This window comes from Pelodiscus sinensis, chromosome 4 (assembly GCF_049634645.1).
Source record: "Pelodiscus sinensis isolate JC-2024 chromosome 4, ASM4963464v1, whole genome shotgun sequence".
In the NCBI taxonomy this organism is placed as follows: Eukaryota; Metazoa; Chordata; order Testudines; family Trionychidae; genus Pelodiscus; species Pelodiscus sinensis.
Genome location: NC_134714.1, coordinates 118,368,084 through 118,629,382, shown reverse-complemented (window position 1 = coordinate 118,629,382; position 261,299 = coordinate 118,368,084). Strand labels below are relative to the sequence as shown.

General features: G+C 42.0%; 3 protein-coding genes across 3 annotated transcripts; all 3 read left to right on the top strand.

The window, feature by feature from the left end:
* The first annotated feature begins 19,279 nt into the window (after nt 1–19,279).
* Nucleotides 19,280–91,004, top strand: LOC102456400 (mucin-2). The gene is made up of 51 exons (XM_075928793.1): nt 19,280–19,349; nt 22,924–23,188; nt 26,123–26,237; nt 27,222–27,312; nt 27,716–27,825; nt 28,085–28,301; nt 28,631–28,756; nt 30,354–30,471; nt 30,789–30,927; nt 33,193–33,303; nt 34,294–34,363; nt 38,128–38,265; nt 38,989–39,153; nt 40,177–40,271; nt 41,327–41,453; nt 42,323–42,578; nt 44,146–44,198; nt 44,457–44,557; nt 45,683–45,834; nt 46,290–46,428; nt 47,127–47,234; nt 47,482–47,661; nt 49,304–49,543; nt 50,631–50,787; nt 52,948–53,076; nt 53,964–54,105; nt 57,242–57,285; nt 58,187–58,303; nt 59,085–59,114; nt 60,715–61,407; nt 62,551–63,201; nt 66,589–67,352; nt 67,584–68,707; nt 70,575–70,629; nt 75,091–75,259; nt 76,250–76,497; nt 79,215–79,398; nt 79,559–79,760; nt 80,367–80,545; nt 81,209–81,278; nt 82,058–82,158; nt 82,296–82,327; nt 83,154–83,334; nt 83,544–83,648; nt 84,445–84,485; nt 85,085–85,204; nt 85,712–85,810; nt 86,455–86,583; nt 87,795–87,834; nt 89,179–89,308; nt 90,650–91,004. The coding sequence occupies exons 1-51, from the start codon at nt 19,280–19,282 to the stop codon at nt 90,915–90,917; spliced, it is 9,390 nt and encodes a 3,129-aa protein (XP_075784908.1). The 3' UTR covers nt 90,918–91,004.
* An 18,672-nt stretch (nt 91,005–109,676) lies between these two features.
* On the top strand, nt 109,677–178,219 carry LOC106731742 (mucin-2-like). Its single transcript, XM_075928792.1, has 50 exons — nt 109,677–109,746; nt 113,700–113,964; nt 116,401–116,515; nt 117,149–117,239; nt 117,642–117,751; nt 118,011–118,227; nt 118,557–118,682; nt 120,291–120,408; nt 120,727–120,865; nt 123,113–123,223; nt 124,327–124,396; nt 127,946–128,083; nt 128,808–128,972; nt 129,978–130,072; nt 132,003–132,129; nt 133,011–133,266; nt 135,639–135,691; nt 135,950–136,050; nt 136,987–137,138; nt 137,454–137,592; nt 138,289–138,396; nt 138,644–138,823; nt 141,048–141,287; nt 142,315–142,471; nt 144,645–144,773; nt 145,653–145,797; nt 148,589–148,632; nt 149,534–149,638; nt 151,348–151,377; nt 152,962–153,606; nt 153,748–154,131; nt 155,284–156,516; nt 157,669–158,474; nt 163,116–163,284; nt 164,255–164,502; nt 167,160–167,343; nt 167,504–167,705; nt 168,313–168,491; nt 169,155–169,224; nt 170,021–170,121; nt 170,259–170,290; nt 170,654–170,834; nt 171,044–171,148; nt 171,506–171,546; nt 172,148–172,267; nt 172,775–172,873; nt 173,517–173,645; nt 174,897–174,936; nt 176,272–176,401; nt 177,734–178,219. Exons 1-50 carry the CDS (start codon nt 109,677–109,679, stop codon nt 177,999–178,001), a joined length of 9,162 nt encoding a protein of 3,053 aa, XP_075784907.1. The 3' UTR covers nt 178,002–178,219.
* A 10,678-nt stretch (nt 178,220–188,897) lies between these two features.
* Nucleotides 188,898–257,892, top strand: LOC102451070 (mucin-5B-like). Its single transcript, XM_075928214.1, has 48 exons — nt 188,898–189,003; nt 190,570–190,825; nt 192,823–192,937; nt 195,131–195,218; nt 199,242–199,384; nt 200,174–200,399; nt 201,690–201,815; nt 203,420–203,537; nt 206,623–206,761; nt 207,523–207,624; nt 207,989–208,058; nt 208,333–208,470; nt 209,437–209,601; nt 210,575–210,669; nt 213,577–213,703; nt 218,340–218,589; nt 220,952–221,004; nt 222,610–222,710; nt 223,620–223,771; nt 228,239–228,377; nt 228,608–228,718; nt 229,724–229,903; nt 230,397–230,633; nt 232,026–232,182; nt 232,367–232,495; nt 233,258–233,342; nt 233,574–233,611; nt 234,357–234,527; nt 236,351–236,425; nt 236,634–236,723; nt 237,581–237,840; nt 238,246–238,423; nt 239,296–239,546; nt 241,145–241,328; nt 241,903–242,107; nt 243,163–243,350; nt 244,903–244,972; nt 245,164–245,285; nt 245,770–245,801; nt 247,366–247,543; nt 247,934–248,038; nt 248,495–248,535; nt 250,486–250,608; nt 252,509–252,604; nt 253,834–253,962; nt 255,290–255,329; nt 256,025–256,148; nt 257,524–257,892. The coding sequence occupies exons 1-48, from the start codon at nt 188,922–188,924 to the stop codon at nt 257,696–257,698; spliced, it is 6,459 nt and encodes a 2,152-aa protein (XP_075784329.1). The 5' UTR covers nt 188,898–188,921; the 3' UTR covers nt 257,699–257,892.
* Nucleotides 257,893–261,299: the final 3,407 nt, after the last annotated feature.

Genomic DNA, 261,299 nt, shown 5'->3' with positions numbered 1-261,299 from the left:
CCCGGCTGCACTTGCCGCAGGCTGCCATCTGGGGGGGGGGGGTCAATCGAGGGGCTGTCAGTTTCTAGGAGACCCTGCAGGAGAGCTTCCACCCTGAGGAGCCTGCAGAGCCACCCCAGTCCTCCCCATTGGGGGCTTGTACCCCATTCCTCCCTCATCTCCTTTCACTTACCCTCCCTAGCCCCCCATCCTGATGTACAAAATAAAGGACACGTGTGTTCAAAAATAGAAACTCTCTTTATTTAACAAAACTGTGTGTGTGGGGGGGGGGGAGTGGGAAAAGGAGGTGGGAGAAGGGAAGAGAGAGGGTTGGAGAGCGGATTGGGAAACCTGGAAGGAGGGAGCATGAAGAGGGAAGCTAGGGAAAGAAGGAGTAGGAGAAGTATAAAACTATGGTATGCCTACATCTTCAGTACTGTGTACAGATGTGATCTCCTCACCCCAGAAAAGCTATTTTGGCCTTGCAAAGGGTTCCAAAAAGGGCAACTAAAATGATCAGGGGTTTGGAACAGGTCCCATATGAAGAGAGGCTGAAGAGACTGGGACTTTTCACGTTAGAAAAGAGGAGACTGAGGGGTGATATGATAGAGGTCTATAAATGCATGAGTGATGTGGAGAGGGTGCATAAAGAAAAGTTCTTCATTAGTTCCCATAATAGAAGGACTAGAGGACACCAAATGAAATGAATGGGTAGCAGGCTTCAAACTAATAACAGAAAGTTCTTCTTCACAATGCAAATAGTCAACCTGTGGAACTCCTTGCTGCAGGAGGCTGTGAAGGCTAGAACTATAACAGTTTAAAGAGAAGTGAGATCAAGTCATGGAGGTTGGGTCCATGGAGTGGTATTAGCCAGGGGGTAGAAATGGTGTCCCTGGCCTCTGTTTGTGGAAGTCTGGAGATGGATGGCACGAGACAAATGGCTTGGTCGTTGTCTTTGGTCCATCCCTTCCAGGGTACCTGGTGTGGGTCGCTGTCGGCAGACAGGCTCCTGGTCTAGATGGACCTTTGGTCTGACCCAGTACGGCCGTTCTCATGTTTTTATGTTCCAAGCTCAGGGCTCAGGGTCGGGGGTCTCACTGGACCACCTTTATTTTCATGCAAACCTGCTCCTGGGTGGCCAGGTTGGCAGGTATCCTGCCCTAGACAGCCGCTTTCCTGTGCCTAGTGTGGAGGTCATGGATTTTGGAGGCTTTTCCCCAAACCTTGATGAGGTCCACGATCTCCGCACTAGACCAGGCGGGTGCCTGTCTCTTGCAGCCCCGGGCAGGCTCCTGGGAGCCGCCAGCTTGGTCCCAGGAAGAGGCGGAGGGCTGGGTTGCAGCGGGTGGCTGGCTTGTGCCGTGCCAGGTGCAGGGTCTGCCGGCTGGGTGCTGGCAGGCTTGCACCTGGCACGGGCACCGTAGCCAGACCATGCTCCTTTAAGGGCTCTGGAGCCGGGAGGGGGGGCAGACGAGTTTCCCTGCTTTTGCCCAGAGTGGCCACCAGGGCAAGCTGGGAAGGGCTAGCCTCCCACTAGTTCGAATTAAGTGGCTACACAGCCCTTAATTCGAACTACTTAATTCGATCTAAGCATTAGTCCTCGTAGAATGAGGTTTACCTAGTTCGAATTAAGCGCTCTTCTAGTTTGAATTAAGTTCGAATTAAGCGCTCTTCTAGTTTGAATTAAGTTCGAACTAGCGGTTTGCCTGTGTAGCGCCTATGAAAGTTAATTCGAACTAACGGCTGTTAGTTCAAATTAACTTTGTAGTGTAGACATACCCTCTGAGTGCAGAAAGTGGGGGCCTGCAAGAAACCTTAAAATATCTTGCCACTAAAGGCTTCTGTTTTAAAAACTCCCCAAGGTCACAGAGTCCCTGACTTTGGGAGGCATGCTGTCACCATCCTAGTGACGAAAACTCATACCTTTTCAAACCCCAGAAGATTAATTTGGGAACTTCTTCCAGAGGGGGTACCCCAAACTCTTGTACTACAAGAAAGCATGACTATAGAACACAGCACCATAAATATGTAAGCAGGGGCTGAACTGCTGCTTGCTATCAGCCAGCTAAATGAGGGGTGGGTGTGCCCACAACAATTGTTTAGCTCTGCAAGGTGATTAACTGTTAACTGTTGACATGTAAATACTGCTCAGGAGAGAATCCAAGGTGTGGCTATGTAAATGCCATTCAGCCAGGGCTGATGGAGGGTCAGTGCTGGAATGGAATGTGGAGAATTGTATATAATTTGGGACTGTTGTGGGGGTAACCAATTATGCTACCCCTAAATGTGGGAACTGTAAAACATGCCACCAGTGCTTGCAGGAGAGACACCACCATCATGGTAAGAGGTCTCAGAAGAACAAGCCTCCCCCCTTCCAGAGTTGAGTGGACAGAGCTGGGGTAAAGGTTAAAGGACTTGAGTCAGCCTGCCTCACACCTGCCAGGTGTGAGCTATAAGACTGGCCCAGCCTGCACCTTTCCCCCTTTGTTTTAAGGACAGACCTAAAGCAGACTCCCTGAGGAGTCTTTTTGTTTGCTAGTCCAGTGAAAGCTGGATTCATCTGGCAGCCCAGCTGGTGGCTAAAGAGTTGAAGTCACTGGGAGCTGAAATCACTGAGCTGAAATCACTGGTTTGGCTGAGAGCCAGACCTATTGCAGCCAGTGAAGTGGGGGCGACCAGTGGTGTGGCGTGGAGCGGCGGCAGGCGAGGTGTGGCCATCAGCGGTGTGGCGTGGAGCGGCGGCAGACGAGGCGCGGCCATCAGCGGCGTGGCTGATGGAGCGGTGGCAGGCGAGGAGCGGTGACCAGCAGCATGGTGCGGCGGCAGGCGAGTAGCGGCGACCAGTGGCGGCAGCAGATGAGGAGCGGTGACAGGTGCCCAGTGGAGCGTCCAGAGGTGTGGGACGAGACAGCTGGTGAAGCGTGGTGGAGTTTCATATAAGGTACCCCCTATCTATCTCTCCACCCCCATTTCTACCCAGGTTGGGAGGTGAAACCCTGCGGGTGAACTTTGGGACTTTGGGTGGCACAGAGACTTTTGAGGACAGAGACTTTTGGGGAGTCGGACTCTGTGGACTTCGGGTGATTCTTGGCTGGTGTGTGGGCTTGGCTTATGTTTGGGTTATGAACTCTGTTTGTGGTGTTTTCCCCAAGCTAATGCCGTATGAATTCTCTCTCTGTTTCATTAAATGTTCTTTTCCTACACTCAGACTCAGTGCTTGCGAGTGGGGAAGCACTGCCTCTCAGAGGCGCCCAGGGGTGCATGAATTTCTCAGATCACTGGGTGGGGGCTCGAGCCGGTTCTTTGTGAAATTGACCCCAAGATATTGAACCCAGCCCTGGTTACTGCCAGGCCTACCCGGCAGAAGGGTTACAAATATATGAGGAAAAGCTCTGTGGCACTCAAAGGTGTGGTTGTTTCACCAAAAGAAGTTGGGACTATACAAATATTACCACATCTATCTTTTGTGTCTCATATCCTGGGACCCAAATGGCACAACAATAACAATGCATCATTAATAAAGGCAATTAGAATCCGGGCTTTGCATGGTTAACTAGATATAGCTCCAGGTTTCAGGAGTCATGGTTAATTATAGGGATTTTTGTTTGGGGAGGATATTCCATTTAGAGAAAAGGGAGAATTGGGCCATATCACAGGTTTCTCTTTGAAGAGAATAGTTTAAGAACATAAGAAACTGGCCACCAGGGGCGGATGAGAGTGCCGCGGGGCCCAGGGCAGCGCCGCGGGGCCCCGGGCAGCAAAATTTCGCAGGGCCCCCCCTTTGACATAGTGCATGCGCCGTGGTGCCAAGGCGCATGCGTGGGGCCTCGGGAAGCGCGGGGCCTAGGGCAGCCGCCCCACTCGCCCTGCCCTAAATCCGCCGCTGCTGGCCACACTGACTCATACCAATGGTCCATCTAGCTCAGTATCCTGTCTTCCAACAGTGGCTAATGCCAGATGCTCCAGAAAGAATGACCAGAAAAGGGAATCAAGTGAATTCCTTATTTATGGCTATTTATTAACCTATCTGCAATGTTTCAAATAGCACATCTGGTTTAGAAGGTTGTTTTAACCTGATATGCTCAGTTCCCAAGTTCAGTACTTTGCACTGATAGATTCTGTAGGCTAAATCCCATGGTCTTCCCCAGGCCGAACTCCCACTTAAACCAATGACAATGTTGCCTGTGTTAGAAGTGCATAATTTAATCCATTGTGCTCATCTTTAAAACTCAATCTGACACAGAGCACCATAACTATTTGAAGAAAATGTCTGAGCATCATGGAGCTCAAAAGCGTGGCTGTTGCACCAGAAGAAGTTGGTCCAATAAAAAATATTACCATACCTACCTTGTGTCTCTCATAGCCTGGGACCAGCTCAGTTACAACAATAACATTGCATCATAAATACAGGCAATCGAATCAGGACTTTGCGTGGTTTACCAGATATGGCAGCAGGTTTCAGTCAAGATGACTAAGTCACTCTTGATGGAGCTGTTGTTTCAGGCTGTATGCTAACTCAGCAGTCAGTTGCAGACAGGTCACATGACTAAGCTTTTTCTTTGCATCCAGGTGGGCTAGAAACATTTTTGTAAAATAAAAACAGTCTGATTTCAGCTCCAGCCCAGCTTTGAAGGGCTCATCTCTTAATTCAGCCCTTGTGCATACCCCGTCTTTCTTGTAAAGGCAGTTTAAATACAGCTTTTTAGCTCAACAGGCACTGGCCTCCTTATGGAATGGATTCCTGTGCAAGGAATTCTTCTCATTTGGGCTATGAATAGACTGCAGGCTTCTTTCGAAAGAGACTCTTTCGAAAGCATCTTTCGAAAGAGCATCTTTCGAAAGATCGCGTCTAGACTGCAGGCGGATCTTTCGAAAGAGAAATCCGCTTTTTCGAAAGAGAGCACCCAGCGAGTCTGGATGCTCTCTTTCGAAGACGGCCTCTTTACATTGAAGAACGCCTTCCTTCGAAAGAGGAACTTTCGAAGGAAGGCGTTCTTCCTCGTGAAAAGAGGTTTACCGCCATCGAAAGAAAAGCCGCGTTCTTTCGAAATAATTTCGAAAGAACGCGGCTTGAGTCTGGACGCAGGGGAAGTTTTTTCGGGAAAAGGCTACTTTTCCCGAAAAAACCCCTGAGTCTGGACACGGCCGTAGGAATTTGCTACAACTAGAGATGGAAAGAAGTTGTTGGCTGAGGAGACTTTCAGCCAGAAATGATGGTTTGGGTCAACGAAAACATTTTGCATCTTCATATTAATTTTGATTTATAAAACAAACCATAAAAATGTCTAAAATGTCAAAACATTTCATTTTGACACTTTTGAGACGCAATGGTTCAACTTTTCATTTCAGAATGTCCTTTAACTTCATTAAAAATATCAAACGTTCAAAATCTTAATGAAGTTTCTGTTTGGGGGGCATACAAAAGATTGTGTTTGATCCCAAATGATTTTATTTTTTCACTCCAGTAAAATTCAGAAACAAGGGTTTCGGTCAGACCTGAAAGGAAAAAATAGTGTTTTATAGTGAGAATTACATGAAACGAGCCACACTTTCTCCAGTCTGAAATGAACTGGGATAACAGAAGGGTATCCAGGAAGAATCCTACCAGCATCCAAACTTTTTGAGGGACTGTCATTATTCACACAGTTCCAGTTGCAGCCTATTGAGATCTGCCAGTGTTTTTGTGCAAATGCCAGCACCAACCAGCAATGTAATTGTTACTATATGCAGACATTGTTTAAAAAGAAAGCGTTACTTTGGAAATCTTTATTGATCATTCAGGTAACCCTATTGCAAAATCTGCATAGATAGATGTTTAAATTTCTGATATGCTAAACTAAAAAACCCAAGAAGCCCACCCTTTTTTTAAACTAAAAAAAAAAAAAAAATGAAATCTTTTGCCTTCATATATCACAAAACCCCCAAATACCTTGCAAGTCTGCTTTTCCTCGACACCCTTTGCTTGTCACCTTTAAGCAAAATGTCTGATGCTTTTATATAACGGTCTGGTCACTATGATGAGACTGAAATGCAGTGGGCCAGATTAATCTTTGGTGTAAATTGCCTGAATCCATCTGCATTATACCAGGGATTAATTCTATACATTTTGTACTTGTGGCCTACTGCGAAGCTAGAACTTGACTAGCCATAAAAAATTAACGTAACAACCACTCACTCTAAAATATTATTAGTTTCATTTGGCCAAATTTGTGTTCATGATTTTCACTTCCAGGAGTGAGACCACGAGTAAATGTGGCGCTCTTTTAGCTAACCTTACACTGTTAAAAAACTTCAGGGGGTAGCCGAGTTAGTCTGTACAGGATAAACTTAAAAAAACCCAAATACTCTGGTAGCACTTTAAAGGCTAACAAAAAATTAGCTAAACTTCACTATCCAATAAGGGACTGAATAAGCCCAGTGTTTTATAGTGATAGTTACATGAAATGAGCCTCACTTTCTCCAGTCTGAAATGAACTGGGATAACAGAAGGGTATCCAAGAAGAATCCTACCAGCATTTAAACTATTTCCCTAAAGGCACAAGTACAAGATACTAGATACTTTACTAATTCAGTCTCTGTTTGCTGCAGCACTGACTTAATACATAAACAACTACTCTTCAGCACAACTGAATGATATGAATGCAGGTGCTGATCTTAAGTACTGGGGTCCAGAGCAGTTGGAGATGGTTGGTATTAATTCCCTCAGTTATTAAATAAGAACTAGCATTAGTGTGTCATCCAAAAGTATCTAGAAAAGGGTAAGGGATGTGATTTACTCCTTCTTTAATCTAGTTTTATTTTATGCCCAAGAATCTCCAGGAAGATAGGGTGAACATGGTCTATAAAAGCGTTTCCTCTGTAGAAGATAAAAATGGAGTTAATATTTAGCTGCATCAACCAAAAACAATTACCCCTCAATGGTAAATGTTCCATGGAATATGTTGTCAAAAGGCCAAGATGAACTGTACCTTTACTAGCACATCTGTGGAAAGCAAGAGTTTCCTCTTAGGCTGGAGCTCAAAATAAAGGGAAAAGTGATTAATTTCTAATCTTGTCACAGAAGCAAAAATTATATGTTGGAAGCCTGCAGTGGCATTGGTTCAATGCTGTGGGTTCACCAATGCCACAGGCTCCTTTTTGGCACGCGATGGCTTACGGGAGGCATCTTCAATCCCTTACTTCTATTGAAAATGTCCCTCTCGTGTCAGCATTCCTGAGATCACTGCCCAGTGGGTGGCTGCTTCTAGTGAGTGTTGAGAGAGGAACAGAGCACCTCTCTGGAGTGGAGGTGGAAGTGGCATATCATGGTCAGTCACTGGCAGCAAATGGTGCTCCCAAAAAATAGACAGAGAGGACTTGAGCACGGGGTAGAAAACTGAGAAGATAGAGATAAAGAGGGGAAACAGCCTCTTTTCTCACGGGTGAGTAAAAAGCTTCCAAATTGCTTCTGTTTCCAAGCATAGGATGCCCCTAACTTAAGCCAGTTTTTTTTCTGAATGCAGCAAAGGTGCATAGCTGTGATCTTGACTCCTTTATTCTCCACCTTGCCCTGTTCCCTGGAAGCAGCGAGGGGGTTACTTGAACTTGTGCCAGCTGGCAATATTACCATATGGGCATTGCTGGAGCAAGTCACACTCTCCACTCCTGGCCTCTCTGATATGCCCCCAAACCTCACTGCAGTGTGCCTGAACACCACCATGGAGTCCACACCTGCCTAGTACACGGTGCCAAGACTTTATCACTGGGGCGTACAGGGAAGGTTCCAGTAAGTAGAGTTCAGCATCCCATCGTCACCAATGCCCAAATGTACCCTTCTGATATAGCTCCTCCTCTGAAATATCAGTGGCTCACACAGATGGATCTTTGGTTTTACCACCCCTCCTTAATGTCATCACCACCGGTAGTAGCATGGCCCTTGTCTATATGGGGTACCAAATTCTGGCTCACGCAATGTCTTGTCGGACCAAAGCCTAAGCCTGAACATTATTACAACCCTATTCTGTCAAACATAGGGGAATTGGATAAACTAAATAGCCATTAGTGCATAATTCCTTCTCCTGAGTTTCCTAATAGGAATTCTGTGGCTTGAAATCCAAAAAATCTGTGGTGTCCTGTTAGGCATGGAGCAGCAGAAGAGCTGTGATTCAAAGGAAAAGGGGTAGGAACCCAGTGGTTCCATCGATAGGGCTATAAAGGCTAATGTCAGCTTTGGGTGGCAGCCAAAATGGCAAAGGTTCAAGAACAGACTTTACCTCCCAAAGGGCCCTGGTTCAGTTGTCATTGACAGACAATGGAGTTAATAGGGCACAGGCAGTGAGAAAGGGGTAACGTGAACCCATGTGTCATGTCCCACACAATGCGCCCACCTGCTGATGCAGGATTTCCTGAAGAGCCACAGAAGCAGCAAATCTTCATCTGGCAGAGACGTGCACCTGCATGTCTGTGAGTTACTCACTGAACGGCCCATAAACCTCTCAAGGGAACTTCAATAAAAAAATTAAAGAGCCAGATCTTTGTATATTCCAGAAAGCCGTGTGAGGGACCAAGCAAACCATCCATAACTTAGTACACAAGGATTTGCTCATTGCGCACTGAACAACTGAAGGTGACATCTGTGTTGTCAATGAGCCCTGAAGGTAAGGCTAAGAGCCATTAAATGAGCATGAGGTCAACATTAGTTTTAAACTGCAGTTGTGCTTCCCCCCAAATCTAGAGTCATTCTATCAAGTCTAGGCCCAAAAGAACATTCTCGCAGCCAGCAGTGAGGGAATCCAGGCCATGCAGTCCCATATCAAGCATACCATCAAGAAACCAAGCCCAAGTGTTATTCACAGGAAATAGCCTTGCAGAACAAATAAGTGTGATAAGAAGCTTGCAATCTCTTTATGGAAAATCAGCGAAGGGAGAAAGTGGAAAGATTGTTAAAGCATAAATGAATCACCAAGTTACATACATAATTAGGGTCCTACCAAATTCATGGTCCATTTTGGTCAATTTCTTGGTCATAGGTATTTAAAAAAAAATGTCATGTTTTCTGCATTTTATATCTGAAATTTCACTATGTTGTAATTGTAGAGATCCTGACCCAAAAAGGAGTTGGGGGAGGGAGGAGTCGCAAGGTTATTGTAGGGGCAACTGTGGTACTGCTATCCTTACTTCTGCGCTGCTGCAGCTGGGATGCTGCCTTCAGAACTGGACAGCTGGAGAGAGGCGGTTGCTGGCCAGGATCCCAGGTCTGAAAACAGCTACCGCTATCAGCAGCACAAAAGTAAGGATGACATAGCTTGGTACTGCCACTCTTACTTCTGGGCTGCTGCTCGCGGAGTGTTGCCGTCAGAGCTAGGTGCCCAGCTAATAGACATTGCTCTGTAGCTGCCCAGATCTGAAGGCAGAACAGATGTAAGGTTGGCAATACCGTAACCCCCCAAAATAACTTCGTAATCTGTTCACAATTACCTTTCGGTTCAGGACACTCAGTTGAGAAACACTGCTTTCTCCCATACAATCTGGGCACACAAAATTCCAGATTTCATGGGGGAAGACCAGATTTCATGGCCTGTAATATGTTTTTCATGGTCATGAGTTTACTAGGTCCCTCAATATAACATATGTTGATAGATATCATGTATGTTGATACACTAGAATAAGAGATGGATTCTCTGTAACTTGAAGTCTTTAAACCATGATTTGAGGACCTCAGTCAGAGGTTGGGGTCTATTACAGGAATGGGTGGGTGAGAGTCGGTGGCCTGAGGTGTGCAAGAGGTGTGCTAGATTATCACTATGGGCCCTTCTGGCCTTTAAGTCTATGAGACTCCTTAGCAAAGCTGGGTGAATCATTACATAAGATCTAGGGGTCACCAAATCAAAGGAATAGGCAGCAGGTATAAAACAAACAAAAGGAAGTATTTCTTCACACAATGCATGGTCAATATGCAGAACTCTTTGCTAAAGAATAACATGAAGGCCAAGACTTTAACAGTGTTAAAAATAGACAAATTCATGGTGGACAGGTCCTCCAATAGCTATTCACCAGGATAGGAGAGATGGTGTCTCTAGCCTCTGTCAGAAGCTTGTAATAGGCAACCAGCGTATGGATCACGTGAGGATTACCTGTTCTGTTCATTCCTCCTGGGGCACCTGGTATTAGCCACTGTTGGCAGACAGGATACTGGGCTAGCTGGACCTATGTTCCATTTTTCTATTGAATTGATTTTCAGCACATTGTTAGAAAAGGGTAATTAGTGCTTGAGCTGGAAAAGATTTTTTTCCCCAAGAAGCATAAGTGACAGTAGGGTAATTCATACGCAACTCTACCTGTCCAGCTGAAGCACTGAGGGTACCTACAATGGTAAAAGTTGGACCTCCCTGGACCAGCATGCTTGGGACATAAATGGTACCAAAGGAGGGAGTTTGCTGGACCAGAGGAGGTCAGGTCTCAACCTATCACAGGGCTTCCTTCCTGGCCACCAACCCGACCAGTGCACTGCCCCAGCAGCTGGTGGGACTCTTGGCTGCTGCCCCGCTCTGGCTGGTGGGGCTTCCTTCCCCTGGCCAGTGGCGGCGCCGCACTCACGGCCACAGGAGTTTCCCTGCCCCCAGCCTGCAGCAACTCTTTTCCCCAGCCACAGGGGTTTCCCAGCCACCAGAGACTCTTAATATAAATCCACGTATTAATACAGAGGTGTTATTCTCTATCCCTTTAATGATTTCCAACATTCTCTTTGAGTCGAACTATCCACAGCGTAGGGTAGAACTATCCACAGATCTCACTTTTGAGTGGTAACAGCTAATTATTTATTTAATTAATTACATATTTTTATCCCACCTCTCTATTTAAGTTATTCAAGGCAGCTTACAACATTTTTAAAATGAAATGCAAATATATATATATATATATATATATATATATATCTATATATCTATATATATATATATATCTATATAAATTTAAAATTCAGGATCCCAGAGGGACATAAAACCTTCTAAAAATATATAAAAAAAATGTAGTCCCCATTATTTTATACATATAGTTGGGATTATGTTTTCCAATGTGTATTGATCTGACATTTAGTTGCCCAGTAGTGAAGTTTTGTGAGATCCCTTTGAAGCTCCTCACAGTCTTCTTTGTACTGAACTATCCTGAGCAGATTTGTATCTATTGATAAGGGACGGTATTGTTCCTGAACTCTGTAAAGAAATTTTTGTATAACTAAGACTTCATTCATTTAGTACTGGTCTACCATAGGACCTTAGTCTGAAATAACCCCCTCCAAGTTTGAATTTGTAAGTGGTGTGTCCACACTACCAAGCCGGTTATTCTAGAAAAAGGGGCTACAGAATTTTAACTCTGTACTCCTGCTTCTCATGAGGAATAACGCTAATTCTGAACTTGTAAATCTGAAATAACAGTGTAGATGCTCCAGTGCCGCAAATTTGAATTTACTGGGCTCCCGCAGCTCCAGAGTGTATCGTGGGGCTCTGAGTCTGAGGTAGCACATCCGCATTAATTAATGGAGCGTGCCTTGGACTACATTCAACTCTTCCCCACAGTGAGAACACGGAACTTGGAATTTGTCCAGAAGTCAAATTTAGAAGTCGAATTTAGTAAATTAAAAATAATCTCCTAGTGTAGACATAGCCTTAGAATAACTAAGCATGGGCATATCTTCTATAAAAGCTCAGGTGAAATCTGATTAGATTATTTTGCTAGTAAATTGATTTTTTCTTCCTCTAGGCCTACACTCAAGTCTTCAGTTGAGGAAAGAATCCCTATTCAGGACATAAATACATGGTCCTTACGCATGGGAACTCTTACTTTACTCAGATCCCAGTGGCTTCATGGGAGTACCTCTGCATGGAATCCCTTCCAAAATCAAGGTCTTGGCTTGCAAATAATTTTATACAAAACAGTTGGAGAAAGTTTCTTCTAATAACAGAGCTTTACATAATTTTGTACAAGCCACAATTCTCACTTTGCCATTCTAATCCCACATATTGATGCCGCATATTATTTAATATTATAACTTTATATGGCAACAGAAGTAGCTTCTCCTTCATTGCATCCATCTTCTCCTCCATTAAAAATTATTGAGCTGACAACACAAAACGAGGTCAAATGGCCAGATTTTGATATAGTATTACAAAATGAACTATAAACTATTAGTCTGGAAAAACCGTGCAAAGGCAAAGATTGACTGAGAAAAACAATACGTTTTTGAAGATGCTTTTACAAATGTATTTGTAATCTGAAATTTTTCCATGAGCCAACTAATGTGATTGTCCACTAATTTTATAGTTCTTTATGGAGAAATATACTTTGTTTCCATGCAGGATATTTGTGGAAATTTTGATTTGTGAATGAAGGGATGTATGTGTCTTTTCAGCCAATCTTCCTCTTCAACACACATGGTAAAAAGGATACTAAATGGAATAGATTTTTAATTGTCTAGGTTCAACGAATTCCAGACTCTGATACAGGGCATCCCTGCTATACATCCAAGATACATTCTGAAAAACATGGATGCATAGCAAAACTATGTAAAGTAGGGAATTTTTTTCCCTGTAGCTAACTTCCATTTGTGTTGTGTGGTTTTTTTTTTTTTTTTGCATGATGTGAGAGCGGGAATGGGAAGACTTATAATGCAACAGTTCCTATGATCAACAATGATGTTAGCACAGAACTGATGTATACGGGGATGATGTATAGTGGGGACGCCCTGTTCAGTATATTTTCTGGAGTATATTCTGATTTTTTTTATGTTTTCAATTTTTACAAGCAAAGAACAAACTCTCCAGACCACCTTATGCAAAGTATTTTGAAATCTATGTAGAACAGGAGGTCTCAAATCTCATTGCCACATCCTCCTTCTGACAACAAAAATGATTGCTCTAACCCAGGAGGGAGGGACCAAAGCCTGAGCCCTATTGGCCATGGTGGCATGCCAAATCCCAAATCCCACGGCCTCGGATAGGTGCAGAGATAACAAAGCCCAAGAACTGCAGCCCCAAGCAGGGGGAATATAACCTGAGGCCTGAGGCCCAAGACATAAGCTCCTGGACTTGCTTCAACCCCATGTGGTAGGACTCAGGCTTCAGCCTTCAGTGCCAGCAAATCAATGGCAATCCCATTGAAATGGAACCATGGCCCACTTTGGGGTTCTGAGCCAAAAATTTTTGGAATGGCTGGTTTAGAAGATTCCCATTCACTGTAATGTCAGACCCTAATTCCGGGGCAGTTGTAGCAGTGAAACTGAGAACTTGCAAAAATTTGTCAAGTACACAAAAGGTGGTGGGTTTGGGGTTTGCTAATTTCTTTCCAATTTAGTAATTGTAGGAGTTACCTGTAAATAGTTTAGGCAGAATTTTTTCAGACAAATGTTGTTTCCAAGCTGATGACGACCCTTTGCTTTCTTCTATGACAGTCACTCAGCTATGTGGAACATAGTAAACAAGAGCAAGAGAGAAAGAAACAGTACTTAGATCCTCAAGAGGCTATTTACTGAGGCAAGGGATGAGAATTTATGTAACAATGGTGTGCACCCTCCCTTTAAAAAGACCAGAGTCTATTTGTGCAATAATGTATACTTAGTTGACACCCACTGAATGCATGAATTTGTGCAACTCTGTTTACTTATGTGAGACGCACAAAGTAAATTATAAGAAACTATGAACCAGAATACCCTGAAATAAATTTAATATTGACAAAAGGTTTATCTAGGTGGAGTTTTATGTATGGTTCCTGGAAGATAATTTCAGAATGGCTGGAAGAGAAAGGGGGAAGAAAAAAAAAAGGTGAAAATACAAACCACACAGAATATAGGCAAGTCTAAGCTAATAATAGCAGTGAAAAGTGAGAAGTAGTTTGCAACAAAAGCAGCAGGCATAATAGTGTATGTGCAGCTTTGGTAAAGGTAACCAAGTGTAACCTGCTCAAAAGATTATTCAAAGCTCATTGAGTCTTACCATGGACTTCAATGAGCTTTGAGGCATGCCTATTCAAAGCATACCTTCTCCATTTGTTATTTGGAGCAGCACTGCCTAGTAAAATGCAGGCTGTCTGTATATCCCCTCTTCTCTCTGCTAGTTCTGCAATGCTTTGTCCAATAGTCTCACTTCTACTTTTATAGAAAGCTTATAAAACAAGAAAAACTACAGTTCTGTTTTGGTTCAGTGCTTGTGATGTATTTTCTGATGATTGAAGGTTTAATGATAAGCTAGTATTGACCTGAAAAACGTGTGTAGCAGTGGGAAGACTCCGATACAAGCCAGACATTTTTGTATTTGATATTGTTGGTCCTTTCAATCTGCATGGTAAGTACTGTAAATGATGGATTCAGTTATGTACTCAATGGTTGAAAAGATGAAAAACATGCATTAAGTACTATAAATCCAGATAGAACAAATTCAGGGCCAGGAAGAGAAAATGGAATGCTTTTCTCCAAAATGTAAATATGTAAGCTATCCAAGGTGTCTGCGGTCTTTTCCAAAGACTATAAACAATTATATTAATTGCTCAGATGTATATAATTTGATTACCTATATATTGTTCTTTGATCTGAAGCCTGTGAAATATGTCAGCTTGGTAGACGTGGTTTCCACATTCAGAAAGTTAGTCTGTATAATTAACCTCTCCAGGAAAGAAATGAAAGAATCATAGTGACTAGTGAGAATTTCCTGAAGTAGGCGTGTGAGTCATTTGTGGCGAGGGAGTACACATGATTGCTGGAGTGTTATCCAAAAGTCATCTGTATATGATTGTAAAACTGGGGGATGTGATCAGAGAGTAACTCTTCCATCTGTGACTTCAGCTGGAGCATGAAAGTTCAGGAGATTTTTTGTGACAAGAAATCAATGGGATTAGAGTTTCAAAGATGAAAGAAAACATTAATAGCTCAGAACTTAGCATTACAGGGAAGCACAACACCTTCTGGTTCTGTGGTTCTTTACACCTTAAATATCTTTGATACTGAAAATAATACCAAAGGTAAAACCCAATCTGAAAATAAGGGCATGTCTACACTATGGAGAAGATCAACCCTTTGGAGATCAATCTTCTAGTGTTTGATTTAGTGGATCCAGTGTAGACCCCCACATCAAATGCTGAGGACATCTCCCGTTGGCATTCTGTGAAGAGTAAGGGAAACTGATGGGAGCATGTGTTCCCATTGGCCTCCCACAATGTAGATGTTGTGGTGGCTTGGCTTAAGGTAAGCCAAATCCAGCCATGCATTTTGTGTGCCCGAATGGCATACCTTAAGCTGACCATCCTGGTCTAGTGTAGACTAGGCCCAAGTGTGTAGACTCCATTTTGCACTTCCCCCAACTTCAGACTGAACCATATCACCCAAAATAACTTCCTCAAGGTTGTATGAACCCCTTCTCATTTCCCCTCTAACACAAAATGCACATATAGTAATATCCTTCCTTCCAATATTTCCAAAACCGAGGCTAAAAGATCTGAAAAACCAGATATACTGGGGCAAAATATGAGAGAGGGGAAGAGAGTGTTCAGGCAATGTAATGACTCATCCTGAAGGATTCACCCTATGTGATGTCTGTATGGTATGTTTATGGGAATGGCTAGTTGGTAAATGGACAGAGGAGAACTGATTTCCACAGCAGCATTCTCTTGGAAACACACAGGTATTGTCCCAAGTACATTGATGTCGATGCGGTCATTGAAGCTTTTCACCAGCACACCACTAAATTCACTTACAGTGTTCTCGTTGAAAAGCCTTTATACACAGGCTTTGTAACCAGGACAACATTTTCACCTTAATGGAAAAGGATTAAGCCACTGGAGGCATGGAGGTGTGAAGATGTAGAACTGATGTGTAGAAATGTCTCACTTGGTATTAAGAAAAACTCAGCCATGAAAACATAGAATCATAGAATACTAGAACTGGAAGGGACCTCAGGAGGTCATTGAGTCCAGTCCCCTGCCCTCATGGCAGGACCAAATATGGTATGTCTACACCACCCTGCTAGTTCGAACTAGCGGGGGTAATGTAGTCATCCGCAATTGCAAATGAAGCCCGGGATTTGAATTTCCCGGGCTTCATTTCCATGAAGCCGGCCGGCGCCATTTTTAAATGCCGGCTAGTTCGAACTAATCCAAACTAGCTGTACTCCTCGTGGTTCGAACTAGCCGGCAAATGAAGCTCGGGAAATTCAAATCCCGGGCTTCATTTGCAATTGCAGATGACTACATTACCCCCGCTAGTTCGAACTAGCGGGGTAGTATAGACATACCCTTACTGTCTAGACCATCCATGATAGACATTTATCTAACTTATTCTTAAATATCTCCAGAGATGGGGATTCCACAACCTCCCTGAGCAATTTAGTCCAGTGTTTGACTACCCTGACAGTCAGAAACTTTTTCCTGATGTCCAACCTAAACCTCCTTTGCTGCAGTTTAAGCCCATTGCTTCTTGTTCTATCCTCAGAGGCCAAGATGAACAAGTTTTCTCCCTCCTCCTTATGACACCCTTTTAGATACCTGAAAACTGCTATCATGTCCCCCCTCAATCTTCTCTTTTCTAAGCTAAACAAACCCAATTCTTTCAGCCTTCCTTCATAGGTCATGTTCTCTAGACCTTTAATCTTTCTCGTTGCTCTTCTCTGGACCCTCTCCAATTTCTCCACATCTTTCTTGAAATGCAGTGCTCAGAACTGGACGTACTAACCAGCGCAGAGTAAAGTGGAAGAATGACTTCTCGTATCTTGCTCACAACACACCTATTAATGCATCCCAGAATCATGTTTGCTTTTTGTGCAACAGCATCACACTGCTGACTCATATTCAGCTTGTGGACCACTATAACCCCTAGATCCCTTTCAGCAGAACTCCTTCGTAGACATTCGCTTTCCATTCTGTATGTATGAAACTGATTGTTCCTTCTTAATTGGAGCACTTTGAATTTGTCTTTATTAAACTTCATCCTGTTTACCTCAGACCATTTCTCCAATTTGTCCTGATCATTTTGAATTATGACCCTATCCTCCAGATTAGTCTCAACCCCTCCCAGCTTGGTATCATCTGCAACCTTAATAAGCGGACTTTCTATACTAATATCTAAATTGTTGATGAAGATATTGAACAGAGCCAGTTCCTAAGCAGACCCCTGTGAACCATTAATAACTACTCTCTGAGTACGGTTATCCAGCCAGTTATGCACCCACCTTATAGTAACCCCATCTAAGTTGTATTTGTCTAATTTATTGATAAGAATATCATGCCAGACTGTATCAGGTTCCTTACTAAAGTCTAGGGATACCACATCCACCGCTTCTCCCTTATCCACAAGACTCATTATCCTATCAAAGAAAGCTGTCAGATTGGTTTGACATGATTTGTTCTTTACATTTGACGGAATATTAGATTCAAAACAGTTGTGAAGACAAAGACAAAGAAAAGAGTATATTGTATATTATTATATATAAATATCAGCCTGTTGATAAGTTTAGATGGAAGAGGGAAGAAAAGAACTACTGGGTAATGGTTGTAGAGATGTTTAAGTTGCTGAGGAACCAAAACAATATGCCTTTGTTAAGGCTATAAAAGTCCTCCAAGTGTTCCCCAAGTGTTCAGTTTTCTTATATATTTCATATTTAATTTTATCTCTGTTCTGTGCACTGGGGAGAAAGTTTCTTGAATGCAGGAGACAATACATGACACAGTTGCCATCTCTGGGGATTTATTTTATCTGATGCCAATCAGGGAAAAACTAGAAATGGAGTACTCCATCTAAGGATCATATTCTCTGGACCTTTTACTTTTATTTATTTATTCCTTCTCTTTTCTTATGTTGTTGAGGCTCTTTTTTAAAGACAGTCTGGTTTCCCTGGCTGTTCTAAAAGGCTTAAAAGTTCTAATTATATGTAATTTGATCTAGAAAGAGACAAAACAGAATGAACATTTGAAAGGATTAGAGGTTTATGTAGAGAAACTGTAAGGAGGAAATCTTGGTTGAGACTATGAAAAGAATGCACTGGGTAGGAGACTGCTAATGCTTAGAAGCAGCAGTGTTAAAGACATACTGAAATGAGAGGGTGTCTTTTTTCTGTTGAGAGAGGTTATAGGAATAGTTTTTTTGTGATGAGGAATAATTGGAAGAAAGAAGACAATGCACATAAAAGGCAGCTATTTCCATTGCTATGACCTAACTTCAGCTTTCTAACTCTCAGAAGAATCCGTCCTTCCTTTTTTCCCCCTTCTCTTGCTTCTGTCTGAGCAGATCCAGCATGATAGCCTTTTTTTTCAAGCTGCAATCTTTTAAAACCTTGGAGAGTAGGGGAATAAGGAGAAGTTACATATTCTCAATAAAGCAGCATGTACGCAATTTATTTATGACAAAAATAAAAGGTGCAGGGGGCATTCTATGTGAAAACCTGCATTGCCTAGAAAATCTAATACTGATGGGTGTTGACTACAACTTCTTCCTTCTATATTTAAAGCCTGAAATGGTGATATTTGCTTTGTGAGACCCTCCATTAACTTTTGGTGGACTTTGTAGCACTGCAGAGATGTTTGTGGACCTTCCCTGTGGTATGGAGTATCTGAAGTTGTCTGAGATCATCCCCACAGAATACTTTTCAACTCAATCTACTTTATCAGCTAGATCTTCAGTAAGAGTATTTTAGTGATGTATACCATCTAAGGATCTACCATTGTATGAGTCCCAGATCTTTGCAAGAAACTGAATTCCCAACTGTTAATTGCTCTGTAATTTTGCCACAGCTAACATATAATTGTTACACTTAGCCCATATGTGCCAATTTCACCTTCAAGGTGCTTCGCAAACATTATTTTAATCTGCACATAGGTTAATCATTATTTTAATCTGCACATAGGTTAATCATTCTTATCTCTAAGTAATAATGAAAAATTAAAAACACTTGGTTTCAAAGCAGACATTTGAGACTATCCCAGATGAAGCTTCATTGAAGGGGTTCCCTTATTGTTCAACTGTGCCCAAAATGTTCACTCTCCATGGTCAAGGGTGATTGCAGGTTAAGCTAAAATATAAAAAGACAATAAAACTCCAGTTGCTTTATGACTGAATCAATATTGTACTGCATCCTGTATGCCAGATTCCCAATTTCACTATGAAAAATAAAATAACTATGTCTGTTTGCTTTCTTATCTCAGCAAACGTTGCATCCATTTGAATTGCTCCTACTCCTCCTTCTCACTTTCCGTGTCCTCCCTGTGTGATGGTGTTAATTGTACCAAAGGGCCTTATATAAACCGAGGTTTTTCTGAAGGAGTTCTCAGTGCACCAAGCTTGGCCACCATGGGGCTAAAACTTGCCAGCCTGTTTGCACTGGGGCTGGCTCTTTCCTGTGCAAGCGAAATTAAGAAAGGTAAGAGAAGGAAATGGGAGGGTGAGGACTTTCCAGTTGGAAAACGGTAGAAGGATTTAACTAGTATAGTGAGGAAGAAGCTAACCGTGTGAGGAAATAATCCTAGGCAATATTATGACATCAAATATCCTTTCTGAAATAGAGGAGAATTCTACAGTTTTCTATGTTTTTCTTTCTGAGCTCTGTGGCTGGCTGAATCCATTATGTTGATCTCTAGCATAATGTATGTGAGGAAGTAACAATTGCCTAGCATGATGGTGTGCAGGAGTTTGGCAAATACCAAGCAATAGCAATGCAGAAAGGGTGCATAAGGAAAACTCTGCATGTGGCTATTCAGAAATAGCAGCATATTCTTTTTTGTCCAAAAAATGTATGCATTGTCTCTACATGCACTAGATCTTCTTTAAATCCATAACTTCAGCTTTCCTAGTCCATAATCTCTTAATCTTCCTTTTTAAAAGAAAGAGTTTCCAAATTAATTTGCCTGAGGTAGTAGGATGAATAGGTTTGATTAAAAACAGCAAATATTTTGGTGCAACCAGGTGGTATATTCCTGTGCAATTGCTCAGGGATTTGAATATTGGGATTGGTCCCTTCTTGAATAAGATATGACTATGTGTTACACAACAGTTATTTCAGAATAATGGCCGTTATTCCGAAATAATTATAAGAGTGTCTACACAGCAATTCTGTTATTTTGAAATAATTTTGAAATAATGAATGGCTTATTTCAATTTCTGTAACCTCATTCTACGAAGAATAATGCCTCTTCCAAAATAGCTATTTCAAAATAAGGAGTATGTAGATGATCCACTTCTGCTATTTCAAAATAGCTCCTCACCATGCGTATTTTAAATTATTTCTCTTGGGTCTCTAAATCAAGATAGTACATCTACAATAGGGAAGTCTGCCTTGGACTATTTTTGAGGCTTCCCTGCAGTGTAGACCTGCTATTTCGAAGTAAGCAACTTCGGAATAACAATTCCAGAATAGCTTATTCCAAAATAATTGTGCAGTGTAGACGTATCCTAGGAGAGCACCTGATGTCAGCAATTGGGAAGAAGGGAACACATTCCATTGTTTTGCAGTCCCACTGGAATGCAGGAGTCAGCATTGATGGGCTTTGGAGAGATGGATGTGCACCCTTCCTTAAATGAAGTTTTTTGGATAGAGTAGAAAGTAGAGAAATTAGGAGTTCCTAAAAAATCCTTGAGCTTCTCAAAGCAAACTATATCTATAGATCTCGGGAGAAAGTGATTGTCAAAATAGATCCATGACCTGTAAATATGATGCTCTGCGGTGTGTTTTACTTATAGCATGACCTGATTCCCTTAAAAATCTGTTATTCAAGAGGACGTATGGTTTAGTTCACTCAATTAAAAAAAACAACCCTGGGTACGGAAGTGGCCTCTGCAGGAGTGTTAAAGCTTCTCAGTAAAGTTGGGGAAATAACTGATTTTGGTCATTGGCAGTTCTGAAAAATAAATAAATAACATCAAAATTGCTTTGGGTCAGACCAAACTGCAAATTCTTAAAAAAAAAAAAAAAAAAAAAAACCCACACAGGAGGTGAATTAAAATAATCAATATAATTTTGTTTTAAGTTGAATAAAGCATTATGTTCCATTTCTGGATATTTGATCAATAACAAGCCAGGAAAATTTAAGGGGTTATAATTCAGGGGGTTTTCAAAATCTAGGTCATGGTTTGTAAGGGCAAGCTGCTAGCTGGCTGAAAGATGCTTTATTTACCTGCACCTCCATAGGTACAGGTGATTGCAGTGCCGTTGGCTTCAGATTGCAGTTCCCAGACAATGCAAGTTGTGTGAAGTGGAATGTATCAGGACACTGCTTCCCGCAGCTCCGATTGGCTGGGAATAGCCAACAGGAGCTGCGATCAGCTGTACCTATAGAGGTGCAGGTAAATGGAGTGTCTCATGGACATCTAGCCACTTCTCCTTACAAACCACAACCCAGAGTTTGAAAACCCCTGGTACATTAATAAAAAGGCCAGAGGAGGAGCCTCCCTTATCCCAGGTATCAGGGCACTCATCTAGGCTGTGCTCTATCTGGGGCTATTGTGGAAGGGATGTCTCTCAGTTTCTCCTACTAATGCTATTCCACTTGGCATACAATGGTTGACTGGTTATTGGGCCAGAGAAAGAGTGTCAAAGGCTCTGTAGCCTGGTTATGGCAGGCTCTGTCAATGCGGTTTATCCAATTTCATGTCCCTGCATTACATCAGGCAGAGAGGAGAGATTAAACTCAGGTTTCCTTGATCTCAGGCAAGTGCCTCTAACCACTTAGTGCTCTAAGGTGTAAAAGCCCTATTGCCATTTCTTCGTCTGTTAATGTAGCCCTCGTCCCTTTGTGAACAGAACCCTTTCCATCCCCCCAAAATCATTTGAGACAAAACTGTTGGCAGCTGTGTCAAATGCAGAAATAGTACAGGGTTTACTGAAACTATTTCTTTCAATGAATAAACTATTTGTACCAACAATTGTGCCCTCTTCAGCATCTCAGGGTGTGTCTAGACTACAGAGTTTTGTCGACAAAAGTTGACATTTGTTGACAAAACTATACCTACACTACCACTGAGTTCTGTCGACATAACGTCGACAGAACTCAGCAGTTTTGTCGACGCTGGTAAACCTAATTTTACGAGGCATAACGCCTTCTGTCGACAGAGTTCTGTCGACAGAAGGTATTATTGCATGTAGGGTTGTGTCTAGACTACAGAGTTTTGTCGACAAAGAAGCTTGCTTTGTCGACAGAACTGAATGTAGTCTAGATGCTCTTTGTCGACAGAAGCTTTGTCGACAGTATCTGTCGACAAAACTTCTGTTGACAAAACCCTGTAGTCTAGACGTACCCTCAGTCTCAACAGGCAGGTACCCTCACCTATAGCACATGCAGTCAGAACTCCAAGAGACCCAGGATGCATATAAAGATGCATGATCCTCAGCCACAGAGGTGCACATTTCATCTGTTTATTATGCAAACATTGGGGATTCGCAGTTTTGGCAGATTGGTACATCTATATTTGTAAATGGCTTGGTCTGCATACATGCAGATTAGCTTCTCTTGTAAACCTAATTGTAGTCCAGGGCTGAATCATCTACATATAAATCCTTAGCTGTCTTGCTGTGTAATGCTGCTTATTGTTAATAGGGGTGTATCTACACAGCAGCGTTATTTTGGAATAAAGGCCATTATTCTGATATAACAGTGGGAGCATCTACACAGCAATTCTGTTATTTTGAAATAAATTTGAAATAATGGACGGGCATACTCCAACTTCTGTAAACCTCATTCCATGAGGAATAATGCCTATTCCGAAATAGATATTTTGGAATATCAGTAATGTGGAAGCTCCACTGCTTCTGTTTCAAAATAGCTTTTGCCCAGGGCCGTTCAAACTAATTGCTCTTCAGTGCCTCCTGGGGCTATAAATGGAGGCTTCCCTGTAGTGTAGATGTGCTATTTTGGAATAAGTTATTTTGGAGTACAAACGTACCTTAAGTGCTTTAGCTACCTCATTTTGCTTTCTTTAACCTTTTTTCCTTCATTTAACAGGCAGATCCCAAAACCATGGCCACTATGTCTGCAGCACCTGGGGCAACAATCATTTCAAAACTTTTGATGGAGACTTCTACCAGTTTCCTGGCCTCTGTGATTACAACTTTGCTTCTGACTGCCGAGAAGCTTACAAGGAGTTCTCAGTCCACATCCAGCGTGATACCAGTCAAAATGGACACCCTGAAATCCAATATGTCCTGATCACCATAAAGGATGTTGTGATCTACCTCACCCAACATACGGCTGTGGTGGATGAGCAAGTGTAAGTTACTTGAGTAGTATAATTCTTCAATGAAATCTCCGGTAAAATGCTTCTATAGACAAACAGAATTGTGCAATATGTAGCATTAAAATAAAAGAAATTCTGGGGTAGGAACACAATATTGTGATTAGACCCACTGAAGTGAATGTGACATTTTACTAGCTAAGGTACTGCCACTAGAGTAAGCGTGCCAGATCCTGGATTAGCTTTAATCGATTTTAACATGATCAAATAAATATAATATACTTTTCAGTTGTCATTGCTGCCTGTAACTAGAACCCAGGTTTTATTAAAAACCATCAGACCCACTCCACTAAAGAAATAGAAAATAACATTGTGTTTTCCAGGCACCAAGCCAGAATATATCCAGAAAAACTATGAAGTCTTTTGACAAATTGTACTGTCAAAACTGAGAGAGTGCTTAGTTGTACACCAACGTGTTAAAAAGAAATTCACAAGAAGCTTTTTGGGGATCCTGTAAAGACTACTTTTCCATGCACTGAACCTATTCCCTTATGTATTGCTCATAGAAGACATGTGGAACAGATTTTCACTGTGTGTGGGATTTAGTTCCATAGCAGTGTTTCTCAACCTTTTTTTTATATAAAGTGTCCCTTTTTTAAAACAAATTATAAGTACCCCCAGTATCTACAGTTTTGAGACACACACATTTTTTTCTACTATTGCAACACATTTGTTTAAACAACTTAATTGTAGTTGAGCAGGCGATGACATTTTTGGGTGTAAAAAGTACAAAAATAATAAAGTGCTGTAAAACTTAAAACAAAAATGCAATTTTCTCAAAATTTCAGTTGTGTTGACGTACCCCCCCAGACTTCTCTCGAGTACCCCTAAGGGTACTCATACCACTGGTTGAGAAACACTGTTCTATAGACTTTCACATCCTTTAAACCTTTCCCGTGGCCCATGATTCATGGATCACTGCATGCCAGCCAATGAAAGCTATAGCGCAGCTGAATTTTAAGAAATGCCTTTGGAATATCAATCCATTGACTACCAACACAAAATTAACAGCCTTCAACTTTCTGAAGGGGGGGGTGCCAAAGAGGATGGAGAGAGGCTGTTCTAAGGGGTGGCAGATGACAGAACAAGTAGCAATGGTGTCAAGTTGCAGTGTGGGAGGTCTAGGTTGGATATTAGGAAAAACTGTTTCATTAGGAGGGTGGTGAAACACTGGAATGGGTTACTTAGGGAGGTGATGGAATCTCCATCCCTAGAGGTTCTTAAGTCCTGGCTTGACAAAGCCCTGTCTGGAATGGTTTAGTTGAGATGGGTCTTGCTTTTAGCAGGGGTTGGACTTGATGACCTGTAAGGCCTCTTCTAACTCTATGTTTCTCTGCCCAGAGGAGACAACCTCTAAGGGCTGGTCTACTCTACATAGTTAGGTCAATGTAAGATAGTCCTGGTGACTTCGGACCATGCTCCCAGCTGGGAGACACTGTGAGAAGCCCTCGCATGCCCTCACCCACTGTTGAGAGCTAGGTAGACTTGCCAATTTCAAAACTCCATCCCAGAAGACTCAATGCTTTCAAATAGCTGCCTAGAATTTTACAATTCTCTTTTCAAAAATTTTATGCAGGCTCCCATGTTCATGATGTGACCTGTTGCTCATGGTAGGAATTGGGTTTATAATCAGTGTCTAGACCCTAGCTAAAGTTGTAGCATACATTTAAAAAATGCAAGATGAATAGCAAGAGAGGGTATGGCACCAAGAAATTAAGATTTAAAATACCCTTCTGAAAGGCAAGAAAAGAAATTGCGAGAGGGGATAGATGCATGGGCATGTACCATTAAATTAGCAATAACATTTCTTCTGACAACACTTTAGAAAAGGAAATAGCTATTCATTGATTTGGCTGGATTCCAGTGCAACTACTTCTGTTTGATCACGTATTGAGCTATTTAGGTTTCACTTGTAAGAAGCTGTTCGTGGGAATGCTTTTATCACTGCACCAAGTTCTGTATTGTGGCTTGTGTACATAGGAAACATAAGGGAGACATGCAATAGAGGGGCGGCTATTCACTGAAGCAGCTTCTTATCAGTCAATAGCATCTTTGCTCCACCCTGTTTGAGATACTTGGGTCAAATTAATACTCTGTGCCAACTCTATTAAAGATCTATCTCTTCCAATTAGATGATTGTGTTTTGATGTTTTGAACAAGCTCTTTTCTCTCGACATTTATTTCCTCTTGTGTTGACCATCTGGCCCCATGTTTGAATTGTTCCCATCCCAAATCATTAGGCCATTATCTCAAAAAAGGGGAATACCCAGTGTCTTGTAACAGTATATGGTTTTTGCAAATGAAAGACCCTATTTAGTTTCTTATGCTCATTTTCTACAAGAACCTTACTCATGGGTAAGTAGTGAGTATTTTCGCTCCCGGGTTCAGATCCTTTGTTTTTTGCTTTTATTGTCTGAATCACATTTCTTTGCTGGCATTTTGCCTATTTTGCTAACTGGAGATAGAGAATTTATTCCTTTAAGGAGCCCACGGCTCTGAGATTGCTTTGCCTTGCTAAAGTGAATTCTAGATGGCACCAAAAGCCTTTATTTTCCACAAGATCCCTGTCTAGACTGACGCTTTTTTCTGGCAAAGCCCCGAGCCGGAAAAAAGCGGCAGCCATGTTCATGCAAATGCTGCGGGGAAAATTTAAATCCCCGGGGCATTTGCAATTCCGACTGGTCTCATTAGCATCCCTTTTCCGGAAAAGGGTGCCAATGTAGACACAGCCAGTCTGCCCTGTATAACAGAAAACATCTGTGTGGGATTGGAGATAGGGGCCAGAGTCTGGTTTCCCTGTGCACGCGGTTATTTCTTTTGCAGTACCTAAGGTATTTAGGTTAGTCCTTTCTATTCCTTTCTGCTTTCTACATTACCTTTAATGCAAAATCTCGGTCTTTTTTCTTTCAGTGTAAAAACACCATACTACAGTTCCGGTTTGCTGATTGAGAGCACTGAAGTCTACACTAAAGTCTATGCAAGAGCAGGCCTTATTCTAATGTGGAACCGTAAAGATGCACTGATGGTATGTATGACATGGAACTTTACTTATGCTACTATTGGTTATCAATATAGGCTACACGGAGTCACTGTGTTAAGAAGTCTTATCCGACTGGCAATAGACATAGCTTATTCTCAGCTGAGAAGTTTCCTTTGTCCATTATGTGACTGCAGTGGGTGTAGAAATGAATGTTTCTTCACTCTCAGGACAAGACGGCTACGTCTACATTGGCCCCTTTTCCGGAAGGGGCATGGTAATTTTTGAAATCGCAATAGGGAAATGCGCGGGGGATTTAAATATCCCCCGCGGCATTTAAATAAAAATGTCCTCCGCTTTTTTCCGGCTTTTAGAAAAGCCGGAAAAGAGCGTCTACACTGGCCCCGATCCTTCGGAAAAAGCGCCCTTTTCCGGAGGATCTTATTCCTACTTTGAAAAGCGGCGGACATTTTTATTTAAATGCCGCGGGGGATATTTAAATCCCCCGCACATTTCCCTATTGCGATTTCAAAAATTACCATGCCCCTTCCGGAAAAGGGGCCAATGTAGACGTAGCCGACGAGAAGAGAATGAGAAACAGCTAATATTAATACTAACAAATTCTGATCTTCATTCCATTTGTTTGTCCTTTGAAGGACTGCTGTGCTCTATTATTCAGGTCCCCAGCAAGAAAATTCACCTTGCCAGGGAAGAGGGTTTTTTTTTTTTTTTTTAATTTGTAGCACACTTTCTTCCTAAGTTTTGACATAATGTTGGTGAGAAGAACTATCATGGATATAATAACTTCTCTCATTCTTCCATGATATGTTTTTATTATTTTCCTGTGATAATTGTTTACCGTGGGACTGTATTACTATTATGGTTGGTGCACTAAAACCTAATTTAAAATGAATGGGCATTCACTATCTTTCCTCTCTATGAACTTGCTATCCTAGTGAATTTATTCTTGTTAGAATGTTTTGTTAGTGCTACACCTGATTTTCTTTCTTTCTCCCCTCCTCCCTTATTTAGTTGGAGCTGGACAGCAAGTTTAACAACAACACATGTGGTCTTTGCGGCGATTACAACGGACTGCAGGTCTACAATGAATTTATCTCTAATGGTAAGTGGTTTGAAAGAATATATAGCTACCACCTAAGGCTAGCTTATGGATATTGTATGTGGAAACATAAGAGAGGCAAAAGAAGAATTTACTATAGAGTGACTGAGATTTTCTCGTCTGAAGAAGTGGGTTTTGCCCACAAAACTCATGATACTTGTTAGTCTCCAAAGTGCCTCAGAACTCCTAATTGAGATTTTTTTGGTGATTGCTAGGAATACAGAGATTAAATTATTAATGGTGTAGCATCTTCCAAGTGATTCAGCTGACTCTGTGGAGCAAACTTTGTTGGTGCAAACTTTCTCGCTTGTGGGAACACTAGTGAGTTTTTCATCTCCATTTGAAGTCCAGAATATATTGTTAAGTTTTCTGTGCTCATCAAGACATTTTTACATCTTCCTCCCAGGAATGAGGTTCAATCCCATCACATTTGGAAATATGCAGAAGATTAACAAACCAGGCGGCGTATGTGAGGACCCTGATGAAACAACAACCATCGCAACCTGTAATCAGCATGTGAGTAATCATGGTTATCAACTTTACTTAGGGCATTAAGGTAGTTATGACTTTCAAAAGGAGGGGGAGACCCGATGAAGGATCGTAGTTGCATTTGTGCTGATTCTGACACAGATCACATAAGACACGGACCCATCCCTTTTGTGCAGCTGCTGCTGATGTCCAGAAGCCAACTATCATGTTAGCAAAAGGGAACTTCTCTAGATACTCAGGTGCAGGGATGCCCTTTAACCTTTCCCTTTTCCTCTCTCCTCCTTAGCGGGATGAGTGCCTGAGTCTGCTGACGTCTTCAAAATTCTCCGACTGCGTGTCACGCCTGAATCTGGAGATGTACGTTGAAGCCTGCATGCAGGATAAATGTACCTGCCATGGAACTGAGGATTCCTTCTGCCTCTGCAGCACCATCTCTGAGTTCTCTCGCCAATGTTCCCACGCTGGTGGCCAGCCTGGAAACTGGAGGACAGACAAGTTTTGCCGTAAGCATCTTCCCAAACTTGTCAGAACAATTGGTTCATCCTGGGTGAAATATTTAAAATTGCTCAGTTTGTGTATTTCCTGTTTTCCTTTTCCTTGCCTTTGTTATTAAAGATATTTACTAGAAGGAGAGATTATATTGCACTTGCTACATGGAATGATCATGCTCTCTCTGAAATTTAGCCACGCGTTTTTAGTGTGCTTAAAGTCCATTACTTTAATCAACTGAGTCAATTCCACTGATATCTTTGGAGTCAATATATGCTACTTGGTTTCTGTGGAACACGGAGTGTGTATTCCAGTCATTGATCTGTTTCTTTCATTATTTTAGCCATGACATGCCCTGGAAACATGATCTACCAGGAAAGCAGCTCACCATGCATAAACACTTGTTCTCATTTGGAGGTCAGCAGCCTTTGTGAGGAACACCATATGGATGGCTGCTTCTGCCCTGAAGGTAGGTGTCTCTCTCAGTCCTATATGAGACAATAGATTTGGATTCAAGTCCCTTCATATACTTTAAAATGTTTCTGAAAAAGGCTCTATTATCTATAATTTGCCTTCCCTAAAAAACGCAGTCGAGATTGCAATATTCAGCATAAAGAAAGTGACATTTTAGAAATGGATACATTTCACCAGTAGAATTAATTTGTCCTTGTAAATTCATAAAATTCTAGCATGTTGACAAAAGTCATGCATTTGCTTGCCTTCATTTAACCCACACCAACCTATAACTGGGCCTTATGGTTTATGAGGCCTCTATTTCTTCTGAAACAATACTTGGTCCTTCAGGTTAAACAGTGGACATACGTTTTTTTGGAGTTTTTCAATTCAGTCCCTGTAGGTAACCCAGTCAAGGGGCACAATTCTATACATATTATCTACATGGAAATCATATTATCAGATGTGACAATGAGCTCAGGTGTGAAATCCAAGACCCTATTGCCAACCCTGAAAAATACTGTCACCACCATAGTTTAGGCAGATTTTAAAGTCAGCCATTGAGAACGTGCGGATTTAAGTGGTGATTTATCCCCCAGGATGTTTAACCATACAGCTTCCATTAAAAATATTAAACATTATAAAAAATGGAAGCTGCATGGTTCAATCCCTTTTGATGCCTTCAATTGCCATGAATTGTTGGGTGATTGAGTGTGTGTCTCAGGACAGTTGATTACCCCCACACATGGCCCTATGCTTTATTATTGGCTCCGCTCCAGGCTTAAGGAGCCTGTCTCCAGTGATTCCCCCCACCCCCTGCTCAACATGCAACATAGATATATCTTCCTTTTGATTTAATGGCTGGAAATCACAGTTTCATTATACATTCTGAGCCTGGGAAGGAGAACCCCAGAGTCTATAGCAGAGTATTCAAATGGGGTACACCAGCGTGTACTGATGTAGCAGTGAAGGTTTGTGCTCACCTACTACACTCTGCCTAACTTAGTAGTTTCCAATTTCATGGCAATTGTGGACCAGGTTAGCAGTACACATTTGCCCACCCAAGCCCTCCCTGGAACTGTGCTCTATGCAGTCCCCTCCCTCCTTGAATCCAGCCCATGCTGAGCTGAGCCCATTGGAGCCGGTCGGATGGGCAGGGTGTGATGAGCTTCCCACACCCCAGGCTCTTCGTCCCCCAGTGCACAGAGCCCAGCATCCTGAGCAGGTTTACAATGGGAGCAACTGCTTTCAGCAGGCCTGGATCGCCCAGCAACTCTAGGCAGCCACACACTGGAACCGAGCCAGGCTGCCCAAGCAGCCCTAGGAAGGGCCAGGCAGAGGCCAGCTTAGGCCAGGGATGGACTGAATTGCACTCCTGTGTGCTGGGGCACTGGGCAATGTGAGATTCCACCCCGAGAACGTAGAGCTCACCTGGCCAGCACCTGGGATCGTGTCCCTGCTGAGGGACCATGCCAGTGCTCACCCATCCTGAACTAGGCCCCACAAATAATCATGTTGGCCCTGGTGGGCCCACTCTAAGAGTTTCTCTTAGGTTGTCTGAGACTGGTAATTTTAACATGAACTATGAGTCAGCCCGTGGTTGTGTTTTATAGGAACGGTGTATGATGACGTCAATGGGAAAGGCTGTGTGTCTGTGAGCGAATGCTACTGCAAGCAACATGGAGTCGTGTATTCCCCTGGGCAAACTATCACCAATGAATGCGAGAAATGGTAAGGGTTACAATTCACTCTGAGCTGTTTTCAGAACGAGTGTGCACGGCTCTGGCTGTAGATATGTTACTTATTTGTCTATATCTGTACATGTCACACATGTTGTGATGCTGTTGTAAGCTGATTTTTTGGCATCTTGAGTCTGAAATTGTTAAAGGCGAAGCATTTTAAATAACCAGCCAACGACACATTTTCAAAGCACCTGTTGGTACTTCGTCCTGTCCCTGTGGTGCTCTGTCTGCAGATGTTTTTTCAATGTTTTCAGGCCCTTAGACATCTGACCCCATTTTTAATTCCTTATTTATTTGTATTTATAGCACCTGTGATTCAGGCAGGTGGTTGTGCAATGACTTACCGTGTCCAGGCTCATGCTTACTGGAAGGAGGTGCTCACATTACCACCTTTGATAAGAAGAAATACACCTTCCACGGAGACTGTTTCTATGTGCTGGCCAAGGTATCATGTATTAAAGGTCTCTTCTCTCCAACAGCAAATATAGATATATTTGCCTTTTGATTTAATGTCTGTAAATCACAGTTTCATTATACTTTCCGAGGCTGGAAGGAGAACCCTAGAGTCTATACTAGAGTATTCAAACTTAGTCTACCAGTGTGTACTGATGTGGCAGAGAGGGCTTGTGCTTACCTACTACCCTCTGCCTGCCTTAGTAGTCTCCAATTTCATGACAATTATGGACCAGGTTAATGGTACAGGCCACAGTCTCACTTACAAGAGTCCAGAGAAGCACACTGGTGCTAGTGAGCAGATGGCAGGACCTACAACTTGAAGGACTCAGCTTTACCAGGTAGATCTGAAATGAGGGTTGGAAGTGTACTATGTAATCTCTAATACACCTGTGCTTGTGCTTAGGTGATAGAGTCAATTACAGAGTTGGGTGAGATCCCAACAAGTTATGTCATTCCTTTGTCCCTGAAGTACCCAGTTCCCATTGTACCAGAGAACAAGGATCTGTTGTACCAAAACCAGGAGGCTACGTCTACACTGGCATGATCTTCCGGAAATGCTTTTAACGGAAAAGTTTTCTGTTAAAAGCATTTTCGGAAAAGTGCATCTAGATTGGCAGGATGCTTTTTCGCAAAAGCACTTTTTGTGGAAACGCATCCGTGGCCAATCTAGACACGGTTTTCCGCAAAATAGCCCCGATCACAAAAATGGCGAACGGGACTTTTTTGCGGAAAACAGTACTGTGCTGTCTACACTGGCCCTTTTGCGCAAAAGTCTTTCAGAAAAAGACTTTTGCCCGAACAGGAGCAGCATACTATTTCCGGAAAAGCACTGACAATTTTACATGAGATCATCAGTGCTTTTCTGGAAATTCAAGCGGCCAGTGTAGATAGCTGGCAAGTTTTTCCGCAAAAGCAGATGATTTTGCGGAAAAACTTGCCAGTCTAGACACAGCCGGAATGTTTGTCCCTAGAGCTCTGAAAGGAAGTTCTGGTTCTGGCGGTGCTGCTAGGAAGAAGCAAAAGCAAAGCTCCACAATATTTGTTAGCTGAACAGATGATTTCTGTCATCTGGGATAGAAATCAGCAGAAGATATGAAAGGGCTGGCTGCGTGCCACAGAGTGCTTCTGTGTGGCATGAGAAGACATTCCAGCAACTCCTCCTAGCTCTCTGCCTTGGAATGTCAAGGGTCTAGTCTGGTGGGTCTAGTCTGTAGACAGTCACACTAGAGTTCTATCTCTTCTGAAGTATCAATGCTCCAAACAGTCTGACAAAACAGTGGTAGCAAATACAGTGCTGTCCACCTGACCTGGGCTCTTTTTCAGCCCCTACTTCTAGAGCAGTAGGTCTCAGGGCTTCTCCCTGGAAATGCTCAGTAAAACCCTAGAAGCAGACAAAACACAAATCAAACAACTTCTTCCTATCACAGACAACTGTCTGTCTTAGGTTTGCCCCAGTTCTCTGCTCCCCTGCAGAACTGTTATCCACATGACTGTCTTCTGGGAGTCTTATGCCTTTCTCGAGGCCCATATTAGGAGTTAACTGCATTCTTATATTCTTCCCCTGGTTCTTTCTCTGGGATCCCCTTAGGTCCTTTCCACAGAGATGGAAGTCCAGACCATCTCTCTCTTCCTTCCAACTATGCTGAATTCTTTTCTTTTAACATGGCCTTGGACCAAATGGCTCCCCACACAAGCCATCAAAGATGTTCCTCTTCCATTTGCTAAACTTTTGAATCCCTTATTTCTATAGCATTTGTAGCCCTCTTCTTGATTTTGGTGCACTATTTTCAAGCATGATGTATCCTTGTCACATCAGAGAATAAATTTGTATGTTACAATGTGTGGCACAAACAGTGAGTAGTTCTGGGGCACCTTAGTGCCTAACAAATGTTATAGCATCATGAGCTTTCAATGAAGTGGTTTTCACCCACGAAGCTCACCATATAACACATTAGTCTCTAAGGTGCCACAGGACTGCTCGTTGTTTTTAAAGTTACAGATTAACACGGCAACCCCTCGGAGACTACTGACAACAAAAACAGCGCCCCAAGCTTGGCACCATAGGCAATCACCTAGGTAACCTGCCCCTAAATCTGGCCTTATTCAACTCTATCCATGACACATACTCCTGGTGTAATAACGGGAGAGGGGACAATAGATCTCGGAAGCTCTATTTATCCTCTTCTCAGCCAATGTGGGGTTTCTATAACCTATCACACTGTTCTCATTGATGTTTTCTTCACTTGCATTGCAGGGAGGTGTAAATGACAGTCATGTCCTCCTGGCAGAGCTCTCCCCCTGTGGTGCCACAGACAAACAGACCTGTCTGAAGTCGGTTGTGCTGTTAATAGACCAGAAGAAAAATGTAAGTGATGTGTGGAGACCTGGGTGAGTGGGTCTTCCCAGTGTATGCCCAGATGCAACTTTCCCTACTGATTTTTTTATAGTCTTTCTCTGGGGATCCTGGGTAAGGATGGCTGAACACAGGAAAAATAAAAACCAGTCCAAATCTCAAATCAGGCCTGCCCTGCACAGTCTGCACTAGTTCAGTTAAAAGATTTTGCTTCACTGTTTCTTCCTTCTGTCTTTCTTTTTGCTCTTTCTAGTTTTGCCTAATGTCAGAAGCACTGTCAATCTGTTCTCCTGGTATTTACAATCTGACTGGAAATAAGAAGGCCTTGCTGTTTCAATAGTGGGTGAGGGAGGGGAGTTTTCACTCTGATTCAGTCTGCCGTCCTGGCTAATCTAGTTTTTCTGTTCTTTTTTTCCAATTTATTGCCCTACTATCTAGACCTCCCTGGGTTTTTTCTTGTTCTTTCCTTCCATACATTTCTAGTGTTCTTGGCTCTTAGCACTTTGTGAAACTAGTTATGTTCCGAAAAGTACATACAAAACTTTGCATTAAGAATTTATTGAAAGAGTTTCCTTATTATTCTATCAATGCTGCACAATTATGTAAAAAAATAACACATGACAAAGTGTATGCTTATGTTTAATCTCCATACCCATCTGGTGTCCAGTGCCAAATGCTTTCAGCCACTTAACACAGTTGGTATCCTGTATACGTGACTTTATTGAAACATTTTTTGTTCTTTAGACGCTGTGTTAGTACATGTTAAAAAATTGTCTAACAACCCCAAACCTTTATACACGTACTGGGTGCGAGGACAGAGAGAATCTTCATTTGCTAATTAGATTGCTCCTTTTAAATACTGTGACTGAAATATTGAGTTAATCTGCTCAGTCATGTGAGCTCCACTTGTCTCTCTTGTTTTAAGGTTCGTTTTTGCACTGGGTTTCTCTCAGCAGCCAGAAGTCAAAGTAATTTAAACCTTTTCTCTTGGCTTACACACAGAGCTTGACGATCCGATCAGATGGCACGGTGCTGCTGAATGACATGGTCGTGCACTTGCCCCATGTGACAGGTGAGGAATGCGGCCATCTCTCCAAAGCGCATCTGATGTTAAAATAAAAGCTCTCGGAGCCTTTAAAGAATGGAAGGCACAGAGGCATTTCCTGAATGTTTGTGCTAGAATGAACCGGGATGCAGTGAAAAGAGCTTGAGAGGAAGGAGATTTGTGAAAATACAGGGAGGCATTTGTGATCTAATCGCCAGTTGCTGCCTCTGTGAACAGAAGTTAATCAGGAAGGATAGAAGGCCAGGAATGAACCCCAGGAGGTCTCGTTTCAGTTCTCAGCTTAGCACAGGTTTCCTGTATGATGTTGGGCAGATAGTTTATGCTTGCCTCACATGAATAGATAGAAATGAATGTCAGTGCCAGCATACATTCTGCATGGAACTAAGAATGTCGTATTTAAGTCATAGGGGGAATTTCGTCCTGTTTACTCTGGTGAGGAGAGAGAAAATGTTTTCTGATTTATAGCCACCACTTAAATGCCAACAAGAGGATTTTTTTTCTTCTTGGTTCCTTTTTTTCCCTTGACATACTCTCTTCAAGGCTGGTCATCTTAAGGACACAGGTGCTAGAACTAGGGAGCAGAAGGTGCTGCTTTAGCCCCTGACTTGAAGGGGTTCCCTTATATACAGGATTTACAGTTTGGTTCAGGGGCACTCAGCACTTCCACTATAAAAATTGTCCCAGCATCCCTGCTCAAGGACTGACCTTTGGTGTGTCTGTGATGGAGCTGACAAGGAAGAAAGCTTAATGGAGGCATCAGCTTACATTTGAGATAATTTGAACACTAATGAGGTAGTTACTTTATATTTGGGTTACACCGCACCCTTTGATGCAGTGCTTATGGTGCCTAGAGGAAGTCACCACTAGCCCGCTCCAATAGAATGACGTTTTATGGTGAGGCAGCCTCTCTGAGGGTTGTTGTGGGAGCATTGCAAACAGAGCAGAACAGAGGATCTTGAAGTAACCTCCCCAGAAATTTGGAAATGCTTGTGGATCATCAAGCCACAGAATCACCAGCTCCACAATCAGCACTTCTCCGTCCCTGCCACTCCTCCCAATAATTTTTTAGTTGTGTAGAACGAATCATAGAATCAGGATATTAGAACTGGAAGGAACCTCGAGAAGGGAGAGAAGACAGACAGACAGATATGGAAAGAGAAAGATCCAGATTAAAGTAATATGTGAAATGCGTAATATAATCTACAGGTTACATATTAAATAACCTCACCTTAGCACAAGACTCCTCCCAGGGAATATACAGAAGCACCACTGGGCCTGGCTTCTCCAGTTTATTTATTTTGTAGGACTGTTCTGTTGCTTTTCCGTTCATTCTTGATAATGTTAGATTGCCCATATATAACATTTCCCAGCTGTTCTGAGTGTTTTATAAACAGCTGACATACATACCGAGAGCTGGTTTAGCCTTCACCCATTTCAGTTCTTGAAGATAAACAGATGTAGGCCCCATGAGTGACAGCCACAGTCAGGTTCTCGAACATTTTCATTCTGTGACACTCTTCCATAGCGGGGCCACTCTTTCATTTAGCAGTTTGGGAAGAGCAGGGTGGTTAGAACCTCAGACACCTTGTTGTAGCTCCGGTTGAGATTCCCTGTTCTGGGGAATACAGGTGACTGGAGAATCCTCTGCTTAAAATAGATGAGCAGCTTCAAAAACACCTCTGCTTTTTTGTTCTTTGGTTATGACTTCAACTCCAGCACCAATTAAGTTCTGCATTTCTATATTAGAAGCAAGGAATGTTTAATAGGAAGTTCATTTGGGGGATTTTTTCCATGAGCTACTTCTTTTTAAGACTTACATTTGAGTAGTGCTTCCCTTCAATACAATAGGACATACTGGCCATTCTGGGGAAAGGCACTTAAAGGAAAACATGGGTAGAAATGTTTCTTGCAGTGCAATATGGGACACAATGGGGAGTTAGCATCTTTCCCTGAGCTATCCCACACTAGTCACTCTCAGATAAAAGGGTACTGAAATAGATGGACCATTGGTCTATGCTGGAATGGCAATGCCTCTCTCTATTTTAAGGGATAGCCAGGATCTTATGTTTAGTTGCTCCAGATATTTTGTGTTAGATTGAACTGGTCTTAAAAAAGAGAATACCCAGGGCATTCCAGTGGGAGGAACTCATGAGTCACCAACACTGGACCAACTGCACCAGCTGTCCCTTTCCTTGTACCCAGCATTCAGTGTGGGTACAATGAGGCACCAAGCTCTTAAGTAAATAGTCCAACCCATGGAGGAAGTCAGAAGACCAGGGAGCTCTTCAAATAGAAGTAGAAACATATGGTCATTAAGCAGGACACTTGGAAAGGATGACTAATTGTCATACGCTCATAGGCAGAGGTAACAATTTTTTCGGAAATCTTTGATGCCCCTTGAACTTATTAATACTTCAGCACTGTGAGCTGTCGTTCAGCAGAGCTGAAAAGACCTTTTGATTCCTGATGCCACACCACCATCCTAAATAGCTGGATTGTTGATATAGCATGGACGGGCACCATAGTTAAGTGGTCAACATTCTTCACTGCAAAATAAGAGAGTTCTGTATCACAGTTCCTGACTTATCTGCACCTCGTATGCCTTCTTGCTCTCTGGGAAGATCTCCCACTTATGTCTCAGGGGTCTAGTCTTCACCTTTCCTTGGGTGGGATCCCCTATATCCCTTTAGAAGAGCACTTAGGCTACGTCTACACTGTGGAGCTGTGTCGGGATACCGGAAGTATCCTGAAATAGCTATTCCATGTCTTTTGAGCCCATTATTTCGAAATATAGCAGGCTTGCTATTCCAATGTCCCTATAAATCTTGTTCCACAAGGCTTAAGGGACTTTTTGGAATAGTGCTTTATTTCGAAATAACCTGGAAATAAGCTGCACAAATTGCATAGAGCAAATTGTGTAGCTTATTTCGAGATAAGTGTGCAGTATAGACACACCCTTAGACTGCGGACACCTTTGCAGATCTGACTTCAGTCCAGCATCTGCTGTTCTCTGAGTAGCAGTAATGCTAGGGTCAGCAGTGATCAGCCAGCCCTTGTAAAGCCAAGACCTATTTATTCAAAACAAATGCAATTCTGAAAAAAAACTTTTTAAAGCTCCGAACAGTTTAAACGTGTGTCTGGCTTACCAGACAGTCCCCTGTCCTCCCCATGGAATCTCTGGTCAGTTTAAAAGTACTTTGGGTCCTCTCAGAAAGCCTGTCTCTGGTCACATACTCATGAGAGTTCTTGGATCAGATGTAAGAGCATCTCTCCCAGGCCCACACTGCCACTTTGTACAGGTTTCAAGTCCTTTGCCCGTTAAGACTTTTTGAACTAGATCAAATCAGCAGATGCTATTCACCAAAGAGGGGGAAACTTTACAAGACTTGTTACCTGCATTGTTCAGTGTTGGGGATTTGCAGTAATTACCATCCAAATGCCTTTAGTTCCTGCGGGAAGCATCCTTTAGCTTAACCACTTAGCCAGGAATAGAATCATTAACTAGCACATAATAATACATGTAACATTTATAAAACAGTCTGTGAATAGTCCGTGTTTTCATAGAACTGGATCTGTCAGCATCTGATTTTTGGTCCATTGCCTATTGCAATTTTTAGGACAGATGGTGACTCGGGCCGCTCCTATAATGTGTTGCTTTCAACACTACAGTTTTTTTGTCTGTGGCATTTTTGGTCTATAACAGAAAGGTTATAAAAAAAAAACAAATTAAAAATCAAGGAAACATGACTTTCTTTTATTTTTTTTCCCAGCAAGCTTCTCAGTTTTCCAGCCATCTTCCTACCACATCATTGTGCAGACCCACTTTGGTCTCAAGCTACAAATCCAGCTGGTTCCAATCATGCAGCTGTTTGTGATTGTGGACCAAAATGTCCAAGGACAACTGCAAGGTAAGTGTCCAATTATGTCTGGTTCTAAAGGAGAAATGACACAACCCAAAATAATTACAACTGAAGTGCTGTGTGCTCTTATAGCAAGAAATTACTCACCAATTGATTCTTCCATCATAATGAAGGTACTAAGGGAACAGTATGCTGGTAAAATACTAATGTAGATTTAACTAATGAATGCTTTTTCATATATATGACTCTCTATAAAGCCATTAGCTCTAGAGATAGAAAAGCTTAGCTAGTTGAATATAGGAAGAATAAGAGCAGAACCCATCCAACATTTCATGAGAGAATAATTTAACAGTTCACATATTTTACAGATGAATTATTTGATATTATAGATTAAATAAACCCATCATACCCATGTTAATACAGGATTAATCTTTGGAATATATATTTCCCACTACATTGTTCAATCTAATGTTAAATTACTATCCTAGCCAGGCTAGGGAAACTAGTTCATACAAGATCACAAATACAATAATTGGGAGAATCTTCTGAAACTCTGAACCCCAACTGAAGACCATCTGCCCCAGAATTGGATTTTTAGAGGGAGACCCCCAAATGCTTACATGCATGATTGCAGTTTTAATACCGGATGGAGTAGCTCTCTGCCAGAAGTTGTCAATGCATGTTGTGTAGGAAATCAATCATTTCCCTTTTTATTGCTCTTTCAGAAGAAGAATGAATAATAATTTTTAAAACTGAATTTTTTCTCAATAGGTCTCTGTGGGAATTTCAATGGCATGGCAGGGGATGATTTTAAGACACCTGGAGGACTGGTAGAAGCAACAGGATCTGCCTTTGCTAACACTTGGAAAGCACAATCCACCTGTAGAGACCAAGTGGATAGGTTGGAAGACCCTTGTGCTCTCAGCGTTGAAAACGGTAAGAATACAAAATTTTCATAGGGCCTCTTTCCTTCAGGATCTGTATCTTATATACAGTAAAATAGCAGTCTCGAAGTGATGATAACCTTTGTTTAGAAGGTTGACAAGTTAATTAATGTGTGCATGTCAGAAGTACTGTGGGATTGCCCACACTAGGCAACAGGTGTTTCTCCTTGGAGTCTCTGACTGTCCTGTCCTTCAGGCACCTAGCTAGGCTGTGGGAGCCTCTGTCTGGTTCAGATGGTGATAAAATAAAGGAGGTATTTCACAGTGCTGTTATTCATTTATGGGAACCTGGAGAACTTACTTGGTAAAGAAGCAGACTTTTCATTTGATGGTCCAAGATTAAATTCCCTGCACAGGCATCAGGTTTTAAGAAGGTGAAGATAAGTAAATTCACACTGGAACTAGAGTAATGAACCACTGGAACATTTGACCAAGGCTCATCGCTAACAACTTTAAAAATAATATTGGATGCTTTTCTAAAAGATCTGCCCTAAGAATTATTCTGTGTACTCTCTATGGCCTGTGCTATACAGGAAACTAGATCATCACAGTGGCTCCTTCTGACCTTTGAATCTCTGACTATAAAACAGACCAAAAATTAAGAGAGAAATTGTAGTGGCAACCCTATGTTGAAAAACACTGAAGAAAGGTAATTAATACTGAAAATTGCAATATATCTCTGGACTAGAGGTCCACCTTCTTTAGAATTATTGTTTCTTTTTATGTTTGGTTGGAGTTGTGATCCTGTGATTGTGAATTCTCAAACAGTCGGAGGCCAGAGGAAGATTGATAGGATATGTGTGTTTGACCAAGAGGTATTTGAATCAGATACTGAGGGCCAAATTTATAGTGATTCTGTGTGATCTGTCCACAACCCCAAAATGTAGAGTTTTTGTTGTTCATCATTTCATTGTTTTTTGTTGCTTAGGTTATATTATGTTGCATGCTGAAAGGTGAAACTCTGATACCACAAGGTATGAATCTAGGAAAATAATTATTTTTTCTTTTGTTACAGAAAACTATGCTGAGTTTTGGTGTTCTCAACTGAAAAATTCAGAATCTCTTTTTGCCAGATGTCACACAGTCATCGATCCCGCGGAATATTACAAGGTGTGAATTTTGTACTATACAGTCAGCTTTTGGCGCTAGTCTAATATGTGTTTTACCATATACATATTTTCAAGGGATTATTGTAACTTGGTCATAAAAATGGTTCATATTTTGTTATGACTACCTGTTCAATTGGTTCATATGCCTTGATCTCCTACAATAGGCCTTCTCTTAGAATGCTGATTTAGAGGAGAGAATCATTGTGCTTTTCTGAGAGGGTGGGGCTAGTGAGTAGTGAAAGAACACTATAGATTCTCATTTTCATATGAGAATTCAAAAGATAATGGGATATTGAATCATGATGGTCAAATGTGAACCAGCTCGTAAACATTCTTGCTTAATCATCTACTTTGTGGCTTAATAAGCACTAAATTGAATTTACTTGATCAGGAGGCAAACAACAACCCATTTATGTGTCTTATTATTCCTGGTCAGTATACCAGTGTTCAGTGCTGAGTTAAGACATGCTGAGGCCTTAAACTATGCCAACTGTAAGAGGCCCCATACCATTACAAAAAAAAAAGGGTTTTTTTTTTATAGTTCCTTCATAATCTGAGCTCCTAAAATGTACCTTATTTAGCTTGTGTGCAGATCTGGCACTGCCTGTGTTTTCAGTTCTTTTGTGTTTTCAGTTCTGTAGAGGAGGGATAAACAAGCAATCTGGAGAGAAAGGAAGTGCCCCCTAATCTTTGCTCATGTCCATAATTCAGTGTGAGCTGAACCTTTGTGGAGATCCTCACCCATGCAGATATTTCTTCCTTTTGTTATTTTTAATTTCTGTGGGCTTATACCATTCTGTGTTGTGACAGATGAGGAATTATACATTTCAAAGTCCCCAAAAAGCCTGCTGTTAGGAAAAGAGGGCTAAAGTTTAGTGATTTAAAGGTTGGGCTATTCAGATAAAGTTTGGTGAACTATCTATGTTTTCATGCTTAATCAAGTGCCTTCTGAGCTTGTTTGGGGTTTGTCCATCACTAATGGACAGCTCTCTGCTCAGCTAGTATGCTCTCTGATCTCTGCAGGCTTATTAACCATTTGCTTCTTGTTTGTCTCAGAGGTGTAAATACGACACCTGCAGCTGCTCGAACAGTGAGGAATGCTTGTGTGCGGCCCTCTCCTCTTACGTAAGGGCCTGTGCCTTCAAAGGGATCATGCTGGGAGGTTGGAGACAAAATGTCTGCAGTAAGTAATGACGCTGTCATCCCCTTGAAATCAGTCAAAGGAAAGGACAGAGTGCACCTCAGTACAGTTCCATTAACCTCGGTGTTAAGAGAAAGGGACATGGAGTTGCACAATACAATTTAAGGAGACACTGTCAAGGATTTTGAATAGTGAATCCTGTGTTCTTTAACTGCCCGTTGTTTATAGGACAACTTCACAAACTGCAACATAATTATGCTCCCTTTTCTCATCTCTACTATTTTACCAATGCTGATATATCTTCTCTTTCCCCAAAGTAATCAAAACCATCATGGCTCATCCATTGTATTTATTTTTACGGCCATGTACCAGCATTAGGTATGGGATCATCACCAGCAGTGAAGTAACACTAGAAATGGGGCTTTGTCAAATTGTTAAATTGTGCTTCTACTGGAGGACTATAGAGCTAAGAAGCAACATAGAAAAAATGTAGTAATAATAGTGTCTATTATTAGAAAGCGAATTCCAACAGTGAAAGATTCAGTTAACTAAAGGGGAAAGAAAAAAAAGAAACAATACTAGATATTTATTTTGAGGGTCTTACCATTCCTTCCTCTATATACTCTTCTGTATAATAATAGAAATGATGCATGTTCTTTAAAGGGAAATTATACCTATACGAATGGGAATAATATTACCTCATAGATGGCAGTTTAAAAGGTAGTACAAAGTTAAGCCAACACTGTTTATTAATTATAATAGTTTATGTTAGAATACAATGAGAGGGAATCCCTTCATTTTTACTATTCCATACTATCTGGACAGAGTGATCAGAAAGCTTTACATTCTATAATGCCAGGTCAGGTGGTTTTTATGTGCCAGTATAGCGACCATTGTTTCCTTCCCTCCAGACAAAGAAGTGTCCTCTTGCCCATCCTCTCAAGTCTTCCTTTACAATTTGACCACATGTCAACATACCTGTCGCTCCCTTGCTGATGGCCAAAATCAGTGCGTGAAGGGCTTCATTCCAGTGGATGGCTGTGGCTGCCCTGGTAACACCTATATGGATGAGAAGGGTAAATGTGTGCTTATCTCCCAGTGTTCATGCTACCACAAAGGAACATACCTGGAACCTGGAGATGTTATCTTTAAACAAGAAGAACGCTGGTAGGTTATTTTATGTTATTTGCAGATTATGAAGATGAAAGCTCCCACTTTTTAACTCGCATATTAAATATACCATACACTGATATCAGGGTGCTATAATGTAGATAAAAGGTATATATTACCCATCACCGCCCTAGCGGAACAAAATGTCATTCTACTGTAAGTTAACTTATTAATATGTACAATGTATATAATGGTCTCCGATGGTAACTGTGGACTTGATTATGCATCATTAAAGTCAATGGAAATTTTGTAAGGCAATGGGGAAAGGAAGGTTTTTCAAAGAAACAGGTTTTTCATAGAAACAGATAATTCCACCACATTTTGCATTGTAACTGTTACTAATTAAAAAAAACCCAACAACAAGGAACCCATGGCATCTTAAAGACCAACAATTTTATTATGGCATAAGCTGTTGTGAGTTGAAACTGACTTTGGGTGTGTCGAGACTACAGAGTTTTGTCGACAAAAGTGGACATAACGTCGACAGAACTCAGCAGTTTTGCAAGATAATTTGTGGCTATTCTTTGAAAATCATGAATTTGCCATCTATTTATAAAGTAAATTCCAAAAGTCCTGCCAAACTCTCCTTCAAGCTCACTGTGAAATCCCTTTGGAAATCGTGTGGGACTTTCTTTTGAAGGTGCACATTCCACAAAGATCACTACTAAGTACAGGAAAACTCCAATTGTCAGGTATCCAGTGATGCAGCACTCCCGATAGTCTGGAACCAACTGGAACCAGGAAGTGTTCTGGCCAGCCAGAAAACTGGAGTTGCTGTGAGCCCCATGCGCGCTCACGGGCTGGGAAAGGGAAGGGGAGGAGAGGGAAAGGGGATTATACCCCTGTGACAGGTCTGCCGGGACCTGCACTGTGTCTGGCCGGAGGGGAGGGGGGAAAGGAATGGCACGGCGAGAGGTGAACCCTCTGCCATTTTGCAGGGAGGCGGGGGATGCCCCGTTCAGCTGTTGGCCTGCAAGCAGTGGCGGTGGTCTTGGGGAAGCAGCAGAGCAGAGCAGCTGGGGTGCTGCTGGGTTGGTCCCGCAGTGCCGCCCCTCACCCCCCGGCTTCTGGATGCACGCTCCCTGGACGCCTCACCCCCTCTCCTCTGCTGCTGCTTCCAGGCCAGTGGCTGGGTTTCCCCAGATCGCCTGTTGCTGGTGGCTGCGTGGGGCTTCCCCCACCTCCTTGCAAAACGGCGGAGGGTTCGTCCCTTGCTGTGCCATTCCCCGCCAATCCCCTCCCTCCCCCTCCCACTGGATGCAGTGCAGGTCCTGGCAAACCCATCACAGCCCCCCACCAGAGTACTTCCCGATAGTCCAGCATATCCGATAATCCGGCACCACCTGGGTCCCAAAGGTGCTTGATTATCGGAAGTCTACTGTATTATTGCACTAATAGATCAACTGGGTTTATTATTACTTTGACTCCTAAGAATGTAGCATGGCAAAAGAGAATTTTTGACAGTCCAAAGGAATAATTTGTTAGTTATGCCTCTTCAAATTGTTCTTAGATGTTTATGAACTGAACACGTCAGGCTTACATTCTATCTTCTCACTCTTTGTAGTGTTTGCCGAAATGCAGTTCTCCATTGCACTCAAGTGAAGATAACAGGGGAAAGTAAGTGAAATGCTTTAGAGAGAAACAGCTCAATTCCACATTTGAATTCTCCACTTGTTCATTTTTCCTTTCTGTAAAACAGCCATTTTCACTTTGCTTTTAGCAGAGGGTTTTCCTTGGGTTAGAAAGTATATTTTCATTTATTTTTAAGGGGTGCACCCTGCAGTTTCTCTCTCAGTACTTAATAACTTCCCATTTCTTTTCTGATCCCTTGAGCTACCAAGTTTACCCATCTAACACGGTATCTTTGTTTTACAGAGTGTCTGTCTCCCAAGACTCACTTAGATTGCAGCAATGTCAACTCTAGGTCTTCTCCAGTCCTTCCTCAGCTAAGCTGCCATTCTCTGGGTGCTGGTTATGTAAGTTTTAATTTTACCTCACTATGACATGTGTCCTCATTTCCCATAATCCCTAAGGGCATGTCTACATTACAGAGTGTTATGTCGTGGGGAGTTTCACAGCATAGGAAGAAATCAGTGGAAAGGCAGAGAGCGGAGTAGGTGCAAGGGTCCATTTTATTGCATAGCACAGAACTCACTAGAACAAGCCCAGACTAGCTGGGCTGACCCCAGTGACCTACTCAGTTACCATAACAACAAGATCTATATCTACATCCCAATATACAACACAAAGTTATTTCAAAATAATTCCCGTTATTTTGAAATAGCAAAGTGAGCATCAACTCAGCAAGTTTGTTATTTTGAAATTATTTTGAAGTAACAGGGTTATTATTTTGAAATAATAACCCCTGAATTTACGAGGAATAACACCTATTTTGAAATTGCTATTTTGAAATAGCATTAGTGTGGATGGTCAGCTGCTGTTATTTCAAAATAACTACTCCCCCAAATCATTCAAAGTAATTAATTCCGAGTGTTTCCTGGGGCATAGTAGCATGTCTACATTAACGGAGCTTGTCTCAGACTAATTTCAAGGCTTCCATGCAGTGTGGATGCGCTATTTCAAAATAGTTATTTTGGGAGTTATTATTTCAAAGTTACTTATTTTGAAATAATGTTATAATGTAGGTGTAGTCTAAATGAAGCAGTGAAAACCTGATCAACATTGTCTTTTAGTCTTTTCTCTCTTCTTTTCCTCTCATTTTTGTCCTTTCTTTTCTTTTATCATTTTTGTTCTCATCATGTTCTTTTCTAATTCTCTTTCACTATTTTTGACATTTTTTCTTCTTCTTTTCACTGACTTACCTTCTCTTTTCTCAGTAGAGAGATTGCTAATTAGATGAATAGGCATTTTGTTTACAATACACTCTGGTAGTTTTCTGTGTAGAACAAAAGTAAGCTAGTCTGAAGTTAATGTCTGTAAAATATGAAGAAAATTCTGTGGGAACTCAGATACTAGAGAGATGAGAAATAAATAAAAATGGCTGAGTAATAATCCAGAGAAAGAAGCTTGTGGGATAAATGTTTATAGAAAATTAATGTTTTCTTAAAAAATAATATCATTTATTACCTTATTTTTCTTAGCTCCCAACAGAGTGCATTTCAGGGTGTATATGTCCTTATGGACTGTTTGATGATGGCAGAGGGGGCTGTGTAAGGGAGAATGAATGTCCATGTTTTCATAACGGCGACTTTTATTCTCCGGGATACACTACAACAGTGGGCTGCAACAATTGGTAAGGTTCTATATTGTTCTCCTTTTTCCTTTTGGTGTCTCTTACTTGTAGTGACTGAATGGTAATGAAATGGTTTAAATACCACAGTCATGAGCAGGAGATGAGTATACAAGCTCTAATTCTCAGGTCCTCCTGGCTTCTTTGTTATCTGGGCTGACTCCCTTTGTGTGAATTTAGGGAATATTACAAACATTAAAGTAATTATTTCTGTTTATATCAGGCAATGCTGACAAGTTTTTAAGGTGGTAACAGCCATGCTATACATTCATCAGTGGGCCAATTCTGTGTGGAGGCTGTTGACAAAATGTTGATTTATAATATAATATCCTGTTACAGAAATCTGCATATTATTCATGGGATGTATTTCACGTAGTATCAGCCTGCTATGTGGTTTATCCTGTGGCATTAAGGCATGACTCTTCAGATTTCATCCAACTATTTTATCCATTCCCTAGTACCTGCTATAAAGGAAAATGGAATTGTACCATAAATGAGTGCTATGGGACTTGTATTATATATGGAAGTGGTCATTATGTCACCTTTGATGGAAAACACTACAATTTTGATGGACACTGTGAATATGTGGCTGCCCAGGTAATTTCAAGTTCTGCAAAAAACCTAGCTATCAGTTTGGTTCTTGGACCACCTCTCTTAGCCCCTTTTTTTTCTTGAAGATCACTGTTCCTATGGCAACTTCAGCATTTGCCAATTAATTTCCATATTTGCAACAAATCCCAGATGTCCAAGGAAATTAATGGCATTGAGTGAACATTCCTTTTGCTGATGTATGTGCAGATTACAGGCCATCCTTGATATAAGTCCAAGATATGTTGTCAAAAACTTGGACTTATAGTGAAACAACTTAAAGCAGGGAATTTTTTTCTTGAGGCTGACTTCCATTTGCACAAATTCAGAGTGGAGACTGGGAGGACTAATAACACGTCAGTTCTTAGAAGCGTCAGTGACTTTAGTGCAGAACAGCCATGTACTGGGGTCACAGTGGGGATGTCCTGAATATACATCTTGGCTAACTTGACAATGAAAGTTGTCAGATCATCAACGCTACTCCAAAACTACTGGCTAAATCTGAAATTGGAAAACGAAGATTGTTTGGGAAACGAGCTATTGTTTAATTCAATCGTCTCATTTCTTTCCCAGAATTTGGTAAACATTAAATGTTGTGTGTGTGTACTGGAATTTGAAGATGAAATTTAAATTATTTTAGACCGAAAGCAAAATAAATAATACAGTTCCTTTCATTCACTTAAGATTCTTTATTCCATTCTCAACAGGATTATTGTGGTGAGGACCCCAGTGGCACATTTAGTATCATCACAGTTAATGTTCCATGTGGAACCACAGGAGTCACCTGCTCAAAGGCTATTAAAGTATTTCTCAAGGTGAGTGGTGGTTCTGGATGGGATCAGCCCTAGAATGCAGCTAATGAAAACTGACCTTTGTTTGTAGCCATGTTCCTTGAAACTCAACGTTGGCATGGTTCCATTACAGTGATTTCCACTTCTTAAAGGTTTAGGTAGTGGTTTGGCAATGTTAGCCTTGTAATGAAGTCCATCAGCAGCACCATTCCAATAGCTTGCCTCACTCTAAAGCTAATGTTATTATATCCCTTCTCTTTCTGTCCTTCAGGGAATTGAATTGAAGCTGGAGGACAAGCGCTATGTAGAAATTCATCGAGATGCTGGCGAACATGTACGTTATTGGAATCGGACAGTGGGGCTTTATCTTGTTATTGAAACCAGCAGTGGTGTGATGCTCATCTGGGATAAGAAGACTACTATTTTTGTAAAGTTGACCCCTAATTACAAGGTGAGCAACTTCAGGCTTTTTTTTCCCCTAAAATATTATGAATCTGTTGATGGGATTATAAATAGTTGAGTACACATAAATGTACAGATTATGCTTGATTATTACTCTTCATCATTTCCCTATATCTTGTTTATGCTGATGATTCATCAATGTCTCTCATTATTCATGAAGATGGTGCCATTGTATGTTCTTCTTATTGCATAATCCAGTGCAACAATACCAAGGAATGTATTACACACTATGCAATGTGGAAGAGCTGTCCTCTGTGATTTTCCAATACTTGTAAATCTTAGTGCTCTAATGCAAAGCCTGCTGAAGTTCATAAAATATTCTTGTTGTCTTTAGGGGTTGTAGGATCAGGCCAAAGAGAATGAACTCTTGGGACACCCAACATCATTTTCTCTTCCCTTATAGAACAAAACTTTGCTCTATTGTTGTTAAGTTAAAAACCTATTTTCCAGACAGTTTGTAACTATATTGTGTCTTAGATTACTAAGGTTGATCCCTCAAGTAGCAGTAGGGGTTAACTGGTATTTGGAGGCATTTCACTTTTAAATCACTATTTATTCATTGTATGTTGTACTATAGTGTATTTGTGAATATTTCATATATGTATGACCCTTGAAACCAAAGAAATGGTTACAGATTGTAATTCCCCAATAAAAGACAGAACGAAAATTCACAAGATTTGCCATAGGCTAACCCAGCCCTCCCATAATAATGCAACATATTTTACCTTGGGGAAATGGAGTTGTGGCTCAAGAAGTGCTAAGTGGGGTACCATCTCACAGCCTCTGTATAAGGGGCTGCATGGAAGGAAACTAAAAATTCTTTCTTGACAAAATGCTTCCAGCTCTCACATCTTCCCTTATAAGATATTTAACTTGTTTAGTAAGTGGCTCAGGCAGCCTTTAAACTTTGCTGGCAACCTTGAAGTAGCTTGAGTAGGGTTAAAAAATGAAGGGAGGAGCAAAAATGAGGTAAAAGATTTTTCATTTTTAATGCAACTAGATCCTAGACTAGAAGAATGCCAGCCCCCAACCCCCCCTCCCCCAACCCTGAAGTCACTGTTCTGTTTTTAAGATTTATTCAAGGATGCTTTATTTCTTCCTTATTCCATCTCATTCTTTGTATTTGAAGAAATCTGCCTTAAAGATGGTCAGTCAACTCTTCAAAATTAACATCTAGCTGAAAAATAAACGTAGGACTAAAATGTCAGTGCATTGTGTGCTGGAGAATTCAATCATGTGACTCTTATTAACGCTAATGGGAATCTGCATACCACAATACACTGTAAAGGGATGGCTTGTTGTCAGGGGAGAGAAGTGTTGCCACTGTTTGGTTCATTTTAAGTTGAATGGGAAGAAGCTGCAAAGAAATATAGATATAGTTACTAGATACTGTATATAACAAGAAGTCACATATTCCTGTATGGGCTACCTGACAGCTTAATAATGAAGAAGATAAATACAGAAAAATAGGTTTCACTTATACACATTATTTTGAAATAAGTAAGTTATAGGGAGAAATCATTCCCTCACTGCATGTATTTGGTTTGATTCTAATTGTACTGGTGCTCTCTTAGTGGGCAAACTGAAAATGTGATGATGTTCTGAAAGCAAACACCTTTTGTTTTTCTCAGGGCAAAATCTGTGGTTTGTGTGGCAACTTTGACGAAAATTCCAACAATGACTTCACAACACGGGATGGGCTGCAGGTGACCAGTCCTCTGGAGTTTGGGAATTCCTGGAGATCAGCCAGTAACTGCCCTGATGTGGAGAATGAGATTGTGCCCTGCAATCTGAAACCTCACCGCAAGTCCTGGGCAGAGAAGGAATGCAGCATAATCCTGAACCAAGTCTTTAAAGTTTGTCACAACAAGGTTAGTAGAGAGATTGCCAAACTCATTCTTTCTCTCTGTAAGTGGTACAGTGCACCACAGTTTGAGGCTGCATCTAGACTGGCATGATTTTGCGCAAATACTTTTAACGGAAAAGTTTTTCTGTTAAAAGTATTTGTGCAAGAGAGCGCCTACACTGGCATGTGCTTTTGTGCAAAAGATGTGCTTTTGCGCAAAAGCATCCGTGCCAGTGTAGACACTTTCTTGCACAAGAAAGCTCCGATGGCCATTTTAGTCATCAGGCTTTCTTAAGCAAGAAATTAACAATGCTGTCTACACTGGCCCTCTTGAGCAAGAATACTTGCGCAAGAGGGATTATCCCTGAGCTGGAGCATCAGAGTATTTGCGTAAGACGCACTGATTTTGTACAGTACAACGTCAGTGTTCTTGCGCAAATAGTCACGGCCAGTGTAGACAGGTGGCAAGATTTTGCGCAGAAGCAGGTGCTTTTGCGCAAAATCTTGCCAGTCTAGATGCAGCCTGAATGTGTATAGGTTACACAGGGATTTGTTTAAAACTGAAGTATAGCATAGTAATAGCAAATACATTTATTCTGGAAACAGTTGTGTTAAGCCTCCCTTCCAAAAATTAACATATAATTGTCTAATTTTTTTTCTCCATCATCAGCTTCCAAGTTCAGATAGTTCTGTTTACCCATCAAACCATATTTTTCTAATCACCAGCTTTGTAAATTCAATTAAGTATTTGTTTTTACTTTTATGCATCAGATTTGTTGATAAAGCTTCTGGATTCATAGCTCAGGTGTCAATTTTGTTGACGATGCAGACAGCAGAATAGAATATAATTGTGCTTGGACATTGTTATTGTGGTCCTGTGTTGGGAATAATTTTTTGTCATTAAACTAAAACGATGCACAACGTAAGATATCGCCAATGCACAGTGTCACCCATTTGAAGAAAATAAGATAAAGTACTGAAAGCTTAGCCTAGTCCAGATCTGTTTCCTGAGAGACAGAGAGCAACTTCTGATCTAATAGATTTCCATCGGAGATTCCAAATTGGAAGCAGAGCTCTGGTGTTAACAACTGCCCTCTGTGCTTCCCCAACAGGTGGACCCAATTCCATTCTATGACAATTGTGTTAATGATGCCTGTTCCTGCGACACCGGGGGAGATTGCGAGTGCTTCTGTTCTGCAGTTGCTGCTTATGCCCAAGAGTGCGTAAAGCATGAAGCTTGTGTCCACTGGAGAACTCCTGATATATGCCGTGAGTAACCTTTCAGGATTTCCCACTGAATACAACTGGGTCTATCAGAACAATATCAGAAAGTCTTCAATCAGTGCAACAGTGTGTGAATTAATTCAGGGCTGTATGCTGTGGCATGCACTGGAAAGGGTTAACCATTTCAGTATGCACAGATGCTCATTCTTGTATTAAAGAGTTCAGTGTATTTAAATAGTCTTAATGGGCTGACCCTTAAATAATAATAAATGATCATTCTCACTGTGTGTGCCAACAGGTGGACTGACCTTCTCAGTATAGTTATCTAGTTGGCAAAATTTCCCAGAGTTGTTACTAGTGGCTCCCCCCTTCCACATTTTGTGTGTAGTTCCATAGCCTGTGATTAGTCAGGTAGGCCCCATTGTGTTTAAATCACACTTATAAAACCCACTGACTTCTTTTTAGGGTGTTGAATGTGCCTTTTTTCATGCAATTATTGACACCAAAGGTCAGGCAGGAATGGTGATCATTAGACAATGTGTACGAATGAATGATAGGAAACACTTCTACTAAGCTTTTCACAGTGGAGACTTGTTCTTATACATAGTATATCACTTCCCATCTCAGAAATCTTGGAAATTGTATTCCATAGCCATGTCTTAAAACAGTCCAGCAATGACCTCTTCCAAATTCGGTTTGCCATTTTTTCTGTCAGAGGCAATTCACACTTTGTAGGCCATATGGTTTGAGGAATTTGGTTTTGAATGAGTTATGTTTTGTCCTGTTCAGATTGTATTGTGCAGTGTGATGGGTATTAAGGGTGCAACCACCCCCTTCCGCCTGAAAGGGGGGTTCAGCAGACCCACCGCCTAACTAACGTCTAGGTCTTAGGGTCCTCTGTCCTTCGGGGCAGGTCCCTTGGACGTGATCTCCCTCCCCCGAGATGGGAGGAGGGGTTCGGCAAACCCGGAAATCCCCCAGACAGGGGGTGGTGTTGGGGCCCCGGACCTCGAGTCTAATCTGTACTCGGGCGGGGTCCAACAAACGTTCTCAGGATCTGGGTGGGGGTCTGGCTGACAGACGCGTCGTGAACCCCTCGGATAGGGATAGGTGCGGGAAGGGGAACCCAGGCCTGCCCTCTCCTCCGGGTCCCAGCCTGGGGCCCTAAGTGCAGGGTGCGATGCTCCCCTTGCACGTCGGACGGTGGTTACTCCCAAAACCCATCCACCCACGGGCTCCAAGGCGCACTTCCCCGGGCTGCTTCCTTTCTCCCTCCCGGGTGTTCTGGCCCGGGGAACCGCCGTGGGTCCTTATCCCTGCTCAGTTGGTCTCTGGTCCTCCTGGGCTCTCCGGTGGCCCGCGGGTCCCACGCTGCTTCCTCCAGCGCAGAGGCAGGTCCTCCCTCTCTCGGCCAGGACGGGGAAGCTTCTTTCTAGCATCCCCCCTCCGCCTCCGGTCCTACCGCTTTTCAAGCGGCCCGGGGGCAGATGCCGAGTGACAGCGCCCCGCCTCTTCCGCGTCATCCCGTGCCGTGACATCGGGCATCGCGGTGGAGGTCCTGTCCCCTGAGCCTCCCGGTGCCCGCGAGCCTGTTCGCTCCCCCAGCCTCACGCCGGGGAGCACCAGTGTAAATTGGGCCCACCTCCCGTGCGGCAGTGCTGCGCCACTTCCCCGCTCATCCCCGGCGATCGGGGCTGCTGCAGCTGGCCGCTGCGCCGGCTCACCTTCTCCTCCTCCAGGGGGGTGGGTCCTCCCCTTTGGCAGTGCGGACCCTCGCGGGTCCATCACATGCACCTAAAAACAAGGTTGGGGGTTGAAAAGTGTTTGCACTATTTCTGGGTCAAACTGATTTCATCTTATATGCACCGTTATGCCTAAGATTTTGCAGATGTCTAAAGAAGGGAAAAAAAATCTGTAACACTTCAACAGACAGCTTTAATTGCACATTGATTTTGAATAATTGTGTGACTTCAATGTGACATTTGTTTTCTGCAACAATGGTGTTAAAAGTCAAGGTGCTGAAATTTAGAGTTTCACATGGTCTGTATTCAGATTGAGTAGGGAAAAAAAATCCAGGTTCCATGCATCAAGAGAAATATAGCTGCCAGCGAAATGTTTGGGGATCATTTTGCTGGAATTGTTAGAGGCGGGATTAGGATCATCTTCCATCAGATGTTTTTTTGATCATCTTCTGTTTTCTTTTAGCAATATTTTGTGATTTCTACAACCGTTATAATGAATGTACATGGCACTACGAACCTTGTGGCCGTCATATAGCTACTTGCAGACTCCTTAGCAATGCCAACACCAACTTCCCACTGCCATATCTGGAAGGTAAGAAACTCCTAGTTATTTTTGTACTGTCTGTCATAAAGACTGAGATAAAATATTATTTGATGGAGATGGAGATATTAGCTAATAAGATCTATTGATTGCATGGCCATTCCTAAATATATACTTGTACACGAGTATTTGGTGTGGTGTAACTTAGGGTATGTCTACACAACAGGGCTAAAGTCAAATTAAGATATGCAATTTGAGCTACGTCAGTTGCGTAACTTAAGTCGAAATAGCTTAACTCGGCTTTTGGTGCTGTCTACACAGCAGGAAGTCAAAGGAAGAACACTCTTCCTCTTACTTCCCTTACTCTTTGTAAAATATGGTTTACTAGAAGTTGGAGTAAGAAGTCCTCCAGCTCGTCATTTTGAAATAATGGTTTGTAGTGTAGACATGCTCTTTGTTATTTCAAAATAACATTAGTTATTCTGAAATAACACTGCTGTGTAGACATAGCCTTACAGTTTACTGACATCAATGGGATAATTAAACATGTGCCTGAGAGTTTTCCTGAATTGTAGTAATAGATTGATCCACCATCTGCATTTATTTTTATTTTTGGTATGTCAGCTGCACACTGCCGTAACTGAGATGTTTCAGCATTTCTGCATTCTGGCAAAAAGAAACAATGGATATCTCAGACATTGCAGAATTAGTAAATGTTGCCTTCTTAATGTATGGGATCAGTGGGAAGAATCTTACTCACCATTTCTGAAAGTGCTCCTCATCCAAGTCCTGATCTAGATTAAAAGGAGACTTTTCATATCTTTAATGAGCCTTAGATTAGCCCCCGCCCCCTACTCCCCATGAGAATGTTATCACTAAGTTAAAATTAACAGTTTTTATTTGTTAACATTACAAAATACACCATTTGTGGTCAACAGGTTGCTACCCCAGATGCCCTGAAGAGAAACCCATTTATGATGAAGACCTTGGAATATGTGTAGATAGATGTCCCTGTTATGTAAATGATATTCGTTATGAACATGGTGAAAAAGTACCCTCAGATAACCCTTGCGAGGACTGGTATGTGGAAATTTCAAAATGGATGGAGAAATGCATATTTAGACCAATGCATAATTGATCAGAATGGGACTTTAGCACATGATTAAAGGCTGTTGTGAACATGTCTCATGCACCTACTGGATGTGGTTTACTGTCCCATGTAAAAGCGGCGAGGAGTCCTGTGGCACCTTGTAGTCTAACTGAAGTGTAGGAGCATAAGCTTTTGTGGGCAAAGGCCCATTTCGTCAGATGCATGTAGTGGAAATTTCCAGAGGCAGGTATAAATATGAAGGCCAGAATCAGGCTAGAGATGACGAGGTGGATCCAATCAAGGAGGATGAGGCCCACTTCTAGCAGCTGATCTGGAGGTGTGAATTCCAAGAGAGGAGAAGCTGCTTTTGTAGTTAGCAAGCCATTCTCAGTCTTTGTTTAATCCAGAGTTGATTGTGTCAAACTTGAAGATGAACTGTAGCTCAGCAGTTTCTCTTTGAAGTCTGGTCCTGAAGTTTTCTTGCTGCAGGATGGCTTCCTTTAGATCTGCAATTGTGTGTCCAGGAAGATTGAAATGTTCCCCTACAGGTTTTTGTATGTTGCCATTCCTAATATCTGATTTGTGTCCATTGATTCTTTTACGTAGGGACTGTCCAGTTTGGCCATTGTATATAGCAGTTGGGCATTGTTGGCACATATTACATTAGTAGATGTGCAGGAGAATGAACCAGTGACAGTATGGCTGATCTAGTTAGGTCCTGTGATGGTGTTGCTGGTGTATATATGTGGGAAGAGTTGGCACCGAGGTTTGTTGCCAGGATTGGTTCCTGAGTTAGAGTTATTATGGTGCGGTGTGTAGTTGCTGGTGAGAATATGCTTCAGGTTGGCGGGTTGTTCCATTTGCATTTGGAGAGAAAGATGATATATTTTTGTACTTGTGCAAGTTTCTTCATGAGGTTGATAGATTTCCACTCTATACGGCTAAATGCAGTGCCTTGCATGGTGTCAAATATCAGAGGGGTAGCTGTGTTAATCTGAATCTGCAAAAGCAGCGAGGAGTATACTTCAGTAAGTCTATAAGGTGCCACAGGACTCCTCGCCGCTTTTGCAGATTTAGACTAACACGGCTACCCCTCTGATACTTGTCCCATGTAGTGGGACTTAGACCACTTGTAGACAGAATGAATGAATTTCCTCTGCAGCCTTAGCTGAGAGCCAGTTTGTTTTTAGCTCAAGCTATAGAGAGGCTCATGCACTAAGCCTCAAAGGCCCCTGGTTTGGTTCTGCCTGTTGGCGTTACAAGGAAACCATGCTCTCATGTTTTCCTGAATGAAGGCTGTGATATTAAAGATTGCCTCCAGGTACCTCAATATGAATTGGCCTTGCTCCATATAAATTAGTGGTGGAATGCTGATTTACCCCAGATGAAGATCAAACCTTACAAAAATGGTAGGTGAGAGGAATACCATAATCAGAAAGAGCAGTTGAATTTTAAAGGGACACAATCCATTTCAGCTCTTACTTCTGTGTATTTTTTTAACCTACAGTTGTTAAAAGTAATTCCAAAGCTTGCTATAACTGGGAGAAATTAGAGACATAAACATATCTATATTTTTAAATTTAATCACATTGTGAAATTAACAGGACATGGTATTTAGTCATTTGTAATGATTCACTAGTCAGTTGCACTTTTTGATCACATACGTCTTTCATGGAAGAGCAGTGGCTATAAAACTGCAAAAATTGACATAACAACTCAAGAACATCCATAGTGCCATGAAACTATGTTTAACCCATATTTGGAAACTGACTGTTGATTTCAAGTTGATGTTGGCCCATTAATAAATACTTTGCCAATGACATTAAATATTACTTTTTAAAATGTCATATCTAGGATTTACAGCAGCCCTTACACCAGTGGTCCCCAACCTTCTGGGGCTGTCAGGCGCTCGAGGGCTGAGCCACACACCCGCCGGGCACCCAGGGGCGGGGCTGCGCACGCGCCCGGGGGCAGGGCCACCCCTACACTGCTTGTCCAGTGCCAGTGCCACCCACACGCTGCACTCCCGGGGCTGGCGCCGCTCCTGTGCCACATGCCCAGGAGCCGGCATCACACACGCGCTGCGCGCCTGGGGCCTGCGCCGCTCGTGCGCTGCATGCCCAGGGCCGGCACATCCCATGCACTGCGCGCCCGGGGGTAGGACCGCCCATGTGCTGTGCGCCCGGGGTTGGCACCACCGCTGTGCTGCATACCCGGGGTCAGCGGCACGCCTGTGCCATGCGCCCAGGGGCTGGCACTGCCCATATGCTGTGTGACTGGTGCTGTCACAGCCTTTGCCCTGTGCACCCGGGGCTGGGGCTGCCCATATGCCGAGTACCCAGTGCCGGTGCCACACATTCACCGCACACCTGGGGCCGGCACCGCTCCTGTGCCACACGCCTAGGAGCCAGCAGCACCTGTACACTGCATGCCTAGAGCTGGCACAGCCCTTGCGCCATGCACCCAGGGGCGGGGCCACCCATATGCTGCATGCCCAGGGACCAGCACCACCCATGCCACACGTGCATTGGGGCAGGACTGGCCCCAATCACTTGGCGGGCGCACAGAAATGGCCCGGCGGGCGCCATGGTGCCCGCGGGCACCCCGTTGGGGACCACTGCCTTACACTGTTCTAAGCTGTGCCAGATAGAACCAGATAGGGGATCTCTGGAGCATAACGATCTCTGGTCATATTCCCTCATATTCTCTGCTTTTCTCAGTATAACCCAGATCAGTAATTGGGTGAGATATAAAGTTGCTATGCAGTGGAGATGGAGCAAAATGATTTAAGGAAGCATTAGCTATCATTCATATTATACTGTATTTTCCCTGCTCCTGGTGGAAGATAATTAATTGTCTCTAGAAGGAATGTTTGGAGGATGGAAAGCTGGTTGTTGTGTTAAGAGAAAATAACAATTGTCAATACTGGAGCAAATAACAGTCAAAATATATATATACATTCTCATGAGGTGAAGTTTGACTGATAAAATTGTTTGTTTGTGTTTGCACTCTTAGCCCCTGCAAATAGTATGCAATAAATTAATTGTAAAGTTTCATGAGAAATTACTGCAGTGGCTGCTATTGGTTTGTAAAAATGTTCATTTTGACTCATTTTTTTTCTTTTAGTATCTGTATCTCAGGAAGAAATGTGACATGCACTCTTAAATCAGGTAAATTTAATTTTATTCTTTCTGCACCCTGAAAAGGGGAAGAAAAGGACTATTTCCTCTCTTCCATCTGTCTCCAGAGGAGATTTAAGAATGATTTTGAACGATTCTTTGCAGCTCTAGTCAGGATTGCACCAAAGAAAAATTGGGTGTCACTTTGTAACCTCATAGACATTGCTCACGCACCTAAAGATACAGCAAAATGGTGAAATAGGCTGAGTTAAGATAAAGTGTAAAAACTTGTCTTTTCTTTCGGTGTTGTTAGTAGAATGGCCCTACCCCAATATCCTAAATATTAGTTTAAGCCAATTGACCCTCTGGAACATGAAGTTTTCATAGCAGATTATTTATTATAGTACATAATTTAATGTGCTAGGAAATATTTAAGTTATCCTGCTCCCAAATGAAATTTCTATTCTTGTTAATTAGTGTATGTACTTCACCTACATAGTGCTTTATTAGAAATGACTTAGTTCCTGGCTCATTGTAAACATGAATGAGATGTTCATGGTTTCATTGTAAACATGAATGAAATTTTCATGGTTTAAGTACAGGTGGAGCTCTTGTAGGTGCACCTCTCATACACTCAAACACTGATATTACCATAGACACTTTCACCAATGTATTGGCATGTTGTTGTCCTTGATGAATTTTTAGAAAAAGAACTTCTTAATTAAAAAACAACAAATGGTCTGGTAGCACTTTATAGACTAACAAAATATGTAGATGGTATCGTGAGTTTTCGTGGGCACAGCCCACTTCTTCAGATGACCCACGAAAGCTCATGATACCATTGACATGTTTTGTTAATCTATAAAGTGCTACCAGACCATTTGTTGTTCTTTTCTGTAACAGACTAACTCAGCTACCCCCTGAATCTTCATAATTAAACTATTTCTTCCAGGCTGCCACTCAACCACCACTCCGCCTTCAACTACCACCCCACCCACTACTACCACTACAACTACAACTACAACTACAACTACAACTACCAGTGTGTCAACATCAACCACCCCAACAGGTAAGAATTTTACATTAACTAAAAGCTATAGACAGAACTGCCTTTGCAACAGAGATTCACTGAATATATTCAACATTTTTTAGCCTTCTGTCACAAAATTCAATGACACATGGCATTATTTTTGAATAAAATCACTCTTTTCCAAGACATCTTTTCCACGTCCTAATTTAAATTCACTTGACATTCAGTATATACTGAATGCCAATTGATTTTGAACATGTACTTTTGAGGTTTAACAATAAAATAATAGATACATATATTTGGAGCAAATCCTGGCCCTCATTTACACAGGAGGAAAGGGTATGTTTAAATCTTGTTCCTATCCAAACTGATTCCATACATGCCCTAACAAGTCTCAGAAGGCTGAAACTGTAATTAAAGAATATATAGAGCATCTCTGTGACTTCTTTTTCAGCAGGTGATACCAAGCCATTCATGGACTAAAGAGTGAATGTAATTACACATTCAGCATCCCTACCATGTGGCTGTCTTTCCTGCTATGTCTCTTCCACAGTTAAGATTTGGACTTGCTGCTTCCCGGAATATACATACAATTATTACATTTGTATGTGTTTTGTAATACTGGTCAAGTTCCAATTTGAATGCACTTCCAATGGTTTTTCTCCTGAAGGAAAATGTTTTATGGAGAGATTTCATAGACTTTTGGCTTCTCGTAACTGTTTATAATTATTTTTGTGAATGGCTTGATGATGCTGAACCAAGAAAATGTTCCTGAAGCTCTTAGGATTGTAAAGTGATGCTTATTATTTTTCCATTGCAGTTTCCACCACAACCTCTTCACCTGCAACAAGTAAGTTTCTTAAAAAGTAAAATCATCTTTGTGACTATGGAAGGAAGAAAACAAGGGAAAAGGAAGAAAAAGAGAAAGCCAGGCAGTAAAAAAATTACATTTTCATTTAGACAAATTATTACCTCAGAAAATTATGTATGGGTATATCTACACTGCATTTTGCTCTCGAGAGAAGAATGCCAAGTAAGCATATAGGAGTTGCAAATGAAGAGGGGATTTAAATATCCCATGCTTCATTTGCATACTCTCGCCTGCACGCTGTTTCAAAACACAGCTGTTTCAAAAGTGAAAGTGAGCTCCAGGCTACATTAGCTCGAAACAAACCCCTTGGTTTGAACTAACATTACTTTTGTAACGTTACAAAAAATGAGGAGTAACGTTAGTTCGAACCAAGGGGTTTGTTTCAAACTAACACGGCCCAGAGCGCACTTTCACTTTTGAAACAACTGTGTTTCAAAACAGCGCGCAGGTGAGAGTATGCAAATGAAACGTGGGATATATAAATCACTGCTTCATTTGCAACTCTGGTATGCCTACTTTGCAGTCTTCTCTTGAGAGAAGACTGTTCTGTAGACATACTCTATGTGTGTGTAGGAGGCGGTGTATTTAGTTACTACCATTGCATTTGTGTTATAATAATTTGGATATTTACATCTACTCTCCTTTCCCCTTTGTATCATTTCCATCAATATAATTACACATTCTATTACAAGAAGTATTGATTCCATACAAGCATGAATATATATTTGTTTGAATCTCCAAAACAGAGAGAAATAAGCTGCCTTTATTTCCAGTAGTTTTCTGGCACCTTAGAGGCGCACATATATATATATGTATGTACACACATTCATGTGTGCACACACAAACACACACGCACAGACACAGAGTATCATGAGCTTATATATATATGTTTCTAAGGTGTCACAGGGGATAACTCAGTGCATTAAAATTACAGACTAACTTGGCTACCCCTCTGAGACCTAATTGACAGTATTTACATGGCACAGCAGTTGGAGTCTGAAGCTCAAGAATGCAATATTTCATGTGCTCCATAGGTTCTTCTATGTCCTAGTGACCGATTACCTCAGGATACTGTCTCTTTGCCCAGTGAGCCACTACAGGCATCTTTTTGGGAATTAAATACTGTTTATGGATACTTTGAGGTCTTTATACTGTACTAGTTAATTAATTGTAGCAATAAAAGCACTTAGGTACAAGTGTCCGGAAAAGCATAAGAGGCTATCAGATAATGCAGGGAGTGCCTGCTCATCTTGTTCCCTCTTCTATGTTATTCTCACATGTAACTACTGTTCATGCTACATTCTTTTCTGTGCATAAGAAACACTAATTTAGCACATTCAGAGCCTGATTCGGATCATGCTGTTTTTCACCATTGACTTGAACTGAAGCACTTAACAATTTTAACTGGTGTAGATTAGCTCCTAACCCTGCTCTCATTCCAAATTGCTGTAGGTTTCACTAATTATTTGTTTTGGACCAATGTGCACCCAGTGTGTCACTCTTAGCACCACTTACATCACTATTATGTCATGCATGTTTCTGCTCTTTCTAAAATAGTCATTCCATTGTTCTCTTGCAGCACCATGCACTCCTAACCCTGTAACTGTGTGTTCCTGGTCTGATTGGATTGATGTGAGTTACCCAGATTTTTTCATAAACCCGGGTGATTATGAAACCTATGAAAACATAAGAAAATGGAACGACTCAGCGATATGTGACCAGCCAATTGATATAGAATGCAGAGCTGAGAAATATCCTGACTTACCAATTGAAGATTTAGGACAAATAGTGAAATGCGATGTTTCTACTGGGCTTGTCTGTAACAATAAAGACCAAACGCCAGGACCCTTCATGCCAGTATCTAAGTGTCTCAATTATGAGATCCGCGTTAACTGCTGCAAAGACATATGTGAACCTACTACTACAACAACGACAATTTCCACCACCACCACAGAAACGACCACGTCAAAGACAACACCTACCACAACCTCCACTACGACAGAAACAAGTACACCATCAACAACAACACCTACAACGACCTCCACCACCACTACCGAAACAACTACCCCATCGACAACAACACCTACCACCACCTCCTCCACCACCATAGAAACAAGTACCCCATCGACAACAACACCTACCACCACCTCCACCACCACAGAAACAAGTACCCCATCGACAACAACACCTACTACCACCACCACCACTACAGCAACAACCAGCCCTTCGACAACAACACCTACCACCACCACCACAGTGACGACTACTCCAAGTAAGTGGTTTACAGAAAGGTTGCATAGACCTTTGGTGCCTCATGACCATTTATAGCTATGCTTTTGCATGTTTTGTTCATGGTGAAGTAAGACATTTTTTAAATGTTAACAGTTGCCCTAATCTGCATTAAGGGAAACATCAGACATTGGTCTGACTGCCCCTGATTTGCATGGGAATAAGAAGACTATTAAGTTCCTTATTCCTGGATAAGGAGTCCCACCAAACATGTGTCCCACCAAACCTCAGGATGCTGAAACTGGTATTAAGGAGTTGGCAGAGGGACTGCTCTGTAGGCAGGTGATACTGAGCTGCTCATGGATCTAAGGAGTTAATCTTAAACACTCCATTTTTCTGCCCTAGACTGGTCTTCTGACTATTGTGACAATGACTCTTCCACATGTAAGTCTTGAGTGGGAGGAGTGATTACGGCATCCATGCACAGGCATAATATTTATCATATTTGCATGTATTCCTTGATATATGCAAACCTGCTTCCACCAGAGGGGATTTTTAGAGGACTGAGTGACTATATTTTCAGCATTTCTCTGGCATAGCAGTTGTAGACCAAGATTTCAATATCTCATTGTGCCTCCCGGTTTCTTCTCTGTCCTTGTGATGAATTACCTCAGAATCCTTTTTCTTTGTCCCGTGACCAGCTGCTGGTCTGCATTTGGCCATGAAACACGGCTCTATAGCTGCTTTGTTCTGTGTCTTTATGCTATATAATACTCATTAATTTGTTGTAGCAATAATAAACTTAAGTGTAAATGGCTGGAAAAGCAATTAACAGGAGGCTGTGAGATAAAGTAGAGTGTCTGCTCAATCTTGTTCCCTATTCCATGTTATTCTCACATGAAACTACTGTTCATGCTCCATTCTTTTCTGTGCATAAGAAACACCAATTTAGCACATTCAGAGCCTGATTCAGATCATGCTGTTTTTCACTGAAGCACTTAACAATTTCAATTGGTGTAGATTAGCTCATAACCCTGCTCTCATTCCAAATTGTTGTAGGTTGCACTAATTATTTGTTTTGGAGCAATGTGCATCCAGTGAGTCATTTTTAGCACCACTAACATCACTATTATGTCATGCATGTTTCTTTTCTTTCTAAAATCATCATTCCATTGTTCTCTTGCAGCACCATGCACTCCTAACCCTGTAACTGTGTGTTCCTGGTCTGACTGGATTGATGTGAGTTACCCAGATTTTGCCACACACCCGGGTGATTATGAAACCTATGAAAACATAAGAAAATGGAACGACTCAGCGATATGTGACCAGCCAATAGATATAGAATGCAGAGCTGAGAAATATCCTGACTTACCAATTGAAGATTTAGGACAAATAGTGAATTGCGATGTTTCCACTGGGCTTGTCTGCAATAATAAAGACCAAAAGCCAGGACCCATAGTGTCATTTCCTATTTGTCTCAATTATGAGATCCGCGTTAACTGCTGCTCAGTCATATGTGGAACTACTTCTCAAACAACAACAACTTCCGTCACCACCACAGCAACAACCACGCCAAAGACAACAACACCTACCACCACCACCACCACCACCACAGAAACAACTACACCTACCACCACCACTACCACTACTACCACAACCACTAAAACAACTACTCCATCAACAACACCTACCACCATCTCCACCACCACAGAAACAAGTACCCCATCGACAACAACACCTACCACCACTAGCAGCACCACCACCACCACCACCACTGAAACCACTACCCCCAAGACAACGACACCTACCAGCACCACCACAGTGACGATTACTCCAAGTAAGTGGTTTACAGAAAGATTGCATAGACCTTTGGTGCCTCATGACCATTTATAGCTATGCTTTTGCATGTTTTTTCATGGTGAAGTAAGACATTTTTTAAATGCTAACAGTTGCTCTAATCTGCAATAAGGGAAACATCAGGCATTGGTCTGACTGATGTTCCCACCATGATTAAAATGTTTGTGAATGTCACAGCTGGGACTATGAAGCAAGTTTTATAAATCTTTAAGGGGCTGTTGCACTGATGGAAGGTGCCCTTAGCATCTTGGAAACAAATCTAGAACTGAATATGTCTGGGATTTTAACTACTGTTTTAATTTCTCTGGAACTCTTAAACTGATGTTTCTTTTTTCTCTATTACATGTACCATAACTCCAACAAGTAAGTTTCTTGATAAGGAAACTCCTTGTTGTATAACATGGTTGGTAGAAAACAAAGGAAAATGTAGAAAAAGAAGAAAGCCAGGGAGGAAAAATACATTTTCACTTTAGAATGGTAAAAGAATATGTGTGAGCATGGGTGTATTTCACCTCTGGATTTTATGAATTGAGTGGCAAAAGAAAAATTCTTTCCAGTCGGACAGTTTCAAACCCGTGTAACCAGGTATAACTCCCATAAAAATCTCTAGGTCTTTATCAAGGCTTTTTCCCCACTCTGGCACAATAAATGCAGAAGCAGGAGCCTGCAAAAGAACCCCAAAACCTGATCTTTCCATGCTTTGGTATAAAGCTTCCCCCCAAAATCTTAAAGCTCTAGATTTTGGGGATAAATATTCCACTGCCACCATCCAAGTAATAAAGAAACCAGAGAGAGACTACTTGGGAAGTGTTGGACCCCAAAAGTAAAACCAGAAAATTAAAATTAACCAATACCAGGTTAATAAAAAGGAAAGAGAAAAAATTTGTATTATCACCACAATACACCTGTTACAAGCATAATGACTAGCTGGAAATGTCACCAGTTAATAAACTCATGGGGGGACCCTATGGGCCAAGAGCTTAGTTACAAAGGAGAGGAAACCCCATTTTTAAATGCACAGACATCAGATTCCCATTCCCAAACCATAAAACAATAAAACCTTAAGGATTTATCTAAATTTTACTCTACTTACAGATAGCGAAGAGTCTTTTCTTGGAGGGAGACTAAGGGTGTGTCTGGACCACAAGGTTTTGTCGACAAAACTATACCTTCATCTCCATTACTGCTGAGTTCTGTCGACAGAAAGTTGACAGAACGTGGCAGTTTTGTCAACGGCAGTAAACCTCATTCTACAAGGAATAACGCCTTTTCTCGACAGTCCTATGTCAAAAAAAGACGCTATTGCATCCACACTGTGCTTTTTCAAAAGAGAGCATCTAGTCTCTCTGCTGAAAAAGCAGCTTGCTTTGTCGACAGAACTGGCTGTAGTCTAGACGCTATTTGTCGACAAAGTCTCTGTCGACAGTATGGATATGTCTAGACTGAGTCCCTCTGTTGGCAGAGGGATGCAGATTAGGCTGGTTGACATTGCAAATGAAGCGGGGATTTAAATATCCCATGCCTAATTTGCATGAAAATTGCCACTGTTTTTACCGACTCAGCACTTTGTTGGGGAAAAGCGGCAGTCTAGAGGGAGATCTGTAAAGAAAGCAAGCCTTTTTTGCCAGATCCCTTTTGCCTCCTGCAAGGAGTGCCCATCAGTACATTTACCACCATCCCTCCAACCCTCCTGTCACAATTACCACTGAGCCTCCAAGCACACTAACCAATTCCCACACTTACAACCAACCCACAAACCCACGAACACAACTATCATTAAGTCTCCAATCCCCATAGCCAGAAGCACAACTTCCTTCAAACCCCTATACCCACCACTACAGTGAGCACTGAGCCCGCAATCCCCCCAACTAATGCCAAATCTTCAGTCCTCATCCTAAGCACAGCTGCCATAACACCACCAACTGCTATCAGCACTGGGCCCCCAACACCCATTCCAATCGCTGTCCTGACAACTACCAATACTAAGCATCCAACATTCACTTCAATCCCATCACCAACAACTACTTCAACTAGCACCACTAAGCCTTCAACCATTACAAAGGGAACCATGCCAATATTGACTCCTACAACAGGAATCATAATCAGACTTCAATAGGTATGACATTGAAGAATAACTGCCCATGGTTAATAATAACAATAACAGTCTTTAAGTTATGTGATTCTTATTAACCAAAGGTAAACATCAATAAAATTAAGATATAATAATGTGGACATGGAAGCTATAAACAGAACGGTCCTAATAGCAGAGATTTATAAAATAATATGAAAGAATAAAATAATAGTGGCCATTATTTTCACTAGGAACATATCCTGCCCCTGATTTACACGGGAATACGAAGACTGTTAAGTTCCTTATTCCTGGATAAGGAGTCCCACCAAACATGTGTCCCACCAAACCTCAGGATGCTGAAACTGGTATTAAGGAGTGGGCAGAGGGACTGCTCTGTAGGCAGGTGATACTGAGCTGCTTGTGGGCTAAGGAGTTAGTGTTAATTAAATACTCTGTTTTCCTGCCCTAGACTGGTCTTCTGATTATTGTGACAATGACTCTCCCACATGTAAGTCTTGAGTGGGCGGAGTGATTATTGCATCCTTACACAGGCATAATATTTATCATATTTGCATGTATTCCTTGATATATGCAACCCTTGCTTCCACCAGTCCTAGAGGGGATTTTCAGAGGACTGAGTGACTATAATTTCAGCATTTCTCTGGCATAGCAGTTGTAGACCAAGACTCAGGATTTCAATATCTCGTTGTGCCTCCCGGTTTCTTCTCTGTCCTTGTGATGAATTACCTCAGAATCCTTTTTCTTTGTCCCGTGACCAGCTGCTGGTCTGCATTTGGCCATGAAACACGGCTCTATAGCTGCTTTGTTCTGTGTCTTTATGCTATATAATACTCATTAATTTGTTGTAGCGATAATAAACTTAGGTGCAAATGGCTGGAAAAGCAATTAACAGGAGGCTATGAGATAAAGTAGAGAGTGAGATAAAGTAGAGAGTGTCTGCTCAATCTTGTTCCCCCTTTCATGTTTTTCTCACATGTAACTACTGTTCATGCTACATTCTTTTCTGTGCATAAGAAACAACAATTTAGCACATTCAGAGCCTGATTCGGATCATGCTGTTTTTCACCATTGACTTGAACTGAAGCACTTAACAATTTCAACTGGTGCAGAGTAGCTCATAACCATGCTCTCATTCCAAATTGTTGTAGGTTGCACTAATTATTTGGTTTGGAGCAATGTGCATCCAGTGTGTCATTTTTAGCACCACTAACATAACTATTATGTCATGCATGTTTCTGTTCTTTCTAAAATTGTCATTCCATTGTTCTCTTGCAGCACCATGCACTCCTAACCCTGTAACTGTGTGTTCCTGGTCTGACTGGATTGATGTGAGTTACCCAGATATTTTCATAAACCCGGGTGATTATGAAACCTATGAAAACATAAGAAAATGGAACGACTCAGCGATATGTGACCAGCCAATAGATATAGAATGCAGAGCTGAGAAATATCCTGACTTACCAATTGAAGATTTAGGACAAATAGTGAAATGCGATGTTTCCACTGGGCTTGTCTGTAACAATAAAGACCAAATGCCAGGAACCTTAATGCCAATATCTAAGTGTCTCAATTATGAGATCCGCGTTAACTGCTGCAAAGTCATATGTGAACCTACTACTACAACAATGACAGCTTCTACCACCACCACAGAAACGACCACATCAAAGACAACAACACCTACCACCACCGCCACAACGACAGAAACAACTACCCCATCAACAACAACACCTACCACCACCACTACCACTGAAACACCTACCCCATCAACAACATCACCTACCACCAGCACTACAACCAACACCGAAACACCCACTCCATCGACAACAACACCTACCACCACCGCCACTGAAACACCCACTCCATCGACAACAACACCTACCACCACAACCACCACTGAAACACCCACTCCATCGACAACAACATCTACCACCATCACCACCACTACCACCACAACACCCACTCCATCAACAACAAAACCTACCACCATCACCACCACTACCACCACAACACCCACTCCATCGACAACAACACCTACCACCACCACCGAAACACCCAGTCCATCGACAACAACACCTACCACCACCACCACCACCACCGAAACACCCACTCCATCAATAACAACACCTACCACCACCACCACCACCACCACCGAAACACCCACTCCATCGACAACAACACCTACCACCACCACCGAAACACCCAGTCCATCGACAACAACACCTACCACCACCACCACCACCACCGAAACACCCAGTCCATCGACAACAACACCTACCACCACCACCACCACCGAAACACCCACTCCATCGACAACAACACCTACCACCACCACCACCACCACCGAAACTCCCAGTCCATCGACAACAACACCTACCACCACCACCACCGAAACACCCACTCCATCGACAACAACACCTATCACCACCACCACCGAAACACCCACTCCATCGACAACAACACCTATCACCACCACCACCGAAACACCCACCCCATCGACACCAACATATACCACTACCACCACTGAAACACCCACTCCATCGACAACAACACCTACCACCACCACCACCACCACCACCACCGAAACACCCACTCCATCAACAACAACACCTACCACCACCACCACCGAAACACCCACCCCATCTACAACAACATCTACCACTACCACCACCGAAATACCCACTCCATCGACACCAAGATCTACCACTACCACCACCGAAACTCCCACTCCATCAATAACAACACCTACCACAACTACCACCGAAACACCCACTCCATCAACAACAACGCCTACCACCACCACTACCACCACCACCACCGAAACACCCACTCCATCGACAACAACACCTACCACCACCACCACCACCGAAACACCCACTCCATCAACAACAACACCTACCACCACCACCACCACCGAAACACCCACTTCATCGACAACTACCACCACCACCACCGAAACACCCACTCCATCGACAACAACGCCTCCCATCACTACCACCACCACCGAAACACCCACTCCATCGACAACAACGCCTCCCATCACTACCACCACCACCGAAACACCCACTCCATCAACCACCACACCTTCCACCACCACCACCGAAACTCCCACTCCATCGACACCAACATCTACCACTACCACCACCGAAACTCCCACTCCATCAACAACAACACCTACCACAACTACCACCGAAACACCCACTCCATCAACAACAACACCTACCACCACCACCACCGAAACACCCACCCCATCTACACCAACATCTACCACTACCACCACTGAAACACCCACTCCATCGAGACCAACATCTACCACTACCACCACCGAAACTCCCACTCCATCAATAACAACACCTACCACAACTACTACCGAAACACCAACTCCATCAACAACAACGCCTACCACCACCACCACTGAAACACCCACTCCATCGACAACAACACCTACCACCACCACCACCGAAACACCCACTCCATCAACAACAACACCTACCACCACCACCGTAACACCCACTCCATCGACAACCACGCCTCCCATCACTACCACCACCACTGAAACACCCACTCCATCAACATCCACACTTACCACCACCACCACCACCGAAACACCCACTCCATCGACACCAACATCTACCACTACCACCACCGAAACTCCCACTCCATCAACAACAACACCTACCACAACTACCACTGAAACACCCACTCCATCAACAACAACGCCTACCACCACCACCACCACCACCACCGAAACACCCACTCCATCGACAACAACACCTACCACCACCACCACCACCGAAACACCCACTCCATCAACAACAACACCTACCACCACCACCACCACCGAAACACCCACTTCATCGACAACTACCACCACCACCACCGAAACACCCACTCCATCGACAACAACGCCTCCCATCACTACCACCACCACCGAAACACCCACTCCATCGACAACAACGCCTCCCATCACTACCACCACCACCGAAACACCCACTCCATCAACCACCACACCTTCCACCACCACCACCGAAACTCCCACTCCATCGACACCAACATCTACCACTACCACCACCGAAACTCCCACTCCATCAACAACAACACCTACCACAACTACCACCGAAACACCCACTCCATCAACAACAACACCTACCACCACCACCACCGAAACACCCACCCCATCTACACCAACATCTACCACTACCACCACTGAAACACCCACTCCATCGAGACCAACATCTACCACTACCACCACCGAAACTCCCACTCCATCAATAACAACACCTACCACAACTACTACCGAAACACCAACTCCATCAACAACAACGCCTACCACCACCACCACTGAAACACCCACTCCATCGACAACAACACCTACCACCACCACCACCACCACCGAAACACCCACTCCATCGACAACAACTACCACCACCACCACCGAAACACCCACTCCATCAACAACCACACCTACCATCACCACCACCACCGTAACACCCACTCCAATGACAACAACGCCTCCCATCACTACCACCACCACTGAAACACCCACTCCATCAACCACCACACCTTCCACCACCACCACCACTGAAACACCCACTCCATCGACAACAACACCTACCATCACCACCACCACCACCACTGAAACAACTACGCCATCTACAGCAACATCTACCACTGCAGAAACAACTAGCTCATGGACAACAACACCTACCACCACCACAACAACAACTACTTCAGGTAAGTTGTTTAAAGAATGATTGCATAGAAATTGCATAGATATGGCCTGGCTATGACTGTTTATATCTATGGTTTTTCATGGGTTTATCATGCTGAAGTAGAAAAGAATTTAAACACTAGAAGTTGCTTTAAACTGCAAAGGGAGAACCTCAGGCACTGGTGTTACTGTTGTTCTCATCGTCAGGGCTTGACAAACAATGTAATCTACTTGCCTGTGGCGAGTAGATTACACCCAGGAAGAGCCGGTGCAGAGCGATCTGCGCATGCGCAGAACGATCTGCGCATGTGCAGTGTGCAGAACTGTGCAGCTGCCGCGTGGCTGGCGAGTGGGACTCGCCACCGCTCGGCGAGCCCTGCTCATCGTGATGAAAATGTTTCTGCATTCAATGGTCATAGCTGGGAATATGAAAGAAGTGTGATAATTGGCTGGTGCACTGAATGAAGGCAACTCTAGTGTCTTGAACACAAATCTTGAACTGAATATTGCCGCTATTTTAACTTCTGTTTTCATTTAATTGGAACTCTTATAGTGATATTCTTATTTCTCCATCGCAGTTATCACCACAATCTTTTCAACCTTTTCAAGTAACAAAAGCTTCAGAAGGGTAGCCGAGTTAGTTTATTACTGGAAAAACTTAAAAACAATGAATAGTCTTGTAGTACCTTAGGCAGGGAAAAGGAAAGGGGAAAAGAGAAAAAAGTAGTGATTTAGGTTGTTCTTATCTGCAGCTGGTAAGTTGAACAATCTAATTCACTACTTTTTTTCTTTCCTCCCCTCCTTTTCCCGAATTCTCCTCCTTCCCTTATTTATTCTTTGAGCTGTACTTTTAATACTCTAGTCATTAGAAGAAGTGGGCTCTACACACAAAAGTTCATGATATCATCTACATGTTTATTCTTTAACATGCTACTAGACTATTCATTATTTTTTAAGCTTTTCAAGTAAATTTCTTAATAAGAACACTCCTCATTGTGAGGTATGATAGGTAGAAAACAGAGGGAACAAAAGTAAAAGAGAAAGCTAGGGAGGGGGAAAACATTTTCAGTTTAGAATGATAAAAGAATATGTGTGGGAATGCAGGTATTTCATCTTTGGATTTTATGAATTAAGTTGCAAAAAAGAAAAAAAAAAGCTGGTATAACCAGGTATGACTCTCATAAAAGTCTCTAGGTCTTAAGCTTGTGTAAGAGCTGTTGATCTGGATATCCCCTGGATGTCAAAGTGTTGAAGTTTTTACATGTCCAAGAAAATGGTGATTAGAAGCCTATAAAAAAATCAGAATGTGGAACTCCTCACAGATACACAAGAATCCACTGAATATTTCATGGAGAAGTCCGAAATTGCCTGTCGCTATCATCTCCATTGTAGATTTAGGACAAAAATTGCAATGTGATGTTTTCACTGTGCTTATCTGTAATAAAGACCAACTCACAAAGTGCCCGAATCCAATCCCTATCTGTCTCAATTATGAGATCAACTGTTGCTGGCCAGAATATATGGCCATTGCTACTACCACTCCAAAGATTACTGAAAAGGTAGCATGGCCTGTACTTCAACAGATAGGAACTGAAGAATAACTGCCCACAGTTAATAATACCAATAACAATCTTTAAGTGTGGATGTGATTCTTATTACCCAAAAGTAATAACGTAAAATACAGCATCAACTGGAAAAAACTCTCTCACTTTTTGTATGAACATTTTAGACAAGCTACCCTTTTACCTGAAAATTGAAATTAATCGACATTTTAAAATATGTATTGCCAAGGTATTCGGTGAGATTTAAGAATAAAATAATTGTGACCATTGTTTTGGCTTGGAACACATCCTGCCCTGATGTACATGGGGGTAAGAGGCATGTTAAATCCCTGTATAAGCTGGGCCTAAACCTGTTCCTCCAAACCTCAGAAGGCTGAAACAGGTTTTAAAGAGTGTGCAGAGCAATTTCCGTGATTGCTGTTTAGGCAAGTGATGCTGAGTAACTCACGGGCAGAGGAATTAATATAATTATACACTTAACATCCAACTTCTATCTCATATTCCTACATCTCTCCCATATGTTCAGCTTAAGTGGAAGGAGTTATTGCTGCTTCACTGGCCATGCATAATAATTATCACATTTATCTTTTCCCTAAATATATGCAGTCCTTGAGTCTACCAGTGTCGTGGTGAAGTCTAGTAAAATAACCCAGATGTTCTTATAAAAAAGACAAAGTCTGCATGAAACTCAGGTAGAATTTCAAGAATCCAGGACATAGTAATGCTCTGTACACTCTCTATATTTGTTATTTAGCGTAGTTTGGATTCATGGTACCTTCTGTCAAAGAGAACATTTTCATAACAGGCAATGTTGTAAGGGTAGCTTATTTATTTCCAGTAGTAATTGTTTTTACAAATGATTTTGATATTTACATCTGATTTTCCTATCACTACCACCACCACAGCAACATCTACCCCAGAGACGACAACATCAACCCCCACCACCACCACCACAACCACTTCGACACCTACCACTACACCAGAGACGACAACACCTATTACCACCACCCCAGGGACAACAACACCTACCACCACCTGTATACCCGAAGTGACATCTACTCCCCCATCTGATTGTAAGACACCTAATGGTACTCTCATTCGAGTAAGTAGATTTTACATTTTTATCATGTCTATGAAAGAAGACCATTTTGTTCTAGCATATGTGCAGTTTGAAGGATATTTTAATCAATTCATTAGCACAGTGTTCCTCTAATATTTTGGATGTATAAAGATTTTTCCATCTAAGTCACATTAATTTGGCAGTCAGGGTGGCCCTTTCCTTCATTATGGTATTTCATACATCCAGAGCATTCTTTGAACTTCAACTCTCAAGAGGCATTTCTTCAAGGGGCTATAAGAACATAAGAACGTCCATACTGGGTCAGACCAAAGGTCCATCTAGCCCAGTAGCCTTTCAGTTGACAGTGGCCAGCACCAGGTACCCCAGAGAGGGTGGACTGAAGACAATGATCAAGTGATTTGTCTCCTGCCATCCTTCTCCAGTCTCCGACAAACAGAGGCCAGGGACACCATTTCTATCCCCTGGCTAATAGCTTTTTATGGACCTAACCTCCATGAAATTATCTAGCTTCTCTTTAAACTCTGTTATAGTCCTAGCCTTCACAGCCTCCTCTGGCAAGGAGTTCCACAGGTTGATTACACGCTATGTGAAGACGAACTTTCTTTTATTAATTTTAAACTTGCTACCCATTAATTTCATTTGGTTTCCTATAGTTCTTCTATTATGGGAACTAATAAATAACTTATCTTTATTCGCCCTCTCTACACCACTCATGATTTTATATACCTCTATCATAACCCCCCTCAGTCTCCTCTTTTCTAAACTGAAAAGTCCCAGTCGCTTTGACCTCTCTTCATATGGGACCCGTTCCAAACCCCTAATCATTTTAGTTGCCCTTTTCTGAACCCTTTCCAAGGCCAAAATATCTTTTTTGAGGTGAGGAGACCACATCTATACACAGTATTCAAGATGTGGGTGTACCATAGTTTTATACAGGGGCAGTAAGATATTCTGTGTCTTATTTTCTATCCCTTTCTTAATAATTCCTAGCATCCTATTTTCCTTTTTGACCGCCGCTGCACACTGTGTGGAAGTTTTCAGAGAACTACTCCAAAATCTCTTTCCTGATTTTTCATAGCCAAATTAGCCCCCATCATACTATACGTATAGTTCAGGTTATTTTTCCCGATGTGCATTACTTTACATTTATCAACATTAAATTTCATTTGCCATTTTGTTGCCCAATCACTCAGTTTGGTGAGATCTTTTTGGAGTCCCTCACAGTCTGCTTCTGTCTTGACTATCCTAAACAGTTTGGTGTCATCCGCAAACTTTACCACCTCACTGCTTGCCCCTTTCTCCAGATCATTTATGAATAAGTTGAAAAGGATTGGTCCCAGGACTGACCCTTGGGGGACACCCCTAGTTACCCCTCTCCATTCTGAAAATTTATCATTTATTCCTACCCTTTTTGTTTCTGTCTTTTAACCAGTTCTCAATCCAAGAAAGGACCTTCCCTCTTATCCCATGGCAATGTAATTTACACAAGAGTCTTTGGTGAGGGACCTTGTCAAAGGCTTTCTGAAAATCTAAGTATACTATATCTACTGGATCGCCCTTGTCTGCATGTTTCTTAACCCCTTCAAAGAACTCTAATAGATTAGTAAGGCATGATTTCCTTTTACAGAAACCATATTGACTTTTGACTACACCACAGTATTGTGCTTTGTCAAACTGTGAAGGAGCCTTTTGTGAAAGAATTACCAAATAGTTCCTTACTAGCAGCAAATTCCATCACTTCCTATTGATCAGATGGGTAGCCATGTTAGTCTGTATTTGTAAAAACAATGAGGAGTCCTGTGGCAGCTTAAAGACTAACAGATCTATTTGGGCGTAAACTTTCCTGGATTATTTTGTGTATCACTGTGATGAGGCCTCTGAAGCCAAGGTCAGAAAGGGACGCTCAAATCAAACATGTGTGGGTAGTGCCTCTAAAATGCTCTGAAGAGCTGCATTTGCTTCTAGCCGCAGCAGATTGGAATCACTGCACTAAGAACTTTATTCAAGTGCACACAGCTTTTACAGGCATGGCATAGTCACTGCACCATTACTTTTCCCTTGTGAAATGTGACATCAAAATAAATTGGGATGCCTCTATTGGCTGACTGATGATACTGTTTCCAAAAGGTCTATTGGTACTCAATACCTCCAATGCAGCTGCCGTTTTACACTGTGCCCCAGTGAAGGGACAAAAAGCTGGTGACTGGCCCTGTGCTTATAATAAATCCATATCAATGCAGAAATCTCATTTTAGAAACCTTGATGGCCATGTGGTGCTTTATTCTCACTTTCAAAAATGTGTTTGGAAAAAAGATGTTGTCAATATAAAGCTATGTAAAATCTCCAGAACTCCAGTTTTTCCCCTTAGTAGTCTGATGGCTTTATTCCAAGTCTCACTTTCTTTTCTTCTTCTGTCTTAAATCCAGCCAGGTGAGCGCTACTGGCCATGTAACTGCACGGAGGCAATATGCAAGGACAACGATACATGGGTGCTGAATACGATCATATGCGAAGATGTTCCTAAGCCTAATTGTAGCAATGGGCTCACTCCCGTGAGGGTGAAGGATGAATGCTGTTGGCACTGGGAGTGTGACTGTAAGTGTATTGTTTGAAGGGTATTTTTATCTCTGACGGACCAATAATAGTTATAAGAACTGCAATGTTTGTAGTGGGGACAGATGTTGTGCAAGATCAACTCCTCATATCTCTAGCAATGAAATTCAGTCTCAACCGTAGGACCACTTGCTAGATTAGTCATAGGTTCCCTACCTAGCTCCATCCCAACACCAGCTTTTTACATTTTGTGAAGAAGCCTACTCTTCACTCTCTCATTTTAGCTTTTATTCTATTAAATTATTTGGATTATTAAATTACAAATCAGTATGTGAGAGCCTTTGACATACCTTAAGGGTAACAATGAAAAAAGCATTAGCATGTTGCTCTTCAAAATTGTTTGGTTCTGGCCCCTTTTTTCCCTGAATGATGTCATCTGTACAGACCTGATTCTTCTACTTAGTTACTCAGGTTGACTGGTAGCTCAGTACACAAGTAATCCCATTGCAGTCGTTCATAGCAAGGGGATGCATAGCAAGAGTAGAGTGATGGAATGAGACCCTACATGATAACATTAAAAATGGGCCTACGCTGCTAAATTTGGATTCTGAGCCAGCTGCTTGAAACAATCTTGAGCTCTTTGATCCAGAAGCTTGGCTGGAGGTCTCTCAAGCACACAGGCCTACTAGAGAGATTCATGGCACTTACTGGGTTTCAACTTGGTAGGAAATAGCACAAGCACAGCCTTGTTCAGAGAATTTTTGATATTTCTGTTTGTCCTGCCTGAAACTGGAGGTTCCCAGAAATGGAACCTGTAAACTTAGAAACAAATAATTCTGATTCTTTAAATATGGAAAATGTTCCAACTGAAATTTTAGATTAATTCTCTTTACTTATTTGTAGTTCACTGCATGCAGGTTCTCTCATTTCTATTTGATGCCTATTCAAGTAGGATGAATTGGTCTTCCACTTACTAACACCCTTATTCATGCTCTCACTCTGCAGCTAAACTAACTCTCAATCTCTTGACAGGCTACTGCACTGGCTGGGGAGACCCACATTATGTGACCTTTGATGGACAGTACTATAGTTACCAAGGGAATTGCACATATGTCCTGGTGGAAGAAATTCACAAAAAGATTGACAATTTTGGGGTCTACATTGACAACTATCACTGTGATGCACGGGACACAGTGTCCTGTCCACGCACGCTCATTGTGAAATACGAGACCCAGGAAGTGCACGTAAAGACTCTGAAAATGTTTCCTTTCATAATACAGGTATTGAAAAGTGACTAATAAACCTACATGTATTTGCTCAGATTGATATTGATGTGCAGCTTGTACCTGCCCTCAGTTAATCAGATTCAAACCTGTATAAGCTAATGGCATTCAGACCTGATTACATTGGCCACAACGTTAGGAAAATAGAATAATTGTTCTGTGGGTTGCTTTAATGGAGTTTTATAGGAACACTTCTTCCTCTGCATATTGAAAGAAATCCTCCCCCTTTTGAGACTCAGATCTTTACAATCCCTTCCCCCATCAAAATATGGCATATGGAGAAATCCATTTTAGCAGACAACATAAAATGGAAAATTGTAATCTGATTTTAAAGGATTTTGATGTGGATAACACCCTAAAGGAATAATAATAATAATAATTAATAATAATAAATGCCAAATGGTATCCAATGAGTAAGAAACATCTCATTGTTCTTGGAAAGCAGGATTGAGAGAGTGATTGAGGGAGGGCAGTAAATCATATTAAAGTTTGAACAAGAGATTACATTTGAATCAGAGTGGTAGACCAAAATATTTTTAAAATATATTCTCATCTGGCAAATGGCTTTGCTGATAGTATTCACACTACATGATGGGTGAAAATGCTTCCTTTTTATATATTTCAAGTGAAAAGCCGTCATCAGTTTAGTCCCAAGTTCCAAGGATTGGGATGTGGCATGTTTTATAACCTGTCTTCTCCAAAATATGTTGAAAGTACAGGTTGAATCTCTCTAGTCTGGCAATCTCTGGTCCTGCAACATCCATGATCCAGCATGATTTTAGTTAACCGGATATCTACTTATCATGAGTGTGGCCAAACCTCCCATAAAGTTTGTTGACAGCCACCAGTCCTGGCTCTCAGTGTTCTATGTTGCTATTTAGCTCTGATTTACCCCCAAATATCTTCTAAGAGCCCAATAAATGGTGGAAATGTTGGTAATGCTGTCAGACAATATTAAACAGTGGAAGTGTTGGAAATGCTACTAGACAATATTGACCTAATGTGGTTTGGCAAATTCTCTGGTTCAGCACCTGAGGATGATAGACTAGTGAGGTTAAATCTGTACTTGCTTTTAGAATTCTTCATCTTCTTATTTTTCATCATCAGCTCTTTGCTGGTTTTTGGAATATTAAGGCGGACAATTGTAGAGGTGACACTACATGTAGAATGTTGCAAGACAACAACAGTATGGTTACATTCCCCATTGGCTCCTGAGACAGAGCAAAACTTATCAGTACTAGATGAGCATAAGAGGAATGTACTAGGCCAGCAGTTGTCACACTTATTTGATTGGGCCCAGCTTCTTTGTATAGACAGTCATTTATGTGCCCTCCCACCAAGTACATCATACACGGCCACCCAGGCAGCGCTACACCAGCACAGGGTGGCAGTGATATGCGTCAATATCACTTTGCAAGTCAGTGCAGAAATAAGGCAGGCAACGTGACAAATGATTGTGTTAGTACTTTTCTGTGCTATAGCTTTGGCGGTGCTATGGCTGCCATTCCAGGGCTGAGCATCCGAGCCCCACTGCCTCTCTGGAAGAGATGCGGGAGGAGCCTGAGCATGGGTTGCCTCCCAGGGAGCCTAGATGGTGGGACTCCAGCTGTCCCCTTTATCCCTGCCTCCCGGGTGTGCATGCCCCTTCTGCTCAAGCTCCAGCATCCTGCGGTTGATGGCCCAAGGTCTTAAAAAAACTAACCAAGGACTCCCTCACAGCTCATCCCTCTCTTGTCATATTCTTACGCCTCTCTTGGGTGGCCCACCCCTTCATGTGAGAATTGCTGCACTCTGCCTACCACATGGTTGTAAATAATAAGATTTTTTTCCTCCCCCTATTTCATTCCATTTCATTATTTACATGAATGTAGATCAAAGGATTCCCTTTCTCTGGAGGAACCAGCTCTGCCATTGCATGATCTAAGTGGGCAGACAGCCAATGAGAAGCCAGATAGTTACCAGAGCTGGGCTACCATGACACTAGAGGCTAAAGGAAATGGCCTAGGTGGGGTCCACAGCTAGGGAAGAAGGGGGGGGGGTGGGAACAGGGTCACCCCTGTCAGATTTCAGCAGTCACTGAGCATGCTCAGCACATGGCAAGCAGCAAGCCAGTTGCCCTCACTCTACTCCCCCCCCCATAGGCAGGCAGAAGCCACCTGCCTGCAGCAGCTCCCCCCGGGTTGGGAGGGAGGCGAGAAGCAAAGGTAGGCTGGGGAATTGCCCATGGGGCATCAAGACCTCCCAGACTGTCTTGGGAGATGGGGGCAGCACTCCGGTGCCAGACCCACTGAAGACTAGGGAACCCCTTGCACACCCTGACAAGTTGTGGCATAGTGGGGCTGCAGAGGGGTTAGAGCTGGGGGGAAAGGATTGCCTTGGCACGGGGCAGTCACTCCTTCCTGGCCACCCTGCAGCAGATCAACCCATAGAGGCTCAGAGTCAGAGTATGGCACACCTTGTCCTGAGGCCCAAATTCTGAACATGTATCCCCAGGTGGAGGTAGCCCTTTGCTGGGCCTTAGAGAGGGAGTTCAACATTCCTGTCACATGCAAAGAAACATACAGCACATCAGAAATAGATAGCAAGGAAGTTTAGGGTCATAAGCACATTACTTTCCTTTACATTGCATCTCCCGTGCAAGTTAATGATCAATAGATTATTTTAATGAACATAATGTAAAGGTATGTTTCTTCTCCTTTTTCTTTGAACATTAGGTGAAGGTAAATGGTCAGGAAGTCGCTACCCCTTATGAAAAATATGGCATGAAAGTCTTTAAGTCAGGAGTAAATTACGTAGTGGAAATTGAGCGAATTGGGGTAAACGTAAGCTACAATGGCTTGTCTTTCTCAGTTAGATTGGCCTACAGTCTGTTTGGCAACAACACCCAAGGACAGTGTGGTAAGGATCTATTTTTCTACCTTCAGACTGAAATATAAAAGTTAAATGAAAATTCTGGCAGTAAGAGAGACTTGTTGCTGATTCATTGTGATGGATGTAAATACGATTATGTGATGGGGAAAATTGGTGTGTGAATCCTTCTTCTTCTTGTCAATTTTAGGAACTTGTAACAACAACAAAACAGATGACTGTATGCTACCTAATGGAAAGTTCCCAGGTAGCTGTGAAACCATGGCGGACCATTGGGTGGTTCATGACCCCGAAAAGCCACAGTGCACTCCAACCGTAATTCCGACACCGGGCCCTCCTCCTGTCCCAGATACCTGCAAACCATCTGCTCTCTGTGAGCTCTTTAAGGGAAGGTAAATACACCAGCAGTGGTACAGACCTATAATTTTGGAATTCCGTGGCAATCTGAAATGCAGGTTTGCTGTTGCTTCATCATTTCTTGCAGCTGCATCTGCTCCTTCCCTATCCTCTGTTCTTTCTAACTTCCTCCTATTTTGCTTTCATCTTTGCAACTTCCTCACTGCCATTCAGGCTTCTTACTGATTCTTTGGCCCTCTCATACACTTTTTGGCTTCCTTGTCCTTCTCCAGCCCTTTCCACTTGGCTCTTCTACTGTGCTGTCTCAGCAGCCGATATGGATCCCCTGACAAGCCAAAGGGAGCTCGTGCTTAAGTTTCACAATGTGGCTTCAAAGACGGGACATTTCAAACCAAGTTTTATTGACAACTCTAATTCATGGTGACACTAGATTCCTCCAGCCACTAGGGGGATGCAGTATTTTGGAGCGAGAGATAGTATAAAGATTAAGGTCTCAGTGTATTGGAAGGTTGTACTCCAGTGAAATGCTGCTCTGTCATGGATGAGTCCTTTTCAGTGGTCCCAGTGCAACCCCTTGCTAAAATATGCCATCCAGCACCTTGAACTAAGCACAGTGACTAATTACATGTTTCTGCTTCTAGTGTGTTTGAAAAGTGCCATAGCCTTGTCGACTACCATAACTACTACCGTGCCTGCATTTACGACAGCTGTTTTGTTCCAAACTCCCAACTCGAGTGTGCTAGTTTGCAAATTTACGCTACCATCTGTGCTGACCAGGGTGTCTGTGTTGACTGGAGAGGCTATACCCATGGCACCTGTGGTAAGTAGAGACATTTTTCTGTCATTTCACTTAAATAATTTGTCTGCTTCAATTCCCCTGTGTTAATGTGTTATTTGGTTTCCCCAAGTCCATAATGACTGTAATAAACTTCAAAAGCTGTGCTGAAATAATTTTGCTGCCTAGATTTCAAAGGGGAGAAAATAGATGATCCTATAAAAACGTATATTATGTTTTTGTGCCCCAAAAGCTCTAAATCCATTTGTGGAAATGCCTGAGCATACACAACAGGGGTGCCTACATATTTAATGGGAAACAAACTTGGTTTTGCTGGTGCTTTGGGTTTATTTTGAAAATTTGGCCCTAAGAAACCCTAGCCATCCAAAGTATTTGTATCCAAAAATCAAATCCTGCCCTTAAGTTGGCACAGAAAAATGGCATGTTGCTTTGCATATGTTGCTTTATGTAAAATCACTGATGACCTGCAGATCCTGCGATACCTTTCATAAATGGCTTTTTCCCTTAAGTCTGAGTTTCTTAGAATTTAAGGTTCTCAGTCAGATCTTCATTCTTACTGAATGAGTCTGACATTTTAAAATCTATTTGTTTCCAATGTGTTTTTGAAGATTGGCAAAAGTATAAACATTTTGGGTTGCTTCTGATGGTCATGCTGAACTATTTTTCTCTGTATCTCTTCCATTCAAGCTCTTAACTGCCCATCACATAGAGTATACAAAGCCTGTGGTCCTATTGAAGAGGTGACCTGCAAGTCAAGGTAAATAGCTACTTTCCTGCCAGTCATGTCCAATGCATCTAGCCATGGATAGATAGTCCACAGAGAAAAGAGGAACTTCTACATTTAATAATCTTGGTCTGCGTCTAGACTGGCATGATTTTGCTGCCTGTCTTAACTGGCCACTTGTATTTGCACAAGAACACTGACTTTGTAATGTACAAAATCAGTGGTTCTTGTGCAAATACTCCGACGCTCCCACTCAGGGATAAGCCCTCTTGTGCAAGTATTCTTGATCAAGAGGGCCAATGTAGACAGCCAGGTTTATTTCTTGCAAAAGAAAGCCCGATGGCTAAAATGGCCATTGGGGCTTTCATGCTCAAGAGAGCATCTACACTGGTCACGGATGCTTTTGCACAAAAGCAAATCTTTTGCACAAAGGCACATGCCAGTGTAGATGCTCTCTTGCGCAAATACTTTTAATGGAAAAACTTTTCTGTTAAAAGTATTTGCGCAAATTCTTGCCAATCTAGACGCAGCCTTGATGTAAAATAGAAATCTGAAAAATCTGCAAAACAGCCTCTAACCTGGTTATTATTGTATCTGATCTGGGTTCTTGTTACTGCACATCCCATACAGCTGAATCAAATACTGTATAGTGAAATAAACTAAGATTAGAATCAAAATAATTTACAATCTGTAAACTTTACATATGCAAATTTTCCCTGATCTTTTTTGGGTTCAATATATTTGGTCCACCTTCCACTGTATGTCTGTAATTAATTATAAATGCTGATTGTTTGTTTGTTTGTTTTCTATAGCCAAGTTGCAGTTAACCACACCAATCACATGGAAGGTTGCTTCTGTCCTGATGGAACAATGCCTTATGGTGGAGGTGTGGATGTCTGTGTAAAAACCTGCGGTAGGTTGTGTTACCATGTTTAAATGCAGGTGTATTTCCTTTTTGTTGTGACCAGGTCATGAATACAATATAATTCTGAAGCTGGTTATCTGCCATGATATCAATTATAAGGAGATTTATTTTTTCTCTATTTACAGGGTGTGTTGGACCAGATAATGAACCTAGAGAGGTATGTTACACATTTCCCTTTTTTGGGGGGAAAGGGAGTTGTATATTTTGTGTCTCCTCCCAACTAGTCCTGTTTTGTATAGACTCTGGGGCTACGTCTACACTGGCCCCTTTTCCGGAAGGGGCATGTAAATTTCAGCAGTCGTCGTAGGGAAATCCGCGGGGGATTTAAATATCCCCCGCGGCATTTAAATAAAAATGTCCGCCGCTTTTTTCCGGCTTTTAAAAAAGCCGGAAAAGAGCGTCTAGACTGGCCCCGATCCTCCGGAAAAAGTGCCCTTTTCCGGAGGCTCTTATTCCTACTTTGAAGAACTATCTAACGGCAAGTTTATTTGAAGTAGGAATAAGAGCCTCCGGAAAAGGGCACTTTTTCCGGAGGATCGGGGCCAGTCTAGACGCTCTTTTCCGGTTTTTTTAAAAGCCGGAAAAAAGCGGCGGACATTTTTATTTAAATGCCGCGGGGGATATTTAAATCCCCCGCGGATTTCCCTATGTCGACTGCTGAAATTTACATGGCCCTTCTGGAAAAGGGGCCAGTGTAGACGTAGCCCCAGGTTTTCATCCATACACATATTTAGTAGATGAGTGGAATTTTGAAAACCCTTGATTTTATATTTATTGTGGTTTGACTTACACATTAGTGGCAAAACTTGCCGTTAGATAGTTCTTGATAATCAGTCTCTAGACTACAAAATAGTTAATTTATAATTCCACTCTTTTCCCTCCTAACACATACACTCGTTTCCATGCTTACACTTAACAGATTTATGTTGTTTTTATTTACAAACTATTCAGTCAGTCGCTTTCTTCTCTTTTATTAATGACAGTTTGGGGAACGTTTTGAGTTTGATTGTAAGAACTGCATTTGCCTGGAGGGTGGAAGTGGCATTAAATGTGAGCCCCTCATATGTGAAGAGAAAGAGGATAAAACAAGCTGCAAGAATGAAGGCTTTTACGAGGTGACTGAAGTCAATCCTGACAATATCTGCTGCAACAGAACTTTCTGCAGTAAGTTCCCCTTTTGCTTCATTTACAGCACACCAATGCCCCACCAACATTCTTTTGCAATAACAGTTGCATTATTCATTTGTGCTAAATTAATTGAGAATATTTGGTGAGCCCCAGGACTGCTAAATGCCTAGACTGAGCCCTGCTAAGTGGCATATTGTTCTCCGTAGCAGTTATTTTATATTTCTCTTGGCTTTTTCACTTTGCAGGATGCGATGTGGCCCTTTGCACAACCATTCCTCCTAAATGTGAACTGGGTTATCAACTTGAATCGAGCATTCCCCATGGCATGTGCTGTCCTGTGTATAAATGCGGTAAGTCGTTTTTAAACACATAACAGTATTGCATTTCCCGTGAGCGTGAAGGCTGGTAGTATATGCTTCTCTTTAGGAGGAGGAAACAAAATCAAGCTTAGATTCTAGGTTGCAACCATGCTTCGGCCCAGGAAGTATTTGAGAAAATGGTGTAAGGTGGATGAGGTATCACTCATCCTTGTCACGTTAAATATTTCTGGTTATACGCCTATGCGAGAATAATGGGATTTTTGACCAGAACTTCAGTCCTCTTACAAACTTTAGGGTATGTCTAGACTACATGGCTCCATTGACGGAACCATGTAGATGAGTTTACTAGACATAGCAAAATGAAGAGACGATTTAAATAATCACCGCTTCATTTACATCAAAATGACGATCAGCTGATGGGCACAGCGGGGCAGTCTAGATGCACCGTGGTCGACAAGGGAAGCCTTTGTCGACTGCTCCGGTATGCCTTGTGAAACCGGAGCAGCCGACAAACCAGAGAGGCAGACGAATCAACCATTTCCAGTAAACATAGCAGGAACCAGTTTGTAATTGCCCAGTGAGGAACCTGAGATGTAAAATCTGGACTATTGATATTCAAACCAGATAGCCTTCCTTTTTTATAAGTGCAAATTGTACATTGCAACGTTTGTGTCCGTGTATGGCACAATTGACATTGCAAAAATTGAATCTGGGTTACCCTTTTGAACATTGGTGTTGTGATTAGAAGAAAGTTGCATGATTGGGATTATAAAATCTGGCAAGTTCCTTGCATGTATAACCACACTGCCTCTACTTCATTTCACAGCCCCCAAGAAGGTTTGTGTGCATGACAATGCGGAGTACTTGGTAAGTTTCAATTTCTTCATTCAAAGGACTTTTAGATGAAACATTTGTGTCAAGAGCACCCTTTTACTGATGTATTTCGAGGAAGTTTGCATTTGGTACAATACACCTTTAAAGCACCCCCCACCACACACACACACAAATTGCCATCAGGGATGAATGTGTTACACTGAGCTAAACACTTTTCAGAGAAAGTCTCTCATGAGTATTTGAAGCACTGGTTCTAATCAGCCAGACTGTGGATGTAAAGATTTGATTTTACTATTCAATGTGCATACCCCTAGAAAGTCAGTGTGCCTTTCACACTAGCACTTTGCTTCTCTATGTTAAGGCCTTGCTGTCACAAATGGAAAGAAATGAGCAAGGGCCACATTTCAACCCCCTATAATTCTGCTGTCTCTGTTTTATTTATTAATACATGCAAGTACTAAGTTATTCTGTTCATATGCATAAGATGAACACTTGTCCTCTAAGAATCCGTGTTGTGTTTCCTTAGAAGTTGTTTGTTTATGGAGAGGGAGGAAGTATTGGATATTAGAAATATGTCTCCAGGCACATCATGCCCTGCTAATACCAGAACTCTGTTTTTTTTTAAAATCCAGCCTGGTTTCCCAGTCCTTGGTAATAAGTGCGAGACTTGCTTTTGCACTGAGAATGTGAACAGTACTGGTCAGAATATCGTCACATGTCATCACATTCCTTGCGATACAAGATGCCCACAAGTAAGTCATGAAAATCTCTTCGTCCCATTTCCTTGCAAAGTAGCTGAGAGTGAGAGAGGGGTATTTGAAGCAAAGGAGAGGAAGGCAGGAGATCCTAGGTCCTAATTCCAACTCTGATGCTGAATCTTCTTGGGCAATCCATTTTCTTCATTTTCAGGATGGTGATAATAATGCTTATGAGCATCATAGTTACGGTGTGATGATTAACTAATGATGTAAAAAAATACTTTGTAGATAAAGTAACGTCTGAGCATGGTGAAGCCTTTGTTGCCTCCATTTATTGTCTGCTTTCATTATCCCTTTTCTCTTCACCTGATGATCTCCATATATTACAAAAAGCAACAGATTTAGATTATCCTTAAAACCATTAAAACCTTGAAATCATTAAAAACAGTGCTTCAATTTAGCTGGGTTTTTACAGACAGCCTTAATCTGGTCCTCACATTATTACATTTGCATGTGTTTCTCAAGGACACTTTTGACCTAGTGCTTTGTTTTTATTCCTAGGGATATGAACTTAAAGATATGAGCGGAGAATGTTGTCCAAAATGTGTGCAGACCAAATGTATTGTCAAAAAGAGTGACGGCATTTCCCTCGTCTTAAGTGTAAGTATGCTGCAGTTCTTAGGAGTCTACCAACCTTGTAGCATTCCTATTGTGTTCATCAAAGTATTCACTGGGAGAAAAGACATGGAAGTTAGCGGTGGAGGGCAGGAAAGAATCAGAGCTTACGTTCGAATGTGCATTGGCAAGTCCAGTTACTCATTTAAAAGAAAGTTATGTGAATTTCTCTGATCTGAGTTCTGAAAGATGGGGTTGGAGAGCTTATGAGATCAGATTTTTCTCACAAGGTTTTTTCTGGTATCTGACAACTATGAGAAGAGTCTTTCTTGCAGTTTTCTGACCAAGAAGTAGAAAGGTGACAGAAGAGCTTGAACATGATTCGACTGTGTTGCTCGTTTTGCGTAAAGGGCTGTTCTTATTTAGTATCCCAAATCAGAATCTCACCCTGTTATTTTTCCTTGTCTTGGGATCTATTGTTTTCACACAGGAATTTTTCTTTCCCAATGGAAATTCCAAAGATCCCCTTCACCCATGGAGCCCCATAATATAGTCACTAGCCAAGACAGATATTTGTCTAGTATATTCATGCTGAGAAATGAGGAGTGTCTATAAAGAAGATAGGAAGATTTCTGTCTGAAACCATTCTAAATGTTTCTGCGTATGCGACATTTCCTTTTTGTATACAGCCTGGGCAAATGCAAACTGATCCAAAGAAAAACTGCACCGTGTATAGCTGTGTGCTGATCAAAGGTCAGTTCATCTCCTCCACCTCAGAGATTACCTGCCCAGCGTTCAGTGAGGAGAACTGTAAACCTGTAAGTACATTTGGGACATTCACCCTCTTCCTGTTTGACAATGCATTTTAGTTTGATCCAGCCCTCTTATAAACAAAAGACTCTACTTTGATTGAAACTTTCTAAACTGGGACTCTCTGGTCTGGCAAATCTGAGGTAAGGAATGGATGTTGCAGGACCAAAGAGTCCCAACGGAAGGTGAGTAGTAGGGAGCCCAGTGAGGCTGGCAGCCCACAGTGAGCTGCCAATGGGGCTGCCAGCACATTGCAATGGAGTGCACAGAGCCACGGCAGCGACAGCTGCCCTGTGCAGCTGGCAGGGCAGTGGGGCCAGTACCAGTGGAGAGCCAGCTGGAAGGCCAGCGGGCTGGGTCAGAGCTGAAGGGCCCAGTGGCAAAGGGGCCAGAGATGACCTCCTCTGGTCCAGCAATATCCTTCATCTGGGACCGGTCAGGTGCTGAGGGTTCCGGACCAGGGAAGTCCAACCTGTGTGGAGCGCTAGCACATATCTTATAACTGTGATGTGTGCTCTGATGTGCCTCATGGGGCTCTTCAGAGCTCCAACTGGGGAGGACATGGAAGGGTTCTGGGAAATAGTAGGAAATAGTATATAGGAATTTAAGACCTGGTTATTATATTTTTTTTGTTTGCACTAATTTCTTGAAACATTCTTCCATCAAACAAAAGGAATGTATGGTGCATATACTACCTATTTATTGATGGGTCCTGAGTATTATAGTAAGACATTAGTGTCCCATAGCTTAAAAACTGACCAGTAGTGAACTATGATGTTCTAACACACCGTAATCTGCAGGATCATCTTTGTATGAGGCAGCATATTTTCATGAGTGTCCTGTTGACACAATAGTTTCAATAAATAATTGATATACCACATACTTATTTTCTACTGAAAGAATGAGAAAATACTGTGGTTCTGTCAGATAAAAAAGCATGGAATTCCATGGCAAACAGTAATTTGGAAGTGACAACCTTTGTATGCCACAAGCCTTTCCTTAAAAGAATTACATAGTGCAAGAAAATCCACTGTGAATGTACAGATCTTAAGGTCAAAAAAGAATTATCATGGTCATCTATTGTCACCACTTGTATAATACAGGCCACACAATTACAACCAGTAATTCATGCTATAGAACAAATTATTTTCCTCGATTGTGCATGTAAATAATAAAATTTCAAAATATAGACAATATATTTTTTCTGATTTGTTTTCAGGGCACTATTACACTGTTGCCGAATGGTTGCTGTAAAACATGTGAGTACCGTTACCCAGTGTTCATATATTAACTAAAAATAAAATGCATTTTTTAAAACGGAACTGATTTTTTCCTCTCTAAAAGTTATTGCTAAACTACATTAATTTAATCAGATGGAAGTACACTCCTACTAGTTGTTTTGTGGAGCACATAAAGCATGCCCAGAAGAAAGTTAGACACTGGGGCCATGTTATACTTACCGTGCTGGTGATCGATCTTCTGGCATTTGATTAAGAGGGTCTAGGTAAGACCCGCTAAATCGAACACCAAGAGTGGTTCCTGGCAGATCAAGTGTAGACATGACTTGACTGAGTATGTGGCCACACAGCACAGTTTGGTGTTATTAATCAATCAACATAGCTGCAGAGGGGGCTTTGCAGCAGAAGTGCCTTTTGGGAAAGGAAAGGCAGGTGGATGAAAGGGCCTAACTCACTGGAGTTTGGAAGACATGGAGATAATATAGCTCACCTACTGTATTTTTATGTCTGGGTTTTTCTTTTCAGTTTTCCTTCTGATTTGTTGAGTTCAGTGCCTAAAGCAGTGAAGTATATAGATAAAAATATCAGTTTTATTTTTGGCGCAGAGTTTGAAACTTTGCCTTACAAGCTGCTATATTAAAAGTCCTTTCAGCAGCTTATCTAAAACATCTCTAACTGGCTACTATGTGTGGCTTGGCAAAACCCTTTAGTCCTGATTTGGCACTAGTAACATTGATAGCACCTAATAGTTTTGATTTAATAAGCCTTTGCTTTTCCCTGCATGGGCCCCCAAACACAATTTGATTTTCTCTACACCTGAGTAATACAAGATAAATGAGCCATTTTCTTTCTTCCTCATTTGTTTCATTTCCTCTATCATTCAGCGGCTCCAATAAGAGACATGTTCAGGAGATGGTTTGTTCTCCAGACTAATATTGAAAGGCAAGCGTTAAAATGCTTGACCTTTCTGACAACTTTTCTGTTTGAACTGCAGTTGTTTCAGTATTTTAGTGACAGATGGCAGAACAAGGAGCAATGGTCTCAAGTTGTGGTGAGAGAGGTCTAGGTTGGATATTAGGAAAAACTATTTCACTAGCAGGGTAGTGAAGCACTGGAATGGGTTATCTGGGGAAATAGTGGAGTCTCCATCCCTAGAGGTATTAAGTCTCAGCTTGACAAAGCCCTGGCTGGGTTGATTTAGTTGTGATTGGTCCTGCCTAGAGCAGGGGGCTGGACTTGATGACCTTCTGAGGTCTCTTCCAGCTCTATGGTTCTATGATTCTATGATTCACATCCTGTGATGAAGCAACATGATGATTTTGCAGCCATCTGACTGAAGGGCATTATCTCTTTTTTTCCTCATAGGCATACCCCAGGACACTCCATTGCCATGTTCTGTCACCAAAAACCTGGAATATATCATCCACAATGGCTGCCGCTCTGTGGAGAAGGTCGTTCTGACTCACTGTGAAGGATCATGCGGAACTCTCTCAATGTAAGTAAAGTGAATCAGTCAAGGAGATACTGAATTTAATTGACATATAGACTGCTTCCATGAAAGGGGCAATACATAGCCAGGCTGAAGAGTCAGTAGCTGAAGAGCTAGAACTGGTCAACTCCAAGTCTCACAAGCACTGTCTGGTTTGGGGATACTGATTTGGGGATACTGGCCAAAGGGCTGATTCACGTTCGTAATGAAGTCCATAGAAAAGGGACAAGTGACTCTGCATTTTGCTTCCAAAGAGCTGTGTAGATTCCTTCTTGCCTACACTGTGAGAGCCGGATCACTTGCCATTTGCGTTAGAGCAGCACTGAGTCAATTCCTGATGTAGGGAATACGTCAACAATAGCCACATCGGAACGTCATGAGCAGAGATGCTACTTTCCAAAGATGAATGTATAAAGGATTGGAGGGAAAAACGAGAGACTCTTTTATAAGAGGGAGACACTTGTGTGGTAAAGAAGTGAAAAAATGTGTGCTAAAGGGCTTTTCATAATTGTGGAGATAATGAAGTTAGTATTGCTCTGAAATGAGAGAACTTTGAAGAAACCAGCGGTTAAGAGTATAACCCTAATTTCCTACTGAAATGATCTTTTGCAGTCTACCACTGAAAACAATTACCTGGAGGAAAGCCCATTCCTTATGGGGATTATTTATTTGAATTGCTGCAGTACGACTGGCCCCAAACAGGTTCCTGTGATGAAAAGCGGGCCCCAATCAGTGTTCCCATCTTATTTTCTGTGAATGGCAAGCAACCAGAGTACATGGTTTGGGGCAGAGATTTCCAAAGCACCTAAGGAAATTGGGCGCTCAGCTCCCAGTGACTTCCAATGGGAATAGGGTGCTAATTCACTTATGCCCCTTTCAAATTCCAGACCTTGATGACTTGTTTTTTAAAAACAGCAGGCTACATTATACTTGAACCTGGTACCTAGCATACTGCCAGCTCAGCTAAGGGAGCAGCTCCTCTAATTCATACCACTGGAGAAGCCTTTTAAACCTATTATTTCCAGTTTCTTACAGCAGCTTATCCCCTCAAATAGCATCGTGCCTCATTTTACTTTCTTTCCACCTCTACTTACACCATAAGTAAAGGGTGGGAGGGATAGCTCAGTGGTTTGAGCATTGGCCTGCTAAACCCAGGGATGTGAGCTCAATCCTTGAGGAAGCATCAAGGGCAAAAATCTGTCATGGATGGTGCTTAGTCCTCTTGTGAAGGCAGGGGACTGGACTCAATGACCTTTCAAGGTTCCTTCCAGTTCAAGGAGGTAGGCATCTCCATTCATTTATTTTATAGCATAGTGTGATGGTGTTTTTTCCCATGCTCTCAAACAGATACTCAGCTGAGGCCAGTTCCATGGAGCACAAATGTTCCTGCTGCAGGGAGACAGAGACCGTCAAGAAGCAAGTTCTACTGACATGCCCCGATGGGGAAACTAAAACATACAAATATCTACATGTGAACGACTGTAAATGTTTCGACACTGAGTGCACCATACCAGGGTCCTCAGAAGAGGCCAAAAGCAGTGAACACTCAAAGGAAAATGTAGAACAGGGTGCCATCGAACGAGTCAAGCGGGCCATTCAGAGAATAATGCAGTGAAGGGCAGAAAAGTAACGACACACAGAAAAAAAAAGACAAGGAGGCTTTATGCACCAATCTCATCTTAATTCAATGTTTTGCCATTTCCCATTTCCTCCTTTGCCTCATATTCTCTGATTATTTTTAACTGAACTCTATTTATTTGTGTACAAAAGAGAAACTATTACACCAAGTCTCTTTTGTTTGGTCTTTAATTAGTTTCTTTTGCTTTCAATGATTAAAGTCATATTTCAAAAGTGAAAACTCCTTGTCTTTATTCATCTGCACACTTGAGCCTTCAGCCCTTGAAAGGGAAGGAAGATTGCTCCCGAGCCTAAGCAGTAAAGTGCCAGCTTTTCTAAGTCAACTGGAGACCTATTTTTGGCTCTCTAAATGCTCAAATCTATAGAAGTCTAGATTCTGGGTCCCAAAAGGTTACAAAGGGTAACTCTTCTGTACCACCATCATATCTGCTGCAACAAAACAATGGAAAGATCATGTTTAATTTACTGGAAAGATTTGGGTAGACTCTTGCAGAGACACAACATTTGTATCTGTATCCACATCTGCATCCACAAAACAAAGCTGCAGATATCTTCATTGAGGGTATGTCTACACTACAGCACTAATTTGAACTAACTTAGTTAATTCGAACTAAGCTCATTCGAATTAGCGCATCTAGATTTAAAAACTAGTTCGAATTAGTTGGCATGAGACAAATGGCTTGGTCATTGTCTTTGGTCCATCCCTTCCAGGGTACCTGGTGTGGGCCGCTGTTGGCAGACAGGCTACTGGGCTAGATGGACCTTTGGTCTGACCCAGTATGGCCGTTCTTATGTTTTTATGTTCTAAGCTCAGGGCTCAGGGTCGGGGGGTCTCACTGGACCACCTTTATTTTCATGCAAACCTGCTCCTGGGTGGCCAGGCTGGCAGCTATACTGCCCTAGACAGCCGCTTTCCTGTGCCTAGTGCGAAGGTCGTGGATGTTGGAGGCTTTCCCATAAACCTCAATGAGGTGCACAATCTCCGCACTAGACCAGGCGGACACCTGACTCTTGCAGCCCCGGGCAGGCTCCTGGGAACCGCCAGCCTGGTCCCAGGAAGAGGCGGAGGGCTGGGTTGCAGCGGGTGGCTGGCTTGTGCCGTGCCAGGTGCAGGGTCTGCCGGCTGGGTGCTGGCAGGCTTGCACCTGGCACGGGCACCATAGTCAGACCATGCTCCTTTAAGAGCTCCGGGGCCGGGAGGGGGGCAGACGAGTTTCCCTGGTTGTGCCCAGAGTGGCCACCAGGGCAACCTGGGAAGGGCTAGCCTCCCACTAGTTCAAATTAAGTGGCTACACAGCCCTTAATTCGAACTACTTAATTCGATCTAGGCGTTAGTCCTCGTAGAATGAGGTTTACCTAGTTCGAATTAAGCACTCCGCTAGTTTGAATTAAGTTCGAACTAGCAGTTTGCCTGTGTAGTGCCTATAAAAGTTAATTCGAACTAACGGCTGTTAGTTTGAATTAACTTTGTAGTGTAGACATATCCTCTGAGTGCAGAAAGTGGGGGCCTGCAAGAAATCTTAAAATATCTTGCCTCTAAAAGCTTCTGTTTTAAAAACTCCAAGGTCACAGAGTCCCTGACTTTGGGAGGCATGCTGTCACCATCCTAGTGACGAAAACTCATACCTTTTCAAACCCCAGAAGATTAATTTGGGAACTTCTTCCAGAGGGGGTACCCCAAACTCTTGTACTACAAGAAAGCATGACTATAAAACACAGCACCATAAATATATGAGGAAAAGCTCTGTGGCACTCAAAGGTGTGGTTGTTTCACCAAAAGAAGTTGGGACTAATCAAATATTACCACATCTATCTTTTGTGTCTCATATCCTGAGACCCACATGGTTACAACAATAACAATGCATCATTAATTAAGGCAATTAGAATCCGGGCTTTGCGTGGTTAACTAGATATAGCTCCAGGTTTCAGGAGTCATGGTTAATTATAGGGATTTTTGTTTGGGGAGGATATTCCATTTAGAGAAAAGGAAGAATTGGACCATATCACAGGTTTCTCTTTGAAGAGAATAGTTTAAGAACATAAGAAACTGGCCACCAGGGGCGGATGAGAGTGCCGCGGGGCCCAGGGCAGCGCCGCGGGGCCCCGGGCAGCAAAATTTCGCAGGGCCCCCCCTTTGACACAGCGCATGCGCCATGGTGCCAAGGCGCATGCGCAGGGCCTCGGGAAGCACGGGGCCCAGGGCAGCCGCCCCACTCGCCCTGCCCTAAATCCGCCGCTGCTGGCCACACTGACTCAAACCAATGGTCCATCTAGCTCAGTATCCTGTCTTCCAACAGTGGCCAATGCTAGGTGCTCCAGAAAGAATGACCAGAAAAGGGAATCAAGTGAATTCCTTATTTATGGCTATTTATTAACCTATCTGCAATGTTTCAAATAGCACATCTGGTTTAGAAGGTTGTTTTAACCTGATATGCTCAGTTCCCAAGTTCAGTACTTTGCACTGATAGATTCTGTAGGCTAAACCCCTTGGTCTTCCCCAGGCCGAACTCCTACTTAAACCAATGACAGTGTTGCCTGTGTTAGAAGTGCATAATTTAACCCATTGTGCTCATCTTTAAAACTCAACCTGACACAGAGCACCATAACTATTTGAAGAAAATGTCTGAGCACAGTGGAGCTCAAAAGCGTGGCTGTTGCACCAGAAGAAGTTGGTCCAATAAAAATATTACCACACCTACCTTGTGTCTCTCATAGCCTGGGACCAGCTCAGTTACAACAATAACATTGCATCATAAATTCAGGCGATCGAATCAGGACTTTGCGTGGTTTACCAGATATGGCAGCAGGTTTCAGTCAAGATGATTAAGTCACTCTTGATGGAGCTGTTGTTTCAGGCTGTATGCTAACTCAGCTGTCAGTTGCAGACTGGTCACACGACTAAGCTTCTTCTTTGCATCCAGGTGGGCTAGAAACATTTTTGTAAAATAAAACAGTCTGATTTCAGCTCCAGCCCAGCTTTGAAGGGCTCATCTCTTAATTCAGCCCTTGTGCATACCCCATCTTTCTTGTAAAGGCAGTTTAAATACAGCTTTTTAGCTCAACAGCCACTGGCCTCCTTATGGAATGGATTCCTGTGCTAGGAATTTTCTCATGTAGGAATTTGCTACAACTAGAGTTGGAAAGAAGTTGTTGGCTGAGGAGACTTTCAGCCAGAAATGATGTTTTGGGTCAACCAAAACATTTTGCATCTTCATATTAATTTTGATTTATAAAACAAACCATAAAAATGTCTAAAATGTCAACACATTTCATTCTGACACTTTTGAGACGCAATGGTTCAACTTTTCATTTCAGAATGTCCTTTAACTTCATTAAAAATATCAAACGTTCAAAATCTAAATGAAGTTTCTGTTTGGGGGGCATACAAAAGATTTTGTTTGATCCCAAATGATTTTATTTTTTCACTCCAGTAAAATTCAGAAACAAGGGTTTCGGTCAGACCTGAAAGGAAAAAATAGTGTTTTATAGTGAGAATTACATGAAATGAGCCACACTTTCTCCAGTCTGAAATGAACTGGGATAACAGAAGGGTATCCAGGAAGAATCCTACCAGCATCCAAACTTTTTGAGGGACTGTCATTATTCACACAGTTCCAGTTGCAGCCTATTGAGATCTGCCAGTGTTTTTGTGCAAATGCCAGCACCAACCAGCAATGTAATTGTTACTATATGCAGACATTGTTTAAAAAGAAAGCGTTACTTATAGAAGTGAAGACTTGATGCCATTGACAGGAACCCTGCACTTAAAGGCTAAATAAGTTTTCCAAATCTTTATTGCTCATTCAGGTAACCCTATTGCAAAATCTGCATAGATAGATGTTTAAATTTCTGATATGCTAAACTAAAAAACCCAAGAAGCCCACCCTTTTTTTAAACTAAAAAAAAAAATGAAATCTTTTGCCTTCATATATCACAAAACCCCCAAATACCTTGCAAGTCTGCTTTCTTCGACACCCTTTGCTTGTCACCTTTAAGCAAAATATCTGATGGTTTTATATTGTGGTCTGGTAACTATGATGAGACTGAAATCCAGTGGGCCAAATTAATCTTTGGTGTAAATTGCCTGAATCCATCTGCATTATACCAGGGATTAATTCTATACATTTTGTATTTGTGGCCTACTGCTAAGCTAGAACTTGACTAGCCATAAAAAATTAACGTAACAACCACTCACTCTAAAATATTATTAGTTTCATTTGGCCAAATTTGTGTTCATGATTTTCACTTCCAGGAGTGAGACCACGAGTAAATGTGGTGCTCTTTTAGCTAACCTTACACTGTTAAAAAACTTCAGGGGGTAGCTGAGTTAGTCTGTACAGGATAAACTTAAAAAAAACCAAATAGTCTGGTAGCACTTTAAAGGCTACCAAAAAATTAGCTAAACTTCACTATCCAATAAGGGACTGAATAAGCCCAGTGTTTTATAGTAATAGTTACATGAAATGAGCCACACTTTCTCCAGTCTGAAATGAACTGGGATAAAAGAAGGGTATCCAGAAAGACTCCTACCAACATTCAAACTATTTCCCTAAAGGCACAAGTACAAGATACTAGATACTTTACTAATTCAGTCTCTGTTTGCTGCAGCACTGACTTAATACATACACAACTACTCTTCAGCACAACTGAATGATATGAATGCAGGTGCTGATCTTAAGTACTGGGGTCCAGAGCAGTTGGAGATGGTTGGTATTAATTCCCTCAGTTATTAAATAAGAACTAGCATTAGTGTGTCATCCAAAAGTATCTAGAAAAGGGTAAGGGATGTGATTTACTCCTTCTTTAATCTAGTTTTATTTTATGCCCAAGAATCTCCAGGAAGATAGGGTGTACATGGTCCATAAAAGCGTTTCCTCTGTAGAAGATAAAAATGGAGTTAATATTTAGCTGCATCAACCAAAAACAATTACCCCTCAATGGCAAATGTTCCATGGAATATGTTGTCAAAAGGCCAAGGTGAACTGTACCTTTACTAGCACATCTGTGGAAAGCAAGAGTTTCCTCTTAGGCTGGAGCTCAAAATAAAGAGAAATGTGATTAATTTCTAATCTTGTCACAGAAGCAAAAATTATATGTTGGAAGCCTGCAGTGGCGTTGGTTCAATGCTGTGGGTTCACCAATGCCACAGGCTCCTTTTTGGCACGCGATGGCTTACGGGAGGCATCTTCAATCCCTTACTTCTGTTGAAAATGTCCCTCTCCTGTCAGCATTCCTGAGATCACTGCCCAGTGGGTGGCTGCTTCTAGTGAGTGTTGAGAGAGGGACAGAGCACCTCTCTGGAGTCGAGGTGGAAGTGGCATATCATCGTCAGTCACTGGCAGCAAATGGTGCTCCCGAAAAATAGACAGAGAGGACTTGAGCACGGGGTAGAAAACTGAGAAGATAGAGATAAAGAGGGAATCCAGGCCATGCAGCCCCATATCAAGCCTACAATCAAGAAACCAAGCCCAAGTGTTATTCACAGAAAATAGCCTTGCAGAACAAATAAGTGTGATAAGAAGCTTGCAATCTCTTTATGGAAAATCAGCAAAGGGAGAAAGTGGAAAGATTGTTAAAGCATAAATGAATCACCAAGTTACATACATAATTAGGGTCCTAACAAATTCATGGTCCATTTTGGTCAATTTCTTGGTCATAGGTTTTTAAAAAAAAAATTTCATGTTTTCTGCATTTTATATCTGAAATTTCACTATGTTGTAATAGTAGAGATCCTGACCCAAAAAGGAGTTGGGGGAGGGAGGAGTCGCAAGGTTATTGTAGGGGCAGTTGTGGTACTGCTATCCTTACTTCTGCGCTGCTGCAGCTGGGATGCTGCCTTCAGAACTGGACAGCTGGAGAGAGGCGGTTGCTGGCCAGGATCCCAGGTCTGAAAACAGCTGCCACTATCAGCAGCACAAAAGTAAGGATGACATAGCTTGGTACTGCCACTCTTACTTCTGGGCTGCTGCTCGCGGAGTGTTGCCATCAGAGCTAGGTGCCCAGCTAATAGACATTGCTCTGTAGCTGCCCGGATCTGAAGGCAGAACAGATGTAAGGTTGGCAACACCGTAACCACCCAAAATAACTTCGTAATCTGTACACAATTACCTTTCGGTTCAGGACCCTCAGTTGAGAAACACTGCTTTCTCCCATACAATCTGGGCACACAAAATTCCAGATTTCATGGGGGAAGACCAGATTTCATGGCCTGTAATATGTTTTTCATGGTCATGAGTTTACTAGGTCCCTCAATATAACATATTTTGATAGATATCATCTATGTTGATAAACTAGAATAAATGATGGATTCTGTGTAACTTGAAGTCTTTAAACCATGATTTGAGGATTTCAGTCAGAGGTTGGGGTCTATTACAGGAGTGGGTGGGTGAGAGTCTGTGGCCTGAGGTGTGCAAGAAGTCAGACTAGATTATCACTATGGGCCCTTCTGGCCTTTAAGTCTATGAGACTCCTTAGCAAAGCTGGGTGAATCATTACATAAGATCTAGGGGTCACCAAATCAAAGGAATAGGCAGCAGGTATAAAACAAACAAAAGGAAGTATTTCTTCACACAATGCATGGTCAATATGCAGAACTCTTTGCTAAAGAATAACATGAAGGCCAAGACTTTAACAGTGTTAAAAATAGACAAATTCATGGTGGACAGGTCCTCCAATAGCTATTCACCAGGATAGGAGAGATGGTGTCTCTAGCCTCTGTCAGAAGCTTGTAATAGGCAACCAGCGTATGGATCACGTGAGGATTACCTGTTCTGTTCATTCCTCCTGGGGCACCTGGTATTAGCCACTGTTGGCAGACAGGATACTGGGCTAGCTGGACCTATGTTCCATTTTTCTATTGAATTGATTTTCAGCACATTGTTAGAAAAGGGTAATTAGTGCTTGAGCTGGAAAAGATTTTTTCCCCCAAGAAGCATAAGTGACAGTAGGGTAATTCATACTCAACTCTACCTGTCCAGCTGAAGCACTGAGGGTACCTACAATGGTAAAAGTTGGACCTCCCTGGACCAGCATGCTTGGGACATAAATGGTACCAAAGGAGGGAGTTTGCTGGACCAGAGGAGGTCAGGTCTCAACCTCTCACAGGGCTTCCTTCCTGGCCACCAACCCGACCAGTGCACTGCCCCAGCAGCTGGTGGGACTCCACTCTTGGCTGCTGCCCCGCTCTGGCTGGTGGGGTTCCTTCCCCTGGCCAGTGGCGGCACCGCACTCATGGCCACAGGAGTTTCCCTGCCCCCAGCCTGCAGCAACTCTTTGCCCCACCCACAGGGGTTTCCCAGCCACCAGAGACTCTTAATATAAATCCACGTATTAATACAGAGGTTTTATTCTCTATCCCTTTCTTAATGATTTCCAACATTCTCTTTGATTTTTTGACTGTCACTGCACATTGAGTAGAACTATCCACAGAGACTCCAAGATCTCACTTTTGAGTGGTAACAGCTATTTATTTATTTAGTTATTTATTTACATATTTTTATCCCACCTCTCTATTTAAATTATTCGAGGCAGCTTACAACATTTTTTAAATGAAATGCAAATATATATATATATATATATATATATATATATATATATATATATAAATTTAAAATTCAGGATCCCAGAGGGACATAAAACCTGCTAAAAATATAAAAAAAGTAGTCCCCATTATTTTATACATATAGTTGGGATTATGTTTTCCAATGTGTATTGATCTGACATTTAGTTGGCCAGTAGTGAAGTTTTGTGAGATCCCTTTGAAGCTCCTCACAATCTGCTTTGTACTTAACTATCCTGAGCAGATTTGTATCTATTGATTAGGGACGGTATTGTTCCTGAACTCTGTAAAGAAATTTTTGTATAACTAAGACTTCATTCATTTAGTACTGGTCTACAATAGGATCTTAATCTGAAATAACCCCCTCCAAGTTTGAATTTGTAAGTGGTGTATCCACACTACCAAGCCGGTTATTCTAGAAAAAGGGGCTACAGAATTTGAACTCTGTACTCCTGTTTCTCATGAGGAATAATGCTCATTCTGAACTTGTAAATCTGAAATAACAGTGTAGATGCTCCAGTGCCGCAAATTTGAATTTACTGGGCTCCCGCAGCTCCAGAGTGTATCGTGGGGCTCTGAGTCTGAGGTAGCACATCCACATTAATTAATGGAGCGTGCCTTGGACTACATTCAACTCTTCCCCACAGTGAGAACATGGAACTTGGAATTTGTCCAGAAGTCAAATTTAGAAGTCAAATTTAGTAAATTAAAAATAATCTCCTAGTGTAGACATAGCCTTAGAATAACTAAGCATGGGCATATCTGGTATAAAAGCTCAGGTGAAATCTGATTAGATTATTTTGCCAGTAAATTGATTTTTTCTTGCTCTAGGCCTACACTCAAGTCTTCAGTTGAGGAAAGAATCCCTATTCAGGACAAAAATATATGGTCCTTATGCATGGAAACTCTTACTTTACTCAGATCCCAGTGGCTTCATGGGAGTACCTCTGCATGGAATCCCTTCCAAAATCAAGGTCTTGGCTTGCAAATAATTTTATACAAAACAGTTGGAGAAAGTTTCTTCTAATAACAGAGCTTTACATAATTTTGTACAAGCCACAATTCTCACTTTGTCATTCTAACCCCACATATTGATGCTGCATATTATATAATATTATAACTTTATATGGCAACAGAAGTAGCTTCTCCTTCATTGCATCCATCTTCTCCTCCATTAAAAATTGAGTGGACAACACAAAACGAGGTCAAATGGCCAGATTTTGATATAGTATTACAAAAATGAACTATAAACTATTAGTCTGGAAAAACTGTGCAAAGGCAAAGATTATTGAGTGGGCAACACAAAACGAGGTCAAATGGCCAGATTTTGATATAGTATTACAAAAATGAACTATAAACTATTATTCTGGAAAAACTGTGCAAAGGCAAAGATTAACTGAGCAAAACAATAAGTTTTTGAAGATGCTTTTACAAATGTATTTGTAATCTGAAATTTTTGCATGAGCCAACTAATTTTATAGTTCTATATGGAGAAATATACTTCGTTTCCATGCAGGATATTCGTGGAAATTCTGATTTGTGAATGAAGGGATGTATGTGTCTTTTCAGCCAATCTTCCTCTTCAACACACATGGTAAAAAGGATACTAAATTGAATAGATTTTTAATTGTCTAGGTTCAACGAATTCCAGACTGATACAGGGCATCCCAGCTATACATCCAAGATACATTCTGAAAAACATGGATGCATAGCAAAATGGTGTAAAGTAGGGACTTTTTTTCCCTGTAGCTAACTTCCTTTTGCGTTAATTGTGTGGGATTTTTTTTTTTTGCATGATGTGAGAGCGGGAATGGGAAGACTTATAATGCAACAGTTCCTACGATCAACAATGATGTTAGCACAGAACTGATGTATACGGGGATGATGTATAGTGGGGACGCCCTGTGCAGTATATTTTCTGGAGTATATTCTGATTTTTTTTATGTTTTCAATTTTTACAAGCAAAGAACAAACTCTCCAGACCACCTTATGCAAAGTATTTTGAAATCTATGTAGAACAGGAGGTCTCAAATCTCATTGCCACATCCTCCTTCTGACAACAAAAATGATTGCTCTAACCCAGGAGGGAGGGACCAAAGCCTGAGCCCTATTGGCCATGGTGGGCATGCCAAATCCCAAATCCCATGGCTTCGGATAGGTGCAGAGATAACAAAGCCCAAGAACTGCAGCCCCAAGCAGGGGGAATATAACCTGAGGCCTGAGGCCCAAGACATAAGCTCCCGGGCTTGCTTCAACCCCATGTGGTAGGACTCAGGCTTCAGCCTTCAGTGCCAGCATTGAAATGGAACCATGGCCCACTTTGGGGTTCTGAGCCAAAAATTTTTGGAATGGCTGGTTTAGAAGATTCCCATTCACTGTAATGTCAGACCCTAATACCAGGGCAGTTGTAGCAGTGAAACTGAGAACTTGCAAAAATTTGTCAAGTACACAAAAGGTGGTGGGTTTGGGGTTTGCTAATTTCTTTCCAATTTAGTCATTGTAGGAGTTACCTGTAAATAGTTTAGGAAGAATTTTTTTCAGACAAAGGTCGTTTCCAAGCTGACGATGACCCTTTGCTTTCTTCTATGACAGTCACTCAGCTATGTGGAACATAGTAAACAAGAGCAAGAGAGAAAGAAACTGTGTTTAGATTCACAAGAGGCTATTTACTGAGGTAAGAGAAGAGAATTTATGTAACAATGGTGTGCACCCTCCCTTTAAAAAGACCAGAGTCTATTTGTGCAATAATGTATACTTAGTTGACACGCACTGAATGCATGAATTTGTGCAACTCTGTTTACTTATGTGAGAAGCACAAAGTAAATTATAAGAAACTATGAACCAGAATACCCTGAAATAAATTTAATAGTGACAAAAGGTTTATCTAGGTGGAGTTTTATGTATGGTTCCTGGAAGATACTTTCAGAATGGCTGGCAGAGAAAGGGGGAAGAAAAAAAAAGGTGAAAATACAAACCACACAGAATATAGGCAAGTCTAAGCTAATAATAGCAGTGAAAAGTGAGAAGTAGTTAGCAACAAAAGCAGCAGGCATAATAGTGTATGTGCAGCTTTGGTAAAGGTAACCAAGTGTAACCTGCTCAAAAGATTATTCAAAGCTCATTGAGTCTTACCATGGACTTCAATGAGCTTTGAGGCATGCCTATTCAAAGCATACCTTCTCCATCAGTTATTTGGAGCAGCACTGCCCAGTAAAATGCAGGCTGTCTGTATAAACCTGGAGTAATATGTTCATGGTGAAAGTCAGTTTCAGGATGGCTGTGAATTCCTCTACCTCTTTCTCTTACTTGGTCTCTTGATGGCTCCTTTGCTTCTCTTGTGAATGCTTGCCTTTGCCTTCTGGGACTCCTCATATGTGAAAATGGGGCTAATGATTCTTCCCTACATTATAGAGATGTTGTAAAGAAACAGACATTAAAGGTTTTGAGACGCTTGGATCAGACAATAATGAGGTCACATAAGTAATTGACATAGGCACTTATTGTCTCTCCCTCAAGTTTATAGTAATTCTGTTTTCTGACCCTTTCATAGTGTGAGTGTTGATAGTTCTTCCCCTGAACAATGTACAATGTACAGAGCTGAATGCAACTTGGCATTGATATCACTTTGGGCCTCTAAAAAGGTAAATAAATTAATCTGAAAACCTGACATTTAATACAAAATAGGAAAAAATATAAAATAGGGAAGAGTAGAATGTGTTGATTTTGTTTTATTTTTGGGTTGTGAAAAATGTACATTAAAAATAAAGGTTATGAATTAACTTAGTCAGTTCCTGGATATTTAATGTTAACAGTGCTATTTCTAAATCTTTATGACCATATTCAGCTGGTGTCAATAAGTGTCACATTTCTCTCCTTTTCCCTATCCATTTCCACATTGCCTATGTCTTGCAGCTGATAAAGTTTGTAATATTACCCCAATGTCTGGAGAATTGTGTGATTCCAGGAAAGTGAGGGTAGGTTCTCCAGTAGGATACAATACATGTTCAATGTACCTACTTTATACACTTGGGCTCAGATCCTCAAAGATATTTAGCATCAACTCCCGTTGAAATCAGTGGGGATTCAGCACTTAAATATCTTTGAGGATCTGATCCTCAGACATGAAAACGGCAGAATCACACAAATAAGGAGTAGAGAATATTTATTAGGTTAACTAATTCTTGCCTGCATTCCTTTGCTATGGCAGGACTCTTCTCTCTGCTAGTTCTGCAATGCTTTGTCCAATAGTCTCTCTTCTACTTTTATAGAAAGCTTACAAAACAAGAAAGACTATAGTTCTGTTTTGGTTCAGTGCTTGTGATGTATTTTCTGATGATTGAAGGTTTAATGATAAGCTAGTATTGACCTGAAAAACGTGTGTAGCAGTGGGAAGACTCCGATACAAGCCAGACATTTTTGTATTTGATATTGTTGGTCCTTTCAATCTGCATGGTAAGTACTGTAAATGATGGATTCAGTTATGTACTCAATGGTTGAAAAGATGAAAAACATGCATTAAGTACTATAAATCCAGATAGAACAAATTCAGGGCCAGGAAGAGAAAATGGAATGCTTTTCTCCAAAATGTAAATATGTAAGCTATCCAAGGTGTCTGCGGTCTTTTCCAAAGACTATAAACAATTATATTAATTGCTCAGATGTATATAATTTGATTACCTATATATTGTTCTTTGATCTGAAGCCTGTGAAATATGTCAGCTGGGTAGACGTGGTTTCCACATTCAAAAAGTTAGTCTGTATAATGAACCTCTCCAGAAAAGAAATGAAAGAATCATAGTGACTAGTGAGAATTTCCTGAAGTAGGAGTGTGAGTCATTTGTGGCTAGGGAGTACACATGATTGCTGGAGTGTTATCCAAAAGTCATCTGTATATGACCGTAAAACTGAGGGATGTGATCAGAGAGTAACTCTTCCACCTGTGACTTCAGCTGGAGCATGAAAGTTCAGGAGATTTTTTGTGACAAGAAATCAATGGGATTAGAGTTTCAAAGATGAAAGAAAACATTAATAGCTCAGAACTTAGCATTACAGGGAAGCACAACACCTTCTGCTTCTGTGGTTCTTTACACCTTAAAAATCTTTGATACTGAAAATAATACCAAAGGTAAAACCCAATCTGAAAATAAGGGCATGTCTACACTATGGAGAAGATCAACCCTTTGGAGATCAATCTTCTAGTGTTTGATTTAGTGGATCCAGTGAAGACCCTCACATCAAATGCTGAGGACATCTCCCTTTGTCATTCTGTGAAGAGTAAGGGAAACTGATGGGAGCATGTGTTCCCATTGGCCTCCCACAATGTAGATGCTGTGGTGGCTTGGCGTAAGGTAAGTCAAATCCATTTTGTGTGCCCGAATGGCGTACCTTAAGCCGACCATCCTGGTCTAGTGTAGACTAGGCCCAAGTGTGTAGACTCCATTTTGCACTTCCCCCAACTTCAGACTGAACCATATCACCCAAAATAACTTCCTCAAGGTTGTATGAACCCCTTCTCATTTCCCCTCCAACACAAAATGCACATATAGTAATATCCTTCCTTCCAATATTTCGAAAACCGAGGCTAAAAGATCTGAAAAACCAGATATACTGGGGCAAAATATGAGAGAGGGGAAGAGAGTGTTCAGGCAATGTAATGACCCATCCTGAAGGATTCACCCTATGTGATGTCTGTATGGTATGTTTATGGGAATGGCTAGCTGGTAAATGGAGAGAGGCAAAGGAGAACTGATTTCCACAGCAGCATCCTGTTGGAAACACACAGGTATTGTCCCAAGTACATTGATGTCGATGCTGTCATTGAAGCTTTTCACCAGCACACCACTAAATTCACTTTTGAAAAATAGCAGTAAGATACCTTGGAGCAGTGGGTTGAGGGAAGGCCTCAGAGCCGCCGATGTATTTGCAGGACAGATTTCTGATTGAATTAATTATTTACCAAATCCATCCACCCACCTATCATCACCGTGGCAAATACCAAAGGGACATAGTGTCTTTGAAGATCAAGTGCTACCCAGATCAAACACTGGCAAGGAGCTTATAATGGCTGGCAGGATATTCAGTTTATGCCCATGACTGAGAATCTTGTCACTTTCATTAATATTAACTAACTAACTAAATAAATAAATAAATTAAAACTTGAAACCTGAATAATGTCATTTCATTACTATGATATAGCCAAAGGCCAATCTGAAATTTCTCCCAAAATACTTAAAATCTATCATTGAATAGGTAATGGTTTATGTAACCCCACCCCAACACACACACACACACACAATAGAAAAACACCCTTCTGCTACCACTTTATGATATTTTCAGTATCAGTAATCTATTGTGAGCTGAATTGTGGAAGAGAAAGACAAGGGGTGAAGAGACTGAATGTGACTTTTCTCTTCAATGTGATCCTTCTCGTTTGACACCAATGGACAGATCCTTGATCACTCTTGGTTCCCTTCTATTAGGGTGCAGCTACATTGTCTGCTTCCTTTGGTGATATGTGGTGTACTTACCAGGAAGGCCCCGAGCCCACAGAAGATGTGAATCATGGCTTAGGCAAATAGAGACACTCCTGAAGGTATGGCTATGTTCCTAAGAACTTACCTTATATGTCTCACTACCTGCCCAAGCTCTGTGTTCCAATCTGAACTGCTAATTTTAGCCATGTGGCACCCCGCTGCTTCTCTGTTGCTAGAATCTTTTCTCAGCAGTTGTTCAAAACTATTGCTTGCTCCTCCTGCCTGTCAGAGCCTTACATTGATGTGCAGTTACATTAAAGCAGTGGGCTTTCATTGCAGCATGTAGCCACGCAGACACTTGTGTAACGTAGCCTTACTCACAGGATGGGTTCTTACTGCCTAAAATCAGCTCCTGCAGACAAGGTCCCATTCCTTCTCCTAACTGCAGTCATCAGTGAGCATCAGTGGGTTATCATTTGCTCAGCCCCGTGCTTGCCTTTGTACCGTTGGCAAGGAAGGCAAGAAATCTCCATACAATAAAAGAAGCATTTCTTAAAACAAAGAATTGTACTTGGACTCTATGTCAAAGCTCTTTTTTTCCTTTGGCCTCTAAGTTCCATATTTCCAGTACCACAAGCTCTGGGCGGCTCTGCTCCCCAGCAGTCCCTGAAGACCTAGGGGAGGCATCACAGTGAGCAGCTATGAAAAATTCAGTGGGAGCTAACTCATGGTCTGCAGGAAGAAAGCTGCCCCTCTCCATGGCAAATGACACCCTTGCTGCTAGCCAGCCTAGCTCCTGAGATACTGACCATTGTCATTTAACTTTGTTTTTCAGAGATTGCAAGTCTCTCATGCTGCTCTAACCCTAGCATCCCAGCTTCAGTAGTAATAGAACAAGGATTCTTCTCGCTATGTAGACCAGAACCCACCTCCTTCACGTATGAAGGCTCAAGCCAGCAGAGGCAATGTAGTCTAAGTGATAAAGAAGGCATGCAGGAGCATTCTACGCTCATTTGCTGCCTGTTTGTACAGACGTATAGGAGAATGAAAGGATTGCAAACTGTCCAGTGGAACTGTAAGCATGTGACCGTGGGAACAATGACTTACATTAATCAACTGGACCATCACTCTGCAATAGGCAGCAGTAGCAGTGGCCATGACGAAGTTGCCCAGATGTTCAAGATCTTGCATCTGGGTGGTGGAATAACATTTTATCCCTCCTGTGCTTACAGTGTTCTCGTTGGAAAGCCTTTATACACAGGCTTTGTAACCAGGACAACATTTTCACCTTAATGGAAAAGGATTAAGCCAGCGAAGGCATGGAGGTGTGAAGATGTAGAACTGATGTGTAGAAATGTCTCACTTGGTATTAAGAAAAACTCAGCCATGAAAACATAGAATCATAGAAAACTAGAACTGGAAGGGACCTCGAGAGGTCATCGAGTCCAGTACTCTGCCCTCATGGCAGGACCAAATACTGTCTAGACCATCCATGATAGACATTTATCTAACCTACTCTTAAATATCTCCAGAGATGGGGATTCCACAACCTCCCTGAGCAATTTAGTCCAGTGTTTGACTACCCTGACAGTCAGGAACCTTTTCCTAATGTCCAACCTAAACCTCCCTTGCTGCAGTTTAAGCCCATTGCTTCTTGTTCTATCCTCAGAGGCAAAGATGAACAAGTTTTCTCCCTCCTCCTTATGACACCCTTTCAGATACCTGAAAACTGCTATCATGTCCCCACTTAATCTTCTATTTTCTAAGCTAAACAAACCCAATTCTTTCAGCCTTCCTTCATAGGTCATGTTCTCTAGACCTTTAATCATTCTTGTTGCTCTTCTCTGGACCCTCTCCAATTTCTTCACATCTTTCTTGAAATGCAGTGCCTGGAACTGGACGCACTAACAGCGCAGAATAGAGTGGAAGAATGACTTCTCGTATCTTGCTCACAACATACCTGTTAATGCATCCCAGAATCATGTTTGCTTTTTGTGCAACAGCATCACACTGCTGACTCATATTCAGCTTGTGGTCCACTATAACCCCTAGATCTCTTTCAGCAGAGCTCCTTCGTAGACATTCGCTTTCCATTCTGTATATATGAAACTGATTGTTCCTTCCTAATTGGAGCACTTTGTATTTGTCTTTATTAAACTTCATCCTGTTTACGTCAGACCATTTCTCCAGTTTGTCCAGATCATTTTGAATTATGACCGTATCCTCCAGATCAGTCTCAACCTCTCCCAGCTTGGTATCCTCTGCAAACTTAATAAGCGTACTTTCTATACTAATATCTAAATGGTTGATGAAGATATTGAACAGAGCCAGTTCCTAAGCAGACCCCTGCGGAACTCCACTTGTTATATCTTCCCAGCAGGATTGTGAACAATTAATAACTACTCTCTGAGGACGGTTATCCAGCCAGTTATGCACCCACCTTATAGTAACCCCATCTAAGTTGTATTTGCCTAGTTTATTTATAAGAATATCATGCCAGACTGTATCAGGTTCCTTACTAAAGTCTAGGGATACCACATCCACCGCTTCTCCCTTATCCACAACACTCATTATCCTATCAAAGAAAGCTGTCAGATTGGTTTGACATGATTTGTTCTTTACATTTGAGGGAATGTTAGATTCAAAAGAATTGTGAAGACAAAGACAAAGAAAAGAGTATATTATATATTATTATATATAAATATCAGCCTGTTGATAAGTTTAGATGGAAGAGGGAAGAAAAGATCCACTGGGTAATGGTTGTAGAGATCTTTAAGTTGCTGAGGAACCAAAACAATATGCCTTTGTTAAGGCTATAAAAGTCTTCCAAGTGTTCCCCAAGTGTTCAGTTTTCTAAGAAATTTCATATTTAATTTTATCTCTGTTCTGTGCACTGTGGAGAAAGTTTCTTGAATGCAGGAGAAAATACATGACACAGTTGCCATTTCTGGGGATTTATTTTATCTGATGCCAATCAGGGAAAAACTAGAAATGGAGTACTCCATCTAAGGATCATATTCTCTGGACCTTTTACTTTTATTATTTATTCCTTCTCTTTTCTTATGTTGTTGAGGCTCTTCTTTAAAGACAGTCTGGTTTCCCTGGCTGTTCTGAAAGGCTTAAAAGTTCTAATTATATGTAATTTGATCTAGAAAGAGACAAAACAGAATGAACAATTGAAAGGATTAGAGGTTTATGTAGAGAAACTGCAAGGAGGAAATCTTGGTTGGGACTATGAAAGGAATGCCCTGGTAGGAGACAGGTAATGCTTAGAAGCAGCAGTGTTAAAGACATACTGAAATGAGAGAGGTTATAGGAATAGTTTTTTTGTGATGAGGAATAATTGGAAGAAAGAAGACAATGCACATATAAGGCAGCTATTTCCATTGCTATGAACTAACTTCAGTTTTCTCTCAGAAGAATCCGTCCTTCCTTTTTTCCCCCTTCTCTTGCTTCTGTCTGAGCAGAGCCAGCAATATAGCCTTTTTTTTTCAAACTGCAATCTTTTGAAACCTTGGAGAGTAGGGGAATAAGGAGAAGTTACATATTCTCAATAAAGCAGCATGTAAGCAATTTGTTTATGACAAAAATAAAAGGTGCAGGGGGCATTCTATGTGAAAACCTGAATTGTCTAGAAAATCGAAAGCTGATGGATGTTGACTACAACTTTTTCCTTCTATATTTAAAGCCTGAAATGGTGATGTTTGCTATGTGAGACCCTCCATTAACTTTTGGCGGACTTTGTAACACTGCAGAGATGTTTGTGGACCTTCCCTGTGGTATGGAATATCTGAAGTTGTCTGAGATCATCCCCACAGAATACTTTTCAACTCAATCTACTTTATCAGCTAGATCTTCAGTAGGGCTGTGTCTAGACTGGCCAGTTTTTCAGGAAAAACTGCCAGCTGTCTACACTGGCCGCTTGAATTTCTGCAAAAGCACTGACTTCCTACTGTAAGAAAGTTCTTTTGCGGAAAACCGTCCGTGCCAATCTAGACGCTCTTTTCCGCACATGCTTTTAACAAAAAAATTTTCTGTTAAAAGCATTTCCAGAAAATCAAGCCAGTCTAGACGTAGCGTAGGAGTATTTTATCGATGTATACCACCTGAGGATCTAGCATTGTATGAGTACCAGAACTTTTCAATTCCACACCATTAATTGTTCTTTAATTTTGCCACAGCTAACATATAATTGTTACACTTAGCCCATATGTGCCAATTTCACCTTCAAGGAGCTTCGCAAAGATTATTTTAATCTGCACATAGATTAATCATTATTATCTCTAAGTAATAATGCAAAATTAAAAACTCTTGGTTTCAAAGCAGACATTTGAGACTATTCCAGATGAAGCTTCATTGAAGGGGTTCCCTTATTGTTCAACTGTGCCCAAAATGTTCACTCTCTGTGGTCAAGGGTTATTGCAGGTTAAGCTAAAATATAAAAAGACAATAAAACTCCAGTTACTTGATGACTGAATCAATATTGTACTGCATCCTATATGCCAGATTCCAAATTTTACTATGAAAAATAACTATGTCTGTTTGCTTTCTTTTCTCAGTAAACGTTGCACCCATTTGAATTCCTCGTACTCCTCCCTTCTCACTTTCCGTGTCCTCCCCATGTGATGGCGTTAATTGTACCAAAGGGCCTTATATAAACCGAGGTTTTTCTGAAGGAGTTCTCAGTGCACCAAGCTTGGCCACCATGGGGCTAAAACTTGCCAGCCTGTTTGCACTGGGGCTGGCTCTTTCCTGTGCAAGTGAAATTAAGAAAGGTAAGAGAAGGAAATGGGAGGGTGAGGACTTTCCAGTTGGAAAACGGTAGAAGGATTTAACTAGTATAGTGAGGAAGAAGCTAACCGTGTGAGGAAATAATCCTAGGCAATATTATGACATCAAATATCCTTTCTGAAATAGAGGAGAATTCTACAGTTTTCTATGTTTTTCTTTCTGAGCTCTGTGGCTGGCTGAATCCATTATGTTGATCTCTAGCATAATGTATGTGAGGAAGTAACAATTGCCTAGCATGATGGTTTGCAGAAGTTTGGCAAATACCAAGCAATAGCAATGCAGAAAGGGTGCATAAGGAAAACTCTGCATGTGGCTATTCAGAAATAGCAGCATATGCTTTTTTGTCCAAAAAATGTATGCATTGTCTCTTCATGGACTAGATTGTCTTTAAATCCATAACTTCAGCTTTTCTAGTCCATAATCTCTTAATCTTCCTTTTTAAAAGAAAAAGTTTCCAAATTAATTTGCCTGAGGTAGTAGGATGAATAGGTTTGATTAAAAACAGCAAATATTTTGGTGCAACCAGGTGGTATATTCCTGTGCAATTGCTCAGGGATTTGAATATTGGGATTGGTCCCTTCTTGAATAAGATATGACTATGTGTTACACAACAGTTATTTCAGAATAATGGCCGTTATTCCGAAATAATTATACGAGTATCTACACAGCAATTCTGTTATTTTGAAATAATTTTGAAATAATCATAGAATCATAGAATAATGGAACTGGAAGGGACCTCAAGAGGTCATCGAGTCCAGCCCCCCGCCCTCAAGGCAGGACCAAGCTCCGTCTACACCATCCCTGACAGATGTCTATCTAACCTGTTCTTAAATATCTCCAGAGAGGGAGATTCCACCACCTCCCTTGACAATTTATTCCAATATTTGACCACCCAAACAGTTAGGAATTTTTTCTTAATGTCCAATCTAAACCTCCCCTGCTGCACTTTAAGCCCATTACTCCTTGTCCTGTCCTCAGAAACCAAGAGGAACAAATTTTCTCCTTCCTCCTTGTGACACCCTTTTAGATATTTGAAAACCGCTATCATGTCCCCCCTTAATCTTCTTTTTTCCAAACTAAACAAGCCCAGTTCATGAAGCCTGGCTTTATAGGTCATGTTCTCTAAACCTTTAATCATTCTTGTCGCTCTTCTCTGCACCTTTTCCAATTTCTCCACATCTTTCTTGAAATGTGGCGCCCAGAACTGGACACAGTAGTCCAGCTGAGGCCTAACTAGCGCAGAGTAGAGCGGCAGAATGACTTCACGAGTTTTGCTTACAACACACCTGTTGATACAACCTAGAATCATATTTGCTTTTTTTGCAACAGCATCACACTGTTGACTCATATTCAACTTGTGGTCCACTATGACCCCTAGATCCCTTTCTGCCATGCTTCTGCCTAGACAGTCGCTTCCCATCTTGTATGTATGGAACTGATTGTTCCTTCCTAAGTGGAGCACTTTGCATTTCTCTTTATTAAACCTCATCCTGTTTACCTTATGGCTTATTTCGATTTCTGTAACCTCATTCTACGAAGAATAATGCCTCTTCCAAAATAGCTATTTCAAAATAAGGAGTATGTAGATGATCCACTTCTGCTATTTCAAAATAGCTCCTCACCATGGGTATTCTAAATTATTCCTCTTGGGTCTCTAAATCAAGAGAGTACATCTACAATAGGGAAGTCTGCCTTGGACTATTTTTGAGGCTTCCCTGCAGTGTAGACCTGCTATTTCGAAGTAAGCAACTTCGGAATAACTATTCCAGAATAGCTTATTCCAAAATAATTGTGCAGTGTAGACGTATCCTAGAGAGCACCTGATGTTAGCAATTGGGAAGAAGGGAACACATTCCATTGTTTTCCAGTCCCACTGGAATGCAGGAGTCAGCATTGATGGGCTTTGGAGAGATGGATGTGCACCCTTCCTTAAATGAAGTTTTTTGGATAGAGTAGAAAGTAGAGAAATTAGGAGTTCCTAAAAAATCCTTGAGCTTCTCAAAGCAAACTATATCTATAGATCTCGGGAGAAAGTGATTGTCAAAATAGATCCATGACCTGTAAATATGATGCTCTGCGGTGTGTATTACTTATAGCATGACCTGATTCCCTTAAATATCTGTTATTCAAGAGGACCCATGGTTTAGTTCACTCAATTAAAAAAAAAAAACAACCCTGGGAATTAATCTAGTGTTTATGAGTGTAAGAGGTGTTGATGCTTACTTGGCTGGCTTCCCTTACCACACATAGTTCTGACAATGAACCTTATACTTAATCTACAACAATCCTGGTTATTCCAGTTTTGAGAACAACTTTCAGGTTGTGCCAAGTTTGTGTCAGTTACTGTTGTGAACAAATGGTGGTGGACTGAGAGTGAGACCTCCAAACATTTGGTTGCAATTTCTTTCTTCTTACCTTCCCAACATAGGTTAATTGTTGTCTAAAGTTGACTTTTTCTGATTACCGATGGTACTCCAAGTCACTATTTCTAGTGGAAATAATGAATTCACATCTGGAACCCAGATCGCTTAAGGGATTAATTCCTGTCATGAAATTAGCTTGCAGAGAAATTGAAAAAAGTAAAAACAGTATTCAGAATAAATCAATATACTTGGCACCCTGGTCTGAGCCTATGTTAATGGTACGGAAGTGGCCTCTGCAGGAGTGTTAAAGCTTCTCAGTAAAGTCGGGGAAATAACTGATTTTGGTCACTGGCAGTTCTGAAAAATAAATAAATAACGTCAAAATTGCTTTATGTCAGACCAAACTGCAAATTCTAAAAAAAACCAATGCATGTTGTGTGAAGTGGAGCGTATAAGGACACTGCTTCCCGCAGCTCCGATTGGCTGGGAATAGCCAACAGGAGCTGCGATCACCTGTACCTATAGAGGTGCAGGTAAATGAAGTGTCTCATGGACATCTAGCCACTTCCCCTTACAAACCACAACCCAGAGTTTGAAAACCCCTGGTACATTAATAAAATGGCCAGAGGAGGATCCTCTTTTATCCCAGGTATCAGGGCACTCATCTAGGCTGTGCTCTATCAGGGGCTATTGTGGAAGGGATGTCTCTCAGTTTCTCCTACTAAAGCTATTCCACTTGGCATACAATGGTTGACTGGTTATTGGGCCAGAGAAAGCGTATGTCAAAGGCTCTGAGCCTGGTTATGGCAGGCTCTGTCAATGCGGTTTACGCAATTTCATGTCCCTGCATTACATCAGGCAGAGAGGAGAGATTAAACTCAGGTTTCCTAGATCTCAGGCAAGTGCCTCTAACCACTTAGGGCTCTAAGGTGTAAAAGCCCTATAAAGATGCATGATCCTCAGCCACAGAGGTGCACATTTCATCTGTTTATTATGCAAACATTGGGGATTCGCAGTTTTGGCAAATTGGTACATCTATATTTGTAAATGGCTTGTTCTGTATACATGCAGATTAGCTTCTCTTGTAAACCTAGTTGTAGTCCAGGGCTGAATCGTCTACATATAAATCCTTAGCTGTCTTGCTGTGTAATGCTGCTTATTGTCAATAGGGGTGTATCTACACAGCAGCGTTATTTTGGAATAAAGGCCATTATTCTGATATAACAATGGGAACATCTACACAGCAATTCTGTTATTTTGAAATAAATTTGAAATAATGGACGGGCATACTCCAACTTCTGTAAACCTCATTCCATGAGGAATAATGCCTATTCCGAAATAGATATTTTGGAATATCAGTAGTATGGAAGCTCCACTGCTTCTATTTCAAAATAGCTCTTCCCTAGGGCCGTTCAAACTAATTGCTCTCGAGTGCTTCCTATGGCTATAAATGGAGGTTTCCCTGTAGTGTAGATGTGCTATTTTGGAATAAGTTATTTTGGAGTACAGACGTACCTTAAGTGCTTTAGCTACCTCATTTTGCTTTCTTTAACCTTTTTTCCTTCATTTAACAGGCAGATCCCAAAACCATGGCCACTATGTCTGCAGCACCTGGGGCAACAATCATTTCAAAACTTTTGATGGAGACTTCTACCAGTTTCCTGGCCTCTGTGATTACAACTTTGCTTCTGACTGCCGAGAAGCTTACAAGGAGTTCTCAGTCCACATCCAGCGTGATACCAATCAAAATGGACACCCTGAAATTCAATATGTCCTGATCACCATAAAGGATATTGTGATCTACCTCACCCAACATACGGCTGTGGTGGATGAGCAAGTGTAAGTTACTCTAGTAGTATAATTCTTCAGTGAAATCTCCGGTAAAATGCTTCTATAGACAAACAGAATTGTGCAATATGTAGCATTAAAATAAAAGAAATTCTGGGGTAGGAACACAATATTGTGAGTAGACCCACTGAAGTGAATGTGACATTTTACTAGCTAAGGTACTGCCATTAGAGTAAGGGTGCCAGATCCTGGATTAGCTTTAACCGATTTTAACATGATCAAATAAATATAATATACTTTTCAGTTGTCATTGCTGCCTGTAACTAGAACCCAGGTTTTATTAAAAACCATCAGACCCACTCCACTAAAGAAACAGAAAATAACATTGTGTTTTCCAGGCACCAAGCCAGAATATATCCAGAAATAATACGAAGTCTTTTGACAAATTGTATTGTCAAAACTGAGAGAGTGCTTAGTTGTACACCAACGTGTTAAAAAGAAATTCACAAGAGGGTCTTGTAAAGATTACTTTCCATGCACTCAACCTATTCCCTTATGTATTGCTCATAGAAGACTTGTGGAACAGATTTTCACTGTATGTGGAATTTAGTGTTTCATAGCTGTGTTTCTCAACCTTTTTTTTTTTATAAAGTATCCCTTTTTTAAAACAAAATATAAGTACCCCCAGTATCTACAGTTTTCAGACACACAATTTTTTTTCTACTATTGCAACACATTTGTTTAAACAAATTAATCGTAGTTGAGCAGGTGATGCAATTTTGGGTGTAAAAAGTACAAAAATAATAAAGTGCTGTAAAACTTAAAACAAAAATGCAGTTTTCTCAAAATTTCAGTTAGCAATAACATTTCTCCTGACAACTCTTTAGAAAAAGGAAATAGCTATTCATTGATTTGGCTGGATTCCAGTGCAACTACTTCTGTTTGATCACGTATTGAGCTATTTAGGTTTCACTTGTAAGAAGCTGTTCGTGGGAATGCTTTTATCACTGCACCAAGTTCTGTATTGTGGCTTGTATACATAGGAAACATAAGGGAGACATGTAATAGAGGGGCGGCTATTCACTGAAGCAACTTCTTATCAGTCAATAGCATCTTTGCTCCACCCGGTTTGAGATCCTTGGGTCAAAATAATACTCTGTGCAACTCTATTAAAGATCTATCTCTTCCAATTAGATGATTGTGTTTTGATGTTTTGAACAAGCTCTTTTCTCTCCACATTTATTTCCACTTGTGTTGACCATCTGGCCCCATGTTTGAATTGTTCCCATCCCAAATCATTAGGCCATTATCTCAAAAAAGGGGAATACCCAGTGTCTTGTAACAGTATATGGTTTTTGCAAATGAAAGACCCTATTTAGTTTCTTATGCTCATTTTCTACATGAACCTTACTCATGGGTAGGTAGTGAGTATTTTTGCTCCTGGGTTCAGATCCTTTGTTTTTTGCTTTTATTGTCTGAATCACATTTCTTTGCTGGCATTTTGCCTATTTTGCTAACTTGAGATAGAGAATTTATTCCTTTAAGGAGCCCATGGCTCTGAGATTGCTTTGCCTTGCTAAAGTGAATTCTAGATGGCACCAAAATGTCAAGTCATAAATTTTACAGGTGATAGCCACAGGAGATGAGTGTTATCCAATGAAAGCTGTGCAATCATCAGGCAGAGTTGTTTTCAGAACTCCCTTGAAATAGGGAGAATCTGTATTGCATTTCTGTGGCCAGCTGCAATGACTGTAGATTATAGTAATATATATTATGTCAAAATTACTTAAATTTACATTAGGTCAAACAAAATTTAACTTACCTCTGCAAATATCTCAGGAGAAGGGGATTTAATTCCCTACTAAACATAGTGGCTGTGTCTACATTGGCACCCTTTTCCGGAAAAGGGATGCTAATGAGACCAGTCGGAATTGCAAATGCCCCGGGGATTTAAATTTTCTCTGCGACATTTGCATGAACATGGCTGCCGCTTTTTTCCGTCTTGGGGCTTTGCTGGAAAAAAGCGCCAGTCTAGACAGAGATCTTTCGGAAAATAAAGCCTTTTTCGGAAGATCCCTTATTCCTACTTAAAATCAGGAATAAGGGATCTTCCGGAAAAGGCTTTATTTTCCGCAAGATCCCTGTCTAGACTGACGCTTTTTTCCGGCAAAGCCCCGAGCTGGAAAAAAGCGGCAGCCATGTTCATGCAAATGCTGCGGGGAAAATTTAAATCCCCGGGGCATTTGCAATTCCGACTGGTCTCATTAGCATCCCTTTTCCGGAAAAGGGTGCCAATGTAGACACAGCCAGTCTGCTCTGTATAACAGAAAACATCTGTGTGGGATTGGAGATAGGGGCCAGAGTCTGGTTTCCCTGTGCACGCGGTTATTTCTTTTGCAGTACCTAAGGTATTTAGGTTAGTCCTTTCTATTCCTTTCTGCTTTCTACATTACCTTTAATGCAAAACCTCGGTCTTTTTTCTTTTAGTGTAAAAACACCATACTACAGTTCCGGTTTGCTGATTGAGAGCACTGAAGTCTACACTAAAGTCTATGCAAGAGCAGGCCTTATTCTAATGTGGAACCGTAAAGATGCACTGATGGTATGTATGACATGGAACTTTACTTATGCTACTATTGGTTATCAATATAGGCTACACGGAGTCACTGTGTTAAGCAGTCTTATCCGACTGGCAATAGACATAGCTTATTCTCAGCTGAGAAGGTTCCTTTGTCCATTATGTGACTGCAGTGGGTGTAGAAATGAATGTTTCTTCACTCTCAGGAGAAGATGAGAAGAGAATGAGAAACAGCTAATATTAATTCTAATAAATTCTGATCTTCATTTCATTTGTTTGTCCTTTGAAGGACTGCTGTGCTCTGTTATTTAGGTCCCCAGCAAGAAAATTCACCTCTCCAAGGAAGAGGTTTTTTTTTTAATTTGTAGCACACTTTCTTCCTAAGTTTTGACATAATGTTGGTGAGAAGAACTATCATGGATATAATAACTTCTCTCATTCGTCCTGGATATGTTTTCGTTATTTTCTTATGGTAATTGTTTACCGTGGGACTGTATTACTATTATGATTGGTGCACTAAAACCTAATGTAAAATGAATGGGCATTCACTATCTTTCCTCTCTATTAACTTGCTATCCTAGTGAATTTATTCTTGTTAGAATGTTTTGTTAGTGCTACACCTGATTTTCTTTCTTTCTTCCCTCCTCCCTTATTTAGTTGGAGCTGGACAGCAAGTTTAACAACAACACATGTGGTCTTTGCGGCGATTACAATGGACTGCAGGTCTACAATGAATTTATCTCTAATGGTAAGTGGTTTGAAAGAATATATAGCTACCACATAAGGCTAACTTATGGATATTGTATGTGGAAACATAAGAGAGGCAAAAGAAGAATTTACTATGGAGTGACTGAGATTTTCTCATCTGAAGAAGTGGGTTTTGCCCACAAAAACTCATGATACTTTTTAGTCTCTAAGGTGCCTCAGAATTCCTCATTGAGATTTTTTGATGATTGCTAGGAATACAGAGATAAATAATTAATGGTGTAGCATCTTCCAAGTGATTCAGCTGACTCTGTGGAGCAAACTTTGTTGGTGCAAACTTTCTCGTTTGTGGGAACACTAGTGAGTTTTTCATTTCCATTTGAAGTCCAGAGTATATTTTTAAGTTTTCTGTGCTCATCAAGACATTTTTACATCTTCCTCCCAGGAATGAGATTCAATCCCATCACATTTGGAAATATGCAGAAGATTAACAAACCCGGCGGCGTATGTGAGGACCCTGATGAAACAACAAACATCGCAACCTGTAATCAGCATGTGAGTAATCATGGTTATCAACTTTACCTAGGGCATTAACATGGTTATGACTTTTAAAAGGAGAGGGAGACCCGATGAAGGATCGTAGTTGCATTTGTGCTGTTTCTGACACAGATCACCTAAGACATGGACCCATCCCTCTTGTGCAGCCGCTGCTGATGTCCAGAAGCCAACTATCATGTTAGCAAAAGGGAACTTCTCTAGATACTCAGGTGCAGGGATGCCCTTTAATCTTTCCCTTTTCCTCTCTCCTCCTTAGCGGGATGAGTGCCTGAGTCTGCTGACGTCTTCAGAATTCTCCGACTGCGTGTCACGCCTGAATCTGGAGATGTACGTTGAATTCTGCATGCAGGATAAATGTGCCTGCCATGGAACTGAGGATTCCTTCTGCCTCTGCAGCACCATCTCTGAGTTCTCTCGCCAATGTTCCCACGCTGGTGGCCAGCCTGGAAACTGGAGGACAGACAAGTTTTGCCGTAAGCATCTTCCCAAACTTGTCAGAACAATTGGTTCATCCTGGGTGAAATATTTAAAATTGCTCAGTTTGTATATTTCCTGTTTTCCTTTTCCTTGCCTTTGTTATTAAAGATATTTACTAGAAGAAGAGATTATATAGCACTTGCTACATGGAATGATCATGCTCTCTCTGAAATTTAGCCACATGTTTGAAGTGTGCTTAAAGTCCATTACTTTTAGTCAACTGATTCAACTCTGCTGATATCTTTGGAGTCAATATATGCTACTTGGTTTCTGTGAAACATGGAGTGTGTATTCCAGTCACTGATCTTTTCTTTCATTATTTTAGCCATGACATGCCCTGGAAACATGATCTACCAGGAAAGCAGCTCACCATGCATAAACACTTGTTCTCATTTGGAGGTCAGCAGCCTTTGTGAAGAACACCATATGGATGGCTGCTTCTGCCCTGAAGGTAGGTGTCTCTCTCAGTCCTATATGAGACAATAGATTTGGATTCAAGTCCCTTCATATACTTTAAAATGTGTCTGAAAAAGGCTCTATTATCTATAATTTGCCTTCCCTAAAAAACGCAGTCAAGATTGCAATATTCAGCATAAAGAAAGTGACATTTTAGAAATGAATACATTTCACCAGTAGAATTAATTTGTCCTTGTAAATTCATAAAATTCTAGCATGTTGACAAAAGTCATGCATTTGCTTGGCTTCATTTAACCCACACCAACCTGTAACTGGGCCTTATGGTTTATGAGGCCTCTATTTCTTCTGAAACAATACTTGGTCCTTCAGGTTAAACAGTGGACATACATTTTTTTGGAGTTTTTCAATTCAGTCCCTGTAGGTAACCCAGTCAAGGGGCACAATTCTATACATATTATCTACATGGAAATCGTATTATCAGATGTGACAATGAGCTCAGGTGTGAAATCCAAGACCCTATTGCCAACCCTGAAAAATACTGTCACGGTGACAGCACCACCATAGTTTAGGCAGATTTTAAAGTCAGCCATTGAGAACGTGCGGATTTAAGTGGTGATTTATCCCCCAGGATGTTTAACAATACAGCTTCCATTAAAAATATTAAACATTATAAAAAATGGAAGCTGCATGGTTTAATCCCTTTTGATGCCTTCAATTGCCATGAATTGTTGGGTGATTGAGTGTGTGCCTCAGGACAGTTGATTACCCCCACACATGGCCCTATGCTTTATTATTGGCTCTTCTCCAGGCTTAAGCAGCCTGTCTCCAGTGATTCATCCCACCCCCTGCTCAACATGTAACATAGATATATCTTCTTTTTGATTTAATGGCTGGAAATCACAATTTCATTATACATTCTGAGCCTGGGAAGGAGAACTCCAGAGTCTATAGCAGAGTATTCAAATGGAGTACACCAGCGTGTACTGATGTAGCAGTGAGGGTTTGTGCTCACCTACTACACTCTGCCTAACTTAGTAGTTTCCAATTTCATGGCAATTGTGGACCAGGTTAGCAGTACACATTTGCCCACCCAAGCCCTCCCTGGAACTGTGCTCTATGCAGTCCCCTCCCTCCTTGAATCCAGCCCGTGCTGAGCTGAGCCCATTGGAGCCGGTCGGATGGGCAGAGTGTGATGAGCTTCCTACACCCCAGGCTCTTTGTCCCCCAATGCACAGAGCCCAGCATCCTGAGCAGGTTTACAATGGGAGCAACCGCCTGCAGCAGGCCTGGATCGCCCAGCAACTCTAGGCAGCCACACACTGGAAACGAGCCAGGCTGCCCAAGCAGCCCTAGGAAGGGCCAGGCAGAGGCCAGCTTAGGCCAGGGATGGACTGAATTGCACTCCTGTGTGCTGGGGCACTAGGCAATGTGAGATTCCACCCCGAGAACGTAGAGCTCACCTGGCCAGCACCTGTGATAGTGTCCCTGCTGAGGGTCCAACCCAGTGCTCACCCGTCCTGAACTAGGCCCCACAAATAATCATGTTGGCCCTGGTGGGCCCACTCTAAGAGTTTCTCCTAGGTTGGCTGAGACTGGTAATTTTAACATGAACTATGAATCAGCCCGTGGTTGTTTTTTATAGGAACGGTGTATGATGACGTCAATGAGAAAGGCTGTGTTTCTGTGAGCGAATGCTACTGCAAGCAACACGGAGTCATGTATTCCCCTGGGCAAACTATCACCAATGAATGCGAGAAATGGTAAGGGTTACAATTCACTCTGAGCTGTTTTCAGAACCAGTGTGCACGGGTCTGGCTGTAGACATGTTACTTATTTGTCTATATCTGTACATGTCACACAATGTCAAGATGCTGTTGTAAGCTGATTTTTTGGCATCATGAGTCTGAAATTGGTAAATGTGAAGCATTTTAAATAACCAGCCAACGACACATTTTCAAAGCACCTGTGGGTACTTCATCCTGTCCCCGTGGTGCTCTGCCTACAGATGTTTTTTCAATGTTTTCAGTTCCTCAGACATCTGACCCCATTTTTAATTCCTTATTTATTTGTATTTATAGCACCTGTGATTCAGGCAGGTGGTTGTGCAATGACTTACCGTGTCCAGGCTCATGCTTACTGGAAGGAGGTGCTCACATCACCACCTTTGATAAGAAGAAATACACCTTCCACGGAGACTGTTTCTATGTGCTGGCCAAGGTATCTCTCCAACAGCAAATATAGATATATCTGCCTTTTGATTTAATGTCTGTAAATCACAGTTTCATTATACTTTCCAAGGCTGGGTAGGAGAACCCTAGAGTCTATACTAGAGTATTTAAACTTAGTCTACCAATGTGTACTGATGTGGCAGTGAGGGCTTGTGCTCATCTACTACCCTCTGCCTGCCTTAGTAGTCTCCAATTTCATGACAATTATGGACCAGGTTAATGGTACAGGCCACAGTCCCACTTACAAGAGTCCAGAGAAGCACACTTGTGCTAGTGAGCAGATGGCAGGACCTACAACATGAAGGACTCAGCTTTACCAGGCAGATCTGAAATGAGGGTTGGAAGTGTACTATGTAATCTCTAATACACCTGTGCTTGTGCTTAGGTGATAGAGTCAATTACAGAGTTGGGTGAGATCCCAACAAGTTATGTCATTCCTTTGTCCCTGAAGTACCCAGTTCCCATTGTACCAGAGAACAAGGATCTGTTGTACCAAAACCAGGAGGCTACGTCTACACTGGCATGATTTTCCAGAAACGCTTTTAACGGAAAAGTTTTCTGTTAAAATCATTTTCGGAAAAGCGCGTCTAGATTGGCAGGATGCTTTTCCGCAAAAGCACTTTTTGTGGAAACGCGTCCGTGGTCAATCTAGACACGGTTTTCCGCAAAAAAACCCCGATCGCCATTTTTGCGATCGGGGCTTTTTTGCGGAAAACAGTACTGTACTGTCTACACTGGCCCTTTTGCGCAAAAATCTTTCAGAAAAAGACTTTTGCCCAAACGGGAGCAACATAGTATTTTCGGAAAAGCACTGACAATCTTACATGAGATCGTCAGTGCTTTTCTGGAAATTCAAGCGGCCAGTGTAGACAGCTGGCAAGTTTTTCCGCAAAAGCAGATGATTTTGCGGAAAAACTTGCCAGTCTGGACACAGCCGGAATGTTTGCCGCTAGAGCTCTGAAAGAAAGTTCTGGTTCTGGCGGTGCTGCTAGGAAGAAGCAAAAGCAAAGCTCCAAAATATTTTTTAGCTGAACAGATGATTTCTGTCATCTGGGATAGAAATCTGCAGAAGATATGAAAGGGCTGGCTGCGTGCCACAGAGTGCTTCTGTGTGGCATGAAAAAACATTCCAGCAACTCCTTCTAGCTCTCTGCCTTGGAATGTCAAGGGTCTAGTCTGGTGGGTCTAGTCTGTAGACAGTCACACTAGAGTACTATCTCTTCTGAAGTATAAATGCTCCAAACAGTCTGACAAAACAGTGGTAGCAAATACAGTGCTGTCCACCTGACCTGGGCTCGTCTTCAGCCCCTACTTCTAGAGCAGAAGGTCTCAGGGCTTCTCCCTGGAAATGCTCAGTAAAATCCTAGAAGCAGACAAAAGACAAACCAAACAACTTCTTCCTATCACAGACAACTGTCTGTCTTAGGTTTGCCCCAGTTCTCCGCTCCCCTGCAGAACTGTTATCCATATGACTATCTCCTGGGAGTCTTATGCCTTTCTCAAGGCCCACATTAGGAGTTAACTGCATTCTTATATTCTTCCCCTGGTTCTTTCTCTGGGATCCCCTTAGGTTCTTCCCACAGAGATGGAAGTACAGACCATCTCTCTCTTCCTTCCAACTATGCTGAATTCTTTTCTTTTAACGTGGCCTTGGACCAAATGGCTCCCCACACAAGCCATCAAAGATGTTCCTCTTCCATTTGCTAAACTTTTGAATCCCTTATTTATATTGCATTTGTTGCCCTCTTCTTGATTTTGGTGCACTATTTTCAAGCATCATGTATCCTTGTCACATCAGAGAATAAATATGTATGCTACAATGTGTGGCACAAACAGTGAGTAGTTCTGGGGCATCTTAGAGCCTAACAAATGTTATAGGATCTTGAGCTTTCAATGAAGTGGTTTTCACCCACGAAGCTCACCATATAACACATTAGTCTCTAAGGTGCCACAGGACTGCTCGTTGTTTTTAAAGTTACAGACTAACACGGCAACCCCTCTGAGACTACTGACAACAAAAACAGCGCCCCAAGCCTGGCACCATAGGCAATCACCTAGGTAACCTGCCCCTAAATCTGGCCTTATTCATCTCTATCCATGACACATACTCCTGGAGTAATAACGGGAGAGGGGAAAATAGATCTCGGAAGCTCTATGTATCCTCTTCTCAGCCAATGTGGGGTTTCTATAACCTATCACACTGTTCTCACTGATGTTTTCTTCATTTGCATTGCAGGGAGGTGTAAATGACAGTCATGCCCTCCTGGCAGAGCTCTCCCCCTGTGGTGCCACAGACACACAGACCTGTCTGAAGTCGGTTATGCTGTTAATAGACCACAAGAAAAATGTAAGTGATGTGTGGAGACCTGGGTGAGTGGGTCTTCCCAATGTATGCCCAGATGCAACTTTCCCTACTGACTTTTCATAGTCTTTCTCTGGGGATCCTGGGTAAGGATGGCTGAACACAGGAAAAATAAAAACCAGTCCAAATCAGTCCAAATCTCAAATCAGGCCTGCCCTGCACAGTCTGCACTAGTTCAGTTAAAAGATTTTGCTTCACTGTTTCTTCCTTCTGTCTTTCTTTTTGCTCTTTCTAGTTTTGCCTAATGTCAGAAGCACTGTCAATCTGTTCTCCTGGTATTTACAACCTGACTGGAAATAAGAAGGCCTTGCTGTTTTAGTTTATTGAGATTAAATCCCAATTTTGCAGACCCAAGAGGTTTTGGTTCGGATGCGAACTCTTGAATATTGATCAAGCCAAGCTTCTCACTTGTTTGAATTTCAATAGTGGGCGAGGGAGGGGAGTTTTCACTCTGATTCAGTCTGCCGTCCTGGCTAATCTAGTTTTTCTGTTCTGTTTTTCCAATTTATTGCCCTACTATTTAGACCTCCCTGGGTTTTTTCTTGTTCTTTCCTTCCATACATTTCTAGTGTTCTTGGCTCTTAGCACTTTGTGAAACTAGTTATGTTCCCAAAAGTATATACCAAACTTTGCATTAAGAATTTACTGAAAGAGTTTCCTTATCATTCTATCAATGCTGCACAATTATGTAAAAAAATAACACATGACAAAGTGTGTGCTTATGTTTAATCTCCATACCCATCTGGTGTCAAGTGCCAAATGCTTTCAGTCACTTAACACAGTTGGTATCCTGTATATGTGACTTTCTTGAAACATTTTCTGTTCTTTAGACGCTGTGTTAGTACATGTTAAAAATTGTCTAACAACCCCAAACCTTTATACACGTACTGGGTGCGAGGACAGAGAGAATCTTCATTTGCTAATTAGATTGCTCCTTTTAAATACTGTGACTGAAATATTGAGTTAATCTGCTCAGTCATGTGAGCTCTGCTTGTCTCTCCTGTTTTAAGGTTCGTTTTTGCACTGGGTTTCCCTCCGCAGCCAGGAAGTCAAAGTAATTTAAACCTTTTCTCTTGGCTTACACACAGAGCTTGACGGTCCGATCAGATGGCACGGTGCTGCTGAATGACATGGTCGTGCACTTGCCCCATGTGACAGGTGAGGAATGCGGCCATCTCTCCTAAGCGTATCTGATGTTAAAATAAAACATTTCCTGAATGTTTATGCTAGAATGAACCGGGATGCAGTGAAAAGAGCTTAAGAAGAAGGAGATTTGTGAAAATACCAGGGAGGCATTTGTGATCTAATAGCCAGTTGCTGCCTCTGTGAAAAGAAGTTAATCAGGAAGTTTAGAAGGTCGGGAATGAACCCCAGGAGGTCTCGTTTCAGTTCTCAGCTTGGCACAGGCTTCCTGTATGATGTTGGGCAGATAGCTTATGCTTGTCTCACATAAATAGATAGAAATGAATGTCAGTGCCAGCATACATTCTGCATGGAACGAAGAATGTCGTATTTAAGTCATAGGGGGAATTTCGTCCTGTTTTCTCTGGTGAGGAGAGAGAAAATGTTTTCTGATTTATAGCCACCACTTAAATGCCAACAAGAGGATTTTTTTTCTTCTTGGTTCCTTTTTTTTCCTTGACATACTCTCTTCAAGGCTGGTCATCTTAAGGACACAGGTGCTAGAACTAGGGTGCAGAAGGTGCTGCTTCACCCCCTGACTTGAAGTGGTTCCCTTATATACAGGATTTACAATTTGGTTCAGGGGCACTCAGCACCCCCACTATAAAAATTGTCCCAGCATCCCTGCTCAAGGACTGACCTTTGGTGTGTCTGTGATGAAGCTGACAAGGTAGAAAGCTTACTGGAGGCAGCAGCTTACATTTGAGGTAATTTGAACACTAACGAGGTAGTTACTTTGATGCAGTGCTGATGGTGCCTAGAGGAAGTCACAACTAGTCCGCTCCAGTAGAATGACATTTTATGGTGAGGCAGCCTCTCTGAGGTTTCTTGTGGGAGCATTTCAAACAGAGAAGAACAGAGGATCTTGAAGTAACCTCCCCAGAAATTTGGAAATGCTTGTGGATCATCAAGCCACAGAGTCACCAGCTCCACAAGCAGCACTTCTCCATCCGTGCCACTCCTCCCAATAATTTTTCAGTTGTGTAGAAAGAATCATAGAATCAGGATATTAGAACTGGAAGGAACCTCGAGAAGGGAGAGAAGACAGACAGATATGGAAAGAGAAAGATCCAGATTAAAGTACTCTGTGAAATGCGTAATATAATCTACAGGTTACATATTAAATAACCTCACCACAGTCAGGTTCTCGAACATTTTCATTCTGTGACACTCTTCCATAGCGGGGCCACTCTTTCATTTAGCAGTTTGGGAAGAGCAGGGTGGTTAGAACCTCAGACACCTTGTTATAGCTCCGGTTGAGATTCCCTGTTCTGGGGAATACAGGTGACTGGAGAATCCTCTGCTTAAAATAGATGAGCAGCTTCAAAAACAACTCTGCTTTTTTGTTCTTTGGTTGTGACTTCAACTCCTGCATCAATTAAGTTCTGCGTTTCTATATTAGAAGCAAGGAATGTTTAATAGGAAGTTCATTTGGGGGATTTTTTCCAAGAGCTACTTCTTTTTAAGACTTACATTTGAGTAGTGCTTCCCTTCAATACAATAGGACATACTGGCCATTCTGGGGAAAGGCACGTAAAGGCAAACATGGGATACCATACGTAAAGGCAAACATTGGCCACTAGGTGAAGTCAAGTAGCACTGTTTCTTGCAGTGCAATATGGGACACAATAGGGAGTTAGCATCTTTCCCTGAGCTATCCCACACTAGTCACTCTCAGATAAAAGGGTACTGAACTAGATGGACCATTGGTCTATGCTGGAATGGCAATGCCTCTTTCTATTTTAAGGGATAGCCAGTATCTTATGTTTAGTTGCTCCAGATATTTTGTGTTAGATTGAACTGGTCTTAAAAAAGGGGCTACCCAGGGCATCCCAGTGGGAGGAACGCATGAGTCACCAACACTGGACCAACTCTTCTCAGAAGGAACTGCACCAACTGCACCAGCTCTTCTCAGAAGGAAAATGGGAGTTGCCCCTTCGAGGCACTGTCACTGCTGTCCCTTTCCTTGTACCCAGCATTCAGTGTGGGTACAATGAGGCACCAAGCCCTTAAGTAAATAATCCAACCCATGGAGGAAGTCAGAAGACCAGGGAGCTCTTCAAATAGAAGAAGAAACATTAAGCAGGGCACTTGGAAAGGATGACTCGTTGTTATATGCTCATAGGCAGAGGTAATAATTTTTTCGGAAATCTTTGATGCCCCTTGAACTTTTTAATACAGCAGCACTGTGAGCTGTCATTCGGCAGAGCTGAAAAGAGCTTTTGATTCCTGATGCCACACCACCATCCTAAATAGCTGGATTGTTGATATAGCATGGACGGGCACCATAGTTAAGTGGTCAACATTCTTCACTGCAAAATAAGAGAGTTCTGTATCACAGTTCCTGACTTATCTGCACCTCTTATGCCTTCTTGCTCTCTGGGAAGATCTCCCACTTATGTCTCAGGGGTCTAGTCTTCACCTTTCCTTGGGTGGGATCCCCTATATCCCTTCAGAAGAGCACTGAGGCTAAATCTACACTGTGGAGCTGTGTCGGGATACCAGAAATATCCTGAAATAGCTATTCTATGTCTTTTGAGCAAGCCCATTATTTCGAAATATAACAGGCTTGCTATTCCGATGTCCCTATAAATCTTGTTCCACAAGGCTTAAGAGACTTTTTGGAATAGTGCTTTATTTCGAAATAACCTGGAAATAAGTTGCACAAATTGCATAGAGCAAATTGTGTAGCTTATTTTGAGGTAAGGGTGCAGTATAAATACACCCTTAGACTGAGGACGCCTCTGCAGATCTGACTTCAGTCCAGCATCTGCTGTTCTCTGAGTAGCAGTAATGCTAGGGTCAGCAGTGATCAGCCAGCCCTTGTAAAGCCAAGACCTATTTATTCAAAACAAATGCAATTCAGAAAAAAAAACTTTTTAAATCTCTGAACAGTTTAAACGTGTGTCTGGCTTACCAAGCAGTCCCCTGTCCTCCCCATGGAATCTCTGGTCAGTTTAAAAGTACATTGGGTCCTCTCGGAAATCCTGTCTCTGGTCACACACCCATGAGAGTTCTTGGATTGGGTGTAAGAGCATCTCTCCCAGGCCCACACTGCCACTTTGTACAGGTTTCAAGTCCTTTTGAACTAGATCAAATCAGCAGATGCTATTCACCAAAGAGGGGGAAACTTTATAAGACTTGTTACCTGCATTGTTCAGTGTTGGGGATTTGCAGTAATTACCATCCAAATGCCTTTAGTTCCTGCAGGAAGCATCCTTTAGCTTAACCACTAAGCCAGGAATAGAATAATTAACTAGCACATAATAATACATGTAACATTTATAAAACAGTCTGTGAATAGTCCGTGTTTTCATAGAACTGGATCTGTCAGCATCTGATTTTTGGTCCATTGCCTATTGCAATTTTTATGGCAGAAGGTGACTCGGGCTGCTCCTATAATGTGTTGCTTTCAACACTACAGCTTTTCTGTCTGTGGCATTTCTGGCCTATAACAGAAAGAGGTGATAAAAAAACAAATTAAAAATCAAGGAAACATGACTTTTCTTTCCTTTTGTTTTCCAGCAAGCTTCTCAGTTTTCCAGCCATCTTCCTACCACATCATTGTGCAGACCCACTTTGGTCTCAAGCTACAAATCCAGCTGGTTCCAATCATGCAGCTGTTTGTGATTGTGGACCAAAATGTCCAAGGACAACTGCAAGGTAAGTTTCCAATTATGTCTGGTTCTAAAGGAGAAATGACACAACCCAAAATAATTACAACTGAAGTGCTGAGTGCTCTTCTAGCAAGAAATTACTCACCAATTGATTCTTCCATCATAATGAAGGTACTAAGGGAACGGTATGCTGGTAAAATACTAATGTAGATTTAACTAATGAATGCTTTTTCATATATATGATTCTCTATATAAGGCATTAGCTCTAGAGATAGAAAAGCTTAGCTAGTTGAATATAGGAAGAATGAGAGCAGAACCCAACCAACATTTCATGAGAGAATAATTTAACGGCTCACATATTTTACAGATGAATTATTTGATATTACAGATTAAATAAACCCATCATCCCCGTGTTAATACAGGATTGATTTTTGGAATATATATTTCCCACTCCTTTGTTCAATCTAGCGTTAAATTACTATACTGGCCAGGCTAGAGAAACTGGTCCATAAAAGATCACAAATACAATAATAGGGGGAATCTCCTGAAACTCTGAACCCCAACTTAAGACCATCTGCCCCAGAATTGGATTTTTAGAGACTGACCCCCAAATGCTTACATGCATGATTGCAGTTTTAATACCGGGTGGAGTAGCTCTCTGCGAGAAGTTATCAATGCATGTTGTGTAGGAAATCAATCATTTCCCTTTTTATTGCTCTTTCAGAAGAAGAATGAATAATAATTTTTAAAACTGAATTTTTTCTCAATAGGTCTCTGTGGGAATTTCAATGGCATGGCAGGGGATGATTTTAAGACACCTGGAGGGCTGGTAGAAGCAACAGGATCTGCCTTTGCTAACACTTGGAAAGCACAACCCACTTGTAGAGACCAAGTGGATAGGTTGGAAGACCCTTGTGCTCTCAGCGTTGAAAACGGTAAGAATACAAAATTTTCATAGGGCCTCTTTCCTTCAGGATCTGTATCTCATACACAGTCAAATGGCAGTCTCAAAGTGATGATAACCTTTGTTTAGAAGATTGACAAGTTAATTAATATGCGTGCTTGTCAGAAGTACTGTGGGATTGCCCACACTAAGCAACAGGTGTCATTGACTTGTCCTGTCCTTCAGGCACCTAGCTAGGCTGTGTAAGCCTCTGTCTGGTTCAGATGGTGATAAAATAAAGGGGTATTTCACAGTGCTGTAATTCATTTATGGGAGCCTGGAGAACTTACTTGGTCTTTCATGGTCCAAGATTAAATTCCCTGTACAGGCAGCAGGTTTTGGTCCAAAGGCTAGAAGGTGAAGATAAGCAAATTCACACAGGAACTAGAGTAATTAACCACTGGAACATTTGACCAAGGCTCATCGCTAACAACTTTAAAAACAATATTGGATGCTTTTCTAAAAGATCTGCCCTATGAATTATTCTGTGTACGCTCTATGGCCTGTGCTATACAGGAAGCTAGATCATCACAGTGGCTCCTTCTGACCTTTGAAACTCTGACTATAAAAGAGATAAAAACTTAGGAGGGAAATTGTAGTGGCAACCCTATATTGAAAAATACTGAAGAAAGGTCATTAATACTGAAAATTGCAATATATCTCTGGACTAGAGGTCCACCTTCCGTAGAATTATTGTTTCTTTTTATGTTTTGTTGGAGTTGTGATCCTGTGATTGTGAGTTCTCAAATAGTCGGAGGCCAGAGGAAGATTGATAGGATATGTGTGTTTGACCAATAGGTATTTGAATCAGATATTGAGGGCCAAATTTATAGTGATTCTGTGTGATCTGTCCACAACCCCAAAATTTAGGGTTTTCGTTGTTTATCATTTCTTTGTATTTTTTGTTTTGGTCATATTATGTTGCATGCTGAAAGGTGAAACTCTGATACCAAAGGGTATGATTCTAGGAAAATAGTTCTTTTTTCTTTTGTTACAGAAAACTATGCTGAGTTTTGGTGTTCTCAGCTGAAAAATTCAGAATCTCTTTTTGCCAGATGTCACTCAGTCATCGATCCCACGGAATATTACAAGGTGTGAATTTTGTACTGTACAGTCAGCTTTTGGCACTAGTCTAATATGTGTTTTACCATATACATATTTTCAAGGGATTATTGCAACTTGGTCATGAAAAATGGTCATATTTTGTTATGACTACCTGTCCAATTGCTTCATATGCCTTGATCTCCTACAATAGGCCTTCTCTTAGAATGCTGATTTAGAGGAGAGAAATCATTGTGCTTTTCTGAGAGGGTGGGGCTAGTGAGTAGTGAAAGAACACTATAGATTCTCATTTTCATATGAGAATTCAAAAGATAATGGGATATTGAGTCATGATGGTCAAATGTGAGCCAGCTCTTAAACATTCTTGCTTAAATTGAATTTCTTGATCAAGAGGTAAACAATAACCCATTTGGCTACGTCTACACTGGCCCCTCTTCCGTAAGGGGCATGTAAATTTCAGCAGTCGTCGTAGGGAAATCCGCGGGGGATTTAAATATCCCCCGCGGCATTTAAATAAACATGGCCGCCGCTTTTTTCCGGCTTTTAAAAAAGCCGGAAAAGAGCGTCTAGACTGGCCCCGATCCTCCGGAAAAAGCGCCCTTTTCCGGAGGGTCTTATTCTTACTTCAAAGTAAGAATAAGACCCTCCGGAAAAGGGCGCTTTTTCCGGAGGATCGGGGCCAGTCTAGACGCTCTTTTCCGGCTTTTTTAAAAGCCGGAAAAAAGCGGCGGCCATGTTTATTTAAATGCCGCGGGGGATATTTAAATCCCCCGCGGATTTCCCTACGACGACTGCTGAAATTTACATGCCCCTTACGGAAGAGGGGCCAGTGTAGACGTAGCCTTTATGTTTTATTATTCCTGGTCAGTTTACCAGTGTTCAGTGCTGGGTAAAGACATGCTGAGGCCCTAAACTATGCAACTGTAATAGGCCCCACACCATTACAATATATATATATATTTTGTATTTATAGTTCTTTCATAATCTGAGCTCCTAAAATGTACCTTATTTAGCTTGTGTGCAAATCTGGCACTGCCTGTGTTTTCAGTTCTGTTGAGGAGGGATAAACAAGAAATCTGGAGAGAAAAGCAAGTGCCCCCTAATCTTTGCTCATTTCCGTAATTCAGTGTGAGCTGAACCTTTGTGGAGATCCTAACCCATGCAGATATTTCTTCCTTTTGTTATTTTTAATTTCTGTGGGCTTATACCATTCTGTGTTGTGACAGATGAGGAATTATACATTTCAAAGTCCCCAAAAAGCCTGCTGTTAGGAAAAGAGGGCTAAACTTTAGTGATTTAAAGGTTGGGCTATTCAGATAAAGTTTGGTGAACTATCTATGTTTTCATGCTTAATCAAATGCCTTCTGAGCTTGTTTGGGGTTTGTCCATCACTAATGGACAGCTCTCTGCTCAGCTAGTATGCTCTCTGATCATCTGCATGAGTAACAGCCACATGGGAAATAAGGTACAAGGTGATTTACAGCTAGGCTGTGTCTACACTGGCATGGATTTCCGGAACTGCTTAAAACGGAATACTATTCTGTTTTCAGTTTTTCCGGAAAACTGTCTGTGGCCAATGTAGACGCACTTTTCTGGAAAAGAGCCTCGATCGCCATTTTCGTGATCGGGGCTTTTTTCCGGAAAAGACTACTGGGCTGTCTACACTGGCCCTTTTCCGGAACAGTGTTCCGGAATAAGGACTTATGCCCGAGCGGGAGCAGAATAGTTTTTCCAGAATAGCGGCTGATTTTGTACAGTACAGCATCGTTGCTTTTCCGGAAATTCAAGGGCCAGTGTAAACAGCTCACAACTTATTCCGGAAAAGCGGCTGATTTTCCGGAATAAGTGGCCCAGTGTAGACACAGCCCTACTGTGATAGGGCCCCAGCTTTTAGAATTTTCCTTTTATAGTAATCATCATCTTTCAGGCTTATTAACCATTTGCTTCTTGTTTGTTTCAGAGGTGTAAATACGACACCTGCAGCTGCTCGAACAGTGAGGAATGCTTGTGTGCGGCCCTCTCCTCTTACGTAAGGGCCTGTGCCTTCAAAGGGATCATGCTGGGAGGTTGGAGACAAAATGTCTGCAGTAAGTAATGACGCTGTCATCCCCTTGAAATCAGTCAAAGGAAAGGACAGAGTGTACCTCAGTACAGTTCCATTAACCTCAGTGTTAAGAGTTTAGAAAGGGACATGGAGTTGCACAATACAATTTAAGGAGACACTGTCAAGGATTTTGAATAGTGAATCCTGTGTTCTTTAACTGCCCTTTGTTTATAGGACAACTTCACAAACTTCACAGACTGCAACATAATTATGGTCCCTTTTCTCATCTCTACTATTTTACCAATGCTGATATATCTTCTCTTTTCCCAAAGTAATCAAAACCATCATGGCTCATCCATTGCATTTATTTTCATGGCCGTGTACCAGCATTAGGTATGGGATCATCACCAGCAGTGAAGTAACACTAGAAATGGGGCTTTGTCAAATTGTTAAATTGTGCTTCTGCTGGAGGACCATAGGGCTAAGAAGCAACAGAGAAAAAAATGTAGTAATAATAGTGTCTATTATTAGAAAGCAAATTCCAACAGTGAAAGTTTCAATTAACTAAAGGGGAAAGAAAAAAAGAAACAATACTAGATATTTATTTTGATGGTCTTTCCATTCCTTCCTCTATATACTCTTCTCTATAACAATAGAAATGATGCATGTTCTTTAAAGGGAAATTATACCTATATGAATGGGAATAATATTACCTCACAGATGGCAGTTTAAAAGGTAGTACAAAGTTAAGCCAACACTGTTTATTAATTATAATAGTTTGTTAGAATACAATGAGAGGGAATCCCTTCATTTTTACTATTACGTACTATGTGGACAGAGTGATCAGAAAGCTTTACATTCTATAATGCCCGGTCAGGTGGTTTTTATGTCCCAGTATAGCTACCATTGTTTCCTTCTCTCCAGACAAAGAAGTGTCCTCTTGCCCATCCTCCCAAGTCTTCCTTTACAATTTGACGACATGTCAACATACCTGTCGCTCCCTTGCTGATGGCCAAAATCAGTGCGTGAAGGGCTTCATTCCAGTGGATGGCTGTGGCTGCCCTGGTAACACCTATATGGATGAGAAGGGTAAATGTGTGAATATCTCACAGTGTTCATGCTACCACAGAGGAACATACCTGGAACCTGGAGATGTTATCTTTAAACAAGAAGAACGCTGGTAGGTTATTTTATGTTATTTGCAGATTATGAAGATGAAAGCTCCCACTTTTTAACTCGCTTATTAAATATACCGTACACTGATATCAGGGTGCTATAATGTAGATAAAAGGTATATATTACCCATTACCACCCTAGCGGAACAAAATGTCATTCTACTGTAAGTTAACTTATTAATATGTACAATGTATATAGTGGTCTCTGATGGTAACTGTGGACTTGATTATGCATCATTAAAGTCAATGGAAATTTTGTAAGGCAATGGGGAAAGGAAGGTTTTTCAAAGAAACAGGTTTTTCATAGAAACAGATAATTCCACCACATTTTGCATTGTAACTGTTACTAATTGAAAAAAACCCAACAACAAGGAACCCATGGAATCTTAGGGTACGTCTAGACTACTTGGCTCCGTCGACGGAGCCATGTAGATTTGTTGTTTTGGCAAAGGCAAATGAAGCCGCGATTTAAATGATCGCGGCTTCATTTAAATTGACATGGCTGAGCTGACAAACAGCTAATCCGCTGTTTGTCTGCTCAGTGTGCTAGTCTGGACACTCCCCTGCCGACATCAAAGTCCTTTGTCGGCAGCCCCATTATTCTTCATGGGATGAGGTTTACCGGGGCTGCCGACGAAGGGCTTTGATGTTGGCAGGGGAGCGTCCAGACTAGCGCGCTGAGCAGACAAACAGCTGATCAGCTGTTTGTTGGCTCAGCGCGGCAGCCATGTAAATGTAAATGAAGCCGCGATCATTTAAATCGCGGCTTCATTTGCCTTTGCCTATGTGTCTAATCTACATGCCTCTGCTGACAGAGGCATGTAGTCTAGACACATCCTTAATGACCAACAATTTTATTATGGCATAAGCTGTTGTGAGTTGTAACTGACTTCGGGTGTGTCTAGACTACAGAGTTTTGTCGACAAAAGTGGACTTTTGTTGACAAAACTATACCTGCGTCTACACTACCGCTGAGTTCTGTCGACATAACGTCGACAGAACTCAGCAGTTTTGTCGACGCTGGTAAACCTCATTTTACGAGGCATAACGCCTTTTGTCGACAGAGTTCTGTCGACAGAAGGTGTTATTGCATCTAGGGTTGTGTCTAGACTACATGGTTTTGTTGACAAAGCAGCTTGCTTTGTCGACAGAACTGAATGTAGTCTAGATGCTCTCTGTTGACAGAAGCTTTGTCGACAGTATCTGTCAACAAAACTTCTGTCGACAAAAGCCTGTAGTCTAGACGTACCCTTCATCAGATGCATGAAGTGAAAGAAAAAGAAACAGATACAGGCAGTCCCCGGGTTACGTACAAGATAGGGACTGTAGGTTTGTTCTTAAGTTGAATCTGTATGTAAGTCGGAACTGGCATCCAGATTCAGCCGCTGAATCTGGACACCAGTTCTGACTTACATACAGATTCAACTTAAGAACCCCAGGCGTCCCCAAGTCAGCTGCTGCTGAAACTGATCAGCAGCTGATTCCAGGAAGCCCAGGGCAGAGCAACTCTGCCTCGGGCTTCCTGTAGTCAGCCGCTGGTGAGTTTCAGCAGCGGCTAACTTGGGGACGCCTTGGGTAGAGCAGCTCGGGTGCTGCTGGGTTGGTCCAGTAGTACAGGAAAACTCCAATTGTCAGGTTTCCAGTCGTGCAGCACTCCCGATAGTCTGGAACAAACTGGAACCAGGAAGTGTTCTGGCCAGCCAGACAATTGGAGTTGCTGTGAGCCCCATGCGCGCTCACGGGCTGGGAAAGGGAAAGGGAGGAGAGGGGAAGGGGATTATACCCCTGTGACAGGTCTGCCGGGACCTGCACTGTGTCTGGCCGGGCGGGAGGGGGCAAAGGAACGGCACTGCGAGAGGTGAACCCTCTGCCATTTTGCAGGGAGGCAGGGGAAGCCCCGTGCAGCTGTTGGTGACAGGCCACCTGGGGAAACCCAGCCAGTGGCTGGGTTTCTCCAGATGGCCTGTTGCCGCTGGCTGCGCAGGGCTTCCCCCACCTACTTGCAAAACAGCACAGGGTTCATCCCTTGCTGCACTGTTCCCTGCTAATCTCCTCCCCTGCCTCCCGCCGGATGCAGTGCAGGTCCTGGCAGGCCCATTACAGCCCCCCACCAGGGTACCTCCCGATAGTCCAGCATATCCGATAATCCGGCACCACCTGGGTCCCAAAGGTGCTGGATTATCGGAAGTCTACTGTATTATTGCACTAATAGATCAACTGGGTTTATTATTACTTTGCCTCCTAAGAATGTAGCATGGCAAAAGGGATTTTTTTACAGTCCAAAGGAATAATTTGTTAGTTATGCCTCTGCAAATTGTTTTAGATGTTTATGAACTGAACACATCAGGCTTACATTCTATCTTCTCACTCTTTGTAGTGTTTGCCGAAATGCAGTTCTCCATTGCACTCAAGTGAAGATAACAGGGGAAAGTAAGTGAAATGCTTTAGAGAGAAACAGCTCAATTCCACATTTGAATTCTCCACTTGTTCATTTTTCCTTTCTGTAAAACAGCCATTTTCACTTTGCTTTTAGCAGAGGGTTTTCCTTGGGTTAGAAAGTATATTTTCATTTATTTTTAAGGGGTGCACCCTGCAGTTTCTCTCTCAGTACTTAATAACTTCCCATTTCTTTTCTGATCCCTTGAGCTATAAAGTTTACCCATCTAACACGGTATCTTTGTTTTACAGAGTGTCTGTCTCCCAAGACTCACTTAGATTGCAGCAATGTCAACTCTAGGTCTTCTCCAGTCCTTCCTCAGCTAAGCTGCCATTCTTTGGGTGCTGGTTATGTAAGTTTTCATTTTACCTCACTATGACATGTCTCCTTATTTCCCATAATCCCTAAGGGCATGTCTACATTACAGAGTTATTTCAAAATAACTCCTGTATTTTTGAAATAGGAAGGTGAGCATCAACTCAGTAAGCTTGTTATTTTGAAATTATTTTGAAGTAACAGGGTTATTATTTTGAAATAATAACCCCTGAATTTACGAGGAATAACACCTATTTTGAAATTGCTATTTTGAAATAGCATTAGTGTGGATGCTCAGCTGCTGTTATTTCAAAATAACTACTTCCCCAAATCATTCAAAGTAATTAATTCCGAGTGCTTCCTGGGGCTCTAAATCATGGTAGCATGTCTACATTAAGGGAGCTTGCCTCAGACTAATTTCAAGGCTTCCCTGCAGTGTGGAGGCACTATTTCAAAATAGTTATTTTGGGAGTTATTATTTCAAAGTTACTTATTTTGAAAGAATGTTATAATGTAGGTGTAGTCTAAACGAAGCAGTGAAAACCTGATCAACATTGTCTTTTAGTCTTTTCTCTCTTCTTTTCCTCTCATTTTTGTCCTTTCTTTTCTTTTATCATTTTTGTTCTCATCATGTTCTTTTCCAATTCTCTTTCACTATTTTTGCCATTCTTTCTTCTTCTTTTCACTGACTTACCCTCTCTTTTCTCAGTAGAGAGATTGCTAATTAGATGAATAGGCATTTTGTTTACAATACACTCTGGTAGTTTTCTGTGTAGAACAAAAGTAAGCTAGTCTGAAGTTAATGTCTGTAAAATATGAAGAAAATTCTGTGGGAACTCAGATACTAGAGAGATGAGAAATAAATAAAAATGGCTGAGTAATAAACCAGAGAAAGAAGCTTGTGGGATAAATGTTTATAGAAAATTCATCTTTTCTTAAAAAATAATATCATTTATTACCTTATTTTTCTTAGCTCCCAACAGAGTGCATCTCAGGATGTATATGTCCCTCTGGACTGTTTGATGATGGCAGAGGGGGCTGTGTAAGTGAGAATGATTGTCCATGTATTCATAACGGCGACTTTTATCCTCCGGGACACACTACAACAGCGGGCTGCAACAATTGGTAGGGTTCTATATTGTTCTCCTCTTTCCTTTTGGTGTCTCTTACTTGTAGTGACTGAATGGTAATGAAATGGTTTAAATACCATGCTGACAAGTTTTTAGGGTGGTAACAGCCATGCTATACATTCATCAGTGGGCCAATTCTGTGTGGAGACTATTGACAAAATATTGATTTATAATATAATACCCTGTTACAGAAATCTGCATATTATTCATGGGATGTATTTCACGTAGTATCAGCCTGCTATGTGGTTTATCCTGTGGCATTAAAACATGACTCTTCAGATTTCATCCAACTATTTTATCCATTCCCTAGTACCTGCTATAAAGGAAAATGGAAATGTACCATGAATGAGTGCTATGGGACTTGTATTATATATGGAAGTGGTCATTATGTCACCTTTGATGGAAAACACTATGATTTTGATGGACACTGTGAATACGTGGCTGCCCAGGTAATTTCAAGTTCTGCAAAAAACCTAGCTATCAGTTTGGTTCTTGGACCACCTCTCTTAGCCCCTTTTTTTCTTGAAGATCACTGTTCCTATGGCAACTTCAGCATTTGCAAAATTAAATTCCATATTTGCAACAAATCCCAGATGTCCAAGGAAATTAATGGCATTGAGTGAACATTTCTTTTGCTGATGTATGTGCAGATTACAGGCCATCCTTGATATAACTCCAAGATATGTTGTCAAAAACTTGGACTTATAGTGAAACAACTTAAAGCAGGGAATTTTTTTCTTGAGGCTGACTTCCATTTGCACAAATTCAGAGTGGAGACTGGGAGGACTTATAACACGTCAGTTCTTAGAAGCGTCAGTGACTTTAGTGCAGAACAGCCGTGTACTGGGGTGACAGTGGGGATGTCCTGAATATACATCTGGGCTAACTTGACAATGAAAGTTGTCAGATCATCAACACTACTCCAAAACAACCGGCTAAATCTGAAATTGGAAAACAAAGATTGTTTGGGACACAAGCTATTGTTTAATTCAATCGTCTCATTTTTTTCCCAGAATTTGGTAAACATTAAATGTTGTGTGTGAGTACTGGAATTTGAAGATGAAATTTAAATTATTAAATAGAAAGCAAAATAAATAATACAGTTCCTTTCATTCACTTAAGATTCATTATTCCATTCTCAACAGGATTATTGTGGTGAGGACCCCAGTGGCACATTTAGTATCATCACAGTTAATGTTCCATGTGGAACCACAGGAGTCACCTGCTCAAAGGCTATTAAAGTATTTCTCAAGGTGAGTGGTGGTTCTGGATGGGATCAGCCCTAGAATGCAGCTAATGAAAACTGACCTTTGTTTGTAGCCATGTTCCTTGAAACTCAACGTTGGCATGGTTCCATTACAGTGATTTCCACTTCTTAAAGGTTTAGGTAGTGGTTTGGCAATGTTAGCCTTGTAATGAAGTCCATCAGCAGCACCATTCCAATAGCTTGCCTCACTCTAAAGCTAGTGCTATTATATCCCTTCTCTTTCTGTCCTTCAGGGAATTGAATTGAAGCTGGAGGACAAGCGCTATGTAGAAATTCATCGAGATGCTGGCGAACATGTACATTATTGGACTCGGACAGTGGGGCTTTATCTTGTTATTGAAACCAGCAGTGGTGTGATGCTCATCTGGGATAAGAAGACTACTATTTTTGTAAAGCTGACCCCTAATTACAAGGTGAGCAACTTCAGGCTTTTTTTCCCCCTAAAATATTATGGAATCTGTTGATGGGATTATAAATAGTCGAGTACATATAAATGTACAGATTATTCTTGATTATTACTCTTCATCATTTCCCTATATCTTGTTTATGCTGATGATTCATCAATGTCTCTCATTATTCATGAAGATGGTGCCATTGTATGTTCTTCTTATTGCATAATCCAGTGCAACAATACCAAGGAATGTATTACACACTATGCAATGTGGAAGAGCTGTTAGTTGAGTACAGGCAGTCCCCAGGTTATGTACAAGATAGGGACTATAGGTTTGTTCTTAAGTTGAATTTGTATGTAAGTCGGAACTGGTACATATTGTAGGGGAAACTCTAGCCAAACATTTCTCCAAAGCTCAGTTTTATTCTCCCACACGTCACTTCCCTCGGTCCTTTATTCTCAAGCTGAGGAGTCTGCTGAGAAAAGCCGCTCCGCGTCTCACTGGTCTGCTGGGGGGGACGCTAGCTTCGCGTCTCCCTGGTCTGCTCGGGGGAAGCAGCTAGTGTGTGGTTGCCTCACCCCGTTTGTAAGTAGGGATCGGATGTAAGTCGGATCCATGTAACCCGGGGACTGCCTGTACACATAAATGTACAGATTATGCTTGATTATTACTCTTCATCATTTCCCTATATCTTGTTTATGCTGATGATTCATCAATGTCTCTCATTATTCATGAAGATGGTGCCATTGTATGTTCCTCTTATTGCATGATCCAGTGCAACAATACCAAGGAATGTATTACACACTATGCAATGTGGAAGAGCTGTCCTCTGTGATTTTCCAATACTTGTAAATCTTAGTGCTCTAATGCAAAGCCTGCTGAAGTTCATAAAATATTCTTGTTGTCTTTAGGGGTTGTAGGATCAGGCCCAAAGAGAATGAACTCTTGGGACACCCAACATCATTTTCTCTTCCCTTATAGAACAAAACTTTGCTCTATTGTTGTTAAGTTAAAAACAGAACCGGGGACCTATTTTCCAGACAGTTTGTAACTATATTGTGTCCTAGATTACTAAACTTGATCCCTCAAGTAGCAGTAGGGGCTAACTGGTATTTGGAGGCATTTCACTTTTAAATCACTATTTATTCATCGTATGTTGTACTATAGTGTATTTGTGAATATTTCATATATGTATGACCCTTGAAACCAAAGAAATGGTTACAGATTGTAATTCCCCAATAAAAGACAGAACGAAAATTCACAAGATTTGCCATAGGCTAACCCAGCCCTCCCATAATAATGCAACATATTTTACCTTGGGGAAATGGAGTTGTGGCTCAAGAAGTGCTAAGTGGGGTACCATCTCACAGCCTCTGTATAAGGGGCTGCCTGGAAGGAAGCTAAAAATTCTTTCTTGACAAAATGCTTCCAGCTCTCACATCTTCCCTTATAAGATATTTAACTTGTTTAGTAAGTGGCTCAGGCAGCCTTTAAACTTTGCTGGCAACCTTGAAGTAGCTTGAGTAGGGTTAAAAAATGAAGGGAGGAGCAAAAATGAGGTAAAAGATTTTTCATTTTTAATGCAACTAGATCCTAGACTAGAAGAATGCCAGCCCCCAACCCCCCCCCCAACCCTGAAGTCACTGTTCTGTTTTTAAGATTTATTCAAGGATGCTTTATTTCTTCCTTATTCCATCTCATTCTTTGTATTTGAAGAAATCTGCCTTAAAGATGGTCAGTCAACTCTTCAAAATTAACATCTAGCTGAAAAATAAACGTAGGACTAAAATGTCAGTGCATTGTGTGCTGGAGAATTCAATCATGTGACTCTTATTAACGCTAATGGGAATCATGCAGCTACATTGCTGCATACCACAATGCACTGTAAAGGGATGGCTTGTTGTCAGGGGAGAGAAGTGTAGCCACTGTTTGGTTCATTTTAAGTTGAATGGGAAGCAGCTGCAAAGAAATATAGATATAGTTCCTAGATACTGTATATAACAAGAAGTCACATATTCCTGTATGGGCTACCTGACAGCTTGATAATGAAGAAGATAAATACAGAGAAATAGGTTTCACTTATACACATTATTTTGAAATAAGGATGAAAATAAGTAAGTTATAGGGAGAAATCATTCCCTCACTGCATGTATTTGGTTTGGTTCTAATTGTACTGGTGCTCTCTTAGTGGGCAAACTGAAAATGTGATGATGTTCTGAAAGCAAACACCTTTTGTTTTTCTCAGGGCAAAATCTGTGGTTTGTGTGGCAACTTTGACGAAAATTCCAACAATGACTTCACAACACGGGATGGGCTGCAGGTGTCCAGTCCTCTGGAGTTTGGGAATTCCTGGAGATCCTCCCTCTCCTGCCCTGATGTGATGAATGAGATTCTGCCCTGTAATCTGAAACCCCACCGCAAGTCCTGGGCAGAAAAGGAATGCAGCATAATCCTGAGCCAAGTCTTTGAAGGTTGTCGCAGCAAGGTTAGTAGGGAGATTGCCAACTCATTCTTTCTCTCTGTAAGTGGTACAGTGCACCACACCTTGAGGCTGCATCTAGACTGGCATGATTTTGCGCAAATACTTTTAACTGAAAAACTTTTTCTGTTAAAAGTATTTGTTCAAGAGAGCGTCTACACTGGCATGTGCTTTTGCGCAAAAGATGTGCTTTTACGCAAAAGCATCCGTGCCAGTGTAGACGCTCTCTTGCGCAAGAAAGCTCCAATGGCCATTTTAGTCATCGGGCTTTCTTGCACAAGAAATTAACGTTGTTGTCTACACTGGCCCTCTTGAGCAAGAATGCTTGCGCAAGAGGGCTTATCCCTGAGCAGGAGCATCAGAGTATTTGCACAAGAAGCACTGATTTTGTACAGTACGATGTCAGTGTTCTTGAGCAAATACTCACGGCCAGTTTAGACGCAGCCTGAATGTGTATAGGTTACACAGGGATTTGTTTAAAACTGAAGTATAGCATACTACTAGCAAATATGTTTATTCTGGAAACAGTTTTGTTAAGCCTCCCTTCCAAAAATTAACATATAATTGTCTATTTTTTTTTCCTCCATCACCAGCTTCCAAGTTCAGATAATTCTGTTTACCCATCAAACCATATTTTTCTAATCACCAGCTTTGTAAATTCAATTAAGTATTTGTTTTTACTTTTATGCATCAGATTTGTTGATAAAGCTTCTGGATTCATAGCTCAGGTGTCAATTTTGTTGACGATGCAGACAGCAGAATAGAATATAATTTTGCTTGGACATTGTTATTGTGGTCCTGTGTTGGGAATAATTTTTTGTCATTAAACTAAAATGATGCACAACGTAAGATATCGCCAATGCACAGTGTCACCCATTTGAAGAAAATAAGATAAAGTACTGAAAGCTTAGCCTAGTCCAGATGTTTCCTGAGAGACAGAGAGCAACTTCTGATCTAATAGATTTCCATCGGAGAGTCCAAATTGGAAGCAGAGCTCTGGTGTTAACAACTGCCCTGTCTGCTTCCCCAACAGGTGGACCCACGTCCATTCTATGAAAATTGTGTTCATGATGCCTGTTCCTGCGACACCGGGGGAGACTGCGAGTGCTTCTGTTCTGCAGTTGCTGCTTATGCCCAAGAGTGCGTAAAGCATGAAGCTTGTGTCCACTGGAGAACTCCTGATATATGCCGTGAGTAGCCTTTCAGGATTTCCCACTGAATACAACTGGGTCTATCAGAACAATATCAGAAAGTCTTCAGTCAGTGCAACAGTGTGTGAATTAATTCAGGGCTGTATGCTATGGCATGCACTGGAAAGGGTTAACCATTTCAGTATGCACAGATGCTCATTCTTGTATTAAAGAGTTCAGTGTATTTAAATAGTCTTAATGGGCAGACCCTTAAATAATAATAAATGATCATTCTCACTGTGTGTGCCAACAGGTGGACTGACCTTCTCAGTATAGTTATCTAGTTGGCAAAATTTCCCAGAGTTGTTACTAGTGGCTCTCCCCCCCCCCCCCCCCCCCAATTTGTGTGTAGTTCCATAGCCTGTGATTAGTCAGGTAGGCCCCATTGTGTTTAAATCACACTTATAAAACCCACTGACTTCTTTTTAGGGTGTTGAATGTGCCTTTTTTCATGCAATTATTGACACCAAAGGTCAGGCAGGAATGGTGATCATTAGACAATGTGTACGAATGAATGATAGGAAACACTTCTACTAAGCTTTTCACAGTGGAGACTTGTTCTTATACATAGTATATCGCTTCCCATCTCAGAGATCTTGGAAATTGTATTCCATAGCCATGTCTTAAAACAGTCCAGCAATGACCTCTTCCAAATTCGGTTTGCCATTTTTTCTGTCAGAGGCAATTCACACTTTGTAGGCCACATGGTTTGAGGAATTTGGTTTTGAATGAGTTATGTTTTGCCCTGTTCACATTGTATAGTACAGTGTGATGGGTATTAAGGGTGCGACCACCCCTTCCGCCTGAAAGGGGGGTTATGCAGACCCACTGCCTAACTAACGTCTAGGTATTAGGGTCCTCTGTCCTTCGGGGCAGGTCCCTTGGGTGAGATCTCCCTCCCCTCAGACGGGAGGAGGGGCTCGGCAAACTCGGAAATCCCCCAGACAGCGGGTGGTGTTGGGGCCCCGGCCCTCAAATCTAATCTGTACTCAGGTGGGGTCCAACAAACGTTATCAGGATCTGGGTGGGGATCTGGCTGACAGACGCGTCGTGAACCCCTCGGATAGGGATAGGTGGGGGAAGGGGAACCCAGGCCCGCCCTCTCCTCCGGGTCCCAGCCTGGGGCCCTAAGTGCAGGGTGCGATGCTCCCCTTGCACGTCGGACGGGGGTTACTCCCAAAACCCATCCGCCCACAGGCTCCAAGGCGCACTTCCCCGGGCTGCTTCCTTTCTCCCTCCTGGGTGTTCTGGCCCGGGGAACCGCCGTGGGTCCTTATCCCTGCTCAGTCGGTCTCTGGTCCTCCTGGGCTCTCCGGTGGCCCGCGGATCCCACGCTGCTTCCTCCAGCGCGGAGGCAGCTCCTCCCTCTCTCGGCCAGGACGGGGAAGCTTCTTTCTAGCATCCCCCCTCCGCCTCCGGTCCTACCGCTTTTCAAGTGGTGCGGGGGCAGATGCCAAGTGACAGCGCTCCGCTTCTTCCGCCTCGTCCCATGCCGTGAAGTCAGGCATCGCGGCGGAGGCCCTGCCCCCTGAGCCTCCCGGTGCCCGGGAGCCTGTTCGTTCCCCCAGCCTCACGCCAGGCAGCGACAGAGTAACTTGGCCCCGCCTCCCATGCGGCAGTGCTGCGCCACTTCCCCGCTCCTCCCCGGCGATCGGGGCTGCTGCAGCTGGCCGTTGCGCCAGCTCACCTTCTCCGCCTCCAGGGGGGCGGGTCCTCCCCTTTGGCAGTGCGGACCCTCGCGGGTCCATCACATGCACCTAAAAACAAGGTTGGGGGTTGAAAAGTGTTTGCACTATTTCTGGGTCAAACTGATTTCATCTTATATGCACCATTGTGCCTAAGATTTTGCAGATGTCTAAAGAAGGCAAAAAAAAAAAAATCTGTAACACTTCAACAGACAGCTTTAATTGCACATTGATTTTGAATAATTGTGTGACTTCAGTGTGATATTTGTTTTCTGCAACAATGGTGTTAAAAGTCAAGGTGCTGAAATCTAGAGTTTCACATGGTCTGTATTCAGATTGAGTAGGGAAAAAAAATCCAGGTTCCATGCACCAAGAGAAATATAGCTGCCAGCGAAATGTTTGGGGACCATTTTGCTGGAATTGCTAGAGGCGGGATTAGGATCATTTTCCATCAGATGTTTTTTTGATCATCTTCTGTTTTCTTTTAGCAATATTTTGTGATTTCTACAACCATTATAATGAATGTACATGGCACTACGAACCTTGTGGCCGTCATATAGCTACTTGCAGACTCCTTAGCAATGCCAACACCAACTTCCCACTGCCATATCTGGAAGGTAAGAAACTCCTAGTTATTTTTGTACTATCTGTCATAAAGACTGAGATAAAATATTATTTGATGGAGATGGAGATATTAGCTAATGAGATCTATTGATTGCATGGCCATTCCTAAATATATACTTGTACACGAGTATTTGGTGTGGTGTAACTTAGGGTATGTCTACACAACAGGGCTAAAGTCGAATTAAGATATGCAATTTGAGCTACGTCAATTGCGTAACTAAAGTCGAAATAGCTTAACTCGGCTTTTGGCGCTGTCTACACAGCAGGAAGTCAAAGGAAGAACACTCTTCCTCTTACTTCCCTTACTCTTTGTAAAATATGGTTTACTAGAAGTTGGAGTAAGAAGAGCTCCAGCTCGTCATTATTTTGAAATAATGGTTTGTAGTGTAAACATGCTCTTTGTTATTTCAAAATAACATTAGTTATTCTGAAATAACGCTGCTGTGTAGACTTAGCCTTACAGTTTAGTGACATCAATGGGATAATTAAACATGTGCCTGAGTGTTTTCCTGAATTGTAGTAATAGATTCATCCACCATCTGCATTTACATTTATTTTTGGTATGTCAGAGATGTTTCAGCATTTCTGCATTCTGGCAAAAAGAAACAACGGGTATCTCAGACATTGTAGAATTAGTAAATGTTGCCTTCTTAATGTATGGGATCAGTGGGAAAAATTCAGAATCTTACTCACCATTTCTGAAAGTGCTCCTCATCCAAGTCCTGGTCTAGAGTTAAAAGGAGACTTTTCATATCTTTAATGAGCCTTAGATTAGCTCCTGCCCCCTACTTCCCATGAGAATGTTATCACTAAGTTAAAATTAACAGTTTTTATTTGTTAACATTACAAAATACACCATTTGTGGTCAACAGGTTGCTACCCCAGATGCCCTGAAGAGAAACCCATTTATGATGAAGACCTTAGAATATGTGTAGATATATGTCCCTGTTATTCGGAAAATGGCACTCGTTATGAACCTGGCGAAAAAGTACCCTCAGATGGCCCTTGCGAGGACTGGTATGTGGAAATTCAAAATGGATGGAGAAATGCATATTTAGACCAATGCATAATTGATCAGAATGGAACTTTAGCACATTGATAAAGGCTGTTGTGAACATGTCTCATGCACCTACTGGGTGTGGTTTACTGTCCCATGTAAAAGCGGCGAGGAGTCCTGTGGCACAATACAGACTAACTGAAGTGTAGGAGCATAAGCCTTTGTGGGCAAAGACCCACTTCGTCAGATGCATGTAGTGGAAATTTCCAGAGGCAGGTATAAATATGCAGGCCAGGATCAGGCTGGAGATGACGAGGTGGATCCAATCAAGGAGGATGAGGCCCACTTCTAGTAGCTGATCTGGAGGTGTGAATTCCAAGAGAGGAGAAGCTGCTTTTGTAGTTAGCAAGCCATTCACAGTCTTTGTTTAATCCAGAGTTGATTGTGTCAAACTTGAAGATGAACTGTAGCTCAGCAGTTTCTCTTTGAAGTCTGGTCCTGAAGTTTTCTTGCTGCAGGATGGCTACCCTTAGATCTGCAATTGTGTGTCCAAGAAGATTGAAATGTTCCCCTACAGGTTTTTGTATGTTGCCATTCCTAATATCTGATTTGTGTCCATTGATTCTTTTATGTAGGGACTGTCCAGTTTGGCCGTTGTATATAGCAGTGGGGCATTGTTGGCACGTGATGGCATATATTACATTAGTAGATGTGCAGGAGAATGAACCAGTGACAGTATGGCTGATCTGGTTAGGTCCTGTGATGGTGTTGCTGGTGTATATATGTGGGCAGAGTTGGCACCGAGGTTTGTTTCCAGGATTGGTTCCTGAGTTAGAGTTATTATGGTGCGGTGTGTAGTTACTGGTGAGAATATGCTTCAGGTTGGCGGGTTGTTCCGTTTGCATTTGGAGAGAAAGATGATATATGTTTGTACTTGTGCAAGTTTCTTTATGAGGTTGATAGATTTCCACTCTATACGGCTAAATGCAGTGCCTTGCATGGTGTCAAGTATCAGAGGGGTAGCCGTGTTAATCTGAATCTGCAAAAGCGGCGAGGAGTATACTTCAGGTAGTCTATAAGGTGCCACAGGACTCCTCGCCGCTTTTGCAGATTTAGACTAACACGTGCTACCCCTCTGGTACTTGTCCCATGTAGTGGGACTTAGACCACTTGTAGACAGAATGAATGAATTTCCTCTGCAGCTTTAGCTGAGAGCCAGTTTGTTTTTATCTCAAACTACAGAGGTTCATGCACTAAGCCTCAAATGTCCCTGGTTTGGTTCTGCCTGTTGGCGTTACAAGGAAACCATGCTCTCATGTTTTCCTGAATGAAGGCTGTGATCTTAAAGATTGCCTCCAGGTACCTCAATATGAATTGGCCTTGCTCCATATAAATTAGTGGTGGAATGCTGATTTACCCCAGATGAAGATCAAACCTTACAAAAATGGGAGGTGAGAGGAACACCATGATCAGAAAGAGCAGTTGAATTTTAAAGGGACACAATCCATTTCAGCTCTTACTTCTGTGTATTTTTTTAACCTACAGTTGTTAAAAGCAATTCCAAAGCTTGCTAAAACTGGAAGAAATCAGGGTATGTCTACACTACCCTCCTAGTTCGAACTAGGAGGGTAATGTAGGCATACCGCACTTGCAAATGAAGCCCGGGATTTGAATTTCCCGGGCTTCATTAGCATAAGAGGGGAGCCGCCATTTTTAAAACCCCGCTGGTTCGAACCCCGTGCAGCGCGGCTACACGGGGCTCGAACTAGGTAGTTCAGAATAGGAATCCTAGTTCAAACTACCTAGTTCGAGCACCGTGTAGCCGCGCTGCACGGGGTTCGAACCAGCGGGGTTTTAAAAATGGCGGCTCCCCGCTTATGCAAATGAAGCCCGGGAAATTCAAATCCCGGGCTTCATTTACAAGTGCGGTATGCCTACATTACCCCGCTAGTTCGAACTAGCAGGGTAGTGTAGACATACCCTTAGAGACATAAACATATCTATATTTTTAAATTTAATCACATTGTGAAATTAACAGGACATGGTGTTTAGTTATTTGTAATGATTCACCAGTCAGTTGCACTTTTTGATCATATACGTCTTTCATGGAAGAGCAGTGGCTGTAAAACTGCAAAAATTGACAGAACAACTCAAGAACATCCATAGTGCCATGAAACTATGTTTAACCCATATTTGGAAACTGACTGTTGATTTCAAGTTGATGTTGGCCCATTAATAAATACTTTGCCAATGACATTAAATATTACTTTTTAAAATGTCATATCTAGGATTTACAGCAGCCCTTACACTGTTCTAAGCTGTGCCAGATAGAACCAGATAGGGGATCTCTGGAGCATAACGATCTCTGGTCATATTCCCTCATATTCTCTGCTTTTCTCAGTATAACCCAGATCAGTAATTGGGTGAGATATAAAGTTGCTATGCAGTGGAGATGGAGCAAAATGATTTAAGGAAGCATTAGCTATCATTCATATTATACTGTATTTTCCCTGCTCCTGGTGGAAGATAATTAATTATCTCTAGAAGGAATGTTTGGAGGATGGAAAGCTGGTTGTTGTGTTAAGAGAAAATAACAATTGTCAATACTGGAGCAAATAACAGTCAAAATATATATATACATTCTCATGAGGTGAAGTTTGACTGATAAACTTGTTTGTTTGTTTGTTTTTGCACTCTTAGCCCCTGCAAATAGTATGCAATAAATTAATTGTAAAGTTTCATGAGAACTTACTGCAGTGGCTGCTATTGGATTGTAAAAATGTTCATTTTGACTCATTTTTTTTCTTTTAGTACCTGTATCTCAGGAAGAAATGTGACATGCATCCATATACCAGGTAAATTTAATTTTATTCTTTCTGCACCCTGAAAAGGGGAAGAAAAGGACTATTTCCTCTCTTCCATCTGTCTCCAGAGGAGATTTAAGAATGATTTTGAATGATTCTTTGCAGCTCTAGTCAGGATTGCGCCAAAGAAAAATTGGGTGTCACTTTGTAACCTCATAGACATTGCTCACGCACCTAAAGATACAGCAAAATGGTGAAATAGGCTGAGTTAAGATAAAGTGTAAAAACTTGTCTTTTCTTTCGATGTTGTTAGTAGAATGGCTCTACCCCAATATCCTAAATATTAGCTTAAGCCACTTGATCCTCTGGAACATGAGGCTTTTATAACAGATTATTTATTATAGTACATAATTTAATGTGCTAGGAAATATTTAAGTTATCCTGCTCCCAAATGAAATTTCTATTCTTGTTAATTAGTGTATGTACCTCACCTACATAGTGCTTTATTAGAAATGACTTAGTTCCCGGCTCATTGTAAACATGAATGAGATGTTCATGGTTTCATTGTAAACATGAATGAAATTTTCATGGTTTAAGTACAGGTGGAGCTCTTGTAGGTGCACCTCTCATACACTCAAACACTGATATTACCATAGACACTTTCACCAAAGTATTGGCATGTTGTTGTCCTTGATGATTTTTTAGAAAAAGAACTTCTTAATTAAAAAACAACAAATGGTCTGGTAGCACTTTATAGACTAACAAAACATGTAGATGGTATCGTGAGTTTTCGTGGGCACGGCCCACTTCTTCAGATGACCCACGAAAGCTCATGATACCATTGACATGTTTTGTTAATCTATAAAGTGCTACCAGACCATTTGTTGTTCTTTTCTGTAACAGACTAACTCAGTTGCCCCCTGAATCTTCATAATTAAACTATTTCTTTCAGGTTGCCCCTCAACCACCACTCCGTCTTCAACTACCACCCCACCCACTACTACCACTACAACTACAACTACAACTACCAGTGTGTCAACATCAACCACCCCAACAGGTAAGAATTTTACATTAACTAAAAGCTATAGACAGAACTGCCTTTGCAACAGAGATTCATTGAATATATTCAACATTTTTTATCCTTCTGTCACAAAATTCAATGACACATGGCATTATTTTTTGAATAAAATCACTCTTTTCCAAGACATTATGCACTTTGTTCAGATATATTTCCACGTCCTAATTTAAATTCACTTGACATTCAGTATATACTGAATGCCAATTGATTTTGAACATGTACTTTTGAGTTTTAACAATGAAATAATAGATACATATATTTGGAGCAAATCCTGGCCCTCATTTACACAGGAGGAAAGGGTCTGTTTAAATCTTGTTCCTATCCAAACTGATTTCATTCATGCCTAACAAGTCTCAGAAGGCTGAAAGTGTAATTAACGAATACAGGCAGTCCCCGACTTACGTGGATCTGACTTACGTTGGATCCGCACTTACGAACGGGGCTTTCTCGCCCTGGAGCTCACAGGCAGCGGTCAGCCACCTTGACCTCCAGGGTGAGAAAAGCTGCTCCCGGTGCCCCTGGTCTGCTGGGGACCGTCTCCAGCAGACCAGGGGCATCGGGAGCAAAGCAGCAGCCCTGGCGGGGTCCCGCGCTTCTGAAGCTCTGGCAAAGTCTCAGAAGCGCGGGACCCCGCCACGGCTGCGGGTTTGCTCGCGGTGCCCCTGGTCTGCTGGGGACTATCTCCAGCAGACCAGGGGCACCGCTAGCAAAGAGGGTCCCGCGCCAGAGCAAAGCCTCAGAGGGGAGGCACCCCGCCGCTGCGGCTTTGCTCCCCGTGTCCCTGGTCTTCTGGCGGGGGGCGGGGACGCAGCTAGTGTGCCCCCCCCCCAGAAGACCAGGCTTTTGTTGTGGACCCTGGGGCAGAGCAGCTGGGGCGCTGCCGGTTGGTCCCGCAGCGCCGCTCTGGGCGCTACTGGACCAACCCGGCAGCACGCCAGCCCTCTGCCCCAGGCGTCCTGATTCAGCCGCTGCTGGTCAGTTTCAGGAGCCGCGCTACTGGAGCAACCCAGCAGCACCCCAGCTGCTCTGCCCCAGGCGTCCCCAAGTCAGCCATTGCTGAAACTGACCAGCGCTGACTACAGGAAGCCCGAGGCACAGTTGCTCTGCCCCGGGCTTCCTGGAATCAGCAGCAGCTGACTTGGGGTTCTTAAGTTGAATCTGTATTTAAGTCAGAACTGGCGGTCAGTTTCAGCAGCGGCTGAATCTGGACACCAGTTCCGACTTACATACAGATTCAACTTAAGAACAAACCTACAGACCCTATCTTGTACGTAACCCGGGGACTGCCTGTCTATAGAGCATCTCTGTGACTTCTTTTTCAGCAGGTGATACCAAGCCATTCATGAACTAAAGAGTGAATGTAATTACACATTCAGCATCCCTACCATGTGGCTATCTTTCCTGCTATGTCTCTTCCACAGTTAAGACTTGGACTTGCTGCTTCCCGGAATATACATACAATTATTACATTTGTATGTGTTTTGTAATACTGGTCAAGTTCCAATTTGAATGCACTTCCAATGGTTTTTCTCCTAAAGGAAAATGTTTTATGGAGAGATTTCATAGACTTTTGGCTTCTTATAACTGTTTATAATTATTTTTGTGAATGGCTTGATGATGCTGAACCAAGAAAATGTTCCTGAAGCTCTTAGGATTGTAAAGTGATGCTTATTATTTTTCCATTGCAGTTTCCACCACAACCTCTTCACCTGCAACAAGTAAGTTTCTTAAAAAGTAAAATCATCTTTGTGACTATGGAAGGAAGAAAGCAAGGGAAAAGGAAGAAAAAGAGAAAGCCAGGCAGTAAAAAGGTTACATTTTCATTTAGACAAATTATTACCTCAGAAAATTATGTATGGGTATATCTACACTGCATTTTTCTCTCGAGAGAAGAATGCCAAGTAGGCATATCGGAGTTGCAAATGAAGCGGGGATTTAAATATCCCATGCTTCATTTGCATACTCTCGCCTGCACGCTGTTTCAAAACACAGCTGTTTCAAAAGTGAAAGTGAGCTCCAGGCTGCATTAGCTAGAAACAAACCCCTTGGTTTGAACTAACATTACTTCTGTAACATTACAAAAAATGAGGAGTAACGTTAGTTCGAACCAAGGGGTTTGTTTCCAACTAACACGGCCCAGAGCGCACTTTCACTTTTGAAACAGCTGTGTTTCGAAACAGCTGTGTTTCAAAACAGCGCACTGGTGAGAGTATGCAAATGAAGCATGGGATATTTAAATCACCGCTTCATTTGCAACTCTGGTATGCCTACTTTGCAGTCTTCTCTTGAGAGAAGACTGTTCTGTAGACATACTCTATGTGTGTGTAGGAGGCGGTGTATTTAGTTACTACCATTGCATTTGTTTTATAATAATTTGGATATTTACATCTGCTCTCCTTTCCCCTTTGTATCATTTCCATCAATAGCAACTACACATTCTATTACAAGAAGTATTGATTCCATACAAGCATGAATATATATTTGTTTGAATCTCCGAAACAGAGAGAAATAAACTGCCTTTATTTCCAGTAGTTTTTTGGTACCTTAGAGGCGCACATATATATATATGTATGTACACACATTCATGTGTGCACACACAAACACACACGCACAGACACAGAGTATCATGAGCTTATATACATATGTTTCTAAGGTGTCACAGGGGATAACTCAATGCATTAAAATTACAGACTAACATGGCTACCCCTCTGAGACCTAATTGACAGTATTTACATGGCACAGCAGTTGGAGTCTGAAGCTCAAGAATGCAATATTTCATGTGCTCCATAGGTTCTTCTCTGTCCTAGTGACCGATTACCTCAGGATACTGTCTCTTTGCCCAGTGAGCCACTACAGGCATCTTTTTGGGAATTAAATACTGTTTATGGATACTTTGAGGTCTTTATACTGTAATAGTTAATTAATTGCAGCAATAAAAGCACTTAGGTGCAAGTGTCTGGAAAAGCATAAGAGGCTATCAGATAATGCAGGGAGTGCCTGCTCATCTTGTTCCCTCTATCATGTTATTCTCACAAATAATGTTCATGCTACATTATTTTCTGTGCATAAGAAACACTAATTTAGCACATTCAGAGCCTGATTCGGATCATGCTGTTTTTCACCATTGACTTGAACTGAAGCACTTAACAATTTTAACTGGTGTAGATTAGCTCATAACCCTGCTCTCACTCCAAATTGCTGTAGGTTTCACTAGTGTGTCACTCTTAGCACCACTTACACCACTATTCTGTCATGCATGTTTCTGTTCTTTCTAAAATCGTTGATTCATTGTTTTCCTGCAGAACCATGTGTGTGTTGGTGGTCTGGCTGGATTGATGTGAGTTACCCAGATTTTTTCCTAAACCCGGGTGATTATGAAACCTATGAAAACATAAGAAAATGGAACGACTCAGCGATATGTGACCAGCCAATTGATATAGAATGCAGAGCTGAGAGATATCCTAACTTACCAATTGAAGATTTAGGACAAATAGTAAAATGCGATGTTTCCACTGGGCTTGTCTGTAGCAATAAAGACCAAACGCCAGGACCCTTCATGCCAGTAGAGAAGTGCCTCAATTATGAGATCCGCGTTAACTGCTGCTCAATCACATGTGGAACTACTGCTCATACAACAACAACTTCCATCACCACCACAGCAACAACCACGCCAAAGACAACAACACCTAACACCACCTCCACAACGACAGAAACAACTACCCCATCAACAACAACACCTACCACCACCACTACCACTGAAACACCTACTCCATCAACAACAACACCTACCACCAGCACTACGACCAGCACCGAAACACCCACTCCATCGACAACAACACCTACCACCACTACCACTGAAACACCCACTCCATCGACAACAACACCTACCACCACCACCACCACTGAACCCACTCCATCTACAACAACACCCACCACCACCACCGAAACACCCACTCCATCGACAACACCTACCACCACCACCACTGAAACACCCACTCCATCGACAACAACATCTACCACCACCACCACCGAAACACCCACTCCGTCGACAACAACACCTACCACCACCACCACTGAAACACCCACTCCGTTGACAACAACACCTACCACCACCACCACTGAAACACCCACCCCATCAACAACAACACCTACCAGCACCACCACCACCGAAACACCCACCCCATCAACAACAACACCTACTACCACCACCACTGAAACACCCACCCCATCAACAACAACACCTACCACCACCACCACCGAAACACCCACCCCATCGACAACAGCACCTACCACCACCTCCACCACCACAGAAACAAGTACCCCATTGACAACAACAGCTACCACCACCTCCACCACCACAGAACCAAGTACTCCATCGACAACAATACCTACTATCACCACCACCACTACAGAAACAACCAGCCCATCGACAACAACACCTGCCACCACCACCACAGTGACGACTACTCCAAGTAAGTGGTTTACAGAAAGATTGCATAGACCTTTGGTGCCTCATTTATAGCTATGCTTTTGCATGTTTTTTTCATGGTGAAATAAGACATTTTTTAAATGCTAACAGTTGCCCTAATCTGCATTAAGGGAAACATCAGGCATTGATCTGACTGCCCCTGGTTTACATGGGAATAAGAAGACTGTTAAGTTCCTTATTCCTGGATAAGGAGTCCCACCAAACATGTGTCCCACCAAACCTCAGGATGCTGAAACTGGTATTAAGGAGTGGGCAGAGGGACTGCTCTGTAGGCAGGTGATACTGAGCTGCTCATGGATTTAAGGAGTTAATCTTAAACACTCCATTTTTCTGCCCTAGACTGGTCTTCTGACTATTGTGACAATGACTCTTCCACATATAAGTATTGAGTGGGAGGAGTGATTACTGCATCCATGCACAGGCATAATATTTATCATATTTGCATGTATTCCTTGATATATGCAACCCTTGCTTCCACCAGTCCTAGAGGGGATTTTTAGAGGACTGAGTGACTATATTTTCAGCATTTCTCTGGAATAGAAGTTGTAGACCAAGACTCAGGATTTCAATATCTCGTTGTGCCTCCCGGTTTCTTCTCTGTCCTTGTGATGAATTACCTCAGAATCCTTTTTCTTTGTCCAGTGAACAGCTGCTGGTCTGCATTTGGCAATGAAACACGGCTCTATAGCTGCTTTGTTCTGTGCCTTTATGCTATATAATACTCATTAATTTGTTGTAGCAATAATAAACTTAGGTGTAAATGGCTGGAAAAGCAATTAACAAGAGGCTGTGAGATAAAGTAGAGTGTCTGCTCAATCTTGCTCCCTCTTCCAAGTTATTCTCACATGAAACTACTGTTCATGCTCCATTCTTTTCTGTGCATAAGAAACACCAATTTAGCACATTCAGAGCCTGATTCGGATCATGCTGTTTTTCACTGAAGCACTTAACAATTTCAACTGGTGTAGATTAGCTCATAACCCTGCTCTCATTCCAAATTGTTGTAGGTTACACTAATTATTTGTTTTGGACCAAATGTGTATTAAGTGAGTCATTTTTAGCACCACTAACATCACTATTATGTCATGCATGTTTCTTTTCTTTCTAAAATCATCATTCCATTGTTCTCTTGCAGCACCATGCACTCCTAACGATGTAACTGTGTGTTCCTGGTCTGACTGGATTGATGTGAGTTACCCAGATTTTACCACAAACCCTGGTGATTATGAAACCTATGAAAACATAAGAAAACCGAACGACTCAGCGATATGTGACCAGCCAATAGATATAGAATGCAGAGCTGAGAAATATCCTGAGTTACCACTTGAAGATTTAGGACAAATAGTGAAATGCGATGTTTCCACTGGGCTTGTCTGCAATAATAAAGACCAAATGCCAGGACCCGTAGTGTCATTTCCTATGTGTCTCAATTATGAGATCCGCGTTAACTGCTGCTCAATCACATGTGGAACTACTGCTCATACAACAACAACTTCCGTCACCACTACAGCAACAACCACGCCAAAGACAACACCACCTACCACCACCTCCACAACGACAGAAACAACTACCCCATCAACAACAACACCTACCACCACCACTACCACTGAAACACCTACTCCATCAACAACAACACCTACCACCAGCACTACGACCAGCACCGAAACACCCACTCCATCGACAACAACACCTACCACCACTACCACTGAAACACCCACTACATCGACAACGACACCTACCACCACCACCACCACCGAACCCACTCCATCTACAACAACACCCACCACCACCACCGAAACACCCACTCCATCGACAACACCTACCACCACCACCACTGAAACACCCACTCCATCGACAACAACATCTACCACCACCACCACCGAAACACCCACTCCGTCGACAACAACACCTACCACCACCCCCACCGAAACACCCACTCCATCGACAACAACACCTACCACCACTACCACTGAAACACCCACTCCGTCGACAACAACACCTACCACCACCACCACTGAAACACCCACCCCATCAACAACAACACCTACCAGCACCACCACCACCGAAACACCCACCCCATCGACAACAACACCTACTACCACCACCACTGAAACACCTACCCCATCGACAACAACACCTACCACCACCACCACCGAAACACCCACCCCATCGACAACAGCACCTACCACCACCTCCACCACCGCAGAAACAAGTACCCCATTGACAACAACAGCTACCACCACCTCCACCACCACAGAACCAAGTACTCCATCGACAACAATACCTACTATCACCACCACCACTACAGAAACAACCAGCCCATCGACAACAACACCTGCCACCACCACCACAGTGACGACTACTCCAAGTAAGTGGTTTACAGAAAGATTGCATAGACCTTTGGTGCCTCATTTATAGCTATGCTTTTGCATGTTTTTTTCATGGTGAAATAAGACATTTTTTAAATGCTAACAGTTGCCCTAATCTGCATTAAGGGAAACATCAGGCATTGATCTGACTGCCCCTGGTTTACATGGGAATAAGAAGACTGTTAAGTTCCTTATTCCTGGATAAGGAGTCCCACCAAACATGTGTCCCACCAAACCTCAGGATGCTGAAACTGGTATTAAGGAGTGGGCAGAGGGACTGCTCTGTAGGCAGGTGATAGTGAGCTGCTCATGGATTTAAGGAGTTAATCTTAAACACTCCATTTTTCTGCCCTAGACTGGTCTTCTGACTATTGTGACAATGACTCTTCCACATATAAGTATTGAGTGGGAGGAGTGATTACTGCATCCATGCACAGGCATAATATTTATCATATTTGCATGTATTCCTTGATATATGCAACCCTTGCTTCCACCAGTCCTAGAGGGGATTTTTAGAGGACTGAGTGACTATATTTTCAGCATTTCTCTGGAATAGAAGTTGTAGACCAAGACTCAGGATTTCAATATCTCGTTGTGCCTCCCGGTTTCTTCTCTGTCCTTGTGATGAATTACCTCAGAATCCTTTTTCTTTGTCCAGTGAACAGCTGCTGGTCTGCATTTGGCAATGAAACACGGCTCTATAGCTGCTTTGTTCTGTGCCTTTATGCTATATAATACTCATTAATTTGTTGTAGCAATAATAAACTTAGGTGTAAATGGCTGGAAAAGCAATTAACAAGAGGCTGTGAGATAAAGTAGAGTGTCTGCTCAATCTTGCTCCCTCTTCCAAGTTATTCTCACATGAAACTACTGTTCATGCTCCATTCTTTTCTGTGCATAAGAAACACCAATTTAGCACATTCAGAGCCTGATTCGGATCATGCTGTTTTTCACTGAAGCACTTAACAATTTCAACTGGTGTAGATTAGCTCATAACCCTGCTCTCATTCCAAATTGTTGTAGGTTACACTAATTATTTGTTTTGGACCAAATGTGTATTAAGTGAGTCATTTTTAGCACCACTAACATCACTATTATGTCATGCATGTTTCTTTTCTTTCTAAAATCATCATTCCATTGTTCTCTTGCAGCACCATGCACTCCTAACGATGTAACTGTGTGTTCCTGGTCTGACTGGATTGATGTGAGTTACCCAGATTTTACCACAAACCCTGGTGATTATGAAACCTATGAAAACATAAGAAAACCGAACGACTCAGCGATATGTGACCAGCCAATAGATATAGAATGCAGAGCTGAGAAATATCCTGAGTTACCACTTGAAGATTTAGGACAAATAGTGAAATGCGATGTTTCCACTGGGCTTGTCTGCAATAATAAAGACCAAATGCCAGGACCCGTAGTGTCATTTCCTATGTGTCTCAATTATGAGATCCGCGTTAACTGCTGCTCAATCACATGTGGAACTACTGCTCATACAACAACAACTTCCGTCACCACCACAGCAACAACCACGCCAAAGACAACACCACCTACCACCACCTCCACAACGACAGAAACAACTACCCCATCAACAACAACACCTACCACCACCACTACCACTGAAACACCTACTCCATCAACAACAACACCTACCACCAGCACTACGACCAGCACCGAAACACCCACTCCATCGACAACAACACCTACCACCACTACCACTGAAACACCCACTCCATCGACAACGACACCTACCACCACCACCACCATCGAACCCACTCCATCTACAACAACACCCACCACCACCACCGAAACACCCACTCCATCGACAACACCTACCACCACCACCACTGAAACACCCACTCCATCGACAACAACATCTACCACCACCACCACCGAAACACCCACTCCATCGACAACAACACCCACCACCACCCCCACCGAAACACCCACTCCATCGACAACACCATCTACCACCACCACCACCGAAACACCCACTCCATCGACAACAACACCCACCACCACCACCACCGAAACACCCACTCTATCGACAACAACACCTACCACCACTACCACTGAAACACCCACTCCATCGACAACAACATCTACCACCACCACCACCGAAACACCCACTCCATCGACAACAACACCCACCACCACCACCGAAACACCCACTCCATCGACAACAGCATCTACCACCACGACTGAAACACCCACTCTATCGACAACAACACCTACCACCACTACCACTGAAACACCCACTCCATCGATAACAATATCTACCACCACCACCACTGAAACACCCACTCCATCGACTACAACACCTACCACCACCACCACCGAAACACCCACTCCATCAACAACAACACCTACCACCAGGACCACTGAAACACCCACCCCATCAACAACAACACCTACCACCACCACTACCACCGAAACACCCACCCCATTGACAACAACACCTACTACCACCACTACTGAAACACCTACCCCATCGACAACAACACCTACCACCACTACCACCGAAACACCCACCCTATCGACAACAACACCTACCACCACCACCACTGGAACACCCACCCCATCGACAACAACACCTACCACTACCACCACTGAAACACCTACCCCATCAACAACAACACCTACTACCACCACCACCACTGAAACACCCACCTCATCGACAACACCTACCACCACCACCGAAACACCCACGCCATCGACAACAACACCCACCACCAGCACCGAAACACCCACTCCATCGACAACAACTCCTACCACCACCACCACTGAAACACCCACCCCATCGACGACAAGACCTACTACCACCACCACCACCGAAACACCCACCCCATTGACAACAACACCTACCACTACCACCACTGAAACACCCACCCCATCGACAACACCTCTTACCACCACCACCACAGCAACAACTACTTCAGGTGAGTTGTTTATACAAAGATTGCATAGAAACTGCAGAGATATGTCTTGCCATGACTTTTTATACCTATTCTTTTGCATGGGTTTATCATGCTGAACTAGGAAAGTTTTTAAACACTAGGGCTACATCTACACTGGCATGATTTTCCGGAAATGCTTTTAACAGAAAAGTTTTCTATTAAAAGCATTTTTGGAAAAGCGTGTCTAGATTGGCAGGACGTTTTTCCGCAAAAGCACTTTTTGTGGAAAAGTGTCCGTGCCAATCTAGATGCGCTTTTCCGCAAAAAAGCCCCGATAGCATTTTCGCGATCGGGGCTTTTTTGCAGAAAACAAATCTCTGCTGTCTACACCGGCCCTTTTGCGCAAAAATTTTTCGGAAAAAGACTTTTGACCGAGTGGGAGGAGCATAGTATTTCCACAAAAGCACTGACAATCTTATATGAGATTGTCAGTGCTTTTGCGGAAATTTAAGCAGCCAGTGTAGACAGCTGGCAAGATTCCTCGCAAATGCAGATGATTTTGCGGAAAAACTTGCCAGTCTAGACACAGTCTAGCAGTTGCTTTAAACTGCAAAGGGAGAGCCTCAGGCACTGATGTGACTGTTGTTCTCATCGTGATGATAATGTTTCTGAATCTAATGAGCATATCTGGGATTAGGAAAGAAGTGTGACAATTGTCTGGTGCACTGATTGAAGGCAACTCTAGTGTCTTGAAAACAAATCCTGAATTGAATATTGATGGTATTTTAACTTCTGTTTTCATTTAATTGGAATGCTTATAGTGATACTTCTTATATCTCCATTGCAGTTATCACCACAACCTCTTCAACCTTTTCAAGTAACAAAAGCTGCAGAGGAGTAGCTAAGATAACTGGAAAAACTTAAAAACAATAAATAGTCTTGGTGGCTGCTTCCAGTTTGCATCCGTCTGTCAGCAGAGGGATGCAAATAAAGCACTTCAAAAGTACAAATGAGCCTAGGATTTAAATATCCCAGGCTTCATTTGCATACTCACATTCCGGCACTGTGCCGATTACGCACCATTTCGAAAATGAAAGTGAAATCTAGATGTGGTTCTCCCAACCGTGGGGAGCTTTTTCACAGAAACTGTACTCCTCAAAAAATGAGGAGTACAGGATCTGCGGATAAAGCTCCCCACTGTCGGCAGAACTGCGGCTACACAGCACTTTCACTTTTGAAAGGGCACTTGATGGACACAGTGCTGGAATGTGGGTATGCAAATGAAGCCCGGGATATTTAAATCCGGGGCTCATTAAATGCTTTATTTGCATCCCTCTGCAGACAGAGGGATGCAGTCTGGAGGTAGCCTTAAAGACTAACAAAACATGTAGATGGTATCATGAGCTTTCGTGGGCACAACCCACTTCTTCAGATGACCGGAATATTAAAAGTCCAGAACCAAGAATAAATAAGGGGGGGAGGGGGAAGAGCGGGGCAGGGAAAAGGAAAGGGGAAAAGAGAAAAAAAGTAGTGAATTAGATTTTTCTTATCAGCCCCTTGTTACTTGAACAATCTAATTCACTACTTTTTTCCTCTTTTTTTTCTTTCCTCCTCTCCTTTCCCCCCACTCCCCGCCTTCCCTTATCTATTCTTGGAGCTGGACTTTTAATACTACAGTCATCTGAAGTATGATACCATCTACATGTTTATTCTTCAAGGTGCTACTAGACTATTCATTGTTTTTTAAGATTTTCAAGTAAATTTCTTAATAAGAACAGAGGGCCTGTTTCCAAACCCTGTCTGTCTCAATTATGAGATCACCTGTTGCTGGCCAGAATGTATGACTATTGCTACTACCACTCCACAGATTACTGAAAAGGTAGCATAACCAGTACTTCAACAGATAGGAACTGAAGAATAACTGCCCACAGTTAGTGTTACCAATGTTAATGTTATCTTTAAGTGTGGACGTGATTCTTATTACCCCAAAGTAATAACGTAAAATACTGCATCAACTGGAAAAAACTCTCTCACTTTTTGAATGAATATTTTAGACAAGCTACCCTTTTAGCTGAAAATTGAAATTAATCGACATTTTAAAAATATGTATTGCCAAGGTATTCTGTGAGATTTAAGAATAAAATAATAGTGACCATTGTTTTGGCTTGGAACACATCCTGCCCTGATGTACATGGGGGTAAGAAGCATGTTAAGTTCCTGTATAAGCTGGGCCTAAACCCATTCCTCCAAACCTCAGAAGGCTGAAACAGGTTTTAAAGAGTGCGTAGAGCAATTTCTGTGACTGCTGTTTAGGCAAGTGATACTGAGTAACTCATGGGCACAGGAATTAATATAATTATACACTTAACATCCAGCTCGGTTTCATATTCCTACATCTCTCCCACATGTTCAGCTTAAGTGGAAGGACTTATTGCTGCTTCACTGGCTATGCATAATAATTATCACATTTATCTTTTCCCTAAATATGTGCAGTCCTTGATTCTACCAGTGTCATGGTAAAGTCTAGTAAATAACCCAGATGTTCTTATGAGAAAGACATAGTCTGCATGAAACTCAGGTAGAATTTCAAGAATCCAGGACATAGCAATGCTCTGTACACTCTCTATATTTGTTATTTAGCGTTGTTTGGAATCATGATACCTTCTGTCAAAGAGAACATTTTCATAATAGGCAATGTTGTAAGGGTAGCTTATTTATTTCCGATAGTAATTGTTTTTACAAATGATTTTGATATTTACATCTGATTTTCCTATCACCACCACCACCACAGCAACATCTACCCCAGAGACGACAACATCAACCCCCACCACCACCACTACCACAACCACCTTGACACCTACCACTACACCAGGGACAACAACACCTACCACCACCTCCACCCCCGAAGTGACATCTACTCCAACACCTGGATGTATGATACCTGGTAATATTACCATTCCAGTAAGTAGATTTTTCATTTTTATCATGTCTATGAAAGCAGACCATTCTGTTCTAGCATATGTGCAGTTTGAAGGATATTTTAATTAATTCATTAGCACAGTGATCCTCTAATATTTTGCGTATATAAAGATTTTTCCATCTAACTAATATTAATTTGGCTGGATTATTTTGTGTTTCACTGTGTTGAGGCCTCTGAAGACAAGGACAGAAAGGGGCGCTCAAATCAAACATGCGTGGGTAGTACCTCTTAAAATGCTCTGAAGAGCTGCATTTGTTTCTAGCCACAGCAGATTGGAATCACTGCACTAAGGACTTTATTCAAGTGCACACAGCTTTTACAGGCATGGCATAGTCACTGCACCTTTACTTTTCCCTTGTGAAATGTGACATCACAATAAAGTGGGATGCCTCTATTGGCTGACTGATGATACTGTTTCCAAAAGGTCTATTAGTACTCAATACCTCCGATGCAGCTGCCGTTTTACACTGTGCCCCAGTGAAGGGACAAAAAGCTGGTGACTGGCCCCGTGCTTATAATAAATCCATATTAATGCAGAAATCTCATTTTAGAAACCTTGATGGCCATGTGGTGCTTTATTCTCACTTTCAAATATGTGTTTGGAATAAAGATAAAATATAAAGCTATGTAAAATCTCCAGAACTCCAGTTTTTCCCCTTAGTAGTCTAATGGCTTTATTCTGAGTCTCACTTTTTTTCTTCTTCTGTCTTAAATCCAGCCAGGTGAGAGCTACTGGCCATGTAACTGCACGGAGTTAATATGCAACAAAGACAATAAATGGGAGATGATAACGACCATATGTGAAAACCCTCCTAAGCCCAAGTGTACCAATGGGCTCACTCCTGTGGTGGTGTGGGATGAATGCTGCTGGCACTGGGAGTGTGACTGTAAGTGTTTATCTCTGAGGGACCAATAACAGTTACAAGAGCTGCAATGTTTGTAGTGGGGACAGATGTTGTACAAGATCAACCCCTCATATCTCTAGCAATGAAATTCAGTCTCAACCGTAGGACCACTTGCTAGATTAGTCATAGGTTCCCTACCTAGCTCCATCCCAACACCAGCTTTTTACATTTAGTGAAGTGGTCTACTCTTCACTCTCATTTTAGCTTTTATTCTATTAAATTATTTGGATTATTAAATTACAAATCAGTATGTGAGAGCCTTTGACATACCTTAAGGGTAACAATGAAAAAAGCATTAGTATGTTGCTCTTCAAAATTGTTTGGTTCTGGCCCCTTTTTCCCCTGAATGATGCCATCTGTACAGACCTGATTCTTCCACTTAGCTATTCAGGTTGACTGGTAGCTCAGTACACAAGTAATCCCATTGCAGTCGTTCATAGCAAGGGGCTGCATAGCAAGAGTAGAGTGATGGAATGTGACCCTATATGATAACATTAAAAATGGGCCTAAGCTGCTAAATTTGGATTCTGAGCCAGCTGCTTGAAACAATCATGAGCTCTTTGATCCAGAAGCTTGGCTGGAGCTCTCTCAAGCACAAAGGCCTACTAGAGAGATTCATGGCACTTACTGGGTTTCAAGTTGGTAGGAAAAAGCACAAGCACAGCCTTGTTCAGAGAATTTTTGGTATTTCTGTTTGTCCTGCCTGAAACTGTAAGTTCCCAGAAATGGAACCTGTAAACTTAGAAACAAATAGTTCTGATTCTTTAAATATGGAAAATGTTCCAACTGAAATTTTAGATTAATTCTCTTTACTTATTTGTTGTTCACTGCATGTAGGTTCTTTCATTTCTATTTAATGCCCATTCAAGTAGGATGAATTGTTCTTTCACTTACTAACACCCTTATTCATGCTCTAACTCTGCAGCTAAACTAACTCTCAATCTCTTGACAGGCTACTGCACTGGCTGGGGAGACCCACATTATGTGACCTTTGATGGACAGTACTATAGTTACCAAGGGAATTGCACATATGTCCTGGTGGAAGAAATTCACAAAAAGATTGACAATTTTGGGGTCTACATTGACAACTATCACTGTGATGCACGGGAGAAAGTGTCCTGTCCACGCACGCTCATTGTGAAATACGAGACCCAGGAAGTGCACGTAAAGACTCTGAAAATGTTTCCTTTCATAATACAGGTATTGAAAAGTGACTAATAAACCTACACGTATTTGCTCAGATTGATATTGATGTGCAGCTTGTACCTGCCCTCAGTTAATCAGATTCAAACTTGTATAAGCTAATGACATTCAGACTTGATCACATTGAACACCATGTTAGGAAAATAGAATAATTACTCTGTGGGTTGTTTTAATGGAGTTTTATAGAAACACTTCTTCCTCTGCATATTGAAAGAAATTCTCCACCTTTTGAGACTCAGAACTTTACAATCCCTTCCCCAATCAAAATATGGCCCATGGAGAAATCCATCTTAGCAGACAACATAAAATGGAATCTTGTAATATGATTTTAAAGGATTTTAATGTGGATAACACCCTAAAGGAATAATAATAATAATAATAATAATAATAATAATAAATGCCAAGTGTTATCCAATGAATAAGAAACATCCCATTGTCCTTGGAAAGCAGGATTGAGGGAGGGCAATAAATCATATTAGGGTTTGAACAAAAAATTACATTTGAATTACAGATGGGAATCAGAGTGGTAGACCAAAATATTTTTAAAATACATTCTTATCTGGAAAATGGCTTTGCTGATAGTATTCACACCTCAGGATGGGTAAAAATGCTTCCTTTTTATATACTTCAAAAGCCGTCATCAGTTTAGTCCCATTTCCAAGGATTGGGATGTGGTATGTTTTATAACCTGTCTTCTTCAAAATATGTTGGAAGTACAGGATGAATCTCTCTAGTCCTGCAACATCCGTGATCCAGCATGATTTTAGTTAGCCAGATATCTACTTATCATGGGTGTGGCCAAACTTCCCATAAAGTTTGTTGACAGCCACCAGTCCTGGCTCTCAGTGTTCTGTGCTGCTATTTAGCTCTAATTTACCCCTAAATACCAATAAACAGTGGAAGTGTTGGTAATGCTGCTAGACAATATAGACCTAATGTGGATTGGCAAATTCTCTGGTTCGGCACCTGAGGATGCTGGACTAATGAGGTTAAATCTGTGCTTACTTTTAGAATTCTTCATCTTATTTTTCATCATCAGCTCTTTGCTGGATTTTGGACTATTAAGGTGGGCAATTGTAGAAGTGTCACTACATGTAGAATGTTGCAAAACAACAACAGTATGGTTACATTCCCCATTGGCTCCTGAGACAGAGCAAAACTTATCAGTACTAGATGACCACAAGGGGAATGTACTAGGCCAGCAGTTCTCACACTTATTTGATTGGGCCCAGCTTCTTTGTATAGACAGTCATTTATGTGCCCTCCCACCAAGTACATACACGGCCACCCAGGCAGCACTACACCAGCACAGGGTGGCAGTGATATGCGTCAATATCACTTTTCACCTCACTGCAGAAATAAGGGAGGCAAAGTGACAAATGACTGTTATTATTTTTCTGTGCTATAGCTTTGGCGGTGCTATGGCTGCCATTCCAGGGCTGAGCATCCGAGCCCCCCTGCCTCCCTGTCAGATATGAGGGGGGAGCCTGAGCATGGGTTGCCTCCCAGGGATGGTGGGAGATGGTGGGACTCCAGCTGTCCCCTTTATCCCTGCCTCCCGGGTGTGCATGCCCCTTCTGCTCAAGCTCCATTCTTCTGTGGTTGACGGCCCAAGGTCGTTAAAAAACTATCCAAAGACTCCCTCACAGCTCATCCCTCTCTTGTCACATTCTTACTCCCCTCTTGGGTGGCCCACCCCTTCATGTGGGAACTGCTGCACTCTGCCTACCACATGTTGTAAATAATAAGATTTTTTTCCTCCCCCTATTTCATTCCATTTCATTTATTGCATGACTGTAGATCAAAGGATTCCCTTTCTTTGGAGCAACCAGCTCTGCCATTGCATGAGCTAAGTGGGCAGACAGCCAATGAGAAGCCAGATAGTTATCGGGGCTGGGTTGCCATGGCAGTAGAGGCTGAAGGAAATGGCCTAGGTGAGATCCACAGCTAGGGAAAGGGGCGGCGAGGAGAGTCGCCCTAGTCAGATTTCAGCAGTGTTACTGAGCATTCTCTGCAAATGGCAAGCAGCTAGCCAATTGCCCTCACTCTACTCCCCTCCCCTGTAGGCAGGCAGAAGTCACCACCCTCCCCATGCACCCGCCTGTAGCAGCTCCCTCAGTGTTGAGAGGGAGGGGAGAAGCACAGGCAGTCTGGGACATTGCCCATGGGACATCAAGGCCTCCCAGCCTGTCTTGGGAGATGGGGGCAGCACTCTGGTGCCAGACCCACTGAAGACTAGGGAACCCTTGCACACCCTGACAAGTTGTGGCATAGTGGGGCTGCAGAGGGGTTAGAGCTGGGGGGAAAGGATTGCCTTGGCACGGGGCAGTCACTCCTCCCTGGCCACCCTGCAGCAGGTCGACCCATAGAGGCTCAGAGTCAGAGTATGGCACACCTTGTCCTGAGGCCCATATTCTGAACATGTATCCCCAGGTGGAGGTAGCCCTTTGCTGGGCCTTAGAGAGGGAGTTCAACATTCCTGTCACATGCAAAGAAACTTACAGCTCTTCAGAAATAGATAGCAAGGAAGTTTAGAGTCATAAGCACATTACTTTCCTTTACATTGCATCTCCCGTACAAGTTAATGATCAATAGATTATTTTAATGAACATAATGTAAAGGTATGTTTCTTCTCCTTTTTCTTTGCACATTAGGTGAAAGTAAATGGTCAGGAAGTCGCTACTCCTTACGAAAAATATGGCATGAAAGTCTTTAAGTCAGGCGTAAATTATGTAGTGGAAATTGAGCGAATTGGGGTAAACGTAAGCTACAATGGCTTGTCTTTCTCAGTTAGATTGGCCTACCATCTGTTTGGCAATAACACCCAAGGGCAGTGTGGTAAGGATTTATTTTTCTACCTTCAGACCGAAATATAAAAGTTAAATGAAAATTCTGGCAGTAAAAGAGACTTGTTGCTGATTCATTGTGATGGATGTAAATACGATTATGTGATGGGGAAAATTGGTGTGTGAATCCTTCTTCTTCTTGTCAATTTTAGGAACTTGTAACAACAACAAAACAGATGACTGTATGCTACCTAATGGAAAGTTCCCCGGTAGCTGTGAAACCATGGCGGACCATTGGGTGGTTCATGACCCCGAAAAGCCACAGTGCACTCCATCCGTAATTCCGACACAGAGCCCTCCTCCTGTCCCAGATACCTGCAAACCATCTGCTCTCTGTGAGCTCTTTAAGGGAAGGTAAATACACCAGCAGTGGTACAGACCTATAATTTTGGAATTCCGTGAAAATCTGAAATGCAGGTTTGCTGTTGCTTCATCATTTCTTGCAGCTGCTTCTGCTCCCTCCCTACCTTCTGTTCTTTCTAACTTCCCTCCTATTCTGCTTTCATCTTTGCAACTTCCTCACTGCCATTCAGGCTTCTTACTGATTCTTTGACACTCTCATACACTTTTTGGCTTCCTTGGCCTTCTCCAGCCCTTTCCACTTGGCTCTTCTACTGTGCTGTCTCAGCAGCCGATATGGATCCCCTGACAAGCCAAAGGGAGCTCGGGCTTAAGTTTCACAATGTGGCTTCAAAGACGGGACATTTCAAACCAAGTTTTATTGACAACTCTAATTCATGGTGACACTAGATTCCTCCAGCCACTAGGGGGATGCAGTATTTTGGAGCGAGAGATAGTATAAAGATTAAGGTCTCAGTGTATTGGAAGGTTGTATTCCAGTGAAATGCTGCTCTGTCATGGATGAGTCCTTTCCAGTGGTCCCAGTACAACCCCTTGCTAAAATATGCCATCCAGCACCTTGAACTAAGCATAGTAACTAATTACATGTTTCTGCTTCTAGTGTGTTTGAAAAGTGCCATAGACTTGTTAACTACCATAACTACTACAGTGCCTGCATTTACGACAGCTGTTTTGTTCCAAACTCCCAACTTGAGTGTGCTAGTTTGCAAATTTACGCTACCATCTGTGCTGACCAGGGTGTCTGTGTTGACTGGAGAGGCTATACCCATGGCACCTGCGGTAAGTAGAGACATTTTTCTGTCATTTCACTTAAATAATTTGTCTGCTTCAATTCCCCTGTGTTAATGAGTTATTTGGTTTCCCCAAGTCCATAATGAGTGTAATAAACTTCTAAGCTGTGCTGAAATAATTTTGCTGCCTAGATTTCAAAGGGGAGAAAATAGATGATCCTGTAAAAACGTATATTATTTTTCTTGTGCCCAAAAAGCGCTAAATCCATTTGTGGAAAAACCTGAGCATACACAACAGGGGTGCCTAAATATTTAATGGGAAGTAAACTTGGTTTTGCTGGTGCTTTGGTTTTGCTTTGAAAATTTGGCCCTAAGAAACCCTAGCCATCCAAAGTGTTTGTATTCAAAAAGCAAATCCTGCCCTTAAGTTGGCACAGAAAAATGGCATGTTGCTTTGCATATGTTGCTTTATGTAAAATCGCTGATAACCTGCAGATCCTGCGATACCTTTCATAAATGGCTTTTTCCCTTAAGTCTGAGTTTCTTAGAATTTAAGGTTCTCAGTCAGATCTTCATTCTTACTGAATGAGTCTGACATTTTAAAATCTATTTGTTTCCAATCTGTTTTTGAAGACTGGCAAAAGTATAAACGTTTTGGGTTGCTTCTGATGGTCTTGCTGAAATATTTTTCTCTGTATCTCTTCCATTCAAGCTCTTAAATGCCCATCACATAGAGTATACAAAGCCTGTGGTCCTGTTGAAGAGGTGACCTGCAAGTCAAGGTAAATAGCTACTTTCCTGCCAGTCATGTCCAATGCATCTAGCCATGGATAGATAGTCCACAGAGAAAAGAGGAACTTCTAAATTTAACAATCTTGGTCTGCATCTAGACTGGCATGATTTTGCGCAAAAATCTTGCTGCCTGTCTACACTGGCCACTTGTATTTGCGCAAGAACACTGACTTTGTAATGTACAAAATCAGTGGTTCTTGTGCAAATACTCCGACGCTCCCGCTCAGGGATAAGCCCTTTTGTGCAAGTATTCTTGCTCAAGAGGGCCAATGTAGACAGCAATGTTTATTTCTTGCGCAAGAAAGCCCGATGGCTAAAATGGCCATCAGAGCTTTCTTGCGCAAGAGAGTGTCCACACTGGGCATGGATGCTTTTGCACAAAAGCAAATCTTTTGTGTAAAGGCACATGCCAGTGTAGACGCTCTCTTGCGCAAATACTTTTAATGTAAAAACTTTTCTGTTAAAAGTATTTGCGCAAATTCTTGCCAATCTAGACGCAGCCTTGATGTAAAATAGAAATCTGAAAAATCTGCAAAACAGTCTCTAACCTGGTTATCATTGTATCTGCCCTGGGATCTTGTTACTGCACAACCCATACAGCTGAGTCAAATACTGTATAGTGAAATAAACTAAGATTAGAATCAAAATAATTTACAATCTGTAAACTTTACATATGCAAATTTTCCCTGATCTTTTTTGGGTTCAATATATTTGGTCCACCTTCCACTGTGTGTCTGTAATTAATTATAAATGCTGATTGTTTGTTTGTTTGTTTGTTTTCTATAGCCAAATTGCAGTTAACTACACCAATCACATGGAAGGTTGCTTCTGTCCTGATGGAACAATGCCTTATGGTGGAGGTGTGGATGTCTGTGTAAAAACCTGCGGTAGGTTGTGTTACCATGTTTAAATGCAGGTGTATTTCCTTTTTGTTGTGACCAGGTCATGAATACAATATAATTCTGAAGCTGGTTATCTGCCATGATATCAATTATAAGGAGATTTATTTTTTCTCTATTTACAGGGTGTGTCGGACCAGATAATGAACCTAGAGAGGTATGTTACACATTTCCCTTTTTTGGGGGGAAAGGGAGTTACATATTTTGTGTCTCCTCCCAACTAGACCTGTTTTGTGTAGACTCCCAGGTTTTCATCCATACGCATATTTAGTAGATGAGTGGAATTTTGAAAACCCTTGATTTTATATTTATTGTGGTTTGACTTACACATTAGTGGCAAAACTTGCCGTTAGATAGTTCTTGATAATCAGTCTCCAGACTACAAAATAGTTAATTTATAATTCCACTCTGTTCCCTCCTAACACATACACACGTTTCCATGCTTACACTTAACAGATTTAGGTTGTTTTTATTTACAAACTATTCAGTCAGTCGCTTTCTTCTCTTTTATTAATGACAGTTTGGGGAACGTTTTGAGTTTGATTGTAAGAACTGCATTTGCCTGGAGGGTGGAAGTGGCATTAAATGTGAGCCCCTCATATGTGAAGAGAAAGAGGATAAAACAAGCTGCAAGAATGAAGGCTTTTACGAGGTCACTGAAGTCAATTCTGACAACATCTGTTGCAACAGAACTTTCTGCAGTAAGTTCCCCTTTTGCTTCATTTACAGCACACCAATGCCCCGCCAACATTCTTTTGCAATAACAGTTGCATTATTCATTTGTGCTAAATTAATTGAGAATATTTGGTGAGCCCCAGGACTGCTAAATGCCTAGACTGAGCCCTGCTAAGTGGCATATTGCTCTCCGTAGCAGTTATTTTACATTTCTCTTGGCTTTTTCACTTTGCAGGATGCGATGTGGCCCTCTGCACAACCATTCCTCCTAAATGTAAACTGGGTTATCAACTTGAATCGAGCATTCCAAATGGCATGTGCTGTCCTGTGTATAAATGCGGTAAGTCGTTTTTAAACATATAACAGTATTGCTCCGGTATGCCTCGTGAAACCGGAGAGGCCGACAAACCAGAAAGGCAGATGAATCAACCATTTCCAGTAAATATAGCAGGAACCAGTTTGTAATTGCCCAGTGAGCAACCTGAGATGTAAAATCTGGACTATTGATATTCAAACCAGATAGCCTTCCTTTTTTATAAGTGCAAATTGTACATTGCAATGTTTGTGTCCGTGTATGGCACAATTGACATTGCAAATATTGAATCTGGGTTACCCTTTTGAACATTGGTGTTCTGATTAGAAGAAATTTGCATGATTGGGATTATAAAATCCATACTGCCTCTGCTTCATTTCACAGCCCCCAAGAAGGTTTGTGTGCATGACAATGCGGAGTACTTGGTAAGTTTCCATTTCTTCATTCAAAGGACTTTTAGATGAAACATTTGTGTCAAGAGCACCCTTTTACTGATGTATTTTGAGGAAGTTTGCATTTGGTACAATACACCTTTAAAGCCCCCCCCCACACACACACACACACAAATTGCCATCAGGGATGAATGTGTTACACTGAGCTAAACACTTTTCAGAGAAAGTCTCTGCATGAGTATTTGAAGCACTGGTTCTAATCAGCCAGACTGTAGATGTAAAGATTTGATTTTACTATTCAATGTGCATACCCCTAGAAAGTCAGTGTACCTTTCACACTAGCACTTTGCTTCTCTATGTTAAGGCCTTGCTGTCACAAATGGAAGGAAATGAGCAAGGGCCACATTTCAACCCCCTATAATTCTGCTGGCTCTGTTTTATTTATTAATACATGCAAGTACTAAGTTATTCCATTCATATGCATAAGATGAACATTTGTCCTCTAAGAATGCGTGATGTGTTTCCTTAGAAGTTGTTTGTTTATGGAGAGGGGGGAGGTATTGGATATTAGAAATATGTCTCCAGGCACATCATGCCCTGCTAATACCAGAACTTTTTTTTTTTTTAAATCCAGCCTGGTTCCCCAGTCCTTGGTGATAAGTGCGAGATTTGCTTGTGCACTGAGAATGTGAACAGTACTGGTCAGAATATCGTCACATGTCATCACATTCCTTGCAATACAAGATGCTCACAAGTAAGTCATGAAAATCTCTTCGTCCCATTTCCTTGCAAAGTAGCTGTGAGTGAGAGAGGGGTATTCGAAGCAAAGGAGAGGAAGGCAGGAGATCCTAGGTCCTAATTCCAGCTCTGATGCTGAATCTTCTTGGGCAATCCATTTTCTTCATTTTCAGGATGGTGATAATAATCCTTAAGAACATCATAGTCACAGTGTGAGGATTAACAAATGATGTAAAAAATACTTTGTAGATAAAGTGACGTCTGAGCATGGTGAAGCCTTTGTTGCCTCCATTTATTGTCTGCTTTCATTATCCCTTTTCTCTTCACCTGATGATCTCCATCTATTACAAAAAGCAACAGATTTAGATTATCCTTAAAACCATTAAAACCTTAAAATCATTAAAAACAGTGCTTCAATTTAGCTGGGTTTTTACAGATAGCCTTAATCTGGTCCTCACATTATTACATTTGCATGTGTTTCTCAAGGACACTTTTGACCTAGAGCTTTGTTTTTAATTCCTAGGGATATGAACTTAAAGATATTAAAGGAGAATGTTGTCCAAAATGTGAGCAGACCAAATGTATTGTCAAAAAGAATGACGGCATTTCCCTCGTCTTAAGTGTAAGTATGCTGCAGTTCTTAGGAGTCTACCAACCTTGTAGCATTCCTATTGTGTTCCTCAAAGTTTTCACTGGGAGAAAAGACATGGAAGTTAGCGGTGGAGGGCAGGGAAGAATCAGAGCTTACGTTCCAATGTGCATTGGCAAATTCAGTTACTCATTTAAAAGAAAGTTATGTGAATTTCTCTGATCTTGGTTCTGAAAGATGGGGTTGGAGAGCTTATGAGATCAGATTTTCTCACAAGGTTTTTTCTGGTATCTGAAAACTATGAGAAGAGTCTTTCTTGCAGTTTTCTGACCAAGAAGTGGAAAGGTGACACAAGAGCTTGAACATGATTCGACTGTGTTGCTCGTTTTGAGTAAAGGGCTCTTCTTATTTAGTATCCCAAATCAGAATCTCACCCTGTTATTTTTCCTTGACTTGGGATCTATTGGTTCCACTCAGGGATTTTTCTTTCCCAATGGAAATTCCAAAGATCCCCTTCACACATGGGGCCCCACAATATAGTCACTAACTAAGACAGATATTTGTCTAGTATATTCATGCTGACAAATGAGGAGTGTCTATAAAGAAGATAGGAAGATTTCTGTCTGAACCTATTCTGAATGTTTCTACGTATGCGGCATTTCCTTTTTGTATACAGCCTGGGCAAATGCAAACTGATCCAACGAACAACTGCACGGTGTATAGCTGTGTGCTGATCAAAGGTCAGTTCATCTCCTCCACCTCAGAGATTACCTGCCCAGCGTTCAGTGAGGAGAACTGTAAACCTGTAAGTACATTTGGGACATTCACCCTCTTCCTGTTTGACAATGCATTTTAGTTTGATCCAGCCCTCTTATAAACAGAGACAAAAGACTCTACTTTGATTGAAACTTTGTAAACTGGGACTCTCTGGTCTGGCACATCTGTGGTCAGGAATGGATGTTGCGGGACCAAAGAGTCCCAATGGAGGGTGAGTAGCAGGGAGCCCAGTGAGGCTGGCAGCCCACAGTGAGCCGCCAGTGGGGCTGCCAGCACATTGCAATGGAGCCATGGCAGTGACAGCTGCCCAGTGCAGCTGGCAGGGCAGTGGGGCCAGTACCAGTGGAGAGCCAGCTGGAAGGCCAGCAGTCTGGGTCAGAGCTGAAGGGGCGAGTGGCAAAGGGGCCAGAGATGACCTCCTCTGGTCCAGCATCTGGGACTGGTCAGGCGCCGAGGGTCCCGGACCAGGGAGGTCCAGCCTGTGTTGGACAGAGGAGCAGCTTTAACTGTTATTATTGGGGCTCCAATTCAGTTGGTGCTGTCTGCAGTGGAGCGCTAGCATTTATCTTCAAACCTGTCAGGTGTGCTCTGATGTGCCTCATGGGGAACTTCAGAGCTCCACTTGGGGAGGACATGGAGGGGTTCTGGGAAATAGTATATAGGAATTTAAGCCCTGGTTATTCTATTTTTTTTGTTTGCACTAATTTCTTGAAACATTTTTCCATCAAACAAAAGGAACATATGGTGCATATACTACCTACTTATTGATGGGTCCTGAGATTTATAGTAAGCAATTAGTGTGTCATAGCTTAAAAACTGACCAATAGTAAACTATGATGTTCTAATACACCGTAATCTGCAGGATCATCTTGTATGAGGTAGCATATTTTCATGAGTATCCTGTGGACACAGTAGTTTCAATAAATAATTGATATACCACATACTTCTTTTCTACTGAAAGAATGAGAAAATACTGTGGTTATGTCAGATAAAAAAGAGTGGAATTCCATGGCAAACAGTAATTTGGAAGTGACAACCTTTGTATGCCACAAGCCTTTCCTTCAAAGAATTACATAGTGCAAGAAAATCCATTGTGAATTTACAGATCTTAAGGTCAAAAAAGAATTATCATGGTCATCTATTGTCACCACTTGTATAATACAGGCCACATAATTACAACCAGTAATTCATGCTATAGAACAAATTATTTTCCTCAATTGTGCATGTAAATAATAAAATTTCAAAATATAGACAATATATTTTTCTGATTTGTTTTCAGGGCACTATTACACTGTTGCCGAATGGTTGCTGTAAAACATGTGAGTACCGTTACCCAGTGTTCATATATTAACTAAAAATAAAATGCATTTTTTAAAAAGGAACTGATTTTTTACTCTCTAAAAGTTATTGCTAAACTACATTAATTAATCAGATGGAAGTACACTCCTACTAGTTGTTTTGTGGAGCACATAAAGGATGCCCAGAAGAAAGTTAGACACTGGGGCCACCTTATACTTACCGAGCTGATGATCGATCTTCTGGCATTTGATTAAGAGGGTCTAGGTAAGACCCGCTAAATCGAACACTGAGAGTGGTTCCTGGCAGATCGAGTGTAGACATGACTTGACTGAGTATGTGGCCACACAGCACAGTTTGGTGTTATTTATCAATCAACATAGTTGCAGAGGGGGCTTTGCAGCAGAAGTGCCTTTTGGAAAAGGAAAGGCAGGTGGATGAAAGGACCTAACTCACTGGGATTGGAAGACATGGAGATAATGTAGCTCACCTACTGTATTTTTACGTCTGGGTTTTTCTTTTCAGTTTCCCTTCTGATTTGTTGAGTTCAGTGCCTAAAGCAGTGAAGTATATAGATAAAAATAATAGTTTTATTTTTGGCCTAGAGTTTGAAACTTTGCCTTACAAGCTGCTATATTAAAAGTCCATTCAGAAGCTTTTCTAAAACATCTCTAACTGGCTACTATATGTGACTTGGCAAAACCCTTTAGTCCTGATTTGGCACTAGTAACATTGATAGCACCTAATAGTTTTGATTTAATAAGCCTTTGCTTTTCCCGGCACAGGCCTCCAAACACTCTCACACAATTTGAGTAATACAAGATAAATGAGCCATTTTCTTTCTTCCTCATTTGTTTCATTTCCTCTGTCATTCAGCGGCTCCAATAAGAGACATGTTCAGGAGATGGTTTGTTCTCCAGACTAACATTGAAAGGCAAGCGTTAAAATGCTTGACCTTTCTGACAACTTTTCTGTTTGAACTGCAGTTATTTCAGTATTTTAGTGACAGATGGCAGAACAAGGAGCAATGGTCTCAAGTTGTGGTGGGAGAGATCCAAGTTGGATATTAGGAAAAACTATTTCACTAGGAGGGTAATGAAGCACTGGAATGGGTTACCTGGGGAAGTAGTGGAGTCTCCATTCCTAGAGGTGTTTAAGTCTCGACTTGACAAAGCCCTGGCCGGGTTGATTTAGTTGTGATTGGTCCTGCCTAGAGCAGGGGGCTGGACTTGATGACCTTCTGAGGTCTCTTCCAGCTCTATGGTTCTATGATTCTATGATTCACATCCTGTGATGAAGCAATATGATGCTTTTGCAGCCATCTGATTGAAGGGTATTATCTCTTTTTTTCCTTATAGGCATACCCCAGGACACTCCATTGCCATGTTCTGTCACCAGAAACCTGGAATATATCAACCACAATGGCTGCCGCTCTGTGGAGAAGGTCGTTCTGACTCACTGTGAAGGATCATGCGGAACTCTCTCAATGTAAGTAAAGTGAATCAGTCAAGGAGATACTCAATTTAATTGACATATAGACTGCTTCCATGAAAGGGGCAATACATAGCCAGGCTGAAGAGTCAGTAGCTGAAGAGCTAGAACTGGTCAACTCCAAGTCTCACAAGCACTGACGTTTGTAACTGGTTTGGGGAAAATGGCCAAAGGGCTGATTCACGTTAATAATGAAGTCCATAGAAAAGGGACAAGTGACTCTGCATTTTTGCTTCCAAAGAGCTGTGTAGATTCCTTCTTGCCTACACTGTGAGAGCTGGATCACTTGCCATTTGCGTTACAGCAGCACAGAGTCGATTCCCGATGTAGGCAATACGTCAACTATAGCCACATCAGAACGTCATGAGCAGAGATGCTACTTTCCAAAGATGAATGTATAAAGGACTGGAGGGAAAAACGAAAGACTCTTTTATAAGAGGGAGACACTTGTGTGGTAAAGAAATGAAAAAATGTGTTCTAAAGGGCTTTTCATAATTGTGGAGATAATGAAGTTAGTATTGCTCTGAAATGAGAGAACTTTGAAGAAACCAGCGGTTAAGAGTATAACCCTAATTTCCCACTGAAATGATCTTTTGAGTCTACCACTGAAAACCTGGAGGAAAGCCCATTCCTTATGGGAATTATTTATTTGAATTGCTGCAGTACGACTGGCCCCAAACAGGTTCCTGTGATGAAAAGCGAGCCCCAATCAGTGTTCCCATCTGATTTTCTGTAACTGGAAAGCAACCAGAGTACATGGTTTGGGGCAGAGATTTCCAAAGCACCTAAGGAAATTGGGCACTCAGCTCCCAGTGACTTCCAATGGGAATAGGGTGCCTAATTCTGTTAGGCCCCTTTCAAATTCCAGACCTTTATGACTTGTTTTTTTAAAAACAGCAGGCTACATTATATTTGAACCTGGTACCTAGCATACTGCCTGCTCAGCTGAGGGAGCAGCTCCTCTAATTCATACCACTGGAGAAGCCTTTTTAACCTATTATTTCCAGTTTCTTACAGCAGCTTATCCCCTCAAATAGCATCGTGCCTCATTTCACTTTCTTTCCACCTTTACTTACACCATAAGTAAAGGGTGGGAGGGATAGCTCAGTGGTTTGCGCATTGGCCTGCTAAACCCAGGCTTGTGAGCTCAATCCTTGAGGAAGCATCAAGGGCAAAAATCTGTCAGGGATGGTGCTTAGTCCTCCTGTGAAGGCAGGGGACTGGACTCAATGACCTTTCAAGGTTCCTTCTGGTTTAAGGAGGTAGGCATCTCCATTCATTTATTTTATAGCATAGTGTGACAGTGTTTTTTTCCATGCTCTTAAACAGATACTCAGCTGAGGCCAGCTCCATGGAGCACAAATGTTCCTGCTGCAGGGAGACAGAGACCACCAAGAAGGAAGCTCTACTGAGATGCCCCAATGGGAAAACTAAAACATACAAATATCTACATGTGAACAACTGTAAATGTTTCAACACTGAGTGCACCGTACCAGGCTCCTCAGAAGAGGCCAAAAGCAGCGAACACTCAAAGGAAAATGTAGAACAGGGTGCCATCGAACGAATCAAGCGGGCCATTCAGAGAATAATGCAGTGAAGGGCAGAAAAGTAACAACACACAGAAAAAAGAAAGACCAGGAGGCTTTATGCACCAATCTCATCTTAATTCAATGCTTTGCCTTTTACCATTTCCTCCTTTGCCTCACATTCTCTGATTATTTTTAACTGAACTCTATTTATTTGTGTACAAAAGAGAAACTATTATACCAAGTCTCTTTTGTTTGGTCTTAAATTAGTTTCTTTTGCTTTCAATGATTAAAGTCATATTTCAAAAGTGAAAACTCCTTGTCTTTATTCATCTGCACACTTGAGCCTTCAGCCCTTGAAAGGGAAGGAAGATTGCTCCCGAGCCTAAGCAGTAAAGTGCCAGCTTTTCTAAGTCAACTGGATACCTATTTTTGGCTCTCTAAGTGCTCAAATCTATCGAGGTCTAGATTCTGGGTTGGTAACTCATCTGTACCACCATTATATCTGCTGAAATAAAACAATGAAAAGATCAGGTTTAATTTACTAGAAAGATTTGGGTAGAGCCCTGCAGAGATACAACATTTGTATCCGTAACCACATCTGCATCCACAAAACCGAGCTGCAGATATCTTCATTGAGGGTATGTCTACACTACAGCACTAATTCGAACTAACTTAGTTTGAATTAGTTAATTCGAACTAACTTAGTTTGAATTAGTTAATTCAAACTAAGTTAGTTCGAATTAGTTAATTCGAACTAAGCTAATTTGAATTAGCTCATCTAGACTTAAAAACTAGTTTGAATTAGCATTTTGCTAATTCGAACTAGCATGTCCACATTGAGTGGACCCTGAACCGAAGTTAAGGCTGGCCGGAACCAGTGCCAGCAGGGCATCAGGTTATGACTTAGAATGTGGAGCTGCTGTCTCAGGCTAGCCGAGAGCTGTGCTTAAAGGGATCCAAACCCCACCCTGGACAGAAAGTTCTCAGGGTTCCCCACTTGCTTGTCTACCAGGATGAGGGACAGCAAAGCGGTCCTGTCTTGGAGTGCCCTGAGTGCCCACACTCGGCATATCACAGCACTCGGCCATCAGCGCGGCTGCACTTGCTGCAGGCTGCCATCCGGGGGTGTCTATCGGGGGGCTGTCAGTTTCCAGGAGACCCTGCAGGAGAGCTTCCACCCTGAGGAGCCCGCAGAGCCACCCCAGTCCTCCCCATTGGGAGCTCGTACCCCATTCCTCCCTCATCTCCTTCTACTTACCCCTCCCTAGCCCCCCTTCCTGATGTACAAAATAAAGGACACGTGTGTTCAAAAATAGGAACTCTCTTTATTTAACAAAACTGGGGGTGGGGATTAACCTCTGGGGAGAGTGGGAAAAGGAGGTGGGAGAAGGGAAGAGAGAGGGTGGGAGAGGGGATTGGGAAACCTGGAAGGAGGGAGCTGGAAGGGGGAAGCCAGGGGAAGGAGGAGGAGGGGAAGAATAAAACTATGGTACACCCACATCTTCAGTACTGTGTACAGATGTGATCTCCTCACCCCAGGAAAGATATTTTGGCCTTGGAAAGGGTTCCGAAATGGGCAACTTAAAATGATTAGGGATTTGAAACAGGTCCCATATGAAGAGAGGCTAAAGAGACTAGGACTTTTCAGCTTAGAAAAAAGGAGACTGAGGGGGGATATGATAGAGGTCTATAAAAGCATGAGTGGTGAGGAGAGGATGCATGAAGAAAAGTTCTTCATTAGTTCCCATAATAGAAGGACTAGAGGACACCAAATGAAATGAATGGGTAGCAGGCTTCAAACTAATAACAGAAAGTTCTTCTTCACAAAGCAAATAGTCAACCTGTGGAACTCCTTGCTGCAGGAGGCTGTGAAGGCTACAACTAGAACAGTTTAAAGAGAAGTTAGATAAAGTCATGGAGGTTGGGTCCATGGAGTGGTATTAGCCAGGGGGTAGAAATGGTGTCCCTGGCCTTTGTTTGTGGAAGGCAGGATATGGATGGCATGAGACAAATGGTTTGGTCATTGTCTTCGGTCCATCCCCTCCAGGGTACCTGGTGTGGGCCGCTGTCAGCAGACAAGCTACTGGGCTAGATGGACCTTTGGTCTGACCCAGTACGGCCGTTCTTATGTTTTTATGTTCGAAGCTCAGGGCCAGGGGTCTCACTGGACCACCTTGATTTTCATGCAAACCTGCTCCTGGGTGGCCAGGCTGGCAGCTATCCTGCCCTAGACAGCTGCTTTCCTGTGCCTAGTGTGGAGGTTGTGGACGTTGGAAGCTTTCCCCCAAACCTCAATTAGGTCCACGATCTCCGCACTAGACCAGGCGGGCACCTGACTCTTGTAGCCCCGGGCAGGCTCCTGGGAGCCGCCAGCCTGGTCCCGGGAAGAGGCGGAGGGCTGGGTTGCAGCGGGTGGCTGGCTTGTGCCGTGCCAGGTGCAGGGTCTGCTGGCTGGGTGCTGGCAGGCTAGCACCTGGCATGGGCACCGTAGTCAGACCATGCTCCTTTAAGAGCTCCGGGGCCGGGAGGGGGGCAGACGAGTTTCCCTGGTTGTGCCCAGAGTGGCCACCAAGGCAACCTGGGAAGGGCTAGCCTCCCACTAGTTCGAATTAAGTGGCTACACAGCCCTTAAGTCGAACTACTTAATTCGATCTAGGCGTTAGTCCTCGTGGAATGAGGTTTACCTAGTTCGAATTAAGCGCTCCGCTAGTTTGAATTAAGTACGAACTAGCGGTTTGCCTGTGTAGCACCTATGAAAGTTAATTCGAACTAACGGCTGTTAGTTTGAATTAACTTTGTAGTGTAGACATACCCTCTGAGTGCAGAAAGTGGGTGCCTGCAAGAAACCTTAAAATATCTTGCCTCTAAAGGCTTCTGTTTTAAAAACTCCCCAAGGTCACAGATTCCCTGACTTTGGGAGGCATGCTGTCACCATCCAAGTGAAGAAAACTCATAGCTTTTCAAAGCCCAGAAGATTAATTTGAGAATTTATTCCAGAGGGGGTACCCCAAACTCTTGTACTACAAGAAAGCATGACTATAGAACACAGCACCATAAATATATGAGGAAAAGCTCTGTGGCACTCAAAGGTGAGGTTGTTTCACCAAAAGAAGTTGGGACTATACAAATATTACCACATCTATCTTTTGTGTCTCATATCCTGGGACCCACATGGTTACAACAATAACAATGCATCATTAATAAAGGCAATTAGAATCCTGGCTTTGCGTGGTTAACTAGATATAGCTCCAGGTTTCAGGAGTCATGGTTAATTATAGGGATTTTTGTTTGGGGAGGATACAGGCAGTCCCCGACTTACGTGGATCCGACTTACGTCGGATCCCTAGATACGAACGGGGTGAGGCAACTCCCGCACATGCGCAGCAGCATTCCCGGGGCTCGCTCACCTGGGTCCTAGGATCCTCCTCCTCCTCCTCGGGCCGGCTCCGACTGGGGTCCCGCAGAGCTGCCGGGCAGAGGAAAAGTGCCTCCCCACGCCCGCTGCCCCCCCCACCCCCCTGCCAGCAACAGGCTGCCCCCTCCCCTGAGCAACAGGCTGCCGAACAGACAAAAGCAGCCTCTCTGCCCCTCCTCCCCTATACATGCCGGGCTCCCGGAGCACAGCAGCGTCCCCGGGGCTCGCTCACCTGGGTCCTAGAATCCACCTCCTCCTCCTCTTCGGGCCGGCTCCAACTGGCCTCTGCCTGCAGCAGCTGGCCACAGGGACAGGGATCCCACAGAGCTGCCGGGCAGAGGAAAAGTGCCTCCCCACGCCCGCTGCCCCCCCCCCCCCCCGCGGCCTCGCATCCTGCACGCCTCCCCCCCTTCCCCCCTGCCAGCAACAGGCTGCCCCCTCCCCTGAGCAACAGGCTGCCGAACAGCAGACAAAAGCAGCCTCTCCGCCCCTCCTCCCCCTATACATGCTGGGCTCCCTGGGCAAACAAAGACTCCACCAAAACAAACAAAGTGCTGGCCTCATTGTGTTAGCAAAAAAAGGACCCTCCTCCTAGAACCCTGAGTGGTGTGTGGAAATAAAGCTATTAGCTCAAAGCATGGTGCAGAGCTGTTTGGTATTTGATGAGTTACTCCTTTAGTCCTGAGTTTGTCACAGGGATAGAAATAGATGTGAAATCTTCTGAACAGGGGAACAGACAGCAAAACAAACATTAGAGGGGAGTTAACCTTTCCCTATGCTATCCAAAACTAAAAAAAATGTTTGGCTAGAGTTTCCCCTACAATATGTACCAGTTCCGACTTACATACAAATTCAACTTAAGAACAAACCTACAGTCCCTATCTTGTACGTAACCCGGGGACTGCCTGTATTCCATTTAGAGAAAAGGGAGAATTGGGCCATATCACAGGTTTCTCTTTGAAGAGAATAGTTTGGAACATAAGAAACTGGCCACACTGACTCAAACCAATGGCCCATCTAGCTCAGTATCCTGTCTTCCAACAGTGGCCAATGCCAGGTGCTCCAGAAAGAATGACCAGAAAAGGGAATCAAGTTAATTCCTTATTTATGGCTATTTATTAACCTATCTACAATGTTTCAAATAGCACATCTGGTTTAGAAGGTTGTTTTAACCTGATATGCTCAGTTCCCAAGTTCAGTACTTTGCACTGATAGATTCTGTAGGCTAAATCCCATGGTCTTCCCCAGGCCGAACTCCCACTTAAACCAATGACAATGTTGCCTGTGTTAGAAGTGTATAATTTAATCCATTGTATTCATCTTTAAAACTCAATCTGACACAGAGCACCAAGGCTATTTGAAGAAAATGTCTGAGCACAGTGGAGCTCAAAAGCGTGGCTTATGCACCAGAAGAAGTTGGCCCAATAAAAAATATTACCATACCTACCTTGTGTCTCTCATAGCCTGGGACCAGCTCAGTTACAACAATAACATTGCATCATAAATACAGGCAATCGAATCAGGACTTTGCCTGGTTTACCAGATATGGCAGCAGGTTTCAGTCAAGATGACTAAGTCACTCTTGATGGAGCTGTTGTTTCAGGCTGTATACTAACTCAGCTGTTAGTTGCAGACAGGTCACACGACTAAGCTTCTTCTTTGCATCCAGGTGGGCTAGAAACATTTTTGTAAAATAAAAACAGTCTGATTTCAGCTCCAGCCCAGCTTTGAAGGGCTCATCTCTTAATTCAGCCCTTGTGCATACCCCATCTTTCTTGTAAAGACAGTTTAAATACAGCTTTTTAGCTCAACAGGCACTGGCCTCCTTATGGAATGGATTCCTGTGCTAGGAATTCTTCTCATGTAGGAATTTGCTACAACTAGAGTTGGAAAGAAGTTGTTGGCTGAGGAGTCTTTTAGCCAGAAATGATGGTTTGGGTCAACCAAAACAGTTTGTATCTTTATATTAATTTTGATTTATAAAACAAGCCGTAAAAATGTCTAATATGTCAAAACATTTCATTTTGACACTTTTGAGACGCAATGGTTCAACTTTTCATTTCAGAATGTCCTTTAACTTCATTAAAAATATCAAACGTTCAAAATCTTAATGAAGTTTCTGTTTGGGGGGCATACAAAAGATTGTGTTTGATCCCAAATGATTTTATTTTTTCACTCCAGTAAAATTCAGAAACAAGGGTTTCGGTCAGACCTGAAAGGAAAAAATAGTGTTTTATAGTGAGAATTACATGAAACGAGCCACACTTTCTCCAGTCTGAAATGAACTGGGATAACAGAAGGGTATCCAGGAAGAATCCTACCAGCATCCAAACTTTTTGAGGGACTGTCATTATTCACACAGTTCCAGTTGCAGCCTATTGAGATCTGCCAGTGTTTTTGTGCAAATGCCAGCACCAACCAGCAATGTAATTGTTACTATATGCAGACATTGTTAAAAAGTAATGTGTGACTTACAGAAGTGAAGACTTGATGCCATTGACAGGAACCCTGCACTTAAAGGCTAAAAAAGTTTTCCAAATCTTTATTGCTCATTCAGCAAACCCTATTGCAAAATCTGCGTAGATAGAAGTTTAAATTTCTGATATGCTAAACTAAAAAACCCAAGAAGCCCATCCTTTTTTTAAACTAAAAAAAAAAAATGAAATCTTTTGCCTTCATATATCACAAAAACCCCCAAATACCTTGCAAGTCTGCTTTCCCTCGACACCCTTTGCTTGTCACCTTTAAGCAAAATGTCTGATGGTTTTATATTGTGGTCTGGTAACTATGATGAGACTGAAATCCAGTGGGCCAAATTAATCTTTGGTGTAAATTGCCTGAATCCATCTGCATTATACCAGGGATTAATTCTATACATTTTGTACTTGTGGTCTACTGCTAAGCTAGAACTTAACTAGCCATAAAAAGTTAACGTAACAACCACTCACTCTAAAATATTATTAGTTTCATTTGGCCAAATTTGTGTTCATGATTTTCAGTTCCAGGAGTGAGACCACGAGTAAATGTGGCACTCTTTTAGCTAACCTTACACTGTTAAAAAACTTCAGGGGTAGCTGAGTTAGTCTGTACAGGATAAACTTAAAAAACCCCAAATAGTCTGGTAGTACTTTAAAGGCTAACAAAAAATTAGCTAAACTTCACTATCCAATAAGGGACTGAATAAGCCCAGTGTTTTATAGTGATAGTTACATGAAATGAGCCACACTTTCTCCAGTCTGAAATGAATTGGGATAACAGAAGGGTATCCAGGAAGAATCCTACCAGCATTCAAACTATTTCCCTAAAGGCACAAGTACAAGATACTAGATCAGTGGTCCCCAACCTTTAGAGGCTCCTGTGCGCCTGGGGGCGGGGCCACTCATGCGCCGGGCAATATTTACCACATAGGCATTGCTGGAGCAAGTCACACTATCCACTCCTGGCCTCTCTGATATGCCCCCAAACCTCACTGCAGTGTGCCTGAACATCACCATGGAGTCCACACCTGCCTAGTACACGGTGCCAAGACTTTACCACTGCAGCTTACAGGGAAGGATCCAGTAAGTAGAGTTCAGCATCCCATCCTCACCAATGCCCAAATGTACCCTACTGATATAGCTCCTCCTCTGAAATACCCATATGTGTGAGCCACTGATCCTTTGTTTTACCACCCCTCCTTAATGTCATCACCACCAGTAGTAGCATGGCCTTCGACCATATGGGGTGCCAAATTCTGGCTCACGCAATGTCTTGTCTGACCTAAAGCCTAAGCCTGAACATTATTACAACCCTATTCTATCAAACAAAGGGGAACAGGATCAGCTCAATAGCCATTATGCATAATCCCTTCTCCTGAGTTTCCTAATAGGAATTCTTTGGCTTGACATCCAAAAAATCTGTGGTGTCCCATTAGGCATGGAGCAGCAGAAGAACTGTGATTCAAAGGAAAGGGGGTAGGAACCCAGCGGTTCCATCCACAGGTCTATAAAGTCTAATGTCAGCTTTGGGTGGCAGCCAAAATGGCAAAGGTTCAAGAACAGACTTTACCTCCCAAAGGGCCCTGGTTCAGCTGTGACTGACAGACAATGGAGTTAATAGGGCACAGGCAGTGAGAAAGGGGTAACGTGAACCCATGTGTCATGTCCCGCACAATGCGCCCACCTGCTGATGCAGGATTTCCTGAAGAGCCACAGAAGCAGCAAATCTTCATCTGGCAGAGACGTGCACCTGCATGTCTGTGAGTTACTCACTGAACGGCCCATAAACCTCTCAAGGGAACAGCAATAAAAAAAATCAGAGAGTCAGATCTTTGTATATTCCAGAAAGCCCTGTGAGGGACCAAGCAAACCATCCGTAACTTAGTCCACAAGGATTTGCTCATTGCGCACTGAACAACTGAAGGTGACATCTGTGTTGTCAATGAGCCCTGAAGGTAAGGCTAAGAGCCATTAAATGAGCATGAGGTCAACATTAGTTTTAAACTGCAGTTGTGCTCCCCCCCAAATCTAGAGTAATTCTATCAAGTCTAGGCCCAAAAGAATGTTCTCGCAGCCAGCCGTGAGGTAATCCAGGCCATGCAGCCCCATATCAAGCCTACCATCAAGAAACCAAGCCCAAGTGTTATTCACAGGAAATAGCCTTGCACAACAAATAAGTGTGATAAGAAGCTTGCAATCTCTTTATGGAAAATCAGCGAAGGGAGAAAGTGGAAAGATTGTTAAAGTATAAATGAATCACTAAGTTACATACATAATTAGGGTCCTGCCAAATTCACAGTCCATTTTGGTTAATTTCTTGGACATAGGTTTTTAAAAAAGAATACATTTAATGTTTTCTGCATTTTATCATTATGTTGTAATTGTAGAGATCCTGACCCAAAAAGGAGTCGGGGGGAGGGAGGAGTCGCAAGGTTATTGTAGGGGCAGTTGTGGTACTGCTATCCTTACTTCTGCGCTGCTGCAGCTGGGATGCTGCCTTCAGAGCCGGACAGCTAGAGAGAGGCGGTTGCTAGCCAGGATCCCAGGTCTGAAAACAGCTGCCGCTATCAGCAGCACAAAAGTAAGGATGGCAAAGCTTGGTACTGCCACTCTTACTTCTGGGCTGCTGCTTGCGGAGTGTTGCCTTCAGAGCTGGGTCCCCAGCTAATAGACATTGCTCTGTAGCTGCCCAGATCTGAAGGCAGAACAGATGTAAGGTTGGCAATACTGTGACCCCCCAAAATAACTTCATAATCTGTTCACAATTACCTTTCGGTTCAGGACCCTCAGTTGAGAAACACTGCTTTCTCCCATGCAATCTGGGCACACAAAATTCCAGATTTCATGGGGGAAGACCAGATTGCATGGCCTGTAATGTGTTTTTCATGGTCATGAGTTTACTAGGTCCCTCAATATAATGTATGTTGATAGATATCATGTATGTTGATAAACTAGAATAAATGATGGATTCTCTGTAACTTGAAGTCTTTAAACCATGATTTGAGGACCTCAGTAACTCAGCCAGAGGTTGGGGTCTATTACAGGAGTGGGTGGGTGAGAGTCTGTTGCCTGAGGTGTGCAAGAGGTCAGACTAGATGATCACTATGAGTCCTTCTGGCCTTTAAGTCTATGAGACTCCTTAGCAAAGCTGAGTGAATCATGGACGTTACAGTCGGCTGATGAATACAATTTATTTTGGGTCAAATTAAAGCCAAAATTTTCAAAAATTTCAGCAAATCACTAACAGGAAAATGTAATTTTAGGCTGAACACATTTTGTACAATCTGGAACATTTTGTTTAATTGTGAAATTTAAACTTTTTTAAATTTTTGAAATAAATTAAAGGAATTTTCAAAATAAAAAGTCATTTCAAATCAAAATTTGTTTTTGCTTCAAAAGTGTTGAAATTAAATGTTTCACCTTGTTTTGACTGGAAGAATTCGACACTCAGGGTAGGTCTACACTGCAAGGCTATTTCAGGATACCAGAGGTATCCCGAAATAGCTACTCTGTGTCTTTTGAATGCGTCCGCTATTGCAAAATATAGTTGATGCACTATTTCGGCATCCCTGAAAACTTTGTTCCACGAGGGATAAGGGATGTCTCAAAATAGTGTGCTATTTTGAAATTTGGTGCCGTGTAGATGTGCCGAATTTCAAAATAACCTTTTAAAATAGAATCGAAATAAGATGCACTATTTGTGTAGCACAAATTGCATATTTTATTTCGAGCTAAGGGTGCAGTGTAGACACACCCTCAGTTGCTAAACAGGTCAGTGTCATCAAACTTGCATTTTTGGTTGAAAAAAATCTTTCTGTCAAAGAAACTCAGCTTTGCTCTTTAGCACATGGGCTCTTCCATTTGCACATATGGTCAAGTTTCTTCAGTCTTGAATTTATTGAGACTGAAGTGATTCAGACCTGAATGATGCTCAAAGAGTTGGGAAAACAGGTGCAAGAGAAATCGCTGTACATAGACAGTCACAAAAATACAGAGCTCAGGAATGACTCTCTCATTGGCTTAATGTTTTTGGACCATATTCTGATGCTCTTACATGGAGAAGCTCCTGACTCTATGTGTAGTCCTATTGACTCCAGTAAGCCACTCGTCAGACTAAGCAACAGGCCTTGATTTGAGGGGAGTGGCAATGCAGAGATATTTTGTATCACTGACCCCTTAAGTAATCCCCTGCACAAGTGCATAGACCAGCTTGCAATTGAGCGCTAATTGTGTTTTTGGTGGACCTATGTGAATTGAACTTTTTAAAGCTTAGATCCTCACACTGAAAACCAACTCCAGTGAACAAATGAAATCCAGCTGTATGGGAATGAAGACTCAACCATACACTTATTTCTGCAAAGCAGGGTGAGCCACAGACATAGGAGAGGAGTCAAAAATTTGCACTAGCTGCACTAACACTGCACCTGTTCCGTGAAACGTTGACTTGCAGTAGCCAATGTAGTTAACCTATCACCTTTCATGAGCCATTTTGATTTCACTTTTTAAAGCCAACCATTATTTGCCATTAGCTGCCATTATTTTTTTCTTTCAGTAAACCATTTGGTTACAGCTGACCCTGCAGAGTTTTTCCTCTAGTGCTCAGAAATAGTTATCCAGCCTGCAGAGGGAGCATGTAATAATAATGAACACATTAAACTTCAGAGGTGTGAACAAAGGCATAAGGGACAGAATCAGGGCCATGATTCCTTGTTTCCAAGGAGCTACATTAAAAAGTTAAATATTTGGCATGAGAGAAAAGACAAAGCTGGAAGGGAAGCAAGAAACACCATTTTAAAGCATTGAAAAGGGGAATGGAAAAAGCTGCAGAGACTTCCCTCTTTGCTCCCCTCCCCCAACTTCCCCTCAAAATGAAGTGCCACAGAAACACACAATTGTCTTTTCAGAAGGGATTGTGAGGGCTCAGTCTTGTAAGCTTGAATCTGTGAGGGAATAATCAGTGAAGCTCCACCTCCTAGGGACCTGGCTGTCAATGTTCTGTTCTCACGCCAAATTCCTGGACTATAAAACTGTGACGATAAGCCGAGGCAAAAAGCATTTCCCTGGAAGGATTTTTAAGTTATCTCTTTATAGGTGTGATGGGGGGGAAAAGGGGAGGGCCACTATGGATCTTCTGCCTAATTTGGAGTTATTGTGAGGGCAAAACCCCAGTGCAGATAGGTAAGAAAAATCTAAATTCTGAAGTTGTTGGCTTAGGTATTTACCTCCATTAAGTTACAAATACAAATGTCAAATTAAAATATACTTGGTTAGACTGAAATCTATGTGCATGCTGTAAATAGATTAGCCCTTTGTCTGTACACTCCAAATGAACCTGCTTTAAGGAATTCATTGTTTTTCTTTGCATTAAAGAGCAATTCATCAACCATTCCAAGATTAGTTGTTTAAAGAACATGTTTGCTGGACTCAGTTTATATTACAGAAAATGGCAATGTCCTTTTTAATTTTTTGACTTACACATAGTCCCTAGGAGAAATATGTCTGCATAAAGTCTGTTAGAGTTAATTGCCTGACATCCACACACTCGTAGAAGTATTATTTTTCCTTACTGCACTATTACCTTCTAATTCCTGGTTTGGAATGTCTTATAGCTTCCTGAGTTCATTTATTACACAAACAGTTGATTGCGAATTCATGTGATGACTGCTGAAGTGTTAGCATTTCTAGCAACTCCAAACCAATAAATGAGTAAAACCTGACTATCAGTCTTACCGTCGCATGCAGAAAGGTGCTATTTCATTCCACTGTACTCTTGTGTTACAAACACCTACTACAAACTGTAAAAACATGTTGGCACCTCAGTTTATTTTACAGGTGCATCTTATCTAAAATAAATTTTCCATCCACCCCTGCTGATTCCTAGTTATGCATATTACAAAACATTTCAGAGTTCGTAGAGTATGTTAAGTACTGATTTTGATTTGATCTGTGATGTATATTGCTAAATTAATATCACTGAAAGCTATCCCATCAGCACATCAGGGAAATCTTTCCATTTTCTCCTGCTAGTCTGCCATGTAGGGAAAATGAGAAGCTGAAAGCATATTGCAGCAAAGTGTAAAGTCCATTGAAGGAGAATTACATTTGTTTTCTTCAACTTCACAGTTTGAGCATTTCTGGGATGTAATTTAATACACAAAGAAAGTTTTGATGTGTAACTTCGCATATACAATTGAAAATTCAGGGAGTTCAGTCCTTAGTGGTCAAGGAAGCAAAGGTTTCTCTAAGCATCACATATTGGCTGGATAAGGGCCATGGTTCTGGCTAAGTTTTTGAGGTGGGATTGAGTTGTACTAGAAGTTGGTAGTCTCTTTAGGATAGAGAAGTTCTTCAAAGAGATGAGTCAGTATTAGACTCCCTCCTGAATTTGAGTAAATTGTGAAATGCAGAGTCATTTAGAAAAGTTTGTAGTGACAACTGGCATTTCTAAGTCTACCACTGGTGGCAGCCATCTTGCTAAAAAGTGATGTTGTCACACATGCCCAATAGAAGAGACTGCAAACCAGTTTCCAGCCTACTTTAAGATAGTTTAAGGGGAAGTTTACACAGGTACCAAGACACCTTAAATACCTAAATCCAACTGAAAGCCAATGAGAGTTGGATGCCAAAGCACCGTGGACGTCTGAAAATCTCCCTTTAAGTCTTTAAAGTGCCACTTCAATGGCAGACGCTAGGCACTGATTGCAATACCCACCAATAACATTTCCACCTTCACTCTTTCTACAGTCCAGCGCCCGGCAGTCACCAGAAATGAATGCTCCACTTGGGGCAAATTCCACTTCCAGACATTTGACCACGTTAAATTCGATTTTCCCGGCATCTGCCAATACGTTTTTGCCTCGCACTGCAACGACAGCTATCAGGACTTCAACATCCAGGTCAGGCGACGCGACAAGAGTGGCTTTCCAGTCTGCTTCACTGCGACCATTGACGGCGTGCTTCTAGAGGTGAAAGAGTCAGGCATCACAGTGAATGGGAATGAGTGAGTAAATATTTATTGTTCTTGCTGAACTCCACTGTTTGTTCTACCTTTTAAGTATAGTCTTGTATGTCAGCAGTGCATCCATGGGCCTTCTCGACTTGGAAGATTCATCAAAGGCAGGAAGAAGACACAAATTGCCCCAGATTGCGTAACGTTCCTATATACCAGTGAGCGGGGTTCCAACCTGCGCCCAGTTGATAGATCAGCTTGTGCCACAAAGGATGAGGATTGACTGTGCTTGTACTGTAGCTCGCATCCTGATTAGTGCACAATAAAGCCCTTCAGATTGAAAGCGCTCAGAAAATTATACAGGGACAGATTCTCTGAGGTGCTGAACTATTTCTGTGAGAGCATTTCAGCTGCCATTGACACTGAGGCTACGTCTACACTGGCATGATTTTCTGGAAATGCTTTTAACGGAAAAGTTTTCCATTTTTGGAAAAGTGCGTCTAGATTGGCAGGACACTTTTCCACAAAAGCACTTTTTGCGGAAAAGCATCTGTGGCCAATCTAGACGCGCTTTTCCACAAAAAATCCCCGATCGCCATTTTCGCGATCGGGGCTTTTTTGCAGAAAAAAAACTCTGCTGTCTACACTGGCCCTTTTGCGCAAAAGTTTTTCGGAAAAAGACTTTTGCCCGAATGGGAGCAGCATAGTATTTCCGCAAAAGCACTGACAATCTTACATGAGATCGTAAGTGCTTTTGCGGAAATTCAAGCAGCCACTGTAGGCAGCTGGCAAGTTTTTCCGCAAAAGCAGCTGATTTTGCAGAAAATTTTGCCAGTCTAGACACAGCCTGAGAGAAGATGAGGCACTCAGAGCCTGGCAGGTGTGCCAGAGAAGTCATAGACAGTTAAGACCAGAGACCCATGTAGTGATCTATTTTGATTTTCTATCTAACACATACTCCTTTACATCCAGTGATTCCTGCATTGTAGGGACAGGCTACAATGACTAGATGTTCTGATTGTATAGGGACATCCTGATATGTGGGGGTTTTTCTTATATTGGTTGTGTAATGCCCCACCCCATCCTGATTCTTCATACTTACTGTCTGGTCACTCTAGATCAGACCACAATTACGTGACGATCATAATAAGAATTAAAAGAACCTTCCACAACTTCCAGAAACAGTCTTCTCCTACTTGAAATAACACCAATATAGTAGCAACTCGGAGGTACTGTTTAAGCATACATGTGGAATTTCACCTTGAATTTTAATTTGAAATGAACTAGCAACACTCTGTGGAGCATGGAGTAAGTGCGCTCCATGCATGAACCACACTAAATACATTGACAGGCATATGTAGAATTATCTGAATTTTTCTGAATGATTTTTCTGAATTATTTTTCAAGGACAACCAATATTCCATGCATGTGTGGACTAATTTTTTGTGCTATGTGCAGACATGTACCACCAGTAGAAACACATGCTGCTGTGGGCGCTCTGCTCATCAACTGGATGGGTTTTGAATCTCTCCTGGGTGGCTGCCTAAGTATACAGCTTACTGGGAACACTGACTTAGGCAACCCCCTATAATGTGCATTGCCATATTCCAGCACAGAGATGTCAAGAGTATGAGCAAGGTCTACACGTGGGAGAAATACTCACACCCTCCTTGCCAAGCAAACATAGAAAAAGTACTATTGGCCATTGTATCTGTCTAGTCATCCAGTAGTAGGAGAACAGAGGAAAGAGTCATTAGACTGCAAATTTTATTGACAAAATCAGACGCATCTCTTCAATCAAAGCAGCAAAAGAATCTGCAGTTTCTTCCAGTTATTTCTCCAATCAGATGACCTATTCTTCCTGCCTTGCTAAATGGTCTTAATATGCAAGAGAGGGTCACACAGTGGAAGAGTCTGAGGAACTCCAAACTTTGAGCCATCTTTTCATGGTTTCCTTTTGATGCCTGTTAATTTTTCACTACCTCTCCTGAGATCATTTGATTTGAGCTCTATTTTATAATTTGTTTTTTTCTCTTGCTTTTCTTTAGGATTCCCCTCCCCTTCAGCTTGAAGAGCATTTTGATCGAAGACACCTGCACCTATTTCCAAGTCACTTCCACACTGGGCCTGACGCTCAAATGGAACTGGGCTGACACTCTCTTAGTATGAAGATCCAGTTAGTTGGTTTTCTTTCAGTGAATTTTAGTGTTGTTGAAAGGCCCTGCATGGCCAGTGGTTCTCTAACTGCAGGCTTAGTGGGTACTGCAGAGATTTGTATTCCCTGTGTCACAATTCACAGAATTAAAGAAAAGGGTAGAGAGGATTAAAAAAAAATGGAAAGTTGATCTTGTGGATAGAAGGCCAGTTTGGCATCCACATGGGAGAAGGTTCTCCAGTCACATGGCAATTCAAAATCTGATGTAGTCTGCTGTTTGCTCCAGCCAGCAAGATGTAGACATACTGTGAAGTTTTCCTTTCAAGCCAGTGGGAGTCACTATCAAGTGACTAGAAGCTCATTCTCACCAGGGTTCTAATGTCTAGATTCTGGAGCAGGAGAGGGCCAAAGGGCCTCCGCGGGCAGGATCCGGCCTGTCAAAAGAGTTGATCTGGCTTGGGGAGACCCTGCCGCTCCTTCCACCCCCAGGCCTAGCAGGGCTTGGGGATGGGGGAGTGTGTGAAGTCTCCTTCTGCCCTGATAGGGCCTCAGCACTAAAAGTCAACTGACAGCTGCTGTCCAGCTGGTGGTTGACTCTAAGCGTAGCACTCCCTTGCAGGGTGGGAGCAGGGAGTGAGAGACTTCACATGCTCCCCCTCGCCAGGCCCTGATAGTCCTGGGGGCAGCAAGAGAGAGCACACCAAGTCTCCTCCCACCGCCAGAGGCATGGCTACCTAGAGGGAACCACCAACTGTGTTCCTTCATCCCCAGACCAAACAGAGCCCGTACCTTCAGCCCAAGGTCCCGCCCGTTCCGGGATGGCCCAGGGCTAATTAAAAAATTTCTGAAGTGGCCCCTGGTCAAAAATGATTGCCCACCCCTACTCTGGGGCATCCTGTCTAGAGTAAGGCTATGGTGCCTATGGAGGGAGGGAAGAAGATGTCATGCCATAAGGTGATTGTATTATTTATCAAGCCGTGTAAGATGCTGCAATTAGTTATTTTTCTAGGCGAAATAGCAATTGTTAAGTATTTTCCCCTTTGAATTTGGCCTGTCTACTATGAAGTTCTATTATAAGTTTGCTACTGAAGAGTAATATTCCAAATTTGCTGCATATTTAAATTATTTACATCTTGTAATCATTTCATTTGTATTTTCAAGTTTACATACATATTTTAATCTGACCCCCCCCTTCTATGGTGAGATTCCCTTCCATCCTTTGTTTGACATAGTTGAGTTTATCAAAACAATTTCTAATTTGAGAAGGTTGGGTAAAGTACTCACAATTATTTTCTTGGCTTCCTGATCTTAATTCAACAGGGATATGTCTACACTATGTGGAAGATCGACATAGCTGCAGTCGATCTTCCAGGGTTTGATTCTAGACCCACTAAATTGAACTCAGAGGGCACCCCTATTGGCACCAGAACCCCTGCTCCTTATGAGGGGTGAGGGAAGCCAATGGGAGCGTTTCCCCCCGTCAGCCTCTCCCTTTGTGGATGGTGTGGAAAGTCAATTTAAGATACATGAACTCCAGTTACAAAATTAAAGGTAGCTGGAGTTGCATCTCTTAATTTGACCTTCTGCTGTAGTATAGACCAGGCCTAGGTGTTTTGTCAGCATTGTTTATGCTCAGTAATTCTCAAGATTTGTCCATCCTTTTTTTTCTAATTAAGCTGTAATTATATATGGTCAATTTTACAGTCCTTAGCTTTTTACTCAGATAACACTCTGATGAGATCAACAGGAATATTGCTAAATAAAACTGAGGTATAAATACTGCTGCCAATCACTCTGGTGTAAATCTATAGCAACTATGAATAGTCCACGTTTACATCATATGACTGAGAGCAGAGTATGCGCTTTCTAGTATGAACCTCAGGATTTGGGCTACAGAGTGCATGAGGAGAAAGGATTTGTTAAGACCAAACATATCTAATGAAGAGAGCAGCATTGTATATTAAACTGAATTGTCTCACTTTAAAGGCACTGCAGCAAATGGTGCACATTAAATAATAATGCTCTTAAGAAATACATAGACAAACTCTAAAGGAATGTGTCTCCCCATTTGTTTAGAATTTCCTTTCATTGAAACACATCAGTCAATGTTTTCATGTCAGAGAAGAAATTTTACACCTTTAGTAATTTTCCGTTCTGAAACACTCAAAACTCTGGTCTTCCTGTTTCTTTTTCTTTTGTAGCTGGACTTGGAAGATACATACAAGGGGAAAACATGTGGTCTGTGTGGGAACTACGATGGTGATGAGAAGAATGATTTGCATTTGAATGGTAGGAATTGGCTATTATATACTCCTTAGAGTTTTATGAAGCATGACACAAAACTATTTTCATCTGGTTTGCTGAAAGATACTCTGGTGCATACTTTTTCATAGAACACTAGAACTGGATGGGACCTCGAGAGGTGATTGATTCCAGTCCCCTGCTCTCGCGGCAGGACCAAGCCTATCTAACCTGCTCTTAAATATCTCCAGAGATGGAGATCCCACCACCTCCCTAAGCAATTTATTCCAGTGTTTAACCACCCTGACAGCTAGGAAGTTTTTCCTAATGTCCAATCTAAACCTCCCTTGCTGCAGTTTAAGCCCATTGCTTACACAGTTTAAGCCCATTTTGACACATTAGGGTGAATTTTGAGACTCCTGAGCTGATTCATGAATCTCAGGGGTTTGCAAAACCTGAAAAGTTTCACACAAACCAGTAAACCAAAATTAAGTACAGAGATCCCATACTGTACCACTGTCCTATTTCCTTGAGAGCAGTATATTCCAAGATGGTGGAACTTTTATAGTTGAGGTGGGTAGATGTTCCCTCTGGGAACATTTTCATCCTCTTGCAGTTAGGTAACCACTGTGATTTTGCCTTTGTATATTGTTAAGAATCATCAGCAAGTGATCCATACTTGCTTGAAACTTCAGTGAGCTCAGGATAATGTTTACAAAAACCATAGTGCAGGGGTGTCCAAACTTTTTTCAAAGAGGGCCAGATTTGATGAAGTGAACATGCGTGAGGGCCGACCATTTTGCCTGACATTCTTTGAACCATTAAAATTAAATGCAAATTAACTATTTTATGCAAAGTTTATTGCAAATGGCATACTTTTCATTTCGTCACATGGATGACAAATCTAAACAGGTGTTAAATCACTCTGCCTTTCATATCTGAAGGCCAGATGAAAAAAAAATCCAGGAAGCTGAAATATATGTCAGGAACATTGTAAAGTACATTACATATTATTGGTAATAAAGGTTGTCTGTCAACTTTTAAGTTCAAAAAATATGAACAGGAACATAACACCAAGTATACATGTTGTGTCCAAATATATTTATAACTGATTTAGACCAACTGACATTAACTGAGATTTTACAATGTATTCATCTCAATACATATGGATTCGTTGGGGGCCATAAAAGATAGATATTGCCAAATTACCTGGGGGCCGTATTAAACCGGAACACGGGCCGCAATTGGCCTCCGGGCCGGACTTTGGACATGCCTGCCATAGTGCAATGTACTGGCTGCTTCAGATATTCCACTGGGCTGGAAAGAAACCAGAGTAACCCTCAGTTCTAGCCCCCATGCTCCCTCTGCTTCTGAAAATGCAGAGAAGCCTGCTTCTCTGGATCCATGCTGAAGGAGAACAGCAAGGGGACTGTTCCCCTGCATCGTGCTCCCCTCATGATTTTCCTCAAGTTTGAGCTATGCTGGTGGAGTTCCCAGAAAGATTCTATTCCCTGCCAATCTCTCTGGGGAAAGCTGTCACCAGTTACCTCAAAAAGAGTCTTCATCAGCTGAAACTTCATGCCTCGTGGTTGCTCTGGGGCACTAAGTGAGTGGGGACGCTCCCTGCACTGTAGCTCCTGCAACTACGCATGGGACTGAACATCACTGAAGAGGCCAGGGGCCTCCTTGTGGTTGCACCAGGATGCTTCCATTGGGTCCCACAGAAAGAATTGCAAAGGCAATGCTGAGATGAAACCGAGATTTACCATGACACAAAAGCCAGAGTGGCTGAGCCACAGACCTGGGGTCAGAGCACTGTCTTCCAAACCATTTTAAATGAGGAAATACAGAGTTATAACCAAACAACTGTTATACTTGAAATAATTTCACAATGTTGACAATGTAACATTATTCTGTTATATGCATATTCACATACCCTGTCTTGCCGTTGCTTAAAGTTACCAGTTTATTGCTCACATTAACTCACTGGCCAGGCGAGTTAAATGCAAGGGGTGAGGAGTGGGGGCTTCTCTTGGTCCAGATGGATGCTCCAATCTTGACAAGACCAGACCCAAAGATTTATGCAAAGCACCCTGTCTTTTATAGACTTTTCTCCCATTCAAGTCTATACACTTTGATTGTCAGATCTTAATCAATCACTACCAGTTCTGTTTAATATCTGTTTATTTAGAAATTGGTTTTCTTTGTCATCAGACATCAGTGTGTTGGTGCTTCCTTCGTAGTGTTATTCCAAGGCTGTCTTATCTGTTCATGGGTGCTAGCTCTTAACTCCAAAGTCGTCTATATGTCATGCACTGGTCTGCCTTATACTGGGCACAACTGATAGTACCTTGGCGCCCCTGAGCCTTCCAACTTTTTCTCCTCCTTCTTTGACCATCTGGACTCTAAAACTGCTGAGCCTTCAAGTTGTTATCTTTCTCCAAACACATTCCAAACTCATTCACTCCTCCTCCCCAGGAACTACATAATTGTTTCACATGAGAAAAGGTTACAATTGCCTTATAATCAATCTAGTTATACAAAGCTTCTGCTAGTACAAACTTTTATTCATTCATCATATTTTCTTTATAATACAATTTGTATTCTAACTATTCCTAAAAGCAACAGTATGCTCATGCTGAATCACAGGAATCCTTCTGATCTCTTTCTGCTTTAACATCAGATACAGACACAAGCAGTCTGTTCGATGCATCGTTACCAATGGCCTAAAAGACTGTTCATCCCTGCTAACCTGAGAAGGGTCACAGCAGAGTTGTAGTTGTTTAACATTTATTCTAACACTACCCATTAAGCACATTACGGTACATAAATCATTACACAACTCTCTTGTCTACACAACATTCGTTTTAAAACGGATTCGGTCCCCGTGCTGCATGTTGACAAACATCAGCAGTGTTCAAAGCTTGGAGCAGCTGCAAACTTGTGCTGCTGATAGCTCCTGGGTATGTGAGAAAAGTGAGGCTTTCAACTGCCCTTAGCCCTTGCAAAGGGCAAACATGAAAGGAACACTACTTGTAGTGTTTACCACTCTTACGTAGCCCTACCAGGCTGGGAGAGGGAAATTTAGAATTCTGGGTAACAGTTTCAACAGCATGTAAATCTTATGTTTAGAATTGACTTAGGAACTTAATGACAAAAATTTTCCAAGTTGGCTAAGTGACTTCGGAACCTAAATGCCATTAATTTGCAATGGGTCTTAAACACCTGGGTCATTTAAGACCATTTTGAATTTCACCATAAGTCTTACTGCAAGTCAAAAGAATCTAGGCTCCTAAGTCACTTAGGTATTCTTGACCATTTTACCTTCTAATTCAAATAGGCACTTAAATGGTTGAAACCCCTTCAGGATGGATGCTCTCTAAATGAAAGGGTTAAAAGTCAAACAGACACTCCAAATAAAAGTGTTGCAGCTTTCAGGATCCTAATTCAGTAGGAACTATGGGTATGTCTACACTACCCCGCTAGTTCGAACTAGCGGGGTAAGGTAGGCATACTGCACTTGCAAATGAAGCCCGGGATTTGAATTTCCTGGGCTTCATTTGCATAAGCGGTGCACCGCCATTTTTAAAACCCCTCTGGTTCGAACCCTGTGCCACGCGGCTACACAGGGCACGAACTAGGTAGTTCGAACTAGGCTTCCTAGTTCGAACTACCGTTACGCCTCATTCCACGAGGAGTAACGGTAGTTCGAACTAGGAAGCCTAGTTCGAACTACCTAGTTCGTGCCGCGTGTAGCCGCGCTGCACGGGGTTCGAACCAGCGGGGTTTTAAAAATGGCGGCGGCCCGCTTATGCAAATGAAGCCCAGGAAATTCAAATCCCGGGCTTCATTTGCAAGTGCGGTATGCCTACATTACTCTCCTAGTTCGAACTAGGAGGGTAGTGTAGACATACCCTATGTGAGTCTGTCAGTCACTATATTTTAGGTACCTACGTTATATTAAATAATTTGTGTAAAGAACATATTGCCTTAGAGCACAATTAAGAAACTGAGTTGGACATTTGCTCTGCATCTGATTGGTATTCTGGATGAATTTGGGAATTTTTCCAGGTTATAAACTACTCCCGAGGCAATTTGGAAACCTTCACAAAGTAGAGGAGCCTACAGAAAAGTGCCCTGATGTAGCTGAAGATGAAGATGCCAAAAGCTATATAGGTCACTCTCATCAACAAAAAAATAAATGTAGCAAATATGTAAGTACACCTGGCCAGTAGCACAGTGAGTATGAACCTCCCTGAATTACAATGGACTACAATTCCAGAGATTATGTTGATGAAAATATTATATAAACAGTGTTCAAAGAATTTGAATTCTTCAGGAATCCAGCCATGAATCAAAGCCCAAAATGAACCTGTAGTTGTAGGAATCTGCTATTATAATGTTACAAAGGTATATAGCAGAAACCCCCGGGGCGGGGGCGGATTTACAACCTTCAGTCCAGGAAGAGCAGCAAATAAACTTATCAAATGTCTGGCAGGTCTTTTCTGTTGGCTTAGTGAATTTGGGACAGATTCTCAGTTGGTGTAAATCAGCATAGCTCCAGAAAGTTCACTGAAGTTAGATGATCTGATGGTCCCTTCTGGCCTTAAATTCTCAGGGCACTTCTTCACTCACCACACCAGAGATCGATGTTATGGCATTTGATTGAATATGTCTAGTATAGACTTATAAATCAAATGTTGGGGGCAGCTCCAGCTGGCTCCTTACAGTCACCTCACAGTCAAGAGGAGTAAGGGAAGCCAATGGGAGCATTTGCTTCTGGCAGCCTCCCACTGTGTGGATGCCACCAAGCTTGGCTTAAGGTAAGCTGAATCCAGCTACGTATTTTACTTAGCTGGAGTTGTGTATCTTAAGCTGACTTTCCAGGTCTAGTGTGGACCTGGCCTCAGACTTTGGAAGTCAATGGAGCTATGCCCATATATATTGGCTGAAGACTAAGCTCCAAGACAAGATGTGGATAATTCTTTTTTTTTTCATTACAGAAATCAAAATGCAAGCAACTTCTGTCCCGCCTTGGGAACTGTCCCAAGGTGGTTGCTTTTGATGACTATGTAGCCACCTGTACGGAAGACATGTGCCTCTGTGCAAAGAATTCATCTGATTTGTCTTTGGCTTCCAGCTGCATATGCAGTACCCTTAGTCAGTATTCTCGAGATTGTGTCCTGAACGGGGGAATCCCTGGGAAATGGAGAACCAAAGAGCTTTGCTGTAAGTAGCTATGGATTTTAATTCAGTAATCAATGTGATTTGCATCTCAGATTAATTTAGATACCTTTATGGGTATGTCTACACTATGGGATAATGTCAAATCAAGTGCAACTTCAGCTATGTTAATTGCGTAGCTGAAGTCGAAGTAGCTTAACTCGGCTCTTGGCGCTGTCCAGACTGCAGGAAGTCGGAGGAAGAACACACTTCCTTTTGCTTCCTTTACTTGTCATGAGAGCAGGACTACCGGCATCGACTGGAGTGCTACTCTCACTTCGATTTAGCTGTCTTAACCAGACCGCTAATTCGAACTCTGAAAGGTTGACAGCAGCAGCTTCGATCTTCCTATGTAGTGTTCACATACCCTAGTGTGTCTAGACTGGCCAGTTTTTCCGGAAAGTCAGTCGCTTTTCCAGAAAAACTTGCCAGCTGTCTACACTGGCCGCTCGAATTTCCGCAAAAGCACTGACTTCCTACTGTAAGAAATCAGTGCTTCTTGCAGAAATACTATGCTGTCCCCCATTCAGGCAAAAGTCCTTTTGCGCAAAACTTTTGCACAAAAGGGCCAGTGTAGACAGCTCAGATTTGTTTTCCGCAAAAAAGTCCCGATCGCGAAAATGGCGATCGGGGCGTTTTTGCGGAAAAGCACATCTAGATTGGCACGGACACGTTTCCGCAAAAAGTGCTTTTGCGGAAACGTGTCCGTGCCAATCTAGACACTCTTTTCTGAAAATGCTTTTAACGGAAAACTTTTCCGTTAAAAGCATTTCCGGAAAATCATGCCAGTCTAGACGTAGCCTAGCAGTATTTGTTAGTGAAGGGAAGTACAGGGTTCCTTTTAAAGTGTTTTATAAGCACTTCCAAAGTGATGTGTTTTCATAAAATTCTCTGTTTAGAATGATTATTCCAGGAAAGGAACTAGTTAAATTAAGGTTAATAATGGAGGTATTTAATCCAAGCTTCTAAGCGTGTCTGATAACTATCTGCATGACAGAGCATGGTACAACAATCACTACTTAAGTTTAACAGTAAGTAAACATTGAAGCCTTAGTGTAAATAGAGTTATAGTCTATAATGCCTGGCAGCTTAAAAGGTTCCTTCTCTGACTACGAAGCGTTGTCTTGTAAAACCAAACTAAATCAACCAGTTTCTAAAGTGGATAAAATTACTCTAATGCTCTGGACAGAATGTTTTATAGCTAAGAAGGTTAGTTTCCTTTGGAAAATGATAAACTGAATTTAGAGCATTGATTGAGTACATTACTCTCTGCAACTGTTTCATTTGGGTTTGCAGTCCAGGAATGTCCAAACAACCTGGAATATACGGAATGTGGAAACCCCTGTGCTGACACATGCGCCAACCCAGAGAGGAGCAAGATTTGTAAAGCCCCGTGTACAGATGGTTGCTTCTGTCCTGCTGGTAAAGTAGCATCCTTCTTATATCTCTTCCAGGGAGACACCTCCCAGTGTTCAGTGAAAGGCGTTCTTGTTTATTAAAATGTGAACACCCTTAAATAAAACTGTAGATAGCATTTGGATGTTTGGAAAACTGGCAAGTGGACATAGTTTGTGTCTTACACATTTGTGTAGATTGTCCAGGACAGTCACAGAATATCCAGTATTGACCATGACTCGGGAGCAATTCCTGTTTCCTGTTTCTTACAGCATAAGAACTGATTCATGTAAGTGAAGCAAAATGCAGGACAATGTAGCACTTTAAAGACTAACAAGATGGTTTATTAGATGATGAGCTTTCGTGGGCCAGACCCACTTCCTCAGATCAAATAGTGGAAGAAAATAGTCACAACCATATATACCAAAGGATACAATTAAAAAAAATAAACACATATGAAAAGGACAAATCACATTTCAGAACAGGAGGGGGATGCGGGGGTGGGGGGGAAGGAAGGAAGGTAAGTGTCTGTGAATTGATGATATTAGAGGTGGGGAGAGTGGGATGTTTGTGAGCTAATGGTATTAGAGGTGATAATTGGGGAAGCTATCTTGGTAATGGGTAAAATAGTTTGAGTGTTTGTTCATTCCTTCTTGGAGAGTGTCGAATTTTAACATGAATGACAGTTCAGAGGATTCCCTTTCAAGTGCAGATGTAAAAGGTCTTTGTAGCAGAATGGGTAGTTGAGGTTTATAAATGCTTGGTAGAGATCCTGAAGCTTCTGGTCTCTGTCAGTGGGATTAGAGCAGATGCGGTTGTATCGAAGGGCTTGGCTATAGACGATGGATCGTGTGGTGTGTTCTGGATGGGAGCTGGAAGCATGTAGGTAACTGTATGAGTCGGTGGGTTTTCTGTAGAGAGTGGTGTCTAATTTTCCATTGTTGATTTGTACTGTGGTGTCCAGGAAGTGGATCTCTCATATAGAATGGTCCAGGCTGAGGTTGATGGTGGGGTGTAGGTTGTTGAAATCTCTGTGGAATATCTCTGTGGAATATCTGCTCTAATCCCACTACCCACCCGGAGAAATAAAAAAGCAAATTGAAAGAGCTGTACGCTTGTGTGACCACTCAGGAGAAATTCAAATGCCACCCAGCTAGCAGAGTGCTCACAGCTAGGTTTTGTGTTTCTCTTGGTGGTGCATATTTGCATATGCCTTGGTGTACATGCAAAATTTATTCTGCACGTGGATGGAAAATTTTAGAGGGAACATTGATGGAGGCTTGATCATAATCTTGCATTTGTCCTTTACAATAATGCCACACACTATGTCACTTTTCAGCAATGTGACAGTTCACAGCCCCTTGGAATCAGAAGATCACATTGCAATTAAAACCATTTGCACTTGATATTAGCCATGGTGAGACATGCCTCTTATCACCTAACAGATGAACTTTCAGAATACTGCAGGCAATGGGCAAAATGACATGCAATTTTCCTCTAAAACATATAATTCACTCCTAGCCAGACGGGCAGAAGTGTCCAAGTATGATGTACTGTGTTTGCTCCTTTTCTTTTCTGAACTTTCTTCAGTTTCTTTCCTCTAATATTAATTAGCCAGTGTTTCTGAACAGGGACTATTCTTGATGACATGAATGGCAACAAATGCATCCCCAACGACAGCTGTCCATGCATGTTTCAAGGCAAAATCTATGCAATCGGAGGTGCCTACTCCACTCCTTCTCAAAACTGGTATGATTACAACCTTAACTATATTAACATAGCAGATGCTTTTATTAGTAAGCTTGATGAGTTAAATGTCATTTTCTCTGCACCCTGGTCCTAATTATTTGTCTTAACTAAAGATAGGACTGACACAAATGCTGGCATCTGACCATCAGCACACTTCAGGCTCCTAAGTCTCAGAGGGTGTGTCTACACTACAGAGCTAATTCGAACTAACTTAGTTCGAATTAGTTAATTCGAACTAAGCTAATTCGAATTAGTGCATCTAGACCTAAAAACTAGTTCAAATTAGCATTTTGCTAATTCGAACTAGCATGTCCACATTGAGTGGACTCTGAACAGAGGTTAAGGCTGGCCGGAAGCAGTGCCGGCAGGGCATCAGAGTAGGACTTAGAGCGTGGAGCTGCTGTCTCAGGCAAGCCAAGGGCTGTGCTTAAAGGGACCCGACCCCCACCCCGGACAGACAGTTCTCAGGGGTGCCCCACTTGCAAAGCAGTCCTGGCTTGGAATGCCCTGAGTGCCCACACTCGGAACATCACAGCACTCAGCCATCAGACTGGCTGCACTTGCCGCAGGCTGCCATCCGGGGGGAGGGGACAATCGGGGGGCTGAAGGAGAACTTCCACCCCGAGCAGCCCGCAGAGCCAGCCCAGTCCTCCCCATCGGGGGCTTGTACCCCATTCCTCCATCACCTCCTTCCACTTATCCCTCCCTAGCCCCCCCTTCCTGATGTACAAAATAAAGGACACGTGTGTTCAAAAATAGAATCTCTCTTTATTGAACAAAACTGGGGGAGACTGGGAAAAGGAGGTGGGAGAGGGGAAGAGAGAGGCTGGGAGAGGGGAGGGCAACTAAAATGATCAGGGGTTGGGAACAGGTCCCATATGAAGAGAGGCTAAAGAGACTGGGACTTTTCAGCTTAGAGAAGAGGAGACGGAGGGGGGATATGATAGAGGTCTCTAAAAGTATGAGTGGTGTGGAGAGGATGCATAAAGAAAAGTTCTCCATTAGTTCCCATAATAGAAGGACTAGAGGACACCAAAGGAAAGGAATGGGTAGCAGGCTTCAAACTAGTAACAGAAAGTTGTTCTTCACAAAGCAAATAGTCAACCTGTGGAACTCCTTGCTGCAGGAGGCTGTGACGGCTAGAACTAGAACAGAGTTTAAAGAGAAGTGAGATGAAGTGATGGAGGATGGGTCCATGGAGTGGTATTAGCCAGGGGGTAGGAATGGTGTCCCTGCCCAAAGTTTGTGGAAGGGTGGAGGGGGATGGCACGAGACAAATGGCTTGGTCACTGTCTTTGGTCCATCCCCTCCAGGGTACCTAGGGTTGGCCGCTGTCGACAGACAGGCTACTGGGCTAGATGGACCTTTGGTCTGACCCAGGACGGCAATTCTAAGCTCAGGGTGCAGGGTCGGGGGTCTCAGTGGGCCACCTTGATTTTCATGCACACCTGCTTCTGGGTGGCCAGGCTGGCAGCCAGAGTGGCCACCAGGGAAAGCTGGGGAGGGCTAGGCTCCCACTAGTTCGAATTAAGGGGCTACACAGCCCTTAATTCGAACTAGTAAGTTCTAACTAGGCTTAGTCTTCGTGGAATGAGGTTTACCTAGTTTGAACTAAGCACTCCGCTAGTTCGAATTAAGTTCAAACTAGCGGAGTGCTAGTGTAGCGCCTATCAAAGTTAATTCGAACTAACGTCCGTTAGTTTGAATTAACTTTGTAGTGTAGACATACCCAGAGTGAGATCTGACCCTTATGCATTATGACCCTGGTTGGGAGTCATTTGCAGATACTGAACCTGAGACTTCAGAAGCTCAAAGCATGAGTCTCTCCTGTGTGTTAGCTTGGACTCAAACCTCTATATGTGGCAGGGGGAAGGGAGGGAGACAATAGTTACACTGTGTTAACATGGGTCACATTCACAATTAGTTTCTATAGAAGCCTGTGATCTAAAACCCCCTGAATGTTGAGAATGTGTGGATCTGGATCCAAACCTTGCAGCCTGAGACCACCTCTAGTCTCCACCCATAGAAGGTTTCACTGAAGAGATCTGTCGTGTATGATGTTAGCCAACTTTCAGTTTGCACTTTTATTCTTCATTCTAGTGCTGCAGAGAAGCACGACAAACGTGCTTGTTTTTCCTGCTGGCTTTGTCTTCAGTTTGCAATTGTTTCCTTTGTGTCTAGCTCCGCAAGAAGTCCAAGCAGTAGGCCCATGTTGTGCCATTTTCCTTATATGTGCATAGCTCCGAGAAAGAAGGTGGCCTGTTAGCTTGTGTTCCTGTTGAACAGCTCCATCTGCAGTGCAAGATAGTTTAGGCCAGCGATTCCCAAATGCCAGTCCACGGCCCACTGCCAGGCTACAGACTGCTTGCTGCTAGCATCTCTGGGGGCCAGGGCTGGAGTACACCGCTCCCACCATGGCTGTTGGGAGAGGCGTGTCCTGCCCCACCTCTCAACCAATCAGTGATGGGCGGGGGGAGGAAGGGGAGGCTCAATAATATTTCTCAATTTTAAAAAATGTTTCTGAAATTTTAGGTGGAGGAATTTCAAAGTTTTGTTTCAGGGAATTCTGAATTTTCCCCCCCCCAAACTGTTTAGTTACAGCACAAACAGGAAACAATTTGATCTGGAAAAGAAGATAATCAACCAATCAATCAATTCTAAGTAGCAACTACCATAGATTATTTTTAAAATGAAATGAAATAAAAAGAATAAACCATTTCAACCATTATATTATGACACATTATGACGTATCAGCTCATAATAGTGTATGTCATTAAGTAATATAAAATATTATAAAACAAAATTCAAAACAAATTTTCAAAATTCCAAAATGAAAATTTTCCCAAACGGAAACATTCTGTCATTTCTGTTTGGCAGGAAAATTTGAAAATGTTTTTTTTTCTTCTGAATCAGAAAGAAAACACATTTCAAAATGTTGAAATTTCCTGTGAAATGGACATTCTGACTTTCAGACAGCTCTACAAAGAAGATCCAACTGACTTGTGCAGACATCTCAAGTTTTGGACACAGATGAGATCTCCTCAGATGTATTCCTATTTTAACTGCTCATTTTTTCTTTTTATAGTACCTGTGCTGGTGGCCAGTGGGTTTGTGTGTCTCGGCCTCTTTCTGGAAATTGCAGTATAAAGGGAGGATTCCACGTTAGCACATTTGATAACAAAGAGTTCATTTTTCATGGCAATTGTCATTATGTCTTAGCTAAGGTAGGAAAAAGAGCTTCTTATTTTTTTTTAATCTGTTAGGATAAAAAATTAAGATATGTTAGAGCTTCATTGCTTTATTTGCTCAGATAGTTCCCAGTCTAGCAAAGCACTTAAGCTTAGCTTTTAAGCAGGAGTGGTCCTATTTACTTTTCCAGTAGACCTATAAGTGCAGATTTCCTCACTTTGTACTGGTGGACAATTGTCTGGCAAATGAAGGTTGAGGAGTTGGCCCCTTCTTCTACAAAGATCAAACTCCAAGTAGTACTTCGAAAAATAGACTAGTAGCAGATGCTGATGGAATGGATCATAAGGGAAAGCGTAACAGGCATGATTTTAAGTGGGAGCGAAAGATAAACATTTTGCAATTGGAGTTGGCATGTCTGGTTCCTTTCTTATTTCCCTATAAAACTTTTAGAGTACATCTACACTGCATGGAGGTATTCTGAAATAGCTACCCCACATCTACACAAGCCACCCGTTATTTCAAAATATTTTTCGATTGTCAATCAGGTTAAGGAATGGCATGAAATAGCACTTTATTTCAAAATTTGGTGCTGTGTAGACATGCCAAATTTCAAAATAAGCTATTTTGAAATACATTCAAAATAAGGTACGCAATTTGTATAGTGCAAACTGTGCATCTTATTTTGAGTTTAAGGTGCTGTGTAAACACACACACACAGATCTATTTTCCTTACTGCTTGCTTCTTTTTATATGACAGAAGATGGATCACATATCTGTTTTTCTGGCTTTGTTTCAGGACGTTGGCAGCAGGTTTGTGGTTGCTGGAGAGATCATTCAGTGTGGAGTATCAAGTACTATGACTTGCTTGAAGAATGTATTAGTCACATTAGGAGCCCTTGTAAGTCACTGATAATGACTTAGGTTAAAAACAAATGTAAGGGCCGGGAAAAAGCATCCAGCCGCCGTCATGCCTGCATTGTTTTGGTTAAATGTTTGTAATATTCCCCTACAAGATCAGAGCTCCATTCTGTTAGGCTCTGTATAAACATGTAAGAAAAGGCAGGCCTTTCCCCAAAGAGCTGGCAATTTAAACAGGTGAGATTGTTGAAGGGTGGGTGAGGGGATTTAGTATTATCCCTGTAGAACATAGAGACCCACATAGCAAGACTATGACAGAGTCAAGAACCAAACATAGATCTCATGGGTCCTTGTTTCTTTGATACTGGATTGTCATTGTGGCATATTTCATTTTCCATTTTCAGAACATACGACTCTGTTCCTGTGGAAATGTCTACATCAATAATTTCATTGCGGTGCTGCCAATAACAAGAGGTCAGTGTTCCTTCCTCAGGGTTCACACCTGCCCCTGGTTATCCCACACCTGCCTCCTGCAGGATTCTTGCTCATTTCTTTGAAGCAATCTGTTTCTGGCCATTAGCAGAGTCAAGATACTGGACTAGGTGGGCCATGATCTGATGTAATATTCCAGTTGCTTCATTCCCATTCGGTGAGCAAGTAAACAGAGGTGTAAACTTGGTATGGCCAACTCTTCACATAGATGCAGACTTGTGTGTATGTTCTTGGTAAAGATGTGTTTTTTCGGTAGGTGGCATCACTATCTTCAGACCCTCGACATTCTACATCAACATCATGACCTCGTTGGGAGTGCAGGTTCAAGTGCAAATAAAACCCATTATGCAGCTCTTCATAACAGTGGATGCATCTTACCAAAATCATACATCTGGTATTGTATATGTCTACTCATGCTGTAATGGTACATCCATGACCCTTCCTGTCCAACTTTGACCTTAGTGAATTAAGAGCCTTATTGATATACTTTGCATCCCTGGAACAACAACAAATAAAGTCTAAGTAGGATCCACAAAATCCTTCCACTCTGCTGAGGTAGATAATTGAATTTCATATTATGTGGTATGGGAGAGTCTTTTGAATTATTAGACTACCAGAAGATTTATCTGGCATTGCTTGGGTCCTTCAGGGCAGGAGGCTGTGGCTGTGGTGAGTTCAGGAGCCAGGGCAAGGACTTTGGGATGTGGTGGGTTCAGGATGGGGGCTTGGCGGGGGGCTAAGGGCAGTGGGAGTAGAATCATAGAATATTAGAACTGGAAGGGACCCTGAGCAATCATCAAGTCCAGTCCCCTGCCCTCAAGGCAGGACCAAGCAGTATCTAGATCATCTCTGTAAGAATCAGGGCAGGAGGTTGGTAGGTGTGTGGGGGCATATGGCAGGGTGTGGGAGTGCAGCAATACAGACAAGGTCTGGAGGGGGTGCACGAGTCAGGGTAGGGTGTTGGGCCCAGACTCAGGGGATGTGGATTAAATGTGTAATTTTTCCACTTTCAGTTACACTCTGGGCAAATCCCTTAACCTCTCTGTGCCTTTGTTTCCTGCTTGTAAAAAGGGGTAATATTCTGTTTCTCCAACATTTTTTGCCATGTCTTTGAGGCAGGGCCTACCTCTCATTATGTGTATGTACAGCACCAAATGCTGTTGGGACCCCTTGGTCCTACTGTAGTATAGGAAAATAAAAATTATACCGTAAATAAATTTTACTGTGTGTGGACATTAAATATACCATGCAAGATAAGTGTTTGTTTCTTACTCCCTGGATGGATACCCAGAGCAAGTGCATCCCTCTGAATTTCAAAACCCTTTTAATATCATTTGATTTGGTTTTTGCCCCCACCCAGGTCTCTGTGGCAATTTCAACAACATACAGAATGATGATTTTCGAACAATTAGTGGAGTGGTGGAGGATTCAGCATCAGCCTTTGGTAACTCATGGAAGACGAGGGGCAGTTGTCCAGATGTTGAAGACAACTTTGAGGACCCTTGTGCAAACAGTGTGGACAAAGGTACTTCTCCTCACTGATGTTCCAGAGCTAAATGCCTTTTGCATTTTTGTAGGAACATTACACAAGCAAGAGCTAATGCTATTAGAAGACAGATCACAATAGTTTCTTCTGGATATGGATTTAACCTAAAAAGGTTGTTCTTCCATGTTTTCAAGGTGATAGCGTTGTTTTTAAAATGGAACATACATACCAATACAGAAATATGTGGTGCTTTCAAATTTCTTTGATTGCTAATTAATTTGAGAACTCAAATTTGTATTAAAATAAAAGACTTTAAAGTTTACAAATATTTTGTTATTAACAGTCAGGTCCATATATTCAGCTTGTCACCAAAGAAATCAATGGAACAGCACCGTATTGTACTAGTTGAGGATTTGGCCGTATGATCCTGACCCTGTATTCCATAGAACCATGTTGTCCAACACACTAGCCAGTAGTCACAGGTGGCTATTTGGCCAGTTGAGTGTGGCTACTTGGCTTGAACAACATGGCTATTTGGCTGGTTGAGTGTGGCTAGTTCGTGAACAAACTGTACCTTTGCACAGCCATATCTCCCAGTTTCACGTCAATAAGTGCCACCATGTGTTATGAAAGCTACAATCTGCTAGTGGCCACATGGCTAGTTAGTGGTGGTTAACGTGACTACTTGCTTGTGTAATTAGTAGTGAGCTGGAAAAAATAATTGATATAAATGCATGCTAACATCTGTTCTGCAAGCCTTAACCTTAGGAACAATGTTAGTAGCAAATGAAAATGTTCAGACATGTGTATATCTCTCTGTTCACTGTATCTGTTAATCTAATCACATTCAGCACCATAGTGTCTGATTGTCTATCCCTCCACTCTTGGCTGAATGCTGTAAAATATCTTCAAAATGAAAAACATTGTATAGACTTGCAAAGCCTTGGAAAAAGTTGGAGATATAAATTTTCACATGTTACTTTGGGCCATTTATCCATGTTTTCTCTTTCAGAAAAATTTGGGAAGCACTGGTGTGAACTTCTGTCTAATACAAGTGGTGTATTTTCTGCCTGTCATTCAGTTGTAGATCACTCTTCATATGTCAAGGTAAGGAATTGTTCTAGTGTAGTCCAAAATTTGACCTGTCATAAATGTATTCTGCTCAGGTAGGGAATACATGCTGTATTCTAGTTTCTGTTTAAAAATACATGTATTGATGCCAATGAGGAAGTAACAAAACTAGAGTTTAAGAATATTCTGCCGGGGTCTGTGGGTCTTTTCTACTATAGACCCAGTTGGGGTAACATAAACTAATTAACACACACTCTTCCTAGGGCTGCTGTGCTGGCACCATTGGGGGTGCGTCTACACTGAATTGTTATTTTGAGATAACTAGCGTTATTTCAAAATAAAAATGCGAGCGTCTACATAGCAATTCTATTATTTTGAAATAAATTCAAAATAATGGATGGCTCATTCCAACTTCTGTAAACCTCATTCGATACGGAATAACGCCTATTCAGAAATAGCTATTTTGAAATAAGGTGTGTGTAGATGCTCCACTGCAGCTATGTCGAAATAGCCCATCACCAGGGCCATTTTAAGTTATTCCTCCTCAGTGGCTCCTGGGGCTCTAAACTGAGATAACATCTACATTAGGGAAGCCTGCCTAATTTTGAGGATTCCCTGCAGTGTAGACAGGCTATTTCAAAATAAGCTATTTTGGAATAGCTATTCCGGAATAGCTTATTTCAAAATAGTTGTACAGTGTAGATGTACAGTATCCTGCATTGCATGAGCAATGAAATTAATACAAATAACATAGTTTTTCCAAGCTATCTGAGAAGCATAGGGGAATTGCTGTAAAAATACATCAACCTTATTTGTCAGCCTTGCTACTTTGGATAATATTTGTAGAAGATGATACTTTATTGTCAAGCTTTCAAGATGTAATACTAAATTAAAGAAAAATTAAAAAAATGAATTAAAAGGGGAGTCTTTAAATGGTCAAAACAACAAGAAATCCTGTGATACCTTAAAAATGGTGCCATTTTGACCTTGATAGCATTTTTTAAACCAAAATCCAAATTAAAATACTTTTAGTTAAAATGTAAAATTTCTACTACATTATTTTTGTTTCCATTATTCCCTTTTCTTCACAAAACCAAAAACATTTCAACCAAATGAAACTTTTGCAAGAATTTTTATTCTGAGGAAAGATGCATTTTTCCCCAAAAAAATTTCCAATGAAAAAAATGTTGATGAGCTCTGATACTTGGCCACATTGTAGTCAATGCCTCTGCTCAGATGTTTAAATAAAGCATAGGCCTTGGTGTTTTGCTGGACCGGGGACCTTAGTAGCCAGTAAGGCACCTACACTAAATAGTTTGATATCTTGCCACAAATGGTGCCAGCTCCTTTTCACTGTGAAATGGTACGATCTTTAGGTCTCAGTAAAAGAAACTGAATAAAGTAAGCTAAGATATGAGCTCTCTGTGCACTTTGTTTTTCCTAGAAGATAATCTAACCTATTATTGAAAGAATATATTCAGCATCAGCATCTTTTATATCCTACTTGTGATGAAGAGACATCAGTCCCTCCCTTTAAAATTGCCACAGACTGTCCTTAGCTGATTCTGCACCTCTGTAATTATGAAATGGAAAACTGGCTTGGTGTGAAAATGGTCAGGTTTATTCTGACGGTAAATAAGTTTCTGAAAAAAATATTATCCAGAGAGGTTGGGTTTTTTTTTTTTTTAAATACAAGTCATTTAGAAATCACCTGGGATTTTACCTTTGACTTGTTCAATGTGCCTTTGGGCCTACGTTCTGGAATTAGGGTGCTGCAGCTCCCCCTGGCCTGTAGTGGTTTCCATTATATGCAATGTTTATCATATGGTTCAATGGTTCTCAGCTCCCCTTCTCCATACACATTGTTCATTACTTCTGCCTTTGGGTCCCTTTAAAAATGGGCTATAAGTTACCCTTCTAATGTTCCAAATGATTAATCTAACTGAAAACTCATGTGCCAGCTATTATTTAAAATAGGGTGCAATAAATCAACACCATGAATGAATCCTGTTGTGGATAGTTTTGCTGCTCCTGTTGATTTCAATGAGCATTACATCGCTGACCCTGTCCTCCTTTAGGGTATGTCTACATTGCAGAGTTTTTTCAAAAAAACTCCAGTTCCGTCCATATTGCAATTGTGTTTGTTCGAAAGAAAATTGAAAGAACAGAGAAGTTTTCCCGACATTGGTAAACCTCTTTCTACAAGGAGGAAGCCTTTTTCCGAAAGAGCTTTTTTGGAAAAAGGCGTGTGTGGACGGGGAAGAGGGAGTTCTTTTGAAAGGAAACAAAAGAGGAAAAAGCACAGGTGCCCTGGTTGCCACTCTGTCCACAGTAATCACAGCTTAAATGCAATTGTTCATTCATTTCGAAAAAGCATATCGCCTTTGATGCGCTTTCACTGCGTAGACACTCATTTCAGAAGTTTTTTTGGAAGATCTCTTCCAGAAAAGCTTATTCTGAAAGAAGCCTGCAGTCTAGACATAGCCTCTATTTATTTCAAATGGGAGAACTTTTCCCATTACTGTCATCTGAGAAGGTGTGGGCACTGTGCGAGCATATTGCCTTCTATTAGTTTGCAACTTAGAAAAATTATAAGGGTATTTCTGTAGGTGAAAGCTAACAGAGCTCTTCCTTTGGCTCAGATGTTAGAGGTCATCTTTATTCCCCCATCTAGTGTGAAGGATCAGGGTTTCAGTTTCAAATGTGTGGTATTATGAGGAGGCAATAAACGAGGTACCTTTAAAGTTGCAAACATAATTGCACAATAAAGTTGCATTTATTCCCTTTGTACTCCAAAAAAAAGCAGCTTTCTTTGGCTTTCAAATATTGAGTGTTAAGTCTCACTGGCAACAAACTTTTGAGCATGTAAACATTTAAAACGGCTCTGTTGTTTCTGCGGCTCAAGCTCTCATCATACTATCAGTTTCCTTGTGTGTTGCCTAGAACTGTGTTTATGACACTTGCAATGCTGAGAAGAGTGAAGAGGCCCTGTGCAGTGTGCTATCCTCATACTTCAGAGATTGTGCTGCAAGAGGAGTACACTTGCAAGGTTGGAGGCCTGGCATCTGTGGTAAGTGTACTAACATGGTAACGTGCATAGGAGAACACATTTTGGAGATTTTCTGCTGTTGAAACTATTATGTTTTGTGCTCATGTGTCAAAGTGACAGGTATCTAGGGGTATGTCTACACATCAAGGTTATTTCAAAGTAGCAGCATCTACACAAGCCAACCGCTATTTCAAAATTAAATCAAAATAGCGGAGGGCTTATTTTGAAATTGGTAAACCTCATTCCACGAGGAATAATGCCAATTGTGAAATTGCTATTTCAAAATAAGTGCAGTATAGACACTTATATTGAAATAGGGGGCCTCTAGCCCTTCCCTGGGTGCCCTGGTGGCCACTCTACCCTCAACCATGAACACTCCTCTCTCCCACCCCTCCCCAGAGCCCTTAAAGGGATAGACTCTGGCCACAGTGCCTGTGCCAGCTACAAGCCTCCCAGCCCAGAGCCAGCAGTCACTGCCCCTGACCCAGTGGCCTCAAAACATGAGCCAGCAAGCAACTGGCACCCAGCCCTCCACCGCTCCCAGGAGCAGTCTGCCAGCTCCCAGGAGCCTTCCTGGTCTAGGGCGTGTGCCTTCCTGGTCTAGGGCGGAGATCATGGACCTTATTCAGGTTTGGGGAGGATGCTCCCAATGTCCGTGATCTCCACACTAGATGGGGGAACGTGGTCGTCTATGGCAGGATAGTTGCCAGTCCGGCCACCAAAGGCCACATGTGAACCCAGGAGCAGGTTTGCATGACAATCAAGTTGGTCCAGCAAGACCCCCAACCCTGAACCCTGAGCTTCCCCTCCCGCTTCTTCCCCTTGCTTCCCCCTTCCAGCTCCTTCGTCCCAGGTTTCCCCCTCCCCTCTCCCACCCTCTCTTTTCCCCTCTCCTGCCTTCTTTCCCCAGTCTCACCAGAGTTTCATTTTCCTGCAGTTTTGTTAAATAAAGAAAGTTTGTGTTCATGAAAATACATATATTTTATCTGACATCAGGAAGGGAGTCAGGGAGGGGTAAGTGGAAGGATGTGAGGGAGGAATGAGGCACAAGCCCCAAGTGGGGCAGACCAGGGAGGCTCTTAGTGCTCCTCAAGGTGGAAGCTCTCCCGCAGAGCCTCCTGGATACTGACAGCCCCCAATGAACCTTCCTGATGGCAGCCTGCAGAAAGTGCAGCCAGGCTCACAGCAACGAGTCCAAGGAGGTTTAACGGTATTTTGAATTAGGAGCTTTAATTCAAACTACCTGGTCTGTGCTGTGTGTAGCCGTGGACAGGTAGTTCGAACTACGGGGCATTTAAAAATGACGGCACCCGGGAACGTGCAAATGAAGCCCGGGATATTTAAATGCATGTTGGAATGCCTACATTAGCCACCCTACTTCGAACTAGGGTGGCAGTGTAGACATACCCTTAGAAACTAACAAAAAAAATGTATATGGTATCATGAGTTTTCGTGGGCACAACCCACTTCATCAGATGAATGGAGTTAAGGGGTCCAGGGTACAAATAAATAGCCTGTTTGCAAAGTATCTGGCTATTTAATAATAAATAGCTGCTTATTAACAACTGGCAACTGTTTCGGAAGATCTCTCACCTTTCCTATGCATGATTTCTTGATTGGAAACCTATCTGAATATAAAGCAATGAGATAATGGTATCTATGCAATTTAGATTGCCCTTGGATCTACTACAGTTTGTCTGTCTATTGGTTAATTACATGCCTTTGAGGCTACTTGAATTTTCCAGATGAATTAAACAATGTAATTAGAGTAGCACCTTATAGAAAGAATTTAAAGTTACATTACAAGCAATTTAACAAAATGTGGTAGGGTAATTCAAAAGGCACACTGTGTATTTGATAGCTGATTAGCTTAGAAACATACAGCTGTATGTATTAGAGTGTCTGTCTATTGAAAGCTTTCCTGACAGGTGAAGAATTGAAGAACGAGATGCACTTTAGAGTGTGCCAAAAGTTAGGAGCTACATTATGAATAGCAGGAGAGGGCTGTAGCACTGGTTTAAGAAACAAAAGACTGTTCACTCATGCTGAAATGGGTAATATCAGCTTCACACAATACCCCAAATTACCCTCACACTCTGGGAAAAATACTAATTGTTCAACCACCACAATACGTCTTTGCCTTCAGACTTATTTGAAGAAGAATAAGTACCGTCTGGGAACATACCTGTTCTAAGAAGAGAATCGGTTGTGCAGCATTATTCATGAGAGAATGAGTAGATAGGCCAGATTGTGCTCCATTTCACCTGGGTTTCACACCGGGTTGATTCCCAAGGCTCTTTCAGATGCCGCAGAGATATTAAAAAAGTACAGGTGTGAAGCCAGATACAAGGCAGCTCAAATCTCAAAGGTTACATACCTTTAACAGTGAATAGTACAATCAAGCATCCTCTTCTCATAAAACCCCATAGTCCCACTCAGTAAAGTTCTAATCCCTAAATTGTTCAACAAAGGCACAATGATGAAGCAACATTTGCCCCTCTGATGACCCCAAAATTTGTCCCAGCCCTCCATCTAATTTAGACCTGCACTGCCCAACACCACCAAGTCTCATGCCCTTTCAGAGGCACTTGAACTGACCTATAGCCACAAAGGACACAGCATTGCCCCTCCATTTTGTCTCTTCCCCATAATCTGGCACCAGCTAAAATGGCAGGAGCTACCTGCCTCTGAGTGTAACCAAGGTTATTTTACCACATACCTGCAGCAGAGTGGAGGAAGATGCCACTCCTCCAGAGCCTGTGAAGTTTTCTCAGCCTTCCACTTGCTGAGAGGGATAACTGAACCATGTTAGACTTGATACCTTGCCTTTCAGTCCAGGCAGAGAAGCCCAATGACTTTGTTTCCCTTTTTCTCCAGGAATGCTCCAAGAGTCATTCCATTTTTTCATTCTTCTCCAGAGAACTTCTAGAAACTACACACAGTTTCTTTGGCAGCAGCATGTCAACAGCAAAATACTCTGGCAGCTGCCCACACTTAGAATAATAGTGGTTTATTTGTTTTTTCAAATTACTCTTAACTGGAGTCTCATTAAATCTTTGGTTGATCTTATTCTACTAAATTTATGTATCATTGAGAGCCAGGGACTGTATGTAATTTCATGGGAGAGGATGACCACAGGAGCGAATAACAGTGGATGGGGAGGGGAGTACAGGGAGGAGGTAATTAGGCAAATTCTCTTGGATTGTAACACCTCCAAAGAGCTGCCACCAGCTGCAGAGGCTTGCATATTCTCGTTCAAACTGGACTCATTAGCTACCAACAGACAAAGAAAGGACTTTTCGATAAATAGGGAGAGTTTAAAATGACCCAAGGCCTGCTTTTTGATCCAGCAAACAGACAGGACCTTTTCTCCAAGGGAGGCCCCAATCCTTCCTGGGAAAGACTGGAAGGACCTGACCTATTCACAAAGATTCTTGTTCTAAGCAAAAAGGAGTTATGAACTTGTAATCACAGAGATGTCTTGCTGTGGATTTTGAAAAACTGACCCCCTACCAGAGCCCTCGTTGGGGTTGATCAGGGGAGGGTGATCTCTCATAAGCATCATTAGCACGGGTATAGGTTCTTTAATTATTTTTAATATGTTTTCTATAATTCTCTTTGGGTGCGTCTAGACTGGCAAGATTTTGTGCAAAAGCAGCCACTTTTGCGCAAAAACTTGCCAGCTGTCTACACTGGCCGCTTGAATTTGCGCAAGAGCACTGACTTTGTAATGTACAAAAACAGTGCTTCTTGCGCAAATACTTTCACGCTCCCGCTCGGAAAAAAGCCCTCCTGCGCAAGAATACTTGCTCAAGAGGGCCAGTGTAGACAGGGAAGAATTGTTTTGCGCAAAAAAGCCCCGATGGCTAAAATGGCAATCGGGGCTTTCTTGCGCAAAATCGCAAAATCTAGACTGGCCATGGATGCTTTTGTGCAAAAGTACTTTTTGCGCAAAAGCATCTGTGCCAATCTAGATGCTCTTTTGCGGAAATACTTTTAACGGAAAAACTTTTCCGTTAAAAGTATTTCCGCAAAATCATGGCAGTCTAGACGTAGCCTTTAATTATAAATGTTCTTGTTAAGAAAGAGGAGTGTGGCAACTTAACAGTGGGCAATTATGATGTTTCTAATATCTAGAAAGAAAGCTAAGCAGGTCTGCTTAGCCAGTCTGACCTGCTGAGGAATAACACAGGGAATTTGCAGCGTGGAAAAACCCTGCCCAGGAGGGATGATGGCGAAGGGGTCTGGATTCTAGAATGCATGCTGTTGCTGCACCGTAGAGGGGGAAAAGAGGTGCAGGTGCTCTAAACTGTGACACTCAGTAGTAATGCAAATCACAGTTTTATTTTTAAACACAAGTACGTGTCCAAAGTATGAAATGTTTGGGCCATGACATGTAGCCATTTGAGATGACAGTTCTATTCAAACATCTAATTTATCTCCTGCCTGTGGAGGATTTTGTCTTATTATATATTTCAGTGTTTTGAATTAATTAATTCTAAATATCTTCATTAAGGAGGGTTCCAACACTTTCCTTTGGAGAAGAGCTCTCATTGTTAGAGGGAACAGTATATATGTCTACATCAGGAGCAGGGTGATAATTCAACCCTGCAGATCACAGACCTATTTGGGTCCTTGTTTTATTTGTCTTGCAAAGATGTCTCCAAGGACTGTCCCGAAACGATGGTATTCAGCTACGATGTGAAGTTCTGTAATCATTCCTGCCGCTCTCTGAGTGAGCCTGATCTGCTGTGTAATATCCCAAGCAGTCCCGTAGAGGGCTGTGGTTGCCCCAAGGAGACCTACCTGCATGATGATAAATGTGCGTCTCCAGAAGACTGTCCATGTTACTATAAGGACAAGCTGATTCAAGCTGGGAAATCATTCCAAGAGGGCAAACTCATGTGGTAAGTGGTTTCACATACTGGAGTCCTTATGAGGAACAAATTCATATCCTACCAAGGAATGATGACATTTTCTATTTGACAATACTAGGTCAGGTCCCACCAGTCCAACTGTTCTAATAGTGAACAAGGGATTGCTATAACAATGGGAAGTGAGAGCCATGGGGAGATGCTGCAGTGGGCATCGGTGAAGTTCATTGAAAGGGAAAAGAAATTGAAAATTCTTCAGAAGTCAGGAGGCAATAAGTCAAAGGTCTGGCAGAGTAGAAATGGCATTAACAGGGACTTAGGGAGTGGGCAGTGGCAAGTGGGGAAGGAATAATGAACAATAGAAAATGAAAGGAGAATATTGGGTGGAAGCAAATGTGAGATGCAATGGCAGATTTATGAATGTTCTGGCTTCAAGAATCCTACTCCTCAGGGCTGTCCTTAAGATTTATGGGTCCTACACAACACTGTTAAACTGGTTCCCCTATGACCAATGGCAGCCAGCATGGGGCGGGGGGGGGGAATGATTTTTTAGAGATGTGATTTTATAATCTTCAGCAACACAGTCATGAAATATTTTAAACTAAGGGCCTGTAGACTAAGGGCTTATCTATATTTACAGATGGATGTTCTGGAGATAAATCTTCAAGGATTCTGTTTAGTGGGTTTAGTAAGGGCTCACTAAATTGACCATTGATGGCGCCCCCATTGACCCTGGTGCTCCATGTGGTGTTGTGAAGTAAGGGAACTTGATGGGAGAGGTTCTTTCCTGTCAACCTCCCATTGTGGGGACACCACAGAAATTTGGTGTAAGGTATGTCAACTCCAGCTATGCTATTTATTACAGAGCAGGAGCTGCGTATTTTAAGTTGACTTTCTCCTGAAGTGTAGACTTGGCATCACACAGAAAGTTCAGAAACTGACAGGGGTGTTGGTGGGTGGTAAATGCCTATTAAATTGATTAATTACCAATTGAATGGCTCTATTACAGGTTCAATGTTCTGCTAATAAATCTGGCAAGCTTTTTCACTTTTAAGTTAACTAGATCCTCTCTGGAGGAAGCAGAGCAACAAAACAGGGATAGGAAGAGGCTGGTGGGTGGGCCTTAAGGCCAGTTCTAGACTAAAGGAGAAGGTCAAATTAAGATACCCAGCTCCATCTACATTAATTATATAACTAGAGTTGATGTACCTTAATTCAAGTTTCCATGCCATCCCCACTCAGTGGCCAGCCTCTGAGTTCAATTTAGTGAGTCTTTAGTAGACCCACTAAAACAAACTCTGGAAGATCAATTGCAGCAGTATCGATTTTCCCCATAGTGAAGACATGGCCTAAAGCAAGTGGAGCCCCAGCTTTTCAGGTTCTCTATTCAACTGCATATTCTGTATATGGATAAGGACAGCCCTGCTACTCCTGCAGTATTAGGGCCATTTGAAATTTCATTTTTTCCCCCAAATGTTACTTTGATGACAAAATGTTTTTTTCCAATATTACAATTTTGTGAAAAAAACTTATTTTCACAGAAGATGTCTTCTTTTTATATGAAAAATAGAAAGGAGATCAGAACATACTTACCTTTTCAAAAGCAGAATACTGTGGAGCCAAAAATGGTCTTCAGAACAAAAAATTTCAGCACTGAATAATCAAGAAGTTGACAAAAACTAAAATGATAAAAGGATTTAAATTTTCCATGAAAAAAGCTGCATTTTTCAAATAGCTCAATATCTTAACCAAAATCACAGAGAATCATCAAATTATAATAAAGTACACTTATATACTCAATTTTCACTGGAGGATCTCAAAGTATTTAATAAATACTACTTAATTTAGCATCCTAGGACCTCCCTTAAGTAGGTGAGTACCACGAAGAAACAGATGCAGAACGCCTGAGGTGAACTGTTGCCAATGAGAGAACAGAACCTAAGAATTGTTTGCCCTTCTTCTCTCTAAGGGTACGTTTAGAAAACAGGGCTGTTTTGGGATATTGGAAGAGTCCTGAAATAGCTACCTTGTGTCTTTTAAATGTGCCTGTTATCTTGAAATATTTTTCAAAATAACGAGCATGCTATTTTTGCGTTCCTGTAATTCTTGTTCCACAAGGATTAAGAGATGTCTCGAAATAGTGCATAATTTTGAAATTTGGCACTGTGTCGATGTGCCAAATTTCAAAATATGCTATTTCGAAATACAATTGAAATAAGAAATTTTGAGTTTAGGGTGCTATATAGATGCACCCTACGGTGATAATTCCATTTGGTATGTGAGTGATTATATTAACCACTCACGATACTGTGACTGATGCTTTTGGTTACTATTTGTGTTCTCATATGAATATGAAAAGAGCTGATACAGTTCTCATTTTATTGAATATCTTTAGCAAATGTATTCGAGGAAAATTAGACTGCATTGGAGAAACTGTGATAATGAAAGGTGAGACTTTACTAAATTCTACCATTGAGTTATAATTTGGAATTTCACATGGTTTTCAGTGTATTTGTCAGTTTCTTTGATAGATAGATGTTTTGTATTAATGGCTTGTTTCTCCTTGAAATGTGTTAATTAAAGACAAGAGTATTAGCCTGTTGATCACAATTTTCTTTATAAAAATGTCACACTTGCTGAAATCTTCAAAAATAGATATCCCTCCCAAAGTTCGTGAGTTGAGAAAAGAGTAATTCTCACTTGTAGATGCTTCAGGTCCTCTTAATAACTAGTCCTTCAAAGATGGAAAGATGGCTCATTAGGACTCTCTGTCCTTTTGCACATATCATCTCAAATGTACACACATCTAGGATCTGCCATATGACTAATACATCTGTTGTTTCTTTTCCAAAAAAAAGCATTAATTCCAATGTTACAAACAATTTCTCTCTCTGGCAGGGTAGAAACTGAAGAATGTGTACAAATACATATATACGAATGAGTTCTCTCACAAGCAATTCAGTAACATTACATTGATCTGATAGACACAGAAAAAAGGGCTTTTAATCAGTGATTGCTTGGTTGCAGATCTCTCAGAAGACTTCTCAGTGACAAACTTGGGTTTTTTTATCTTAAAGATGTGGAAACATTTTTTTTAATTCAGCGATGTCTATCAGTGTGAAGTGTTGGCTCTGCTTTAAAAGGCTCTTTAGTCATCTCAATACACATTTCTGCTTCTTCCCTTGATCCCTAATAGGCTGACAATAAATCAATCATACAAGTTACAAGTGATACCAGTAACTTCATACTGGCTCTGCTCTTTACAGAGGTGGTTCTTTGGTTTAAGCCAGCACCTGACTCAAAGGACTTTTGTGACTATGATTGCATCCTCTGTCCTTCAGTCCTGCTTCTGGAGAGAAGCTAAAGTCAATGGAAATTGACAGATGTAAAAGAATGGGTGACCCAAAATGCCCTGCCCCCCTGAGTCTATTCACACCATAATGTGAGAGAAAATTTCATTGGCTCAAGAGGAAGGGAATGTGGCTGTTGCTCGGAGAATGCTCCTTTCTCAGCCTGACAGCTGTGGCAGTGTCATCTCTCCAGAGGCTGTGTCTAGCCTGCACCTCTCTGCCAACAGAGGGATGCAAAGCAAGCACTTCGGAACTGCAAATGAACCCAGGATTTAAATATCCTGGGCTTCATTTGCATACTCAAGTTCTGACACAGTGCAGATCAGGCTCAAAGTGAAAGTGTCAAAAGTGAAAGTAAAGTGTAGCCGCAGCACTTCCGACAGTGGGGAGCTTTTTTGGCAGATCCTGTACTCCTCATTTTTGTGGAATTTTAATTTTACATTTTTTAGAAAAATATTTGCTCTTGATAAAGTTCCATCAATGGGGAAAATGTCTGAAAACGCCCCCCCCCCCAAAATGTCTGTCAGCTTCACTTTATGAATTCAGTCAACAGCTCAAAATTATATAAAAGATTTTCCTCCAGTCTTAGCTGACATGTTTAGTCATGTCTTTTAGGAACTGTCAAGGTTCGGACAGATTGTTTGATGGCATGCACTCCAATTTCACCAACTGATATTTCTGTAATGGCTTTTCTCTCTTGTAGACTGTCCCGCTCCCATGTATTACTTTGACTGCAGCTCTGCTGGCCTAGGAGCAATTGGATCTGAGTGTCAGAAAAGTTGTAAGACACAGGACATGCAGTGTGTAAGGGGTTATGTTCATATCAATAGGAACTTGCAAGACTTCTTTAGTTTTTTGCATGCATGATTATGCTTTACAAATGCTAACATTGCGCTGCTCAGAAACCACCGTTTTCACTGATAAAAGTAAAGAAGCTACAGTTACCATGCTTGTTATCATGCTTGTAGTTGTTCATGTTAATAGATATGCAGCAATCTGGTTTGATGATATTTTTAAAATCTTATTTCCCACTTGTAAGAATAGATTAATGCATAGAAAACCATAGATCTGTGAAACAGTTGCAAGGCTGTGTCTACATTGGCCCCTATTCCGTAATAGGGATGCAAATGTAGCACTTTGGAATAGGCAAATCCGCGGGGGATTTGAATATCCCCCGCGGCATTTGCATTAACATGGCTGCCGCTTTTTTCCGGCTTGTAGATGAGCCGGAGAAAAGCGCCAGTCTGGACGCGATCCTCCGGAAAAGAAGCCCTTTTCTGGAGGATCTCTTATTCCTACTTGAAAGTACTTTCAAGTTGTAGAAAGTACTTTCAAGTAGGAATAAGAGATCCTCAGGAAAAGGGCTTATTTTCCGGAGGATCGCGTCCAGACTGGCGCTTTTCTCTGGCTCATCTACAAGCCGGAAAAAAGCGGCAGCCATGTTAATGCAAATACCGCGGGGGATATTCAAATTCCCCGTGGATTTGCCTATTCCAAAGTGCTACATTTGCATCCCTATTACGGAATAGGGGCTAATGTAGACACAGCCTTGGGTTCCAACTGAATATCATGGACCTGTTTCTTAGAATGATCCCTGCTTGGCTTCTCATTTGGCAACTGCAATTTAGCACCCAGCGCTAATTGTCTCAGTGTTTTCTTTCTACTTCCTGGATGATTAAGGCATAACCTTATATTGTATTTGTATGTTCACAGTATGTCACAGAATGTATTTCTGGCTGCATGTGCCCCAATGGGCTCGTGTCTGATGGTAAAGGGGGCTGCATTTCTGAGAACCAGTGCCCATGTGTCCATGGAGGAAATTTCTATAATCCTGGGGAAAATATCACAGTCCACTGTAACACATGGTATGATGTTCTGCAAAGTCTTATAATTGCTTCTTCATTAGGTTAATAACCAGTACAATGCAGGGCAGTTCATGTGCAGAAACAGGATGCATTTTGTGATCTCTGCAGGATCATCTTATGCATTAGGAAAGCTTCACTTCAGTACCCCACACTTCCACTGGAAATGAAAGGGGAAAGCTGTTACTCTTGCCTCTCTGCACTATATTGCACCAATTCATGTGGGTACACGGGTACAACTGGTATAATCTCCCCCTTACATTACTTTGGACCTCTTCTGTACCAACTTTTTTGGAAGCATTACACATGAAAATCCCTGCCTGGTTCAGAGAAAGACTGCAGCTATTATTACACAGGTATATGGTGTGAGACAGCACAAAGGGCTTAATTTCATATTATATGGTGGCTACAATCCTTACTGACCTCTCCACACAGGGCTCAGCCACTTAAAAAAATAAAGAAGTAGTTAGGAAAGTGGACTGGACTGAAGAACTCAAGGATCGGAATGTGGAATTGCTTTAAGTCAAGTTGTAGAAACAATCTGATGCTTGCATCCTAAGCAAAGGCGGGGTGGGGAGGAATCATAGGGAAAAGTGGAAGACCAAGTGGGGTGAGCAAGCAGCTCAAACAGAGAAAGCAGGACCCCTGCAAGGAATGGAAGGTGGGCTAGATCAGCAAGGAAAGATACTTCTTGAAGGTCAGAAAGCATAGTGGAAAAAGTGACAAATTCCAAAAGCCAGTGAGAGCTAGACTTTGCATAAAGAGATTAAAACTGGGATTACAAGGTTCTATCGCCATACAAATAAAAAACAGCCAGGAAAGAGGTTGGGCCACTAAACATGGAAGCGGGAGGGTATTAAAAATAATCTAGACATGGCCCAATACCTAAACAAATATTTTACATCAGATTTTAATAAGGCTAGTGAGGATCTTAGGGGCAGTGGCAGGGGAACTAGTGGAAATGTGAATATAGAAGTAGAAATGAGCACATCTGAGATGGAAGTTAAACACAGAGGCTGTGTCTATATTGGCACCCCTTTCCGGAAAAGGGATGCTAATGTAGACTTCGGAATTGCAAATTCCGCGGGGGATTTAAATATCCCCCGCAGCATTTGCATTAACATGGCTGCCGCTTTTTTCCGGCTTGGGAATAAGCCGGAGAAAAGCGCCAGTCTAGATGTGATTCTCCGGAAAATAAGCCTACAAGTTGGAATAAGAGATCCTCTGGAAAAGGGCTTATTTTCCGGAGAATCACGTCTAGACTGGAGCTTTTCTCCGGCTTATCCCCAAGCCGGAAAAAAGCAGCAGCCATGTAAATGCAAATGCCGCGGGGGATATTTAAATCCCCCGCGGAATTTGCAATTCCGAAGTCTACATTAGCATACCTTTTCCGGAAAGGGGTGCCAATGCAGACACAGCCAAACAGTTTAATGGAATCAAATTGAGGAAAGGGGAACAGATCATTTCCACCCAAGAACATTACAGGAACTGACTCATGAAATTGCAAGCCCAATAATAATGACTTATGATGAATTTATAAATTTGGGGGTCACTTTATGACAGTAGAATTGCCAGTATAGGGCCTATTTTATGAAAGAAAAAAAAAAGATCTGGGAAACTACAGGCCTGTTATTTGACCTCAATTGTATGCAAGGTTTTGGAACAAAGTTTGAAAGAGAAAGTAGCTAAGGGTGTGTCTAGACTACATGGCTCCATCAATGGAGCCATGTAGATGAGTTTACTCAGAAAAGGGAAATGAAGCGGCGATTTAAATAGTTGCCACTTCATTTACATCAAAATGGCTGCCGCGCTGTGCTGATCAGCTGTTTGTCAGCACAGCGCAGCAGTCTAGACGGGGATCTGCTGACCCCAGAACCCTTCGTTGGAAGATCCTGTAAGCCACAAGGATCTGTCGATGAAGGGTTCTGGGATAGGCAGATCCCCGTCTACACTGCCGTGCTGTGCCTACAAACAGCTGATCTGCACAGTGCGGCAGCCATTTTGATGTAAATGAAGCGGCAATTATTTAAATTGCCACTTCATTTCCCTTTGCTGAGTAAACTCAACTACATGGCTCTGTCAACAGAGCCATGTAGTCTAGACACACCCTAAGGGAATAGAGGTAAATGGTAATGGCATAAAAATAACTTAGTTTTACAAAAGGTTGATCATTCCAGACAGTCCCGATCTCCTTTGAGAAGATAACTGATTTTTTAGGCAAAGGAAATGCAGTAAACCGAATCGCCCTGAATGCCAGCAAGACATTTGATTCAATTCCACATGGAGAAGATGGGGATTAAAATGAGAATCGAATGGTAGATAAGAAGCTGAGTAAAGTCACAGTGGGTCACACTGAAAGGTGAACTTATGGGCTAGCGGGAAGTTACTAATTGAGTAATTCCTCAGGGATCAATCTTGGGACCTGTCTTATATAGCACTTTTATGAATGACTTTCATCCAAAAAAGAGTGTGTTAATCAAATTGAGGATGACACAAAGTTGGGAGGTAGTGCCAATGTAGAAGATTCTGGGATATCATACAATAGGAACTGGAGTACCTTGAAATCTGGAGTAATAGAAATGGGATAAAATGTATTAGTGCAAAGTGCAAGGTCATGCACTTAAGGGCTAACAATAACGATTTTTGCTGTAAGCTGGGGATTTTTCAATTGGAAGCAACAGAGGAGGAGAGAGACCTGAGTGTATTGATTGACCACAGGCTGATTATGACCCAGCAGTGTGAAGTGGCCCTGAAAAAGGCTAATGTAGTCCTAGGCACCATCAAGGGAGGTATTTCCAGGACATACAGGGAAGTACGGCTAACTGATCACCATATAAGGGATCAGGAAGGAATTTTCTCCTGAGTCAGATTGGCAAAGACCCTGGGGGTTTCTGCCTTCTTCTGAAACATGGAGCGTGGGTTACTTACAGGTTTAAACTAGTGTAAGTGGTGGATTCTTTGTAACTTGGAGGGTTTAAACCATGATTTGAGGATTTCAATGACTCAGCCAGAGGTTAGGGGTCTAGTACAGCAATGCGCAGGAGGTCAGACTAGATGATCATGAGCATCCCTGCTGGCCTAAAAGTTTATGAGTATCTAATTGCTTCCTTGTGTTCACCTGCACACATGGAATGCTCTCTGCTGGAGTCCATGTGTGCTGTAGGCATCTCAAAATGAGTGGGGACTAGGCTTCCCCCTCCGCAGCCATGGCAGAGTTGATTGGCCATGGAGGGAGATCACACATACCTTGTTGAGGGTTTTGTGGCTTCACTGATATCCCAGGGCTTTCAGCACTGTTATCCATTCAGTCCCCATAACTGTTGGGCACAGCTGAGACTTACACAAGGAATGAAATTCCAGCAGAGTTTAAGGACATTTCCCCAAATCCTGCAATACAGATCACTGTCTCCTGTACATGCAGTTCTCAGGCAATAGCTGAATTCTGCCAGCTGCTGCTATAGTTTATGCAGTGCCTGCAGTTTATGGCTGAGCACCTTGGTCTGACCTCTTTGAAGGACCACCGCCACAAGGAGGGGTGTGTCAGAGAGGTCGTGTAGATCTGTCAGGAAGAGTAAATGTTTGGCTGTCTAGGAGACACTGACATAGCCATCTCCTGAAAAGCATCTTGAGTGAGACACAAAGACGAAGGGAGAGCCAAAAGCCATAAGACTATTTGGCCTGGGGGCAGTTGTTGACCATTTTGTATGAACATTAAGTTTTAATGTAAGTGGTCAGACCACCCTTATACATTATATTAGTCACACCTAGATACCCTGCCTTGAAGAACTCACTGACTAACAATTCTGCTGTTGGTCAACCGGGTCTGAATCTGGTTTAATTCAGGCAAGTGAACAGAATTTAAAAGGGATACACAGCCATGTAACTAAGTGCTGTCTTTGTCCCAGGCTGTTTCGTTGGTATTGAAAAGGCTTTCTCCAGAGTGAGCTCCTTCCCGAATCACCCACTCGCCCGCCGTAAACAACCCAAAGAATAAAAATGTAAAAGTTAGATGTGTGTCTAAATAACATGATCCAAAGATTTTGAACCCAGGCCTGCAAGGTTCATAAGAGCAGACACATTCCAACCTTTCTATTAGCAGCAACTTGACTCCTGGCATCTGATTTGTGGTTCAGATCTCCATTTTGTCTTGTACATCTGACCCCCTGCTATCCTGATCCAGCTGATATTTTACTCCTATCTTGTGAGTGGACTCTGGCTCTAACTATTAGATCTGGCTACCTGCAGCTCAGCTTTGACAGTCAATATTAAACATTCCTGGTGGTTTTGCAATTGTTAAGCCAAGGCCTCAAAGCAGCTTACAGTTCAGCGCTGCCAGTCTGAAAGGCCATTGTGGTCTGCGACCCATTAGCATGGATTCATTTAACATTTTCAGTAATTCTGTACCTACCCAGAGGTACGTAAAACTGTCTCTGTGGTAAAGATTGTAACCTGTTGCCTTCCACTTCCTAGCACGTGTAACAACCGACAGTGGAACTGTACAGAGAACCCGTGCCAGGGAACATGCACTGTGTATGGAAATGGACATTACTTGAGCTTCGATGGAGAAAATTTTGACTTTATGGGAGACTGCGATTATATTCTAGCGCAGGTAACAAAGCGCTAGGACCTGTCTGAGAACTTCAACATGAGCAGATATAGGCCAATGCTGAGCTCTTAAAAATCCCACTTGTAACTTTTTCTGAACAACCACAGAAAAAGTCAAGAAATATGGCATCAAATATCAGCAATGCAGCTCATTTACAACTCCCTCCTGGACATTTCTAAGATGTGCATAACTCAGATAACAAGTTCTGATGTGCTTTTCTTTATTTGTGTAAGGACTTTTGCCCCAGTAACCCCAATGATGGCACCTTCCGGATTGTAACTCAAAACAATGCATGTGGAAAATCACTGTCCATCTGTTCCTTGAAGATCACAGTGATTTTGGAGGTGAGTCCAGCCTTAACTCTGGGTATTGTGGCAGTGGCTGATGGAATGGGAAATCTGTCTTAATTTTGTGAGCAATGAATTTACTATACCATAAGACTGTGAGACAACTAATATTAGAGACTCTCCAAATGAAACCATATAGCCAAAAGCAGTGGTAGGTGAGGATGGGAAGGGATGGGCCTGTGGAGTAGGTCAGAAGAGGAAGAAGTGGGCATTTAAGTTGTGGAAAGGAGGGAAGCAGGAAAGACAGCAACAAATGAGTGTGTGAAAGGAGTGTGGGACACTTGGGATACATCTATGCAGTTGCACATACCTCAAAATAAGTTACACAATTTGAGCTACACAAATTGTGTAGCTTATTTCTAAATAGTTTATTTTGAAATTTGGCACAGTCTACCCGGCACTTATTTCAAAATAAATCGCTATTTTACTAAGTTCCTTAATCCTCGTACAATGAAATTTACAGGAAATCTGAGAATGAAGCCCATGGTTTCAAATTTATTTCAAAATAATGGGCTTCTTGTGAAGACAGCGCATAATGTTATTTTGAAATAATGGATGTTATTCCAAACTAACTCTGCTGTGTAGACATACCTTTCGGGAACAAGAAGAGACAAGTATGCATAATAAGAGTTTCAGCACACGTGAGTGTCTTGTGTTTCAGGGAGCTGCTAAGACAGAAAGATGGCAGCTGAATTTCCAGAGGAAGTGGATTTCTGTGACCAAGAAAAGTTTTTTTTTTAAGAGAGTGACCCTACAAGATTCTGTGGCAAAGGAGCATGGGACAAAAATTCTGCCCTATTGATTTCAGTATTGGTGCCTGGGTACAAGTTACCCTGGTGGGGGCTTGGCCAAGATTCAGAGGATGAAGGGTAAAAGAAATAGGCTGAATGGAACTTCAGTATAGAATGAGATAAATGTGTGTCTGTCTGACAAAACTATGTTTTTTAGTCAGTTGTGATTCCATTCTTGTTTTCTTCAGTGCAATTTAATTCCTTATTCTAGAACACTGAAATCAGGCTCCTGGAAGGAAAAATTCAAGAAATAACCACTGAGCCAGATGCTGTAAAGAATTACAAGTTGGATCTCAGGGGGGTTTATATTGTGATTGAAACATCCCAGGGAATGACTTTCATGTGGGATCAAAAGACCACAGTAATTGTTCTAGTGGCACCATCTTTCCAGGTGGGTACAAGTGCAGCTACTGGGGGACTGACTTTCAAATGACCTCCATTTTTGTGAAAGACAGTTATGTGCTAATGATTAATAGTGCTCCCTGGTTTTCTTTCAGTAATGAATGGGCAGAATTTTAGGGAGGGTGACATCTCAGAATTATGTCTGCAAAAATGGAACCCCTGTTTAAAAATTGGAGTATGAAAAAGAATTAATTCTAATGGAAAATAGGACACTAATTTTTGCCATAGTTAAATTATTTCATGTTCACATCCAAGAAGGAATACAAGACTATACAGGTCTTTAATGGTTATACCTTATCATTTATACCTCAGTTCTTTTCAAGAAGTCTTCAGCAGGTTGGTGTGTTCTCAGGAATATTTAGAATTTGCAAATATTTTTTTCTTGTCTTTTACTATTAATTTGTTAATTCATGTTCTGTGCAAAAGCAGGCCTTGTGTTGTTTTTTAAAGACCACTTATTTTAAGCTGTATATATTCTTTAGGGAAAAGTCTGTGGCCTGTGCGGTGATTTTGATGGCCGTTCAAAGAATGACTTTACCAGCAGAGGGCTGTCAGTGGAGATGAGAGTGCAGGAGTTTGGGAACAGCTGGAAAGTCACCAGCAGCTGCTCAAACATAAACACGACTGACCTGTGTGCTGATCAGCCTTTCAAATCTGTACTGGGGCAAAAGCACTGCAGTATTATCAAGAGTGATCTCTTTGGAGCCTGCCACAGTAAGGTGATCTCTCTCATTATACTCTTAACACTTCAGAGGCATTTTCTGTCATCTCTGTGCAGCAAATTTACATACACAAATCTTATTACTATTGAAGAAAGCTATGCAAACCCACAAAAACAGAAGGACTACATAGACCACCCTTTCACTGTTACACCAGTGAAATCCTACTATATCCATCTGAAGGAAATATAGAGTGAAACATGTTTTAAGTGACCATAAGAACATAAGAACAGCCATACTGGATCAGACCAAAGGTCCAACTAGCCCAGTATCCTGTCTGCTGACAGTGGCCAATACTAGATGCCCCAGAGGGAGTGACCAGAACAGATAATCATTAAGTGAACCCTCTCCTGTCACCATTTCTTTCAATCTTGGCTAATAGCCATTGATGGACCTATCCTCCATGATTTTATCTAGTTCTTTTTTGAACGCTGTTAAAGTCCTGGTCTTTACAACATCCTCTGGCAAGGAGTTCCACAGGTTGACTGTGTGCTGTGGGAAGAAAACTTCCTTTTGTTTGCTTTTAACCTGCTACCTATTAATTTCATTTGGTGACCCCTAGTTCACCAAAGACCCAAAATATAATTTTTGGCTGGCAGAGAGGAATATTGGAAATTGGCTGGAAACCTTTGGAATAATATAGCATATGGTTGCCAAAGACAAGTGAAATCATGGCCCAGTTGAATTCAGTGGAACGAAGATTTTATCCTACTTACTTTGAAGTGATACCTGCCTATTAGAAGAGTTTCACAGTAGATAACTATTCTAAATAGCTCTAACCTTGTCCAAGAGAGCATAAATTCTGCAGCAACCATCAGTGCAAGTTTCATCATTGTAGACATTTGAATCACAGTACTTAATAAGTTCCAGCTCTACCAAAACAATCCAAACAAATGAAAACAAGGCAACTTAAAATGCTAGTCAAACAGCCAGATCCCCATATACATAAACATCAACTTTGCCTCTTAGACTCATCCAAATTCTTCTAAAGAAACTGCCACTGAATGGCATACTTTTAGGGCACATCTATACTTACCGGAAAATTGATGCTTCAGAAGTCGATCTTCTAATGTTCTATTTAATGGGTCTAGTATAGACCTGTAAATCAAATACTGAGGGTAGCCCCTGCCAGCATCCAATACTCCTCTGCAAGGAGTAAGGCAAACCAATGGGAGAATTTGTTCCTATTGTCCTCCCGCAGTGTGGATGCCATCATGGTTCGGCTTAAGGTAAGCCAACCTCACCTATGCATTGTACGTAGCCAGAGTTGAATCCCTTCAGCTGACCTTCCAAGTGCAGTGTAGATCTGACTTTAGAGCCCTTTCTCTCCTCTGAAGAAAAAGTACTGGGAAGCAGTATGTGATATAACAGAGTTTTTTTTTATTTTGTTAGATCAACCCGATGCCATATTATGAGTCTTGTGTGTCAGACTTCTGTGGCTGTGACAGCGTGGGAGACTGTGAGTGCTTCTGCACCTCGGTAGCTGCTTATTCAAGAAGTTGTAATAGAATTGGTGTTTGCATTGATTGGAGGAGCCCTAGAATTTGTCGTAAGTACTCAAAAGTGCAAATGCACATTAAGAAGCAGTGTCTGTGCGGCCAGGCATATTCCTAAGAGGGGGAAAATCCTAACATCTATGCAGGTGCATGACTCATGAGCTCTAGTGCTTTTAAGAATTAGAAGATGGACCTTATCCATAGCTCTGAGATTTGGCTTTTTTTTTTCTTTTACAGCTGTGTTCTGTGATTACTACAATCCGCCTGACAAACATGAATGGTTCTACAGGCCTTGTGGAGCCCCTTGTTTAAAGACCTGCAAAAATCCACAGGGAAAATGTGGTAACCCGTTGTATAGTTTAGAAGGTAGCTCTTGTTTGCATTCAGTAGGTCTTAAGCACATTTTAAGTGCTGTACTATAGGTGCCTAAACTAGCCCAATCTTTTTTTGAATGTCCTAAGCAACAAGATCACTTTTTCTTCCCTTGGAAGCCTAATCACACTCCCCCAGAGCATCATTGGCTAAATTCTTCCCTCCCTTACTCCTTATGGGCTTGTCTACACTATGGAGAAGATTGACTCGCTGGTGGTCAATCTTCTAGCATTCGATTTAGCGAGTCTAGTATAGACCCTCCCCCAAATAAAATGCTGAGGGCAGTCCCTGCTGGATGTTCGGTATGCCTCATTCTGTGAGGAGTAAGGGAAGCCAACAGGAAAGTGTTGGCCTCCTATAGCGAAGATGCTGCAGCAGCTCGGCTTAATGTAAATTGACATGGTGTACTTTAAGCCAGCCTCACTAGTCTAGTGTAGACCAGGCCTCAGTGAAAGTATTGTTCTCAAGGGCTGTAAGTCAGGGCAGACATAGCCTGATGCCTTCAAAGTCTTGCAGAGTTAGTGCATCGCTAATGCTATGGTTATAAGAGAGTTATCTAATGTCAATTAATAGTTGCTCATTAGAGAGAGAGAGAGAGAGAGAGAGAGAGAGAAAAGGGGACAGATGATGTATTCTTGAAGAATCCCAGCCCTGTCTGTGAAGACAAATCTTTCACTGCTGCTTCAGAGTGTGTGTTTGCATCTTGGGTCTTTCCTACGGAGGCAAAAGACTCCATGCTCTTTGCTCACTTTCCAGGCTGTTACCCAGAATGCAGCCCGGAGAAGCCATATTATGATGAAGAACAAAGGGAGTGTGTCTCGCTGCTGGACTGCCTGTCATGGTAGGTCAGGGGGATGGCAAGAAGTATGGATAGAGCTCACGTGCTAGCCAGGTATTACAAGGGCTCTGCTAGTAGAGAATCTCTGCAGCTCAGAGATTCAGGCTCTCGTCAGCTTCTTCACAAAAAAATGGTTCTCTTTTTCATTGGATACAGTTGTGGATTTATGCTGCTATTCTCTAAGGCTTACAGGCAAGAAAGAATGAATCACATTTGTTTTTTGTTTGTCCACAGCGACACTAAAGAAAAACTGTGCACAGAAGACTCCAAGGGTAACTGTCAATAATTAATAAATATATTCTGGTAGCCTAAAGAAACCCCAACAGAGGTGGGGCCTGCTATGATGGGTATGTAACACATTGTGAGAGGCCGCCTCTTTCCTGAAGAGCCTGCTATCTAGATAGACAAGATAGACCAAGAGTAGGTGGGGAACAGAGGTAAAGTGACTTGCTTGTGGTCACAAAATAGGTCAGCGTTAGAGCTAGAAGTACAACCCAGCTCTCCCTAATCCCAGTCTAATGCTGTATTTATTCATTGCACCACACAGCTGCCCCTTTATAATCTTTATATCACTTGAGCAAATATTTATTTTTTTCTTGTGTTCCTTAGCACACATTCCCTGGAGATCTGAGAGGCTTTTCATGTATTTAAAGTTGTTTATAGTGGTTACCTGATGTGCAATAGCTTTCTGGGAAGCCACTATGTCATAGAGGGTATTACCAATGCATAGGGATATCCTAACTACACTCCCTTTCTTCTGAGAATGCCTGCAAACTACAGGGCTGGCTTAAAATAGCAGTGCTATGCTAATTATGGCTTCATGTAATCCAATATTTCCTTTCACACAAGAAGACTCTTTGGGGAGCAAGTGAAACCAGCTTTCCGGCCACCAGCAGTGCAAAAGTGAGATCCATTTGGGGTGGATTGTGGCACATCTGGGTTTTTTTGTCTTTGTTTATATCTGTTTGTGATGTGATGTTATGTGCTGCCATTGCATTTACCCTCTCATTGCCTCAGACTGCCTCTGCTGCTACCAGGAAAAGACCTACGCCTTAAACGAAACTATATACAGTCAAACAGATGGGGTTAGCTGCTGGAAGGCTGTCTGTGGACCAAATGCAACTATCATTAGAACATTCATTCCTTGTGGAACATCTCCTACAATGGTGCCTGCTCTGGAGGAGCCAGGTATTAGATTTTATCTAAGTTTTGGTGTATTTTAGTTAATATCAATATTTGCAATTGTACCAACATTCCTAGTTCTTGAAAAACACCACGGGTGCATCTAGACTGGCAAGATTTTGCGCAAAAGTAGCCACTTTTGCGCAAAAAATTGCCAGCTGTCTACACTGGCCGCGTGAATTTGCGCAAGAGCACTGATATTCTAATGTAAGAATTCAGTGCTTCTTGTGCAAATACTTTGACACTCCCGCTCAGGGATAAGCCCTCTTGCGCAAGAATACTTGTGCAAGAGGGCCAATGTAGACAGGCACCTTAATTTTTTGCGCAAGAAAGCCCGGTGGCTAAAATGGCCATCGGAGCTTTCTTGCACAAAAGTGCATCTATACCGGCCACGGATGCTTTTTTGTAAAAGCACTTTTTGCGCAAAAGCATCCGTGCCAATCTAGATGCTCTTTTGCGGAAAAACTTTTAACGGAAAAACTTTTCCGTTAAAAGTATTTCTGCAAAATCATGCCAGTCTAGACGCAACCCATGGCTACGTCTACACTGGCCCCTCTTCCGGAAGGGGCATGTAAATTTCACTAGTCGTCGTAGGGAAATCCGCGGGGGATTTAAATATCCCCCGCGGCATTTAAATAAAAATGTCCGCCGCTTTTTTCCGGCTTTTAAAAAAGCCGGAAAAGAGCGTCTAGACTGGCCCCGATCCTCCGGAAAAAGTGCCCTTTTCCGGAGGCTCTTATTCTTACTTCGAAGTAAGAATAAGAGCCTCCGGAAAAGGGCACTTTTTCCGGAGGATCGGGGCCAGTCTAGACGCTCTTTTCCGGCTTTTTTAAAAGCCGGAAAAAAGCGGCGGACATTTTTATTTAAATGCCGCGGGGGATATTTAAATCCCCCGCGGATTTCCCTACGACGACTAGTGAAATTTACATGCCCCTTCCGGAAGAGGGGCCAGTGTAGACGTAGCCCATATGTATAATACAGTGAATGTGTAAGGACTGTATATATTCAAGACTGTCTCAAACAGATGGAACCACATAATCTAGTCTGGCTGAACTGAAGGACCAGACGTTTGGGAGCAAATATGCTTTTATGTCACTTTTGCAGCTCCCCAGTATATCTTTTATAGCAGCATCAGTGGCTATTTTAATTTGCACCCTATTAGCTCACAACAGCATCAATGTCATATCACTCTAATGCCAACCTTTTTTTCTAAACCTTTTCCTCTGCCCTCTGTCCCATTGTTCACAGCACTATCCTTGCCCTGCAACCAGATGTCAGCCAATTTGTATGGATCATCATTGCAAAGAAATGCACCTCTATCCAATTGTTTGTTTCTGGAAGACCCCATATTTAAGACAAATTTAAAAATCCTCCTATTACAAAGATAATATGGTGGGGAAAGATCAATGGTGTTCCCCGCAAAACTTTTTAAAGACCTGAAGTTGAAACCAGGGAATCAACCAAAAACAAGTAGATGGTAAAATGGAGAAATTAGAAAGCAATATAGTGATGAGAGCAAAAACAAAGAACAGAACTCCCCAACATACTGCTTTTTGCACAAAGAGCACAGATATAAATTTGGACAAGGGAAAAGAGAGTATAGATGTTCTACTTAATTAGAACAAATGATATAGGATAGGCCAAACAAATGATAAGAGAGAACAAATGATAAGAGATCGGCCAAACTGCTCAGTAGCTTCTTCACTGCAGAAATAGCAGTAAGAGGACATGTAATGGAATAATAGCTTTAAAAAGAGAGAAGTCAAAGGCAAAATGAAATAGGCTGGTGAAGCACCACCTAACTAACCTACATGTCTCCAAACCAACAGGGCCCAACCCCATAGTGCTTAAGGAAAGTACAGATGAAGAATCAGAAATCAATTTCCTAAAGTCACGGAGATCAGGTGAGATCCTGGGTGACTGGGAATGGAAAAGAGGGTTTCTAGGGAATGGAAGACCAGTGAATTTGACTTTTCTTCTTTCTGTAGCCTTCAGTTTTTCCCAATCATTGCAGTTACATAGAATGCAAAGATGGTAGGGGGAGGAATTAAACTTAGCACTTTCCAGTCCAGGATACTGTATTAGAATGTCACCCACATTTAATTATTGTAGGACTACGGAACATTATAGAAGCACCTTTCACAGCAGCAACAAGAGCATCCCCATGCTACTGCAAAGTAAATGGACAGCTGATATCGCAGGGTAAGTAGCAGTCTAATTTGATCTTCCTTACATCTGTGTCACTTTTGTATAAGGGTAGAAATGTTTGGCTGTTCAGTAAAATACCAGCTCTTGAGCAAATACACATTCCCTCTGCCAGAGTTTTCAGTTCTCTAATTATAAAACAACCATTGTTCTTCCACCAGTCAGATCTCTGAACTGGCTAAAATATCCTTGTAATTGGTAATTCTCAAAATACTGTAGCCAGATATTCTTATTCTATTTTCCATGGCAATGCACCTGAAGCTGATGCATTCAGCCAGATCCAGTCTTTATTATACTACAAACCCTGGATCCAAATTCTTTAGAATTTAAGGCTTAAAATCTACAATAAACTTTTCCCCAAGGATGGTTGATGAAAGTCCCTGCTATTTCTGTTGCCAGCATCCTGAGCCACCCCATCCCCTTGACTTTGTTTTGTGAACACTGCACACAGTAGCACTAGCAAACATTATTCTAGAGCTAAATGCTTCTTTTTGGTGTAGATGTACAACTCTGACTAATGTACTTAACTATGGGCAGAAGAGTTGCATGTTGAATGAATGAGAGGCTCTCCCATTCTCTGCCATTGGGATGAGGCCAGCTATAGTGGATTCAGAGAACTGTAGGCTGACTACCACAACTGGTTATGGCCATCAGATACACTGTAAATAGTCGTCCTGAGCCAGTAATATTTACTGCTTGTTTTGTAGCCAATGTGGGAGAAGACAAGAATTTTCCTGTTCAGAGTGATACTATGCCACATGGAGACCAATAGTTCATGACAACATTACTGGAAAAGTATGGCAAACTCATGGGCAATCTGAGTTTAATTAGTAATTATGCTTTTGATCTTACAGGGAGTATCATATCTCAGACAACTGATGGTCTGGATCAGTGCTTTTACTCCATATGTAATGCTTCATGCCAGAGTGAATTAATCCAGGGAAAATGTGCAACCACTCCAAGACAGAGCACAGGTTCTGAGCAGCCCAGCTACCAATGTGATTCAGCTTCAAGGAGTGGACGTTGCAAAAATACTCCCACAAGTGCAACAAACACATCTACTCCCAAAGTAACTCCTGAGAGAGACTGTCCATATCTCAGTCCTCCTAGAAAGGTAAGTGACCAAAAATAACACACCAGGAAAGGGAGGGGACACCTGGCACTTGGGCTGTTGCTCTGGAATTTGGACAATGCAAATGTGGATTATATTTGTGCCCTGCCTGCAGGATCTGTAAACTAAGCTAGGAAATTACTCTTTCAAACTGATCAGCAGCGGTCATGATCTCAATACTGGGTTGTGTACAAAATATTGTATAGCATGTAAATAGGTATGATGTCTTCATTAATTATTATATATAATGTGTTTTAAGAGCCTCATAGTAAAGAAAAAATGAATAGTCATTTCTGCATGCTAGTTGCTTAATTGTGTGACCTGTTCCTTACATGTACCAAAACAATGATAATTATACTACTTTCTTATATATATCTCCCCCGCTTCTTGCTTTTAAAATGTCCACAGTTTAATGAAACGTGGGATTTCGGAAACTGTCAAATTGCCACTTGCTTGGGAGATGGAAATGATATTAAACTGTCCAGTGTGAATTGCCCTCCTCAACGATTAAGCCTCTGTGTCAATGGCTTCCCTCTGACAAAACACTATGACAAAACTGGCTGCTGTGAAGTGTTTGAGTGTCAGTGTAAGTAATAGCACATGGTGTTTGAATTGTGTCTCGCCTGATGTACATCCACATGCTCGGATTGTGCTCTACATTGTCCCTGGTTCAATGAAGTTGCTCCATACATAAATGTATATATCACCGGGGCAACAGCAAACTAATTTGAGTACTTAAACCAGTCATTTTTATTATTACATAGATGTATAAAGTTAATATTAGGAAGGAATTGTAAGGAGTAAATACAGGAAGTATGTGAGATGGGAAAGCCTATGGAAGCAGAGAAGTACCAGAATAGGATGAGTTGAAGAGAGGATAGGACTGTGTATAACAAGTGTGGGACATACAGACAGGGAAATGGCAGTAGGTTAGCAGAGTTTTCCAAGATGCAGTGTTGGATTGTTTGGCTATAGAAATTAAAAGAGAAAGGATAAGGGAGTGAGATTGGTGTGAGAAGGGAAAAGCAATCTGTTATGTGGCACAGTACAGAAGTAAGACTAGAAAAAAGGGATGGGAAGGACCATATGGGGGTGAATATAGAAAGACAAGGCTACAGATAGAAAGTGTCTGTATCAGATCAGGGATGCATAGGAAATTGAAACATCTTATCTTATTACACAGCTTATCTTGTGGCCCTCTCTTAGGGACACTTCTTCTTTGTTATGGCATGGGGAACCTGGTAGGACTATGAAATCAGAGCACCAAAATAAGTACACCAGTGGAGATGAAAAGTCACAAAGAAAAAGTCATACTATGAGATGGGCCAAAGAAACATTGTGTGACAAAATGTGACTCTAACAGATGCCATGGAGCTGAAATGTCACTGACAGAACACCCAGGCATACATTCAAAAAGACCAAAGTAAACCAAACTTTAAGCCTCTCTCTACTTTCTAGGTGTTTGCAGTGGGTGGGGAAATGAACATTACGTGACGTTCGATGGAACATATTATAATTTCCAGGGGAATTGTACCTATCTCTTGGTGAAGCCAATCCAGCCTGACTCTCAGAGCTTCTGGATTCACATGGACAACTACTACTGTGGTACTTCTGATGGAGCAATTTGCTCAAAGTCCCTTGTCATTTTTTATAAGAACTCCATGGTTATTCTTACACAAGCAGTAGAACATAGGAAAGAAACCAACTTGGTAATGTATTTTATAGTATCCATTTGTGTATTATTAATTATTATTATTATGCTACTGCCTGCTAGGCCTAATCAAGATCAAGGATACAGATGAACAAAATTGCATGGGAGAAGAGATAATGGGAGAATTCACAAATAGTTCTGTGGAACATTTGTTCTTTTTAGTTTGTGAAAAACTTCAGTGAAAATTCCAGATGATAAAATGTCAGCTGTAGAGAAGGGCTGTAAATGGGATGTGTATGGGAAATTCACTGAAATTTGTTCCTCTCTGATTATTTATTACTCTCTGGCTGCTCACTGGTCCTGTCAAACTTGTTTGGTATTCTCCATCAAGGTCCTAGTGATAAGCATTTACATCACAAAAACAATTACCAGCATTGGTCCTAACTAGCTTTGTAGGTTCAGATTCTCCTACTGCAAATACAAATTTGTCCCATTAAAGCTTTGGTGGGGTTACCCAATTTCTTACAGTAGGGATATTTTGGCAGCAGATTGGGAGTTTCAACAGAAAAGCCAATTGAGACGGGCTGAGAGCTACATTATTCTTTCACATAGAGGTGGTACCTCAAAGTTAGGGCTAAGGCCTGTGGGCATCGCAACACAGAGATGTTTGCACTGCAGGCCCTTATCTGCTCTGTGGTTTACTGCAGAGTGTCAGTGTGAAGTGCTGACTGTCCAGCCTATTTTGAGAGCCTGCTATTACTCCAAATAGGAGTGAATATTTGTGTCTGGTATGTGTATTTGTTCCTCAATAATAAATAATGCCATTTGGGCTTTCTGTTATGAAACCTGGTCCAAAGAACTGGATGTCAGTGATATTCTTTCCAATGGGACTTCAGCTTTGGCTCAAGCCCATGATTAACTCTCATGTCTGAAAACAAGAGCCCCTTGCTGACATAAGCCATATATTATAATTCACATGTCCCCAGGCGGCCCCAGAGAACCACCGCCAGCAGAGCCGCACAGCCTGGGGAGCTACCACCACCCTGAGCCCTCCAACCCCTGCCCTGACCCCTCCACCGACCCCACAACCCCCAGCTCTGAACCCCTCCACACACACCTCCTAACCCCTTGCCCTGACTCCTGCACCCCCCTCCCTGCATCTCTCACCCCAGATCTCATTCCTGCACTCCCCACTCTCTGTCCCCTGCCCTGAGCCCCTCTTCACCCCCTAACTCTGACCTCCTGCTCCACCTCCATACCCCCAGCCTTCTGTCCTGAGCCCTCTGTAAAGATGCAGGTAATACCAGATCACTATGCTAGTGTTTTTATATTATCTGTTTAATTTCTGATTGCAAGCAAATGACCAGAAATAAAACAGTGACTGATCCAGAAAAATGCCTGCTGAAAATTTATCACACTTGTTGAAAATCACCATCATGGGTTTGTTTTTTGCTGTTAATATTTCCCCTGAAGTGAGTAACACAGATATTAATGCTTGAAAGGCAACAAATACCCAATAGTCTAACTTTGGAGGGATTACAGAATTCTCTGAAAGCAGAATTTACCCCATCCATCCCAGAAACATAAAATGTATACACAAAGAAACATAATAAGGAGGAACATAATTCACGGAGGAATTTTGACTTGCCCTTTTAGGTTCTGTTTAACAATAAGAAGGTTGTGCCAAATGTTTCCAAGAACGGCATCAAGATAACCAGTTCTGGCCTCTACGTGGTGGTTGAAATACCTGAACTAGAACTGTATGTTTCCTATGGACGACTTGTATTCTACATAAAACTCCCTTTTCGAACCTTTTATAACAATACCCTGGGGCAATGTGGTAAGTGTTATATTCAGTTTTAATTAATGGATGTACCAATTGTTCCTCCCTTATATGTGTCAAAGTTCTCTTACATCAGGATAAGATTATTTGGCATTACAGTTTAACATATTTCTCCCTATTCAGTGGATTTAGTGTCTCAAATCACCTCTGGTACTCCTTTCCCACTTGATGGTGGCTGGAGAGGTTTCAGAGGGATTGTGTGTGTATATGTGTATGTACATGTGTGTGTTCCTTCCCTTTTTACCCCATCCTTTCAATCATATATGTTCAAGAATATTCATGAAGTCCATTTTAGGATAGATGGTCAGCCCTGTGTTTGACAGAACTGTCTAAATCACTTAAGCCATCTGGAAAAATTAATTAGTTTGCACTTTATCTGTATGTGCCACAGGGAAATGGCAAGCTAGCTATTTTGGCCTTCTCCTCCTCCAGACACTTTCTTCCTATGAACATCCTTCCAATAGGAGTTAAAACTTTCCCTATTCTTTTTGTGTGGATACCCCTTTCCTCTCTTATCGGAGCACTCTTTGTTATTTAGTCATTACACCACGTGACTTTATATTGCTGTCAGGTACGTGCACCAACCAAAAGTCTGATGATGCTATGAAGAGGAATGGAGAGATTGCAGATTCCTTCAGGGAGATGGCTTTAGACTGGAGAGTGCCAGATCCTACCAACAGACATTGTGAATTAAATAACCCGGTGCCAGTTCAGACAGAGACCTCATTATCCAAAGTAGAAGCTTGTGTTCCCAGTGCTCTTTGTAAACTCATCTGGTAAGACACACTCCTGTGTATGTTTTGCTCATACTCCAATCTACAAGAAGGCAGCTCTGTTCTGTGCAAGGCAACTGGTGAACTGTCTTTAAAGCAAATTAAATAATGGTGAATTTAGTAGATATCAAGGGCCAACATTTTAAACAGTGGCTAGTGGTTAGGGACTCTGATTTGCTGAGACTGCATATGCCACAGATGATTTCTGAGGAGGGGATTTAAGGTTTCTGTATCTAATATAAATAACAGTGCTGGATTTATACACAAGCTAAGTAAGCTTCAGTTTAGGGTCTAAGATTATAAGGGAAGCTCTAAATAAAAAACAAAATTACTAAATTTTTTTTTTGGTTATCTAATTAGGTCTCTTAAACTTGACATAGCTTAGGGCCTCAGCATGTCTTAATCCATCCCTGATAAGTAGCAGATGAGCTGCCGGCAACTGGTGCCATAGGCGAAACATGTGATCGGTGCGCGATCTGCGCCCCCGCCTCCAAACCCTTCAAAGTCCGTTTAACTTGGCGCCCTAGGCAACCGCCTAGTTCATGCCACCACTGATAAGTAGTCATATTTGGAAAACTTAGCCCAGCGTTTTTGTGTATCTTGAATATTTTCCAGAGAATTGTGAATTAAAATGGGCACTATCAAGAATGTTCCAATCGTTTACTTTTTTAAATAATGTTGTTATTAAAAATAAGATTACCAGAATGAAACAACACACCCATGGGAAACTATTTGTACTTAGAATAACAGCACTACGGCTGCAGAGGAGCCTTACTGCCACATTTCAATCCATTATCTGATAGCTCACTGGTGGGGTATCTTTATGCTGCTGTTGGGGATGTGAGGGGAGGTGAGACTCATGGAACCTTTGCTTGAGCTAGTTTACATAAATGCAGTGTGAATGCAGTATGGGCACTAGCCACCTGAGCTTAGAATGATTTAAAGTTGGGTCTTCAGCTTCAGTTTCTCTTATGGAGTGCTTGTTTCTGAGTAGAACTCCTGCAATTAAATTTGCCAAAATGCACTGTCGAACAAGTTTCTTGTCCTTCTTCAATAAGGAATTTGACAGGCTGTCACAATGCTGTTCCACCTCAACCTTACTATGAGGCTTGTGTAGTGGATGGATGCTCAGCAATGAAGAAGCACAGCCCAAAGATGGAATGCCAAAGCCTTCAGATCTATGCGGCCCTGTGTGGATTCCATGGGATCTGTGTGGACTGGAGGAACCAAACTAATGGGCAGTGTGGTGAGTTGGGGAAGACTTTGCTAGAGTTGAAGCTGTTTTAGTCTATTCCTCTTTCTGTTTACATGTATGTATTCCCATTGTAAAACATACATAGGGCTTGCGTCTTCTTTCACATGCACCGAAGCAAATCAGGGCTTAGAACCATTGAATTATGCCAGTGCAAAACTAATGTAAATGAGGGGAGAATGTGGGCCTGGTGTTGTCACCTGAATGGTTCAACACTAGGGTAGGTTTAAAAATGTTTGTCCCACCCCACACACTTGACAATTTAAACTTTCTGGCAAATACCGGAAAAGTGCCAACACAGATTTTTTTAAAAAATTTCAGATATTTTGATTTCTGACAAGCAAAATGAAATATGAGGCCACGTCTGGAGTATTGTGCCCAGTTCTGGGCCCTCCACTAAAGAAAGGCTATGGATGCATTGGATAGGGTCCAGTGGAGGGCAACCAAAATGATTAGGGGGTTGGAGCATATGACCTATGAGGAGAAACTGAGGGATTTGGGTTTGTTTAGTCTGCATAAGAGAAGAGTGAGGGGTGATTTGATAGCAGCCTTCAGCTTCCTTAAGGGAGATTCCAAAAAGGATGGAGAGAGGCTGTTCACAGTAATGACGGATAGCAGAACAAGGAGCAATGGTCTCAAGTTGCAGTGGGGGAGGTCTAGGTTGGATATTAGGAAAAACTATTTCATTGTAAGGGTGGTGAAGCACTGGAATGGGTTACCTAGGGAGATGGTGGAATCTCCATTCCTGGCTGGGTTGATTTAGTTCGGATTGGTCCTGCCTTGGGCAGGGGGTGGACTTGATGATCTCGTGTGGTCTCTTCCAGCTCTATGATTCTACATTTAAGGAAAGCAGTTGCTTTCTGTGATTTTTTTCCCTCTTTGGTAAACAAAAAAAAAAAAAAAAAAAAGCTGTCAAATTTTCCACAGAAAAATGTTGACCGGCCCTATTCAGCACTCACGCCAGCCAGATCTCCCTCCTCACTCTAATCAGTTAGAGGGGCATCTCTTGAGTGCTAGACAATCCACTGCATTAAAAGAGCCTGAAGGCCAGATTCTGCTTTGTTATAGTTATATAAATAGATAGTAACCCCACTGATTAAAGTGGGATTACTCTGAATTTAGGTCAGTGTGACAGAGAAGAATTTGGCTTCATTCACAACATTCTAATCTAGGCACTGTCCTAATGCTTCTTCTAGGGTTTAAGATGGGGGCGGAGGGAAGATCAGAACCTGGCCATATTTCAGTGTGTCACTAATGGTCTTTAGTGTGTTAAAATATGAACTGCAATTTCATCACTAGATGGCAATATTACTCAAGTCATTTGTTTTCCCTCTGCCTGTTTTGTCTCTTCTTGTCAGAACCATTTATTCCAGTTTACTAGAATAATTAGTCTATATGATTGCAAACATCACGGAACTCCTCAGTTGAAACAACCTCCTTTGTGTTTTCATCTGGGTGGGATATATTATCTAATACATTATAATTTTTATCCAAGTGTGTTAGATAGAGCTGGCACTCTAATCGGCATATTGTAAATGTTCCACAGAAGCCAAATGTTCTCAGGACCAGATCTACAAGTCATGTGGGGGAACAGAAAGAAGCACTTGCTTCAGCAGGTGGGTGATTAACCAAGCATTAAGGGCTAAGGCTGATATTTCAAGAAAAGCTGAAAGGAGTCAGAATCCCAATGGGATTTGTGTGATTAATTCACCTTGGCCAAATTCCTATTCAAAATTCTGTGTTATATCAGCCCTAAAAGGAGGCTAAAAATAGCTTGTGTCATTCATCCTTCCTTATGTGCATGCAGGAAAACCACCAATTATGCTATCCCCTTGCAAGATAAAGATCCAGAGCTTCTTGAAGGTTGCCACTGTCCTGATGGAAAGATCCTGCTGAATAATCTTGTCGGCATTTGTGTTTCTGTCTGTGGTAAGAAAACATAAACTGGGAACAGATGAAACACTAGCTTAAAACTACCAGTTTAGGATTCATAATGCAATTCGCCAGCCTGGTCTGCACACCCAGAGACTCTAAGGGCTGAGTGCACTGTACAAACAGTAGGCTTAGACCTATGGAAAAGTAAAGAAAGTGTCTAATGTAGCATTTGGCCTTTTTTGACCACCTCAGAAATTATTCTGATAAGTTCTGAAGGGGGATGAACCCCTCTCTTCTTAGGCAGAAAGAGGATCCTTTGAGTCAGAAAGTTATAAACAAAAAGTCTTCAAGATCTGTTGGATGGATGATTTGTGCTTTTCAGTCATGGCTCATTCTTTTCAAGTGCCCTTTTCATAGCCATGCAGGTGTATGCCTTTCGATGTATGCCTTTCTTCCTTTCTCTGTCTGTGCCCCTCTCTCCAGTGCTATTATGTTCCTTAACTGACCGACATAATTCTATAATTGTTCTATTTCATAGGCTGTATTGGACCTGATGGATCAGTGAAACAGGTAAGGAATAGACTCTATGGAGAAGTGCTCTTTGAATAACTTTATAGAATAGCTAGTTGCCTTCACCTATAGGAAATATTGCAATATTTTTTCACTCTTTTAATGCTGAACTCAGTACCAATGTGCAGTAGAGATAGTATGACAGACTGCTGGCTAAGCCAGAGCTCTTCCACTGCAGCTAGGTTGGAAAGGACAATTAGAACCAGCTGAACAAGCCCAGGCCTGAAGGGCTATTAGAAGCAGCTGTGGGCCTCATTAGCCAGAGGGCTATATAAGGCAGCCAGAGGGGAAGTAAAAGGAGGCAGGAGGGTGGGTGCAAGGAGCCAAGGTGTGGCTGAAGGAAGAAGGAGAGGCTGGCTGAGTTTGCTGTAATCCAAAAAGCTTTGTAAATAGAAGGTGGTGGGAAGCTGACAATAAAAGGCACAGGTGACTGCACCAGAGAAGGTCTCCAGCTGATTTGTGGACCAGAAGGTGTCCTAGGGAAAGGGGCCTGAGTGAGGACCTTGCCACAATAGGGAAAGAAAACAATGGGCCTTCTGCCTTTGACCGTGCTTCATAACTCCAATATTCATCTGAGATATTGATGCAATATTGGCATCTTGTGAAAATCACTGTTTTCTTATAGCCCTTTCAGGTGTCCGTCCCAACATGCACACACTTTCAGGGAGCATCTAGACAGCACCCCTCTGTCAGAATAAGCTATGCAATTCTGAATCTAGGTCAAAAGAGCTTATTTTGAAATTTGGCACTGTGTAGACAGGGTCACATTTCAAAATAAGGCACTATTCTGACAAATCCCTTAACCCTTGCAGAACGAGGGTTACAGGGATGCCAGAATAATACACCCGCTATTTTGGGAAATAGTGGGAGGCTGTGTCTACACTGGGCCACTTATTCCGGAAAATCAGCCGCTTTTCTGGAATAAGCTGTGAGCTGTCTACACTGGCTCTTGAATTTCCGGAAAAGCAACGATGCTCTACTGTACAAAATCAGCCGCTATTCCGGAAAAGCTACGCTGCTCCCGCTCGGGCATAAGTCCTTATTCCGGAACACTGTTTCGGAAAAGGGCCAGTGTAGACAGCCCAGTAGTCTTTTCCAGAAAAAAGCCCCGATCACGAAAATGACGATCGGGGCTCTTTTCCAGAAAAGCGCGTCTACATTGGCCACAGATGCTTTTCCGGAAAAAGGGCTTTTCCGGAAAAGCAGCCTGCCAATGTAGACGCTCTTTTTCAAGAAATACTTATAACGAAAACTATTCTGTTTTAAGCATTTCCGGAAATGCTTGCCAGTGTAGACACAGCCGGAGTGTTTAAAGATGTGGTGTTGCTATTCCGGGATACTTCCAGATCCTGAAATAGTGTCACGGTCTAGACGTACCCTCAGAGAAAGGGAAGAGGCTACAGCACATTAGATCATGCAGATCTTTTTCAGTTTCCCTAGGATTTCAAACAAACAGCCCAGCACCAGACCTGAGAATAAAAGACTGGCTTGTAGCACATCCTTTCTCATTAATGTATTATTTCTAGGTACCATTAATTGAACTGCCACTTTTTTATTTGCACAGCCCAGAGAGACATGGGAACATGATTGTCTGCACTGCACCTGCAATCAGGCAACACTGAATATCTCTTGTTCACCCCACTCTTGTGCTAGCACTCTGCCAGTCAGTTGCAATAAAGAAGGATTTGTTCCTAAAACACGGCCACATTCAGAAGATCCGTGCTGTCCAGAGACTGTGTGTGGTAAGAGATCAATGCATTGACTTATCTACAGCAAGGTTTCTCATTCTTGGAGGGATAGCTCCAAAGAAGTCCATAAAACTGGGCCTCTGGGGTGGTTGGGTTGTGAATCTTCCTATAACTTCCTATCTCTCAGGCATGTGGGTATCCACCGAGGTCTTGGCATGCTTGACCTCTATGATCTGGGGCTCCAGGATGGAGCTTGTAGTGTGCATCCTCCCTCTTCCATGGTCAGCCCTGACTGAGCGGGGCTGCTCCCTTATATACTGAAGCTCCAGTTGGAGCATGCCCAGCTGTGACTTCCTCTGCTCACAACACGGGATTAATCCCTTATTCTGCAGTTCAGGGCTGATACATCCCATGACTCAATTAATCTGTATCTTCTCTTTATAGAATGCGATGTAAAGTCCTGTTCTCTCATCCCAAGACAATGTGATTTAGGCTTCCAGCCAGTGGTAGCTATTTCAGAGGATGGCTGTTGTCCTGTTTTTTCCTGTAGTAAGTATAGTTTCATGATTATATGCTGTCTTTTGTTATTCGGACAGGGACTTCATCTATGAGTTTGGTCCCCAAATGTACTCCATCTGCTAGGTTTCAGTCACAGAACTGTAATACACAAACTACAATGGTATAAATGTGACCCCGAATTCCCATTTGGTCTTTGGTCAATGCTAACAATGCTGTCATAAACAAAGCAAATCTCTGCTAATTTCAAGTGTGTTTAGAGACAAAGGCAGAATAACAGTGTTTGCCAGATGGGAAATTTTGGTAGATGAAATTTGCCCCTGATAAACTAAACATGGCATGGGAATGGAAATTAACAACACAGCTGAGCCACTCTATACTTCTTATGTTGGGTATTTGTGTATTATACCCAACATTTGTATAACAGACAAATGAGAAATGTGAAACACATCGTTCTTAGAGCATCTTCTTGTTCCATCTTTCTTATAGCACCAAAAAGTGTGTGTGTTTCTGGAGGAGTTGAATATAAGGTAGGACTTGCCACTTCTTTCAATGTACTGGCATGGCAGGACTATTATTCACCTCGGCTAGGCCTACGCTGCACTTTAAATTCAAATTTATTTTGAAATAGCCTATTTCCAAATTTGGTGCTGTCTACACAGCAACAAATTTCAAAATAAAGTTCCATTTCGAGACATCCCTTAACCCTCATGGAATGAGGGCAACCAGAATGCTGAAATAGCATGCCCGTTATTTCAAAAAATATTTTGAACTAATGGGTGGCTTGTGAAGATGTGGGGGAGCTATTTTGGGATACCTCCCAAAATAGCTTTGATGTGTAGACATACCCCTATAGCTATCACAGTTCATTTAAATATTTAATTTCATTTCAATGAAGATAAAGCCTCTTGTTTCTTCTTGTGTCCCAGTGAGTAGTGGACCAAGCCTGGGTTCCAGTCCTGGATCTTTTACTACCCAACAGGGCAGTAAAACGTTGGCCAAGTCACTTCACAATTCAATGCTTTCGTTTCCTTTGTTCAAGTATTTGTACAGCATGTTGCACAATAGATCTCTGGTCTGTAAGTGGGGTTCCACGGTGCTACCATGATAAATACAATTTACTATATATTTGAGAGAGTTTGTGTGTCTGTCAGTGTGTCTGTCTGTCCATCTGTGAGTCCATTTGTTCAAGAACTCCTCCTATACAGTAAGAGCCAAGATCACCACATTGGGTCTGCAGCTTCGTCTTATCATAACTTAAAACAAGGTCAGGGTTTGGGTGTGCCAGGACAATGGGTTGTGCATGGAATGGGATTGTTTCTCATCAAATGGAAAGGAAGAGGTCTGGCAGCAGGGATAGTTATACTCCAGAATGACCACCAGGGGGCAGCAAGCACAGGGACAGCTATGCTTCAGAATGACCACGGGGGGGCTGCAAGCAAGGCCGCTCCCAATAGCTGCAGAGTAGCCACAGGCTGGGCAGTGCAGCTCCTGCTGCCCCAGGGCAGCCCCAGAAAACAACACCGATGGCTGGGCAGTGCAGTCCCAAGGCCCCAGGCCAGCTCCAGGGAGCAATGCTGCTCCCTTGGCAGTGTGGCTTCTGTTGCTCTGGCCAGCCACAGGGAGCAACATTGCCACCCAGGCAGCTGCCCACAGCCCAGAGCTGGCCCCAGGGAGAAGCTGCCTACTGCCCCCACCTTCTGCTCAGAGCTCTTCTCCCCCCCCCCCCCCGCCATGGCTCCCAACTCCTAACCTCACTCCTGCTACCTCACCCTCTGCCCTCAGTCCCCTCACGTCCTGCCCTCACTCCTGCACCCTCACCTTCTGCCCTGAACCTCCCATCCCTTGCCCTGACTCCTGCACCCCTGCTATCTTCTCTGAGCCTCCTCACTCCTCCAAGCCCCCTGCCTTGACTCCTGCACCCCATTCCTTTCCCAAATCCCCTGCCCTGAAGGACCCGAGCAGCCCCAGGTAAATCTTCTAGTAAATAATAACCATCATCATCATTGTGGGTATAATGGTATGGATCATCCTTGTAAAGTGCTTTGAGAGCTGCTGATGGAAAAGGGCTACAGAAAAGTTAAGTATTATGCATTACTGGAGAAATTACCTGATAGTGTTTGCTTGGGCAATGATTTCTATCATAAATGAGACATTAACTTACATTTCAGGACCAAGATGTTAGAAATGAAATAACTGAATAAAAAAAATCTTTGGAAGCTTTAGGAGTGGCTAATTGGTCAAACTATAGAAGAAAATGCAATAGAGAAGATATGAGAAGTTGAAGTAGTAACTACATTTAGCATATTACATTCCATTAGAATGTTATTGTAGAAGATTATTAATCTTCTAATTTTGATAGTATGTTAATTAGAGAATGGAAGGTGTTCGTGCCAAAAATGTGTCAATAATATAGTTTGTGTGTTTTAGAGGCTCATGAAGTCTCTCCCTCTCCTATCCCAACTCCTCCTTATTTTAAGCCAGGGGCTGTGGTGCCTAAAAACTCGTGTGAAGATTGCTTGTGCAGTGAAAAGCAGGGCTCTGCTATACAAACTAATCAAATTCAGTGCACTCCAGTAAAATGCTCAACTGATTGCCAGCAGGTAAGTCACTTTGGTTAGCCACTTCTGCTCTGTAATTCTCTCTGCTAAACTAAAATGAAGTTTGTGTTCAGGGGAAGGTCAATGATTGGTGAGGAATGTGCCATCTCAGAAATCAAAGTTTTAGAATATAACAGGTCCTTAACCTGCTTAAGGAGAGGAAGATGCAGCAAGCTGCTAGCTATGTAATGACTTCTTTAGAGCTATTACTGTTTGTCTCTGGCAAATTCAAGGGACCTGCACTAGACAGGGATGATGGGAAAAATGTTTTCTTGAAAATGACAGCTTCACTCATAAGTTTATTAATGGGGGAAATAAAGTCACTGTAAGGTGCTATTTCTGTGGTTGTCTTGGTAATGTCTACTACTTCTAGATGGTAAAAATGTTATAAAAACTATTCTGTTTTTGCTCAGATACAGTGGTTCTGATTAAACTAAATTCTCTAAAAGTAAATAAATTTGCTGGTTTTGGGGAATATATGTATTATATGTTAAGACTTTTGAGTCAGATACACTTCTAGTGAGTTCTGGTAGGAAAGTTTGTTTCAGTTGCACAAAAGGTTTTTCAGTTCTACTTAACAGCACAGGGGATGTATTTAAAAGATGTCAAATTTCCTCAAAAATGGATAACGCTGGCTCTTGACAAAGGGCTAGGTCCATGACTGTTGAATTTTCTGATTCCATGGATTTCAGAAGCAGCTCTTGCTAGTGGAGTTCTTATGATGCACTGCTACATCTTAAACCTCTCGGTATGTCTACACTTATATCCTCTTTCGAGAGAGGGATGCAAATGAAGATATTTGAAATTGCAAATGAAGCCAGGATTTAAATATCCCATGCTTCATTTGCATATTCATGTTATGGTGCTATTTCAAAATAACAGACACTGTTAAGATGCGGTTATTTCGAGAGAAAACCCTTCTCTCGAAATAACCCTTATTCCTCATACAATGAAGTTTACCAGTTATTTCAAGAGAAGGGTTTTTTCTCGAAATAATCATGTCTTAATAGCATCTGTTATTTTGAAATAGCGCTATTTTGAAATTGCGCCATAATGCAAATATGCAAATGAAATGCGGGATATTTAAATCCCAGCTTCATTTGCAATTTCGAATCTCTTCATTTTCATCCTTCTTTTGAAAGAGGGTGCAAGTGTAGACATACCCGAGGAAAACCAACATGGAGGGCAGTGGTGATTTGCTTCTTCAGTGGATGAGGTTCTCCTGGTACTGGGTGATGTAGCATGTATCTATTTGCTGAATCTAGTTCTTTGTATTTAAAATCTTAAATATATAACTTGAATGCAAGTAGAGGAAAGCTTGGTCATCTTCACCCCTGCTCACATAAAGCTAGGCATACTGCAACATCCTAGCTTCTCACTAGATGGTCCCGGTGGAGCCACATACGCTTCTCATTCTAGGACTGAAGTCCTCATGGGAGGAAGACATGAAAATAGTTGTAAATACACCTTACCATCCGTCCTCTCACCAAATTCAAAATGGTGGCCATACCTATGAAAAATGTACCAGACAAAAGGCTCTCTTTGGATCTTGCAAGTGACGTGATTAGTTAATCATTTTGACTTGATTTGAATTTCAGCTCAGATAAGGACAGGGAGTAGCAGATTACCGAGATAATGACACTGACAGATCATTTGCTACTTTGGAAAATATTAAATACTGATATGAGGAGTGAATGGGTCTAAGCAACAGGTTGAAAGACCTAGACTCCATCAAGCAATGGGGTTCAAAACTCCTTCTACAACCCCTAACGTATAATCAAGGGCTGCTGGGTTTCCCCCTCATTGCACTAAGAAGGGCAATGTGGATTTTGTCTGAATGCTCTTCACAGGCAAGCCACAGTGGATGTGGCTAATAATGATGATGCATTTGTGCCCCCTCCAGGGTTTCCGTTACATCAGAGAAGAAGGCAAGTGCTGTGGTCAGTGTGTGCAGACGGCCTGTGTGGCCAGGATCCCATCTGGCATTGTGACTGTAGAGGTGTGTTGTAGAGGTGCCCTGCAAGGAATTGCAGCCTGACACTGACTGGACTGTCATTTTAGAAATCCAGCTTCTCATCAACTTCAATGGAGTGTTCTGCTTAAAACACTGGGTCCCACTGTATGTTGCAGCATTAGCATGTTAATGAAATACAATATTTCTGATGTGAATCTACCTAGGTATTTATAGCCCCCTCCTCACTATATTTGAGCAGATCAGTCATCCATGCAGTACCCCTGAGAGTAAGAAAGTGTTATTCCCATTTTACAGATGGGCAACTGGAACACAGAGTGACAGACCTAATTGATCAAGGCCATACGAAGTCTGAGTCTTAGGCTAGTCTAGACTACACTCTTCTATCAGGAAAAGCTTTTTCCAATTGATTTTCTAGAAGAGGCTTTTCCACCATTTGGCCCCATCTAGACGAAGCCAAATGGCGGAAGAGTTTCCTCTTTTCAGAGGAGCCCTTATTCCTCGTAGAACGAGGTATACAGGGCTCCCCAAAAGAGCGTGTTTGCTCTTCTGCAAAAAAAAGTGAAAGAGCAAATGTGTTCCCTGGACCCACCAGTCTAGACATACCCTTATACTAGTGCTCTAACTAAAACAATCATTTTTCTCTCTGCTGCATTGCAAATCGCAGCTATTTAGAACAGGTGAAAACCCTGCAGAATGAGTGAAGCAGTCTAACACAGTAATTAATGGCTACTGTTTTCAGCTGCCGTACTTAGCATCTCCTGTTTCTAATTTTTTTTTTTTTATTTCCTGGTCACTGATATTGTACTCTTCTTTCACCAACTTCAAAAAGTTTATTTTGTCCAAAGATAGCTATGTTCTGTTTTGTTGTTAATCTTTTGATCTCTGTTATAAAGGCTGGCTTCCTTTTTCACTTTCTTTTGGTTTTTCCTACCCTCTACCCGCTGAAAAAAAAGTGGGAGAAACTTTAGAGAAACAAAAGTATTTTCCTCCTTGCTTATCTTCTATAAATAGTAACACCACACATGTCCATGCATAATGCTGGACCTTGCAATGTCTCTTAATATCCCTGCTGTTGTGAACTTTTGATTATTTCAACCTAGGTAACAATGACAGATGAGATTGTCAAAGCAGCCGAAGAGCACTAGATGAGCCTTTTAGAATTGCCAATACTGTTCAAGCCAGAAGAATAATCCCACCCCTATGCTAGATCATGTGTTGTCTCAGGATAACTCTTTTTTTCTGAATTTCTTCAGGTTGGTAAGACCTACAGAGTTCTGGGAGGGAACTGTACTCTGCACAATTGCACTCAATCATCAGGCCAGTTTGTCTTGACTAGCACAATAATATCCTGTCCGGAGTTTGATCCATCAAACTGTGTCCCAGTGAGTGTTTTATAGCTGGAATCCTCTTAATTCATCTTTCCACTGTTCTGATATCCTCTCTTTGCTGCTATGAATGTTTTTCTAGAGTGATTTGCAACCTTCTCAGGCTGGCTGTCCATTAATCAAAGTGAACAATTTTCTTGACTCCCTTACACTTACTATAAAAGGCTAGTGCTGTGAGCTTCACCATGAAGGCTGTCACTGTTTCCTGGGACCCTGATCCTTCATCATACTGATCCTCTGAGGTGTCCTGACCAGGCTAGGCCAGAGAGAGTGTGACTGAGAAAACACCACCTGGGATGACAGTTATTGCCATCTTTGATAGCATCTAAGGGCAACTATTCAACTATTTTGAAATAACTAAAATCGACTTAATAACTCCTGAAATAACAACATAAAAATAGCATGTCCTCTTTACGAGGAAGTCTTGAAAATAGTCCAGGGCAAGCTACGTCAATGTGGGTGTGCTACTTGGGACTTAGAGCCCCAGAAAGCACTGAGGAGTAATTAATTTGAATTATTCTGGGGAGTAATTATTTCAAAATAGTGGCCTTGGAGTGTTCATACTACCGTTATTTCAAAGTAACTATTTCAAAATCAGCTGTTATTCCTTAAGGAAAGCAGGAGTACAGATTTTGAAATAATGAGCTTGGTCGTGTGGATGCTCCGTTTATTAATTCGACCTAAGGGGGATTATTTTGAAATAAAGGCCTATTGTAGACCTGAGCTAAGAGAAACTGTCAAACATGGGGGCTTTTCTTCTAGGCCTGGATGTTAACAACATTTCAGATGTTTTATTTGTTTTCCCTTCTTTCCTGTATCTTTAATAAAAGGTTAAATGGGTTTTTAATGCTGTGTTTACCATGGTGCTAAGCAGACTGAGCTCTCTGTATACCATGCCCCGGAGTTTGTTTAACACTATTTAATATTGGACTGAGTTACGTTAGCACCTTTTGCCCACATATACCATCTACATTGATACAACAGAACAGTCAGGAGCCAAAGTCTGCTGTCACCCGAGTTGATAGGCATTTAGCTTTTGTCTTCACTATGAGTTGCATTAGGCTGTAGATGTCTTGCTAAATAGCTTAAAGGGGCTGTAAGGAAAATACTAGGTTTTATGGGATAATTCACCCCTTTTCTTGTCATATGTGTCTGAAAACTTTGTAAGGGAATGGTACCAGCAGCTTTGTGGCAGTGGGCCAATGGGTTGATTGTGCACTGTGTCTCATAATTAGAAATCTCTTATTACGGCTGTTCATATCTACAACATGCATATCTAAGGTTAGAAGCTGAGCGATTTTGTTTCTGTTTGCTTTCAATATAGGGAACTGTTGCAACAAGTTCAGATGGCTGCTGTAAGACATGTAAGTATGGTCAAGCCAGTGATCCATTAATCAAACATATCTGGGCTCTCCATTCATTACAGCCCTGATCTTGCGAAGTAGTAAATGCCCTCAACTCCCACCAACTTCAGTGGGATTTGAGAGCAGTGAGCACTTCTCAGAAGGTCCTCAGTTCTTCATTTTACAAGGCTCAAAACCAGTCTATCTTTTCCAGTGGTGCCACTGGGGAAAATGTCATGCTCCCTTTTCCTTGGTTTTATAAAGAAGTGAAATATTTGTAGATTAAACTAAATTCCCGGTGAAAAAAATGATGTAACCTGGTAGAGATTGTGTACTGGATTCTAGCATTCCAGTATCTAGGAGCTGCATAAAAAGCAGTGTTCTGTTATTGTAGGACCTAGACTAAACTGTGCTGGCTGCTGTAAGACTATAAAAGTGCTAATTAGCTAACAAATGTCATTACAGAAATGTAGACTATATAAAAAATATCCAGCTGTGTCTGCAGTAAGCCCTGATCCAGTAAAGCTGTTAAGCATGTGCTTTTAAGCTCATGTTTGAGACCATCTTTAATCAGCAAAATAGTTAACAAAGTGCTTTGCCTTTAAACTCTCCTTGAGTATTTGTACTCCTGTTCTTAATGAGACAGAGACAGAACTTGCTTGCTTAGCAGCTTTAACACTCATCTGAGTAAGGCTAATAGGATCCTTCCCTCCTAGGTATCCCATTGTCACATGTCTGCAAACTGAAGCTAAAAAAAGAATTCATCACTCACAAGAACTGCAAATCAGCATACCCAGTCCTAGTGCCTTCATGTGAAGGGTCCTGCAGTACATACTCTGTGTAAGTTAAAGAAGTGCTTCTCCATGCTTATGTGATGTCTTGACTTCACATGTTCTTGGCCACTGCAGGAGAAGAGACACATTAACCCTTTCTCTTGCTCCTCCTTGTGATGAGCAGAACAGCAGAACTACATGTCTTGCTTAACTCAGAAGTAAGATTGCCACAAGTAGGCACGGGAAATTGACCATGTTTATCACGTTAATTAACACATTTTAACTTACGCATTTTAAAATGTGTTCATTTTTTAATAGCAGTTTGGGTTCTGCATCAAGGTGGTTCTTCCTTTCTGAATGGTCATAATGGGTCTGATATATGGCTCATATCAGCCCAGGGAAAAACTCCCACTTACTTCATTGATTTCAGAGGTCTTTGGATCAGGCCTTCCAGGACTCTCAGGGTACATCTACACAGTGTTATTTTGGAATAACTGGAGTTATTTTGAAATAACATGGCCCGTATCTACACTGCAAGCAGTTATTTTGACATCATGTTGAGATGAAGGACTTCTTACTCCAACTCCTGTAACCCTCATTTAATGAGGAGCAAGGGTATGTCTACACTTGCAGCCTATTTCGGAAGAGGGCTGCAAATGTAGGCATTTGGAATTGCAAATCAAGCCTGGGATTTAAATACCCTGCGCTTGATTTGCACCTTCCCGTCCGGGCGCCATTTTTGAAATTTACAAGCCCAGAATAACTGCCTGTGTCTACACGCGGCAGTGAAATGGGCATTCGAAATAAAGCCCTAAAACAAACTACCTGTTAAACCTCATTGCAGGAGGAATAACAGGTAGCTCAAGTTGCATAACTTATTTCAGTTTTAGCCCTGCTGTGTAGACATTACCTAAATGTCCAGGAAATAGGTTGTTACTGATATTGTTTTCCCCCTGTGGTCAGTGGCACTGACAGCCTCTACAGGCCTCTGCACAGTGTGGAGGGGGTGCTGACTCTGCACTCCCAGAAGGAGAGGGGCCAAGAGTGGAGGGTCTGGTGTCAAAGGCAGCCTGTCCTCAGCACAGCCAGGAATGCATCACCCATCCCCCGGGCAGCCCTCAGCACTTCTTGGAGCGTGGCATATCCCTTCCTCACCCTCCCCCCATCCCTTAGTGCTGCCCAGAGCATGTGGCACAGTGCCCCAGCAGCAATTTAAAGGGCACCAGTCACCACTGTTGTTACTGCATTTCAAAATTGAATCTCCAGTCCCCAGTGCAATTGCTCCCTCTGCCCACCGCTGTCGACAGGCCTGCCTGTGGTTTGTAAGCAGAAGAAACACCAAAGCTTTCCTTCCCCACTCACAGTTGTAGAGACAGGTAAGTGTAACGAAGGGCAGTAAAGAAATAAGCTAAAGGACTGATCTATTAGTTTTGTTCCCCCAGGTATGCCTTTGATGACAGTAAAATGAAACACAAATGCACGTGCTGCCAGGAAACGAAGAGCCACACGATGAAGGTGGAACTGGTTTGCGCTAAGAGAAAGAGACTCACATACACATATGTTCATGTAGATGAGTGTGACTGCGTGGAGATAAAATGCTCAGAGAAAAAGCCATGAAAACGAAGTGCTGGAGAAACATCTATTTTTAATGCTTCACCTGTAAATAGTTCAGAACAGCTGTGAGCATTCATAGACCTTCTAATGAGCTTCCTTCCTTCCTTTGCTTTTCCTTCCAGCAATCTGCGCAATTGTGGAAATTAACTAAAGATGCTGTGCTACATTTTTGTAGAATAAACTGCATTTCAAAGCTGTTATATTTTGCGGTTGCATTTATACGATCCGTTGATGTGTCTTTCATTTCAAGTTACTTTATATATGAATTGTATAGAATTCCAGATAAACATGGTGCTTTGCAAGCATAAGACATGTGCGAAAGAACTTTACATAAACAACCTATCCATATGGACTGCTTGATTCACCTTTGCAGTAAAACACAGGAGCTTTTCACAGCACTTGTTTGGTTGAAAAATCAGAGATGAATACCATGACCAGCGTTAGCTGGAAGGAGGAATTCAGGTTAATTGGCAGGATGTAATCTGTCCAGCACCATGAGTGAAACCTCTACTCTTATGGGTAAGTACAGAGGGATCCCTTAGTGCCATGAGTGGTCAGGATCTCTGCTGTAACTCTCAGTCAAATCTCTGCAGCCCCAAGAATGTCCTAGCATCCTCCTAGGATGATGGATCCATGCCAAGTTGCAGGGAAGAATGACAACTATCAAATCACCACAACTTCCTGCAGCACACAAGGTTTCTGCATCCAGTCTTCTTCAGTGCAGATAGTCCTAGTGCAATCCTGTGGTATTATAAAGGTAGTATAATAGCACCAGGATCATTCTTCTCCCTGCATCCAGGGTAGATGACATGGCCAGGGAGAAAGGGGTATGGTGGAAGTTTCTCTACACTCTGACAGTCAGTAATTGACTTTTTAGGCCATTAGCAGCTGGTGTGTTGTAAAGCAGCCTAACAACTGCCCTAACTTACATGGACAGATCAGCCTAGTATGAGGTCAAGTCAGGGGTGCACCCAATGGCTTAAAGCCACCTTTACACAATCCTTCTGACCAGTGCAAAACTTGGCCAAGGATCTGCATCAGAAAGATAGGAAGTCATTCTCTAGTGCTCAGTCCGCACTGAGCATTACAATAAGGGCTTCCCAATGTAGTTCAAAAAAGCACACCTTTTGTGTGAGTGCTAAAAATTGGTTATGTGCACAATCCTATGTAGTCTGGCTCGTTGGTTATACAGACTTATCAAAATGGAAAGTGACATTTGTATTCACTGAGAGACTGAAATTCAAACAAATATTGTCATTACATGCTATCCTGCAGGGGCTACTAACTATGGTATAAACAATCCACTACTATTCTAGAATCTCCCCTGGACAGAAATCATGACAATATGACGCTGACTCTGGTCAAAAGCTGACCACTAGATGTCACCACTGTTGCATATGTAAAGTATACAAGCTGGACATCAGTATACCTAAGTACACTGTGGCATTCTCAAAGGAGATTTTGAGCTTGTGATTTACTTCATACCATCTATGGCTCAGTCCTGCAATTTCCACAGCACATCACAGGCTCAGGGTCTATCATAAGAAGAGTGGAAATGTCTAGTCACATAACTTCCAGTTTCTCTACATGTTCAATCATTTGAAAACCAAAACTGGCCCATTTCTTCTCAATAAAGATCCCAAAGCATTAAATAATATTACATAATCCCAGTTATCCACTGTAAAAAATGTGTAACATTTCTAAAATTATCCTTCTTAGCCTTAACTAGGGCCACAGATAACAGACAAAAATAATGTATTATAGAAACACATAGCTTAAAACTTTGGAAAACATGCTACATTGCGACTAAATTTGTTTTGCCTTTTAATATGTAACCCTTCTGCCAGGACAAGTTAATTGCAGCAAGGGCCGGGTTCAATATCTAGGGGTCTCCTCCCAACAACATAATACAAAGCCGGCTTGAGCCCCCTCCCAGTGACCTGGGAAATCTTACACACACCCCTGGGTGCCTCAAAGAGGCAATTCTTCCCCTCTCGCAAGCACAGAGCCTTGGTACAGCAGCAAATCTTTAATAACACAAGGTAACCGACATCAGCATTGAAGTGAGAAAACACCACAACTCAGATTCATAAACCAGACATGAGCAAAGACCCACCCTCCAGCCACAAATCACCCAAGGTCCCCAAAAGTCCAATACCCCAAAAGTCTCTTGAGTCCAGCAACCCAAAAATCACCCAAAGTCCCAAAGTCTGACACCCCAAAAGTCTCTGCCCCAGGTCAGTGCCACCCCATGGTTCAAAAGGCCTCCTGTTTAATACATAGCATAGACCTTCTCCAACATACCTTCTAGAAAAGCACTGAATCTTGATTTTAAAATTGCCAGTGATGGAGAGTCAGTCACCATGACTCATAATTTCCACTCTGAATTTGTCTAGTTTCAACTTCCGTACATTGGATTGTGCTATATCTTTCCCTGCTAGACTAAAGAACCTATTATCAAATACTAATGTCCCATGTAAGTTCTTATAGACCAATCAAATCATCCTGTAACTTTCACTTTGTTAAAATAAATAGATGATCTCCTTTTGTCTATCATGAGAAAGCATGTTTCTGAATCCTTTCATCATTCTCATGGCTCTTCTCTGAACCCTCTCCAATTTTTCAACCTCCCTTGAATTGTGGACACCAGAATTGGACATAACAGTGGTCACAGTTGTAGTTAAGTTTAAGAAGAACAATTTAGGATTATCTTTGAGGAATAATAATTCACATTTTATGTGGATAAATATGATGAAAGCATTACTTCACTCCCTGGAATCCTTATTCAAAAGGCATGTGCCCATAAAGCGATTAATGGTGTAGATATGAAAACATTAACTTTCAATTTCCTCCATTTTAAAGCATGAAAAGTGTAGCGCACGAAGAAGTCTTGGCTATAATTTAATGCTGTGTTTGTCAATGTTTTAACTGGTCTCAGGGCAGTTCCACATGGACAGACGTAAAGGCCCATTGACAATGGCTTGGCAATTCAAATGGGTCCAGGGCCTCTGACTGCTACAGCATCATGCTGAGCATTCTGTGCTGCATGCGCCGTATGGCTCTGAGGGCTCCATTTAGCTACAATGCTGGCAGAGGCATTTCTGGCCCTCCTTTTCTTTACTTCTGACTATCCTCTCTATCTCCCTCAACCCTGGCTCTAGTAAGTGGCCTGGTGAGTTGGTCCCAGGCCAGAAAAACTCCCCCAGACTGCTCCACCAATACTATTTTATTCCTATTCTGTATGAACCACTCAAAACTGAGGGAAAGAAGGTAGCACAGTCTCTGGGCCTATTCCACCGTTGGCTTCCTTGTTTAGATTGGCCACCTGGGAACCAAGAAATATTAATGTAGTATGGCTCATGGAAAGACTTCCTTCCTGCAAGCTTCCCAATATAGCTCCACCCATATCCCATTCATCCCACTGTGGATGAACCATTTCTAGTATGCATGGGGTATTAAGGTAATTCTGTGCTCGTGCCCAGCCAACCCCAAGTAATATGGGGTAGTAACCAACTAATAACCAAGTAATATGGTGGCTTGTCATGTGACCAAGTGACATAAACAAAGAACAAATACAATGAAAAGTAAGAGGAATTCAGAAATG

Bases quoted from the DNA above. Each gene is read 5' to 3' on its own strand.
- LOC102456400 (XM_075928793.1), top strand. From the start codon at position 19,280: ATGGGGCTAAAACTTGCCAGCCTGTTTGCACTGGGGCTGGCTCTTTCC. The intron at 83,335-83,543 runs GTAAGTTCCCCT...TTCACTTTGCAG, and splicing joins CTGCAACAGAACTTTCTGCA to GATGCGATGTGGCCCTTTGC. The intron at 87,835-89,178 runs GTGAGTACCGTT...TTTTCCTCATAG, and splicing joins GAATGGTTGCTGTAAAACAT to GCATACCCCAGGACACTCCA.
- LOC106731742 (XM_075928792.1), top strand. From the start codon at position 109,677: ATGGGGCTAAAACTTGCCAGCCTGTTTGCACTGGGGCTGGCTCTTTCC. The intron at 145,798-148,588 runs GTATGTGGAAAT...TTTTTCTTTTAG, and splicing joins GATGGCCCTTGCGAGGACTG to TACCTGTATCTCAGGAAGAA. The intron at 172,874-173,516 runs GTAAGTATGCTG...TTTTGTATACAG, and splicing joins GCATTTCCCTCGTCTTAAGT to CCTGGGCAAATGCAAACTGA.
- LOC102451070 (XM_075928214.1), top strand. From the start codon at position 188,922: ATGGGGGGGAAAAGGGGAGGGCCACTATGGATCTTCTGCCTAATTTGG. The intron at 232,496-233,257 runs GTAGCTCTTGTT...CTCACTTTCCAG, and splicing joins CCCGTTGTATAGTTTAGAAG to GCTGTTACCCAGAATGCAGC. The intron at 247,544-247,933 runs GTAAGAGATCAA...TTCTCTTTATAG, and splicing joins CTGTCCAGAGACTGTGTGTG to AATGCGATGTAAAGTCCTGT.